At 46.9% G+C, this 255,793-nt stretch overlaps 3 protein-coding genes and 2 long non-coding RNA genes across 29 annotated transcripts in view; 1 reads left to right on the top strand and 4 right to left on the bottom strand.

Annotated features, from left to right (window-relative positions):
• Positions 1-18,352: 18,352 nt before the first annotated feature.
• Positions 18,353-39,525, bottom strand: FAM174B (family with sequence similarity 174 member B). 2 transcript variants are annotated; one of them, XM_055716789.1, is made up of 3 exons: positions 37,372-37,979; positions 29,079-29,210; positions 18,353-22,301 (listed from the first exon to the last, which is right to left on the bottom strand). In XM_055716789.1, the coding sequence occupies exons 1-3, from the start codon at positions 37,650-37,652 to the stop codon at positions 22,298-22,300; spliced, it is 417 nt and encodes a 138-aa protein (XP_055572764.1). In that variant the 5' UTR covers positions 37,653-37,979; the 3' UTR covers positions 18,353-22,297. The 2 variants fall into 2 exon arrangements, with proteins under 2 accessions (XP_055572764.1, XP_055572763.1); XM_055716788.1 differs by lacking the exon at positions 18,353-22,301 and adding an exon at positions 22,314-25,203 and having other exon boundaries at positions 37,372-39,525.
• Positions 39,526-60,243: 20,718 nt separating this feature from the next.
• On the top strand, positions 60,244-154,987 carry CHD2 (chromodomain helicase DNA binding protein 2). 22 transcript variants are annotated; one of them, XM_055716424.1, is made up of 43 exons: positions 60,244-60,716; positions 87,889-87,960; positions 88,677-88,771; positions 93,012-93,072; positions 98,531-101,714; positions 102,050-102,183; positions 116,245-116,464; positions 118,924-119,010; positions 125,435-125,496; positions 126,853-126,975; positions 127,304-127,453; positions 128,370-128,503; positions 129,152-129,377; positions 130,090-130,190; positions 130,840-130,884; positions 131,044-131,219; positions 131,887-132,011; positions 132,601-132,817; positions 133,463-133,552; positions 134,459-134,649; positions 135,658-135,846; positions 136,363-136,525; positions 136,910-137,062; positions 137,563-137,634; positions 138,807-138,956; positions 139,561-139,709; positions 140,220-140,316; positions 141,077-141,169; positions 141,651-141,824; positions 142,756-142,931; positions 144,422-144,463; positions 145,505-145,644; positions 146,412-146,550; positions 146,689-146,839; positions 148,181-148,303; positions 148,605-148,733; positions 149,469-149,609; positions 150,786-150,920; positions 152,290-152,468; positions 152,872-152,971; positions 153,500-153,716; positions 154,090-154,339; positions 154,454-154,987. In XM_055716424.1, exons 6-43 carry the CDS (start codon positions 102,122-102,124, stop codon positions 154,785-154,787), a joined length of 5,505 nt encoding a protein of 1,834 aa, XP_055572399.1. In that variant the 5' UTR covers positions 60,244-60,716; positions 87,889-87,960; positions 88,677-88,771; positions 93,012-93,072; positions 98,531-101,714; positions 102,050-102,121; the 3' UTR covers positions 154,788-154,987. The 22 variants fall into 22 exon arrangements, with proteins under 22 accessions (XP_055572399.1, XP_055572397.1, XP_055572396.1 ...); XM_055716422.1 differs by lacking the exon at positions 60,244-60,716 and adding an exon at positions 67,288-67,517; XM_055716421.1 differs by lacking the exon at positions 60,244-60,716 and adding an exon at positions 70,248-70,420.
• LOC129736502 (uncharacterized) lies at positions 119,314-123,542 on the bottom strand. Its single transcript, XR_008733206.1, has 2 exons — positions 120,804-123,542; positions 119,314-119,760 (listed from the first exon to the last, which is right to left on the bottom strand). It is a non-coding gene; the product is annotated as an uncharacterized LOC129736502 (long non-coding RNA).
• Positions 154,988-159,850: 4,863 nt separating the features above from the next.
• On the bottom strand, positions 159,851-187,420 carry RGMA (repulsive guidance molecule BMP co-receptor a). The gene is made up of 4 exons (XM_055717150.1): positions 187,106-187,420; positions 179,781-179,896; positions 166,598-167,109; positions 159,851-164,012 (listed from the first exon to the last, which is right to left on the bottom strand). The coding sequence occupies exons 1-4, from the start codon at positions 187,117-187,119 to the stop codon at positions 163,311-163,313; spliced, it is 1,344 nt and encodes a 447-aa protein (XP_055573125.1). The 5' UTR covers positions 187,120-187,420; the 3' UTR covers positions 159,851-163,310.
• Positions 187,421-248,452: 61,032 nt separating this feature from the next.
• LOC114015223 (uncharacterized) overlaps positions 248,453-255,793 on the bottom strand; it is a 17,982-nt gene continuing 10,641 nt past the window's right edge. For 2 of the 3 annotated variants that reach the window (XR_008733329.1, XR_003559023.2), the window contains 2 exons: positions 252,222-252,433; positions 248,453-251,414 (listed from right to left, as the gene is read on the bottom strand). This is a non-coding gene — a long non-coding RNA (uncharacterized LOC114015223). Of the gene's footprint in view, positions 251,415-252,221; positions 252,525-255,793 lie in introns of all 3 variants that reach the window. The other variant, XR_008733328.1, reaches the window with a different exon arrangement.

Raw genomic sequence — 255,793 nt, 5'->3', positions numbered from 1 at the left:
GTGCCTGGCCAGAACAAACCTGGCGCTGCCGGGGCAGTGCAGCCAGCAATAAAAGTCCCTCTGCTGAAATGGTGGCAAGCCATCTGATACTAATCCTGTGCCTCCGGCAAACAAAACCTCCCAGGCGTTGTGAAATATCCACAGTTATTTACTGGTTTGGTCACCTGGAGAAATTCCTCCAGCCAGGGCCGGTCAAGCACTCCATGTTCTTGCATGACCCAGGCAGCAAAGGTTAAAGGCCATTATAGCAATGTAATGGGTTTTTTAACTAGCACTCTGGAAAGCCTGACGCGCCGCTTTCTAGAAAATGTTTCAATTTAGGCTTCGGTAGGAACCACAGAGCAAGGAAAATATTATGCTTGGACCATCACTCTTGTAGTGTCTTGCCGCACAGGTTCCAGGTGACTTGCTTGTGTCTGGAAATGACTTTGGATTTGAGGTGGCTAGAAAAGAGGAGAAGAGGCATGCTCTGTTCCTGCACTGCATATTAGTGTTCCATATGGGTGCAGAGCCAAAGCATATGGACCTCCATCTGTTAGGCAGGCCTGGCCTGGCCCCGCGGATGGTTTATAATGCGCGTAGATTCATCCAGATTTGGGATTCCTCCAAAGCAAGAGGCAAGCCAATGACTCAAATATTGTGTAAAGCCATTGAAACTAATGGCACTAAACAACAGTCATTTGTCTCCTGTTTGATTTTACTTGCTGTAAAATAATGAATTAGTTACGGGGGTGGGTGCATGTTGTGTTATGGATGGAAGCTTTGAAGGAAACATGGTTAAAAGAAAACAAAACAAAAACCATCCTAGTTATTTCTGTATCAGCTTACCGCAACGCGTTAGTCCCCAGAAAGTAAGCTGTGTCCTTCGACTTCAATAGCATGGCATTTATGCTCCATCCGTGATCAGATTTAAAGAGGTTTGCAAGCATAATTCAGGAAACCTCCAGCGACAAGTTCAAGGAAGCTGGAGAAAGGACTCTTGAAGTTCTTCCATAACTAAGACAACTCTAGGAAAAACTAACTTTGCTCCTACATATTCTATATTAACCACAAGCCCCGGACTTGGATGTCTTTAAAACAAATAATGAGCCCCCAAAACTCCACATCTTAGCATGCAACGCTGTTCCTTGCGTCGAGAAGCCAGTGTGTGGTAGGACACATCCTGACCTGGCTGAAGTCAAGAGGCAGCTTCCAGTGAGCCCAGCAGCACCACGATCTCACCCACTGCTTCAGAAAGTTGCATCACTGTTTCGAAGGATGGATCTTGGCAGCTCGATTTCAGGCACCATGCTGGAAAAATTTCTGCTGAATTTTTCTGCAGAATTGTGTGGGACACATGATTAAAGCCATGGGATGACCGCCAAGGAGATGGACTATTGTATCAGCCCCTGGGAGAGTTCATAGCAGAAAAAAACCTCTCTCCACTAAAAGAATTAATTACCACGCATGTTAGCTCTGTGGTTTGGGGAAATTACTGTGGCCTGATTTCCTTCAGCGCTTTTATTCCTGGCTGGAGACCAGGGGAGTTGTTGAGGTTGCTGACTTAAGACACCGTAACAAATGCCTAGAAATGACTGGGCAGGCATTATGATTTGTAACCTGCATGTCTCACCTGCCTCGAGTACGGGCTTCACGGCGTCTTTTCTCAGGATATTATGGAATGGGCAGATTCACAAGCACACCGACCTGCTCCTGGGCTTTCCAGGACAGACCAGGAGGGCACAGATTTCTTGGCTGAAAACCGTCTCAGAAGCCAGGCAGCTCTGAGCATCCTGTGGGTTATTTTTGGAAGAAGTCATTCTGGTAATTGCATATGTTAAATGAAACGCAATTAGGGATGGAGAGAAGGTGTTGCATGTGTGTTGGAATAGGAGGCGGCTAGTAGCCGAAGGATCTGTTGAAGACATGGACCCCTGAGCATGCTGCAGGGCAAAGGGGGCAGAGAGGAGGTGCTGCAGGGGTGCGCGGTTATTTGTGAGTGTTTAATGTGAAATGGGGTATGGAAACGCTTGCATCTGTGGTGTGTCTTTTATGGTCTTCCCAAGTTTTTAATTAAAAGTGCAATAAAAGCATGGCTATAGAAAACCAGGATGTTTTTAAAATCATCTGCTATAAATTGGTGGGTTTTTTTTTTTTTGGGGGGGAAGAAAATCAAAGCACAATTGTTTGTATAAAAGCGTTCAGGACACTGTGTTCACATGGAGAAATAAATCCTTTGGGAAAGGTTTTCCTGTTAGGAAGCATGTGCTGCACAAGATAAAATGCAGGGGGGCTTCTGCGCCCCCACAGGGATCTGCCGGGTGGCTGTTTTGCCGTCAGATACATCTGGCCGCCAGAATGCAGTGCATGCCAGAGGATGGGGAGCGGGACCACGCACCAGGAGGTGGGATGTGGAGAACATTGGGATTTGGGCTGGGATGATCTTTAGATGGCTCAGAGGGGTTTCAGCTGTAATTTCCGAGATGATACAGCATGATGTATTTTGTTCTTCGTGACAGATGCATTAAGATAATTTTGCGCAGCACCTGTTGCCTCTGACAGAGGCCATGGCAGGGAAATGCTGGCACACAGTCGGGGGCAGTTAATGAGGTCCGGAGAGGTGGCTGCAGGGTGTGCAGGCATCATCTCTGGCTGGTTTGAAGGGGTTATATGAGTTTGGGGGAGTTCATGGCCTTGCAAGGGATCAGAGGTTTGCTGCTTACTGCTGTGGGTACTCAGTCTGTCTGGAGATAAGTGCAGTGGGCATCTCTGTGAGCTGGACCATCCCCGGAGGCATTTAAAAAGCACATTGATGTGACGCTTAGCAACACGGTACGGTGATGGACTTGGCAGTCCTGGGTTAACCATTGGACTCGATGATCTCAAAGGTCTTTTCCAACCTAAACAATTCTATGATGTCATGATTCTAAGATTCATGCCTGTGCGTATTCACATTTCTCAGCAGAGAAGGGAACCCTGGGCCAACCACCCCAGCGCTCCCTGGCTTTCTCCATCACTCCCATGACCTTGGTGCCTTTAGATCTTAGTTTGCACTGTGCCTGCTACTTAGCTTTCTGCAAGAAAAGAACTGCCTATGCCTCAAAATGGTCCTTGCTGCTCCTGCAGAAGCATCCTGGGTGGGTTTTCTTTCTGCCTTCCAGCAGAATTCCATGAAAGCCCACAACAGCCATGGCTCCAAGCAGGCCCCGAGGACTAAGGTTCCCTGAGCTTATAGTTTAAACGGAGATTAGCTTCTAAAATTTAACAAGGATCTCTGTGAAAACAGAGTCCCAAGGATAAAACAACAACTGAAAAAAAAGAAGCCCATTGAATACCCATCCAATTAGGGCTTCCAACTGATCCTCATTAAACATCCACTCCTGACAGTGCAGTTTAGATTAGAGTGGTGAAAAATCCCCTTGAAAAGGCAGATTGACATTTTGCAGAGGAGTGTTTTCATAGTAATACTACTGGCTTTAAACCCCCAGCTTCTACCCTAACATGGAAAAAAAACCCAGAAAACAGCTGGGATTGGCATAGGGGTGAGGAACAGCCATGCTGGCTGACAGGGAAACTCCCGGTGAGCCAACTCCTTGCTGCAGTGGATGCACGCAGCCCCCGGGCTTGGCTCTCCACACGTACGGTCCTCGAAAGGGAGCATTTAATAAGATACAGAAACTGGATTTTTTTGGCTGAGCTGAATATGAAATCGCCATGGCAACCTTTCTTCTGAGGTGATCCGAGTCAGGTAGCAACAGCAGAGATGAGTTAAAGGTCATCCCTGCAGAGGAAGATGGGCACTGGTGGAGCACTTTAACAAGTCCCAGGGGAGGTGGCATTTACAAACCACCTGAAGGGCTCAGCCAGATCCGTGAAGGGAAAGAAATCCGATAGCAGCAGTGATTTGGGATGCTCCTGACTGAGAAGCCAGCAGCATCTACCAGCTAGTCAGCAGTGCCCAGGCATCACCTCCATGAGGGCACAAGGAGCCATGAGGCGTTGGTCCAGCCCCAGGTCTCCAGGACCTGGAGAAGGGCTGGCTGGGAGGTGGGAAAACCTTCACAAGCAAATGCTCCTGCTCTGGAGCAAAAGCAATAGCTACGTGCAAGAAATGAGACCTCACACTCCTGTAGGGAGATACAGGGAGAAAATAATTTCAAAAATCATCTAAGACTAATTGCAAACTGATTTTCACTGGGACTTACACTTCCAAATGCCTGAGGTTCTTTGAGAAACATCCACTCCCGCTTCGGATGAAGGGCTCAACACGATTTATGACAATGAGCCAATGCTATTATCCTCACTCCACAGATAAGGAAAACAGAGGCACGGAGGGTTTTACCGTCATCTCCATAGCTAAAGCCAGGCACTTAAAAATACAGCTTGGTGCTCAGCGAAGGCAGGTGCCCTGTATTTCTACAAACCATTTAGCCAAGCGCTCACACATGGCAATCTGGGCATTGCAGGGTCGGGGTGGCTCAGCCCGAGTGACCCACCGCAGAACAGGCGGCAAGCTAGCGGCAGGGCCAGAGCCAAAATCCCGGGTTTCTTGGCTCCTGGACCTCCTTTTATCACACCAGCATAGCATTTTCAGGTGGCAGCCACCGGGCAAAGGCGTGCAGCAGAGACAGCCCAGCCTGTGCCAGACCTGGGTGTGCAGCAGATTTGGGGACACTCACCCCCTCCCCAGCTGGGTCATGGCAGCCCTGAGTAGGGATGAGAGAGCAGGGCAAACACCCATGAAAGGCTTCTGCCATTTGGGGATGCTTCCCTCTCCTGGGAAGGGATAAAAAGTTCTGGAGCTGATAATTCTAGAGTTTGATCTTCCTCCCAAACCACAACACTTTTTTGCAATAATACCTATGGGAATCCTTCTGTATGCCATCTATTTTTGATTTTCTTAGGTTTCTCTGGTTTTCAGGGTCTTTTTTCAGTCTTTTTCCCTGCAGCCATGAGGGCTAGAAACTTGCAGGTTTTGTTGTGTTAATAAAAGCTGAGCATCTCAAATAGTCTCAAGTTCAAGAGCTGTGACTTCAAAGACCCCATATATCACGTGATCTGCGAAAAAAGTTGTACAAGCTCACAGCACTCCTCTTCCCCACCCCTGCAAAGCTCAGCTGTTACCCAGAGCTCACATCACACTCTCAGCCATCATTTACTTTCACCTCCTCCATGGGTGCAGCTCCTGGGTGAGGACCTTCACTGCTAGATATCAGGTAGGAAAAATCTCCTCGGGGTAGGCCAAATGACTGGAAGAGAAACCTTCTGTAAGTTCAGAAGATCCTTAAGATCTTGGCCTCGCTGCTGTGGAGCGGAGACCTTGAGAGCCAGAGCTCCCCCAGCAATTTTAAGCAAACTCCAAATGGAAACTCCTACCACCTCACCTCTAAGCCCCTTTGCTTGTTGCACACATTTCAAGTCCTGCTTGCACACATTACACCGGTGGATTTGTCCAACCCAATGTGTATTTACTTGCAGCAGAAATGTCTCTTTAGCTCTCTTTTGGAGGGAAGAGATCAAGAAAAGGTGGATCTGAAATGAAGCCCAAAGAAAGGGCACTGGGGAGACCATGGTCTGCAAAACACATGGAGGCTGCAACCTTCCAGACCCCGGGAGTTCGCTGGTTCTTGCTGAGATTTCTGCTTCTCTAACCAAAGCCACGTGCTCGCCACTGGCCCCAGACCTCCCTGCTGCAAACCCATCTGAACACAGCATTATACAACTGCTTTGTGCCTGTTCCTCTTCCCAGAGAATGGGACAAAATAAACCATTCTGCTCTGCTTGTGAGAAGGGTCAGCCTGCACCTTCCTCAGCCATTAGAAGCTGGAGTTGCCATTCGACTTGTCATCAGAGCTGCTCTAATTTGAACTAATGACTGGGAAACTCATTGCTGATTACAGGGCACTGCCAGACTCCGAGCTGCCAGCGTGCAACCGCAACAAAAAAAACCAATCTCCCCCCCAGACTGGTAGGATAATATTTCATAGCGTTGCCAAAATGGACTTCAGCCATTTATTTTGACAGCTGTAGTTTTAATTATTTATGATAAGATTTTACAGTGTGCTGGTAAATGGACTGCAAGGCATTTCATAAAAAAAGAATGAAGTCTTGCAGTGGGCTTGTCTCAGGGCTGTAATAAACCAGGAGGGAGAAATGTGGGAAGGCTGTACCAAAGGCAATCTTCTACAGACTGCAAGGAAACGCTGTTTCCTTTTGGACATCTCAACAGTTATCATAAAGCTGAGTGTGTGGACAGTTCAAAACTTTGAGGCAGGACACAAATTTGCTCTTTTTTAAGAGTGCAGACTTCTTGCAGGAGGGAGGGAACCTGTGAGCAGGAAGATCAGTGTGCCACATCCCTCTGCACCTTATAATCCCATCCTACCCACCAGGCAGGAGAAGAACATTCCCTCTGCGGTGTCTCAGCATTTTCTTTTTTTCAGGAAAGACAAAAGCCACCATTTTCTCAGCAGAGAAAGCTACACAAATACACATACACACGGATTTAGAAAGACTAAAACGTTTTCAGCCTGTCCAACACTCACCCGTGATGCTGAAAAGCCCCACTGGCATCACAAATTGGATATAACAGACCCTGGTCCCCCCTACTAACTGCAACGCTTCAGTGAGGGGCTGTGGGATCCACGAGACACCTCACAGGTCAGATTAGATACACATGCCTGAAAATTGCAGGTTGGATCTTCTCGACACGACTTGGCTTTCCTTGGTCAAGAACATCTGTAAAAATCATGTTGTTCCCCCGGAAAACTTCAAGCACATGGAGTTAAAAATTTCATCAGAAGTATATTTAATGGGAATTTTTTTCCCGGTGGTACTAGGCAGGCCTCAAAATCCATGAACTTGAGGAGGTAATTTAGTATCTCTGCTGCAGTTCTTCATTTTCTAAAGGAGGAGAGGAACAGTAGCCCACCTTGTTAAAGCTCTCAGAGATAGATTGCTGGAGAACATTAAATAAAAGCTCACCGTTACCGTTATACAAGGGAGCACTCGAGGTCTTGCCATTCTCTTGTGAGGTTGAATTTGCACCATCGTTGGTGCCTGGTTAATCTGTGCCCATCGCAGAGGTTGTCCCAGAGATACTGCAACCACTGCTTTAGTATTAGTCAGAGGGGACCCATCACTTCAGAAACGGTTTTAAAGAGGAACATGAAATGAGCTGAGACTTAACACCTGCACATCAAGAGAAGATAGATGTAAAAAATAAATCAGTATCTCAGGCAGGGGGTCAGGCTAATCATCTGCGGGTTCTGTTTGCTTGGGTGTGTTTCTAGCACAGCAACCAGATTAGATTTTGCCCATGTTAAAAAGAAAGGCAAGTTAGTACATCTGAATGTTTTGAGACAGGGTTCAGGAGAGATCCTTGCTCTGGCAAGTGCCTTCTGCCACGATTTTCCTCGCAAGAGATACCCCTTTTGCAGCGAGACACAGCTGTGCCATGCCCGCGCCGGAGGACAGGAGCTACACTCCAACTCCAAGCCCACCAAACTTCAGTAGCTGGCTAAGCCATCCCTGAGCAGTGCTTGCGCATCTCTGCCGGCCGCCCCCCTCCGTGGTCATTTACAGCGATTTAAAGTCCCACCAGGTCATTTCCATGGTCATACTGAATTGATATAAATGACTGCAGAATATGCAGGGCAGAGGAGACTTAGACCGGCACTCAGCAGAGCGTTTTGTAAAGAGGATTAGCAGCTGGGGGGGGGGGGGGGGGGGGCAGGTTATTATCATTAACGATGTCAGAAGGGAGGCAAGCAGAGAGTTCAGCGTTTAGTATTTTGACAAAAGCCACAGGGTCCAGATTTGCAGTCAAATTCTACAAAATGTTCTGTGCTGAGGCTTGAAAAAACAAGGTAAAGTGTTCATTATACTAATAATTTCCCGTTAACGTCAAGGCAGGTGAACATGGTATCTAACACTTGGTCCCCCGCTAAGGTTTTGGCAATTGCAAATGCTAAAAAGACCAGTGAGACTACACAGGTTGCAGCGGTAGCAGCAGCATGCTGCTGGGGATTCAAAAAGGGCTGCTAATTGCCCAAACCTGCCAAGAAATTGTTTGTGCCCTGGCTCTTGACCTCCACGCAGCCTGAAATCCAGAGTGCTCTGTCTCCAACATCAAACACACACCTGGGAGAATGCATTTGGACCAGCCGTGGCAGCCCCAGCTCTAGTGTGATGCCTGAACATGCAGCACTGACAACTGCAACACATCTCTGCAGAAGGCTGCGATGCTCCTCTGAGCCTCATATTGCTGTAAAGGGTGTTTTCTTCTGCAGCTCCAGCTCCTGAATCTGAGCCCACGCACAGTTTTCACTTTCAAACTCCCAACTAGAAGACCTTGCAGCGTCAGGGTGTGCAGAGAAGTGTGCAAACAGGTGCCCACTGAGATGCTCAACTTAATCAGGAGACAAGCCTATACAAAACACAATAAAGTACCAACAAGTAAAGAAACAAGCTTCATTTGGAAACTTTTCAAACCCTTTCAAGCCAGTGTTTTTGCTCTTGAGTGCTTGAGAGCCTGAGGAGGCACAGGAGCACCAGTAGTGCAGAACATGGGCCTGGAGGCAGCAGGTGGAAGGGAAACTTCGAGCTGTGATGCAGAGAGGGAAGCAGGACTCATTGTTTCATGCTCCCTAGAGAGAGATCCTCGCTCATTTTTTTGCTCTGCTAAAAAGCAGTCTGCTTGACCTAGGGCAAGCCGTTTAACTTCTTCCATTGTAGTGAGCCTTGGTTGTTGCTGAAAGGATGAGACACACATCTCCCACCGGCCCCCCAGGCATCCTTGATTCCTCACCCGATAGCCACTCCAGAGTGTTCACAGCCCTTCCAATGCAACCACAATATTGGTTTACAAACTTTATTTCCAAGCCAGTCCGGTGCATCTCAGTTTTCCCTAAAATAGGACACCTCCACTCCCTATTCTGGACCTTCAAGGCTGGCTTCCCCCATCCCAGGGACAGCAGCAAGATGGTCACAGGGCTCAGTGACTGTTACTTCATTCTGCAGTTTCAAACCTGGGAAATGTAGGTCATTAATCTTCAGCATGACCTACATTCGCAGCTCCAAATAAACCCCTTTTGCCAGTGTTGATGTTTTCTAGCTTCAGGTTGAATCTGGAATACACACACGAATGCCCTGCTGTGCCTGGGTGTCCAAGGAGGGAAGTTAAGACCGTGCCTAAGCAGATGCTGCCTGGACCAGCCGTGTCCTGCACACACGGCTGCAACGATGCCCTGCCCGAGCCAACAGCAAACTGGGTCTGTGTGAAGGTACCTACTCACACACAACTGTCTGTATTTTCACCTTACAGGAGAAGGATGAACAACAATTTTTTCAGGAATGTTGTCATTCCTGTTGTCTTTCTGACCGTAATACTGACTGGATTTTGTGCACAGAGGGAAAGGAAAAGCCCTCAGATCCCTGCTGCATTCGCCAGGTTTGGGAGGGCATTATAAATGGTGCTAGACTATTACTGGTACTCTTTCCATATGTTAAACACAAAAGAAAAGACAGAATTATCTGAAGAAAGAAGAATGGGGTGATAAAAGGGGGGAAAGAGAAAAAGGAGCTTCCTTGTACACTCTGGGGACAAAGCATGAGATAAAAAAAATCATTCCTAGTGCCCACATACCCTGGGGAAGGCACATAATGGTGAACAGGAGCCACCCAGGTCACCTAGCTGTGCTTGGTGGCCTTTGAGTGACCCAGTAACATCCGAAAGGACAACAATGTTCACCCAGGGCACGTCTCCAAACCCAGGATAGCCTGGCACCAGGATTACGGCATGGCTTGAAGAGCTGGGGGAACACAAATAGCTCCAACTCTCTTCTAAACTCTTTATTTCAAGACTCAGGTGCATTGACAAATCACCATTGATGCTCCTCTTCTTCCCATCAACAGCTTTCTGAGGCTGCCCAGGGAGAGCCGTATTTGTCACTGATTTCTGCTTGTTATCGGCTGACGGGAAACAGGTCAGGCACCTCGGTTTGATTTAGGACCAGCACACTTGCTGCATGCAGCACTGATCCCAGCACCAAGGGTCTGGCTCTGACCAGCACAGCCTCCCAGTGCCTTCCCAGGAACCACACACCCCTTCTGCCCTTCCCCAGCTCTTTCATCATGTCTTGTTTATGTTTGGGTCCCATATATCATGTATAAATGTAGGTCATTGCAAAGACCGTGTCTCAGCAAGCTGTGAAATCTCAGCTTAGCCTCCTGTCTTATGTGCAGGAAGATTTTCTCACCTCCTATCGCTCCAGGCTGCTGCTACTTTGAGTTATTCCTTCTCAGTGAGTCCGTGCTCCCCAGCAAATGTCAGGAAAACTCATGGCAGCAGTGATGGCAAATACCCTCTGACAATGTAAACATTACAGGCTGCAGACATCCTTGGGAAGAAAAGGAGGTTGAGTTGTGACAGACTCCAGCATCTCATGTGAGTATCTTCCATGCAACCGCCTATCCACCATCCCCAACACCATTAAAACCTCTTTTTAGTTCGTGTCCCTTCTGTGCACTGGAGTGAAAAGAAAATCAATCTGTCTCCTATACATGAGGCATCGATATTCTTGGAAGCAGTGGGATAGCTCCACGTTTGTGTTGGTGGCAGTGGCAGCAGGATCCATCCTTCTGGCTTTTTATTGCTGGGTGGGCAAAGGCAAGAAGGCAAAACAACATCTCCATGTACTGAGAATGAAAGAAGGGCTTGTCGGCTGGGAACTGGCAACACACGAAATCCACCTCTACCGTCGTCTCGGCAGCACCGCAGCTGAACTGGTTGTGTTTCTGGCAGGAATCCTCCCTCCATCTTCCACTCATGGTTAGCGTGTGCTTCACCAGAGCCTAACGCAGGCTGAAGGACACCAAGCTGTGAAACCCCCTGGGTGCTCAGAGGTCCCACACCAATTTCCAAAGACCCCACTGACGAGAGCCGGCCTGTGGCATGTGATGAAGAGATAGATGGAACCACTGAGTGAGGTGGTGTAATGTATGGGCCACGGTAGAGATGCAGCACCAGGGTCTGAGCTGACCACAACAGCCAAGGCAGCAGGAACAGATCCTTCCCCCGGCTCTTCAAGCCATGCCGTGTCCCCTGCGTGTCCCCTTCCTACCTTCATCCCAACAAGGCTTCTGAGTCAACAGGACATGTTTTGCTCTGTGCTAAGTAAAGGTAGCTCCTAAAAAGGTCTCGTGCATTTTTGGGACGGTCAAAGATGTGGGGTGCAAAAGCTCAGCACTGCAGCGCCGCAACCGCTGACCGACACCCCACCTGCGAAAAATGCAACGCTTGTATTCTGCATGCAGGTTGCCTCTGTTCATACTATTTATATTAGGCCTTAATATGCTTCACTGAAGTGTTTTCAGGTTCTGCAGAAAAACAAAATGCCAGAGGAAGCCTAAAATGCTGGGTTCCTACTGTCCTTCCTCAGCTTTCAGCTTTTTAGACAGCACATCAGAAAAGGAAGATAATGAAGCTGCTACTATTACTAATGCCTTCCACATTATTCGAGTTGCAGGGAACAATTAAACGGCATAAATGACATGCTGCTACACTTGGGTACGCTGCCAAAGTGCTGCTTGATTCACCTTCACTCCTCTACTTCTGTTCTTCCCCACCTGCTCCCCATCAGAAGGCAAGGCACAGCCGGTTTGCTCCACTTCTTCTGAAATTCAAATCAAAGAAAACTCCAAACGCTCCGAGTTCCTTTCAGAAAAGTAAAATAAAATGAGTGCAGAAACCGTCACCTTCCGGAGGCTTTTGCCCCGTAACAGCAGCAACCCCTTGATGCCTCCAGCGCAGGGCAAATTGCACAGCAGCTCTCCCTGATGGGAGGAGACCCACCTTACACCCGGCTGCCTGTTCTGCTGCTGAAAAGCCCAGCAGGTCTCCTCAGTTCTCTGTCCAAGCTTTTATGAGCCAGACTCATTAATCACCTCTCCCTCACCAAGAGAGACCTCACTACAGACTCCCTGCTTGCCAGCTCTGGATTGAAAAGAGATGGATGCGGTTCCCAGGCTTTTGACCCGAGGTTTCTTGGAGCTTTAGGTTTTGCAGCCCTCTGTGCAGGACGGTTATGTCCTGTCCAACTTGTGAGGCCCTGGGTAAGAGATGGAGCTCTGTGAGGTCTTTCCTGTGGCTCAGGCTGCGCCGGCTGGCACGAGCTGCAAGCTACGCCTCACCGAAAGCCAACCGGCCATGCAGCACGTAGCGATGCCAAGCCCAGCCACACAGCTAAACGGCTGAATAACGCTGCCCTGGCACCGGGGTACACAGTGTCATTCATTTTATGGCTGGAAGCAGCCAGGCAAAAGCATCTTCTAGGGCTAGGAAATGCACACACCAGCACTGAAGCTGCTGGAGGGTTTTGCCTTGTATCGTGAAGTTCTGGACATGCAGCTTCCAAAACACGCGTGCCACCAGTGCCCCTGGGAGAAGCGCAGCCACAGTGCAAGCACTGGGATAGCACTTAAAGTGCTGCGATTTGGGGAACCTGCATAACTCAGAAACCTTCAGCCCACAACTATGTCTTTACACAAGCTGCCAACTCTGTTTTGGATCTGTAGGCTTGTGCCTTCTTCACTGGGCTTCCTTCTCCACCTGGGTTTGACAGATGAGGGCTGGGGTGGGAGGAGTATCTTCAGCAAGAAAAGCACCTGGTAGGCATTAGGTCACTTGATAAGATGCAGGGGGTGTCAAGACCAGAGAACTGTAAGTGACACAAGTGGAGTAACTACTGCAACTGCTACAAGGTGGCGGGGAGATGCTTCATTAGCCAGGAGCTTGTGGACAATAGAGGAGATTAGCACTTGATCAGGATGGATCTCTAGGGGCTTCCCAGGCACAGGTAAGGCAGAGAAAGAAGCTTGGGGTTTTTCTGAGTACCTAGAAGATGTTTTGGATTTACCTTTAAGTGAAGCCAGCGGTGGTATCAGAAACTGTGTGTATATACTTGCTTCTGGCCCCTGTCTCTGGGTGGTTTGGTAATGCTCTGGAGTGGAAATGGGATGCCTGAAGCATCCAGCTTTGATGCTGGAAATGAGTGAGTGGTCTGTGACTTCCAGCACCGGTGGGGTGGGATGTGGGAGGTTATGGGGCACCTGTATCCAGTCTTTAGGCCTGAACCCACCAAGGAGGGCATCAGCACTGTCTTCAAAACTCCTGGAGCTTAAAATAACTGATGATGGAGTGGCCAAGTGTAGTAATGGGAACCTGGAGAGTGGGCACAGGGTGTGTTGGACCAGTGCTTTTATATGGCTGTAGGGCTGTGCTATGCCCTTGTGGGTTTACAGCAAACAGAGCAGGGAATTGATACATCTTGAGTGCTGTGTTCTGTGTCTGACATCTAATGTGGCTTTTTTGAGCCATCTTGCGTGTGTGTATTCATTCTCACAAAAGGCTCTTGCCTGTTTGCTTTCACACTAATGAGATATTCTCACTCATTTCTTTGTTGCGCCAGCTCTAATTTCCAACTCTTTGACACGAGCAACCATTTTTCTCTGAAAGGCTGAGATCACATGGCAGGATTATAAATTTACTCCTGAAATGCTCCATTAATAAATAATAAAGTGTTTATAAATATGCAAAATAGATTATTAGTCAATTCTACAAAATCTTGGCTACGGGAGCATAAAAGTGTGCCCTGCAGCTTGTATATCTATTACAAAAAAAGGAAGAAACCAAAAAGAAATTCAGATTCCCCTTTTAACTTCCAAGCAGCAAATGCTGAATAATTTACTTCTGATACTGATTATGTTAAAAGCAAATCATTTGTTTCTTTGAACAGTAGCAAACAATGGGCTGCAAATATGTGATTTTAAAAATACTACATATAGGCAGAGGGACGGAGTAAGTTGTTCATTTGAACAGCTCATTAAATGGAAGCTCTTCAGCAAAAGCCTCGCTCTGTAAGTATCCTGAGTGGTACTATTGTTTTATTTAAGCTTAGCAAGCTTCAGGAATACTAATGCTGCTTAAATAGACCTGACTCTTAACTACAGGAGCTCAAACTGGAACCTTCATCTAAGTCACACTGAAGTTTGCTTGTTACCAAGCACTACGGGCCAAAGGGTGCTCCACAGCACCCGCCACCAAGCCAAAGGGTGCTCCACAGCCATGCGAGAGGAGAAGCGCGCGCGCCTGGGCGACTCGGGGCCACGCTCACTTCAGTGCACGGACCACGGTGAATGTCTCCTCTGAGGGTTTTCACTCATGGTATAGCACAGCCTCTGCATCCCACACCTGCAAACTCTGTACCCGAGCCTATGGTGGTTTTAGGGATGGGGTTAGATCTGGAGCATCGAACAGCTGACCTGCGCTGGGGCATGAATACTCGCTGCTGCTGTACGGGCTGGGCATGTGGCTTTTGTTGGCTGGTGGGTTTGTGTCGTTGAGCCAGCCTTGGGGAACAGCGGGTCCTGCGGATCTCGGCCGTATTCTGGGTAACATCTGCTTGTCTAGCAAGACCCATCCTCGTCAGTAGGTTGTTACAGCGACGTTTTGCCTTGCTAATCTAAAACAGGTTTACTTCTCCTTTGCCATAGCTTTATCCACAAGGGCATGGCTAACGTGTAACTGCAGGTAACCCACGGCGGCTGGGGATGGGAGTAAGGTAGCTGGGAAGCTGATGGCAGAAATATCAGAGGAAGCTGGATGGCAAATGGGGCAGCGGAGGAAGAAGGGCAGGGTCCACCACATTCACTTCCGAGCTGTAACATCAACAAAAGGAACTGGTCCGACCATTAAAAAAAAAAATAATGCTATTGGATCAAGGAGAGGAAACGGGAGAAACTGCCTGAACAGACTGGTTTTTCTGTTTACCCGAGAAACATCTCTATGCTACTGGGATCTGTACTGTAGGAGTCCTTACACAAGGAGATGGAGAGAGCTGGGTAATTTCAGACACTGTCCAAAAGGCACTGCTGAGACAACCCTGCTGACAGGCAGGCAGAAATGAAGTGGGGAAATGGCAAATGTTCTTGACCTGAGCTTAAACCTTTATGAATTGAGGGCAGTAGAAGAGGGAAAAAGTCTGTAAAGAAGAGCTTCTCTTCAGCTAAGTATGTTTGTATCGGGGCAGAGGCAGTCGGGAAACCATGGCAGGGGGAACAGCTCGGGGCAGGCAAAGGATTTAGAAGTGATGCTTCAAAGAACTGATGATGACTTGAAGCACTGTATTTATTTTTGCTCAGTGGCAGCACAGTGATTATTCTGGGTGGGCATCAGAGCTGGTGAGGACCAGCCACATCAACCCAGGCCCGTTCGTGTCCCTTTACCAGACTTGTTACCTGGCAAGAAATGCACATCTGAAACTCGCAGCTGAGGATTTACTGTGAGCAGGGCCAGCAAGTCTGGAGGAGACAGTTTGGCTTCTGGGATTCTATAGACCAGAGCGAGCTGTTCACCCGCCTGTGTGTTGGCAGGAGTGCTGCCGCAGTTATTTCACTGGCTTTTAGACTTGGCAGAGGGGTCCCCAAGGATGCTCTGTGCTGCCTAATGCAGGTCAGAGAAGATGGCCAAACTGGCTCATTTGGCTTTTGGAATTGGTAAAGGTCCTGAGCAGGTATCTGTTGCTAGGCCAGAAGAACAATATGTACATAGAAAGAAATAATCTAGAAAGAGCCAGTGTAAGATGCCCAGAGCAGTCAGGAAGAGCTTTAAGTAGATGGTATGTGTTACCCCTCATATAAAAGCCTTAAAATAAATTGACCTGGCTGAAACGGTGCAGTAGGTCATTAATCTCTATCCCTCATCTTTCAAATCGATGGTCCCCCATCTGCACTCTACAAAGCTGAAACCCTGGCCAGGGAATCCTAGTTCTTGCTTCATGTGCAGATCACTGGGTTCCCTCCATCATTGGGAGGGATGGAGTGGGCAGCAAAAGGCGAAAAAGAGGCGCATATTCTCAAGCCAAGGCTGGCAATTAAGACTGTAATGCCTTCCAAAATAGACATTAAACATGCTGGTTGAAGCTGTGAAGCAGCTGTTCAAGCCCCTCAGGACCTGCCTTCCCCTGCCTTGTCCACTTGCAGCCTAAGCAGGTTCTCCCCCCGGAGCCGAGGGGAGCTGGGCTCCCTGTGCTGCCAGTCCTCAGTGTGGAGGGAAGTGAGTGAACAAGATGGTTTATGAGAAATCAGCAGGAGCAGAGTGAAAAGCCTAAAAACGAGCTCTATGCCTCATAAGCTCCCAAGAGCTGCGTTTGGCTTTTTAAGACCCTTTGCTCTCAGCTTTAAAAGCAATGGCCGCCCCTTCCATACTGCTTTCTTGAACTGAAGAGTTGTTTTCATGAGGTAGAAGTGCTGTTCAGTATTATATTCAGCTCATTTAACATGCCATGAGCAAACAGTCACTGGAGAAGTGAGCCAACTGGGAGCTTAGCTGGCTGAGCTCAGAGGAGTAGATCTGTTAGAAACCAGAGCTAGAAGAGTTCCTGGCATCTTACAAATTGGTAATTGTCAGCTGATAGGGAGACGAGCTACCTTCAATGATGTTTTTGTGCAGCCTAGTTACAAGCTACTTGGTCTTAAGCAATTAGAGCTATTCCTGTTTCATACTCTTAGTAGAGCTCATTGTCAGGCATAATTCAAATCATTTCAGTGTTAATGTCTCTTTGATAGCACTTGCCAAACCCTGACAATTGTGCAGTTATCAGTACCAAGGCATCTGAAGGTCGCTGACACACAAGACAAGCACCCCCTCCCTTTTCCAGGGTTATAAATGTGTATTAGACCGCTCGGTTGGGGTAACCTCACACTTGTGCACACACTTGCTAGGAGGAGCGGTGGCTTGTAGGAAGGTGGCAGCAACCACATACAAGAGAGAGGGGAAGTTGTGTTATACTCCGGTCCATGAGAATTCTTCTAGAAACTGGAGAAAGAACCCTTGACTAGGATCCATTTTAACCAAAACGCATCTGAAGACTTGCCTGGGAGAAACTTTATTGTACAAGAACTTAGTTGTAGCTTCTGGCTTCCCCCATGTCAAAATTCAAAAAAGGCTAAACTGAGCCTTACCCTTTCCACCCAGAGCTCCAGCTGTGATCATCTTCGTCAAGCTCTAGCTTTTCAGCTCTTGGCTAATAATGCACACCAGATTTTGGTCATTTGCTCACCTTCTACTTAAGACCTCATCAGAAAGGCAAGTACATTACCCAGAGATGGCAGCTGCTGCCTTTCTGGTACCTGGCATCTTCACTCCTGCAGCCCTGCCCTACCTAGCCACAGCTCAGTGTTAGGTTGGGCCTCACCTTGATGGTTTTTGAACTTCCTAGACCAACCAGCTTTGCTGCACAACAGCTGGCTCGTGGCTGAGGCCTCACAGAGTTTTGTTAAGTATTTTGAATTAGATCGAGCTTTGCTTTACTGGCAGAACATGATTTAAAAGCCACTGGCTGAACAGCAGCTGCCTCTTGCCTGCAGCACTGAGCTACTCTTAGGCTATTGCCGAGGAGATGAAGGCATGAAGACAAGAGCACTCACGTGGTATGTGGGAGAGGAGAGAGGCAGAGCTGTTTCATGCACAGGGTAGTGGATCAGTCTGTCCTGTAGCTGCTCCAGGCTCTCGGTGTCAGCACTCCATATAAAATACTGCAAGAGGAAAGTCTTCAAGTACTGCCAAAATGTGCACAGCAAACAAGCAAGCCTCAGGTTGCTCTGATCCTAATCTCCAGCACTTCAGCATCTCACCATGCCCTCAAAGCCACAAGGCAAAATTGCTTCAGACAGGGAACTTGGTCAACCAGACTTTCTTCCACTTTAGCCTTGCCTAACGGCTGTGGTGTCCTGGCCACTCCAGGGAGGGGACATGGCTTGGTTTGCTCAGCTGGGCCTGGAGCCTGGGAGAACAGGCCCACAGTTTGTGGGCTCCAAGGAACCAAACATGGTTGTAGCCAAAGGCAAGGAGTTATCCTCCCTGTTGCAGAGGGTTTTGCCTTTTGAATCCAGGTATGAGCCTTAGCTGCTTGCTGGTTGATGGGTATGGGCAGTTACCCCACAGGAACCATGAACGTGCTTGGCAAAAGCATCACTGTCATCTGCAAAGCCACAAATCCAAAGCTGACTGGCTCTACTAGCCATTGTGTTAGTATATAAGGTGTTCACTTGAGCAATGAAAAGATTCTGGTTGAGCACAGACTGGAGTCTGTAATCATTCACCACAGATGGGAACTTCATGTGATTAAACATATTCTTCTATGATGCTGCTAAAACCAGTTTCCCCCCTTATCAGGCTCTGGTTCGGGGTCAGAGAATGAAGGGACTTGTAACCCTCTAATGAGGGATCACGCAAGATGCTCAAATTCACCAAACTTCAATAAGCAACAGACTCTTTCCCATTCCCTCCTTAAACATAACACAACACGAGGGATTTCAAGAACATGTTTAATGATGGCAGTTTCTACTGAAACATGAGAAGTCCATTCAAACTAATCTTACCAGTTTTTTTCTTAAAAAGAAGCTTTGGTCACCATGACAAATCCTTAAACGTTTTTTAAAAAAAAAAAAAAAAGTTCAAGCAGTTGCACAAGACAAAATGTGTGGTCCTGATAACTCCTCACATAAAAACTGCAGTAGCAGAAACTAATCTGACAGAAGAAAAAACCCTTAATGAAAACCATAGCCTGCCACCTGCAGAGATTATACCATGTACAGTGAATTGGAGAGAACAATCATGAACAAAATGTTCCAATGCATTAGTGCTTCTGTATTCAAGCCTCATTAGTGCCTGTAAACTTCTACAAGTTAGTTTGGGCTTAAGACAAGCATTAGGATAGCACAAGTTAGTGTGCTAAACAAGTGTTTGCGGTCTTCTCCACAGCTTCCAGGGAGAAAAAGAAAAGGAAAAAAAAAAAAAAAAAACCAACTGCAGACCAAATACAAAGCTATTTGTGTACTTCCGATTTAATTCTGCAGGCAAACATGGCACACCAACTTCTGGCTTCTCAAATGTAATCTCCAGTGACAGGGCTGTGGCTGGAGTAAAGAAGCTGCAGTTCTGTGCAGGGTTTTTCCTCCACAGCACAGCATGCGCAAATAGGAAAGCCTCTAATTTGCTTGCTCTGTTTGACTCTGCTACTAGTCAGTAGATTTGTAAGCAGTGAGTGAGCCACAGGCAGACATCTGTAATAATGTTTCTCTTTTCATTTTCTGTAACAAATAATATGCCTTTAAAAATGCTCTTGAACAAAGCAAGTTTGACTATGCAACACAAAATAGCAGCAGATACTAAGTCACGTTACAGTCACAACCAGATTAAATCTGCAGTGTAAAATACACAGAACATTAAGGTAAAACACTCATGTAGTGGTTAATGGCTATTTCTTTTTCCAATGAACGCCTAGAACTAACTGAACCAAACAGTTCAAATTATTAAAACTATGTTTTAAACTAATTCCTACCATTAAAAAAATATTTATATATACACTATTAGATGAGTCACATCAAGTGCTCTTAAAATCTTAACTAAATATAGCTATAGAATATTTAACCAGACACTTTAAATCACATACAGCAACTTTTGTAGAGGTAAACATCGCCTCACATTTGCAACAGCAATTGAGTATCAATGAAAGCATTTGGATTATTTTCATGACCATGAGCAACTGGTGAGGTTGGCCTTTTATTTCCACCAAGCAGCTGCTGCTTCCCTATAAGCACTTTCTAGCTTATGGCACACAGGCTGGGACATCCCTGAAGAGCCAGAGCATCCCAGTGGCAGTTGAGCACCTCCACCTTCAATGTAAATACCTCGTCCCTGACACCACTGAGATTTGACCGCGTTATGGAAATAGTGGGATTTTTTAGCCACAAGCAAGGGGAGCAGATGACCTTTGCCAGCCTAGCTCAGCAAGTGACCTGCAGTTGTTAGAAATAACTCCTGGTTTCGATAACTGAGTCACCCTTGGAAAGAAGTGCCCTTTCCGCACCTTTTCCTCTCATCTCTCTCCTACGTAACTTGGTCTCACCTTTCTTTTGTGCAAAGAGGTGGTTTCATTCTCTCTCCACCACTCATCCAGAGTGCCTAATGCTCAGCTTAATGAGTTTGGCAGATTAGTGGACATGCACATGTTGCCATGGTATCTGCTCACAGGGCTGCCACCTCCATCGCCCTCTGCAAATGCAAACAGCAGCTTCTAACCTCTCTCCCTCCTCAGCATTGCCACCTCTCTGACTTCAGAAGGACTAGGTCTGCCTGAGAGGCTCAGTTCCCAGTTTTCAAAATACTTTAGTCCTGAAGAGACGCAGTATTTCCTTCAGAATCAGCCAGCCTAAGTCTAAAACCTGTTTTACTTAGGCAGCCGGGAAAGAGACCCAATCTTATCTCAACCTGCAGCATTGTTCAACCTATAGATCCCTGCCATTCCTACCGGCCAGACCACAACCTGCTCGGCCCCATCCTCACCTCACAGTTGGCGTGTTAGATATTGCTTAGTAACAGTAATACGGAATGACTCAAGCTCATTTCATGAATGAAAATAACACAGCATTTTTATACTGCCTTGGTGACTAATATTAACACAAGAGTCTGCTGTGGGATTTTCTCCAGCCAGGCTGAGTGGGCTGTTCGCAAAGCCTTTGCTGAGTCACAGCTAGGAAAAGCAAGCTGTGTATGGGAGCTTTTTTGGAAGTGCAAGGCTGCTGGGAAGGAAAAAAAAAAATTCCACTTCACCTCCTTTTACTAACTGCAGGGCCCAAGGGAACTTGTACAGAACTGGTGTAGGTCGTGGTACCATGACAAAGCAGTTCAGTGTTCTCAGCAAGCCTCAAATCCCAACAGGCCTAAACCAAAAAAAACAAACCACCAAAAAACCCAGAAAAACAAAACCCACAAAAAAAAAAAAAAAAATGGAACCCAAAACTGGGAGCTTGCTGCAAGGTCAGAGCTTTGCCAGAAACTCTGCAGTCTCCTTGAGGGGTTGTAACTGCAGGAGGCTAGTGGAGGGTCATGCAAACAGTGGGACAATCCAAAAACAATTGGAAAATGCATTCCCCAAGAAAAGCAAGGTTCCAGCCAGCTTAAAAACCAAAAATAAAAGGTGTTAAGGGGTGCAGTAAACAGTAAAGTCTGAACTGTCTCCGTGGTTGCTGCAACGGAAAACCACAAAGAAAAGAAACTAAACCAGTTAGGTTTGCCCTTTCTGACTATGGCCTGGAAAGCATGCATGCTTGTGGTCTCCTAAAGCCAATCCACCCAGATGTAGCAATCTAATTCTCATGGTGTCATCCCACAGCTCTGACCTCTGCAGCACAAAGCACAGCAGGGAGCGATGGTTAAAAACACATCCTTGAGTTAAATGGGATTTGTCAAGCAGGTGGTAGGGGAAAACTTCCAGTTTGGTACAGATTAACATCACTTAAATGAAGCTTCCATGAAAAATAAGAGGTGTTCTTTCTGCAATCTAATCATTCCACATGAAGACTTATTTTGCTTAGAAAAAAGGTAATATAGATGAATTGTAGACAAGTTACAGTCAGCACAGGACAGTACAAAACATTGTTTTTACTCCCTGTGGAAGGGCAGAAAATTACAAAAATATATCATCTTTAATCCAGGATTGTTGTAGTTTCGGGCATGCCTGATTCTTCCTGTTTCCCTGTGGTCTCATTTATTGAAGTTGGTCTGATCAGAGCTCCTTGGGACAATGAGAAATTCATCCTGAAGGCTTAGTGCAATTGTAGTTTAAAAAAAAAAAAAAAAAAGTATCAGTAGCAAGTCAAGAAAATTTTCTACATGAGTCAACCTCTCACCCTCTCCCCCCAAAAATCCTACACTAAACACACAGTGTGGTATTTTAGCATGGCTTGCATTTTTACCACCTAAAGTCACTTCTGTAAAGCCCATCAAATTCACTTGATTTTTTCAAACACATGATCTGTTTAACAATGACCAAAGTTTTAACAGTGAGTGAAGTATGTGGATTTCAAAAAGTAAGTCCTTGGGGTAGCTTGGTTCAATCTTCCTTGTCTTCTTCTGCAAAACTTATTTAGACCATAACGAGCTGCAAGTCGGTAACAGAGCTGGATCTTGTTATGCTTTAGTGACACCATAGCCCTCCTAAAGGAAGAAAGCTGAGTTTGCAAAGAGGAACTCTGGTCATTTCAACGCAGCAGTTAGGAAATCAGGGAACCAAGTGGTGACATTTTGGCCAGAAGATCCATAGCCTGCTGTACAAACAGCACCTCAAGGAGGTGAGGCTTGGTTTGGTTGTAACGCTGCAGAGATGAAAGCCTCCCCTTTCACAGTTATGGCTTCAGCAGGTCCCTCGACAGCAGAATGACATCTTGCAGGGCACCAATGCTCCTCGGAGCTGCTTTACCTGGAAAGCAGGAAGAATTAGTACAGCTGTAGATTTGCAATTAAATAGCTTACAGGCAGAGATGACAACCCATGTGCAAAGTGGGGAAAAAAAAAAAGCCAAAAAGCCACAAAGCAAAAAGCAGCATTATTCACTGTGATTGCCATCAGTTCCCTCCAGCAGCTGATTTCTGTGGTGACATTGGGCACTGATGTGATGTTAACACCATGCCAGGAGAAGCTAGAGTAAGCGAAGAAAAAAGCAGAGTTATATCAGACAAAACCCAGGTGCTGAAAAATCCTGCGCCCAGCCACTGTGCAGACCAGAGAAGGGACCGTGCGCAGGGGCTGCTGCTACTTCACTGCACGTGAAACAGCATCGTGGGACCTCACAGCTTTTTTCACACCAGCGCAGCTCCTTACTAACCAACACAGGTGGGCAATCCTCCTTGCTATGGATTCTCCTCCTGACACCCTACTGCTTTAACTGCTTCAGGATTCAAAAAACCACCTTAACAGGAACTTCTTACACTCCACAAAGGAGGTGAGAGCCCTCCCCCATAGGACTGCCCTGCCAGTGTATAATCGACTGAATGAGCAAACAATGTGATGTGTTCTGTAACTGTTACAGCCACATGAGGAAAGAACCCGGCCTTCAAACACCAAACAAAAATTACCTTTTGACCATCTCTTTCCTCCCCTGCTGTGGACCCACGGGAAATCCTTAACAGCAGCACCAAAGCTTTGGCAATTTGTTGTATTTATAGTAAGTAGCTGACTCTCTTAGTGATTTGTACCCCCTTCAGATAAGGATAAATGATACCCCTCCATTTACACACAACTTGTCACTGCAGCCTGCTGGAATAAAAAATAAAGCAAGCTGCTACAAACCCCAGCTCAATTCACCTAGCACCATGCAGAATGGCCTGCAGCTTTTGCTGGCAAAAAATCCATTAGAGCTGCTCCCCTGCGAGTCAACACCTTGCTGTAACAAGCAGACAATACCACGCTCCATTCAGAGCTGCACACAGTCAGGATCTGTAAAGGACATATTCAAAGAGAAGACACCAACAGCATAACCCTCATACTTTGCAGACTCCCAAAAGGCTTGAGCACATCCAAGGCTGAGCCCTGCAACCGTGATGAAGAGGTTTCCACACAGTTCAAGGCTACTGGCACCCGAAAAAGGGGTGAGTCCAGAATCCAGCCTTTACACATGGTGCATCTTTCCTCCAAAACATCCTGCAAGCTCTCAAAAGCCCTTTAGTCCCACGAAGGCTGAATAAATGTTCCTGTCCTCTTCCCTCTGCCTGCCATCACTCCTTACACATAAATCTTTCTGCTTTCAAGAGCACTTTGGAAGATGCATTCCTAAATTGCTTCTCCATTTTGCTGGTGCTGCTGCTGTTAGAAGGAAAAATGACAATTCACACGGAAAACAAACTGAGGAATTTCACTTAGCTGATAGAAGGGATGGAGACTTCAATCCACCCCAAGAAAAACTTACTTTTGTCAATTTTTTAGGAGCCTGACACTGGGACTGGGACAATTCCAGCTCTGGCATTGAAATTCCAAGTTCTTCCCCTACTCTGGGCTCTCATGTGGCACCTATCACCCTGGACTCAAAATGCTCTGCAGGGATGGTTCTGAAACTCACCCAGCTGTGCTCAGCAAGCATAGCGAGCGGAACGCACTGCCTCCAACAGCTGCAAGTCAGCAGGGAGAGGAGACAATGCTGATACCCCAGATTACTGAAGTGCTTTCAAAGCCTCTCATGTGCAAGGCGCCACAGAATTTATTCAGTACTTGTTTTTAATTTTCTAGTGAAGCTGACAAGAAATCCCCCAACGAGCTATGCTAGAGTTAATAAGCTTAATAAGCTAACGATTTTATTTACCTTTTCAGAAACTGGTTCTTTTTGCAGCTGTTTTAATCTCTTTTCTCTTATTACACAAAATAAGTAGAGTGCTCTGTGATGGGGGTTGGACGCTAACACCAGTTTGTCAGGGACATTTGCCGGTAACCTACTTTATTTCAGTCCTCTCTTCTTGCGTATCACACAGTGCCAACTGCCTGATGAATCCATGGCTTAGCTCCATCAAGTAGAAGATGATGAAACCTGTGCAACCTTCCCTTGCCTTCTTGAAAGAAAGTATTAAAGCTGCAAAGAACAGAGGGAAATCTTAAAATCAAGATCTACTGGTGGGATGAGAAAGAGCACGCTTGGAGGATGGGATTTAGTTTTCCACTAATTCATTTTCCAAGATGTGCAGCAAGCGTAATCCCATCATAAAAAATGAAAAAATATCTGACATCTGGAAAATGACCAATACAGTTCATATGGTCCAAAAATCAATCAGACAGGGACACTTCTCAGCCTTCGGCAGCACAGACTGAACTGGCTATCAAGAAACAAACGCCCTTTTCATGTTCAGTTTGCTTTGTGTAGCTCTATAATCATTTCAGAACAATTCCTGAAGTTCTTATCCAAATGCTTCTTTTAATACCAGAGTAAATACATACAGAAAACCATCCTCCATATTAAAAAACTGGTTTCCATGAAGCTTTTCAAGGAGGTGTTAATGTCTAAGCGATTTGGCATCTTTGCTCTGTGACAATCTTTGATTTATACTTTCAGCCTCTTGTCACACAAATTGTGCTTGCAGGATTAGAGAAGCCACTGACAGAACAGCTTCCCTGCTCCTGAAATGAGATCGCGAAGGGGGTATCTAATCTGGCACACACACGCTTCTGAGGCAGGCAGTGGGTGGCTTTTGCATCCACAGAAAGGACTGTTTGGTTAAGATTTTGAAGTGGTCTCATTGGTCTGCCTTACAGGAGAAAGGTGGTTATTTCTCATTGCTCCACTGCCCAGGGGAAGCAGGGGGTGGGGATCTACCAGGACCCCAAAATCTTAATCCCTCCTGAAAAAAAAAATTAAAAATAAAAGTCACAACCTTCATCCAATGGCCCAATTTACAGTCTGCTGTTCTTCGATGTCTTATGTAAAACTGGAAACAAATACACACAAGGACAAAGCATTAAAGGAAAGAAAATTAACTGCATGAGAACAATTGGAGAGGTATACATCGCATCTCCCCTGTTGCTGCTAGGCACCAACTGCCTTTTAATTAGAGTGTTGTTTGTAGTACGTGGGGGAAACAGCACAGAATCTCAATTACTCCCCCAAACACAGAGGCAAGTGCCAGTACAGATCTTCCAACAATCGGAGGGGACCTCAAACTAGCCCAGAGCCTACCCACATCATCCTCAGCAATGACTTACACTACAAACTCAAAACAAGACTCTATTTATGACCTGTGTATCCGAGTACGTTAATACTGGGGTAATGTACTTGGTATTACGCCAGGAGGTACCTAACGTCACGGCACTTCAGGCCAGCTCTTCAGATTTCTCCCTACTGCCATGCTGGTGGTAACCCTAGAGATCTGAAAGCACAGGATGGTCTTACAGTACATGTAACACTTGAATTGGATAATGCTTACAGTCCATCACAGCCAACACGTCCCTACTGCGCTGCTCTATGGAAAACCAGTTCCCTTTCCACTCCATTCCCCTGTTTTCTCAGAAGCCTGTATTTTAAAAATGCTTTTGGTGCCTTTCTAGTGGAAAGCACTGAGCAAACACCATTGCAAATTATCACTTCATGGAGAATGGACCATTTTCCCCATAGTTTCACAGCTTTTAAATCAAAAATGAACCGAACAAAAGATTCCAGCAAATTTCATGTGATATTCAGAAGCCAGGGAGACTTTGAAAATTCTGCGTTCAAAAGGCTACAGAAAGTTGGTTTCTGATGCAGAATGGCAGCATGTGTGTTACAATACTGAACAATGGGCAGTCTAGCCCTAGGCATATGCTTCAGTACCAGCATGTTGCAAAGAAATAAAGAATTAAGGAAATCAGAATAATGACTTGTGAACCGCGGCACTGCACCAGTGGATGGTGCTGCAGCACGGGGTTGCATGAGACTTAGCCTCTCTGAAAGCAACCCCAGAAATGGTACAGTCACCAGAGCAGCACCTGGTCAAAACCTGCTCGTGAAGACTTGGCAGCCCAGACAGGACACAAGTCTGTCGTGCTGTAAGCTGAGGAAGCACCGCTGCTGGGAGGCTGCTTGCATAAAGCTGAACAGCCCTACAACTGATACTGACTGCTGGCAAGGACGCACCTTCATTTGAAATAAAAAATAAATAGATAAACAAAAGAGTGCGGAATATTATAGCTCACAGGTAGCTGCCAGGAGATACTTGTCACTCCTCTGTCCCCATCACAATTGCTTCCAGGTTTCTGCACCTCACAACATGTTGCTTGAGCTGGCTAACAAGCCGAAATAGCAGTATCACCCCATTCTTTATGCATCAGCCCTAGCAACACCTCTGCAAGGTCACCTGATGCATCTGCACAATATTTTTTTATTTTTTTTTTTAGATAATGGAGAAGGGAAGTAGTTTTCCTGACTGAGCAATCAACAAAGGCTCTTTTAAAACTGCAGGCACTTTCTGAATATCCAAAACAAACCTACCCCTCCAGTGGTGTAGCTATCTGCATGTATTAATGACTCCCATTAACCACAGAGAGGGATACAGTTACCTCTCCCTACCCTGTGTGTTCCTGGAATCTGCGCTCAGCTGCAAAAAAGAAAGGGAACCTTAGACAGCACAAGACAACTATTCCCTGAATGCCAGTTCTGGGGAATGGCGGAGGCGGGGGGGGGCCGTGCCAGGGAAGGAACCCCAACAGAAGACCTGGTAGAAGTTAGTTCACTGACTTACTGTGGGCACATCTGAGATGGCCTTTCTGCAGCTCTAGCCCTTTCTTCCCATATGAACACAAACACCCGTGAAGAACTCCTGATTGGTTTAATGGGGATGTCAATGGTCAAACTCAGCAATTCAAATTTGCCAAGTATCTTTACTGGTGACAGAAGACAGGAACTGTTTGGGGATGTAGCCTCCAAGTCACACAAAGGAACCAGAGCACTTCATACCTTTTACAGCACATGTATCCTCAAAGCAGCCTTCCCAAAATCAGTACTGCTAAGGGGCTGTCTGTAAGATGATCTCCCCTTCTAAACTTGGGTAGCTCTGTCTGGGCTAAACAAACGTATGTCTGAAACATCAAGGACTTCAGAAAATGTGGAATTTAATAGCTGTTGCACTGTGGCCGAAAGGAGGAATTCCCACAACTGAACAGAGGACTGGCTGGCTAAGAAGCAAAAACCCCTACAGCCCCCAAACAGAGCATCACAGGAGTTGAAGAGCCATTTGTAATGGAATTGTAAGGAATCCATGAAGACCGAGTAACTTTTGTGAAAGCATCAGCACAGTGTGTGCTCCAGAGAAGCAACATCAAGTAACACTACCACAGCTCTCCTGAGTCAGATGGTTTCCAGCAAGCTCTCTCCTTTGTTTATCTAGTATTTTACTATTAGACATCTTATCCTGAAGCACTGCTGTGACTGAGAGTCTTCTGTTCTCACTCTTTGGAAAACCCCTCTGATCCTGCTACCTAAAGTTCACAGAGAAAGCACTCGGTTAAGAGGAAGAGGAGCAGGAGACAGGGACTTTTAAAATAGGCCACGGTGAGACAGAGATCTCTGCGCTCTGGGTTTAACAAAGCTGGGTCCCCAAGTAAAAATTGCATGAGTTGAAATTATTAGTGCAAACGCAGGAGTCTTCCAATTCAAGAACTAATTATTTACACATAAAGGCACAACTCCTTCGTTGTTCCACGGCTTCCAACTATTCCAACTATTGCCTGACTTTTATAGAGAACTAATGGAACTAATGCAGTTATTTTGAAAAAGAGCAGCAGAGTGTGTGGTGGTACGTGTTTTAGATGCTGGCACACATGTGCTTAAGGCAAATGTGTTGTTCCCCCTTTCCAAATTTAGGAGACGGGCAACTTTAGTAAAGTCTGTGAAACCTCCCGTTAGGAGTTGTCAAGATCTGCGGTTTTATAATTAGGAGAGCTTATTTCAGCCAAAGTGAGACAGATTTTAGAGTAGTCCTTATTTGGATGAGAATGCAACTTCAATGCTGTGGATGGCTTGATGCAAATAAAAATAAGAGATGCAGATACCCTGATGCCATAAATCAACACGCAGCATCTTTACATGCTGAGTGGTTGCTATAAATCTCAGGCCCAGAATAAGCACCAAAAGTTTTGAGTTGTCACACCACTTCTATCTCAAAAAGGCAAACACATTTAAGGAAAGATTGTTGCTAAGGGATAACTGCTAACATCATCAGCGGGGGACCACAGTCCTCTCTTTGTCACAGAACAACATGAGAGCACTCTGGTACAAACCCAGAGGTTGGTGGAGATTTGCCATCATTTCCCTCCCAGGCTCACGGCAACGGCAGCACCTGGGAAAGCAGCCCTTGATCCACAGCCCTCCGTGCAGTGTGTGCGTAGGCACTGAGAGCGCACAGGAACGACTACCAACAGCTGCCCAAGGGGGGAAGTTCAGTCTGTTAAACCTTGTTAGCTACTTGGGGCACGTGCATCCCGTTGTGCTGCTCTGCAGAGGAAAGAGGAAGGCAGACAGCCTAGGGGTAGTGACATGGTTATTACAAGAGCGGGCGAGTAGAGCGCAACATGTGCTGAGAGCAGGCAGAGGAGCTGTAAAGGAAAGTGATAATGCTTGGGCAAAGTGAAAGAGAGACTGTGACTGCCTTATCTCTGCCAAGTTGGCCCAGCAGAGAATAAAAGAGCTGTCTTCACTAACAAGAGCTCAGTGAGCAAGCCTAACCAGACGGGCTCGCAGCAGTACCTGTATTTCACATCAAACACTGTTGAGTCTTCATCCTCATCGTCTTCTTCATTCAGAGGAGCCATTTCTACCCGCTCGGCTGGAGTAGTGATTATGTCGTACTTCCTGGTTTTCTTAATCCTCTTGCCAGACCTGAAACACAGAGGTGGGAAGGGAAGGACCATTTTTGTACAGTACCCTTTGGAGAGGCTGAAGCTGTTCCCACCAACACTGAATTGCTGCCCTGTTTAATTCAGACCTCCCCAGGCACGCGGGCCACAGAGCCAGCCTCTGTTCCCTCCCGCTGCCTTTCCAAGGCCACCGTTTGTGCCCATCAGTGTAGAGCACAGTTTCTCATCAACTGCAATCCAGATCAACGTCAGTATTTCAGCCCCTGACAAACCAGAGATCTCTGGCATCCAGGAAGGCATACAAGCGCAGCAGCCCACTGCATCCTCCTGCTGCCACACTCAATAAGTGAGACACGGGCTTAAATAGCCGAGGCAGCCAATGGTTTAGTGAACACGTTTAGATGGGAAAGGCCAGGTTAAGCCCTGCTGAGACAAGGGAATATTCTGGGCAGGATTAGGAGCAAAGGGATGGTGATGTCTGGGTACAAATAGCCTGCTCTCTTCCCTTGCAATCAGGCCAAGCTCAGGACGCCCAGAGCAACAACCCTGAGCCTTGTCTGAGAAGTTTCATGCTTTATGCTGCGTAAGTGCTATGAAAAATAATCAACTATCATTCAAAGCTAACTGTACCTACCACCTCTCCTCCTATAAAGGCCAGCCTTACTTTCCTTTCTAAATGGAGATGCTCAAGCACGTGCAAGTCCCATGGTTTTGAGAGATCTATTTTCTAACACTTACTTTCAATTAACAAACATTTGGTGCATGGCTTTTCAACTAATTCTCTGCCTCTAGCTTGAATTGTGTGAGTTCTTATTTCACCTACTCCTTTCATGCATATTAGGAGGCTCACACTGCTCATGCATTAATCCAGTTTTGTGATTATACATTAAAGAAGGTGGTGATGTGTACGGTTAGCCTTCAGGGAGAAAAGTGGATGTTTTTGGTTAACAAACTGCAGAATTTTCCCCTTCACCTTTTATAAAATAAAACTGGCAACTGCCAAGCACGAGAAGGGAGCTGGTGCAGGTGCAAGCAAGCAGCCCTAACTTTTGGTAATCACAACTACCGCTCTGAGCAGACAGCACGTCATGAGTACACTTTCACCATGAAGGAGTCCTGCCCCAGCACGTCACGCAAGGTGTGCCAGATTCAACATTCCCATTTCTGCATCAAGAACAGATGCCTTTCCAAGAGCTACGCAGCAGCAAGAACTGAGGTACGAGCATTACGGAGTGACTAGGACTCAAATCCTGTGTTTGCATCTCCACTGCAACTGTCCCTTCTAAGCTTAAAGTAAAGGAAATGTAAACCAGTGAACAGCTGCGATGTGGAAGTCTGTGTCTCTGCCTAGCATTGCTTTTGGGCAGTAGTCCAAGGCCAAACGAACAGGTTCCAGCCCTTGGGATGGAGCTGTCTGCACTCCCTCCCTGTTCTGAAGGCTAAGGTTGCATCAGAAGCGAGAAGTCATCTCCTGTAGTCTAATCTTTATAGCAATCTGTGCCGCTGTGTCACGTAGAGCACAGGGTGGTTTGTTCTATTACTGCTGTTGTTGAAACAAGCAATTTTATATCCAATACAGTAGGACTCTTAACCCAAACACTTGAAAATCATTTTGAAAACACTTCTCCGTATTATTCTGCTTCTCAGCCAAGACCTAGCAGCAAACTGATGCAGGGAGGTCTCATCTTACAAGTAATGCATTGATTTTACAAGAAACATTTACACACACCGTGAAGCCTAAACATAGACCAAAACTAACCTGTGTCTACCTGTCAGAACAAACCAAGCACAGCCTTACCACTCTGCCTTACACGTACAGTCTGCAGGGGCTTTCCATGGGTTCACCCATTTAAGACCCTACCTGCGTAACAGGCCCACTTTATTGAGAGACATCGTCCCTCATTCCCTCCATTAGAAAGCATAACTTATTCTATGTAGTTCATCTTACCACACAGTTAATATTAAAAGTGTTCGAAGCAATTACTGCAGAATAGGTATTTTTAGAAATGGAAAACTAGAACCCTTTAGCCTCCAGCCATTAATTAGTCAATTTGGGCTACACTTTAAAGAGGACCTGGAGCAGAACTCTTTGCACAGTGATCTATTAGTCCTCCACAACGCTCACTTAACCATAGTGCTCATTTAGAAAAGGGAGGAAGCTCATTTTGCTGCTGGTTTTTGGCTAAGCCACTGCAATCAGTTGTTTGCCATTGGCAAGGCAAAAGAGTCTTTCCTTGCCTCTTCTTCCTCAACTAATTCTACATCCCATTACCTAGCTAATTTGTCATTAATCTGTACTTTTCAGTGGTCTGTTTTCTCACACACTCATTTGAACAACTCCCCTAAACATCGTAAATACTAGAATTACCAAAGCTAACTTTAAAGGAAAGCTTTGGGAGTGTCCCTACATGAATGCAAAACAAGCCTGTCTGTCAGGAAACCACTGCACATTAAAACTCCCAAACCTCAGTAGGATCCCTGTAATCATCAGTGATCATCAGTGACGACAACACAAAAGGAAAAGCACTTTATCCAGCGGATGGGACCAGGCAGTATCTTTTGTTTGCAGACAGCAGAGTCAGCGGAGTAGTGCAGAGCAGGAACTACAGCATACAAATGTTTCATGAACTTTGGAGACCTCCTGGGTAGGATCAGGACACATTAGCCCTCATGGGCAAAGAGAGGATCTCCTTTCCAGCCATATCCATTTTGTGCAGGTTTTTTTAAAGCAAACAAGAAGCGCGCTGGAAGCTGCGGTTAGCAACAAGCTGAAACACTCTCCAAGTGGTTTACCCAAGGCAGAAGTGGAACTAGGTATTTCAGTGCAGAAAACTGTCTTCCACTTAAAAAAATCACATTGCTTCTGCTGTCTGACTTCAGCCACTCCCTGCCCCGTAATTAGAAGGGATGCTACAGGTCTTGTATGGAATCACCATGAGAAGGGGGGGGGGTGCGGAAAAAATCAATTAACTGCAGCCAGGGCTATCAACCTTTCACTTCAGACCCAGTGCTGCTCCCACCAAAACCAGCTCCCTGGTGTTAACAGCACAACAAAGTTAACTGATGAAGTGATGTTTGCACACTGGCATTGCCCTTGGGCTTGAATGACTGCAGCACTGTGCACCACACCAGGGTCTGGTCCATCAGGAATCAGATGTACTCCCTCCACCATGCTGCACAGTGCGAGGAGGGACAACATACAGAGATGGGCTGGAGCAGAGCACGGACTGTGTGTCTCTGTATTTTGACCGGGAGCTATTTTGATCAAGCACCAGTCATATGCAGCGCTTCATCCTCCTTTCTGAGGCATCATGTGGCAAAGTAAATGCTCAAGTCAACTCACTAGTTCATTATGTTATTTACGCCTCTGATCTATTTTAGTCAACAACCCTGATATTCAAAGACAATGCTTTTCTTGACCCAGAGAGCGAGGTCTCTGCATTTCTTATCTAGCATTAACACTTCCTGCCAGAAATGCAGAGGGAGGGGACCACCCCCTGGAAAAAAAAGAAAAGCAAAAAAACCCCTACTCCTTAGCAGAGTGCTTACTGCAAGTCTGATCAAGCCAGCTACAATCTTCACCCTAGAACTGCAGCAATGTTACATTTGGAATGGATTGGGACCGGTTTATTTACTGTTTAAAAAAATTATGAAAATATAAACCTGTGAAAACTCCAGGCTTCCTACCAGCTGATGAATTAGATCAGTGATATTTCACTACTGTTGATCTGTCTGGGCATTTCTGCTCTCTGGATGGTGCTGCATGCAACGAAGTTAAACCACGAAGCTAAGTCCTCACGTATTTTCTGGATATACATTTTGTTGTGGCAAACCGAAGGTGCTGTGTTCCCTAACAATCAAGTCCTTAAGATGGAATATATGCAGCCACAGAGAGCAGAAGTGTCCCCTTGCTTAACTGCGCTGCTAACAGAAGGGATGGATCAGAGACTGCTACTGGGAATAACTTCAGGAACACCTAAATGGGATATTGTTGTGGTTCAATGAAGCAGTGATGTCTGTAAGTAATTAAAATATAGCCACTCACATCTGGTAGTCAGTACCAGTGCCAGCATGTACTTCCAAACATTACAGCACAGTCAGACCAGTATCGTCTGAGACCTGCTCGAGAAGTATCCTTGTTTTATAGGGCAGAGCTACAGAAACTTTTACGATCTACCCAAACTCAAGGTAGTGAATCCTACAAGAAGAAACAGCATTCATCCTCTGCTGCGACCATTCACATCAGAGCTGTAAAGAGTCCAAGACAGCATCAGACAGCAATCCCCTCTTCCTTCCTTCTGCCAATTTCTGCCACATTCACATCAAGACAATACTGTCCTCCCAAAGACAGGACCTCCGAGACCTAGGACAAGTGTCCCGTTTGTCATTCTCTGTGGCCCTAACTAACCTAAATGCAGCTTAAATGAAGCTTTCAACGTGGGTCACAAATACATGTTTTGAGGTTAGTTTTGTTGGTTTTCTTTTTCTTCTCCATTTAGGGTCATTTTAACAGTGAGTTTTTCTTTCCTGTTCCTGGCAGAGGTCTTGTCTTTGCTGGAGTATTCAAACTGGTTATAATACAATTAATTTAAATCAGTCAGATTCTCTGGGGTTAAACCTCAGATGGCCCAGAGCAATTGCCCAGCTCATAGAACAAAGGGTCTTGTATCCTACGATCATATGCTTGAACCTCTCTCCTCAATCTCGGTAATTTATACCAGTTCTGCATCTACTGGAAAACTAGGCTTAAAGTGGTATTTGAGGAAGAAATCAAAACTGAACAACAAGCAGCATTACAAAGCAATGAGTTACAAAATAAGCAGGTAGCTTCTCTCTAAAAATCTAGATAAATAGCAGCCTTTCCCAGCCTGTGTTCTGTTCATTCAAGGGCAGGTCAAGACATGTAGCAAACACAGCACACTGTTTTCTGCAACTAAAGCTTTGGGTTTCAGCTGGCCCATTTGAGCAGAAATAACTTATCCAGTTCCCCTAGAAGGCATATGGTCTACCAGCACAGACAGGCACATCTGAGAAATCACGTTTCTTGGGAATTGATCGCAACTGCATTGTGATGAAATGAACTGAGCTGCACCAGGAGAGAGAAACAGGGCAGAGCATGGGGGTAAAAAGGCAAAATCCATAACACAGATCAAAGAGGGAATTTAGCCCCATGAACGGTTCATAAGCTGTTGCAAGACACTGTGTTTCTTGGTAATGCAACCTACCCAACCATTTGAGAGTAATACGAAACTTAGTCTGTTGTGGAAATCTTTTTGGTTTGGGAGCATGTAGTACACAGGGGTATAGGAATGAAAGAAAGCAAGCCCAGAACTGAGCCAAAGAGAAAGAAAAGAAAAAAGAAGAAAAAAAAGCTATAGCAAACGAGGCCTTGCCACATGCAGACGAGTATCAGTCTTGGCTGACCCTCCTAGTCCCTAGTAGCCACAGAGGGAAAGGAAATTCAAACCACTGGGTGATACCACATTCTGAATCACAGGTCCATCAGATGAACCCAGAACATAACGTTCCCAAATGGAACGAAGAGAAATCTCTGAGCATTGTCTTGAGAACAGAGCTAGAAAGCTGGAGAAATATATCTACCCTGGCTCAACAAAAAGGGGAAAATAATATATACATTAAAATATATTAAAATGAGATGTATAAAAAAAATAAATCCAATGCCTGTGACAAGAATATCTGGCCACTCACTAGTTCATTTCATCTCTGCAACCCATATCTAACAGGATAATTTACTTCCAGCAACCCAAAGCAATTTCACAGTGAAAGTTTAATCAAAGATTGGATTTCAGCAAAATCTCTTTAATAGGAATCCATGACACTTCAGAAAAAAAAAATCACTATGTTTTTGACTAAGTATGAACAAAGCTCTTACTCTGATGGGAAAAAAAGCTTTACATTTGAGGGCAAATCCCTTATCTCTTCTGCAACAGAATCTCCTCCCATCTATGCTGCCAGCTACAAGTGTGACACTGGACAAACATACCTGTTGCTATTCTTGTCTTATTTGCAACTGGGGTAACTGTTTACAAACAATTGCTCTGTCAGATAAAGAAATGTACTCAGAAGCCAAAAGCTTCGTTCTCCTTGCAGGTTCTATTAAAGATATATGAGATCTCAGAGAGTGCTGTGGTTTTTTACATATCTTTAATGCTGCATTAATTCTGATCAGTTGCATAACAAGAACTTTGGCATGGGAGAATTAATCCATCATTTCCAAGGTGACACTAACCTGGACCTGCTTTTGCCGACTATGGTATAGGGAAAGGTTTTTGAAGGCTATCAGTTTGCTTTCTTTGGCTAGAAATGTTCAGCTTTACACCAGGTCTCCTTGACACAAGGTCTCACTTTATACCCAGAAGAAACTGAGGCAAAGGAAACAAACTCTTCAAGTTCAGAGAGAACTAGGAGTAGAAACTTAAGCTTTTCATTCTGCCCTTACAGACTCCTAGTTCTAGATCATATACTTACTACCAATTTTGCTGTGTTTCTCCATGACAACTTTATAAACTGCAAAGCAGTCATATTGATTAAAAAAATTCTCTTCAGTATTTTACTGGGTTCTCCCAAACCACCTCACTTTAATGAGCAAATTTGTTTACATTGTCTGTTGCCAGCTGCTGCAACACTTAAGAAGAATTTAGTTAAATGTCAATTTCTTTAGAAAATATCAGTTCATATCATTTTGGCCTTTAAGACCATACTTTATAATACCACCGCTGTGAACACTGCCCTTCCTACACAGAATTAATTCAGAAACAGGAGAAGCAGAGCATTCAGCTGCAGCCATCATGTATATACAAAGGAACTGCTTGAAGACAGAACAAGGAAGAATTTGCCAACTCCACTTGTTCAACTACTTCTGTCACCTGAGACACGGTGCTCACCTCCTGCCTGCTGCCAAGAGCCTGCTGCTCCGCTCTCCCAGCTCTTTCCTGCTGCCCCTACCTACAAGTCAGATGACTGTCAACTACTGAAAGCTTGCAATCCTCCCGGCAAAGCCGGGCACAAACAGGCAACAATTTTTCACTTGTAGACTGCGCGAGTCAGGGACAGCCTCTAGTGCACCATGGGACTCTTGCCACAACCCTGAGAAAAATAACAATTAACACCAAGAGCGGCCAAATGGAGCTTTAATATTTGCTTTTCTTCTGCTCCGGCAACAAGCCAAGAGGAAGACTGGCCTTCTAAAGGGATCGAGTTTAATTTGCTCGCGTTCCTCACAGCAGGAGACATTATATGAGTTTCAAGGGCTGCCTGGACAACTCAAGCATGTGCCTGCACCAACCCACTCCAGCAGCGTGCAGCGCAGTGAATGACCTGGCCCGCACCGGTTATGCCACGCTAAGTGGATGAGATATGAGCACCAAGAAGATGCAAACTTCTTCCCAGCTTCTTGCTGCTTGTTCGCCAGCATCCCTCCTGGCTCTGTGAGCAACTGGGGGATTCTTTCCTTCTGTGCCGGGAGCAGGAGCTTGCATCCATCGGCAATCTACCCCAACGAAACATCGGGGAGCTTGGTAACACGCCAGGGCCGTGGTCTAAATCAACATCTACTTTCGGCTAAGCTGAACACCTCAAGCCTATCTGCACAAGCTTCATTAGAAGGAAAAGAAAGATTTGGGTTTTCCACTTAGCACAAGTTACTACAGCGGCGGCACCGCGGCAGCCCACGGGCGCGCAGGATGCACGGCCCAGGCTGGACGGGGCCTCTCCAGGCCCAGCAGGGCCCGCCGGGGCCGCTGCCCCGAGCGGCTTCACGCAGCCCCGCGGACGGCACCGCGGCCCCCGTCCCCCCGTCCCAGTGACCCGCCGCCCTCACACCAGCCCCCCACGGGCGTACGGCGCCTCACGGCCGCGCCGCCGCCCCGCACCTCCGGGGAGCCGCTTCCCGCCCGGCTCCCGCCCCGTCTTCCCGCAGAAGGGGAGGAAGGCGCAGAGCTGCGAGGCCGGCGGCGCCCCCCCGGCTGTCCCACGGGGCGCTCACACAGCCGTGCCCGAAGGCAAGCCTCACACGGGCCGCTAACGGGCGCCGGGCTCCGGGCGGCCGCGCTTCGGGGCTTAGCGCCCGCCGCCCGGGGACAGGCCCCGCGGCCGGGCCCCCCGAGCCGGGCCGCCCCCCCCTCCCCGGGGGCCAGGCGGGGCCGGGCGCGGCGCGGCCGTACCTGAAGACGCGGAGCAGGAGGCAGGCGATGAGCGCGGCCGTGAGGGCGCAGGCCCCGATGACGGCGGCCTTCAGCGCCGAGAGGTCGCGCAGCAGCGCGGGCACGGGGCTGAGCCGGGCCCCGCTGTGGTTGCCGGGCGCGCCGGCCGGCTCGGCTGGCAGGCGGCTGCCGTTCCCCGCCGCCGGCGGTTCCTGGCTGCCGCGGGCGCCGGGCGCGGCCGGCAGCAGCAGCGGCAGCAGCAGGCAGGCCGAGAGCAGCAGCAGCGGCCCGGCGGAGCGCATCCTGCCCGGCTCCGGCCGCCGCCGCGCCGAGCCCCGGAAGGCAGCGCCGGCCGGCCCGGCCCGCCCCCCCGAGAGGCGCCGCCTCCCGCCGCCGGGGCCCGCGGCCGGGACTCGGGCAGGGCGGCCGGAGCCCCCGTCCCGCCGCCCCCGCCGGTAACGGCAGCGTTCCTGACGGCAGGCCCCGTCTGGCCAGCGGCGCAGCGGTCACAGGCTGCCAGCCAGCCGAGCTCCCCCGAGCCGGAGCCGCTCCGTCACATTTACTGCTGATTTTCCCTTTCCGCTGGCCACCTGGGCTTGGCTTCCAGCTTAGTGTTCGCACTGATCTTTCACACCTTAAAAATCTTCACGGATCTGACATCCGTGGCAGCCGCAGCCGCGGCTGTGCATCCCCGGCCGGGCGGGGGGCGAGGGGCGGGGGGCGGCCGGGCCGCCCCGCTGCGGGCACCGCTCGCTGCTGCTCGTCCTGTTCAGCGGGAGCCGCAGAATAATTTTCCGCTGCAAAATAATCGTGGCTGGGGAGAGGGGCATGTTGCCCCTGAAACGAAGTTGAAGCAGAAGAGGGGGGAAGCCTGCCTGTTAGGCTCTGCGCTTCAGGGCTGGCGTGCCAGGGTATAATCTATAAGAACGTGTGACTAAACTGTGAAAAAGATTACGGAGATGTATTCCTGCTGGCAATGTCCCGTTGGAAAGGGGGCAGTGAAATAATGCCTGGTTCATCCAGTTCCCTAGCCAATTGGGATGCTGTAGCAAATGCCACCCACTCAGTACTAAAAGCATCCTGTGTTTTTTGCAGCAAGTTCTTGGGGATTAGGAAATTTTGACGTGGACGATGTGCAGAAGGCCCCCTACACTGTCTGAATTGGTCATTGTTCCAGCTTTATTTCATTGCTTGCTTTTGTGCACTTTCCCAGTTTCCAACATGGGGCCCCAGTTTATTTCTGTTCAGAGAAAAAAGAAAAAAAATCCAGCTGGGCAGGAGGTCAAACTGGTGATGCAGACTCTTTCCCAAACATTGGTGTGAGCCTGCTCACATGATTTATTATTTGTAAACACTGACCCTGATGTTGGCCCTGCCTGTTCTGAGATGTTTGCCAGCTGCTGCTCCGTCTTTATCAGATCTCACTTGGCCGCACCCTGCCACTCCTCTTGCAGTGCAGCGCTGCTCCATAGGATGAAGAAAAGGTGTAAGGGGCTTCCAAAGCAAGAACCACCTCCAGCTGGTCACAGAGCTTAGGGTCCAAATCCACCTCACCCGCTAGCCTTTACTTGTCTGTGTGAAATCAAAGCTCCACAGTGCCATGCACTGGGCACATACCTAGGCAAAACCACTCATTACGCTCAAAAACTAATATTCGCAGCTGTCGTATGGGAATCCTGGGTGTGAATCCACCCGAGATTCTGCCTTAAGTGCTCAGCTGGTAGACGGGAGTGATGGGTAGATACTAGGCGATGTCCCACGCTGATCCTTATGTCCATTCCTTTGGTGTTCCTCAGGCAAGGAGAAGCGAATGGCAAAGACTGCTACTAAGCTTGCTCAAAGCAGAGTACCGCCAGCTTTGCCATGGAATGACACAGGACGGGTGGGCAGCACAAAATCCTTCTGAAAATCATGGAGAATGGACATTGCTGGACCTACACCTGCGATCATCTTTAGTCTTATCTTGGCATTGCTGCCGTGGTGCTGGACTGGCAAAGGGGCACTGTAGGCTTTGCAAGCCAAGTAATTTTGTTTCACGTCCATTTTTTTAATAGAGCTGGACTTATTCCTGAAATAAATATTCTGCAAATATTTGCAGCAGGATTTGCTGTATTGCATGAGCATATCAGTGTAATTTCCTCTGAAATGCACAGCCTGAAACATCTGTTACTTGACTAGCATAAGCTGGGCAGCGGTAGATGCTGGATCTGGCACTTTTGTTTGACTTTTCTTGCTACTTTGGGCGGGGCGGGGCGGGGGGTGGTGGTGATGGTGGTGATATTCCTGTGGCAGATATTTCAATCTACTAAGATCTAGGCTGAAAGCCAGCACAGGGAATTAACATTTATTCTCACTATAAAGTTCCTCTATTTGACAAGGTGCAATTGTACCAGTATGTATGGTGTCAAACATATTCCAAACAGTCTAGAAATTATAAAGCTCAAGATTCTTCAGGCTTGTTTCTGATCCCCCTGAGAAGCAGGCTTATGCGACTGGGATTTGTGGTGCTCAGGTGAGAAGCTGCACAGCAGGAGAAGGAAAAGGAAGGTGTTACCCTTGTGCAAAGTGTAATTGATTCAATTTGTACCCTTGCTCTGTCCCCTGCCTTTTAAGGATCTTATTTATGCTGCCTTCTGCCTGTGTCTGAACGTAATCAGGTTTAACCAGCCTCTCTGTGATGTTGGTTAAGGATTTGGATGCCTTTTATTGCATTCCTTGCAGTCGGTTAGGTTCTGATCAGCAGTGTGGGGGTAGAGGCGTGACTCTGTTTGGAAATTGAACCTGCAGAGTCGGGGCATCCCATAATTTGTACCTCTTTTTACCTCTGGCGTGAACCCTGCATGTCTTTTCCATTGGAAGATGTCAGAGAAATGCAGGTGTGACCAAAGGCAGAGCGTTTCAGGAGGCTGGTGTGGAGATTATATGTCAGTGGTGCTTGGAGCCACACGTGAAGCTCTCTGAAAGAAAAGAGGACTCTTCCTCTTGGCTTAGGTGACCCTTTCGTCAAACTCTGCATTACTTGTTTGTTGAGGAGTTGAGCATGTACCTGGAGGTGTCTGTGACCTTCTGCGAGGAGATGGAGCAGAGCTGCTGGCTGGCACTCTGCAGCATTAGTCCTGTGGCTCACCAGGTGAGCCCTAGAGAATGTCCCCTTCACATGGACAACATGGGATGGGTGGGTGGACGTGTAGCACCCAGCAATTCTGATGTTCCTTTTGGCAAAGGTTTGCCTCCTCCTGTGGCTGCCCTTAAATGTTGTACTTGGAGCCTGGAGGACCTAGACTTAGGCTATGGTGTCTCCATTCTGCAGTGCAATGGGACATTATATTCCACCACATTGTGCAGGATGCTGAGAAACTACTCAATTACAATTTAATTTGGTTTTGTTCTTTAATTAGGACAGATTGGGCTTTGTTCCCATCTGTTTAGTAGAAATCTCAAGTGACCGATTTTAGGAAAATAATATCTAAGCTCTGATCCATTTTTTTCTAAGATATACAAGGTATTTAGCTCAGTCTTTCCCTCTCCGTACATTAAAAAGGCTGAACTTGCTTGAGAACGAGGCACAAAGCCCCAGGAGGTAGTGTATCTCCTGAGGACTTCCCAGCATCTCAGCTAACTTTAGACAACATAAACTGATCCAGCTGTCCTTGCTGTCTTAACTTCTTTTGGAGCCAGAAGAGGGAAATTTTACCCCTGAAGCGAAAAGACTAAACCAGCCTCAAGAAATATGATACTGGAAAGGAATCCCGAAACTGTAACGAAGGGGGAAAAGGGCCCTCATCTCGAGGGTGGCCATGGAGTAGGATCTTCCAGGTTTTTAATCCTGAAAGAAAGAGCAGCAATTCAAAGACTCAGCTCTCAGAATAACATTATACTTGCTCTTCATATCAACATTCAAACAAGTAAATAGGCTGTGGGAGCAGAGGAAGCGTGGAAGCTTTTTTGCAGTCCCATTCCTAAAAATACTGTTAAAGTGGGAAGCAAGACATCCAAAATCTCTGTCAAATGGCAGTATCCAAAGGAAATATTTGCAGATTGTTGCTATATTAATAATCTGTAAATATTTCTTCTGAATTTTAAATTGACTTTGCAATCCTAGCTCCATGTTCTCAAGATACTGAGGACTTTTTCAGTAAAAGTATTTGAGGTGAAGGTTTGGAGAACATAATTCGTTTCATGTGGCTTCAGAGTTTTTTGTTTGGGTTTTTTTAATGGATTTTTTTTTTCCTCATAGATGCTTTACTGGTATTTCGCATGTCATTTGCCTAATTTGGGAATCGTTCCTGGTTCCTGGTCTGGAATGTAGGATTTCGCAACTGTGTTCTTCAATGACATCATGTGGTTTGTTCTGAACAGAGCAGTAATAAATAAAAGCAAGGGGAGTTTATCAGCCCTCCTATATTAAACATTTTATCTCAATAGTCATCTTTTGAGGATCAGGACTCATTTGTGGGGTCTAGATTTTACCTAGTAAGTCACATTTTCCCTGTATATAGGACAAAGTGTCCCACTTGGGTAACGAGGAAACTACATCTTGGTTCCATCTTCCCCTTAGCAGTGGTTGATGTGAAAGCCTGCACTCCCGAGAGCTTTGGTAGAAGAACAGGGCTTTGAGAAGTCGAGAGGAAATTCACAGTCAGTGAAAAATGCAGAAAATATTTGATTTCCTTTCTGATGAGAGCTTGCTTTTCTTTCCTGATACAAACATAAACCTCGAGGAGAAGGCTCTGCTGATGGCAGGGGTGGGAGGTGGTGTCACTTTTCTCCCTGCTGAGCTGTTCTTCCAGTTTACACCTGTTCAGTATCATTATAACTCTGAGCTGTCAGTAGCAATTGCACTTTCTGTAGAAGAGTCTGGTGCTGGCTAAATAAAACGAGCGAGAGTGTTTCTGTATGCAATTGCTTTGGGGAATGGCGGATTTCTGTATTTATGGATGCCTATTACAAGAGCATCCCCATTTGTTGGGGAAGGCTCTTCCTGCATTGCTTAGCAATGCATATGAAGCTCAGGCTGCCCTTTCCTTTGTGCTCTCTGATGGCCTCCAGGCAGCACCCAGATGTATTTTTAGCTCTCAGAATAGGGGAGAATTTGAAAGAAATTGTGCAGAGAAGAAATAAGCAAAGGAGTTGAAGCTGGCTCCATCACTGGGTTTAGGCAAGCTCGATTTGCAGGAATGAATATGTGTTTCTCTGTGAGAAATGAAATGTATACAAAATGAGGCAAAGCACCTTCCCAAGGGTTTTCTGCAGAAGTAATACAGCTTCTGGACAAAGACCGGAGTTCCAGTAAGGAAGGAAATAAAAGTCTAATGTGTAAGGGATCAGCGCAACATGAGCACACTTCTGACGTCTCAAAACTAAAACCCCAGGCTACTAGAAAATATATAAATTCAAGGAGTGACCAGTTCTCTATCAGAGAGTCTTTGAGTTTGGATGTCAGACAAGAAAACATGTGAAAATTGCAAGGATTAATCATTCTTCCAGTGACTATTGACAGATAACCTCAACCAGCAGTGCAGTAAAACTGCAATGCCTCATCTATCACGAGTGGTCTGAGGGCTGCTGTGAAGCCCTATTGCTAATTAAAGACCAGTGATCTAGAGCCAGCAACAGCTTCAGATATACTTGGACAAGTCTGACTCCTTTGCACATTCCTAGTTAGCACATTACATTAGCCTGTTATTCCTATAACCCTCTAAAGCATTTATGGCTTTTTACAGACACTTAAAAGCCAGTGTTATTGCTGTGGAAGGCTGGCAATTTGAGTCTATGATAAGCAGCAGATTTCTTTTAAACAAAGGTTGGAGCAATCATTAAGCCGGGGTACAGAGATTATCTCTTAAACAGGTTCCTACAGTATCACTAATATACACAATGTCGCAGTGTAGCAGTTAATCTGAAAAAAAAACAGGGAAAAGAAGGACACCAGTAAACCACAAATCTTTGTTTAGTTTGGATAACAATAATCAAAGAACACAAAAGCCGATTATGACTTTGCCTCCCACTGCTTCGCTGCCTATTCATGCGGTACGTCCTGGCTGGCCCACTGAAGTGCAACCTGAAGGAAGCTGACAAATAATTCAAGTAATGTATTTTTTTTTTTAAAAGATAATTTGCAGATTGTGTCCTTAGACTGTTTTTCTTCATCTCAGCTGCATAAAATAAATTCATTGGGATGGTAGCTGCTAATCTTGCAGCCTCAGATGGCTTTGGAGTTTATTGATGATGTTAAAGTGACTGCCAAGAAACAGGACTCCATCCAGAATTACAAGTGACCTGGATGTGAAAAAAAAAACCACCAAACCAGAATTGGATTTTAACCCCTACGTGTACCATCTCCCTGTCCAGCTGAACTGTTGTCACCCCCAGACAACGCACTTGCATTGTTATCACAGGAGAGATAAATCAGATCAGGTCAAAGGGGAAATATGTGTGCCGTAACAGTATTTCTCATCCATCAGTACCTGCTTACCTATGTCCTAAAAGCCCTGCACAGGTGTAGGAAGCAGAGAATCCACCTGAGCCCTTGTAGGATACTGCACTAACACATCATGGTCATTGCCACTATGAAAGCAACTCTAACAAACGGAGCAACATGACAAACGGAGTGCAGACATCCCTTTGGAGTGTGTAGCTGCTCTCCAGAAATGCTGAAGCTCACAGAGTTGCTGTGTGACTTACGCATTCATCCCATGGTGGAACATCTCACCCCGACGGGCGCCTTTGGAGAAGTTATGTACTCTATTCATGATGCACCGTGCCTGTGGTTGGAGTGACCCTACTTCATGATGCACCATGCCCGTGGCTGGAGTGACCCTGCTGATCCTGGGTGCTCTTTTGTAAAGCATGTACAACGCCAAAGTGCCACAGAAGAGCTAGTTACCGAAAGCAACACAGCTTGCCAAACATCTGCTTGCAGTTCACAGGAATCCTAACACCCGATGGAGCAGGGATGAGGCAAACTGCCTCCTGGCTCTGCTGAAACATTCCCCTTTAAGCAGCAGCAGACTTTAGTTCTGGTTTAACAGAGCAATGCCTGGAGCTGTCATCTCCTCACTGGCCTTTCCCCTGGAATGACAGTCATATTGAGTCGCCTGGAATAACTCTGGGTGGAGCAGCTCCCCTGGAAGCTGTGAGATTAAGCCCTTGTGGCATTTTGTTACAGGAATTAGTAGATAGATGCACAAGTGGCACCCACTCTGGGGAAGACAGGAAAACATCTGTTAACAACTGCAGCTGGGCTTCCAGGTCCCCAGTGTGAACCAGACCTAAGACTGTTTCATGGCAAGATGAATACTGGGAGGAGGACATCCCAAAAAGTGTAGTGACAGGGGAAAATCCATGAGCTCTTGCTATGGTTTGTTGCTTTCAAAAAGGGCTGAACGCTGTGGCTTGTTAGTGGCATTTTTGTTTAGTTGTTTTTGCTGTGATTTCCATAGGATTCTTCTGGTTTTACTTTAGAAACATGAAACCTTATCTTTTTTTGGCTGGAGGGTATCTAAGGATGAGTGGAGAAATAGTAAGATTAGGACCTTGCTAGATCAAAAGATAAAAGATAAGCAATCAGGAAAGGAAGGATTATTTCTTAAATTGCTAGAAACTCCCTGTTGCTTGTTATCATCTATTTAATTCAAATATTGGAAGGACACCTGGGGTAAGAATCTAGATGTTCAGAAGATTCACGTATCTCATCACTTTAAAAAAAATTCACACCTACTTCTCACTCTGTTTAAAAAGCAAAGCAGAAAGGGAAAATGTCTTGAGAGTTCTCAAATAACAAACAAGGTTTTTTAACTAAATTCTTGAGCCTCTGTTACACATGAAGAGTAGGTGTAAAATATATTTGTTTCCTTTACTGAGCACCTTTAAATCAACCATATAAATGTCACTCCCCACTACGCAAATTGTCACTTAAGCCAGCCTTTGTGAACTACAGTTTCTACCCATCTCTTGGTTTTGCTGCCTGAAACACCATTTAAGATGTTTTCAGCATCACCCCAAATACAGCTGATGATTTTTGGAAGCAAGCACTTCAGATAAGGTTGGCTGTAAAGAATTTGCCTGGCACTAAACATCTGCTGTCAGTGCTGTTATGAGCCATCATCCTTTCCTCACCTGTGGGATGCCAATAGGTTCACTGCAGTTGAGACGAAAGGTGCCTAGTCCGCAAGCCTATCCTGTTTCTCCCCATTTTCTTTGCCCAGTCCAAACGCCTGTGAAAGAACGTAGTGTTTATGAGGGTAGGGGTCTAACAGCACTGTTTGGAGCCAAACATAAGTTACAATCGTCCATAAGGAGGCTAATTCACCGTGGTCCTAGCTATGAGGATTTGCTAATCTGTCCTCTGCTCCAGCTCCTGTCCCCTGCCAAATCTGCTGTGCCTCTAAATCCTGAGCACCAAGACCCCTCTGAATCCTGAGCACCGAGTACAAGCCAGATGTACTTACTATCTTCCAGTGTACCATAAAACTCATCTCCAATCAAGCCCCTTAAAATTTCAGTCCTAAACTTTAAGCACAGCTCTGCCCAGTGAATTCTTACTGGTAGAGTGAACCTTGTTAGAGCATTAAACCTCACACAGTCCGGGGAACAGCACACCCATTCTCTAGAAGAAGGGCTGATAGAAAAATCAACTCATTTGAATTCAGCTTGGAAGAATTTCCACTTTATGTCATGCTTCCTGCCAGCAGAATGCAAAGCCTTTTTATCAGACTAAACCTTCTCCAAATCCCTGGGCAGTGGGTAATAATGTCTGCTTCTATAGTGTACTTCAAAGCGTTTCTTCAAAGCCTTCGCTACCTGCACAAGACCATAATGACCTTTATTTCACAGAGATAAAGCCATGCTCGGGAGCAGAGCAGGCCAACAGAGCAAGGTGCAACGGCACAGTATGCTCTGCATGCGGTTCTGTGCGTAGCGCTTTGGCTGAGCAATGCGAGTGGTAAATTGGAAAGTGCTTGTAGGTCACAGAAAAATGGATTCATGCAGACAGTTGCTCCACAGGCTAGTGGGCATTAGCTAATGCCAGACAGGGTGGGGTGGACCTACATGCAGAGGTCATTCCTCTGCTCCCACCTAATAAAATAAATCCTTTAGCACTGGGTGCTCTAGGGCCACCTAAAGCAACCTGGCATCGGGTTCTCTTGTCCCAGTTCCCTGGCTGCACTGCTCTGTCCTACCATTCCTCCAGAATATTCTTTCCTAGCTGCTGGTGTGGGCTCTTGAAGGCAGGGATCCCACAGCATGGCAGGGAAACCTGCACAGAAGAGTTGCTCTAGACTAAATTTGCCCAGTTCTCCTAGGGCTTGCAGATCAGCGATTCATTTGCAGTTGAGAGCGTCCCTAGGAGTCCTCTGCCTGCCCCTAGTGCCCTTTTCCTCCACCTGAGAGGTGCTGGGAGAGGGGTTAAGCGAACTGCAGACTACCAGCACGCCACAGCAGATTCTGAGTCCTAGCCCCTGTTTGGGATCTCTACAATCCCTCCTTAAATCCAGGCCCGAACAACTGAAACAAAGGAAAGACAGTAGACATTTTCACTCGTGAATTTTCATCTGCCAGCAGAGAAGCGAGTGTAGATTTCAGAGAAATAAGAGAGAGTTAGTCACGCTTCCCTGAATAATCCACTCTTGTCAACAGAGGTTGCTAACAGAGGCTCTGCCCAGGCATTTGGATGGAAATTAATGCATTGAGGAGACAAAGCCTTGTGCAGTTTGCAGGCATGACGCTAGCTCAGTGAACGGAAATGATACATCGAGTTTTATTACAGAAGATTCTTGGTAGACATTTTTATTAAATGGCTTGTCTGCTGAAAGTGCTAAAGGATTCTTCGTTGTTTTCCTTCTGGCTTGGTGTATCATATATCTCCAGGGCTTCAGACGGAGCATCTCCCCATACACTGCACTTTTTAGGCCTTTCCTCCCACAGCATGATCTTAATGAGCATCACCTTTAAAGCCTATAGGCATCAGGAGATACGAGATTTCCAGTCTGCCCAGCTCTGAGATTCATTGCACTGAGAGATTTTCACTCGTGAGTTTCTAGTCTATCCAGATTCCTTTGCATTATCTTTCTGGTTTCCCTGGTGTTTGTGATGCCTTTCAACTTGGTGTCACTTTTGTGAATGCCTGTCATCCTTTTGTTCAGTCCTTCTTTAGAGTCATCGATAAAAATGTCAAAAAAGACCAAAGACCTGATCTCTGTGATGCCCTAATAAACATAATTCTATAACACAATAACTCCCTGTTTAGTATTCCTTTTTGTTTGCAGCTGCTCAGCTGTGATTTGGTCCATGGACTATTGTATTCAGATCATCCAAAGAGCTAAATTTTATGATATGATATCAAATGCTTTACCAAATCCAAACATGCCCACAGATTTTTAAGATCAGAAAGAAGCATGAGAGCATCAAATCTACTCCTTTCAATCCTCAATTGAGCTTGCCAACAGGTATCGCTAAAGCATCTTTTCCAGAATGTTTGGAGTTGAAGACCCCATGAGATGGGAAAGCAAATACTTTGCTTCATTAATCATATGTATTGCTTTTCTTGTTTTAAAAAAATTATTGTTAAATTTAATCAGGCTTTACTTTCTAGACCAGGGCTCCTCAAACTTTTTAAAGAGGGGGCGGCGCGCAGGTGAAGTGGCAGGCAGTCATCTGCTGCTGCTTGGTTTCCCCCCCCCCCCCCCAAACCCCCAGCGGGGGGGGTCTGTAAATACCGGGGGCCAGACTGAGGACCCTGGGGGGCCGTATCTGGCCCGCGGGCTGTAGTTTGAGGACCCCTGTTCTAGACATTGGGTTTGTGTCTTTTTTCTCTAGATTAAAGGTTGTCTAGTATCCAGCTGTTTCTTGCTGTGCTTATTGATGTTTCATGCAGTAATCTTTTGGGGGTTTCTTCTTTTTTTTTACTAACACTGCTCTTGATTCTGCAAACTCTTCTTTTCATACGTACCTGCCTGTAGAAGTCAGCCAGTCTCCGTGATGAGGAGGATCTGCTTTCATGGTGCAATTTGCAGGCTTTGAACTAGAGTTTCTAATTCTCCCCATAAACAGCTATCTGTCAGCTCTGGCAAGGCTCCCTTTCCTGCACATCTTGCTATCGCTTGGCTCCCTGATGTACTTTAATTTTCATGTCTCCATACATAACTCATTTTCGATCATGTAAAAACTTAGATAAGGTTCAAGACGATCTATGAACAATGGTCCTGATTCCCTACGCACTCAAATGTGGGCAAATGCAGAGCAACCGCTTTGAAGTCAGCGATGAAAAACAGGTATAAATGTCAGGGGAGACAGACACAATCTCTTTTGATATCTCTAGAGCAGGTCATGCAGAAATAGCATCCCAAACAATATCTATGACCAGCTGTTCATCCTGTGCCTCCAGCCATTCTCCATATACCTCAGATCCCATCTCCCAGCTGACAAGAAAACCAACTAATCAAAAAAATGGAATTACCTAATTTTCTTCCCCATTATCTGAGGCTCATAATAGAAATGTGAAATAACCTGCTGTATTTCAGTAGCAAAACTGAAGATGCTAGACTCTCAGGTCTCAATTCTCACTACATCATATTTCCATTTGCAAAGGTCAGGGTCAAGCCTGGTGGGGTTTTTTGTTCAGGAAAAGCTCCCTACAGATTAAATGGGATTCTTTCGGAATTAAAGAGGGAAAGAGGAAAAAACGAAAGAAAGTGCCTCAGGGTTTATTTAATGGGAAAAAACTACTTCTCAGGTGGTATAATTGAGGGTAGTTCTGCTGGCTTACACCAGCTGAAGACGGGGAGCATCCTATGCTCCACTACCTCACCCCAACAGTTGTGGCCAGGATGATCTGGGCCTCACTCTCCTTTCATTTCAGCCAGCAAGGGCTGTGTCATGCTTTTCTCCACGGGAAGGACAGTGATGCACCTGCCATGATGTGGATTCGGGGATTCCCCAGAGCCATCGGTGGAGAAAAGGCAGGCAGCTCTCTCTTTACACTCATACCTGTGATGGATAGTAATCCCACAGGCAGGGAATCGAGAGGAGGGAGAAATATTTAAACGTTTTCTTTACTTGCTCAACCTCTGATTCCAAATATATGGGTGTCTAGGTCTGGGCTTCAGCTTGAGAGCTGTAGATCGTAGAATCATGGAGTCATGGAATGGTTTGGTTAGAAGAAAGCTTAAAGCTCACCTCGTTCCACCGCCTGCCACGGGCAGGGACACCTCCCGCTGGCCCAGGCTGCTCCCAGCCCCATCCAGCCTGGCGCTGAGCACTGCCAGGGACGGGGCACCCACAGCTGCTCTGGGCAGCCTGTGCCAGCGCCGCGCCACCCTCACAGTGATATAAATAAGTAAATAAGGACCTGTAAGCTGTCTTAAGCTTGTAAATCTCCCCGTTGTCCTGAGAAATCAACTGACGTCATGGGTCAGACTCGCCAGAACATACTTCATTACTCTCATTACTCAAGGTTGAAAGCAAACTCCAACACAGCCTGCAAAGCTCAGACTTCGCAGAGCAGACAGAGAGCAGGACAAGCCCATGGAGCTGGTGTCACCACCAAGGCAGGGAGCAGAGCTGAGGTGCTTCCTCTCCTGGGCTGTAGCATTAGAGGACCATGGCCAGCAGCTGGCTGTGATGCCCTGCAGAGCTGGTGGTGTGTTCAGTTTCCTGGCATCGGGGCTGCCAAGGAGGCAAAGTCACAGCATGTCCTCCATGGCCTTCTGCATTGTCTCATAAGGCAACAGATACGTCAAGGAGATTTCTCCCCTGCGCCATCATTTATGCTTGCCGGTGTGTTTGACTTGCATGGCAGTGAAATGCCACAAAATGAAATGAATTATTCCAAAAGTGGAGAAGGTGAAAAGCTCTTTGTTGTCAGCTTAGTGCCACAGCAGTGGGAAATGAATTTGCTCTTGGTTTCACAGTGTCAGAAAGGGCCACATTTTATTTCTAAGTATCAGACCTCTTCATCCCTGTTCGTGTGCCTAAGTGAGTGTCAGCCCCAGGCTATGAATTCAGGCCAGGGTGTGCTTGCCAGGGCCCTGAAACAGCTTTTCATAACATGCTGCTCTCGTGGCTTCCCATGCCCGGCACCACTTCACAGGCATGCAGGTGATGGAGGGCACAGGACCTGCCTGCCGTTTAGTGACAACTGCGGTAGAGACATTCTTTCTTCCCCAGCCACCTTTTTGCAGCAGAGGCTGCATCGGGACTGTGGAAGTGCAGGTTTCTCCGGGGACAATGAAGCCAGAGGTATGAAAGGGAGCAGCTTCTGGGAAGTGAGGAGGGGGCAGAGTGAGTCAGGTAGGAGCACTGATCCATGTCCTGCCCTGTGAAGCTGCTGCACAGCACATCAGGGGCTTTTTGGAGAGAGAGACGCCAAGCCCTGGCTGGCAAAGTTACATCCAGACAGTTGCAGTGATGAATGGGATGCGATTCATGTAGCGAACATGGACCCATGATGGAAATCACTTTGCTGGAGAATTGATGATGCTTGGCATAGGTCAGTTCATCTCTCCCGCTTCGCTGCCCCTCTGCCCCAGATCCTGCAGGACACAGACCGCAGCTCACCCTCCACCAGCCCCAAGCATTGCTCAGGTTTTAGGAGTGACTCAAGGCATCCGCAGGGGGTTGGCTCTACTGGAAGGATGCACAGTTGTCCGGATTCATTTGTGGGCAGCTGAGAGTTGTTCAGGAGCTGAAAAGACTTTTGCAGTCCCCACTGCAAAGCTGCTCATGTCTGTAGTGACTTTATGTCAAAACTTACAGTGACTTCATGCTGCAGGCTATGGAGTCTGGGCTAGATAACCAGATTGTGAGAGAGCCAAGGGGTCTAGAAGAGGGTGCTTCTCAGTTCAGACTGCAAATAAGACTGTAAGTTGCAACAGGGCAAATCCTTGGCCGGAAACAGCAGGAGGAATGAAAGCTGGAGACTGTGCTCCTGTGTGAGAAGGTGTTTGGGAATCCAGGGATAAGAGGGTCGTTTTAAGCTCCTATTTCATTCTGCATCAGGCCGTAGTGAAGAAACAATACGAGAACAGTGATATGACCCAGGGCCAGGACTCCAGTTCTCAATGATTAAGAGGTTAAATCGAAGCAATTTTGTAACTTTCTTTTCCCAAGTTCAGGACCATCTTGTGGAACCTTTGGGGATAACAGAAGGAAATTTTCCTCCTCATTGAAGCATCATTGTCGTGTGATGCAGGCAGGCTGGGAAGAACCGTGGAGCCGCATGTGCTTGGAAGAACAATGCCAGCCTGCCTCAGAGATTGGTGTTGCTGCAGCTTTCTCTCCTGCTATATTTCAAGAGGGTTTTAGTAACTCTTGGGTCCTCTTAAAACAGATTGTTTGATTCTTGGCAGTATATTTTGAGCGCCCAATTTGTTTCATGGCGCAGAAGCATTTGTGGACCATGATGTTTCTATGTCAACACATGCTTGAGGAGGTAATTTTTTCACCAGAAGTGGCAGGTGTTAGAATCCAGATCAGAGCTCTCTCCACATCGTTATTTTTAGTAAAGGACTTTTTTAATAAGATATGTTGATATGTTTTTTCTGTGTGGGATTAAAAGCACTTCAGGCTCATGCACAGAATTCTGCTTTATAAATCTGTGGGAGTGCAGATTTTCTCCACTCTTGTCCACTCTTGTTATATTGCCTTTGTGAAATGGGAATAATAAACCTTGTCTGCCTCCTGAAGGGGCAGAGAATTAACTCTTTGAAGTTTGTAAGACCATATAAATGCCTTGCTATTATTAAAGTTACTACTACTCGGGGCTTTTAAACAGCTGCCACATTTCACTTGAGAGAAGGTTGCCTTGAACTGGTAGGTGAAGCGAACACAGTATATCAGGGTGTTATGCTGAAAAAAAGCTTTGGGATCTGTAAGGTTGAAAGGCACTATATAAATATGAGTTATTTGTAGAAGTGGATTTTATAACTCTATCATTCTCCTCTGTTGTACATCTTAATCTAAAGGTTTTGGTATCCTTTATGAACACTTAACAAGACTTATATTAAGCTTGAAGCCTCTTCAGTGCACATATTTTACATTTACATTGAGTCAGTGCAATGGGGACAGATGCATTTTTTTGCCCAGCTTACACAGCAGGTCAGTGACGGACCTGACTGGCCTGCTTTGGTAATTAGTAATTCATAATGACCTGCTCCACAGAAAACAGTGACAGAAATGCAATAGCTTTAGGAAGATGTGGCCTCTCAATGCTGCCATGCTGTTTTGGAAGATTCACTGCCTTTTCCTTTCCTTGCAGCTTTTCTAGGAATAGCTGAAGTCTGATGGTCTCACTTGACAAATGTAGGCTCCTATGAAGTGGTTTTATATCACAGGCACAAGGGCCAGTCTCCAAGCCTGGTGTCTCTGTGTTTGATCTGCATACACCCGTTCCCGTACCTTTCATAAATACTGGGACAAGAATAATAAATGAGAGCCTATGAGCGTCCCAGTTAATGCAGTTATGGAGACCCAGTGGAGAACCTGAGGCAATGACCTGGTATTTCAGACAATTCTGTATTCGGAGTGCCAGACTTGATTGCTAGAAGATGTAGGAGTTAGGCATATAAGCATTTCTTGAAGGAAGATGCCTGAAGGTTTCACTGTCCCTAGTCCCTACATTTATATGCTTGGAACCTTTTGAATCTGCCTTGAATCTTTGTCAATGGAGCAAAACCATTTTTTCTAACTTTTGATTTAGTATTTCTGCTTGAGGAAGAAAGCATCAAATTGTGACCCATGATACCTCAGCAGTGCAGAATGATACTGATGGACAGTAGCTGTTTCAGCCTGTGTCTGGTAGCTCTCTCTGAGCTTTCAAAGCTGCAGAGCAACAACAGGGCAGTGCAGCTCTATGGCCCTTCTCAGGCAGAGGCTCTTCTCATGTTGTTCTCAAGACAGCGTGTATGGGAAGTTAGCAGTACACTAATGTGTAGGGGAGGAAAGCCAAGAAATTCATTGTTTGATTTTTCTAGTGTCAAGCTTATACCAAGTTCTGTAAGCCAACAGAGGCCACAGGGATGCGTGGACAAGCCCACAGCACTTCTCTGGGCACAGGTTTGCAGGGACGTTCTCCATCACTCGGTGACCCATCCCCTCTCTGTGGGAATCTTCCAGCTCCTAGTGCTGGAACAATGCCTGTGTACACTGCCTGTCAGGGAGTGGAAAGCAGAGTCCTTCCAGTCATCTCTGCAATCTGCTTTCAGGCCTCCTAACCTTGTCTTTAGCTTTGTAATATTTGAAAAAAGCAAGCATTAGGTTTCCCCTGTGTTTGTTGATGAAGCCCGTGTCCTTGGCTTACCAGATGGCAAATTTGTCCAGTCTTAGCTCCAGTATCTCAACAAAGTACATGCAGGCCACAAATCGGTGTGTGCAAAGGAGGCTGTTATTGCAGGGAACGGACTCTAAACCTCCTTGCTGGGAAGGTGCAAAGCAGGCAGTTACATGAGCAGAGGCTGCCTGTGCAAGGTGAGCTGCCGGTGGGGCTGCAGATCCGCTCCTGCTGCCTGTCCCTGCCTTGCCACTGCCAGTTCACACTGATGTGCCACAGAAGGTGCCACCCTGCCCACCTCTTCTTTCTGCTGAATGGGAACAGCATAGAGCGCAGGATGCTGCTGACCCACAGGGTTGTGTTTGGATCCCTCAGCTTTGGCCTGAGGGGACCTTATTCAAGGCCAAGGGAGAGTTCAGTTAATGAGTTGGTTTAATCATGGACAGCTTTTTGTTTTGCCTGTGAAGTCTCTGCTGGCTGTTAAGTTACACATCGGGCAGCTGCAGTCTCACTCTTGAATTGCATCCGTAGCCACTAGTTCTTACATGATGCCCAGGTCTGGGACACTGTTTTAGCACTGAATGGCTCTTGATCCTCCAGCTGCTTCCCAGGAACCCAAGACATTCACTTCTCTCTCCTTCTGTTGTGTCTACTAAAACTTTTCCCACTGTGCTGGCTCACAACTGCTACACACTGCATCTGCTGCCTGGAAAGGAGAAACTGCTTGAGGCAGGGAAAAGAGCCGGCTTGGCCTCCTGGAGTGATCCACCACCCTGTGCAAGCCCGGACAGCTTCAGGGCATGAATGGTCTGATGAGCCTCTTCCCTCGACTGAGAGAACTGCTGTTGCTTTCAAATTTATTATCTGTGTAGCAGAAGGCTGTACCAACACATCCTTTATCCTGCTGCAAGCAGCACTGGGCACATTTGCAAGGGGGTGCAGGGGACGTGTGCTGTCCCCTGTGGGTCAGGGCCAGGAGCTGGGTGGCCAAGTCCCGGTGTGCTTCCATGCTGTCTGGGTCCCTTCGCTGGTGCCTTTGCCAAGTGTCTGTCCATTTCAGGCACGCTGAACACAGCCCCTTAAGTGCATTTGTTGTTTTGTGTCTTCAAAATACTCAACAAGCATTAGCTAATTAATCTTTCTAGTGTGGCCTGTAAAATAGGTAAATATTATTCTTGCTCTGGAGCCAGAGAAGTGGAAACAAGAAGATACAGCAGCTCCACCAAGCTAACCCACAAAATTGTGTTAGGGCCAGCAGTGAGCACTCCTGACTGTTGATAGCAGTCATCATCTGTGCTGCCACAGCACATGTATGTGTGGCAGCCTTTCCTAGAGGAATTAACGGTACAGACCTCATTTGCCATCATGGTGTTATGCTGAGATGCAGCATGAATCCTGATTTCCAGCCCTGTAACCCACGTGGGCTTCACCAAGTATGGAGTGGCCAGAAGGGACAAAGTGGAGCGTGGTCTCGGTTCTCAGCATCACTGTGTATTAGATGCTCAGCTCTCAGTGCTCAGTTGCATTTACAGGTGCCATGTGAGTTATAAAATGAAATACTGTGAGACAGCCGCTTCTTTTACAGCCACTTCATTTACAGCTGCTGAATAAATTGGATTTTGAAGAGGCATCTGAAAATAGGATGTTTCTTTCCAGCAAACCACTAAAATCCACAGACAGGTGAACGGTGGAGGCATGAGGGTACCCTGGGTGTGAAAAATAAAGCAGTTCCCTATTGCTGTTCTCAGTTTGAGCTAAAATTTCCCTATAAAAAACACATAGCTGCCAGCACTGTGGGTGGAAATTATTTGCCTTACTTTTTTGAATAACGTAAGTCTTGGTAAGAAAAAAAGCACAGCCTAAGAGCTTGACACCATTTTGCCCAGTTTGATGATCAAAAGTGCTTTTGTTCTTTCTGCTGCTCCTGTTGTTTCACATGGAGAAGACTTCAGTAAACAGAGAGCGAGGCTGCCCAGGCAGCAGCTGCGGCGAAGAGGATTAAACTCCAGGAGTGAGGAAGAGACGATACCTGGAGGTGACACGTTTTGTATTGAACATCATTAGCTCCCACAAAGCTGACTAGCTGGTGCCTGCTCATTAGCCACAGAGTTGCCAGCCCAATCGCCCATGTAGCTCTGCAAGGGATCCCATCGCTTTATCCCAACGGTGCCGCATACAAAGCAGGAAAGCTCCAGATTTCAAACTAGCCCCTCAGTAGGGGATGTAATTAGGGAGTCTGGTCCATCAATATTTCACCACATCTCTGCTCCCTGAGAGAACAGGCGGTGGGATGTTTCCCTTAGCTCATGTGCTTCTTCAACTTATCTCCTTGACAACTCTTTAGTTTAAACAAAGATTATTTTGGAACTGGAGCTGTCAAAAAACCCAGCAGCTCCACGAAGTTTTCTTGTTAAAATATGTTGGCTCGTCAGCACCATCTTCTGTTCCGCCCTTTAAACAGCCTTAGCTGTCACCGTAAAAAGTGTGCATGTGCCTTGGCTAGCTCGGGGCAAAAGAGCAGTTTGAATAAGATTGAGTTAATATTTTCCATGCTGGGAGTCGGAGCCATAGAACCGATGTGGCACAAGGGAGGGAAGCATGAGTCCGGCTCTGCGGACCGAGGGGGAGGCAGGCAGCAGGGACCAGTAAACCCTTGCAACTGTGGGCAAATTGCTCCCAGTCCAGTGTTTTCCCGGGCGAGGTACCTTCACCTCGGTGGTTGTACTCCTGCTTATAGGATTTTTCAAGGCCCGTGACCCTCTCATTACTGCGGTGGCTTTGAGGGAGCAGGAACTCAGTGCCTGCTCTGCACAATCCATCTTGCATGCTCGCTGAGCCCTGCTTTCCTCGGATTTTTGCTGTTGGGCTTGCTAGCCTTTGAGGTGAAGACATTCCTCCTTGCCAGAAAAATTGCTTGATGGTTGCTCTTTGGTGCTACTGCATAAATACCAGGTCCCACGTGGCAAAGCCCAGAGAGATCCAGGGACAGGAGAAGAGGCACAGAGAGAGGGCAGAGAGAGGAAGGACTCAGAGGAGCCAAGGCAGGCATGGGGAATCCTCATACGATGGCAGAAAATCAGGAATTACAGGAGGAACTGCTCATTGTCCCACTTCTCCACTGCACACTGGGATTCAGGCAGAGATTTGTGGCATGAAGGTTAAATTAGGAGGGCAGCTACAGCCATCTCTCATACCTTCCTTGGGCTGGCTGCTGTCTCCTCTCAGCATCGTGCAGACACCCCCTGGGCTGGCAGCTCACCTCCTTTACCCCCAAACGCAGCCCTGTTTCTTCAGCCCACCATACAGGCAACTGCCCGTACTTATCACTATAGTGTGTGTAAGAAAGAGAAATAATACCTGTATTTACCTTTTACTTTAGAGTATTGTTGCAGGCCCTAAGTAATTAATATCTGAGCAGCTCAGATCCTTGCGTGGCAATCATCACACAAGAGAAAAGTGTTCTTATGAAAAATACAACAAAGCCCTTACATTTAAACCACGGCAGCTTTCTTGTAAGAGACACTCTGTGGCAGGATTCTGCAACATAGCAATCAGTCTCGCTTTAATATACAGGCCAGGGTAATGTAAGAAATACTTGGAGAGCAGCCACAGCTTTCACAGCAGCTGCTGCTACATTTTTGTCAGGATTAAGTTCATTTCAATTATAGAAAAGGCTTGTGATCACCTGCTAGGAGGTTTTCAGCAGTTCAGGAGGCTGAGGGTGTGTATACAGCTATATTTAAATACCAAATGCGTAGCATACTCCGGCACCATCCCATTTGCAGAGCACTCTGCAGACATCCCCTAAGTAAGTGTTTAAGCATAGATTTCTTCTTCCTTTATGGTGTGATATGAGCAGATCTTTTTAAAGATCCACGTAAATCCTCATTTAATTTGGAGACAATGTAAAAGGAAGTGAGGAGAGTGAATAAAATGGACATCATGCCACGCAGCCCTTTGTTCCTGCTGCATTGCTCAGGCTGTGCCAGAAGAGGGCTAAACATTGTACCTTTTGGGGCCGCTTCAAGCCTTCACCTCATTCCATGAAGCCATGAAATGTTCTGTCCCCGTGTAAGTGCACAGATGGCAAGGCAAACCTCAAAAAGGAGAATTTTATTTTGTACGGTGGTCAATAGGCAATGCAGGCAGCAAAAAGGCCGACAAGCCAGTGTGGAAGCTTGGAGCCCCCCCCTGCAACCTCAGAGGGAGAAGAAGAGGCCCAGGAGCTGGGACAGAAAACAAATGTCCAAAAAGTGGTCTTGTTTCACATGGCCCTTCTGCCTGCCACTGACCCCGAAGGTCTCTTCCACAATGTAACTGGGCCCGAGCAGCCAGAGCCTTCCTGGCTTGCAGTGTGAAAGGGAAGAGGCTTACAGGGATTCTTCAAGGTTTTAAGTGAGTGTTTTGCACAGTCCTTGCAGCCTGTGCCATGTCCCTCCCCGCTCCAACCCAGGCACGACTGCAAACACAGACCTCTGGGGCTCCTGAAGTTTAATCGTATCAAGACTTTGCCCTTCCGTGCACCTGCCTGTAGGAGGTTTGCAGCATCAGCAGCAGATGGTCCCACGAGAAATACCAGTATCCCCGTTTGACTGCAGAAGGCAGGCATGGAGAGGGGCACCCATACACCTCCTGGTTTGCCTCCTGCTCCCCATCGAGTGGCCATAAGCAAGGCCAGCACTGATGCTTCCCCTTCCTACCATGCCTGTCTTGTCATTATCAGACCCTGCAATCACTGTGAAGGTGGCAAAAAAGGGACAGAAAACAAAGAGACCAGAGGACTCTGACGGCTCAGGCAGAAGGGAAACCTTCCAGGGAGGCAACAGCAAGGGCTTGGCAGCTGTGGGAAGTGTCTTCTGGTGAGAAGGTCTGGCACCTCATCTTCTGAGAGCAATGCTGGCAGGCAAGGCACATCTATCATCTGACCTGGGGAATGATGTGGTTTAATTGTCCTTTTAAAAATAAATTAGGAAATGGCTAATGCCAATTTTTAAGAAGTGTCAGAACAACAGAAGCTTCCTTGCACTTCCCAATGTGCTGCCAGAAGGTTGTTCTCAAAGGAATTAATTTTGTCTAATTAAATATCTCCACAGAGCTCTCGAAGTACCAAACCAAAACATCAACACACAGCACTTTGCAGACTCATCGGAATCACACTGGAGATGGGCATCATGTGCTGAAGTGTTAACAGATGGAGTGGATGGTCACGGTGGAGGAACGGGAAGGCAAGCTTCCCTTCTTTCCACCTCTGCCCCAAAAGACGCGCTTTATCTCCCACCTAAGCTTACCCATCTGTTAAATGCATGGAGAATAACTCCCATTGCGTGGGTCTACCCAGAGGGCAGGCTAGCTATGGTCACAGAGCGGTGCGGCAGAGGCTTTGAAGGAGCTGAGAGCTTTGGGTTTTTGGGATGAGGTTCAGTTGAGCAGGGGTAGAAGCCCTGGTGGGGTCTGGAGGGTTACATCTCGCTCTGCACTACAGCCGCAGGGCTGCCACTGCTTGCAAACCCTGAGCATTCAGGCCTGCCAGAGGCTGCCTCCCAGATCTCTCCATTTTGTTGTACATTGCAGCAGAGATGGACCGGCGGGTTGAGCTGCATCCTGGAGGCAGAGGGTTAACACCGAGTCCTGCCGTGGAGCATCCTCTTCTTGGATTGCTAACTCACACGAAAAATCAAGCAATTTTGCTTTCAGCCTGGTTCAGGTCCTGAATGGTCCTGGCTCCATTTGGTGAAGTCCCTAGGAAGTGGAAACCTTGTGTGTTACAGCCAGCTCTGTTGCTGCCCCCAAGTTGTTGTTCTCAACTCCTCCTCTTTATCAGAGAACAGTGTGTTTACATCCATGGCCATGTTTTGGCAAGCTGGAGAGATTTTTGACACTTGGAAAATAGAGCTATTTAAAACACTTCATACCTCAACACTTTCCATTTTATAAAACTGGGACTATTCATTACAAATCAGGTTAAATGAAAAAAACATGGGAAACAGCAAAGTCTTCAGAAAAGCATAAACAGCCAGTTGAAGCTGCTGGTGCAGCTTGGTACGCGGCATAACACAGCCATGCAGCAGAGGCTCTGTTATTTCTCAAACCGGTCTGAAAAGCCCACTAGCTTTGCTACCTATTATGGGCATTTATCCTATTTAATAGCAGACATTTCTACACAGTGCAAACTCTGGATGAGATTCGACGTGGTGGCTGCCCGATGGTCCTGGAAAGTCCTCTCTGAGTCAGCTGCTGCAGTTCGAAATGCAAATGTGGTGCCGTAGCACAGCGCAGGATCATCTGCCTGCCCGACAGGAGCATCTCGCCCTCTTTAAAACTGTCAGATTACTGATCCCTTGCAGCAGACAATAAAATTATTCCAGGATCGGGGCTTTTTTTTTTCTTTTTTAGTGAAATGCCAGACACTCAGATGAATCATTTGCATGCTGGATGATTTCTGTTGACAGAGACAATGTGGCTATGGTAGGAAAAACAAAAAATTACATTTTGTTTTGTAAAGCCAGTGCAAGTAATAAAGGAGATGAACGTAAGTTATCAGTGCTGTGCATCTATATCCATTTAAAATTTTTCCATTGATAGAATCGCACACCGCCGCCGGCCTGATCCCCATAAATGCTGGGTGATAGCAACAGGTCTCCCCGGGGTGGGTAGGGGCTAAAGGTGATGCTGAGCAGGAGGGGCAGCTCTCTCTGCACCAGCTGCTGTTTTTTTCAGGCAGAAAAAAAGTCAGGGGAAAAGCTGCGCTCACCATTGTGTCCCTTTACATGATTCCTCCCTCATACGTTTGCAGGAATTCCACAGGCTGTTTAATTGCAGTGATTAGGGTTTATATATATGGTAACGCTCTATAAATATTATAGTAAAACAAACTGCCCTGCAAAGTGTGCTTTCCCTTATGCCAAGGCACGCCTGCTTCGATGCAATGGCTTGAGGGCTTGGTGAAGCTCGGCACAGGAAGGTACCTTGTCACACCGCTCAGAGGTCTGCAGGTGGGAACCTTCCCCTTGTCGTTCCAAGAAGTTTACAGAATGGCAACAGCTGTGCAAGGCACGGCCCCGCTTGGTACCTGAATTTCCTACCTAGAAGTTCCGACCAGGTAAAAGCGTTGCTGCCCTGGGAAGGCGCGGGGCGGGTAATTTCTGTGACCCCGCGCTGTGTGCGCACAAGTGTACGGGACGCTCGCTCCCCGAGCAGCAGCGCCGCAGCAGCCGGGGCAGCTCCCCGCCGGCAGCCCCCCGCCCCCCGCTCCCCCCCGCAGGAACGGGGCCTCCCGCTGCCCGGCGCGTCCCGCCCCCTCCGGCCCGGCCCGGCTCCCGGTGCTCCAGCTGCGCCTCGTCCCCGCCGCGCCGGGCCCTCCCGCCACCAGGGGGCAGCAGCCGGTTTCCAGCGGGGCCGGGGCGGCAGCTCGCACCGCTCCTGCGTTCGCGCCCGGCGGCTGCGGGGCGGCCCCTCCGCGGCCCGGCCCGGCCCGGCCCGGCCTCCCGCCTGCCCGCCCGGCGCTCCGCCCGCCCGCCCGGCCCTCGCTGTCGCGGGGGCGATGTCGCGACAGGAGGCGGGGCGCTGGGGCGGGCTGGGGGCGGGTGTAGCGGGCCCGGGGTGAGGGCTCCTGTGGGGCCCCTGCGCGGATGAGGGGCGCGTTGCTGTATTGTCTCACGGTTGTTGAGCTCCACTGCATCCCGGCCCTCGGAGTGTCAGGCGCCGTTTAATCCCCTGGCTGTTCACACACAGAGCAAGTACGGCAAATTAGCGGCCTTTTCATTTGCCTTCCTAATTACTTTTCTTTTTTCTTTTTTTTTTTTTTTTTTTTTTTTTTTGCCTTTGCAATAGCAACGCCTTAACTCACAAGGGAGAATCGGTTTCCAGTGGGCTGTCATGGACAGAGCAGTACAGGGCAGAGGTGCGTTTCCTTTTTGCACACTGTTGCTCTTGGCTGCATTTCAGGCCTGACCACTCCCTGTATGTGGGTGTATAGTAGATGTTCATGCACTGTTGTGGTTGGTGCCAGACAGCAAGCATTGCCAGGCAAGCAGACACCCAGTTCTCTCTTTTGCAAAGGCTTTCTCTTTGGCTCAGAGCTGGAGGGATTTAAGTCTGCTGGTATCAATTTGATTAAGAACACGGAACATTTTTCATCATTTCCTTTTTTGTTTCTTTGTTGGGATATTAGCAAGCCCTAGGAAATTACACAATCTGAATGACTGCTTAACTCATAATTGCAACAACTCATAATTGCAACAGCCTTTGGAGTCACCCTATGCCTGGCTGCTGAAGTAGTTTATTCACCAACAGAATATTTCTGCGTTTAAAGAAGAAAGCCTATGATACGTACTTCTAAAGCCATCACTTGCACTTCAATCTTGTAAGCAGAGGAGACCGTAGGGTTTGTTTTGGTTCTTAGCATAGGAGAGCTATTAACTCACCTCTCAGCTTTGGTCACAAAATCCCTGGCAGAGTAATGGCATTTCAGGACACCGGGGACCTCAGCATTTCACTGAGGACTGAGATGTGGACCCGCCTGTGCAAATCTCCCTCAGGCAGCAGCACATAAGGGTTTTGGGGCTACAGCAGTCCCAGACCCACCTAGAAGAAGGAAATGGGGCCAGGGTACCACATTATTAACCAGTTCCTGGCAAACCCCTCTCAAGAGAGGTCAGTACAACCCCTTCGGCCTCAGTTTCCAAAGGTGCATGTGCAAGACTTGCATTTACACACCCAGGTGAGATGGCAAGGAGACACCACACATCTCATCATAGGCCAGGCTCCAAAGGTGTGTTGGGCAGCAGTGTGCCAAGTGACCGCCTTTCTCTTTAACGGTAACTTTAACAGAAGCTGGAACAGCAGGGATGAAAATCAAAGCAACTTTCCCAGCAGGTCAGTGGTCTCATTAGGTACATATTTAACAGGAGTAAATTCCAGCCCTGAGCCAAACCACAGCATTAGAGGTGAAGTCATAGTCCCCGCAAAACCCAATGTCCTCTGAGTCCTGCTTTAATCTCTCACCTACCTTTGGTATTTACATTAATTTCTTCATTAAAGGGTTTTTGTTCACCTAGGGTAATATGTCATTCTTGCCAGTGGCGCTCAAATTTTAGCCAGGTACAGGTCATGGCAGAACTTTGCCAAACAATGTGCTGCACTGCACTTGATGACACAGGAAAAAACAGTTCTTCAGTGGAAGAGAAGCCCTGGTGCAGCCACGCTAACAGCAGAACGCAGAGATAACTCTGGGATGCCGATGTTTGACCCAGCCTACTGAGGGACCTCCCAATCTTCTAATTCCCTCACGATGGAGGGCATCAGCCAAAATACTGGTTACCCCTTACAGGTGTTCTTGGGGGTGCTACATCGGCATTATGCAAAGGAATATGCGTCCTCTGGTGTATTCCCCCAGATTTACACAATTGAAGCAGACAAGCGGGACATGATTCTCCATGAGCAGGAAGTAAAGCCTCACTCCCTGCAAATTCCTGTCTTGTATTACTAGACTCCACTGCAAAAAAAAATCCCCTCCGCATGTCTCCTGTCACACCCACACCAAGCAGAGAGTATATGATATGATGATACGCACACTAATTAGCAGGCTAAAATGCACATGCAGGCTGGCCGGGCAGCTGCCGCCACGCGGGCTGGCAGATGGCCGTGCTTGCAGTCTTCCTACCCCGAGCTCGAGTGTTTGGAGGTCGAGTGGGGGAAGGGGTTCTCAGGAGACACGTAGAAACTTCTCTTTGGTTCTTCTACGCATCTTTCAAGTGTGGTTGGATACAGTAACGGAGCTGAAAGTGTTGTAGGAGGCACTGCCAGATCGTACAGCACAGCGTTCCCATAGGAAGGAGGGATAGCAGGACTGGGGTGGGCTGCACTAGCTGCTGTCCCACCTGATTCCACAAGATCTCTACCTTCCGCATCTCCTAAACATCCTCAACAAGTCTGGAGGTGCAGATGTCACACTAGAACAAGCTCCCATTGGCTGAAGCCTGTAGCAGTTTCCAGTCTCTGCCTTTTCTGGGATAACACAGAAGTACTTGCTGGAGTTAGGAAATGTATAAACAGTGAAACCAGAGTGGCGTAACTTCTTTGTGAAAGAGTTGGTAGGCTTCCTACTGTAGTTCCTCTTCCCAGAGTTCCTCTGTACCTACCTGCCCCTGTAGACAGTCATTTCCTCTGGCATTAAGGCAGTGCAGAGTAAGCTATAGGCTCTTCCTCTTCCCCTGCTGATCTTGCAGTGCACTCGCTGTGTGCTGCCTCGGGAGAGAGAAACCGGCCGAGCCCGGAGCTGTGGCACTACGGGGCTGTTTCAGGGTCAGCCCTGTGCACCCACCCAAGACCTTGGTGCTGCTGGCAGGAGGCGTCTTGCGCTCCTCTGTCCCAGTCCTATTCCCACTCTGTGTTCTGGCCCTCGTACTCAGGGACATGATCCAGCTGTAAAGCAGAGAAAAAAGGAAAAATATGGAGTTTGAGTCTGGATGAATTCATGGCTCTGGCTGACAGCATGGCCACTCAATAGCCACAAGAGAAGGGGCCGCTTTTGCTTTGAGCAGCAGCTGATATAGAAGCCAGTTAATAAAAACCATCTTCCATAGGCACAAGCGCTGGTGCCAAGAGCAACCCTGCTTTCCTCCAGCCCTGGCCGCTGTTTCCCAACACCACAGTGCCCTCGCCTCATGCTGCCAGGTGGGTTTAGCCAGTTCTGGGCTGGCTGGAAGCTCCTGGTTAGTTGTCAGCTAAATTAGTTCCCTGACCTAGCACCCTGGGTGGCTGCGTGTGGCCGAGGGTGGTGAGAAGGACATCCGTCTCTCCCATTCAACACTACCACGGATTTGTGCCCAATTAAAATGACTGTTAACTGTGGCCTTCGTTACTAGGATTGACAACGACAACTTTTTAATCAAGCGTTTGGCTTGCGGAAGAGGCGGAGGAGGGAGAGGATCACTTCTGCATTTACCACGGCTATGTTTAAAAAACAAAAACCCTAAAGAAAATTCCCCATGAGTAATTTGAGTGTGATACAGCTGGATTTCAAAATTCAGTATTTAAGCATGGGAGGGATAAAATGTATTTTAAATCCCTACTTTCTCTCCCCATCCAGATGAAGTTTAGCAGGGATCAGGTTAAAGTGGTGACTGTTTTCCATGCTGGCTCTTGAATGTTTCTGCCAGAACTGGATTTTTATGCCCCATTTATAACGGGGCTGGAACAGGGGAAAAGTGCTGTAATGGAAGTGCTGACACCACTTCATTGCACGGCAGCCCTGCTAACGATGCCCACGGAGCCGGAGGTGCTGACTTGGCAGCTTATACGGGGCCAAGCCTGACAGAAAGTCTCTTTGAAAATAACTTACTGCTCTAAAAATAAACACGAAAGGAGTAACCTTCTTTGCACTGAATGGGCGGCAAGATTGCTCTCTGCTTTACTGGAGTCCCATGTTCAGGCTTCCCCAGCCAGCACTGCCACGGGATGGGGTTAATTGCTTGAGGTGTGGTGGGAATTGTTGGGTGTGATTTATTAACACTCTTTATCTAATATAGGAGGTACCTGAAGGAAACTGGAAAAACTAGCTAAACTGGAGCAGCCCTGGCCTTGCTGAGGGTGGAGGTGAAGTAGGGTGCAAGACTAAAGGTGTCTTATTCATGCCACATCCTTCCGTCCCTGTGGGACTGCAGGAGGAGAGCTGCTGGCCACCAAGTGTCCTCCCAGCCTCACACCCCAGCCCTCCAGGACTGTAACAGGCTGGCGTGTCCCTGCTCTGGGCTTCCTCACCCATTTTTCATGACTGTGATGCCTTCTGCTTGTTTGGAGTGGAAATCTGTTCCGAGGGAGGAGGAACAAAGGCTGGGTGTTTTAAGCCACCGTGCTGTGGTCTTCAGGGAGTTTCTGATTATGCTCTTGGAGGAGCTGCCTTTCTCTTCTCTCCCATTGAAATGCACGTTGTGCCACAAACCACAGGGCAAACCGACAGCAGGTGTAGGCAGCAACCGCTCTGCTCAGCGCAGGGTGCACAGCTCCGGGAGGGGTGGTACTACCAAAAAGAAGTTGTTATTTAACACCATGTGAAAGCACTTCAGCTGGAGATGCCACCATTTATCTTGATTTTTCAAGAAACCAAGTCTAAAGCTGAGTTTTGGGCAGAGCTGAACTCAGTTGTTTGCGGTGGGAAGAACTATGCAAAAATCAGGAAGTTCTGAGGCCTGCTGGAGCAGAAACGCTTGTTCAAACTGCAAAATCTAAGGGGAAATGTAAAGCAGCCTGGGGCTTTTAATAAGAAATTGTTCTTTTTACATAATGACAGTTTTTCATAGCAATGCACCAATGTTTCAGGGAGAGGTGACACCTAGCCATCAGGACCCAGAGCACTGGAAATGCAAGGGATATTCAGGAGGTGGGAGGGCAATGGGGACATCACAAGAGCTGGGAAAATTAACTAAAAATGTGTATTTCAAGTGCACTGCTACAGTTTGGAAAAGCATAGCGGTTGCTTGAAAAGCAGGCTATGAACAGATGTTTTAAAATCAAAACATGCTAAGGTGAAAAGCGCCAACACAGCTGTGCTCAGCGAGGCCCCTGGCATGGTGTGGCACATCCCTCACTGCAGTGCACTGCCTCGCTTCTGAAAATGTGTTTATTTAGTGGCAGCTAGTGGCAGTGTTTACTCATTCCCCTGTGACAACTGTGTGGAAACCCAGGTTGCATTAGTAAAGCTAGAAGGCTGACAAAGCCGAGGCACCTTTGCATTCACTCCCTTGTGTGTGTTTACTGAGCTCAAACCCTTTGGCTTTCTTTGTCTCAGACCACAGCCTTGGAAATGCAGTAGAAAATTCCAGCAATTCCCTCCAGCCCAGCAAAGGCTGCCACGTGGGCAGGTCCATGCACAACCACAGGTCCTCTCCACCATCAGATGTCTTTACATAACTCCAGACTCAGTCCCAGATTAGCTTTCACCCGGTGTGCATATTTGCAGTTCTTCCAGGGAGGCTCTGTAGGAGGCCTTGTGTGCTGTTGAAGGGTTTAATTTCATTTCTCTATACAGCTTGTAAAAGGCTTCTTGGAAACCAGATCTTTGCATTTTACTTGAGTTCACTTATCTGCCAAAAGCTGTTTCAAGTTACTCTTTCCAAGCCATATTGAATGAATCCTTAGGCAAGAAGGAGGTAGCAACAACAAGTACTGTATATCTCTGTTGAGAAGTCACCGCTTCTGATTATGTTCCCTCCTTATAAGCTTTAATATCGAGGACTACACAATGAGGTCAACCTCTATTAAATGTAATGACTTTCCCTGTGGAGCTTGCAATGAAAGCAGCTTCACAACAAAGGTTTCTGTTGGGGGGGCGAGTGGGGCATCTATTACAAAGAAGTCCTCTAACTCGGTGCAGGGGCTTCCTTTCCATTTGCTGGCTCCAATAAAATGGAAAGATTTGGGTTGAGACTTTAAGCAGTGCTTATCTGAGAAAAACAGACAGAAGAAGAAGAGTTAAAACACAAAGATGGGAAAGAGCAAAAGCCATGTTGTTGCAGGAGCTGCCTAGAACATGTCTGTCAAGCTACACCTGAAATTGCGGGCAGCTCCAGGGAGGGCAGAAAGCACAGCTGCATTCTTGAGCAACACCAAGGCCATCATGAGCTACAGCTGCATGCAGTGAACAAAAAAGGCTTATAGCAAGAGGGGCAGGTTTGCCTTTCTCTTTTTGCTGCAGGATAGATGCAGTTGGTTGCCCGTAGGTGCCCTGAGGAACAGGCAACGTGGTCTGCTCCTTGAGGAGGTGAAATGAAACTTGTAATGGCTACAGGAGCTAATTTTGAGTTCTGCAAAGAGCGCTGTTTGTGCAGCAGTGCTGTGACCCTCTTGCTGGCCAGCCCTTGTGGCTCTGTGCCTGTCAGGCAGATGTTGCCCTGCCCAACCGGTAAGTTTGCAGATTGCTGATTTTCACATGGCAAAAGTGTAGTAGCTTGAATGGGCTGTTTGGTGCTACTGTAGCTATCTGTATGGCACTTTAGTATTTTAAGCTAGGTAAACGTAATGCTGTCTTAAGAAGGAAGCTTTCCTTTGCACTAGAAACCGGAGGTAAACATGGGCATGATTTTTAAAAATTGCTGTTGCCCCGTTAATAGTCTAACAACTGGCAAAGTAAGTTTGCTCTTTCTTTAAAGGCATTTTTACTTCCTGCAGCCTTGCAGGCAGAAATTTGCCAGGCAGTTGTTAAAACATCATGCCTGCCAAGTGCAAGAGGATTATTTTGGCATCAGCTCTCAGCTAATATTAACTGCGCTGCATTAAGGTCGCCATGTTTGGGGCTGTGTCGAAAGCAGGTTTAGAAAGGCAGCTGCTGGCTCATTCACCTCCTGCCTCTGGCTGCTCAGCCCCCCCCCCCCCCCCCCCCCCCGCAGCTTAGCTCTCTGTTTTACATTTTTTATCACTGCAGTCAGTTGAAATATCATGCAAATGATATCTGCCTTTATTAACGCCCCGGCGTGCTAGTGACGCACTGCAGCCTTTCTCGCAGGAAATAAAAAATTACCCTGGGGCGAGCTGGGAAGGGGGATGCAGACCAACCTTCTCCACCAACGGAGATTCTCGCCCTTTAAGAAAAAGCCTGCAGTAATTTTCCATTACCCTGCGCGCTCTTGTCTACGTGGCAAGAATTGTTTGTGGAGCTGGAGCATCACGGGTGAGGCGCAAGCCCCAATCTGGCTGCCGTTGCTTGGCTACACGCTCGGCATGCCGGCAGCACGCCAGGCTCCTGGGAAGCACCTTTGTTCCCGAGAAGGGATTTGAGTTGTGTTTTCATGCTGAAGGCAGGGGACAAATGCTGCCTTTCTCAAGCAGCCTGGCAGAACCAAGGTTTCCAAATAGTACAAGCCAGCCAAAATACTCAGTAATAATAATATGCTCGGGGTCCATCTCCTGTGATGGTTTCTCTGCCTTTGCACAAGGAAACATCTTGTTACAGCTTGTGTTGGTTTTCTGCTGTTGTGCTGATCGTAACAGGAACTTAATCAAGGCACCGTGTTGAATTGGGGAGAGCTAATGTCAGCAAAATATTCCCCTGCTTTTGTTGTTTCCATCTAATAAACTAGACTGCTAGCTGCTGTTCTGCAACTTGATAAGCAAGCAGATCTTTATTTTTTTTTATAATGTAAGCTCTGGAGTCCCAAAGGGTAAGTCTCTGCTCTAGTTGAGGATTGTCTGAAATGCCTGAAATATTTCAAATGCCACCAGCAAAATCTGCAGCTGTATGGAGGATCGGGTTTGTGTGCCTTCCCTGCTCGCTGGGGCTAGGCTTCAAATACAACAGCAGCATTACTGCAACAGGCATTTTCATGATGTCTGGAGTGTGGCTTCAGCTCTGAGATGGCTTATTTTATTTGTGTGAGGCTTGATACTTCCATTAATGACACAGATTTGTGTTCTGTTAGCAGCCTGCATTGTCAAGGGCTGTCCCTACACCAGCAACCAAACCCACACCGCTAGCTGTTGAGCGAGAAAGCCGTCCCCGTTAGGTAATGCTGCCATTTGCTTTTTGCAGCAGCTCCAGACACCCTCAGGAGCTGACCCCCAGGAGGAATGAAATGAACATGTTGTTTTGGGGGGTCTGGCTACTGCTGGAAACCTGAGAATTGAAAAACGTGGTATAGGGTGGAACACACAGAGTGTCAGACTTCATTTTGCTTCCTGGAGTATGAAGCCAGAAGGGAATTTTACGCTCATAATCTAGCATCTTTCATCACACAGATGAACAAGCCTTACCCAGCAGAGCCCTGGCACAGTTACAGAGGGGACCACCTACCCAGCCCCGCTCCCTGGGGGGGCTCCAGATGAATCGTGGCTTTGAGGCATCCCTCCCTGGGCACTGGCATAGCCCTACCTGCAGCCCTCCCTGTAGCCCTGTCACCCTGCAGTGTTTGCCTCCTAACCACAACCTCTCTGAGGTTTATAGTTTAAAGATGTTGGCTTCCTGTAGTTTCTCTTTAAAATTAGCAATGTTCTCTGCTTTCTGTGCTGCTTTTCCTTTTGGTCCTGTACCCTTACATCCAGCCTTCCTACCACCTCGTTCTCATCCCTGCTGCTGATGGCTCTGTTGCTGCCTCCCAGCAGCTCTGCTGATGCCCCTGCCATCTGGGGACCTGCACAGTGTGCCCCGTGTCCAGGAAAGCCACGCAGGAAGGATGGAGCTGGGCATGTTCAGCAGCTTGGCTACATGTTGTTTGTCACCTGGAATATGCTTGTCCTTCATCAGTGAAGTCTGCCTTGTATATTGGGAATGACTGAGCAGATGTTTGGGATGGCAAATCTCCATATCCCTAGGTCAAATTCTCCCATAGGGATGACTTGATGGTTACCAATGGCACCTTATCCACCTTACATGCTGCTTGGCTCTCTGTTCAGTTAACTTTTTGACTTGTCTTTTCTGTCCTTGGATTGTTTTCTTTGTGTTTTGTTTTTTGTTGTGGTTTTTTTTAAAAAAAAAAGTCAACTACTGCCTCAGCAATTTTATCTGAGTATCTAAGAAAAAAATGAATTTGGCTCTTGAAAAGCAATTGTTAGTAGTAGCCCTTTTTCTTTTCATTGTGTTTTCCCATGTGAAAAGCAGAACTTCTGAACTCTTAATGTTTTCAAGAAGGCAAGCTAAGGCAGAGGCTTGCAAAAAGGGTCCCTTTCCGAAACACATTTGGCCCTGTGCTGTGTCTATTACAATGTGCCACCGCCACAGCTTGCTTTGGCGTGGGATTTGCTCCTCACAGTAAAATGCAGAGGATCTGGTCTGCCAGGAAGAGGCCTCCCTTGTTTGAGCAGTTCGGAATGTGGGTGAGTCACTGCCTTATTTGAGGAATGAAGCCTTCCATCCCAGTTTCTTATGCCTTTGTTTGCTTTTAGAACTGCAGTGTTGTTGAAGGTAACTCGCACACCCGTGGCTTCTCTGTGGCTCAGTCTTAATATCTGGTTTCACATTTTGTATTTCCTTCTTGAAAGCGCATAGATGAGACTACATCTTTCTACATGTGCTCAGAAATCCATAGGATCCAGCAGACCGTATGAGATCAGAGGAGGCAGCACCGCTTCTGTCCCCAGCGAACAAGGCTCATTTTCAGTACAACCGGTGCAGCAGGGTGTAGTTCTTCTACAGCAATGTCGCTAATTAAAATAGTGGCAGTTTCCAAATACAAATTTAGAACAGTCCTTGAGAACAATGTGTTTCAGGAAGGCAAGAAAAGCAAAGAAGGAAAGAAAGTGTAGGCAAGGCACAAAAAACACAGCACAACCTTCTGACTTTTATAGCTTTCAACTATTTGACTAAGCTTAGGGACCTGTGACCGTTTTGTGAATGAATGATCTGATTTCAGAGGTTTTTTAAATACCTCAAATAATATTACTACCTTTTGAAAATAAGGTCCTTAGTTTATGTGGATGCCTAAGTATGAGTTTAGGCTCTTTCTTTAATGTTTTGCAGATTGAAAAAAGGAGATATTAAAAGACACTTCCTACATAATCGTGCCATTTTCCTTAACTGCAATTTGATAACTAAGGTGGATCTTTTTTCCTTACATAATAGATAGCTTTCATTCTTGAGGGGTTTTTTTGTCTTTGACATAAGTCTGCCAGTTATTCCCAAAAGCTCAGTATTTATATTTATTCCACAGCAAGCATGTGACTCATGTGACTGCATAATTATATCAAAAAGAATTTGGGTTCCTTTTGTAGCAAAATGTTCTAGTGCTACAGATATGATCTGAATGCATGATAAACCCAGAGTATTGAGATTACAGGAAAAACGATCTACAAAATACTATGGATTAAGGTCATGCATGAGATATTTAATTCTCCCTCCTGTGAGGTTCAATTGCAAGATACAGTCTGCTCCCACTGACTTCTTAAAATAAGAAAGCTTGAAAAATTGACCAGATTCTGTCAAATGTGCTTCGCTGCTAGAGAAGATGGAGGTGTTGAAGAAATAGGGAACTGTGAGGAAAGGAAGAAGCAGGGACCAGGAGGGTCAAAATCCCAGCTGGCTCACAGCTTGAGAAGCAAGGAGAGCCACCAAGATCACTCTTTTTACCAGAACTTGATCCTATATAGAATTAACTGTATCAGAAGGAGCAGCTCTTCCTCTTCTTTGCTGCTGTGACTGCAGCAGTGTTTTGAGAATGTGGCTGGGACCATGGATCTGTTGTGCCAGGCCAAAGAATATGTGTCCTTGCAAGTAAAAGATGCAAGGCGAGGACAGGAGAGAAGCACAGAGCAGAATGGAGGTCATGGGGGAAGCACCTTAGCCCTGTAGATGTTCAGTCGTAGAGGCTGGATATATGATCAGATGGTATGTCTCAGAGCCTTGACTTGATAGAAGGCAAAACTGGGATTGCTCTCTGTGGGCCAGCCAGTCCCTGAGGTACTGAAGACCACTGCTCACCTCTAAATCTGCCAGGAGCTGATTTGTGGGTTGGTTTTTTTTTTTTCATAGAAGTGGCCATTCTGCTTTGAATTTGTTCTGAGATCACAGTTCTTTTTTTCCAGAAGCTACTGAAAATTATCTGATGGAAATAACTTCCCGTAACTGATTCTGACATACAAATGGGGTGTATCATTATGGAGAACAAACCACCCTGGTTTTAACAGTTGAATATCGATCAGCTGCACATGCTACTTCTTGAAATAACCTGTAGACGTAACAATTTCACCCTCTTGCAGATGACATTAGTTACTTCTGTCCTTTATGATGCCTGTAACTAGGGCATCGCTGCTGCCTGCCTGCATGTCCCAAGGGAGCCTGGTGGTGTTTGTGCAAACCTGATTGGGCTGAGGAAGGGGTGGAGAAATGCAGCTCTCTGCCCAGGATATATTTAGTGAATGCAGCTGTGGGAGGCAACAGGAACAAGAGAGTCCTTGTATTGCCAGAGCTCTGACAGCTCACATGCCTAAGTAATCTGCCACTTTCTTAGCAGTGCATTTGCCGCCCCCCCCCCCTCCCCCCCATGTTTTTAATTTGAATGGTAAGAATGGTAAATTATACTCTCATGTATTCAGAATTCTTCCTGGAGCTTAAAAGTGGGACGCGTTATGGTGCCAGCCTTGCTGTAGGGCTGCAAGGGGAGCAGCACGCAACTGCCATATGCACTGGACTCTCCTCATGGCAAACAGGGAGATTTAACTCTGTTTCCGTCCATTAGGGAGGTTGGTGGTGTAGGAATATGCCTTTCACGTGCACTGCAGCGCTTGCTCGGACTGGAAGCAGACCTGCAGAGCTAGTATGGCCCCTCCCAAGCAAATAAACCCTGCTTCTTGCTAGGGCTGAGGAACTGGGCAGGAGAGCCCGCTTATGGTATGCCAGGGCACTTCATTGTGCTGTGCAAACTCTGCTGGTCTTCCTGGCATCCCTGAGAGTCCGATCCTGTATTCACTGGTATGCCATGGAATAAAAAAAGAGCACAAAAATAGGTTTGCCGACCTGCCAGGTCAAGTGGGAGCATGTTACTGGGGCTCTGCATTAGGACTAATTTGTCTGTACTCTCTGGCCATGTTCAGGCTTGATTCTGGAGAAAAAGACCAAGGCTGGGAATTCCCCATTCATCTTCTTCCCTGGCTTGTTCTGCAGCACACAAGCCGTGAGCTAGTCTGCCTCAGGCAGTAAAAGTTTATGACAAATTAAACGGCAGAATATAAAAAGAACTTTTTTGGGTGTGTCTTGTTCTAATGCAGTTAAGGTGTTAGAAAAACAAGACTGGTGCAGGGAGGTCCAAAGTACACGTTTGTGTCTGGGCACAGCCTGGGGATGATGGAGACACAACTGTGCCATCATGTTCTTGGAGCTTGCCCCACCTTACAGGGTTTGGTGTTTTTCCATTCTCAGCAGCGTTGCTGGGAGATGCTGCAGTGACACAGCGAGCTCTCCTCTGCCAGGGCAGCACTGTGGTGGGCAGCACGGCTTTGACATTCATGTGGCAGGGACTTGTACCCACCCAAAATCCATATTGGAAATGCAGCTCCTGTGGGTAGCTTTCATGGTTCCACCACAGGCTGGCACAGATGCTGAAACACATCCAGCTTTTATTAAAGTTGTGTGATTATATATGTCCTGGATATAGCTGTCCCACCTTTGCATGGCTGTGACCTAAAGGAGTTTCAGTGGTCAGTTTGTGTGTCAAAAATATTTAGTACTAAAGTAAAAAAATACATCTGTGAACAAATCTGCACTGAGCTTGATGCCACAGGTACCCATGCAGTCTTTTCTGTCCCTAACCTCACCGAGTCTGTCTGAGACTTGAGTTTTTTTCAGCAGTTAAATGGTTAACTTCAGGACTAATTGGCTCTCAGAGCTCCAGTCCTTTGCAACAGATTATTGGCATGCTGGTAAGAGCAGCTCCCTTCCTTCCCTTCCCCCATCATTATAAAAACATGTACTGTAGTGAGAAACCAAATACCACATGGCGCCCTACACGGAGCCCATCAGTGCTCCAGCTCGGTATTTAGCACAAAAAGTCCTTTTATATTTGGGAAGCGGAGGGAGAAAATTCTGGAAACGCAAGATCGCAATGATTCCGGCTGAATCAGCACATTTATTTGCACTGTACTGGGCGCTGGAGTCCAGAGCCCGGAGTACCAGCCCAGCCTGCCTGCACCCAGTCACCCCAGTGCAGCCTGGGGATGAGTCCCGGGTGTTTCCCGAAAGCTGGGGGCAGATGGAAGCAGCTGCTCTGTGCACAAGGAGAGCTATACGTTCCCCATCACTTCTGCGTTTGTCAGGTTACGGCTTTGCGGAGGGCTCTCGGGAGTCCTGGAGGGGCTGAATGTAAAGAGAGAAAAATGAAAGCTTAAAAAAAAAAAATAAAAAAAATGTTGAGTTTCTGATTTCCTGCGGGGATGTGTGCATTTTTAGGCAGCTGTCGACGGAGGCAGTCGCCATTTCGTGAACTGGCATTAATGCAGCAGGAGGAGACATGTTGTGTTCATGGGAGTTTGTATTTCAAGGTTTTTCTCCTTGGTTTTTTAATCAAGAGGCTTATTAATTTCACCTTTCCCCTCCTTTCAGTCCAAAGGCTGTAATTTTTACACTCAAGGTAAAAAAGTAATAATGGCAAGTAAGAAAAATGAGGAAAAAGGGGAAGCATTCTCCTGAGGGGATTGCAGCGTACAACGAAAATCAGGTCTCTCCAGGACACTTAAAAAATTTTAAAGGCGTAACATGGTTCCAAAAATGCCACCAAGCCTGCAGCAAGGATAACCAGGGCGATAACGTGGCTGTGCACTCAGCATCGTGGGGGCATGGCTGAGGTGTTCAGGGAAAGTGTAGTACATCAAGCATGTTTTAAATGGAGTATTTTTCCCAGTATAAAGAGATGTCTGACTGGTCTGTGCACATGTGATACTGGCCCTTTTTGAGTTGCGCAGGGTGACTTGACTTCCAGGTATTGATATACTAGTTTTCATCTAAAATCTCAGACCATCGCTAGTGCTGCTGAACCACTCGTTTGATCAAAACAGAAAATATGGGTTGTGGCAGGAGCGAGGTCAGACCGAATCCCCTTCAGTGCTAAACTCTTTGAGCAAGCAAGAGCCTTTTTAAGGGTCTTTGGTGTTGGAGTTTACTATTTCCACTCCAGGACCTTTCACTTGCAAAACACATTATAAGGCTCGTTTGTTTAACAGATCTCTGGGAGCTGGGAAAGGGAGCATTAACGCTGGTGTTTTGGAATATGAGCGATACTATTGCATTTGATTTTGGTTTCATGTCATTATTTTCTGGTTTCAGAGTCGGGAAAAGCTGCTCATTTATTTTTCATGTAGCTGTATTTTTATCCTGACTTCTTAAGGAGGCAGGGCTTATGAAATCATGCTGTTGGAGGCCTTGAGCTTTTGATCTGATCTTCAGTTTCAACAAATTCCAGTTCTAGAGTTTCTGCACTTCAGGGGAGGCTGCAGGTTACAGAGGCAAATTAGAGCTTCTGCTAAAGGAAAAACTACAGAATGGGTACAAAGGCTATTTTTTCTGCTTTCCTTGCTGAACAAGCAATCAGCATCTATGTGCCAGTTGACTGGTCAGAAATATCGCAGCCTCTGCCTGAATATGGCACCGGAGGGGGGATGCTGCAGTAGCGCAGCGCTAGTTGGGTATGCGACTGTCGACTGTCAGGAGAGCAGGACTCTGTTTCAGCTGCTCACAGTACACCCAATAACTTCTGTGATATTAAAATCCAGACTAGGATCGCAAAAAGTATTAGTCATATTTAAAACCAAGAGGAAGTGCGATTCCTCCATGTTAGCTGCAGCTGAATTGTGCAAGGTCTTTGATCTCCTTGCTCTGGGTCTGAAAGAGAATCTCCTTTTCGAGCCTGTCACCTGCAAAGATTTCTCTGAGACAGTGATTCCTTCGTTACAGAAAAGCAATGTAAAGAAAACTTCTTGCCACCTCAAGATCATTGTTTTCTTCATTGCCCTTTTTTATTTTGCTAAGGTTACATTAAATCCACAGGTCAAAGGTAACCTGGATGCAGTGTGCAGCGACGACAGCAATACATGCAGTACAGAGCTCTAGTATGAAGTTGTGCACATCTTTGATTTGATCATGTAGGAATGTCCATTATAATGATAATAAAAAGCACTAAATAATTTTCGTATGTAAAAGTAACTTTTCCAGCATATACTGATGTGCCCTTCTGAACCTCTTAATTATGCTATATTTTTGCCTAAACTTAATTCCATTTTATTAACAATACTTGAGTAGACTTCAGCTTCATTTTTGGTTCCAATTTTCATTTACTTTAGTGTGTGTGTGTGTATACGTATATAAAAAAAGAGAATCCTTTATTAATCTTTTGAACAGAACAGTTTTCATTCATGCAGTAAAAGTACTGTCCCTGAATGTTCATTATCAGCACCTTACATACTAGCCAGGAGCACAATGTCTTAATAATTGGAGTTTAATAAAAAAGTACCAGTTATTAAAGTCCCAGTGTTTCATTTTTGTTAATATCATGATTATAAATTATTTAAGCTTTTGACTTTACCTCTTACACATACAAACCCGTGTTCCCCATACATTTTTTCCTTCAAAGTGTTCTAAAGTCACCTCCATCTTACACACTAGGTCAGAGTATTCAAACATACTATTTAATACCAGTAATGAGTGGCTTATTACAAGAAAATTTTAGATAGTTTCCCAATTAAAGGTATTTTATTTTGACCTGTTTGGTCTCTTGATAGACAATATTCTGTTTTATGGAAAGGTTTAAAAGGTGTATGGAAGGAGAAATAAGAGGTGAAGTACCCAGAACGATTTAATTTATATTATTCCTTTTGCCATTATTAATAAAAATAGGTAAGATAAAATAAATGTAAGGAAAATACAAGGAACAGTGATGCATTAATACCTGCATGTGCAAAACTATGTGGGCTTGCTCTCATTCTTGAAATTTAGGCCTCTGCTTTTTGTTATCTTTCCCTTCTGCAGAGTGGGTTAGTTCATTCCAGTTGCATTTTCCAAGTACTGACATACATGTTCATTCCTAAATTCACTTCATATGCTTCCAAATCCTTAGGACAACATTTGGTTTAGACACACCAAGAAAAACCTGGAGTGATTCCACTGACCTAAATGCAATTACTCAGTGCTGAATTAAAGGCACAGGCGCATAACTTAAGACCCATGTGTTTGCCGTAACAAGAATAGATCAAAGTCTCAGCTTTTGTCATGAAATTAGACATTTCTAGACCTTACAACAAGACAGATCTGTAGAGAGAGGTAATAGCTTCTTATTAAATTCACTATTGAATCTTGAAGAAAGTAAGTGACGTTTTGGGTATGTCGCACCTTGCTTGGGTCTTCCACTGGGTGAAATTGCAATGGAAGTTGCAGTGAGAGTTTTCAGACAGTGATGAAGTGCTGTGGATGGCTCGCCCAAGGTGTCTTGCATTCCCTCTGCTCCTTTAATCGTACAAAAAGCCATTGACCTCATTTTGTGACAGGCCTGTACCAACAGTGTTTCCTTGGGTTGCTCACATTTTCTTACCAGCTCACCTTCTAATACTAATCTTGGACTAAATATAAAAAAAACCCAATACACTATGAATGCTTTCAAGCTGAGACAAGATTGTCACCATTAACAGCTTGCCCAGAGAGAAAGAGTATTTGTTTCAGCATGCAAATCCGTCGCCTGCAACAGTTAAAGCTGCCAGTTGTGGAGTTTAGATGGACGACATGCCTGACGTACACAAAACTGCTCTAGTCCCTAGGTTGATGAGCTCTCCTAGCTGGATAAAGCCCTGGCAGGAGCCAGTTTATAGTGAGTCGACTGTAGGAAGAAAATATAAAAGCTCTTGGGAAATACCAGTCTGACACAGAAGCTATTTCTGTTTCAGATGACATTCTAATCCAAGTGTGTCCCTGATAAAGTGTCACTCCATCAAAAATTGATGGGACTCCACACCTAACAAGTCTTGACAAATATGAAGAACTTTGTTTTGAGCTACAGATATAAGGGGTCTTCTCTTTTATATATATTTTTACATAATTTTTTTTTACAATAGGGTGATTCAGTGCTTCGTTAGACTGTCTATAAAATAAAAAAAAAGTATACACTTGTAAGATTTCAGAAAAAAAGGCACGCACAGCTTTTCACTGCATGTGACAATTTGCTGAATAATGCATCATTTTGTCAACTATTATACAGCAATCAATAAAATGCCCTATGGTGTTACCTGCACACAGGAGACAAGAATGAGGATTGTTATGGAAACAGGCTTGAAACTTGCTTGAAATTTAAATCCCACTTCTATACTTGCAGTTATGGAGGCCTGGGTTGTTTTTCTTTTCATTCTAGAGTAGCTGTAATTCATCTTGTTCAGTTTGAGTGAAATTCATCATGTTCACAAGGCTAGTATGAATGCCTTTATCTCCAAGGAGATTTACCAAGAAGGTATACTTGCTGTTATGTTCGTCATCTAAACTTTCCAAATGTCCACTAGAACTCAAATGGAGAGTTATTAAAAAATAAAAATTAGAGCTTATAGTTGGGGGTTATTTTTGTCCTTGATTTTGATGTGTAAAATCTCTTTTCCCTTTTCTGATCACATTCCTCAAACACTTAAGCAATCAAGCTTTACTGGCTCATGTTTGCAGCTAATAAATTTCAAGGATGGACAGATGAACGCCTTTGGAAAGCAAACTTTAAATCTGCACAAGGAAGTAATCATGCTAGAATTTTGAATTATCTGACTTTAAAAAACACCCCTAAAATTATTAATTTAATTGTCTAGATCTTCTAAAAATGTGTTCTTCCCTAGCTACATTTAAAATCCAAATATTATGAAGGTATTACTTAAAAGTTATAAAATGTACTCTTCTGAATCTACGTAACAATTGTATAATATATTGTAAAATGGGAGAACAGTATCTTTATTTTGAAACGTAAGACTGGGTATGGCTCTCTTAATCTTGCCAATGCCTTTTTTTTTTTTTTTTGAACAGACTTTTGACAAAACAATGACCATCTCCCAGCTCAGCAGAACACTCCTATGACCGTATTTACAGCCAGAATGGTAGCATAACAAACACTGTTCGCAGCTTCTACCTTTCAAAGAGATTTAAAACCTTAGCAATATGTCTTAACCCTTGTGTGTTTCCAAACAGCAGACCTTGTCAGTACAGAGAAGTTAACACGTGGAAGTCAGGTCACAGAACCTGCCTTTGCGCACTGGTAGCTGTGGGTATTAAAGTTCCTGGGAAGGTGCACATTAGTTTCTTACTTGCTTTCAAAGGTGATTTCAGTAATAAACAAGTTCTTCTTTTTCATGAAAGGAGACATGTAATACCTTATTAGCATTTCTATAAATTGTAGTGTCTAAGTAGGTACAGGCAAAATGGTCGATCAGTATTTTTTCTGCTATGTTCAAGCCTCCTATAAAAGTTTGCCAACCCAGGCAGAATAGTTTGTTACCTAAAAGCTGACTTTAAAAGAACAGATCATTTCATACAAGTACCAGAGGTTAAAGAAAGGGGATAAAGGAACAGATTTGTTGTTCCAAGCTCCAATGGCTTACTTTAGGAAGCAATTAAATATGTTATTAAACAGTCACCCAAATTCTGTAAGTTTGAAACAGCCTGCAGTTTTAAACTGGCATGAGATTTTTTTTTCAAAATAAGGGCTACTGTATCTTCCCATTTTTCTTCTATCTCTAAGACTGCTATTTCAGGCAATCACTTATTATGGTTAAATATTGACCAAATACAGCGTAAGTCCCTTGACTGAAATCATTAAAATTTCTTACAGTCAAGCTGGCAACAAGGGATAACTTGAAGCTGATATGTTATAATAACAAGGAAGTTCAAGTTTCAAACCTTCTTAAGATAAGTGGACTTGATTTTCTCAAGAAAAATACACGTATATTCCTTAGTCATGTAAATATAAAGCACAATAATTAATCCTCTCACTAGACTATAGTTACTGGTCTTTTATTTGCCTCATTGTATACAGGAACTCATGCAAAACTGAAATAGCGAGGTGGGTAGGTTGTTCAGGAGCTCTTAGATCTAAAATTTGAGCTCAGGCCGCAAGATCACATGTACAGAAACAGTACTGCGTTGTGACCGACAAGTTAAAAATTTGTTTAGGAAAGACTGTTAAATCCCAGAAAAGATATTGGTTCCATTTCTCACTTCCATTACGTCTTTGTACTTTTTATTGATAACTTATTTTTCTTTGAAAAGAGAAATAAAAAGAGTGAATTGTGGTTAAAATTGCTTCATTTTGAATATACTGAAAAAGCACTGTAGTTTGGCTTAGCAGACTGGAAGATTCTTTACCATATGTTTGTGCCATTGATAAGAATTTGTTTCTAATTATTTTTGGTAATAAATCTTTTTTTTCTTGCTGCTCACAAGGTTCATCGTTCTAAACATGAGCACCAAAAAAGTGCTAGCAAAACCACCACATTAACATAATCTTAGTTTTCAGTGTTAAATCACGGAAATAAAAAGGGCATATGTAAAAGTTCTCTCCATGTGTGTAGATGTGCTTGCAATTATTCATTATAGGTTGGAACAAAAGTCTGGATTTGAATTCCAGTTCCAGACCCAGAGCAGAATGAACAGCACAAGCTGGTTGCTGGAAGTGTATTTTATCCTTGCTGCTGCTGCTGTTATCGCTTGTCTTGTGACAGGAGCAAAAAACTTTAGCTAGGATCAATAGACCCTCGTCGTCTTCAGCAGTCACACAGGGAAGCTGGTTCTGTGCTTAAAGAACTTTGTCTTTATTTATGTTTCTGTCTGTTGATGTTACTCTGTGTCACTGCTATGAGAAGGCCACAGATGACAGCAGTGCGGGCATAGCTGTACTCTTGCAGTGTCTCTGTGCACGTTGCTCCAAAATCCCAGGTTTTCAGAAGTGTGATAGAAGGTAGTTTTTATCTGCCTGTACAATTACTGTGATTTTAATAGTGAACTGCTAAGGAAGGAAACAGAAAGGAAAAAAAAAAAAAAAAGATTGTTTTAGCAACATGTTACAGGTTACATAGAAAAAAAGAAAATAGAGCTATACTTTATTCAGGACACTGTGACAATTTCTGTGAGCACCCAGTGCGCAGGAAGTTAAATGCCTACCACAGAACAGCTTGCTGTGTTCAAAGGGCATTTGGTATCCTGTTTGCATATTCTCTATCGAAATAATCCAAACTATTATGTTTGGCTTAGGGCCTAGAAAATTGTTATTGATTTCTCCTGAAAAGCGATAGAGTTTTGGTTGAAGAAAGGTTTGGTGACATTGCACATCTCTCAGTCTTGTTTAGACTCCTGTTTTCCACTTCAAAAGGCAGATACAATACTTAACCATTTTGTCAAATATCAGTGTCAGGTCTCCGGCCTTTCTACAGTACTTGTGTCTCCAAAGAGCTGTACGCTACATTTGCACCTCATGTGTTGCAACAAGCAAGCTGCTTCACCAACTTTTTGGTACCCTCTGGTACTGAGGGCATGTTGGAGCAGGCAGGGAAAGGGACACTGCCCTGTGAAATTAAAGTGTGCTTTTGCATGCTGTCCCTAAGGGATGATAACAATCTTCGTGGGAGCTGGGGGGAAGGAAAAAAGGTTGTAGAAGAAAATAGTTTGGGTGAGTACCAGAAAGTGAGATTGTGTGCCTCCATCTGGAATTCTAGCCGCAGATGCAGTCTCAGAAAATAGTTCCCAAATTAGTAATGGAAACATTAAGTTGTCTCATTATTATCAGACATGTGGTTCATAAAACATGGCTGAAGTATCTGGCCTAATGCTACACAAAGCAGGAAGCCTGTCATCTAAAAGAGAAGAAATAAATTGTATGAAGGACTTTGCAGTTGTGTAGAAATGCTGAATTTAGAAGGAAAAATAAAATGGGGTAACTGCAGAGGCAGTAGGAATGAGAATGTTGTATTTATACAGAGAGGACCATGGGAGATAAAAAACGTGAAAAAGGAGACTAGCACCGTTCTGCTGTTCATTAGGCAGGAAGAATGCAAACAGGTAGACTGTGACTGGTACAGGAACAGCAAAGTTGTGTGATGAGTGCTGCAGCTCTGGAGAGAGTGACTGTACTTAGGTTCACATACGTACAACTCACTTGAATCCAAGAAACGGAAGAGGTGATGGATACTTGTGCAAGCTTTTTTTGGAGCTGCTTTAGGCCTTGGTAGCCAGGAAGCAAAACAGCAGCACTGAAAATATTTAATGAGGATATTGGACTTCCAGTAATTTTTTGGTTACATGTAACAGCAATACAGTAAGTGACTTTCAAAAACATTTCTGTCTGTAAATGTACAGGATTAATTTTTTTTTAAAGAGGAATAGTCTAGTATACTAGACAGTTTGGTATAGCTAGAGAAAAGTAAATACAACCTTAAACTCTTCTGGCTGGAATCATATGACTCTTAAAGAGTGCAATTATGTCTTGGATGCCTGATCTCTTTTCTCCCTTTCATGCGGTTATTACAAGTGATCACACTTAATATAATTTTTCTAGAAATGTACTTGTGTTCTGGAAAGAAGCAATAGAAAGGCTGGAAATTGTACTCTGAACTTCTAATCTTGGTCCTTGCTGTGAAGTCATACCTTGTAGTTGGCTGAAAATGCCGACATAAGTAGAAGTGCTTTTGCTGCACCCTACTTTCATCTAGTTCCTGCCTTATCCTTGGTTGCCTTTCCCCTTTCTTCACTGTTGGTAGTTTTCTAAGGAGGACAGCATCTGGGTTCTGTTCATGCAAGCACCTTTATGCACAGTTATGTGTGAGTGGTTCCACCGAGAGCAAGAGGATTAGCCTTTGCAGGAATCAGAACGGGAATGAAGTTGCAGACCAGGCTTCCTGCTCTCCGTAGGCTCTGTAGACCAGAACTTCATTTCTTCTTCTTGTGGGAAAACAAACCCAAAGGCCTTTTTGCCCTTTTTCCCAGCTGAGAAGCAGTATCTGCAGTTTTGCTCCACCGTTAATTCCTTAGCTGGAGGCTCCCATGCTGAGGTACCTTTATGCCACTATCCTTTTTTGAAGACTGTAACCATCTTATCACCACTGTCTACAAGTCAGTAGGTATGTTTGTTCCTCCCCTGCTATCCTGTACAAGGAGGTCAGCTTTTCTCTGTATTTTGAAAGGAAGTACATCTCAAACTCAACGTGGTTTTTCCTCAAGGGCGTTAGTTGACTGATTCTTTTCAGCTGACCAGCTGCTTCTGGCTTTTCCAGGACCCAGCTCAGGAGATGGCTGCTGAAGTCCAACTGCACAACTTCAAGCGCCAGGCTAGCTGCTGAGGCCTTCCATTATGATTTTAAACATTGTTGGTTTAATTGCTGCCATAACTGCCCACATGCTTTGTATAAAAAAGGAAGATCGGGACCCCTTTCTCTCTGCTTTTAGCGGAGTAAGCTGTGCGAATGAAAAAGGAGAAAGGCATGTGTATCATTCAAAGTGACTGCTGAAGTATGTAAATATTAATTACGCTGTTCAGTCGTGTTTGCTGGGTGTGCCTCTTCAGAGGAACATCCTAACCCACTGGCTGGGGACAGGCATTTATGACAAGTGACCAAAAATGTGGGGGATGCCCCTCAATCCTGCTGATATCTGAATTGGTTTCCATGGCAGTAGTCAAAATAGGAGACAATGTCCTGTTGAGGTTGGCATACAAGACAGTTTCTATGGAGTCGGCTAAAAAAAGCACCATACCTAGTTTTATTTGGGTGTCTGTGGTGCTTTTGAGAGGTACTAATGAGGACTGGGACTACAGGCAGGTAGCACGGTGGTGCTGGCTCTTCCCACCAGCGGGGTCAGGAGCAGGTTGAGGGCGCACGGGCCGTGGGCCGTACGCAGGTCAAGGGAGCCAAGGGCTTTGCGGCACCACGTTCTGCGGTGAGGTGGAGCTGGTGCCCAGGCCTGCCCGGTGGATGGGCAGCGCCAGGGCCCAGGCCAGGCTGCTGCATAGGTACTGTGAGAGAAACGAGGTGCTTATCGTGGGAATGGCAGCACAGGGTGCAACAGCAAACCGGGCCGTTGGGCGAGGGGCTCCTAACGAGCCAGGCCAGGGGGGCTGCGCCTCGCTGTAGGCGGCCACAGGTTAGCGAGGGGCGCCCTAGGCACCCCGAGGGATGACGGGACTTCTGAAGCGGGGGTTAGCAGCGAAGGCGGCGCTCGGACGAAGCGGGGTCACTGCTGCCACGAGGCGGGGTGTGCCTCTTCAGAGGAACATCCTAACCCCGGCCAGGTGGGGCTGGGGAGGGGGTGGCAGCGGGGCCCGGGGCCGCCGGCGGGGCGGGAGCTGCGGGGCGGGAGCGCCGGCCCAGCTCCCCGCCGCCCTCCTCCCCCTGAGGGGCAGCTTGTGCGCACTGGGCGCGAGCCCGCGGCGGGCGGGGCGGGCGCGCGAGGAGCCGGGCGGGAGCCAATGGGGAGCGGCCGGCCGCCGCTCGCCAATACTCGGCGGCGGGCGCTGAGGCGGGGAGCGCAGCCAATGGGAGGCCGCGGCCGCGGTGCGCGCGGGCCCGGGGTGGGGAGGTCGAAGGAGGGCGCGGCGCGGCCAATAGGAGCGGGGCGCGCGCGCTCGGGCCTGGCGGGGAGGGCGCGGCGTGGCCAATGGGGAGCGGCGCGCGGCGCGCGCGCAGCCGAGGGCGGGCCGGGAGGGGGGGCGCAGCGCGCCGCGGGTAGGGGGCAGGGGCCCGGGCCCGCCCCTTCCTCGCCGCAGTGAGTAGTAAGCGGGCGGCCATGTTGTGCGGGGGGGAGGGGAGGAAGGAGTTGAGAGGAGACGGGAGAGACTCTCACACATACGGCACAAGATGGCCGGGGAAGCAGCCGCAGCTGCAGCCGTGCTCCCGGGCGCTCTCCCCGCGGCTCGGAGCGGGGACGCCCGGCGAGCGCCCCGTGTGCCGGTCTCGGGAGCCAAGTCGGGCCCGGCACTCTGGGGGTTCCGGGGCGACGGAGGGCGGCGAGCTGGGCTGCCGTGCGGGGCTGCCGACGGGCGGAGGGCAATGGCGCCGGGCGACGAAGCGCTGCCCGCGCCTCTCCCTTGCCGGGCGGGCGCGGGGCCGTCCATCGCCGCCGGCAGGGCGAGGAGGGGAGCAGCGTCCCGTTCTCAGGGCCCCCGTTGCCAGCCAGCGGGCTGCTCTTCGCTGGGTAAGTGCCTGAGTCTCCTCGCTTCTCATTGTCCTTTGTCCTTGGGAGGAAAAACAAAATGTCCTTGGAGCCGGGAGGGGGAGGGGGCGCCTGCCTCTCCCTGCCCCCCCTCGCCGCTCCCTGAGGGGAGCCTCGGGGACCCCCGCTCGTCTCCGTGACCCCTTTTGGGTGCGGGGGGAGCCGCGGGGTTCGGGGAGGGAGCGGCGGGAGAAGGGGTGCCGCAGAGGGAGCCCGGCTCGGCGGCCGCCCCGGTGACACTCGTCGGCTCCTGGGCTGCAGAGCGCTCCCCCTCCCCCCTGCTCATGCAGCACCGAGGGGGCTCCGCACACCCCGGCCCCCGATGCAGCACGGAGGATGGGGGGAGCTGCAGACGGGTTCCCCAGTGCAGCAGTGAGGAGAGGGGGGGCTGCAGACCTGTTCCCCTCAGCGCAGCATGGAAGGGGGGCATCTGCAAACCAGCTTATAACTCCAATGCAGCAGTAAAGGGGGGGGGGGTGGTGGTGGTGGGGGGAGAGGTGAAGACTGTACTACATCATCAGTTAAATGTTTAGCCCCAAGCCCGTACCTGTTCAAAGAGCGTTTGGTGCCCGTTGCTGCTCAGATGGGGATATGTTTTCGTAGTTTGTAAGAACAAAGACGCCATGTCCTTTTCTCTTAAAAATAAAACTTGGTGGTTTTTTTGTGGGGTGTTGGCTTTTAACTCTTTCTAAACCAGTAAGAAAAAACAGGCTGCGGATGAGACAGCTTAGTACTTTACTGAAACAATAGATAGAAATTTACTTCACTTGAAAAACAGCAGTTCAGGTGCAGAACTTTAAGGAAAAGTCTTAAGAATTAGATACGATATGATTTTTGCAATTAAAACAACAATACAAAAACTTAACAAGCTTAAAAAAACAAAGCTCGGTCATGCCAAGTCTACAGTTTAAAGTTGGCAAAATACTACAGTTGTGATTTAGAAGGCACTACGGGAAGAAAAGGTAGTTACTTAAATATGAATTACACGACAAGGAAGCGAATGGGCTTGTGTGTGACATTAAAAGCTTTTAAAAATAATTAATTGGGTGTCAGTTTTGTTTTTAGTATTCAGTTTATGCATTTTTCAGGGAACTCGCAGTCATTTCTGTTCATGTAGCATTTTTATCGTTCTTTTCGATGGTTAATAATTTAGAAGTTGTACGACGCTATTGCAGGACTCTAAAAACGCAAGTTTAAATGGAATGCCTGATGTTTGTTTTGCGCTGGCTCGCATTCAGCAATTACCAATTTAAGGGTGAAGTTGTAATTCCAATTGTATTAAAAGTCACTGTAGTAGGGCAAGAGGTAAATATTAAGAACTTCAGTTTTAATTTGAGATTGTGTGTAGCCATATTAGTTGGATTTATCTGGTGCACACTTGTACAGGATCATAAAACTCCGTGCAGGTTTTAAATACTGCCATTGGAGGTAAATCAACATTTTTCGGTACTTCCTCTGCACATATAAATCTGTCATTACAACAATGAAAGCTGGCTTTTGTTGGAAATAAAAATACAAGTTTCAGCAACCATTGGACTTCTATCACCTCTGTGCAAAGTCTTCGGTATCTTTATGTTAGATTTGGATTATGGTGGTTTTATAACCTCAGCAACAGTTCTGCAGTGTAGAACAGGTTCTGACATACACACTTTGCTGAAAAGAAAGTTCTAGCTTTAGGTGGGTGTCTGCTGTATTTTTCTTTTTTTAATATATTGGGTGATAATTTTTAAATAGCTTTGACTTGTTTCTTTCAGCTACTGAAAATGAAATAGCTAAGTTTCTGAAAATTAACTGCTCTTAATTTTTATCATATTTATTCAATGATTCTGCGTTTTTATGTATATAAGATGTAGGAATTTCATTTATGTTTAGTATCTTTTAATGTAATGTTAAAATGTTTTTTTTTTAATTACCCACGTATTTACAGAATGATTCCAGACTTCTGCTAGAGTATGAAATAGTGGTGATAAATGTAACTGGTGCAAAATAGAACGTTAAGCCTTTTCACAAAAGGCAAGAAAAGTTGGCTAGAGGTAGTGCAAATATGGTGTTCCTTGTGTTAAAGAGCATAGTTTGGGATCTGATTAAAGGTTAAAGAAGCTGAATGCTTAAAAAGTGTGTTCTGAAGGGCAAAAAAGATACCTTTCTAGGGGAGATCAAGTAACTTAGGACTTAAAATTTTGAGAAGCTGATGGCAGAAGCCATTTTAAAATTACTTTGCTATCACTAGAGATTTTATTAGATTTTGCATAGCCTACTTCTGAAGACACTAATGTGGAAAAAAAAGTACAAGGACTGTGAGGTATTGTGTGATAAATTACTCTTAAGAAGAATTGACCAGACATTTGATCTTTAAGTCATTCTAAATTAAAGGGAGACAGAAGAGCAGATTGCAGGTATTCATGCAAAAATATAGATCATACATGTTCTATGTCAGTCACTCTTCCATCTCCAGTGTTTTTTTTCAGCCAAGTATGTGCAGCCACCCGTACTTTTATTTTTAGAGTTGAGTTGTAAAGATACAGTTACTGCTATCATAAGTTTTTCCTAACTTAATAATTACCTAAAGATCAATAAATTTCAAGCATCTGACTTGTTCTGCTTTTCTAAAGCAAAATGTTGAAAATTTTCATACTTTCTTTTTCTTTAGGTAGAATTCCATGAACAATATCTTATTTCCTGACTGGCTTCCAGAAGAGTCATTCATACCTTATTTTCTTAGGTAAGAGTGGTTATAACTTGTGATAGTATGTTTATTTCCTTGTTATTTTTTTGATCTTGGGATTTGCCTTTTTGTTATTGCGCAGATGGAGAGGAAAAAAAAAAAACCAAAACATTTTTTAAATTGGAGAGGACACATTTTATAAATTATCTGGACTATTTAAAAACCTTTTTTTGCACATATGGGGAGAATGCCTTAAAATAATGTGATGTTCATGCTGCAGCTTCCATATAAATTTTATTTTACTAAGGCTGTTTAGTAAGTAGATTATTTTTTTAATATATGTATGCGCATACATGTGCATTGTTGTTGCTGGAAAGTAAAGTATTTTCATATAAACCTAGAAGTTCCATTTGTCCCAGGAAAAACGTACATTGAACTTTAACAATTTTTCAGGTTTTGTATTTAATGAGTTGGTAGCATTAATACTTGGGGATATTGTAGAATTTGTGTATGACAGTAATAATCCTAGACTTCAGGTTTTCATACAGAAGATTTTTGGGCTCTGTTACTCAGTTTTGGAGACCTGAATGCCAGTGCTTGGCAAGGATAGAATATTATGGTTTTGTACTGTAGGTAAAATTTTTATTAATCGTAAGACACCTTGTATGTATTTTGAAAAAGTTTCTGTCAGTTGAGAATGTTAGAATTGTAGGTAAAATCTGTATACACCTTTGTTTTCAGTCAAACATGGTGGTTTTTTTTTTTCTTTAAAGGCTATTATTACTCTGGATATTGTTCTTACTTCCAAAGATTCAGATGGCTGGTTGGGTAAAAGACCTTGAACAAAATTCTGTACTGTACATACCAGGTATGTTATTCTGTGTTGTGTTTCCTTGTTTCTTTTGTTTTTAAATATTTTGGAGGATAATGGGGGGGTTGCAGCAAAATAAACATTGAACATTTAAGCTGCAATGTTTTACCTTCTTGAATTTTCTTTTCAAGTTTTAGTGCATTTGAAATCTGTTAGTGTGTACTGAATACAGTAATGGCTCCTTACACATCTTCTGAGATTTTTTTTTTTGTGCTCACTTATTTATAAGACTTTTTTAAGAATCTGACATTACCATGCCAACATGCTGTAAACTAAAGCTGTGCTTATGAGGACTGACTGCCATCTCTGCTAAGGACATACGGTCTAATCAAACTTCACAAATGCTTTTCTTTCCATTCAAGGTATTGGTTCATTAGCAAGTGACACTCATAAGCTTTTCTTTTCCAATAAGTTGTTTTTATACAATAAACATAGAAATTCTTTTTTCAGTGTAAATTTTACTCTAAAAGCCTAAACCTGCACCTAGCTGTTATGAAGTGTCTTGCTGTCCTTGCAGTATAAAAAAAATCGGCTTTCTAATGTTTGATTGGTTTTATTATTTTTTTTTTTCACTTTAAGGCTCTGCATTTAGAGACAGAGCAACATGTTATATTTGAGTCATGCTTTTACCACTGTGTAACTAAAAGTTGGGATCTTGTTTGCCTGTCTTAACTGGTTCCTTTTCACAGCTTACCATGCTAATGTACTTCAGTATGTATTCAGGAGCTCAGAGTGTAGGGTATCTTCATGAAGATGTGTATCAGGATTTTCAAAAATACGCCTGATAATTTGCATTTTAAAATTACATAATTTATCACGATAATTTAAGAATGCAGATCTTGTGAACCCCTGCCTGAGTGCCGCTGTTCTCTTTGGCTTGGATGAACGCTTCAGCCTGTTCATATAAGAAAAATCATGTACTGGTTTTGCATAAGCTTTTTCAAAATGTCTCTCCACGTTGTAATAAACCTTCATATGCAGTAAGTCACTACTAATATGCAAGGCAGGTTTCAAGTAATATTTATAGGTATTAGACTACTGTTCACCATGGATGTCCTGCAAAAAAACACAGCTAACGAGCAAGGCTGTTAAGTGTGTTCTAGAACTTCTTTGTGTAACTGCCTGCTGTGAAGTTTAAGAATTAGAAGTTTGTGTTAGAAATTATCTGGTACCTTGAGAGGAACAGCAGAGCATACTTGAAATCCCACGTGAATTTTCAATTCAGAGAGTCAAAGTCACCAGATACTGCATGATCTGTTACGATAAAGGCAAGACTAGCCTGATTCACATAAAAGACTTGTAGTGATGATGGGACTGATCTTGTCTTAACTCAAAACTTGTTTTCCTAATGTGTAATCCTTAAATGTCTAAAGCTGCAACTTCTAATTGGATCTGCTTTCATAAAAAAATTACAGCCACCGTGCACGGTGCTCAAGAGCAGAGTCATCTTGACTAACCTGGGCGTTTTGCAATGAGTACAAAATGGAGCACTTTGGTCTTAAAGGTCTTACTTATTTTCTATGTTGTCATGATGCTATTTGTGCTGAACAGGTATTATAATAAAAACAGTTTTAAATGTCCCTTGTTACTTTTGTGAGCTCTTTGGAGCTGCCTTTTCTTCTAAGAACAGCATGTTTTAATCTTGTAAATGGCAGCTTGATCTTTAGGTTGGGTAGACCTTTAGTAGGCTAGCGGCACACTGCTGGGGACTTAAAACTGGGAAAGTTTTAAGTTCATGACCACACTGCAGCATACTGATGAGGACTGACGAGGTCAGAAGAATGCTCTCTGGTCGAATCTTGGTAACTTTTTCAGTAGAGGAAGCTGTTCCTCTGGTGGTACAAAGTCATGTTAAGTATTCTCATAGAATTGATCTGTAACATTGGTAGCTTATATGGAAAAACATCAGTGTGCTGGTATATATTATCTTTGCTGAAATACTTCAGTTTATCCTGAGAGACTCTGTTACCAGGTTGATAGCTTTAGAGCATTTGACCTCACCTCTTGCTGTAAAAGGTGTGCTTTCCTGATTCTCTGGAGCTAGCAGTGCCAGTCTTTTGGTGAAGGAGTCATGGACCTATGATGCACGGTGTGTTTTATGTGGTGTAGGCCATACTGTGCTTACAACATCTCATTCTATAATTTAAAACCAAATATAAGCCACAACTGTAAAACTACTTAAAAAGAAGAAAAACGTGTTTATTTTTAAATAGGGCGTGGATTTTTTAATCACACAGGGGCTACAACAATTACTGAGAGTAGTCTGATGAAAATATTTTTAGTTTGACATTTATTAAATAAATTGAATGTTAAAGAGGAAATACAGGTGTTAATCTGAAAGACTAAATTTTTTCAGCTGAAACCTGTGTTTACTGGCTCTGTAGTTCATGGCTCTTGGTGTAAACCTTCAGTGTTTGTGATGTGTTCTATAGTTCGTGAGTGAGTTTTGGATACTAAAATTCAAAAACTCAGAATGTAGCGGTCTATTTTATAATGGTGGAAAACGATCACTTGTGTGATCGTATGAATGAAATGTAATATGTTAGTAAGATCTTTGTGCTATTTTTACAAAACTCAATGGTTTATTTGTTCACTTCAGAGTGGAGAAGTTTTACTGCTACTAGGTGTTACCACTCTGACAGATACTAGATTCCTTTTGCAAAATTCTGCTGAGGTCAGAAGAACGCACTCTGGTCGAGTCTTAGTAACTCTTTCAGTAGAGGAGGCTGTTCCTCTGTGTGGTACAAAGCCATATTAAGTATCCTCATTAAAGTTTCTGTGAAATTACCATAACTGGATGCTACTTCTAGAATTGAAGACAACAAGAATGAACTTGAATGCAGTGATACATGTTTAGCTGTGCTGTAAATTATTTAAAATGGCCAAGACTCGCAAGCTGAAAATTTTGCGGTCATTAATGCTATGTAGTCTTCATATATTAAATTGTAGCTTCTAAGTGTTTTTTCTTTTTTTTTTTTTTTTGAGTAAAATGGGACATATAGGACAGAAGGAGATTTAATGGGCATAAGTAAACCTCTTTACCTGGTTAATTTCTTAGGCTTTGCGTGACTGATAGATGCCTCTTGGATTATTAAAGTCCAGCAACCATGTTGTTTCATCTACAAAGTGCCTGTCCGCCATTTTGAAGTATTTCAGTTTTGTGCCTCCATTTAATAGCAGCTGTTGGATCACATTTAAATGCATGTTTTGAAGCTCTAAATTTCCTGTTCATTTGGATATTCTACATGTTTGTGCCACTTTACTACTACAACTTTTTACTGTTTCCCCTTCCTAAAGGGATCTTTTTCCATATTAAGTTTCAAGTAAATTATATCAGCAAAGAAACTACAATTCTGTTCATCACAGCTTGCTTTCTACACATCTGAGTAGCTATCAGTTTGAAGAGTATTTAGAATATTGTAGAAAATCATGCACAGTATGGTATCACTGAATAGGTTCATTAATTTTTACATATTTGAGGCTATATGCCAAGATAAGTAGATTCTGAGAGATCACGAGAGAAGCAGTTTGCTTGTACAGGTTAGGAAGATAACTTGTGTGGCTCATGATAGTGGATGACTTCACACAGTTGAGATTTACAGTAAAATAAGGGGGTTTCATGAGTTGTAGAGTTTTAGGTCTTACTTTAATTCTGTTGCCTCTGCTTAAGGTAATTTTGATTAAATGTTACTGATGTGGATTGCCAATAAGCTTTTTCATAGTTAAGTTTTCAAATTTGGGCCTTACCCATACGTGGGATAACTTTGAGATATAAAAAACTTATTCCATATCAGTGTTAAATATTTTCACAGCATCTAGCTGATAGCACCTCTCAGTAAAAATGAGTATTTTAGTTATTTTTATGTGAAGGGCAGATCAGTTCGTGTAAGCATACTTTCATTTGCCCAATTTCTCTTTTTCAAAAACTTACAAAATTATTTTTGTTGTTTTGTTTCTCAAGGGATTTGTGTACAGGACTGGGTCTGACTTTCTTGGGTGGTTTGCACAGGTTCTTTGATAATAGGTTGCCTAGTGATACTTAAAATTATTTATTAAAATGTCTCTTGTGCCGTATGCTGTGATCTGCTGGGAATGTGCTTTTTGAATTTTATTTTATTTGAGGATAGGGATTTTTGTAATATTCCTAGGCTAGTGCTCTGGTCTTGTAGATCTTTAATGTTTTAAAATTATTTTAATTTTTTTATTTCAAGTGTTTAATATACCATTTTCCCTACAGATGTGTTGAGGAATTGATTTACTCACTGTAACCAAAATAACTGCTCTTGGTTGAAGCACTGGTAAGTTGTGTTATTCCTAATAACATTTTCTACTTAGCTTTTAAAAAAACAGCAACACACGTGGCTATAATGTTTAACTTGATGAAGTTTTTGGCTGGATACATCCTGAAGTTCCTTAAAGTGTGTCTGTGAGCACATGTTTCTAGAAGGTTCAGTTAGAAGGGCCACATGATGATTCTTGCTGGGCTCTTTAGGAGAGGAAGCTATACTTGGATGGTGCTCTCAACCTGTCTCACTGGAGAACAGCTTTCATATCTAATTGTAGGTCTTTGATTTTCTGTGATTTGACTCCGTATTTCATTTAGAACATTAAGTCACAGATTTAATGCTTGTTCAGAAGGATTTGGTACACAATGTCTGTCTCTACAGAGAAGTACTACACAAAATTTGGATAACAAATGGTGTGTAAGATATAGCAGGAAGAACTTGTCTTACAAGCGTCTAGTGTTGTCCTTTTATGCTTCTGTCAGGATCTGTGAGAGTCTGAGCACATAGGAACTGTTCTATGATTTTTCTGTTTCTGTTCATTTTTGAAGCTTCAGCTTTGCAGAAAATGGTATGTAATGCTGGTAACAGCTTCCTATATTAAACTGCTAGCATATAGACTTTGTTTAGGAATCATTCCTCATGGTGTCAAAATGCAAAATTGGCAGGCTTGAGTAGAAAAATTAATTCAGTTCTGTGCTGGATGAATATGGGGATAGGATTTTCTCCATTTTCCTTATCTAAAAGGAATTTGGTCCTGATGACCTTTTGCTGTCTCTGGCATGTTCTGTAACTCTTGGGAGCTGTCTCTGGAAAGACCCCAAGTCCTTTTGTCTTCCTGTCTGCTTAAAATTCAGACTCCTTTATTTGACATTTTTAATTGGGGCATCCATTGCGTTTTGTGTACATGAATTAACTTTTTTTTATTTAGTGGGAAGCTCTGTTCCTGTAGAGCTATGCTTTGGAATAGATGCTTTTCTTTAAAAGAGACAGTTTCTTGGAGACAGTTCTTTCAGTATGACATGCTACCTGATTGAGTAATGCCAGCCTCAGACTGCAGACAGCTTGAGAAAATGTGTTCCAGGATGCAGATATTCTTGTTTCAGTGGATAGATGATAGATAGTGATTTTTAACTGTCTGGTGGCTACGTGTGTTAGCAGAGACCTTCAGCAGCCATGCTTACCATGTACAAACTGCTGTCTATGCTGCCTTGGCTGCTAGAAAAGCAGCTTCTCCCTGTTTGTACTCTAAAGTCCCGTGCTTTCTTGGGGTCTCTGTCTACTCATGTGATGTAGAAACCAATGTAGAGCTCTTTTGAAAGGAAAAAGGAGTAGTGGGGGTAAGGTGCAAACCTTGCTAGGCCCACATTATCGTGGCCTTTTTCTACTTTTAGGTACAGCTCGTTTTGAATCAATTTTATCACTAAGACTACAGCTCTGAAGCAAAACAATAGAATTCACAAACTTTGAGCAATTCAGTTCTTAATGTGTGTACATGTGCTCAGTTTTGATGATCTTTGATTACTGTTTCATCTTCTTCTGCTGTGTTCTGTGAGTTTTATTACTTTTTCTGAAGTCTTAGGCTATTTTTCACACTACAGGTGTGTGTAGAACAGCATATTTCTTGCTATGTTAGAAGTAATTATTACTCCTTCCAGCTGTTCCTCAAAACTCTCCCTATGCTGTCCACTGATGCCTTTTTTCCTCAGTAACCTGCTATAATCTGTAAACATGTGATTTGTGTTCCATTTTTGTATTAATCTGCATCTGTTTCCTACATCTTTCTGTGTACTTTTTTCTGTTTTCTCTCATTGGATTGTAAATTAGTTGTTGTCAGATCTGGTTTCTTGAGCAGGAGCCTGACTTTTCAGTTACAGACCAAGGAATGCTTCCACTTTCCTGTTTTCTAATCCTTACCCAATGTAAAGGGTGAAAGTGAAACTCTTAATTGGCTTAAAGAAACAGTTTTCTTCAAAATGTGTTTGTAAAAACATCCAGATGTATGGATCTTGAAAGATCTAGTATTACTGTCTCTGGTTTTGAAGCACTGATTTTAATTACTTTTTTTTGATAGAAGGGGCAAATATTTGAAAATGGGAGCCTTACTGCAGTTGGCATGCTTTATTATATAAAAATAACATCCACAAAAGAGTGCATAAAGTCACATCTTACTTGAAAATTAATCTCAAAACCTGGCAAACAACCTTTCTTAAGTAAGAATACCTGGTCTTACATGAGTTGTGCTTTTACTCCTGTGCTTGCTGAACATCTGATAGTGGTAAAAGCAGGCTTAGGACTGTCCAGAGTACTTAGTTACTTTTAAAGATGTCTTTTGGTGGACTTAAAGGTGGACTTTTGATGTCGGTAAAGGACAGGTCTGCTTTTCCCTCTGGTGTGAGAGTTACCAGAGACGTGTCTTGGAGAATAAAATCTTGCATTAATGAACTTCGAAGTGTAGAACTTCAGGTTTGGTTGCTCAGAACTTCCATTCTGTCCATTCAGCTCCCTCTGTTGGAGTGAATTTCCCTTTACTAACAGTATGTCATCTCGATTTTTAAGTTTAAGCTTCAGAGCGTGAGAGTTTTTCACTCTGGAAAACTTTGTAGATGTAGTGGTGTTTTAGGCACTTGCACTGATGCATGGGTGTGTTACATGTTGTTACAGGCCTTCAATCTCACACTTCAGGAACACAAGGTTTCAATAGACATGAAATAGCTGAAGCCATGTTTTTGGCCATAAGAGATGTCTTTTATTGCTGTGGTCTCTTAATAGGTAGAGCAACAAATAATTAGAAAAAAACTGAAGAGAAAAATTTTGTAAACTGAAGATGTTTCAAAACTGCTGCCTTAAACCTTTAGGCATGTGTTTGAATTCTGTCTGTTGACATGGAGTGTCAATATGTTACCAGTGATGTGAAGGAAACCTTGAAAGTATTACATGACTATGCAAGCCCCTTAATCGTTATGAGCAAAATACTGTGTTTGGAAACAAATACAGTAAATAGTAGATAATAGAAGTTTGAAAAATGGGATGATGCCTTATTGATTCTACAAAAGGAGCAAAAGGCTCATGTCATTAGCAAAAAAATAGGGTTCTTCAATGGCTACCTGAAGTATGGGATCACTGCATATGTCTTGGTGGAGGAGTATTTTTTTTGCAACATTATTGAAACCTCTTAAGAAAATGTGCCTTAATTCATAAGTAAACAACTGCTGTGAAATCTTTTAAAGCAAATGTAGATTTCACATGAAAAAGTGTACAGATTGCTATTAATATTTTGGCTGTTACTGTAGCATCTTTTTGATGTATGAATAAGTTACAACAAGGATTGTTGTAGCATGTTCTTAATTATAATATATCATCAGTTCCGTTGACTGCTAATTATTTTACAAGGTCAAGAGAAGAGTTTAACATGAATGTGGCAGGATTACTTGCAGAGTTTTGGTACAACCAAATGTAGGTGAACCTAGTAGGGAAACTTGCCCTCAAATTGCTTTTGGCAGATCTCATTAGTGTCTAAGGCAGGAGGCTAACCCAACTGAAAAGGGCCTTTCAAGGTTGACTAATATGTAACTAAATTACATTTTTGAGAGGTGGGGATAGCTGATACCAGTAATTAAATTTCCTTATGTTAAGACCGTTTAAATTATTTTTATACTTATTGTAAGAAGCTTATTTATGGGGTTTCTACTGTGCTCATGTCAGTACTTTGAGTACTTGATTGTGACAATAATTGACAACTCTGTGGTGACTTGTTTTTCATGTTTTGGTACCTCAGTCAAGGCATTAGCATTAAAAAAAATACTCAAAGTTTTAATTTGTCTTCAGATGCCTAACTGAATTTGAAATTAGGCTAATGTAACAATTGGAACTAAAAAACCCCCCAAAAACAAAACAACCCCCAAAACTGTTCATTCAGTTTACTATGGGGAAGAAAAAATATGTTTCAAAATATTTCATTCTATCTTAACTGAGGGTGAGTTGAATGCTTGAAACAAAGAACTTCTGCAAACTTGAATGCTCAATTTCTGGTTCTGAAAATGTGATGATCCTGTGGTTGAATACTATTACAACTATGTACATTGCACAGTACAAGGCAAAGTGAATTACCAGATCCTGTGTTCCACTTCTGTGTGCTGCTTCCATTGTATTTAAAACAAGGAAGTCTATAAAGTAATATGGAACAGGACATATGGGCAGTTGTGAAAGTCAGACTGAGGCTTGTTGTACTGGTTCCATTGCTGTTTGCTTTGTTGTAACTGGTTATTTTGAAATGAGAATGGGGAAACTGGAATGAGGAGGCAGAGACCACTAGATGGCTCCACGATTTTTGCTGTACTGTGGGTAATTTCTGCATCATGTGTAAGAATCTGCCCAGGATTACCAGGGGAACAATGTAGAGGTGAAGTTGGGTTTCAGACTAAAATGGGGTTAAAGCTATACACATTCAAAAGAGTAAATTGGCACTGGAGTGCAGATACTCAAAATCATGAAGACATCTAAAAAACCCTTTTTGTATGTTGGTCTCTTCTACACATAGCATTGTTTTAAAATTATGTTCTTAACACTTAATAACTTCCTGTACTTGATTTTTGCATGCTAGGAGAGTAGTAGAGGGGTTTTTTAAGTACATGAGCTTATTTTCTTGGATGACAGTGTAAAGATGGGGACACTTGGTTTGTATTTATCCATGTGGAAGTCATTTGATCACTTTGGCTCGTCACTCACCTGTGGTCTTAGTTGCTGTTACTTGAAGAGTACAGTTGGAATACAGAGCAGGGCTAGTATGGCGGCCTTGCTAAAGACAACTAGTGTAACGTTACCATTTTCATCTGACTTTTGACGTGTCCTTTCCCACCAGTAACTAAACCAGTCATTCTATTTGTTTATAATTGTGTGTTTGCTGTTGCACTGTATGTCTTCCATGAGCTGGGAAACTGGGTTAAGGTGGTGTTCAGTCACTGTCTTTATATAGGAAACCAGTTTTCATGTCTGTTACCTTGGTTTTGATGCATCTATGTCTTTGAAGAAAGGAGCATGGACAGTAGTTAAAAAATTTGGCTTATTATAATGAACATGGTTTTCCACTAAGCAGCATCAGCTTTAGTAGGTGGGTTAGTCCAATAAAGATGGTTGCCAGAGCAAATATCTCTGATTTCCCACTATTGATTTCTCTAGTGTTTTAACGCTATGCAGAAATTTCAAAAGGAATTTATGGAGCCTGAAAGGGTTCTTGAACTTCTAATACTTCCTCCCCTACTTCTTCATAGTTTTGGTTAAAATTTATAATTTTTGACTCTTGAACTGATGATTTGACATTGTCCATGGTAAAAGTAGGTGTTCTGGAATGTGTAATATAGAATGCAGCATCAGTTATATGTTTAAACTATCTTCAGGGTGCAGTACTTGAATGTCTTAGTTTAAAGATATGATCTGTATTCCAACAGCATTTTTCTTTTAATTTTCCATAAAGAATCCAATCACATGAAGAGTGTCAAAAGGAGTCTACGAATGGGACACCAAGATGGCAGTTCCACTGTTGATTGAGAGGTTGAGGAAATGGACTAATGCATGAGTGCTGTGATATGTCTGTCCAAGAAAACGATGTTAAAACATGGACTCTCGTGTTATTAAACCAGAGAAGATCTGGGTTGTGATCATCCTATCAGAATGGACTTTGCACTTGAATTAAGCAGGGGACGGTATCAGTGGCTATCCAATGATGGATCTGTTTGAGGACTGGGTGGCAAAATTTTACTTCGGGGTTGTATGTGCATAACAGGCAAATTCATTTGGTAAGAGATCTGTTGCTACCCCTTTGGAGAAAATGTAATGTTTTTTCAAGTGACTTAATAAAAGGTTTTGGTTTCTTTCACACTTTGTGTTTGTCCTTTCTGGCTGGTATTTTTTTGTTTTTTGTTTTTGTTTTTTTTTTATTGTGTTGATGCTGAAGTGGGTTATGTTTTTTGGTTGCTGTTAAAGTGAGAAATACTTTAGCTGCTAAGCACTAAAAGGCAAGGTAAAATTTTGCGCTATACTTGATTTAAAATGTGGTTTTCGTTTGCAAATTATGTTCACTTTGCCATGACTTCCAATGAATTTTTATTCACTGGTTGGTTCACTCAGGTGCTTAATGTTAGGGGTTTTTCAGTACTTGGCCTATTGTCAGGGTACTTCTGCTGAACTTTCTGAAGTTATTTTAAGATGGAATTGATACTGATTGAAGGCTGAGTAAATACGACAATAAAGGAGTGCCTGAGTATTTTGTGTAACTTTTTTAGGTATGCTTGTTTGGATGTATATGGGTACAGAAACTTTTCAACAGATTTCCTGGACAGCATACTTCCTAAATGGTGTTTTCGGTCTTAAAATTGTTCCGTACAAGTGTCCAGTCGGCTTCACTGCTATTTAATGTAGACTTAGATGCGTGATCCTGTACCATGTATTTGATAAGAAAAAATTGAGTTGTTACGGGTACTGCTACAGATGACATGTTAACCTTTACAAATGAATTTTAAAATGGTTCTAATGTTCAAAAATCAATTTCCTTTCAAGTTTCTTGGGGATCAGGTAGTTAAACTGTAGCCATCTTCCTATGTATGTTTCACCTGAAATTTTTGGCTGTCTTTGTTTTATGCTGGAGGGGCAAGATGACAAAGGTGGTACTGATCTAACTTAGGTGTTTTCTCCTAAAAACAAACAAAACCCCATTGTGTATATTTAACCATGTGGCTTGCCCAGTCTTTGTAAATATCCATTTTTACCATGATGGATTGTTCATACCCGTTTAATCCAGCCATTTTGATGATGCATGCTTGCTGAAGTTTGGTTTTGCCATGTTATATGGTGGAGTTGGGTACTGGGACCAACCTGAAGGGATCCCCGTTCAGATGAGTGGATTTCCTTAGCATTACCCTGGATTGCTTGGAATGGTCTTGCATTGTGTTCAGGTGCAAGGGGTTGTCTGTAAATAATCAGGAAAATGACATTCTTTAAAATGGGCTGTGGCAACAGAGCGTTCCTACCCAAATCCATTGATGTGGGAGGATGATAGGTTGTTGGAGGATGTGCATGGCAAGTGTGTGGAGGAATTTGAAGGGGACTATCTTGGACCTACTGGTAGAAGCCAGTGTTGTCAGGCTGTTGGGATGCTGTGCCATGGGTGTTCATAGAAACCCAAACTAGCCTGGTACCCCTTTCCCCCCGCAGTGGTCCCCCAATGTCCGATTTCACTGTCTTGTTGTGTTGCTTACGAATACGCAAGATGTCCTTGCGCTTCAAGGTGTCTGTTGCTTGTGGGAAGACAACGGGTAGTCAGAATACTAGGCTAGGGGATCCTTGGGTCTCCTCCATTTCCTCTCTGATGCATCGTCTCCACACTAGGATATTGTATTTGAGATACTGCTTGATTTCCAGTTCTACAGCTCGGCTATTGTACGGCTTTAAAATTAATTTGTTGTGTTAAAATCTCTTAATGCCCATTAATGGGTTAAGAAAGTGAAGTAGAAATAACCCTTTTAATAGTGTCAGCCTTGTTTTGCAGTAGTGCCTTCACATAACTGATGGAAATTGTGTAGCTGTTGGATTTTTGTTGTTGGGGAGAACCAGCAGGGAGGCGCTGTTGAGCTGGCGGGTGTTACCAGTGATGCAGGGCTTGCTTAGGAGCGGGTGACGCTTCTGTCCCAAGCTTTAAGCGCAAGTGTTGGGTGACGAATGGAAGAGCTATTGTCTGGGGATACTGCCACTGAACTGAAAAAAAGCTACCCCTTGGGTGGGGTGACCCCCAAGGTGGGTTGCTGCTGGCTGCATGGCTGGCAGCTCCACTTCCATTCTTTCAAAATGGCTTGTAACAGCACCACTTCCTGTCCAGGGAGGAAGTAATTTTAGCCCAGGCACTGGAATATTTAGCAAATCTTTAAAACAAAAGGCACAAATTCCATTTCTTTCTGGTTTCAAAAGGGTGCCTGAGCCACATGGGGTTAAGGTGCCCCTTCAGCTGGGGTAGTTGGAAGAAGCCAGGGCTGTGGGGGTAGCAGGCACCCTTTAGGTGGAGGCTATCTCTTTTTTTGGTAGAAATGAAGGGGTGGGTCTATGGTACATCACCTGAGTTGTGGGGTAAATGTAGAGAGTGTCAATCAAAGGCAGAGCTCAGAGCTGGGAAGGAGCTCTAGATGGCGGCTGTGCCTTAGAGAGAGCGCGCTCAGCTCCGTGCCTTCCCCAACACTTTACGCAACTTTCCCTAACTTTCGGGCAGCCTCAGGGGGCCCCCACAGCCCCTTGCCTCTCCTAGGCACTAATCGGGGGCCGAGCGGACCTTTTTCGGGCAGAAAAGCAGCTTTTGAGGGCTCCCTTTTCGTGCCTTGCTGGAAAGAAGAAGCCGTGGAGAGAGCCCAGGTCGTTGTTTTTCCAGCTTAGAAGCCATGGCGTACCTCCATTTTTGTGCGCTCTCCTAATGAGCTTTTTCCCCCGGACATTTTTGTACTAATTACCGCTTCTTTTGCTTTATCAGCAGCATATTTTTGGGATTAGAATATATATTTTTTTTCATTCTCTGAAATTCGTATTTTATCGTTATAACTCTAAATATTTTGGATCTAATGTTTTTCCACTACCCGAAACTAATATCGACTTGGTCCTGGTGGCGGTGCATGGATCAGGTAGGTGAGCAATTAATAATGATAATTTTTAGATTTCTGCTGTTTTAAATACTTAGATTTTCGACCGATTTGAGCTGTATTGGGATGACGCAATAAGATACAGAGATTATTTGCATCCAGTGTTACTTTGGGAAAGTTTGCAGGATGCTCCTCTACTGTGTTTATTCTCGGATTTTTCTTCTAAAAACGATTATTTGTTTTAAATCTCCGTTTTGCCGTGTTGATCAGTGTTGTGTATTGTTATAACAATATCATTGCAGCGTCAGGACTTTGTTCCTGATAATGAAAGCCAGTGAAACGAGCTGGGACCTTACCTTTCTTTCAACTTTTGACAGTAAATACCTGGGCACAGGACTTCAAAGCAAACAGACACCCCTGACCCCCTCTTAATATTTAAGAATAAAAAGATGATGAGAAATAAGGACAAAAGCCAAGGAGAGGAGGGTTCAGTCCACAGCAATGCATCGAGGTATGACCTATCAACTTTCTTTTTTTTTTTTTTTTGTAAAACCTGTGAATACACTGTTTACTTTGACAGCCTTGGATTACTGTCAGTGCTTAATACAAAACATTTTACTGATTTTGCTTCCTTTTTAAGGAATGACCTTGAGATTGTTAGCATGCCACACCCTAATTTTTTTTGGTAGCAATTTCTGAAAGTTGTGTTGTGACTTAAGGGCCCATGTCAGAGTCAAAAGGTACTGTACCTTTATTCAGGGGAGCCCTTTCCTCTGTATTATGTTTTTCCAGCTTTTGAATTTCAGTTTTTAGGTTTTTTGTGCTGTGAAAAATGACCTTGTCGGTTTAGCCATTGCTGCATTGCACCATTTTACATACAAGGCAAATTTTTCTTTGAAGAATCTCAGAAGTCTAAACTTTAACTGAGGGCCATACAGAAGCCTGGTGTAGTAGTAAATTATAGTAAATAGACACAAGAAAAAGTTACATGAATGAAAAAAAGCTCATTTTAAAATATAAACTGAAAAATGCCTGTTTGTCTGATACCCCTTACTTCAAATTTTATTTGAGCTTGTAGAACTTTTGATACTGTTTAGGTATTTTAGAATATTTTTATACAATTTAACCAGACTTTCTCCTGCTGGGGATAGCATTTTGTATCATAAAATATACACTGGTACTGTTAACAAGAGGCTCCAAATGCTTTGCTTGTTTGTTTAATGTATTTTTGCTCAGAGTGTTTTTATTTACTTTTGTTGAGTAATGAGATTCTTTACAGATTTTTATAAACTTAATCTTGATGTGGAAAAAATGCGAAATACTGGAAATGTTTGTTTGCTGGGAATGCAGAAGTATAATTACTGGATTGCTCATTTTGTATTTAAAGGGTCGGCTTTTTCAGAAATTGGAAATTAAACTATATGCATTTTTTTCCTAGTTTGTAAATACAGTTGAGTTTTGCATTTTGTTAATTTTAATTGAATTGTGGCCTGTTTATTTTTCTCTGGTGTTGTCTTCAGTAATTTTTAACCAACATTAATAAAAAAGAATTCTGAACTGTCTGTTGTATCACATGTGCTCTGTGTGATGTTTGCAGGTGTTTGAGTAGTATTCTTGATGTCCAGTATTTAACCTTCCTTAAACACACAAACATGAAATACCGTGGGAGTATATATCTATTATCAAATTACTGTACCCTTCTAGTATAAACGTGGATGGTATTCTGGATGTATTAAAATTGCAGTCAAATTTTAAATCCTAAAATGGATATGGGTAAGTTTGTTTAATTTGAAATTATTATTAACTAAATTAGCCTCAGGGACTGTTGGAGCATTACATATAGCACCTGTACAGAGCTTTTATAATGCAGGTTTAAAAACACATCAGTCTTTCAAACAGTGTTACCTTTACTGTAAATACGACACACAAAATATTGCTGGAAAAGCCAGGCTTTTTTTAGAAATTACTTACGAGTTCTCTTACTTAAATCTTCATGCTTTTTTTTGAAGTGCACATTATCAGCAAGAGCAATAATGGGTATAATTTGTTCAGGAAATTTAAATTAAGGTATTTTATTGGTGTTAGAAATATCATGCTAAACAGGAGGTGTAATTGGAGACATCTAGCAGTAGTTCCAGAGAAAGAAGACCTTTGGGGTTTTTGTCCTTAGCAGTATTAACATATGCATGGTGTGTCTTTATGTGTGCTTTTGGTGTTTTGGTTGAAAGATTTTGTGGTAATTGATCAATTTACATGTAGCACCTGTTGTGTGAGATCACCCTTTTCCCCCTTTACAATTTTTTTTTTTTCTCAAAATAAACTTGCTGTGGGTAACGTCCACTCACCTGAAGTGTGGCAACAACTGAGCACAGGATATTTGTAAGTGAACCCCATCGAGCTTATTTCTGAGCTGTGAGTCAGCTGAATGTCATAAAATGGGCTTTACTTCCTGAGGTTGACTTGAAGTTGTAGGGGAAATGATTTCTAGGAAGTAAAGCCACCACTTTGCTGTGCTTTAGCCCAGAAATGCATTGATGTCTGCATTTCACGTGCTGCTGGCCAGCTTTCTCCCCAGTTGTGAGACCAGCTCAGCATCTGTGGAAATACATGAAGTCCTGTTAGATAAATCCCTGTTTGGAGGCCTGGGTGATGGCGATGGGTGGAAAAGGTAGATATGGTTGGTGCCATTCACCTGGGCAGGAGAAGTGAAAATGCAGGACTAGAAAAAGGTGTTAAAGCAGAAGAAAATACAATTCCTGTGTACCACCTTAGTGTCCTAACTGGGGAGTATGTTTGCAATTGACTACCTCTCCAGTCCTAAGGAAATGCAAAGGCATGTGCTGAATAAGAATACCTGAGAGTTGTCCCAAAATAGGTGATTCCTCCTGGGGAGGGTAATGGTGTTAACTCTTTGCAGTTTGTAAGGTGAGGGGTGTAACTTGGTGCCTTTCTAGCCAAACAGCCAACACCTGTCCTTTGTATATTGACAGTAAATCTTTCCAAACTTGAAGCTGATTGATTTTTTGTGCAACTTTCTCCACCTAGGAAAAAAGTTGGTATGCTGCGTTTACTAATAACCACCACCTGTGTACCTGGGACTTGCATTAAATAATTGAACAAAATCCTGGTGTGTTTTCTAGCATTTTCTGTGCTGCATTTCTGAAAGGCAGGTGGTGTGAGAGGGTACATCCCTGGTGCAACCCTAATGTGAACTTCAGAGGTGAGAGGTAGGCTGGGGGTCCCCCTGAAGTCCAGGAGTGAGTTTTGTAGGGGATAGTAAGTAACACGCGGTGGATACGTTGTTCTTCCAGTTTCCCCTGGCCTGAATCTGTTGCAGTTGCTCTTGCACCTCTTAAGTAACACCGGTGTGGGAACGGTTTCTGCTACAGAAGCAGCAGGGCTGAAGAAACCCTTGTGTCTGTATCCAGCTTTTGGCGTCTCTAGCACTAAAACATCATTTTGGGGGAGAGGGAAAAAATAAAGGTTGTGGTGGGTTAGATCTCAGCCCGTCTTCTGTTCAGAGAGCTGGAGGGCTGAGGTCTGAAATGGTGGTTTTTTTGCTCGGCAGCCACCTTACAGAGGCAGAGTGCTCTGCGGTGTGTGCTGCAGCCTTTGCAGAGCAGAACGCCCTCGTTTGACGTGGCAGCCATTTTATGAAGATGTAGTTACATGCGAAAGAGGATTTGGAGGGGGGGGAGGAGGGAAATGAAGATGTTAAATAAAAATTGCCCTCCCTGGCCGCCGATGAAAGCGGAGGGCATCCCTTTCTTGTTTCGCTGGCGCTGGGGGAGCCCCGATTCCCTGTGAAAGGAGAGGGGAAGGCTGCACCGCCTGGCATTTTGGTGCGGGTCCAGTTCAGTCACAAAATGGCTGTTCCTTTGTGCCGCATAGCTGACAGACATACTGCATTGCACTGTGTGTACTCTAAAAACAGCAGGAAGTTGCTGGTGGGGAGTTCAAAGGCCATCTTGTGCTCGCTGGGGACGGCGATTGGCTGCGCTCGCTTGGTAACAGGCGGCTGGTGCGGAGGCAGAGCCCTGCCTGCGCGTGATGGCTGCGCACGCCGCACGGCCTCTCCCACGCCTGCCCCAGACACTGGACTGGGCTGCACTGGGCTGCGCTGGGCTGCACTGGGAGCGTGGCCGTGGAGCGCGCGGCCGCTGCTGCCTTCCCTCGCTTCGTCTCATCTGGCAGGCGCTGGCTTTTATTTTATTATTTTTTTTTAATAGTGCGGGCTATTTTGAGAACCAAGTGACTTGAAAAGGAACAGGGTTATTTTTGGTGTGGCGCTTTTTCTTTTTTTAAACTTCAAAAGGAATTGCAGAATATCATAGTATTCCTGGAACATCTGGCTTTTTTTTTTATAGCGTTACGGCTTTCAGCATTCTTAAATCACTAAAACTCACTCTTGCTTTCAGCGTGCGTTTTGCAACTCATTTTCTTTGAGCCGAGTGGAACGTTAAACACATTTATTAAAATGCTGCTAACCGGGTTTCAACTTTCCGTCCGGGCTGAGGGGGTTACTTTTTAGCTGTTGCAACCATCCTGTATGCACTGAGTCTTTCAGTTTCATTTGCACTGCTGGCTTCTCTAACAAGGATTTTTTATTTCCTCCTTTTTAAGCTTTAACCCCTTCCGAAACTGGAGGCTTTTTTGAAAAGGGAAAATGCTTGATCAGTGCAGAGCATGAAAGGAATAATGTGCAAGGAATTCAGATGAATAATGATGTAACGTGTGCAGCACAAAGGAGATTGTTCTTGGTTTGCTTTGTTACTTCTGTTTCACATTACCCTCTCGAAGGAAATGTCTCTTCTAATTACGAATACACAATTCTGAGACTTTCAACTTCTCTGTTTCCTGTTTAGTGATTGCTGCCAGGAACGGATACGATACATACAGTGCTATAAAAAGGGCTCACTAACTGCAAGAAGCTACATTTAGCTGAAATTTAGTATCTTCTGGACTTTTCTTTTTAGGCATCTTAAGCTAATTAGTCAAATTTTACATATTCTTCAAATGCATGACTTTTGCTGAATAAAAATGGGAAAATAGGAATAAAGAGCTCACCTGGGTAATCCTGTAACCCTGCAAAAATGCTTCCGTGGCACGCAGCGTGTGCTGCTGCCGGGGCATTGCTATCCTTGCGTACACGTGTGTGCACGCATGCTCCCACACCACTCCTGCCTACATTTATTTGTGCCTTAGCCAAGAGAAGTTGATGTGGCTGAGTTTGTAGATTAGAGTCTGTTCCGCTTTCTGTTGGGTTGATGTTTCACCTGCTGTACTTTGAGGGCAACAGTTGCCCTTATCTGCACCTTCCCCCATTTCCTACATGAGCTGAAGCTGAACTCTCCCATGGCTCACGGAGAAAAATCTGTTGCAGTGCCACAGGGTCATACCCCGACCGCTTGTAAGGGATGGCACTTCTGAGAACACAGGATCTCACCCCTGCATCTTGGGAGCAGTGTGTCTGCCCCCATTTGGGCTACAACAACCGCACTTCATTTGCATTAAAACAAGCATTTCCACTGTTAACTTAAGAGTTTTGAGCAGCCCCTGAGGGAGGACTGGGAAGGTGGTGGCGTTTGGTTGTAATTTCTCCAACTCGGTATAGGGAGAAACCAGGTCCCATCTTTGTTTTCATGTTGCACTCCTTGTCTCAGAAAGCTGTTCCTATCATCAGCAGGTTACTGAGTTGCTAAACCTGTCTCTGAGGAATTTTTATACTGGCAGGCCTCTATTCAGGCTTATCTCTCCTAGTTTTAAGGAGCAGATGAGGGTACCAGTTGGCAGATCCAGTGAGATTAGCCACGGGGTTAAGGACCTGGGCCTGTGAACAGGAGTGTAGGGACTGAACTGAAGCTTCTGATGCCATGGCCTTGCTTCTTTTGAACTCAAGACAGTTAAAATCTACTTTGGGTGGGTCTGCATCTCCTGATACATAACCTGGAGGTGTATATATATCCACTGTACCTTGTTCCACGTTGCAGACAACAGTTCCAGCAGGAATTGCAATGTTGTTAAATTAGGCTGCTAAGATCTGAAGATGGAGAAGTATTTCTAAATCTCCAGTTTTCCCTAGCTGAAATCCAGCTCGGGAAGCTGGTGATAATGGATGGGGGAAGATCCTGTTCTGCATTATTCCCCCTCCTCAAGGAAAATAAATAAGACCACCACCACTGGTGGGAGGGGATGGCCTGGATTACCATAATTATACACAAGCAGCCTTCTAGCAAAGGATGTACTGTTCTACTGACATGGTTTTATGTAAATTTTTCTGATGTGTTTTCATTAAAAGATGAGTGCTGAAGTGCCATTTGAAGATGCTTTTTCAACAGGTGGTGGTGGTGTGCTTGTAAAGTCTGCCTTTCTGTCCTGTAAAGCATCCTTGAAACGAAAACGAAAAAGCCTAGATGAAAAATTCACACCTAGTGACTTGCAGTAAAGTTTTTATAAGCCTGTCACGCTGTTAATGCCTTCTTTTCTTGGAGCAGGGAATGTCTTTTGGATATAATAAGCAAGACGTTGATGAGTCTTTCCAAATGTGCAGTAGCTTTTACTACATCGCCACTTGTGCAGCAGTGCTGCTGCATTACAATTCTCAATATAAAGCTTGCTTTATATTTACCTGTGGGCTGAGATCGTCTATGCTGCAGTATATATGTTTTCTTGGCCTTGACTTCTAAGGTTAAAAAAAAAAAAAGTTTGAAACTGTGATCTCGGATTCCCTGCTGGTATTGTGCTGGTTTCGTCTTTGGCAGGGCTTCTGTGGAGTGTGTTGGCCAAGCACCCGGTGCTTCACGGACAGGATGCTGAACACTTCATTGCTCATGAACCTTTACCCTGGCTGTGAACAAGTGTGTTGCAATGTCAAGAATCCACTGACTCCAGAACACTTCACTCCTTAGGAAAAAGTTGTGTTGTACCTATTTGTGTTTCTTGCAAGTTTTATTGCTAGGTATAGATGACTTAATAGAATTGCTAATAGATTAATTATAGGAGTCATTTGCATCTCTTTCATGGGGAGGAACCTCTGCTCTTAACTACAGAGTTGTGACCAGTTGAGAGCTTTGAATGCCTTGTGCTGTCGTTAAAATGGAGTCTTAACTATGGCCCCTAAATTTTTTGGCTAAAACCAGCCTTTAGCAACAGTCACTTGAAATAAAACCCTCAAGCCAGGTCAGGCTCCCCTCTTCTGAACTGCAGGTCGTCTGGAACCAGAAACGAATGTGTGCACCTTCGTGTTCTTGTTAATGATTCTGGGTCCTAAGTGTCCATATTACTGCATTTTTTTAATGTTAGGACCTAAAGGAACCTTGGAAACGTTAAGGGAGAAAAAAACAATTGCCTCTTCTGTACTAATTTAAACCAAAATTGTGTGTGTGAACCCTAGCCCTTCCCCCGCTGCATCTAACATCTCCTTTACAAAAGGTCGGATGCTGCCTGTGGCCGGAGTTCCCTTTGTGCTGCCATGGAGCTTTAGTTGGGCTGTCCCCTGCTGTGACAAAGCAGAAGCTGTGGCTGGAATGGCAGAGGGGCACAAGGAGTTAACTGCCACCACTGTCTTGGCCTTAGGGGAAGGTGTGTGCCCCTGGGCTCTTTTCACTTCGAACTTTGGTGGTGGGTGCTGCCAGGAGCCAGCCTGCGCCCTCCCACAAGTGGTGGATGTGGAGCTGAAACGCTTGGCTGCTTCTTTGGGAGGGAAAGACCGGCCCTTTTCAGCAGTCTGGGAACGGCCGTTGTCCTTTCCTTTCTGTGCAGGGAAGGAAAAGGATGCTGCCTTTGGAGGTTCTCAATGGTGCTCCTTAATCAAGCAGACAGGTTTTGACTCCTTTTGTCCCCGTGCTGTTTTTTTTTCTTTTTCTTTTTTTTCTTTTCCCACTAAACATCCCAAGCATTTTCAGCCTCTGGCTCATAGATCAGAGAGTGAGCGAGCCAGCTCTCCCAGTCATGAATGAACTGCTCGTTTTGCTTGCTTATGCAAGCATAATGTGGTGTCTTTGTAGTGGAGGGAAAAAAAAACACCCCACTTTTGGAAAATACTTGTCATTCATGATAGCTCGATGTGCTTTACAGGGAGCTGCAGCAGAGCAGCAAAGGTGGTATTTAGCTGGCAGTGTGCTCAGGATTGGCTTGCCTCTGGCATTTGGGAGTCCTGTGCTGGGGCAAGGAGTGGTGGCCAGAATGGGCTGGAAATCCCACAGCCCAATTCAGATGGTTATTTGGCTAGGATACCTGCCGAGTGCATAATCCCTGACTGTTACAGTTAGCACCATGGCCCTATTGTGCCTCTTGATGTGTAAATGTAATTAACACCCACTCTCTGCAAGCAGAGATTGTAGTCAGGTGTGGAAGGAATATGTGCTCTCTATGGTAGTTCTTCTCACTTGCCTATTTAAGAAAAAAAATTGCAGGTCACAGATGAGTTTGGGGAAACATTTTTCTGGTTTTTTGAAGGACACATTGGTTATCTGGAAAGGGCAAGCCTGTAACCTTAGGAGCGTTTGTTGTGCCCCTTGAAAGCCTGCCCAGAGTTGGCCAAATTATATTGTGAGTATTCAAAGTTGTTTGCGTTTACTATCTTCTAGTTTAAATTCCTGCTTTGAGACAGATCACCGCTAGAAATACATACCATGCGTGGGTACAAATAGTAGAGTAGCAGGAATATTTTTCTTCCCTCCCTTCCCCTGTTTCCACTTTTGCCTGCAGGAAAAATAAGTTGTGAAAAACTCTTTGACTGACCCTTCCAAATGCTTATCACTCAGAGAATCTTTGCCTTGGGAGACAGGCAAGCACCAATCGCTTTTTTAAATAACTTTCAGAATAAAGGGAATTAAAAATGCTAGGAATTAATTTATCTTCGGTACCACAATCTGAGTGTCATTGACTTGGCTCTCCTACGAACTCTGTGTACTGTATATATGGCCTTGGCTACGCTTAGAGCGCTTGCTCATGTTTTTTCCCAAGGCAAGAGATGGATCACATGAACTGTTCTTCTCAGCCCTCTGTGGTCCACATATTATCCCCTCTGTCAAATGTGATCCCCTCTTCAGGTGATCTATAGCCAGAATCAGTTTTGTTTCCTTCCCATGCTTGTTTGGCCTAGAGTTGAAATGTAATGTGGTTTGGTGCTTGTTTTACAACTACTGTACAACCCGAGTGCATGCATCAACGTTAACTGTTGGTGCTCATTTGCAATATATGTAGAAATTTCATACATGTATATATATAATAAGGAACGTTACATTTATAGATCAGATATTCAAAGGAAATGTTTAACGGCAACATGGTATCCAGCTGAGATGGTCCGTTAACGGCTTCTGTGGTTTGCCACCATCCCTTTATGCGTACAAAAGTTTGTACGTAGTTTGCTTTAAGAAGACACATCTGTTTAAATAGTTTTAAATTGGTGGCCTGCCCTGGCTTTGGTGGTGTGTTGTTTTGGAGTAAATCTTGGGCCACTACCACTGGTGGACAGGTGAGGCTGGCAGCCATTGCTGAAGAGCTGTGGGGGCTGAAAAGCCTCTTTCACTGGTAGAACTGGGTCTGACCGGTAGGTATGGTCTGGAGAAGACATCCCGCTCATTCGAGAGTTGCAGCTTGGCTGCTATTGGTCAGTGGTGACCAATGGCAGCGGGTCAGGTGGGCTGACCTTAGAGTTCCATCAGGTGATGTCACCAGCCTGTTGCCATGGCATTGGAATGTTTGGGTCGCCGGCGGGCAGTTGGCTTCCAACTGCCACGGAGAGAGGTTGAGCGCCCGCAGGTGGCCAGGCCCAGCAGTTGGCTTGCTGCTGCCCCAGCACTGGGGTCTTGCGCGCACCTTTTCTCCTCCGCAGCCCACCTGCGCTGCCAGCTGTGATACGCTTCCACAGGCTTTGGTTCCTGTAGCCTGGCTGGCGATTTTACTTGCTAAGCCGGCAGAAGCGTGTTTTGCTCTTTCTCTGGATTAGTCTTCTGACGTGTCAGCATGTTCAAACATCTCATTGAGGAGTCCATCAGCCCAACCTATGCTGGCCTATGGACAAAGTGAGTACTGGGAAGATGGGGGAGGATGGGGGGGGAGGAGAGGGGCTGTCTCGCAGCTGCCTGCCTTTGGCCTTACAGTGGCAGCAAGCCAAGATGTGGATGGACGTCTGGGTGTCAGTTATCCACAGGACACGTGAAGCTGTGTCCAACAACACGTACGGGTTAAGCTTGTGTTTGCTTATTTTTTAAAATTTATTTTATTATTATTATGTTGTGGGTAACAATAAACTTGGTTTCTGGTATTACCTAGTCTCTGATATTATCCAGCCTTGGGAGTTTGTGCCGAGGACCTTGTCAAGCCTGCATGGGTTGGTTTCAGTGGTGCTGAGGCCTTGCTGAGCTTGTGAAGCCCAATAGAACATTGCTGTTTGGATTCAAACTTGTTTGCATTTGAAATGTTACAACAGTTCTTACAGCTAGGAGGAGTTTGGCTTGTAGGAGGATCTTGGGTCATTAATCCTCCTTTATCCCCTGGGCTGAATTCAAGTCGTGTCCATCAAAAGCCAAATTTTAAAAGTCCGGGCAAAGAGGTGCCCGTTAGAGCCATTTCCTTGTCAGCTCTTGGTTGCAGCAATGCATATTGGGTAATTTTTTCAGCTCGTCTTCCACCTTCTGGAAACATCTACTGTTTGTACTTGTTGAGAACTTACAAAATGTTTTGTTGCTTTTAGCCAGGGGTCCTCAAACTTTTTAAAGAGGGGGCGGCGCGCGGGTGAAGTGGCAGGCAGTCATCTGCTGCTGCTTGGTTTCCCCCCCCAAACCCCCAGCGGGGGGTGTCTGTAAATACCGGGGGCCGGATTGAGGACCCTGGGGGGCCGTATCTGGCCCGTGGGCTGTAGTTTGAGGACCCCTGCTCTTAGAAAAGATGGTCCCCTATAAAATGAAGTTGTATGTGAAATATTAAACTCTAAGGCTGGAGGCTTCAGGCACGTTGTAATTGCCTTGTAAACTTAGATGCCTGATTGTAAAGGGTCTTATCAGTGCTGTTCAGCTACTTACTTCTTGGAAGGAACATGTCCTTCTTGGTAAGGGATGATTTGGTTTTCTTCCCCCTCAAGTCAGGAGCAGGCTCTTAATTAAAATGGAGTTATAGCCTGAAGTATTTCTTAGAAACCAGTTAGATGTATTTGGCTGAGTCTTGGCAGATCTCAATTTTTATAGGAGTTTCTCACTTTAAAGGAGTTACCAATGGTGCAGCTGTAGCTTTCTTGATGTTCACAAGTGTTTCTGTGCTGAATTTGGAGGAGTGTGGACTGGTTGAATCATGATTTTTGTGAGAATTAATTATAGGTTATCTCCGCTTACAGTTGAGTTGAAAGTGGGACTCGTTTGGTTTTTAACTTAGGGGCATTAAAGCAGGGCATATTCTAAAAACAGTTTCTGAAAAGAGGACTTAAATCTCATATATGTACAGTGTAAGGCCTGACTTGACATACAATGTTGCTAGTCCTTTATACTCTGTTGGCAGGCAGATATGCTGCCTGATCGTTGTTGTGATAGTTAGAAAGGATTATTTTATGGAATTAGCCTTTTCAGTTCTCTTATTTGATTGTATCAAGGTAGAAACAAAGACAAGCACATACCCTTTTGCCTTGATAACAGGCTGTTCGTTAAAAAAGAATTACTTGCAACAGCCTTCAAAAGGACATACGTCGTCTCATGTATATTTCTTATTAGGGCAAGCGCACACATACCTGTGTGTGCAGACGTGTGTGTCATCTGTCTGTCACTGGAGAAGTCCTCTTTTCAGACGATACAGTTCACATCTTGGAAAAAAAGAATTAAAAGTGCCCAGATAATGTGGATAAAGCACATGAATCATGGCTATAGATGTGCAGAAAGGCTGTGTCCCTGTGTCCTTGAAATAAAGCTTAGGGCCTTGAGAAGCAAAGAGCTCGGGAGTGGGAGGAGGCCAGTAATTATTGTTCTGCCTTTAAACAAATACTGCCAAAGCTGCCTGCCCTCAGTCTAGCCTGGGTGGTTAGAATTTCTTCCAGCTATTGCTAGTAAATCTGATTGAAGAAAAGTGTCTTCTTTTGTGTGTTCCCGTGGAACATGGGACACCAACGTGACTCAGACAGAGCCTGATGTTGCCAGTTTGTGCTGTGACACTAGCAGTTTGGATGAGTTCAGGTCTCATTCTTCTGTGGAGGCTGAGTCTCCATCTCCACAGGAGGCTCTGTGGGACTGGGTCCTGCCAGGCCCTGCCTGTGGAAACCGGCTGTCCCTAGAGCTGCAGGAGCATCCTTTCCCTAAGTGTTATGGCAGCGCTTCCTAATAAAATTCCCATGGTTTTCTTGGGGGAGAAAAAAAAAACACAACCAAACAACCCAAAAAAACCCACCCACCCTGGAACTCTGAAAATTCTCCAGCGGGGAAGTGTCATCACTTGCTCTGAGTAGCCTCGGTTGCAAAGCGATGTGTTTGAGTGGGCTGTTCGTAGCAGATGTCAGCAGGTCTGTGAACGTGCTTGACGAGAAGCTGCACGGAAGCTGCAGGGTGGTGGGCGAGTGGGGAGAGAGACGGTGGACGGTGCTGGCAGGGTGCAGCGGGAGAGCACAGCGATGGAGGGCTGCAGGGGAGAAGAGGGGGCTGAATGCTGCAGAAAACATCGAGGAAAGGCCAGGCGGCAGCAGGCTGTAGCGAGATGGCTGGGCCTTTGGTTATCGCAGACAGGGAGTGGGACAGGCAGGAGCGACCGGCCGGCCTGGAACAGTGGTAGTTCAGCTTGATTTTCCAACCCTGCTAGGACGAAATGCCACGATACCCCCGTCTCCTTTGAAGCCAAGCTGGGCTAATGAAACCAGCAGCCACCAGTGACAGCTCGCCCTCTGCGCCTTGCTGGAAAAAGGCTCTGTTTCTGTTACTTCAGCCTTAGAAATTTTCGCTCGCAACTGTTTCTTTTTTTCCCTGGAAAAAAAAAAAAAAAAAAAAAAAGGCTGTGCCTCTTCCATTTTAGGAGTTTGCCAAGAGGCCCAGAGCTGCAGCCACCACTGCAACTAAACCGCAAGATGGTGGAAGAGGGAGGGTTGTAAAATGGCGGCCGGGAGCCGAGCTGCGGCCCCGCGCGGGGATTGGTGGAGCCGGTTCCCGCCGCGCTCGGCTGCTGCCCTCTGCCCGCTCCCGCCGACACGGCAGCCGGGAGCCGCTGCTGCCCGAGCGCGTAGATACTTTAAGAATTCTTTTCCGAGAGCGGAAGACTTACTTCCGTGGTGTAAATTAGCCCTATTTGCATGGGGGTGTACCAGCGAATAGGAGCTGAATCAAAAATCCCGTCTCTGTAGCGTGCGTTGATCTCTATAGAGATTTATGCAATTGTACATGGGCTTTTGCTTTTTTGTCTATTATTTCTTTTTTGGACTGGGAAATCTGAGCCTTTGACGCAGCTCTTTACTTTTGTAGTTTTGTACAAAAGGAGAAAAATAAAAAAAAAAAATCTGGTTTTCCTCTGCAGAGTTTTCCTGACTCTTTCTTTCTTGACGTTACATTTGCAGTATGCCCTTAAATATTATGAAAGTGTTTCGCTGGACATCAAGAGCTGACTTGGAAAGAGATGCTCCTTGTTCTAAAAGTTTGTAGCATTGTTATTGCCGCGCTGCGTTTTGGTTTGCGAAGCGTGGGATTTGTAATAATACCTTACTAGCATGTATGGTATATGCTGTAATGAGTTTTAAATTTTCTTTAATTGGATTTTAAATGAAAAAGAGGTGTTGGAGTGATTGGACAAAGGTATTTGAGTATACTGGCCACCTAAAATAGTCCGGCCTCTCATTGTTTTGTTGAGGTGCCTGCATTTAAGTGAATATTCTGTACATAAACCTATTTTAACGTAAAGGGGGGGAAGGTGAATTCACCTATTTGATGTTCTGCTTTCCTGTTATTGGCTACTTGAGAGATGCAGCCTGCACAGCATTGGTGTAACCCTTTAAACAGGACCTGCCTCAGCCGCATAGATATGCCTGTATAAGCTCCTTACTGCTGCTTTGTTGCTGAATTTATTATTTTTAGAAGAAACATGGTATTTACTATAATAAATAGTATTATGCATACGATATTTGGTGCTGGCCTCTTTCAGAAATTGAATGTTGGATTTTTGAATGGCTGGCCATACTAGGATGTAGTGGAGCGGCATGCTGGAACAGCTGCTTATCTTTAATACAGCAGGATGGTCTCTGCATGCTCCAGCACCCAGCATAGCTTACTCTTGCTCGCTCTGAATGAGCCAGATCCTCCCAGTAGGACCTGTGCTACTGGTATTGCTAGTGCTTCTCTTCATGGTACCACCACTCTTTTTGTTCTGGTTGATGAGCAGGAGATACTGGACAGTGCTTTTTTGAGGCTGTGCTCAGGCCCATGCGTTCAGTGCCTGTCCTGAGAAGGAATTGCTTCTGGTTCGGTATGCCAGTTTGGGACCGCACAGGTCACACCTGAATGTAGGCTGTTCCAAGCCTATTGTTGTAGGACATGGCTCAGGTTTGCTCACTGCGTATTTCAAAGCTGTGACGGTACAGTTAAAATGTAATCTCTTCTTTCTCTACCATCAGTCACTCGGCATCCGAAGAAGCCTCTGGCTCTGACTCCGCAAGCCAGTCTGAAAGTGAGCAGGGCAGCGAGCAGGGCAGCGAGTCAAACAGCAGCTCGGAGTCCTCTGAAAGTCAGTCTGAATCAGAAAGTGAATCAACGGGTTCAAAATCTCAGCAGACCCCTCCTGAAACCAAAGAAAAACCAGCCTCTAAGAAGGAAAGGATAGCAGATGTTAAAAAGGTATTGCCTCTGCTGCTCTGCATAGCTGTGTTACCCCTGTACTTGCCATGAAAGAGCAGGCAGCAGGACCTTAACAAAGCTGTCTTCAACATCCCTGCCTCTTTGCACATTGACCCAACAGCCTCCAACCTCTGGTGTCCCCAGGACGCTCGTTGGTTATTTGGGCCCGGTGCCGTGCTTGTGCCCTGCTGGTGTCATCCTTGTTGTGATGGGACAGCCCTTTGGGCACCAGAGGGTGATGGGGCTGACCGATGCGAATGAGGGGCAGGTTTGCCCTCCACCTCTTGCTGCCCAGGAGGAAAAGGGTTTGCAGGTGTTTAATGCATGTGGTGTCCCGCTGGTTGCTGAGCACCTCCGCTGTACCAAAGCTGTGCCTTCAGTACCTACTTCACCTGAGGGATGGAGGCACCCGAGTAACACAGTGTGGTGTGAGGCGAGAAAGAGGAGTCCAAGAACCCATTTGGAGACAGGAACTTGGTGAACTGAATTTACTTGAAGGGAAGAAAATCAGGTTAGGTCAGGTCTGGGGTTTTTTTGTGTGTGCGTTTTTTGGTGGTAACTATCCTGTTCTTCTGAGCTGTGGTTTGCACTTAGCACAGCTTGCTCATGAGAGGGTTTTATGGAGAAAGTTGCTATGTACGTAAAGACTGAGAAGGAAGGGCAGTGCTTTCAGCCTGCACTCCCCACATACCTGCAGGGGAGAAGGGAAGGATTGTGTTACCAGCTTCTCCCTCTCACAAATCTCTAGGCTGCCAGCTCAGCTCGTGTTCAGATGGGCAAGGAAAGATGTGTTTATAAGGCAGTTGTGGTAACACGATATTCAAATTTCTGTTTCATTGTTGATAAGTGGGGACTGAAGGAAGTTTTCCTCTGTGGGGTTCCAAGAGCATGTCCCTTACAATAAACATTAAAATTATCCTGTGAAGGAGCGCATCCATACAGAAGGTGATAATTAGCATGGATGAGGCATGAAAAGGTCAGGGCACCCTCTAATAAGAAAGCCTCTCCCCTTGCTTAATTTCTCTGTTAATGGGCGTTTTCCTTAGCTAGGCTTAACCTAGGCATGTTGATACCTGTTCCCCTTGAATAAGCAATGCAATTAATTATTACATTACTGTTTATTTTGTATTTCTGTCTAGATACACCCGTGCAGGTGAGGTTAATTTGTATTAGATGCTATTCAGATTTGTCATGGGAGTCGATCCCTCATCCAAAACCTGTGCCATTTAAAAGATGAAAAGACAAGTTGTTCAGATGGTTTGGGGAGTATTTTGATGTTTTCTGTGGTGTGAATTTTTCTCTCTTCACTCGCGTGCCCAACAGATAAACACCTTCGCAATCTGTCTGTTGCAGTGTTACCCCATTCCTCCTTTAACAGTAGCAGAAAAATTGCTGGGCTGTAGCCTTCTATTCATCATGCTCTCAATCCCAAGTTACTGCTGCATCTGGCAGTGTCTTTTGATTTCTTTTTCCTGCTAGTGGCTTGCAGAGACATTTCAGGACTGGAGGGAGAGAGAAGCAGAAGGAGAATGAATAGGCTTAGAAAACTTAAGAGGATCAGGTCTGCCGTGGGAGAGAGGGATTGTTGGTGTAGGTGTTTGAGAGGCACATTGGTGGTTTCTGTCTACCCTGTAAATCATCTGTGTCCTGTGTCACCAGCACAGCTCTGCATTCATATCCCTCAGGGCATCAGTTCCTGTCTCCCCCTTGTCCTCCTGTTCATCCAGCAAGAAGAGATGCCTGCTGTTAGGCAAAGTGTATTAAACAGTTGAGGGCCTGGTTACAACAAATAGAGCACAACCATTCCCAGTAGTCGGCTCTGCACATCCACATGTCCTGCGCTGCCAAACTGCATTTGCATCAGTCCATCCTGGAGAAGAACCGGCAGCACCGCTGCCTTGCCTTGCCTTGCCAAAGGACGGGGTGCCCTGGTCCATTTGCTGTCCACGCTGGGCCACAGAATTCACTTTTGAAGGTGGTGCTGGGCTCCTCAGGCAGCTGGTGGGGTTTTCCCAATGGAAGGGAATTGTGGTGGAAGCTGTTGGCGACATTAAATTTTTCTTTTGGGTTGATACGTCCATTCATTCCACATGCAAGGTGTTGCCTCCTTACCTTCAGCACCGTTGCTTGCAGAGCACTGGCTATCTCAACACTCTGTCCTTCAGCCTAAGTGAGCTGGAGGGTAATTTGTACACTGGTGGAAAGGTGGACCGTTGTAAAGATAATGCTCAGATAAAATATGCTGCTTTAGCGTGTTGCCAAATACCCCAGAATAACCATAATCTTTTTTCAGCCAGTTTTTTAAAGGGTCTGTCTACTGGTTGCTAATTCCCTAATGGTCTTACATTGATTTTTGAAAAAAAAAAAAACCACAAACCACCATTCACCATCAAACTTTTCGAAAATGTTAGAAATAATTGGGGTGAAGCAGGCCTTCTGATGGTCTGTTTATTTTGCAGATGTGGGAAGAATATCCTGATGTTTATGGGGTTAGGAGGTCAAACCGAAGCAGACAAGAACCGTCACGATTTAATATAAAAGATGAGGTAAGGAAAAAAAAAACAAATGAGGGATTACTGCACATATAAAAACAACCAAACCCAAAGAGCAGAGGGAGGTCTCGTCTGCATTGCCTTGTAAACACCGAGTCCTGGCTTGGTGCATGGATGGAGCTCACAGTTAAGGTCCCAGTCCTGCGGTTGGATCCGCTTGGCCTGAGACCTCTGGAGTCAGCGGGACACGGTGTGGGCTGAGATCTGCATGCACTGGTCTGATTGCTGGAATGGGGTGTAATGCGAATCATGCTCTGCTGTAGAAATGTCCTGGAGATAAATGAGTCTGTAAAAAAAAACAAAAAACAAACAAACAAAAAAAACCAAACCAAAAACCAAAACAACCCCAAAACACCAAAACAAAAACAACCAAAAAACCAGAACCAGAAAACCAAAACCACAACACAACACAGATCCAACCAGGAATAAAGGAAACCTCTCAGAAACACCTTATAACAACAAAACAGTCATTGTTGTACATCCTGGAATGGATCATGCTGATAAATGCGTTTGTGTGCGTTCCGCTTTGTGAACTATCACTTTTCTTTTGTTGAATATTGGGAAGTCTTTCATGCTTCAGCTGGAGGTGACAAGTGGTCAAAGCCTGGCAGACAAACCTTCTAATTGTTGCTTTTCCTGTTTTTTTTTTCTGAAGATTTAGGAATTAGCTACCACCTTGACTTGCATCCAGCAGGCTTTCTGCATACAGCTGTTCATCTGTAGGTCTTCAGGAAGGTTGAGTAGCTGTAGCAGAGGGGAAAGAAAAAAAGAGAGAAGTTTAGACTGAAAGTAGAGCCTGGAGCTTAAAGCTAGGTGCAGGACCACGTGGTTGGGAATCTGAAGATAAAGCTTTTCAGCTGAGCAGGAGCCCAGTGGTGCTCTCTGACCATAGGGCTACTTGTGCTTTGCCACTGAAATGTGCGTTTTGATGCTCGAGGGGTCTGAGTCATGTGGCAAATGCAAGTCTCCAGCTCCTCGCTCTGTGCATTATTGAGCCTTGTGGCACCTGCAGTACCACCACCTGCCCCCCCCCCCCCCCCCCCCCCCCCCCCGACTCCTGTGCTGGATGTCCCACATAGCAGCAGGTTAGGAAGGGGCTTGGGGCACATCATTGACTTAGCTTTTGTTTTCCTTTTCAAGTTCGGCAAAGCCCAAGCTTACTGGCCGCCTCTCTGTGCGATGCCCCGGCATGCACTGTGCTGGCGATGTCACACCCACCACCGACCTCCACTGCAGACCCAAGTGCCCTGTTAGGGGCTCAGGTAAGTCCCATCTTTTTTTGTTTTACAATATTACGTGGTTTTGCAAATGTTGTTTTCTTTTTCGAGATCTTTATTTCCTACTACTTAAGGTACGATAAAGTTTTTTTTAAAAAAATAAATCTGAGATGTAAAAACTTTGCTATACCACAAAATATTGTAAAAAACAAAAAAAAAAAAGTCCTTCCAATGGGCCCAATGATCCCATCGCCACCTTTGTGGAATGGAAAGCCAAATTCAACAAAATTGGACCCACCCCTTCCCCTCTCTCTCCCCAAAGGAGCACTGGTCCCCATAGGGCAACTCCCATCTGCAGCAGAGTCCGGTGGAGGGTGTGACGTGTCAGGAGCACAGTGCTGAGGCCTCGTGAAGAGCAGGAGGAGATGGAAAGTCTTGCTTTTGGAAGACCTAAACGCCAAGAGGGAGGAAGTAGCGTAGCTCGAGCCTGCATGGTGCTGAGGCCTCCTTGCTGCTGCTGGAGCTGGCAGAAACCCAAGGCGCTTGACACCTCTTAAGTTTGCTTTTTACCTTTACAGGGTTAATCCTGTCGCCAGTGACCTGCTCTTGTTCCTTGCTGCTTGGGACTTCCAGCACAGTGTCTAGGAGCTTTTAATTGCCTTCTTCCCTAACGCTTCTCTGCAGTGTTAGCAAACAGCATCGCTTAGGCAGCGTGGCAGGCTCAGAGCGCAGAATGAGAATCACCCATCACACCTGCCCGTGTGCTGCCCCGTGACTCACCCTGATCGGGGGAGATGTTGCGTAGGTGGGGGTGGTTCAGTTCTTTGGGGCACTGTTCAATCACTGGTCTGTCCTCTTGAGACCAGCAGTTTGGGTAGGGTTATTTCTGTGTTAGAAATGATTGCCTTCTGGGAACTGCCCGTAAGGCCACCAGCACGTTGTGTCGGTCTCCGAGCTGTAGTCGGGGAGGGTGAAACCCAGCGATCGATGCGAAGGCGTGGGCTGAAAGATGAGGAAGCGAAAGCGGAGTTTTGCATGGGGGCACAGAGCGGCTCAGAGAGCTAGAGCTGTCTCCAGGAATAAGGGCACACGTGAGTTTTTTAGTAAAAACAGTACTTGCACATGCATTTTCTCTGCAGTTAATGAATTGGCTTGAAGTTTCAGCAAGGGGATGTGAGACATGCAGGGCCAGGTGCCTTTCAGAGTGTTCTGGGGCAGTCAAGAAATAAACGTGCCCAAAACAGGCACGGTCTTTTTGCTGTAAAAAGGGTGGTTTCAGGCTGGAGTTGGCAATAAATGGCGTGGTGCATCTTTTCTGTGAGAGGCCGTAAGTCATGCACCAGAGGTGTTCCCAAAATACAGTTGGTTTTATTATTGAGAAAAATATCTGCTCATTTGCATTTTGATCGGTGCTTCACCTCACATATTTGCTGAAAGTTCAAACACTGCCAGTATCACAGGGAAAGAGAAGTTTGGCAGACATAAGAAAACTTAACGGGGTGAGCTGAGATTCTCCAGCTTTTCTGGAGTGCTAGAGCTTGGCCTCTGTTAAGCCTGCAATGAGCAAATCCTCACTTTGACTTTACTCTGAAATATTTCTTGCCTCTGTTTAAGCAAGTCTTCATCTCTCCTAGTAGGCAGCATGAGCTCAAGAGGCTCAGCTGGACCATGGCCTTGAGTCTCCATTTCTCCTGTTCTGAGCTAGCAGCAAGGATGCTCACGGACAGCCTGTGGGACTAGAACATTTAGACTGCTGCTGCATTGCTCTGCTTGGTGCTACGTGTGCAGTATCATTATGTTTTGTGCAGCGTTACTCCATGGCAGAAGACAGCATATTTAGTCTAGTAAAAGTGCGCACACTTTATGCACTGGGAGAAAGAATAAATTGGATGGGAGGAGTCAGGCATGGAGAGGGAGGGCTGGTCCCTTCAGCTGGAGGTGGGAAAGCACGTTTTAAGAGTCCAATTGCTGGTCCAGTTGGAAATGGTGGTGCAGGAGTAAGATGGGCACATCTGTAGTGTTTGGTAGGGAAAGGGGGATCTAGGAAGGCAAGGCATCTTCCCCCTTGGCCACAGCAGCAGCACCCTAGAGGGGCAGCCTGAGCCCAGCCGGGTTTTGCCAGTGCTGGTAGGCAGGCTCTGAGAGCCAGCAGTGTGTGCCCCCAGCGTCTCTTGCTGGGCTGAACAAAAACCCTGGTGGGGACTGGAGACCGATTGTGTCAGCTTGAGCTTGTGTCGTTCAGGGATGTGATGTTACTAAAATTCAAGTTGTGTGTGACTTCCCAGCCAGTCTGCTTCCCGGCGATGGTGGGTGGCAGGCTGGAGCGCGGATGGGACCTCAGGTGTGTGCTCTGGACCTGGCATGCTCCCAGCTCTCTGGTTATCAGCTGTGCTTCCTTAACTGAGGAATTTGCCACCAGCCAGAGCCTGTGGGTTGATGTCGATAACGGTGTTTACAAGCACAAGCTCTGTTTGTGCTGTAGAGTCCAGGGCCGAGGTGCAGATCTCAGCCTTGGGCTGATTGGAGCAAGTCCACGTAGAGTTTTGCAGCTGGGTCCTCAAATGTGGATTTAAGCAGAATTAAGAGGTTGCTAAAACATGCATGTGCTTTTTTAAAACAAAATTTGTTATTATTTCTGTATAAGATGGTAGAAAGCAGCTTTCAGCCAGGGGCTGGAGCCTGGCACCCCGGGGTCAGGAGTTGGTGAGAAGGAGACACGGGTTGGAGGTAGGTGATGGAGTGGGGAGGAGATGCTGCGTCAGTGGGGCTGCAGGGCTGCAGGCATGGCACTTCCCAGCACTTGGGACAGCGAGGATGTGGGAGCACGAGGCAGGCAGATGACTCAGGCTGGGGATGGGGACTGGCTGTGTCAGAGGAGATAGAGCTGGGCTTGACACGCATCCAAAAAAGACAGTGATGCCTTTGAAAAATGTAACTGAAGGCGGCTGAATTGCAGTCGTGAGTTAAATGTTTCAAGGCAGGAAGAGGTAAGGAAAAGACACGTCATTAAGAGATAGCATCAGCTTTGTAGAGACAGTGATAGAGCAGGGGGAGAGTAGAGGCATGAGGAAAATGGACAAAAGAAACTTGGAAAATGGGATTTTTGGCAAAAAAGTGGAGTTAGTTTCAGAGAGCCAAAGGTTGTATTTGGTTTTCTCCAAATCTGATCATCTGTGACGCAGAGCAGAAATAAAATCCACCTCTTTCTACTTGTGGTTTGCCAAAAGACAGCGAAAAATAAACATGCGTTGACGGACAGCTCTCAAAAAACCATGCCAAAATTGGAATGGCAAAGCAGCACGCTTCAGAAAGCAGATAAGACATTAAAAGGGGGGGGGGGGGGGGGGCGGGGGGCGTAAGGAAGACTTTTAAACTTTGCTTGTTGAAACTGAAATCTGTGGAATGCTTGGCTTGTGTTGCAAAGGGTAGGTAGGTCTCTCTGCGGTGTTTGCCAGTCACGTGCTTCCTGGATGCTTGGTAAATGAGACAGGGATTTCATGCAGGGCCTTGAAACAGGTGGATGAACACGTGTTTGTAGTAAGATACGGTTCAAAAGGTGCTGTTGTGTCACGTGTAAATCTGACCCCAAACCACAGTGAAATTCAGCAAAGCTCTTGGTCTAGTGTGGCATCCAGTATTTCAGTATATTTTAATGGAAACAGTGATGCAAGTGAGAGGGAAAATTCTGTTGGTGGAAGGGAAACTGGAAAGTGGAAATAAAGGATCTAGAAAGCAATCAGGAGGGTGGGCCATGCCTCTCCAGAGCCTGGAGTTTTTCATGTTGCAGCTCACACCATTTCAAAAAATTACTGCGAACAGCTCTTGGTTGTAAGCTTTGCTAGCTGTATCCAGGAGGGTGGTAGGGGTACCAGGAGATGCAAACTGGGGTACTGGTGGTGAGCAGGCATTACCTGGAGCTAAAGCTCAGTACTGCTGCAAAAAGCAGCATGAAGCAGATTTCCAGTAAGCGTGTAGAACAAGGTGTCTTGGAGGCTGCTTCTGTCATTTTAATACTCCTTTAGAAATCTCACGTTGGTTTCTTCAGTTTTCTCCCTGCTGGTTTGCATTTTCTAGAGCAAGTGTATAAGGCAAAGTAATCTTTTGGTTGACGGGTGTCATTTGTGTGGTAATCTGTTTTTTATGGTTGACTAGTTTTCACGAAAATGGGGTTGTGTACAACCAGCCTAAAGGTTGGGGGGGTTGGGTGGTTTTTTTTTTAGCTGTCTTGGTCTGTAGGAGTTAATGACGCCCACATTTAAAATAGTACAGCAAGGAGTTAGAATATCTCTGGATATATTTAGCCAGCGAGACTTCACTGGTGGAGACTGGAGGATTAGGAGGAAGGAAAGCAGCAGGACACGGCCCTGATGCAGTCAGGTCCTCAGTCACTTTTGCTGTGGGAGGAAAAAAAAACCCAACAGGAAAGCAGGGACACTCCTGTGATGAGAATATTGTCTGTTTATGAGAATTTCCTTCCTTATAGGAAGTTTCTTTAATGAAGGAAGAGAAGATAATGCATTTGTTGTGAAAGTGCAGCCACAGAATCACAGAAACCAAACCCAAACAACCCCAAATACTGCAGGTTCCTGCTGAAATGGCAGGTATGGGCGCTCTTGAAAGTACATGCAGCCACTGCACCTTCAGTTAAAAGCCTTGTAAAACAGCTAAGCCTTAGCACTGTGGCAAGCCCTGAAAGCGCGAAGTCACACTGCTGCCTGATTTTCGAGCATCAGGCAGGAGAGAGGCTCACCTTGCAACGCAGGTTGCAACAGCGCCTGGGCGGTGCGAGGTTTGGTGGGTTCAATTCACCCTGTGGTTTTGTAATCCAGGGGGTGTTGCACTGTCCGCTGAGATGGCATCTGCCAGGTGTTGGAGGTTGATGCTGAGGGGTAGGTGGGTCGCAGCCTTGTGCATCCCCAGCTCAGGGACTCCAGGACAGCTGTTGTAGTAGATTTCTCCAGCCTTTCTGCAGAGAGTTACCTTCTTCACGCTGAGAGTGCAGCAGCAGTAACCAGACTGGTGCCGGGGGGCTGGCTGCTCTCTTGCAGCCCTGTCACACCAAAGCATCCTTCCAGCACTGCAGTGAAAGAGCAGGCAGGCTGTGTCCGAGCTCAGACCACGTGCATGCGTTTCAGTTGTATCCTTGAGGAGACAGTCCAGAGCAAAGCCTACAACCTGATTTTCTTTCTTTTCAATTAAAGGCAAGTAGCGAATCTGAAAATGACAGCCCAAAAAGAAGAGGCCAGAAGCAAATGAAAAAACCGTAAGTTTCTAGGGAAAGGGTTTTGAATGGTGATACTTGGCTTTGTTTTGTTTTTCAGAATGGTAGTATTTGATTGATTGCTAGGTGTTGTCAACACGGTGAGCTTGTAAAATAAGTTCTTTAATATTTCCAGTAATAATAGTTCGGATGACTGAAACTTCAGTATGAATATGGATCTACAGATGGGTAGAATTTCCCAACTTTTCTTTCATTTATATTTTCCCACTTGCCTGTGATGGAATCTGGACAAGTCAGGTTCGCTTTCTGTTGTCAGTCTTCCAGTTCTCCGTCAGGTTACTTACTCTCCTTCGGATGTACTTAAAATAGTTTAACCCCTTCTCCATCCACCTTTTTGATTAACAGAGAATAAGAAGTCAAATTATTGTCCTCTTTTATCTTTTATAACCCTCTATTAAAACAAAAGAACTTCCATAAAGGATATTTTGGATGTCTGATCACCATAACCGAGTTCACCTACAGTCATATTTTACTGCTCTTTTCCATCTAAGTACCTTTTTGTTTTTCCAAACACTAAAGTGAACTGAAGGGGCTACAAGTTGCCTGTTGGAGAGAACTTACACGGCCACATGATCCTGCTCCCTTTCTCCTGTTTCTTGTCTTTTAATTTTTCATTTAGTTGTACACATCAGTGCAGGAGGGAAGGTAATAAAGCACAGGTCCTCCCTGTTGTAGTATGGACCTCTCTGGGCAAGGGGAATAATCCCTGTGGACTCTCCATGTCCCCTTGGAGAGAGGAGGGGCTCCTTCAAAGGGCATTTCAGAGCTGCAGCTTTGCTCTGACCTGTCCACGGAGAACATGCTTCCTTCCACTAATGGTACAGTATGATTTGCCTTCACACTTGGAAACTTTAATTGCCTGAATTTGGATGGCAGGAGACTTCTTGCTCCATTTTCCAGGCTACAAGGAAGTCATATAACTGTGCACATTGTGGCTTGTACGCCATAAGTGAAAGTGAGCACTTCTCTTAAGATTTTTCCAGCCCATTTCAGAAACAGAAAAGAAAATTAAATAAATCAAAGCACTTTTCCACCCAGCTGTAAGAAGTACAACTCTGCCACAAGCACTGTTGTAGTATGTGTTAAGAGCCACTCTTACTCAAGATACGCTGCCCAATACCTGAACTGAAACCTAGGTGACTGAGGCTTCTTCCTAAAAGCAGACAATCACACCATAAAATCACCCGTGCATTGCACTGGCCAACCGAGAGTGCGGTTTTGACCTTTGCCTCGTAACTGTGGCCTGCTAGCATTAACCTAGACGGCTTGGGTGTCTGTTTATCCAAGTATTTGTGTTGAAATCCGATTGCCCTTCGTGACCTACATTTCTGACTCTAGAAGTAAATGGAAAAGAGATGTTTCTGGTGAAGAGGAGGATGAAGATGGAGGGGAGCAAGGCACCAGTGGAGAGAGTGAGCCTGAACCGAAGAAAGTTAAAGCAAGAAGACCTGCTCAAAGGAGGTAAGGAGCGGTTGGTTCAGTCTTGTCTGTCTTTCTGCATGTCTTTTCTGCCTGTGCTTGGCAGGGAGGTAATCTGTAGTTGTCACTAAATAATGTGGTTTTATTTCCTGCGATATTGCCCTTCTTTACAACCTAGTAAACCTAGGACCTAGTTACTGTCTTTACCTATTTCATGCTCCAGTGAGTGATGCATTGGGTTTTGTGGTAGTTAACAGCGACTGTGTCTCTAGGAGTCCAATATTTGAGATTCATGCTTTCTTAAAGATTTACTAAAATGGATCTTCATGTAAAACACGCTGTATTATGGCTTTATTAATTCTGATTTTAGAACAGTGGCCAAAACCAATGTTAAAAAGCCTCACAAACCCCTGCGTGGGAAGAAGAGAAAGAGGCCAGACTCATCTGAAGATGACGATGATGACGAAGATGATGAGACTCCCAAGAGACAAACTCGCCGAAGAGCAGCCAAAAATGTCAGGTATCAACAAGTGTGGGGCTGCTTGGTGATGCGGGTTGGCTGGCTGGGGAAGGGGGGGCACCAGTGGGCCCTGACTGCCCGTGTGACCCTGCAGAGACCCTGCCCTCCCCTGCAGGTAGCTCTTGGCAGAGATGTGATTCTTTTGATGGGTTCATGCTGCAAACACAGGACTTCTCTTTACCTTGTTTTGCCACCTGTAAAGGAGGAAATATTTACCAGTCCCTCTTAGAGAAATGTGAGGAGGTTTGCATAATGTTTCTAACACACTCTCAGATGAGATGAAGAACTGCAATTAATAGATCAAAATGAGTGAAAGGGAGCATCTGTGCTCGACTGGACCAAGTGTCTGGAAGTGGCTGATAGGTACTGTCTTGGGACAGAGTATCAAGACATGGTGGAGGTAAACCATTATCCGTTCCCCAGTGTGCCTTCTCACCTTTTGGCAGTCCTAATAAAGGACTTGCAAAGAGCCACTCAAATAATATTTTTTGGTAGTTAAACGCTCATCAAAGATGAGAAGTTTAGCTCCTAGGGTGGTATAGGCACCCACGTAGCCTTTTGATACTCTGCAACCTCCATTGTTAAACATAAAATAATCTTTCATTGGATAGAGGAGACTTGCTCTGTTGATGACCTTGCTTCTGCTGCAGGGGTTGTTCCATCTCATTATGGAGCATCTGGTGTTGGCCACAGTCAGAAAAACTATATGGACAAGATAGACTATTAGTCTGATAAAGTGTAGCTATCTGAGCGGGGGAAAAACCACTGAACAGCTAAGATAAGAAATGCATGTGTGAATATGCAGTCAACCACAAGATAAATGCTGGAGAGGGTTTGCCCCAGTCCATGCCATTCTCTGTGTTTCTGGACTGGAAAGTCGAGGGCTTTTGATCAGTTTGGGTTTTATCTTGTTCAGTTACAAAGAAGATGATGATTTTGAGACGGATTCTGATGACCTGATAGAGATGACTGGGGAAGGAGCTGATGAACAGCAAGACAACAGTGAAACTATTGAGAAAGTCTTAGACATCAGGCTTGGAAAAAAAGGAGGTGCGTAGTTCTGGAAAAAGCCTTTATTTCTAACGTCAATCATGTGCAATCACAGTTCCTCTTGAGCTGGTGCAATGCTGTTGCAACTTCAAAGTGGGGCCAAGGGTTTCAGCACTCTTTACCCTTTCCTCTAGGCCTCTTATTTATGTCTTCCAGCAGCTTTTGTAAAATGCACTATTGAAAAATCTAAAACGTCAAGTTTATGTGCTTGGCAGCTTTCATTTAGGGTGCATACATTTTAAAGATGCAGTCATTGTTCTGCAGTTCTTGCTTTTCCCTTCTTTGAAATACAGCATAAATCTTCTAGTAGAGTCAGTTTTCGTAGCTCCATTGACAAGGTCATAATGAAAATAAAGCCGATGTTTTGTTCTCGTAGCCTTACAGAAGTGTTTTTGTAAAACTGAATGGTTGTGAACATTTTCAGGAGACCTTTGAATTATACTTAAAGGCGTTTATAACAGAGAGACTTAAAAAGATTCTGTTATATAGAAAACTTCTGTGTGCCTGTCTTATGGGGTTGCAGAATCTGTAGGATATTCTTTGTGCTGTCACAAAAGATGTATTAGAAAAATAACTTTCTGCTCTAATGCAGTTCATGTCCAATACACGATAGCAAAGGTACTGACTGCAGCCTGATTTCTTTTGCAGCCACTGGTGCTTCCACTACAGTGTATGCAACTGAAGCCAACGGCAACCCGAGCGCTGACTTTGATCCTGAAAAGGATGAGGGAGAAGTTCAGTACCTGATCAAATGGAAAGGCTGGTCATACATCCATAGCACATGGGAGAGTGAAGAGTCCCTGCAGCAGCAGAAAGTGAAGGGCCTGAAAAAGCTGGAAAACTTCAAGAAAAAAGAGGAGGAGATCAAGCAATGGTATGCTTTACTTCAACCAGTGATTCGGCCTTGGGAAAATCTTTTTTAGGAGAGGTTTGCGGAGTCATGACTGAGAACATTTGATTTCTTCTTGAAAAGCACGTTTCATCCAAAGCAACTGTTTTCAGGGCACAACGCTCACATCTCTCTTTGCCTGCTGATGAGCATCCTCCCTCATAGAGGTGATGTCCGTGCTGTGGTCTTGAGAGAGGAAGGGACACAAAATCCACAATATTGCCACAACCCAGGCTTAAGAGTTGGGGTAGCTGACAAAAAAAAAAGTGGTGCCCGCATTTACTTGGCCCTGGAGGTGACACGAGGGCTTACAGCCTTATTGACTCTTGCTAATTGTGGGCTTATCTGTGTGCAAGTTTTGGCATCAGTTTATGTCCAACCTCCGCGGGAATTGTAAGGGGAGCTATGGTGTGTTTCCAAAGTGTTAAAGCTGGAGTAGCAGCTTCCATCTGTGACTCTGGTATTGAGGCTGATTCTTGCTGCAGTATAAGGCATCACTTAATAAGGAGACAGTATGAACATCTGTGACGTTCGCTTCTCAGTAGTGATTTATAGTTAATAGTTTAAGAAACATATAAGCAGTAGTGTGCTTCAGTAACTTGTCTGAATGACAGGACCGTATAGGAAAGTAGAATTTCTATATGTGGCCTCAGAAGCATTATAGTGTGTTTTTGTTCTGGATTGTTTTTGCATCTAGGCTGGGCAAGGTATCACCTGAAGATGTAGAATATTTCAACTGCCAACAAGAGCTAGCTTCAGAGCTCAACAAACAATATCAAATTGTGGAGAGAGTAATTGGTAAGTGGACCCAACACTTTTGTAAAGGGGTGAAGTAGGAGTGGGAACTTTAATAGCTAGTGACAGCAGAATGACTGTATGGCACACTCTTCTTCCTGGTCCTTCAGTATCTCCAGAGAAAGAAACCTGGTGTTAACTGTATTTCAGTGTATGAAATCCACGGGTTTGAACAGGAGAAATGCAGGTTTACAAATCAGTCACTCTCCTTGCCTGAAGTGTGGGATGATACGGTAGTTTCCAAGAGGATGTTGAGGTTGCTGCTGCTGAAGTTCCTCAACTTCAGCCCTTTGGATGCAAGGTGTTTGCATCCAAAGCAGCAGTACAGGTCTGGCTTGTATGAGGACCGCTTTATGTGACGTGGTTGAGGATGTGGTTAGGCTGCAAGGCTGCACAGGGGTGAGATTTTCATGATCGCTACTAAAAATAAAACTGGGACTTCCTGAGCACTTCAGTAATACCACAGTCATGTCAGTCATAGGTGCCAGCATCCAGTTTCTTTGGGATTGGCTTGGAGAGCTATTTAACCCATTTCCAATGCAATTCCTGTAAAAACGGGTGGGGTGTCTGGCAGAGGCAGCCTGCCTGCCCTGCTCCATCTGCTGGCTGCCGGCACTCCAAACCCTTCCTTCCCTTCTGTCTCCACACACAGCTGTGAAGACCAGCAAGTCTGCCACGGGACATTCGGATTTCCCAGGTAAAGGAGTGTTTTTTGGTCCCTATAAACTTTTCCTACTGGTTGAGACCTGTCTTGTGGCTGTATGGGTGGTTCGGACTGCCCCTCTGTGAACCACTCTTGTGGTGCAGCCACAGAACCACAGTTGCTGAGGTTTGGGCTTTTTTGCATATTTTGCAGCAAACAGTCGCAAAACATCCTCAAATGACCCGGAATACCTCTGTAAGTGGATGGGGCTGCCCTATGCCGAGTGCAGCTGGGAAGATGAGGCTCTGATAAGCAAGAAATTTCAGCACTGCATTGACAGCTTCAACAACCGCAACAACTCCAAAACCATTCCCACCCGGGATTGCAAGGTTTGCTTAATTCTCTCCTGTTGCTGGGTTTCTTCAGGCTGGGTGATGACACGAGCGGTGGGGATGTGTAATTTTGTAAGGACAAATGCCAGAGACCATTTTCCTATCCTCCCACCAGTGTTTGAATGGTTGTTTGCCTTTCTTGTATTGTACTTCAGGCAGAGATGTGAACCCCTTTTAGTTTGATTTACTCCTTGCACAGTGAGAATGTTCCGTCCCCCCGGAGAGTGGGAGTCTTCATTAACCCTTGCAAAGTGCTTCCTCCTCAGAAGGAGCTGCAGCAGAAATGCAGAGTTTTAATATCAGTTGGATCAAATAACAGCGTACCTGGGAAAAGATGCAGTGGAGGAGAGGGATGGAAATAATGGGAGAAAACCCAAAAGAGGACAAAAAAGAAAGCAGAGTTTATTCCATCTGGTGTGCATTATGTACAGCTTACTGCACTGCTGGGGAGGCTCACGGCCCTGGTCGTCAGAACCAGAGGACAGCAGGCAGAACGTAACACTGTGGAGCTGTTATCTGAAATGCACACAATAAGCACTGGCTAGGAAAACGTGGACGGACTTTAACCGAGAAAATCTGCTGAATTGATAGATTTCGTTGCTGAATTTTCATTACTTAATTTGTCTTTTTCATCAGCGGACTTACGGCAGCATCTTTTTTTCAGGTATTGAAGCAGAGACCAAGGTTTGTTGCCTTGAAGAAACAGCCTCCTTACATTGGTGGGGAGAACCTGGAGCTGCGAGATTACCAGCTGGAGGGCCTCAACTGGCTCGCTCACTCGTGGTGCAAGTACGTACAGATGCTATGTATGTGGTCTTCGTTTTATGTCTCCTGGTTTTTGTCCCAGTAGGACATGACCCTCTTGTTTTCACCTGAGGTCTTTACCCAGCCTCCTTCTGCAGCTTGAAGGATTTTGAATGTTAACACACCCAGCTGCATTGCAGACACCGCAAGCAGGAGCTATCTGAAGCGTGAACTTAAGAAACCTTGTGTGAAAACAAAAAGCATTTGCCCTGGCTGGGCCTGTTCACGTGCTGGACTTGACTGTGGTGTCAGCCTACTACATATCAGCCCTCATTTTCTGTTGCCTTAACTGAAAAAAGGGGTTTCTGGCTCAGCATGCTTATACACTTGTTGAAGTCTTTGAGAAACGTCCATCCAAAATTAGGCCACTCACTCTCTTCTCCCTTTGCTTTTGTTTTTGCAAGTTATTGTGCCATGTGCAGTCTGGCTGTCCCTGGGATCCACTTGAAAGTCTTCAGATAAATGTTTTTGCACTGCCCCCTTTCTGTCCTGGTGGATTGCTATTCATGCTGGTGCACAGTGAATTAGTAGTGGGGGAAACGTGCACTCAGGCAGCATTTCTGTTCTTTCTCAGGAACAACAGCGTGATCCTGGCTGATGAAATGGGACTGGGCAAGACGATTCAGACAATATCATTCCTGTCGTACCTCTTCCATCAGCACCAGCTCTATGGCCCGTTCCTGGTGGTGGTGCCCTTGTCCACTCTCACCTCGTGGCAGAGGGAGTTTGAAGTGTGGGCACCTGAGATAAATGTGGTGGTTTACATCGGAGACCTCATGAGCAGGAACATGGTGTGTAATCGGAAAGCAAAGAGTGTGGGGTTGGGTAGAAATGCTGGGTGCAAAACAACAGCTTCTGTGTAACGTGTGACGTGTTCTGCTGGAGAGGCTGGTAGAGAGTACTGGCAGTACTGCAGGGGCTGGAGCTGGTGTAGCTGAGCACACGGGTGTAATTCACTGCTGCAAGGACTTTTCTACTTTTCTAACTTATTTCCTCTCTTAGAGTGAGCACAGGAGTACTGGCTTCTCTCAGAGAGTCTGGATAATACCACTCTTGTGCTGGGCTGAAGTGTGCTGCAGTAAGAAGTACAGCAGTATAAAAGTCCTTGCTTCCTATATGCTTAATTATTCACGTGACAAAGCACACAAATGTTGTGAGTCTTGCGGTGTCGATAGTGAGATGATGCGTACATTTGGCAGACAGGGTAATGTCACAACAGCAAGTTGTTTGACCTTATTTTTTCACCTGTGCGAGGGCAGTTGAACCATGTGTGCTCTAAAGCAAGCTGCTCCTTGGGCACCCCGAGCTCATCAAATGGCACCTTGAACACGAGGGTTTTGGACTTGGGGTTGCTGGCTATAGCTACATCAAAATAATGATTGCTAACTTTTCTTTTGGTAACAAAGTTAACGTTTGTCTCCTCTCGCCTCTCACAGATACGTGAATATGAGTGGATCCACTCTCAGTCTAAAAGGTTGAAATTCAATGCACTTATTACAACGTATGAGATTCTCCTGAAGGATAAGGTGAGTAATGCTTCAGGGATGTTTTTTAGACTTTCTTTTGCTTGCAAAGGGGGAAGCCAGGCCCTAGCTAGGGGGCTTCACCTCTTTCCTCTGTAGTGCTGGAGAACATACAGCTACTGTTTGCTTTTGCTGCCAGTAATGCAAAGGGAATGTGGGACACCTGTTACAGTGTTTTCGCTCTTGTACTGCACAGTTGTGGTGTTATTTTTACTTGTAAAACACCAGGCAGGGATTTTACCTGGCTTAATTTAGGCTAGTTAAGAGGACAAAATATTACACTGAACTGCTGGCCACAGTGTAAACAATACCTGGATTTTTACACTTCGAAGAAATCTGTCTGCTTAGGAAATGCTCATCATCCCTGTCAGTGCATCACTGAGTCCTAGCAGAAAACAAAAAAGCTTAATACTAATGTAAAAAAAAAAAAAAAAAAATCAGAACTCAGATTACCTTAACTTTATAGGCTTGTTTGTCTGCTCTCCTGCTGCTGCTCCAGTGCTACAGCAGGGCCGCAGGAGCATGGAGAAAAGGGAAGAGTAGGGGGCTGGGGGAGGACTCTGCTTTCTGGGTGAAGCGAAGGTGGATTAAAATAGATATACTTGCTGAAAGACTGTTGGATACGGCAGGAGTGCTATACAGCAGGAGCGCTATACAGCATGGCTACTTTTCACCTTTCCAGGGAGGCAAAACTAGCGTGGGTGCCTTGGTCACCAGATTTTGTGAACAACAAACTCTGTGAGCCCAGCTCCTTTGGTGGGTCCAGCACTGGGGCTGGGGCAGGACATCCTGGAAAGCAAACACTGCACTGCTTCCTGGCCATGGAGAGAGGGGCATGTGCAAGGTGGTGGGGCTTGTCTGACCCTGTGTCTCCTTGGGGGCTGTTTTTTTTTTCTTCTTTCCCTCCAGGCTGTTTTGGGAAGTATTAACTGGGCCTTTCTAGGCGTGGATGAAGCCCATCGGTTGAAAAATGATGACTCTTTGCTGTATAAAACATTGATTGATTTCAAGTCCAACCACAGGCTGCTGATTACCGGTACCCCACTTCAAAATTCACTCAAAGAGCTCTGGTCCCTGCTGCATTTCATCATGCCAGAGAAGTAAGTCTCCTCCTGGTCCTTTAGAAAATACCTCCGTGTCCATTCTTGTTTGTTAACTAGGCTCAAGGGAGTGCATAATAGCGGAGATCCCTGAATTAAATCCTTGAATTAAACTCAGTGGAGTTAGAGCAACAAAAGGGGAACAGACACGGGTGGGGAAAATCAGAGATTAAATGACTAACACAAGGAATATTTCTGGCAGCAGATTGAATGAGGAAACCTAATACATGCCTTTCAAATCTCTCTGCTGTCTTAGAGCCATCTCTAAAAAGCTAAACTTGTTTTAAGCAATCATCTCAACCATCTCTGAGGTTTCACTGTGGTTCAGCCACCCTCGCCAACCATTTTACGACAGTCTCTGGAAGTATTGCTTGAGGATGGGGCTGTCTAGCTGATCGTGTGTCTGCATTGTAACAAATGTTTTCTTTAAAACAAAATGGGCTATGTGCACTGCTAAGGCTTAGACAAGCATGCCCCAAAGCTTGCTAAAATTATACTTGACTCCAAAAAGAGCTGTCCCCCAAATTCTTTGGATCACAGAAAGTGTGAAGGATAGGGATGAGGTCTCCCTAGCGGAGGAGAAGAGCAGATATCCACATTGGAGGAAGCAGCCATCCAGAAGAGCCTTCAGAGCAGTGTAAAGCGTAGTACTGTTGCCAAAACCCTGCTGAGTGAAGGGCACTGGGGAAAGTTCAGAAAATGCTGCCAGGTGAACATCAGCAGGAGGCAGCGGAGCAGAATACTGGAAAGCTTGGGATTTTGGGCCCTGGGAGTCAGCGTGGAGCTCAAGGACAAGATGTTAGGAAGGCACCTAAGGACAGAGAGCTTCTGGCTTTGCCACCAGTCTGTTTAGTTAGCCAGAGCAGAGTGAACCTTTTGTCCTCCGCCGTGTTTCCATTAAACTGGTGATCTCCTGTCTTGTGCAGTAGGAGCATATCCAATAGCTGCTGTTTGGTGCAATAAGACAAGGTATTCAGACCCTTCTCTGCTCCTTGTTTCTGTTGCTAGGTTTGAGTTCTGGGAGGATTTTGAAGAGGACCACGGGAAAGGTAGAGAGAATGGCTACCAGAGCCTTCACAAGGTCCTGGAACCATTTCTCCTACGCAGAGTGAAGAAGGATGTGGAGAAATCTTTGCCAGCCAAAGTGGAGCAGATCCTCCGGGTGGAAATGTCTGCTTTGCAGAAGCAGTATTACAAGTGAGTGATTTATTATGTTCCTGGGAGCGCCAGTAGAAGTGGGCACATCTTTCTGTGTGCCTTGGGAATGTGTTCCAGTATACTGTGTCCTTCAGAATGCAGTGTGGCAGCCATCACCTGTAGTACCAGGAGCTTCCCAGTAGGTATCTGAGGTAGGATAGTTGGTAACTTTTCTTCTAAAAGAGCATCTGCAGACCACTGGGGGTGCTTTTGTAGAGTGATACAATTCAGCTGGCTGGCTTTTCAGGACAGAGGCTATGTCTTTCCTGGGGGAGTAAAGCTCCCCACAAAGTTGTGGTGCTGTTTAATATTAAGCTGTAATAATGTCAATTGGAAAGTAAGATCAGGGTTTTTAGTGAGGTAACAGCAGTTTCCTGTAGAAGTAAAGAGAGATGGAGGGAGGGAAGTAGACTGATGCTTGAACAAGGTGTCCCCGAAGGTTTTGTCCCTCCAAGAATCCAGCATGCCCACTCTGCACTGTGAAATGACGTGGTCTTTTCATTTTCCTGCCTGCAGGTGGATTTTGACACGAAACTACAAAGCTCTTTCAAAGGGAACGAGAGGGAGCACATCTGGTTTCCTGAACATTGTGATGGAATTGAAAAAGTGCTGCAACCATTGCTACCTTATTAAACCTCCTGAGGAAAACGAGAGAGAGAATGGCCTTGAGACCCTGCAGGTGGGTCTTTGGTTACCACCTTTTTTCCTTAACTTTCCTCTGTCTTCTGGCCTCCCACCAAGAATGAGGTCTGGTGAAGCTTTAGCTTCTGTGGCATTTCCATTAGAAATAGTTCTCACAGCTAAGCCACTTGAGTCTAGAGCCCTTTGCTTCCACTGTAGGCAATGTTTTGTGGCCACCTAGAGTGGGAGTTGTATGCAATGTAAGATCTGTCTTGCATGATTCATTTTGTGCGTGGCCTCTGCTGTGTAAATCCAGATGATCTAATCAGAGATGTATGGGAGAAGCATGACCCCAAAAGAACCAGATCTCTGCATGTGTCTGTGTAACGGACATAAGGGTGAGATTGAAAAGCATCAGCTGAAATGACGGTTACTTGTTCAGTCTCTGATCAGGAGCAGTGGAAAGCTAATTCTTTTGGACAAGCTGCTGACCAGGCTGCGGGAGAGAGGCAACAGAGTGCTGATCTTCTCCCAGATGGTGAGGATGCTGGACATCTTGGCAGAGTACCTGACTATCAAACACTACCCTTTTCAGGTGAGAAACATCAGCGTGGAAAAGCGGGGTTCACTTGAAAACTTGAGAAAATGCCAAGGGCGGCGGGAGTCACAGCTTCCCAGAGATTGCTTGCTGGGATTACAAGTCGCACTGACTGAAATATACTGGAGGGAACTGGGAAGTCCTTTTGTTTCAGTGAAATTTCAGTTTCTCTGCAAAATGCTGCCTCTGACAGGCCCCTGCTTTGGGCTGTGTCCTGTGATAAACCCCGAGGATAGGATAGCCAGCGCAGAGACCCTGGCTGGGAGCCTGTAACGGGAGCTGCAGCGTCACTCTGTGTGACTGTTGCCTGAGCATACCCTGCTCCTACCCTTGCCACACGGTGGGCTAAGGCAGTGCAGTTATTTTTAATTGGTGGCTATTTTTAATGATTAAATGCTGCAGGCAGGGAAGGGGGCTGTAGGGCTCCCAGAACTTGAGCGCAGCGGTTTCTCAAGGCTCCTTTACCTTCTTTCTTTTATCATCGTTGATTTTTCCAGCGCTTGGACGGCTCGATCAAAGGGGAGATCCGAAAGCAGGCTCTGGACCACTTCAACGCTGACGGCTCTGAGGTACCACGGCTGGGGCTGTCCTGCCTCAGGAGGGTCTGGGTGGGCTGCCCGAGCGGCGGGTGTTTATGACTCAGTCGCAGGTTGTGACTGCCAAGAGGGGATTAGTTCAGTTCATTTCTTTTTACAGGACCCCAGATACTTTTAAAGACACAGATATAGCAGTTTTTGCAGCTAGCCATATTGCTTATTTTAAATCTCCTACATCCAAAGAACAGGGCTGCAGGTCACGTCTCCAGAAAGTCCTGAAGAGGCTGGGAAGAGCCAGAATTTAACAATTCTCTCCCCATGGCCTGGAGAATGAGGTGGTTGCTAAATGATTCCACCAGTCTGAAGCTGGTTTTGGATATGAAATGGCAGAGGCAAAAAGGAGATTTTAAGTGTTGGCAGGCAGTGGAGTCTGGTGTTGGATGTGAAAGTCTCCAGTGTAATAGGAGAGGGCACCTCAGACCTCTCGTCTGGGCTTGCTGACTCACGGTGACTGGTGCGAGACACTTGTTTTGTGCCACAGTCAGCCCAGCCGTGAGAAATACCTTTCCTCATTCCACAAGCCCAGACTGGAGGGGGATTCTGGGCTGACACAGGAGATAGATATAGTTAGATGCTTCATGGTTGTGGGAAAATGAGCAAATAAAAGTGAGGAGGAGACAGCTGTGTGGGTGGGAAAGGAGCAAGAATGCCCAAAGAAGCTGCCCTTTCCCCTCTCCTCTCTCCTGGGGGCATTCATGGGGGCTCGGGCATCTGAGCTCTAACCTGGCACCCCGTGCCCTACCCAAACAGTCTGTTTAGTGGCTGATCTCGGTCCCAGCAGGCCTCGGGCAACAAAAAGCATGTGTTTGCCTGCTGCCTTTGTAGGAGTCTGGTGGGCAGCATGGTCTGACCTTCAAAAGGGACTCCAGGGTGCCCTTGCTCTGAGCTGTTTGCATCCATAATGATGGATGCCAGGCCCTTCCTGGAATAGCACACCTTTCACCACTTCCAGCACTGCCTCGCCTTGTGCCAGTGGTGCTCAGCCTGCATGAGCAGGGTGTGTGGGAAGGAAATCCTTTTTCTGTTTTCTTAAGAAGTGACAGAGCCCTCCCTCCATTGCCTTGCATAGCTTTGAAGTCACCATTGCTATTTTACAGCCACAGTGGCTGGCTAACTCACAGATGCCTTGTTTTTCCCCCCTCCAGGACTTCTGTTTCTTGTTGTCAACGCGAGCTGGAGGGCTGGGAATTAATCTGGCCTCTGCTGATACTGTTGTTATCTTTGACTCGGACTGGAACCCCCAAAATGATCTTCAGGCTCAGGCTCGGGCTCACCGGATTGGACAAAAGAAGCAGGTCAGAAGAGTTACCTGAGTTGTTTTCCTGGTGGCCTCAGTGTGTGCATCTAAATGGGCCTCCCACCTCACCAGAGCTTCTGAAAACATGGTCTTTTTGCCCCCAGTCCTGACTCCAGAGCGAGCTGCCAACCCAAGGGAAGCTCGTTTAAAAGCCATGAGACAAAAAGTCAACCCAAATTTACCAGATGCCAGGTCTTTCTGTTGGCTTTGGGTTCTGGGAAGGTTCAAAACCAAGAACCGAACCAAACTTCTCAGCCTAGTGCACTCTATTCTTTCTGGCCCTCAAAAGCTTAGAAAGTAAACATCCGTTTTTACTAGGGTCTTATTAGAGAAGTGAAAAGTTTTATGATAGTTTGGTTTTAGACTGATTGTTTCAGCAGATTTTTACTCTGTCCGTAGACACGCTACAGGATCTGTGATTTTTAACTGGTTCCCCTGAGATTTAAAAAGAATGTGCTTGTTTTTCTTCTAAAACACCACATATAGAACATGAAGAGATGTCAGCAGACCAGTCTGCTGAGGAAACAGCTGAGGGATGCATTGCCGTGTCGACAGAGCGTGTTTAGGTCCAGAAATAGCTCTGGTCTTTTTTTGCCCTTCAGGTTAATATTTACCGCCTGGTCACAAAGGGTACAGTAGAGGAGGAAATCATTGAGAGGGCCAAGAAGAAAATGGTGCTGGATCACTTGGTGATCCAGCGTATGGACACCACTGGCCGGACCGTTCTGGACAACAACTCTGGACGATCAAAGTAAGTGATTGTGACAGGAGGCAGGGATGTCTGGTACAGCATGTGGCATAACCAGCTTCACCTGCTGGTATTTCCCAATATTTATTTGATCGGGTACAGGGCATAAGGCTAATAAATAATGGCCATTGTCATGGATTTGGCTTATGCAAGCATTAATCTGGACACATAGGATAAAGGTGATCAGAAATAAAAACCTAGTTTTAATACATTACTTGTTTTTCCTTCTGTCTTCCTGCCAGAGGTCATCCTGGTCTGAGGGAACCTGGTGGTGGCTGTGGAACAGCTGCCATTGACGGTGACCTCAGACTCTCCCTCCAGTAGATGGAGGTGGTTCCCTTTACAGTAGCTGCCTGTGCTAGAGCAGGAAAGATGAACAGAAAAGCTTTCCAGAGTGCTGCATAGAAAACTTGCTCCTTGCTTTAATTAGGGAAAACTTTGGTACGGTCTTGTGCTGTAGCAGTGCTGACTTAACAGCTCAAGCCACATTTTCTTTCTCACTTGTTCTTGCAGCTCCAATCCTTTCAACAAAGAGGAGCTGACAGCTATTCTGAAGTTTGGAGCTGAAGATCTCTTCAAGGAGCTTGAAGGGGAAGAGTCAGAGCCTCAGGTAGTTTGAAACTGAAATTGCACAGCTGCTTGTAGTCCTTTGCAGGTCTGCATGGGGGATCGTGTGTGTCTGCTTCCTCTTTGTGCTTGCCCTGTGCATGAGAGCAGGTTGGTGAACAGGGCACATCCGAGTCTGGAGAAGCTGAAGAAAGAGAGCTCTTGGCCTTGGGGGATCAGGGGGTGGAGGAGAGCCTTGTTGTCAGAGCTTAAATAGTAATGGCTGCTGAGAGAATCTCTTGGCTCCTAAGGATTCATTAGCTAGTTATAGCACAGCCTGTTGAAAACTTCTCTCCCTGCCTCCTCGGAGCACTTCTTCAGGATCCTTTTTTGCTTGTTCACAGAGGCGCAGGAGTCGGCACAGTGAAGTTAAATAGCTTGCTCTCCCCTGCCTCAGTGCAGCATTACTTGACAGTTTAGTATTGAGTGCTTTGACCAATTCTCTTAATGGCCTGAGTAGCAGAGTTTCCCCCAAGGGAAACAGCCCACAGTTAACATATCTCACTGTCTGGAAATTTTCCCTGCTGCTCAGCCTTGATGTTCCTTATCTCCTGTCCCATCACCCTTACTTATACTCGTTTGTGGCACTTGAGATAGCTCATCCTTGCTCCCGGTGATGACACCTTGCAGATATTTGCACTTTCATTTAGCTCGCATCAGCACAGTGTGTGTTTAGCTATTGCACTCAACAAATCTGTCCTCAAAGTCTCCTATTTCCTGCTGTGCTCGGCACCCTCCACTTCATCACTCTTTCTGACTGGTAGGAGATGGACATTGATGAGATTTTACGTCTGGCTGAAACACGAGAGAATGAGGTGTCCACCAGTGCTACTGACGAGCTTCTTTCTCAGTTTAAGGTACGGACCCGCAGCTGTGTGGATGGGTGCAGGAATGTGGCTCTGCACATCTTGCCGTGGCGGTGAAGTTAGTAACAGACAGGGCAGATCAGGCTCGGTAAGAGGTGACTTGTACAAAGCTGTATGCTGAGGGATTGTCTGGGTTTGGTAGCTGGCAAAATATGTAAGTATTAATTTCATTTCACTTAAGGTGGTTTTGAAGGCTGTGAATAAAATGCGGAATTTACCAAATTTGGAAACAAACCAAATAACTTACAGAGGCTCAGCAGTACTTATTAAACTGCACGTACTTCCTCAAAGGCTCTTAGCCCAAAGATGTGGCAAGAAACCAGGAATGTAGTGACATAGGGATCAATTATTAAGTAGTTATAGAAATGTTGGCAGAATTCCTATGTGGACGGAGTTGAAGCGTAGCAGACAGCTCTGAGGTATGCCTGCCAGGGGAGGGAATTTCTAAAAAGTGTTCCTTTGCTTATAAAAGGTGGCCAACTTTGCAACCATGGAGGAGGAAGAGACAGAGTTGGACGAGCGGTCGCAAAAGGACTGGGATGATATCATTCCAGAGGAGCAGAGGAAAAAGGTGGAGGAGGAAGAAAGGCAGAAAGAATTGGAGGAAATCTACATGCTGCCTCGAATCCGGAGCTCGACTAAAAAGGTACAGCCCATCTTGAGGACCTGAGAGGCAGAAGGCAAGAGCTGGCAAAGGCAACACTCAGGGGAAGCCTTCCTGCCACCTGAGTGCTGCTTTCCGTCCTCCGAAGTTGGTTAGGAGTAAAGCACAGAGGTAGCACACTGACCTCCTGTTGGCATAACGCATCGGGCTCCCTAGCTGGTAATGCAGTGTGAGGGCCCGCGTTGGGTTTGGTATGAATCATCTTGTCTTAGCAGAAAAAATGCAGAGAACCTGTAGTGAGCACAGGGCAAGTTTTCCAACTGTATAGTGCAGATTTTACTCCACTGTATGCCGTTTTCTGGCTGTTTCTTTTCCTTGGGTGCTCTAGCTGCCTGGAATGCTTTTGCCTAAATGTGGCTTTTGCAGGCAGAAGAGATGGTGTCTTTCCAAATTCTTCTTTTAGGTGATTGGATCTACCCCAATCCAACAGAAAGCAGACTGTGCAAGGAAACTCTTCTGGGATATGGGACTTTAAGGGGTTATGAACTGTGCTCTGGGATGAGCTGGGGGAAAACATTTAAGTTAAAGGTAGCGAGAAGGGTAATTCGTATCAGATGACTCCAGATTCATTTCTGAGATGTCCTGATTTTCAAAAGAGTCTAAGGGGCTGTGGCACAAAACCATGGTAATCAATATGTTTTAGTGTATCTTATACCTTAATAAATCAAAATGCAGTCGTGAAACTTCTGGGTAGAAGGCTGTAAAGGGAAGGATGGCCACCTTAACACCCTTAGCTAGCTGGAAACTACAAGACAGCCTCTCTGGGTTGGTTACGTGGGCTCCTGCATCTTCAGGAAGAGATGCTGAGGTGTTTTACAGTTGGAACATTAAACAGTGGCAGCTCATGGGAGGGACAGAAAAGGTTGGCAGATTAGCAGCTTTAACTGTACTGCTGTTTTTCTGGTACATACAGGCTCAGACGAATGACAGTGAATCAGATGCAGAAACTAAGAGAAGGCTTCAGAGGTCATCTGCATCAGAAAGTGAGACGGACGATACTGATGATGAGAAGAGACCAAAGCGCAGGGGGCGTCCTCGGAGTGTTAGAAAAGATACTGTGGAAGGATTTACTGATGCTGAGATCAGGAGGTCAGTGCTGAGCGTGAGACAGTTCAGAAAACAAATACAGAAATCCCATGCAGGTGGAGAAAACCCCTGATTAGTCCAGGAATTGTTCTCCTGTAAGCACGTCAGTAGTTGAGGTGTAGAGCTGGTTCATTGGGCCAGCTTCTGCACCTTTGTGTAATTCAGTTTGCTCCCAGCTGATGACCTTAACATTCAGGTCTGTGCAAAATGGACTGGATTGTCTTTAGTAGGCTACTTTAGTGAACCTGCTAACTTCCTGAAATTAGTCCTTTTTGTAAGTGCCCTTCCTGGGCTGAGTGGATTGAGCTAATTCAGTGTTACACGTGAGGTCTTAGGTGCTATGGGACACAGCTGGAAGTGCAGGACTCTGGCCTTCCTGACGTTTTTCTGGCAGTAGTCCTGCTGATTTAAGCTTTAAGTGAAAGACAAGCTCTGGCAAAATGACTCCATGAGAAGCCACTGGTCCTGTTTATCCCAGTGGTTGTGTGTCCTCTTCTGCGCTGTCAGTCCCTGAAGTGAGCTGCAGGCTGAATTCCAGAGCGTTACTTTCTTCTCGTATCTTCTGACTCTTGAGCTTTCCCAAATGTCTTTGCTTATGGCTCTGCCCAGATACCCAACCAAAGATGGAAAAGAGAGAGTTGTGACTTGACTCTCTCCATCTCTGAGTTAATGTGTTTTTTAACAGGAGGTTGGTCAGACTTTTTGGATTGTGGAAGCTGCCCCATATCCAGCCTGAAACCATAGAGAAGGAAGGAGGTGTTGCGATGTGAAATATATCAGCCATTTAGTTATTGTGATGTAGAACCTGAAAGAGCACAAGATGAAAAAAAAGAAGGGGAAAAAATTAACTAATTTTAAAAATGTGTAGTTGAAGCTGTTGGGTCTGCTCCCAGCACAAGGCACTGTTCAGTTGCAGCAACGGTGCCTGACTCTTGCCCTGAAGTTGTTAGCTATGGCAGTGATTTTCACAATAAAAACAAGACGTAAAAATATATAGCAATTTTTGTCTGCAAACCTCTGTGATGGATTGCACCACATTTGGCTCTTCTGTAATGGGTTGTTACACTTGTAGCCTGAGCGTTAAAAATACTGATGGCATTGATTTAATGCCTCTCTTCTCCTTGGAAAAATGAAGTTAATTACCAACATGGTGTGAGCCAATACTTTTAAAAATTTTTTTTACACTACAGTTATAACTCTTTCTATTTTTTTTTTTCTTTTCCCCGTCATCTGTCAAACATTCACAATAATGTTGTGTTCTTCTCCAGCCAAGGTCACAAAACTCTTTTTGGGGGCTAATGGATTAGGCTTCCCAGTGCTGAGTGATGCTTAGCCTAATCAGTATGGAATGCAAGGTTGATAACATGGCAGGCTGTAATTAATATGTTCAAGCATATTTGTGATATTGGAGACCTACTTTTTATGGCAGTTGGTTTAGTTTTTGTTTTCTCTCTCTTTTTTTTTTTTTTTTTTTTTTTTTTTTTTTTGCTTAGGTTTATCAAGGCTTACAAGAAGTTTGGACTGCCTCTTGAACGGTGAGTCCCAGCCTGGGCTTGCACCAGAGGGGAGTCACCGGGGGGATGTTGTATTCGTGAGCACAGCCATACACACATTGCTCTGGGTGTTTGATACAACCTCCATGGACAGCACAAAGCCTTGCTGTCGTGTGATCGGTAACGCTAGCACTGCTATGCAGCCCCTCATGTCTCGGTTGATGGTGCTGATGAATGTTGGCCAAAAAACAGCTAGAGCAGTAGTGGTGCTGGGCTGTACACAGCATCATCCTGCTGGCAGAGTCTGGCCCTTGGGGCATTTCCAGTCTGCCTAGAAAGGAGAGGTATCAGCTGTTTGAACAGCAAATGCTACCCAAAACGCTTGCCAAGCTTCTCTGTGTGTGTTAGTTTCAAGAATGAATTCAGAGCGTCTTTCTCTCACTGCCATATCCCTCTTGAAGGGAAGAGAGGCGCACGTCATCCTCGAGCGGGGGTCTGCAGAGCGCTGCATGAGTGCTGTGACCTGGTGTGAAGGAGGGAGGGAGACGGGCATGTCTGTTGGGTCTGGAAAGCTGTAGCCCTTGTTGAGGTCTCAGAGCTGAGGCAGGGATCCATATATGTTGTATGAGAAATGACTGTTTTTTCAGCTGGTTATACTCTTCTGTTGTGAAGCACAAGGTTTGTGTGTGGACCTTGATGTTACTAACTTCAGCCAGGCAAAAGGGACACCAGATGGCAGCTTTTGACCATCAAATGGAGTTAATGTGGAGCTGTGAGAATGTGAAAGAACACTGGACAGTCACAGAGGGCACCTGTTGTGCCCAAGATAGTTCTCACCTTGGGTTTAATACTGAAAGACCCAAAGGATTGGATGTTATACTACATCTGCACTGTACTGCAGCTGTTAGACCTAAAAAAAAAAGACTAAAACGGTGTTGTTTCTTGCATGAACTCGACTCATGCAGGTTTCATACATTCATAGATATATAGCATTGACTACTAAAAGCTATGAAACAATTGCTGAGGAAGTGACTGGGAGGAAATAAGCTGTATCAAATACAAAACTTTTTTCCCCTTTCGTAGGCTGGAGTGTATTGCCCGGGATGCTGAGCTGGTGGATAAGTCTGTGGCTGATCTGAAACGGTTAGGAGAACTCATCCACAATAGCTGTGTGTCAGCAATGCAAGAATATGAGGAGCAGCTGAAAGAAAACCCCAGTGAAGGTAAGCAAGAAGGTTGTGTGCTGCTGTTATGTTTTTGGGGGTGTTCTATGGAGCTGGTGAGAAAACCGTTCCCTTGCTGGATGGGGAGGCATGCCACACTGCGATTTAAAAGCGAAGAACAAGGACAAACTTAAACTGCCTTCTGCCGGGCAGCTGTCAGTGAGAAACCCTTGAGTTTTCTCAGACTGGAAGGTGCCATTTGGGTCTTTTGGCTTCTGCTGAACACGAGTTTTTGTGGGGAGAGGCTGAAGTAATCAGCTTATTTAATGCTGTGCCACAAGGCAAAGCAGATCATGTAATGCTGTGCCACAAGGCAAAGCAGATCATGTTTTAACTGCTGCTGAGACCAGGGAGTCGGAGCGGTGCCGTGTACTCTATGGTAAAGCTGCATCCACTGTTAGCCCTTCCCAGAGCTGGCATTGTCCCTGCTCTCTGTATGGCTGTTCTGTGCTGTGGGTCTGGAGAGACACGGTCTGGGCTGGATCTCCTGCTGGGTCCCTGCCTGTTGCAACTAAACAAAACTACTGAAGCAACAGCTCCAGCATGCTTAGATGTATTTTTAAGAAAATTGTACTGGGAGGTGTTTAGATTACAGAGCTAAGTAAGTTAGTGAAAGAAAACTTACATTTTAGGCCTGCCTTAGCAGACAGCCTTATGTTTGAACAGGAGATTGCAGGCAAGGCCTTGATCTCTGTGTGCCTAGACATTTTTAGAGGCGCTTCTTTCTGTCGGAGTTCTCTGAGTTGCTGTGTTTTATTGTTGAGCAGGGAAAGGACCTGGTAAAAGAAGAGGTCCTACTATCAAGATTTCTGGTGTCCAAGTCAATGTGAAATCCATCATCCAGCATGAAGAGGAGTTTGAAATGCTGCATAAATCCATTCCCACAGACCCAGAGGAAAGGAAGAAGTGAGTCTGGCTAAGCAGGCAATGTAGGAAGAGGTTCAGGGAATTTGGATTTTGTAGTGGAGAGAGCATAGCCTAGATATGTGGCTTTGCTTTATCCTCCACAGCATTAAAAGTAGCTTCTGTTTGAAATGCCTTCAGGTACCGCCTGACCTGCCGTGTCAAAGCTGCCCATTTTGATGTAGACTGGGGAGTGGAGGAGGATTCACGCTTGTTAGTGGGAATTTACGAGCATGGCTATGGAAACTGGGAGCTAATTAAAACAGATCCGGAACTGAAGTTATCTGATAAGGTGGGTCACTTTGCTTGTGCCTTACATTTTGGGTCCATTGCAGTGTCCATAGAGAGCATTTGATTCACTCCAGAAACAGATGTTTATGTTTGTAACCACTCCAAAAATAATAATAAATAATAATGAGGAAAACAGTGACCTCTATGGAATGTTGCAGGCTTAATGGAAAGCAGAGTTGTGTTATTTGATTGGCAGTAAATTTTCTCTGAACAGTACCATATGAACCACACTGAAATGATGCAGGAGGAAAACTGTAATGCTGACATGTGTGGTTACATGCACAGTATAGAGGGTGCATTGCATAATTGTGACTTAATATTTCCTTGAGCATCTCACAAGAAGCTGCGTCTGAATTTCTGTGTGGAAATAATTTTTCACAGATTTGACACTGCTTATGTCAAGACTGGTGTGTGTTAGCTTTGAGGGTATAGTTACATGACTGGCCACGGCAGCAAAGCCAGCTGGAAAGGCTCCATCTAGTTCCTCTGTTCTCAGTCATTCCCGTAAGAACTGTTTATGGGGTCCATGTTGAAATGATCCAGGTTAAAAATAAGCCTCCATCCGTTGTGTCAGCACAATGGAAGGAGAGCAAACTGCCGCACAGTGCTGAGGAACATCAAGAATCTCTACGCCAGCTTTGCTGCCCATGTGCTACGTTCTCATGACATCCCTGCTAGTGTTTTTAGCAAAGATCAGGCTGTGGCTGGGAGCCCTCCCACGTGAAGTGCAGAGAGGCCTTTTACAATGCGAACAATTGCTTGAGACATGCCAGCCAATTTCCAGTGAAGTATGAAGGTAACCTCGTGGGCAAGCTGAGATACTTCCTCCACAAAGTGACATCTTGCAGCCTTGTTTTCCGCTAAAAATTCTGCATCTGCATCATTGCTGTAGCAATGTCTCAGGTTACCGGAGGGGACCAGCCTGCTGTGGCAAGGCTGTCACGAACAAATCTGATGTGTCACGGAGAGGAGACTCAGTTTTGCAACTCAAGGTCCCAAATACAGTTTGCAGAGTTTTGGCATTTTTCTTTTCTTTTTGTTTTCACACACTTACAAGAAAGATTGTAGCAAATATAGAGCCGCCATGGGGTCTTTTCACTTATGCAAAAGGCCAAGGGGAGGGATGCTTGCTTGCTGGGAGCTTTGCTCTTGGCTAAACAGGGAGAATCTGTGTGGGAGCTGGAAGAAATGCTTGAATCTTCTTGTTCTGCCAGAAGGTGCAGCATCTCCAGCCCTTTGCTGGGCCTGGAAGGACTGCTGCTAGTGTATATCTCTCTTGTCAAGGTTTGATAGGTGCATGTGGATTTTTTTTTTTTTTTTTTTTTTTACTTCTTTATCAAAGATCCTGCCTGTTGAGACAGATAAGAAACCTCAGGGAAAACAGCTCCAGACCCGAGTTGATTATCTACTGAAACTGCTGAAGAAAGATCTGGACAAGAAAGAAAACATGAAAGATGGGGAAGAGGTGAGATGTGGCTGCTTGATTCTGGGGGTTTCAGGATGAGTGGTTGGCTGATAGTGCGAGACAGCCTGTGTTCTCAGGTCACCGAACATCATCTATGTGAAAGAGTATGGACTTGTCTGATTGTGTTGCGATACTAATTATCATTTCAGTAAGGGGCAGGTAATTACGACGCTTACCAAAGGGCTCGGGTTCATCAGGCTTCCTGCCACCCTGCCAAGATGTTCAGGACATAGGGTATGTCCCCGGGGTAGTAGCTGTAGCTGTTTTCTTGCCCTGACTTGTTCTGTGTTTTCGCCACCAGGGCAAGCTAAAGAAGAGGAAACCACGAGTAAAGAAAGAGAACAAGGCTCCCAAAGTCAAAGATGAGCATGGGAATGAACTCTCCTCTCCTCGGCACTCAGACAACCAGTCAGAAGAGGGTGAGGTCAAGGTGAGTCAACTTGGTGGATAATGGCTTTTCCAGGTTTTCTTGAGCTGTGTTGTGAGAAGCATGCCTAGCAAACGCTCTGTGGAGTTGGGGGACACTACGAGCTGTGTTTCCCAGGAGACTGGCAAACTTGCAAAACCATATCTACAGCTGTCAGGGTGAAAGAAGGACCTTTCCCACCCACTCTTTTAGGTTAGTGCCTGAAGTGTTTTGGGGGATCCTAGAATGGCCACACACATCCACATACTGACTTGGAGGAAAGGTCTTTTCAGGACAAAGTCTGTTGCCCTTATAAAGGGGAGAAAGAAGAATTGTTTCCCTCTTCAGTACGTCAGCCAGTGGTGAAGCTGGAGTTTACCAAGGTCATGCTGTTGCTTGGAAAACCTTCTGTCTTTGAGTGGTTTGGCTTGTAGTCTAAGGCTTTTTGTTTGTGTGCTGATCAGTATCTACCTTAGGGGCTAAGCGTTCTCCAGCGCAGCTGGCATGGGAAAGCAGTGCTTATCTACAGTTTGCCAGCTAGTTAGAGACTGGGGCTCCGTCTATTTTTTTTAATGCCCTTTTGTGAGGGCTTGGGTGGATCGCAGCTGGTTAAGCAGGGCTTGCTGTCTGGTTAAAGAGGTGTGAGGGCAATTTTGGATGGATCTCAAAAATTGCCTGTGTTTCAAGGATGTAAGCTTTATGGAAGAAAGTATATGTGAGGTGAGGGACTCCAACTTTGTGCCGCGACTGATTTTCTAGGAGGATGGCTTGGAAAAGAGCCCAGTGAAAAAGAAACAGAAGAAGAAAGAGAACAAAGAGAACAAGGAAAAACAGACTACCACTAAGAAGGAAAAGGAAAGCGATAAAGAAAAAAAGAAGACAAAAGACAAGAAAGAAAAGGTATGTGGTACTCTCAGGAGCAGTTTAAAGAGATAGAACAGAAGGGCAAGCTATGATTCATTAAATGCCCTGTGTGAAGAGACATCAGTGAAACACTGTGGGGGGAGGTATTAGCCCTTTTTCAGCCCTCCTGAATTCTTAACTGTGAAGAATTGCAATGAAAAGTAGAAAAGGCAATATATCGTAAAGCTTGGTGGAATGTGAGCAAAAAGGAAGAGATTTTGTCAGACTATCTTTAAAGTACTGCTGTCCCTGTGCCAGTGATATGGCCAAATAGCTGATGCTGAGGAAGGAAAAGGGAAGAGCCTGGAGCACTCGGATCAAAGTTGTGTTCAGCTGCCATTTATCACAGGATTGGCAGCTCCTTGTCTCTATTCCCCTTTAATTTAAACTCACCCTAAATAATCCAAGTGTCCACACCATCAAGACTGTAAGTTCTCCTTGTTGCTGTTCAGGACTCCCCAAAATGAGTGTTTCAACATCAATGGTATGTTGTGGACTAAAATGTCCCTTGAATTGTGGTACAGCTGCCCTGGGGCTGGGTTCAAATAAAGGCTTCTATAATAATGCCCTGAAGTACCTGTCCAAGCAACGGGTATGTGCTGCATTCCCAGTGTGTTTTGGCACTGAGGTCATAAGTGCAAACCAAGAAGTTTTGTTGCATATGTAGGGGACAGTTTGCTTTCCAGTGATTTTTGGTATGATGTTGACTCTAAAGGACTTTGACTTCAGATAAGTCATATAAATCAAAATTTACACTAGCAGGCCATGATTTGAGATTGCTTTCCGGAGGGTCTGAGGACTACTGACATCACATGAAGTTGCAGATCCTCATAGACATGAGGCTAGTCTGAGCTCTGTCCTTTGCAAGGGATATATATATTCTTTAGCTTAACCTCTTTTCCAAGTCTTCAGTGTTGGTTTTCTCTCCATGAGTATGAGTTTCATATTCATGTCCAAAATGTTAGCTCTGACTTCTCTACTCCCTCTGGGATGACGTAAAGCTAAATAGAGGCACTGCAGCTGAACAGTTTGAGATCTTGGGAGGAAGGCTGTAGGAGCAGTGCCCAGGATTTAACAGCTGCCAGTAACAATAGTGCAGAGGTTGTTAGTTGGGTCGCTTGGGATCCTGCAGTCTGGCTCATCACGTGATGTGTGTAATTTGTCCTTGTAAAGCTTAAAGGTGGTGACGCTAAATCTGGAAGTAAAGGGAAGAGATCGCAAGGTCCTGTCCACATTACCGCTGGGAGTGAACCGATCCCCATTGGAGAAGATGAGGATGATGATCTGGACCAAGAAACATTCAGCATAGTAAGTGTTTTCCTCGGGAGATGGGAGAGTAGTGGTAGGGAGCTCAGCAAGGCAGCTGGGGTTTGATTACATGTTGTCCAAGGACGTGGTTTAGGTGTCAGGGTGTGAACCCCCTCCTAGTGCCCCACAGTGATTTCCTCTGCCCGATCTGTGAGCGCGGCAGAACAGCCCTGTGCGAGAGTGGTCCACCAGCCTCCTCTGCGCCAACCAGCTGACTGCTGCAAGTGGCACTTCAACTGGAAGAAACTTCAAACCTCTTCCAGCTCCCAGTTCTCACCAGGCGATTGCACTATTAAAGGATTCAGATTAACTCCCTTCACAATTCTGCTGTGCATGAGCGCACGTGTTCATCCCCTCCCTCTGCCAGGGATGCCAGCCAGGGCAGAAGGTGGCAGCATGTCAACAGAACATGCAGAAGGGCTCTCTTCTTCACCTGATAAGTTTCCACCACTCGTTTGGAAGCCCTGGGTTACAGAAGACCCTGCAGCCTTATGTGGCAGCGTGTCTCTCCTGTAGAAGCCAGGGAGCCATTGCAGCTCTTCCAGGTGGGGAAATACAGGAGAATTTTGAGGGCGGCCTTGTACGGCTGTAGGAGGTACAGAGTTGTCTGAGCTGTAAGCACGTCCCTGGTTGTGTAAATGCTCTTGCAGCAAACACACCTGCAAGGCTTGTTGTAAAAGTAGCCTTTCAGTAGAAGTGGTCATGGCAGACTCTCCTTGGCCTGACTTACACAGATTTGCGTTTACGGAACTGTTCTCAAAAAGTGGTATTTCAGCATTTCCCTGTACATTTGCTGCAGGTCCTGTGTTGTTTTTGTCTGGTTTTTTTCTTTAACTTTCCCTCTGTGATGCATGAAAGATCCAGTCAGGCAGTAGAAACCTGTCTGATCCGCTGTCTGTGCGCAGCGTTGATGCGCACAGCTGATAAAGATGGTGCTTTCATCTCATGTCTTCCAGTTTTGGTAAAAGCGATAGATTAAAGCAGCCACAGATGGGGGTGGACAGGGAGGCTATTGAGTGAGCGCTCCTCAGCTGGGGCTGTTGGTTCAGCATGTCGATGCTCTGTTACGCTTCCCTGCCTGCCGTGGGATCAGTGCAAGACACTGTGTGGTTATGGTTTGCAAAGCAAATTGTTCCCCTCTGAAAGGCAGGCGCAGTGGAAGTGGAGAGTCTCTCGGCTTTTCCTGATCATTTTCTGCAGCATGTCCAACAAATTGCTATTTTCATAGCTGATTTCTCCTTGCCTAATGGTCAGATAAAGTTAGTATCTCATGCTAATGAACTTCTTTCAGCTCTGTCTGATTAACAAGGGAACAGTGTAGACCCTTGTGCCAAATGGATCACTTTCTGCTCTCTATTGCTTTTTCAAGTGCAAGGAAAGGATGAGACCAGTCAAAAAAGCACTGAAGCAACTCGATAAGCCTGATAAGGGACTGACAGTTCAAGAACAGCTGGAGCACACACGCAACTGCCTCCTAAAAATTGGAGACCGCATCTCTGAGTGCCTTAAAGCCTACACTGACCAGGATCATATCAAGCTATGGAGAAGGTGGGGGATTATTTTGTCGTCTTTGGCTGGTCTGTGATATTTAAAAATGGTAGTCAGAGGCTGCTGGGTTTATGTGAATGAGTGTGCTATTTGCCTCTCATTTGATGTGTGAAATCTTGCGTTCTCTAGCCCGCTCAGTCCATGACCAGTCTTAGGTGAGGGCTTAGTCTGCAGTTTGTGCTGGTTTCATTTAAATTGGTTTCAGAGCTAGTTTAGACAAATGAGTGCAAACCTCTTTATTTTATTTCTAAGAACCTGGCTCCAGCTCTTCTGATCATCCCATCCTGAGCTGGGTTGAGACTGTTTTCCAGAGAGGGTGGAACTGATTTGGTGTTGGTCTGAAAGCAGTTGGCAGTTAAACTGCTGATGTAGCGATTAACAGAAAATGTTCGTGTCTTTCTAGGAACCTATGGATATTTGTGTCAAAATTCACAGAATTTGATGCCAGAAAACTGCACAAACTCTACAAGATGGCTCATAAGAAAAGATCGCAGGAAGAGGAGGTGAGATCTGAAGTACCTTCCCTCCAGTTGCTGTCTTAAAAGTTGTTGCACTTGGAAGTGTCAATACTTTCTTCCTCTTTATCATGGGCTTGCTTTATTGTTGTTGTGATTTTCTTAACAGTCTGGTTGCATTTGCCTCCCCTTTCAGGTGCCATTTCTCCCTTCACCTAACAACACTGGTCATTTTGTCCTGGCTGTTCTGACCAGGAAAAAGCGTTACTTGGTGTGGCACGTTGTGTTGAGTTGACCTTTAGAGAGACGAGCCTAGGAGTGCTGCCCTGTAGAGACAGGGCGTGGAAGCGGAGCTGCATGGGGCAGAACTGTGCCTGTCCTCCACCGCATCTGTGCCGCTGCCACTCACACCATGCTTGGGCACAGTTGGTTCACCAAGTCCTCAGGGGTGGGTGGCCCACAGTGTGCAGAGTCTACGGAAGAATCCAGAGCCTGACAGACAAGGCCATTGCTCACACAGTCTGAATCTTCTGGTGGAGTAGCAGTTGAGCTGTAACCCTCTCTTCTACCTTGCAGGAACAGAAGAAGAAGGAGGACATGTCCAGCATGAAGAAGCCATTCCGCCCAGAGCCTTCAGGCTCCAGCCGCGATTCTGTGATGTCCCAGTCTCACGTGCCTCACAATCCTCATTCCCAGAAGATCCACCTGCCCCCTTCCCATGCCCAGCAGCAGATGCACGGGCACCCACGTGACAACTATGGCCATCCAAACAAGAGACATTTCAGCAATACAGGTGAGCACGGGCAAGCCAGGAGAAACCATCTCTTCTGACCTAATGGCTGCTTGAAGTTGGACTGTTTGATCCTTCTGGCACTTGCGGCTGGTCAGGTTTAAAGGTGGAGGGATGGAACATACGTTACCACTGTAATTATTGCTGGACTAGAAGACACAATGATACAGTGATGTAAAGAGTATAAGAACAGGACAGAGTAAGATTTTCTAGAATAATGATAAACAAATTCAAAGAATAACATTGGGCCCATGTAGTTTAAGGAGGGGAAGGTTAAAGGGGCACAGCAATAGTTACAATTTCTTTGAGAATTCAGCAAAGTAATGGGCTTAAACTGAAGTATGAAAGACACTTACTGGTGCTTTCCTCACTGCAGACCGAGGAGAATGGCAGAGGGATCGAAAGTTCAGCTACGGTGGCAACAGCAACCAGATGTGGGGTGGGGAGCGGCATCACCAGTATGAGCAGCACTGGTACAAGGACCACCACTATGGGGATCGGCGATCTCGTGGAGAACCCCACCGGAGCTCTGGGAACTACAGACCAAATAACCTCTCCCGCAAGAGGCCATACGAACAGTACAACAGTGACCGAGACCACAGAGGCCATCGAGATTATTACGACAGGTAAGTCCCTTTCATCTCAGAAAGGCTGGGAGGAGTCTGTAGTGATGCATCTGGCCACGGCGGCCAGGCTTTCCTCGGGGAACTGATCTCCATCCACTTGTTTTCTCTCTGCAGACACCATCACGATTCTAAGCGTCGACGATCCGATGAGTTCAGGCCTCAGAACTACCACCAGCAGGATTTCCGACGGATGTCAGATCACAGGCCACCCATGGGATACCATGGCCAGGGACCTTCGGACCACTACCGGTCCTTCCACACAGACAAATCGGGAGATTACAAACAGCCTCTCCCTCCACCTCACCCTGCAGTATCGGACCCTCGCTCACCCCCCTCTCAGAAATCCCCTCACGATTCCAAGTCACCTCTCGATCACAGGTCACCTTTGGATAGGTCATTAGAACAGAAAAACAATCCAGATTATAACTGGAACATTCGGAAGACATAAGGTGACTGAGAGGGGGGGAAGCGCACGTCTGAAATACTTGGTTTGATGCAACAGAAACTTTGAACAAGCTGCTATCATCTTGCTGGGTCAAGGAGGATTTTGGGGGATTATAAATGGAGGAAGATTTTTCACTAGTTCTTTGTTCTAATTTGGATTCCCGTTTCCTTTTCCCTCTTCTACCATTGAACATTGGAACCAACCTTGCTGCCTCATTCTTGTTTTGTTTGCGTTTCGCCAGTCCAGTGGACCCAAGGGAATTTTTCCCAGCCAGTGTTTCCCCAAACTGAGAAGCTGGATCGATGCTGCTTAGGATTGTGTAGAAGGCTGTGTGCCTGCTCTGACTTGATGTTATGTGACAGATGCTGCTTTGGGATTGGGGATAAACTGGTTGGGATGGGCTTGTGTGTAACCGGTGTAGATGATGGGAGGATGTATTCAAGCAGGGACAGGGGAGTCCTTCAACAGCCAAGTGTGGTTGAAAGAGGGCCTCTCGATGTCCCTGCGGAGTCCCTCCAAAGGAGTTGGAGCTATGCTGGTGACAATCCATTGCTTTACTGGCCGTATTACCATTTCCATGTCTTCATCCATTTCAAGAAACTGGTTCTGCTTTGATTGCTTTTGTGTCCCCTGCAGCAAGAAGAGGTGTGGGGGCTCTTCCATCTCCAGGGCTAAAACTGGCAAATCTTGACTCCGTGGGCTTTGGAATATGTGGGAAAAAAAACCCCTACTTCCTTAGCAAAGACTTAGTTCACTTCTAACCAGTAGGAAAGAAACTGGGGTGAGAACAGTATTTCCTGGTGGACAGGGCTCAGGAATTCGTAACAAAACTCCTCTACTCTTCTGACATGGGCAGCTTGGATGGTCCAGAAACTAACAGTTGCTGGTTGGGAGCTGCAAGGTCAGAAGATGCCTGTGGACATCTTGGGGATCCTGAAGCTCCTAACCTCCCTGCGCCACTGAAGTGCTCTAGTCTTTGGGCAAGTTATTTTTTTTCTGTGCTTCATGAAACAGTGATCACAAACCTTTACTGCAGGCAAAGGATAAGGAATGTTAGAGCAGAGTTAAATAGTAATCCATTGGACTGGTGACTGTTCAGTGAGTGGTCACCTTCCTGCCACCATTTCAGCAGTAACTGAATTGCTAAAGGTACCTACGCCGAAAGACCTTCTGTCTGTCTAAATTGGAAATAACGCCTGGGGCCTTAGCACCTAAGTGAGCAGGGAGGGAATGAGGATTTCAGGATTGGGTCCCTAAAAATCCTGGGAACAAATGTCTTAAGAGCCCAGCATGGCAAAGGGGAAAGAGGAGTCTGCAGCCCAGCTCAGTGAACTTCAGAGCAAACCCTTCTCCGAGTATTTGAGCCACAGCGTGTGATGCAGAACAGTGTCCAGCCTGGTGAGCGGTGTGGTGAGAGGGGTTGCACACAAATTGCTGGCCAGAAGTAGCTTGGGTGGTGGTTTTTCATGTCCTAGGTCTTTGTCCATAGAGTCGCATCCCTGGAGACCACAAAACTCCCCCAGCAGCCGGGCTGCCGGGGGCCTGGTGTCTGGGGATGCGTCATCTCCCAGAGCTCAGTATTAAAGACCAGGCTGTTCCAGACTCCTCTTTTTGGTTGGGAATAGAAGCTGGGCCTCCTATTAAGATGCCAGTATCTGACCCTAACAAGCTGTGATGTCCTTGCCCTGAAAGACTGAGGGGAGATGGGTGTTCAGGGCCGGCTTCCTGACTCCAGCCAGTGCCTTGGCAGGTGCACACAAAGCAACACTAATACCCCCATGTGCCCCCCTCCATATAGTGCATCCCCTGAATCTGCTGCTGTCACTCCTTCCTGAGCCTACTGCTGTAACGGGACACACGGGAAGTGTTTTGCTCCCCTTTTTGTTTTTATTTCGCAAGTTTTCCACCAAATGCAGGTCAGTTTTGCTTCATTAGGGGCACTGTACTGCCCTGAGAAAGTGTTACGCTTCTGTTTACCTGTGCGAGAGGAGGTGAAGGGAAGTCTTCCACAGTCCCCCTTGGAGCTGCCGGGGCGATGGGAGCTGTTGAGACAGCATGTTTCTGCAGTGTTTCTCACTAAGCTGTGATTGCAGGCGCGCTGGCTGTGGTATTCAACAAAGAGGTCCTTTCTTTTCAGCGGTATTAGCTTTTAATGTGAAAATGGAAGAAACATCGATGGGCAAAGAGAATTGCTCTTTTTGTTCACCAAGCGGTGCTATCGTGATGGAAGGTTTGTGCCATACACCTGTAGCAAAAGGCAATACTGGCCAGACCAGTGTTACGGTTGGTGCAGGAAAACTTTGAACCCCAGCAAGAGGCATTTTCTACGTCCAGATGTGGGAATTTCTGCTCATCCTGGGCTCCAGGTATGAGGTTGGTTGGGGTTTCCTTCTTGTGCAAACAGCAAAAGCTCTACCCACATCCACTGAAGAGCTGTCCCTGCTGTCACGTTAGCCTGACACTGAAGTCATGTGGTTTTGTTCCCTGGTGGTGGGTGGTCTTCTCTGAGTTTGCTTTTAATGAAGCTGGAGAATTAGATTTGAGAGAAAGTCCTCCCTGTGCGCACACACACATACATTTTATGTCCCCTCAACGTAAGCACCATAACAAGACACGGTCACTTGGGTGTGAGTGGGATCAGAGGGGACAGGTCCACAGCCATAAATTTCACTGCAGTATTTGTGTCAACATTTGGTACAGCTTTTCCTTCCAAGACAGCTGCGAGATTCCATCTAGCCTCTTTGCAGGAAAAAGTAGCAACTTGCTGGGCTTTTATTTAAAAAAAAAAAAAAAAAAAAAAAAAAAAAAGGTTTTCAGCCTAACCCCTTTGGAAATGGTGTAAAGTTGTGATTTCATAGGATAGGAATCCAGCGAACTGAACCTGCTGCTGGGACAGGTGATGTGGTGCCCAACCAAAATGGATACTTGACAGCACTCTGAAGTCCTCACGTGAACAGTTAAATGATCCACACAAAAATACTACTCTGCTTTCACCCATTTCCTCCGGACCTCTGCCTCCCCTCTGGGGAGAGAAGGACTCTTACTGTAAAAAAATTGGACTTTTAAACCTGTTGACTAAAAACAGTAATTAATATTAATTTATATTTGTGAAAAAAAAAAAATGCCACTGTCCTAGTGATTTCTGATGTAAATACGTTGTTTATATAGTATGTATTAAATTTTCCTACATTGTAAAACTGCTGTACTTTTGATTCTTGTATATTAAAAAGTGTTACTGAGATTTTCAGAACCGTGCCAGCGTGGTGTGTCTGGGGAGGTCCCGCAGCCCCTCGGTGCAGCAGCAGGTCTGGTGGAAGCGCAGGGTGAGCATGGAACCCCGGGGCTGTCTGGGGCTTGCAGGGCCCTTCCCTGCCCGCTGCGGCCGTGCTGCCGTGGCTATGGTTATCGTGCAGGAATAAGCTTGTTCTTCTCAGCTGGTTTATGTAGTTTCACAGTCTGCAGTGACAGGGACCTGGGAGCCCCTTCGGATGGGAATTTCTGCCCAATCAGAAGCGGTGCATTTCCACCAGGATTTCACTGGGATGGTTACTGATGTTGATGTGTTTTTCCAATCTCCATCTCTTCTGGCTCTCTGGAGGTGCGTAAACTTCTTTTTGACCCTTTCTGGGGAGAATTCCCCTTTTCTCTAGGAGAAGTGCTGCTCCCGCTGCATCAGTGGAGTTCTCCGCTCTGTCCCCAGCCCCTCCTGGGCAGGCCATGCCTCTCCCCAGGTGGGATGTGGTGGCATCCTGCAGGCTGCTTACCCTACACCCACGCACACCGAGGCCCGCGCGGCAGGACAGCGCAGGGATTGAAGCCGTTCCTCCCAAGTTAGAAAAGCTCATTGTAAAAAGTGCTTTTCGCACCTGTAACCACTGGGTCCGGCCCTTCCCAGCCCTCTCTGCTGCTGCTGAGCCGAGTTCCAGCCCAGAGTGAAATTTCACGGCTGTGTTACATACCCCTGAAAGATGGATCCCCTCATGGGAAGAGTGACTGGCTGTTGGCGGGGGGGCTGCGGGGGGAGGAGGGGGCTCGGCAGGAGGGAGGCGCAGGGGCCATGGGGAGCTGGTGCAGGTGTCCCTGCCCTGGGGACAGCACCCCGCCTGAGGCAGGTGAAGGTGTCTGCTTAGCTCTGTGCTGGCTCATCTCTTACCCAGGGGTGGGTGCCGCGGGAAGGCTGGAGACGCGGGGGCCCGAGGAACTGGAGCAGGGGGCGGGTAGGGCTACGGGCACCCCGATGCCAGGGCCGTGGGCGTCCCCCTGCCAGCCCCCAGCCACAGCACCGCGCTGCCAACACTTACCGAGGGCCTCGAGGTCGAAGCCGACGGGGACGTGACCCCTTGGCGTGATGCAGCTTCCCACATCTCCTGCTTGTGGTCCAGTCGGTCCCATGGGAGGGTCTCCTCCGTAAAGGCACGGTGCGTGCAGCGCGGCGGCCGCCCCCGGTGGCTGCTGCTGGCCCCCGGTGGCTGCTGCTGGCCCCCGGTGGCCGGCAGGGCCGCTGTGCAGCGCGGGGGTCCCAGCCCGGCCCCGCCACCCCTTTTTCCTCAGGCCGCACCGGAGCGGACCCTCTAGAGGGCAGCCGGTTCCCAGCAAAACGCCGTTTCTCGGTGCGCTCTGCTCCGTGGTGGTGCCGTTCCCAGGCGGCCGGGTGTGAGGGGCGGGTGGCCGCCGCGTCCCACGCACCCCGAGCGAGCGGTCGGACATGAAGCTGGGAGCAGCCGAGGCTGCGGCCCGGGGCCCGGGGCCGGGCTGGGGCCCCCCGGCTCGGGGATGATGGGCTGGGGCCCGGGAATGATGGGCTGGGGCCAGGGGCCGGGGACGACGGGCTGGGGCCTGGGGACGGGCAGGTGCCGCCAAAACGGGCCTTAAGGGCCTGTCCGGGACACCCGGCTGTGGCACCTCAGCCACCGTGCTTCAGGGAGGGCCGGGGCGGGACAGGACCCTGGAGCACCCAGGGGCCTGCAGAGGCTGGGGCTGCACCCTCACCGGCCATGGCCTGGAGAGCAGTGTGAACCTCTCCCAGATGCCACAGGGACATTGCTGCCACCGCTGCCCCGGTGTCCCTGCGCGGCCTGTGCCTTCCCCACTGCCCGCCCGGGGAAAGCTCAGTGCCGCACAAGGATGGGGCGCTGTGGTCACCCGGGGGTCACCATCCCCTTCCATTGGCACTTTCTCCCACCAGCAGATGCAGGTGTCGCTTGCTGCCTGAGGCTGATGAGCGGGGGACCACTGGTGACCTACGGGCAGGCGGACCCCCGGCCCCCGGGCAGCTTTTACGTGACTTTGCAGATTCAGCTAAAGCCAAGCTCCGTCAGCACTGCGAGCAGCGGCAGGAGGAGCGGGTTTGGCTCTTCCCAAAAGCTGCCGGTTCTTCAGGGCTCTGAGGGAGGGGAGGCTGGGTCTCCGACCGCTGGTGCTGGGCGTCTGTGCATGGATTTGCCCAAATAACATGTTTTCCGTTGGTGCTGGTGGCCCGGCCTCAGCATCTCCCCGGACCCAGCGCCTGGGGCAAGGAGTTTTTCACCTTTTTTTAAAAGAAGAAAACTAATTAAATTGCAGTTTTGGTTTTCTTCATTAGAGGGCAGTAACAGACCCAACTGGGGCCAAGAGTGATGCCCAGGAAAGGGGAGATCATCAGGAGGGGAAATCATTGGGGTGCACGTCCCTGCTGCCGGGTGAGCAGGGAAAGGGCGATGGTACCCAGTGGGACTCCATCGCCCACATCTCCTTTCCTTAGCTCCAGTAGTTTATTTGTATTTTCTCAGCCCACCCCTTTTTTGGTTTTCTCATTTGGCTACAGACAGAGCGCCAGAGTGAAATTCTTCAGAATTCAGGACAGAAATGAGCTCTTCAAAGGCTCTCTGGGTTACAGGCAGAAGACGGCTGCTTTAGAGCGAATGCAGAAATGGGGCAGCATTCACACCCTGCACGGTGAACAGCACCATCCAACACACTGGGAACAAAATGAGACCCACTCATTTATTGTCAAAAAACCTCAAACTTTACTTGCGTTTCTCTCAATAAATAATTTACAGTATATACACACGGTGACACTCCCGTGGGTCTCAACACAGGGAGGAGGTGGTGGGGGGGCCTTCTTGTACTGCCCCCCCCGCCTTTGCCTACGTTTGTTTGGGGGTTTTTTTCCAAGTATCGGGTCTTTCTTGGCCACACTTCACCTTTAACCAGAACTGGGTCAAACACAACCAAAATAAAGTGCTTCACTGTTTGCTTCCAAAATAGGGATACCCCAACCACCATACAACAGCTGGCCACCACTGGAGTGCTCACCTGGACAGTGGGACTGCGCCACACCATAATTAAACAGACTCTCCTTGGCTGGAAATTACCACCCTTAAACCACAGTGCATCGTGCCGTAGGGTGACTGCTTTATAGGAAGGGGAGGTCTTAAGGGAAGCATTGACTTGTTGGCACGCTGTGGCTTGGCCAGCTAAGACCGCTTTCAAGAAGCACTGTGTTTTCAGAGGGATGCTTTGCAGAGCTGCTGTTATCTATGGGGTAGCACAGCAAGAAATAAATGTTTCCTCTTACTTAGTGACAAATTTTGGCTTTTAAAACTTGTGGTTTGAATTTCCAGGGAAGACAAAAACTTGGTTCATCGTTGAACAAAGGAAACAAAAAGTCCAAATGGGCCTAGCTGAGCAGTTAGTGCATTGGGAAACTAAACTGTCCTGTGCCGTGATCCAGTGGTTGCTCTCCTCAGCGCTTCCAAACTGTGATATCCTTATTTCAAAATCTCCCCTAAACAGAATACCTGGGGCACCAGCAAACAAAGCAAGGAGCAAAGTAGTAAACACATATTTTCGTTTCGTTTCTTTCCTTAAACATTTAAAAACCAATTACATCTCTTCATCTGTACAGTCACACGAGATCAATGCCAGGGCTCTATATATTAAAGAGACAATATAAATTACATCCATTGACACAATTTTGCATTTCTCTGCTGCTTTACAAATGGAGCTCTAGAGCTGTTAGGACACAATGAATAGTCACGTTGAGTATTTACACCAGGCTGCCTCTTGGCACCAGTTCAGACTGCCAAATGTAGCCTGTTCCCACCTCTTTTGGTGCTAGCTTGTCTCATCATGCTCAGAGACCTCCCTTGAGAGCAGGAGGTGCCCCCAACAGTAACACGTTTTGGGGCTTGCTTCTGGGAACTTCCCCCTGAGGAAAGGAGGGGAAACCCATCAGGAGGTCTCCAAGATGCAGACCAAAGGTGGTCTTGCTGTTTGTTCAGCGAGTGATGAGGTGAACCACAGAGGATCATGGACAGGAGGAGATGGGCAGCACTACGTGGAGGGGGAAGGAGATTATTGATGGTTTCAAGGCAGGGAACAGACATTTAGAGGCATTTGGGGGGGGTGGGGGGGTGGTGCTCTGCTGCCTCCCATCTCCTGGCTGGATTTCTAACATTGCCCCATTTCTGATTCAAGCCCAGAAGGGCTTAAGGTGCAACTGGTCTGCAATGGGGTTGCAGGTTGCGTCCCCAGGATGAGGAGCGGAGCAGAGACCTAGCAGCAAACAAACAGAGCGCGACACTCCTGCTCCATCCCAGGGCCCGGCCGAGCCGCAGGCAGGCGAGTGGGTGCAGGGCTGGAGGGAGGTGCGGATCGGGTCTCCCACTGAGCAGCCTCCCCACTGCCAGCTTTAGGGGACCAGAGAGCAAATGGTGTGAGGAACTCATCCAACGCTGGGCAGAAGTTGCAGAAACCACTTGGGTACTGGCCAGGTTTCTCCCGTTGCCATCAAGAGTCCTCAGTGGGTCCAGGTAGAGACAAGGGAGCCAGGAATAAAACTACTGAGTGAATCAGCCAAATGAGCTGGCTAAAACAGGAGATGCCCTTTGAACCACAGCAAATGCAAGCTGAGGCTTGAGGACTGTGTCCTCCTTCCACCCAGAAGATGACTGGCACCAGTGGCCAGGCAAGCATGGGACCGTTCCCAATCATTTCTTCAGCCCCTTGTACCACTTTCTGCAACTTGGGGCTGTGGGCAGAGCAGGACATGCCTGAAAAGCGGAGCACGGCCCCAGTGAGCAGAAAGCCCACCCTGCTGTGCTGGCCAGGTCTGGCCTCATCTGGCTGCTCTGTGCCCTCCCCATGGGCTCTGCTCTCTGAAGACAAAGCCATGTTCATGCACGCCAAGGTCACAGTCACCACGTGCATTTTTGGGACGTGGGAGAGCGCTACAGGGAGTTGGGGGCTCCTCAGCACCCACACTACTGGGAGGAGGAGGAAGAGGAAGAGGAGGAGAGGGGGAGGCGAGGAAGGTCCAGACAAGGTACAGTTCAGCAAAAACTCCTGACTGGTCCCATCGGCAGCATGTTCCTCCCAGGCAAGAGCTGGGAAGGTGGAGGACCTGGTGCCAAAGAGAGGGGCTGAGGTTTGAGGACAACCCATGTGGCCCTGATACCCAGCCTCCCATGGTCCAGCATGATCATCTCATCCCTGGTTCCTCCTGCTCCCCTTTCCCCACTCTCCGTGGCGTGAAGGAGCAAACCTCTACAACAAGTACAACCAACCCTGACTCAAACACAGCAGTGCTACCCAGAGGGCGGGGGGTCCCCCCGAGGGAGCCGTGTTGCCCGGGGCGAGGTCCCGTGTCCTTTCATAGAGGTGCAGCTTGTCTTTGTTGGAGTGAAGCATCTTCACATCCTCAAAGGCATAGTAAGCAGCCAACATGAAGTTGACGTCCCCTGTGGTGAGGAGGTCAAAGACGCAGGACTGAAAGTAGAGGTCCTCCACGGGCAGCTTTTCCCTGCACTTGGCCGTGGCCGTTTCATACGTGAAGGCCTCAGGGGGGGCTGGCAGGCTGGGCCCCTTCCTGCGAGCACGACCCTCTGTGGTCTGAGCCGAGCGGATGGTCTGGAAGTCAATCTGTTGGTTGAGCGGACAACCGCGGAGGCACAGGTAGAGGCCCTGACTGTCCCGGTCCTCCACGGCATTGACCACCTCCTCCGGCATGCGCACAGCAAAGGTGAGGTACCGGCCCACCTGCCTCACCACGATGGTGGTGCCAATGTACTTGGCCTGGATCTCGATGTGTTGGCCAGACACTTTCTCAGTGATCTTCAGACTGTTGGCTCCGTGCTTGTCCCCACCATTCTTGGAGCCATCAGCAAAGGCAGCGGGGAGCTCGTCCATCTCTGCCTGGTAGACTTTCTGGTCCACACACTCCTGGAAGCTCTTGAAGATGATGGTGAGCTGTCGGGGAGGAAAGAAAGGAACACGGTTACCACGAGCAATGACCACCTGAGAGCATATGGCCACCACCGGGAGCATGGGAGGTGGAGGAGCTGTCTGCTCAGCCTGGCTGGGCATGTGGCTTTCAGCTCATAGGTCAGTGCTTCATCCTAAGGAGTTGCCTCAACGTTCAGGCACCCAGGCATGGCCATCCTGCTTCAGCACAGGGATGAGGACACTGTGTATGGAGGCAAGACCCAGAGGCTGGACTGAACGTACCACCTGGATGATCTGCGCTGTTATCTCGAGGCCCAACACTCCTTTGTAGCTAGAGCTGGGTGGAGTATCACTACTCACAGGCCTGTGGCAGCATGCCCATGCATGCAGCGCTGTCTTGCCTCCAGGGCCTGGCAGATGGCAGAGGGGGACAAGCCCTGACTCTCCCAAAGGTGGTGGAGCTTCTCCTGTGGCTCCCATGGCATTTACATCCCAAGGGCTGGGCCTCTTCCTTTCCCTGCTCACTTGCAGATCAACAAGAGTCTTCTCCTCTGGACCTCAGAACACGTCATGCTCCATCTCAACCATGCAGACACACAGGTGTTCGACATATTCAAGTGGGCAGGCCCTTCTAGGGGTGATAAGGGCGCAGACTGAGCCCACCACGCCTCCCCACCCTTTTCTGGGCTCAAACACAGATCCCTTGCAGGAGGAAGGACCTCATAGTGCTTGCTTTTCCCTTGCTGACCCGGCTTTGGTGGGACGGCTTGATGAGAAGGAGGAAGAGTAAATGCAACTTGCTCTTCTTCCCATGCAAACTATGCTTCCTCTTCACTTCTTGCAGACTTGCTCTTCATCTTGTGTTTCTTTCCATGAAGGAGGAGTGGTAGGGGGAGCCTCCTGCCACATGGCACCCATGGAGGGGCAGACTGAGACCTGGCCAGTGGGGCAGGACTGGAGTAGAGACAGTTCCAGCAGCCTCAGGGCAGGTACGCCCAAAGGCTGAGTGTGAAGGGAAAAACAGGCTCCCCAAGGACTGGGCTGGGCACGCTGGTGGCTCCCAGCACCTCTGCTCCCAGTGGTGCTGGTGAGGAGCCCAGAGCTGTCCAAAGCCCTGGCAATGTCCCTCTCCCCCACCCACTCCTCTGCTGAGTGCCCAGATGCTCCCAGCCCTGCAGCAGCCCTTCTCTCCCCTCCTCGGCCCTGTCATGAGGCACCACCGTGTGCTGGGTTTCAACTGCACTACCCCTTGCATGGACCTCCTGCTACCTCCTCTGGGTCCGGCCCTGCCTCTGGCTGGCGGAAGAAGGGCACACCAGAGAACATGGGGTTTTGTGCAAAAACACAAAAGAGCCCTATGGACCGAGAGGCTCCCATCCTTTCCAGCAGCACATGGTCCTCTATCAATGACCCAGTAGCGCTTTCCACAGCTCATGCTGCAGATCTCATGACTAACTCCTCACCGCAAGCCCGTGAGGCAGATAATGGTGAAAAGGCTCAATTAAGATGGTGACCCTGGGATCCAGCCTAGAAGCTGCAGTTCCCTGGGGTCCTTAAGGACCAGTTTCCTCAAGCCAGACTTCCTTTCAAGTTTCAGCAGGTTTTGATGTCTTCTGGTAGGTAAGGAGTTGCGAACATCATTAAGTATCTTTAAGGTTTATTAGGGACAGGCCAAAACCAAAATGCCAGCTCTAGTTCAAGCTAAAAAGGTCAAACAGAGCTGAGAAGCAGTCCCTGCCCTAAATTTGCTTCTCTCCTCTCCCCACATGCAGGGAGAAGCAGAAGTCCCAGCCACAGCAGGACAGGACACTTCCAAAAGCAAGAGGGTGCTTCCTGCTAAGCCTCCCCTTTTTTGGCATACCAAGTGGCCTGTTAACTTCAGAGCTTGTGCACCATGGAGCAACACTAATAGTTCATCAGCTCCAGGTTCCTCCTGAAGCTGAGGCCGTGCCACACAAGTCCTGCACATTTTCACAGCAGCATATTTTCACTTGGGTTTTCTCAGTGTTTGCCTTGTACCTTCAGGATGTTTATTTCAGGCTGTCAAAGCACATCCAGAACAGACTGTGCCCCACAAAAAGCCTCGACTGGGCTGCAAACCACAGAGACAATAACGAGCCTGGGCAGAGGGGAACACAGCGTGAGGAGCTCAGCTCTCTCCAGGGTTTTTCCTGCAATCTGGAAACTCCCTGGAGGGCAGTCCTGGGTTTGCTTGGACCTTGGGTGTCCTCCAAAAGATGCCACCATCATTCCTGGTCTGGCTGTTCACAACCACCTGGTAGTCGCCCAGGTGGATCCCTTTAATTTGCAATCCCTTGCTCTGGCCGTGATGGCCCTCTGAGCTGCAGCATCTCAGCCTGCTAACCGTGATGGGGCTGGATGTGCTCCGGGAGAAACCACAGGCCATTTACGTGAAGGTGGGGACAAAGGAAGGATGGGTGTCTGCTATTTAGGGCCAAATGCTCAAATTCAGAGGAGCCCCCACCTGGTCTTACCCTCCCCAAGGAGATGTGCGAATGGCAGAGGAGAGAGACAGTGGAAAGAAAGGCTGCTCAGAAGCACCTCTGCCCTTGCCCACCTCTGCGCACAGGGACATGCCCAAGGCTCACCTTGCTGGTGGCGGTGGCCGTGGAGCCAGGCAGCACCGGCGTGTTGGTGACCTGAACGTTCAGGTAGTTATTGTCTATGAGCGGCCAAGCCCCTTGCACCTTGCAGGTTTGGAAAGTGTCTGTGAAAGTCCTGAGGTGAGGGTCCCCGAAGAGCCCACAGTGGGTGTAGTTGGGGGTGGCCGAGTGTTTGTGAAAGCTCTTCTCGTAGTGGCAGATTTCAGGGCTATCAGAGCGCTCCTGGCTATCCCCGGGGGGCAACGTCCGGAGGCGGGGCTGGGATGTGGGGCCATCCTTGGAGCAGTTGTGTTGCCCCATGAGATCGTCTATGCCATGCACGGCGGAGTGGTAGGCCAGGTCACCCCTGCAGGTGCGGGCAGTGCGGCGGGTGCAGTGCGCGTAGGCGCGCAGCGCCGTGCAGAATTCAGGCACCTCCTCCGCGCCCAGGTGGTGGGAGCCCGATGTGGCCGCCCAGAACTCAGAGTTGCACTTGAGGATCTTGCATGGAGAAGTCACTGCGGGAGGGGGAGGAAAACAAAGGTGGTCAATGCTTGCACGCCTGCGTGTGGGACACCCAACCCTACCCCCGGCAAGAGGTTGGTGTCCTCCTCCCACAGACCAAACTCATGACATTGGCTCTACCGCGTGACAAGGCCTCGCTCGCCAGTTGTGACCCTCTCACATGACCCAACTCTCATGCATCAAAGCCAAAGAAACCAACAGGATCTGCCCCAATTTCAGCCAAGAAAGCAAAGAGCATCCCCCTTTTAGATTAATGCTCCTGGGGGAAAACCAGGGTGTGGAAGAATGGGCCATAGTCATTAGCAGCGATAAGACAGCATCATTAATGCGGGGGGAGATGCAGCTGGGTTTTTAATGCCTTTTTAGGGTTTGAAATTCACAGCTCTGTGCTGCACAAATTCCCGTGCACTGTGTCCAGACCGAGCTCTACCAGTGCAAAAATCCGTCCACCTTCCTTTTCCTCCTTCGTGGGCATGGGGAAACTGAGCCCCAGCACGGCCGCTGTGCCCCAGCCACACGTCAACGTGCAGAGGTTAGAGCAGGATCTGTACGTGACCACCCCTGCAGCAGAGCCAGCGGCCACCTCACCATCCTCATGGCTGCAGCAGCGCTGGGAGCAGCGCCTGCCAGTAACCCCGTGCCCCTGGAAAGAACCAGGAGCCAAAAAACCTCTTTCTTGACTGCTGCACACCTCTGCCCAGCCCCAGGAGCCCATTCCCCACCACAGCCCACTGAGAGAGAACAAGAGGTGGAGGAGAAAAACCGGTGCGGCAGGGTGCAGGGATGCCAGCTGAGCCCCCGCCTCCCCTTTGTGCCCGCCTGCGTTGCCCACGCGGAGGCGAAGGCGAAGGCAGCAGGGCTTTTGCCCAGCCAGAGCCCCAGTGCTTGCTGGCAAGGCGGAGTAAGGCAAAGAAAATTCAAATCCTGCTTTTTCCCTCCACAGCCTCTGCCCCCTGGGGCCTCCCTGGAGCAGCCTCGAAAGCAGCTGTATGAAAAGCACATGGGCATCGCTGCACACCGCACAGACACCGCTCTGCCCCTGCCAATTTGGAGTCTTGTTGGGCCAACCCAGGCTCACACCACTTAAAATTCACGGTGTTTTCCTTCATCTCCTCTTAATGGACCCCCTCGGAGGGCTTGGAGACAGGATGGGCTTAGGCACAAAAGGCAGCAGAAAGAAGGAAAGCCCCACCATTTCCAGATGCTTTCATGGTGCCTCTCGCAGGCATATACGTATATTACTGTCTCGGGGTTTGCTTAGAAGGAGGCTGGCAAGGCATCTGTGCCAAAACCATTTCAGATTTGTTTAAAAAGAAAGTTACAAACCCCAGTATTGTTTCAGGGAAAACAGTATGTTTTAGTTTTAAACATCGCAGTGCTGGAAACCTAAACACAGTTGGTGCTGGAAAATCAGAAAGGGAGACCGGGGCCATAAAACACTAAGCAGTCCAGCTTTAAGAAACAAGCCTGTCTCCTCTCCCTTTCCAAGAAGAGTCAAGCGCAAATAGGAAATGGTGACAGGTTCCTCACAGTTTTAAAACTCGTGTTTAATAAACTCAGATGCTAGCAACAGCACCAAGAACCCAGGAGCTGTTTTGTCTTGGCAGCATCTCATTTAAACCTGCAAGAAGCTCTGTGGAAAGCCTTTAACTCGTCATTGACCAGAGGTGACTTGGTCACAGGCTTTTGACCTGGGACATGGGCTCATGTTTCTGCTAAGCCTTCTGCACTGTATGGCTCAAATTTAGAAATATTTATTATTTCATACCGCTTTCTTTTCTACCCCAAGAGTGTGGTTTTCCACCAAAGACATTTTGCTTATCAGCGGGCTTCCCATCACAGCCAGCTGGGTTGCAAAGGAGTATTATTGCTTCTCCCAGGTGAGAAATGGGATGCAAACAATGTCTTGTTACCAGCACGCAAAAAAGCCCGGCTCCCCAGTGCTGCCCACCTTGGCTCGGAAGGTTATACATTCAAACATGGCTGTTGCAATACGCTACAGCTAACACAGTGCCTAAACCCAGAGGGAGAAGTAAGGGATGGTATTTAATGCTGGCAGCTGCACACAGTAGCACAGTCAGAGTGACAGGAGCAAGCGAGTTTGCTGGCACAGGGAGTGCAAGCAGGGGCGTCTCAGGGCAAGATGCTCGTGGTGTGGGTGTGGGTTTATCAGGGCGGAAAATAAGGAAAATGCATCTCACTCCCTGTGATGAGATACTGTGAGCGTAGCTTTGCAGATGCCCCAGGACCCTCCCAGTGGAAGGCAGGAGTCAAAAAAGCGTGCAGGAGCGTGACTAGTCCCACTATTGCCAGTTATCCCAAACAGTTGTGGCATGAGGCAATTAAAATCATTGCTTTCCTAGTAGTTATGCTAATGTACAGCTAGAGGATACCTTGAGGTTGCATGCGGCCGAACACGCTGTCACTGCAGTCAGACTTGCCAGCATAGCCCCAGGAGGAGCTGGAAGACATGTCCCTGGCCGTGCAGGACCCACACCCCCCACTTCACCTGACAGCTCGCTCAGGCACCAGGATGCAGCGTGCAAAGCATCCCACCCAGCCAGCCGTCTGCAGAGCCCAGGCTGCTGCACGCTCTGGCTGCTCCAGCCCTTCAGCTGCTGCATACAGGGGACTTTTTTTTAATAGGAACGAAGCCATAGCCTGTTGTTCTTTAAGGACATGCTTAATTCGCTTGAATCAGGAGATTCAGGCATGAGCTTGTGGCAGCCTACAGACAGAGCAGCCCTCCAACACCCAGCGCTGAACGCGTCCCCATGCCGAGCATCCCCCACTGCAACACTGCCCAGGGTCACGCGTGACTTTATAAGGTACCGAGTTTAAAAAAATCCAACAGAACTGAGGGCAGGGAAGCCCATCTCCTTCCTCCCTGGGCCTGAAGGGGGAGCGTTCTTCTTTAAGATGTTATCGCTCCGGTTTTGGCACCCATTCCCTTTTTGCTGTTTCGCTCAGGGCCCCATATAAGGCCAGATTTCCAAAGCCAGGTGCCGCAGCAGCAGAGGCAGCCTGCGAGCAGGGCTGCACGCCCTCCCGGGCTGCTCACGCCTGGGCTTTCCCATAGACATTTCTCCAACCACACCAGTGGCCACCGAGTTTGGCAACCCCCTCCCGCTGCTGGGGAGGGACCGTGGCCGATAAAGGCTGTGGAGGAGAGCAAACACAACCCTCTCCCCCTCCTGACAAGCACGCCTTGCCTCGTCCCTTCTGGCAGCAGCTTTGGCACAGCGGTGCAGGCTCATCTGTACCCAGGCCAAGAAATGATGTTTATTCAATTTCGCATAATCTATTTTCCATCGACTCACAATGGATCTGCTTTTCAACCACAGATGACTTAGCACGGAAATAAATCCCTCTCAAGCAGGAACCCAGCAAGGCTCTCCTGGGATCTGAGAGGCACCCCTGGGTCTGGGTGATGCCACCACCCTTGTCCATCGCAAAGGGGTCCTTCATCCCAGGGACGGGTGACTTCAACCCCTGGTAGCTCAGCCACCTCCCAACCTCCCTATCACCTTCTCCTTTCAAGGCCTTGGTGCCACTTAAACCAAGGACAGAATTTCCTTCAGTATCTTGAAACCAATGGTTTCAGTAAGTTTAACGCCAGAAGTAATCATTAAATCATCGGGACTAAGACAGCCCCCTGTGCGTAGCCCCCTGCCCCATGTTTGTTCAGGTATACCTCCCATGAGGACTTCTGTGGTCTGCATGGGCTGAAAAGCCACCCCTTTCCTCAGCAGGCTGTTTCAGGAGTTTATCACCTTTACAAAACACGGGTCTTGGTCCTAAGTGGATTTTATCTGACTTCATTGTAAGGACATAAAAAGAACCAGTGATTTTCTCCGAAGCAGTAAAAGGTCCGCTAGTAACCAGTATGTTTCCCACAAAGATATTTACACGTTGCAATCGAGTCACTTGTCAATCTTCTAGATAAGCTAAACGGTTTGCACTTTTAAGTTCTCACTGGAAGGTGTTTGCCCAGCTCTACCATCAGACCTCCCTCCAGCAGGCTTGTTTCCTGCAAAACCTACCACCCCGCCAGGCGACACCGATGCTGGACACACGCTCACTGCTCTCCCAAGGTCACCCCTTTCGCCGGGCCACTGCACCGCAGCAGGCACCAAGATGTGCTGCTTGGCCAAGACCTTTTCCAGAGCACCCGGTTTGCAAAGCACCAGTCCTCCATCCAGCAAGCATCCCATGGCCCACCAAACGCATGCTCAGGAGCCTGGGGTATCATGCGACCCCAGCCCCACTGCTCTGCCCTTGTCGTTGGTACATGATATTACATGCTGTTAAAATTAAGTGTTCAAACATATTATATGCACACATCTAACCTTAACAGCCTTTTAATTATCAGTGCCCCCCTCTTTTCCCTTCAGCTGGTATCAGGTTACCTGGATTTCTTCTACCCAAATCACGCTCTTTCAGAAAACCAGTACAAAATCAACAATTCATCTGTTCTCCTGTAATTTCTGTAGCAAAGAGAATTACTGGAAATTAATTTCAGTAATCAAAAGCCAATTCTTTTAAGACTCTTGGGTGTATGTTAACCAGACCTGTTAATTTTAAAGTGCTCACTGCTAAGAGATGTTGTTTAATATCCTCTTGGTTACTAACGGGCTGGAAAGTATTTCATCACCCACATGTGATGCAAATACATCATCCCGCGTCTTTCCAAATACATAGATTGAAGTGTAGATGTGCAAGCCTCACACATGCAGTAAAAGGCTTTTTTTGAGAACACAGTAAAATGTAATTGCCTTTGGCCTCAGATCTGAGCACCTAGACTTAGGCTCCTGAACACATATTTATTTAAGTAATCTAAATAAACATATTTATGCTGACACCTCAATAGGAAAGGCGCAATTCTTGGAGGTGCTAAATACCTGCAACATCTACCAGATTCAAGGTGTGGGCTGCTCAACTCCTGGGCAGACAGCAGTCACCACCAACACCAAGATGACCCCCAAAGAGTTAAAAAAAAAAAAAAAAAAATCACATTGCTCCTCAAAAGCCTGGCTGATGCGATCCCTTCCAGCAAGGCTTCAGAAGTCCAAAACAAAACCAAAGGGGATGGAAAACATCAGCCCTTTGCGTCCAGCCCCTCGCACTGTCCCTGTCCTAGCAGGGAAGTCTACACAAGCCACCTCATGTGCCAGCCATCTTGATGCCCGTTGAGACTAGATATAAAGAATAAATTTTTTACAATGAGGGTGGTGAGGCACTGGAACAGGTTGCCCAGAGAGGTGGTAGATGCCCCATCCCTGTAAACATTCAAGGTCAGGTTGGACTTTGAGCAACCTGCTCTTGCTGGAGACGCCCCTGCTCACTGCGGGGAGGTGGACTAGATGGCCTTTAGAGGTCCCTTCCAACCCAGACTATTCTATGGTTCTACGACACGCATCAGCCGGCGCCTTATCACACCAGGGAGAGCAAGAAGCCCATCGGAGCGGTCCGCAGCCCTGATGGATGGGGTGCCATGGGCAGGGGCAGCTCTCCCGCAGCCCCCCCGGGCACCGCGGGGCCAGGGGGACCCAAGGGCCACCTGACCCAAGCTGCGGGAAGGGATTTGTGCGCGATGGCAGCACGGGGCTCTTCCAGCGACCTCCTTTGAACTGTTAATCAAGCACAATCTTGCAGAATAATAGCCTGGTTATTATTGCCTTGTTTGCATAACAAAGAGGCCCAATAAAACTGATTTGGCTGTGCTCAGAGGGGGTGTGAAAGATCAGCCCTGAGAAAAAGAGCTGCAGGAATGCAGCAAACTGCTCCAAAGCCTCAACCCAGGAAGAAAGACAATGCAATTTGCCATCAAGAAAAGCCCAATAGACCAATAAATTACCCATGTGCAAAGGGATTAGATCAGGTTTCAGTTGCACTGAAGTGGGGGGAGGACCCGGAGGAGGGAACTGAAGGAGAAAAATAAACCTGACTCTTAAAGAGCTGGAGCTCATATTTTGCAAGGGCGTGTGTGGGGAGGGTGGCTCGGAGGGGCCACCTTCCCCGCGGGGGTTTGGGCTCTCTTCCACCGGCAACAGCAGCCGATGCGTTAAATCCAGGCAAAGGACGCACTGACAGCGTGACTCGGGATGTCCCTGCCACCACAGCTCCAGCCACGCAGCATCTCCTAACCCGGTCCTTGTCTTGCTGGGGAAAGGCTCTCTCCAGATCCTTTTAAGTCAAAAGAGGGACACAGAAGGAGTTTTCCCGTTTCAGCCTGTGTCAGTCACTAAAGCATCTGCAGGACCTGCCGCGGCCAACTCCCTTTTGTCCTCAGTGCCGGGTTCACGGCCCCCATCTCTCCTCTCCAGGCGTGCGGAGACACGGGGCAAGCACAGGCAGGAAAAAAGCAGAGTCAGTGTCTTCGCCAGCTACGGCACAAACCGTTGGATGCTGCCGAAGGAGCCCTTGATTGTTCCTGTCACTTAGTCAGCTCTTTTGACTCAGAGTCAGCTTACCACTGACCCGGCATGCTCAGCGGGGGCGAATGCATCTCTCCCAGCCCCCCTCCCTGCTCCTTCAGGCTCTCTCCACATCCCCACGCAGGGAGAAGGGGGAGCAGACACCATTGGAGAGGGCATCAATCATGGAGCTTGCAGCTGAGGCCACGAGTGGCTGGCGATGCTGCTCTGAGAATTACCAGCAACCCTTGGGAAGTTCAGGAGGCGTGATGGGCTGAAAGGAGGAACCAGCCTTCACAGCCGGAGCAGCCACAGTCACACACAGACTTTGCTCGTAAAACTTCATCCTGGGATTCAGGCTTCAGCGCTGCCTTTGCCGCAACTGTTGAGCTTTCACCTGCTCAGAGGAAGGATGGTTCAGAGGATGCAGGTTTTGCTCCACCACAAGCTGGCGGATGGAGGACAAGGAGAGAGGGAAGCAATCTCTGATTCTCCATCTGCAGAAGGGTGCTAAGGAAGCTGGCTGCCCACCATGGCGTGCTGTGGGCTGGGAAGCGGTGCTGGAGCTGCACACCTGACTTTCCCGGCTGGGGAGGGCCTAGCTGCTTTCACCAACAGTCCTCAAGAGCCGGCAAATCTCCTTGAGGGGAGTGGTCCATTTTACAGATGAGGATGTTGAGGACGTGAAGGGTTTCACCCAAGATGAGCCCACTGGGAAGAGAGGTGGATTCGCTCTCTTCCTGTGCATGAAGCATTACCCACCGCTCCCTCCCCCAGCCAACACCACCCATGTCCCCATCTCTCTGAAGCAGTGGTACCCAGGCAAGGCCACCTCTGCCAGCCACCCCCATCGCCGAGTACTTTGGGTTTGCAGCAGACATCACTCTCCCCACGCCTAAGCTGTTTTCCCAGGGTGCCTTTGAAGGCACGGCTGCCACCCACCAGCGCCCCAGGGCCCCCCAGGTGTGGCAGTGGGTCCCTCACCCTCCTCCCCCTCGCCCGGGCCGCGGCAGGGCTGGCAAGGAAACGCTTTCTGCTCACAGGTGTGGATTCCCTCTAGGAATAATCATCCCCACCGTGTTCTTGTGAAATTTCAACCCTTCAAACGGAGAGGTAAATGAGACACGAAACAAGTAGATGGAGAGAAGCCCGGAGCACATAAATCTGGATGAGGCAAATTTATACAATTAAATGCCTGCCAAAAAATTGCGGCATCTCAATCGGAGGCGTTGGTTTGCGCACAGGGCGTGGGGTGGCAGCTGCCCGGCTGGCAAGCAGCAGCCCCATGAGCCCACTGAAAACCCAAGTGGGCACCTGACTGATGCTGGAGCTGCACCCAGGCACACAGGGGATCTAGTGGATCCCCTCTTGTAGGCTAGCTCCACCTGGCACCAGACTCACTCACCATCACTCATGCCCCACGGAAGCCACAATATCTGTTCCTCCTTCACAGCCACAGACCTTCAGAGGTTTATTTATTTTCAAATGCATCCGATTGCTGGCCCTCCTGGGCTCAGGTTTTCGTTTTAAGAGAAAAAGTAACTTTCTAACTGGAGCCCACCCCTCCAGTCCCGCTGCTCCCCACCTTCCCATCCCCAGCACAGTGATGCTCTCACATCGCTGTGGGCCGGCAAAGCCCAGAGCCAAGATCTGTCCCTAATATGCCCTGCCACATGTCCCTGTCATCTCAGAGAGGGCCGGCTGGAGCGTGTCACACAGCGAGAAAAAAAGGTAGCTTGTCTGAAAACCAAAATGCCATAGATCATTACTAGGGCTTTGGGGACCAAAGTCAACAGCTGTCCAGGAAGGAGAGGAAACCGAGGGAGGAGAAAATACTTTGGGCTCAAGTGAAGCTTGCTCTCTGCCTGACCCATAAAAACCACGCACATGCAGGGACAGCTCTGCTTGCTGGGAATTAAATGGCCAGACTGCCTTGGATGCTCATGCAGTGGAAAGCGGGACTCGACACCCTTCTGGTGCTCCACCCTGAAGGACTTACTGTTCTCGCATCGGCAGAAGTGCCAGCCTCCAGCTGCCCCGCACACCACGGCTGAGCTGTTAGACAGAGCGGCTCAGTCTGCGCCTACGAGGGCTGCGTGTGTGTAGGAGCCAGCTTGTTCTCTGCAGTAAGAGCCCGATGACTTCATCAAGGGGATGGCATCTGGTTTTGCAGTTGGCCATAATTCAATTCTCCCCCTTGCTGCAGGAATTTCAGCTGGTGAAGCAGTGATTTACTCAGCCGGACTGCACTTGAGTGCAAAGCAATCTTGAGGCTACAATCGAACGCCCTGTTATTTTGAGAGCCCAGGGACAAGGGAATAAATATCTTCTTCTTTTCATCCCAGTAGTTGCCAAGTGCAGGGTACAAAGCTTTTTAAAGGCATTTAGGGGCTCTCCTCTTACAAGAGCGCTCCGGGTGCTCTGCACAGCCAGGCAGGGCTCTGCCTGCACAGCTCACTTCTGATCTGCAGCATCAGGACAGCATTTGCTAGGACAGCCAGAAAAAGGCCAGGGCATCCCCTCACCTGCCCCACCACAGCCGCATCTCCAAGCATCCCTCATCCTCCCCCAAACCCCTCCCCCATCGCCTCAGCATGCATCACTCCTGGCTTGCAGCAGCCTTAGTTCACCCCAGCCCCCTCCACACCACCTGGGACCCCAATGCTCTTTTGCTCGTGGGTTCCCACACTCCCCCTTATTCCTGCTTCAGAGTCTGCTCCAATGGGAAAAGCAAATCAAACCCAACCAGATGGACCAACCCCGCTTGTCTTTGACCTTCTTTGCTGTCCCACTAGCACTTATCCTTTGGTAGCTGTAGGGCTCAGCTGTGGGGTCCCCAGAGGGACTGATGGGCTGAGGAGGGGCTCGCTTGGGCCATACACCACCCTGCCAGAGCCTACGGTTATTTTATGGGATGTGCCCATCAGGAAGCCAGAAGAGAGCCAGCAAAACTTGTTGTCACTGGGGCCAGATCCAGCGCTGCAGCCTGGCTCTCTGGGGACAGCAGGTTGGTGCAGGGAGATCAGAGCCCCCAGGTTAGTAAGTTTTTATGGCTGCCCAGCCCTGTGAGTGCTTTCATGTGCACATCCAACTCAACACAGCTGTTCAGGCCACAAAGAAGGAAACCTCAGCTGCTGCCATGATAAATCCAAAGTCATTCTTAACATTCCCCCTGTTCTCAGTAACCAAGGGCTGGGAATTTCAGGATTTTCTGTGGAAAAAAGCAACATATCCACCCCATCTGCATTAAACGTAAGGCGACTCCTTCCAGCCCCACAACGAGCCTTGCTGGCAATTGCAGAGAACTCCCTGTTCCAAGTACGAGACCAGCTCCGAGTAAGCAACAAAAGAGGGAAGCCAAAATATTTCCAGGTTTACGTTTGAAATCCTCCCTTCTTCTCTGCCCTGACAACAACCCGCAGAGGCGCGCTCCTCCTCTGCCACCACCTTCCCCGGCCCCCAGCCCGACTCCCCATTTGCAGCATTGGGGGGGGGGGTGTGTTGTTTTAACAGCTTCTAAGCCCCCCTGCTCAATTTCGGCTTAATGCTGTGATCACTTCCCTCCCTGCCACCGAGACAAAAGCCATTTATCAACCGATCCAATACACCTCCAGTAGGGAGGGATCCTTATCTGGAATCAACCACATTGCCTGGATAGACCAAGGGCAGAAAATCCCAAATTTTTTTTTGGAGGCCGGAGTGTATTACAGCCAGAACAGCAAAACTAAAGACAAATGGGGAAAGCCAAAGCAAACCAGAGTACGAGGGGGAGAGCAAAGGCTGACATCTGCGGCAAGACACGCAGGGCCAGATTTTGAAAGCACAAAGGGTACAAAAGGATTTGCAAGAAAACTCAGCCCAGCCCTTAATGGGAGGCAGGGGCTGGGGTCTGCCAACCCCCCCCGGGGAAAGCAGGGTCTCAGCTGGGAGGGGAGAGCACCCATGAGCACCCGATGCTGGGACTGGGCACTGAGCAGGACTTCTGTCAGGGAAACTGTCCGCAGTGGCCTGCTCCGCCCAAACCTCCTTCTCCAGCTGCCCCACGCTCAGCGGCCACCCTGACCCACGCAGAGATGACCCACGCTGGTGACCCCAGCCCAAGGGTGCTCGAAGGTGGGGGCTGCCCAGGAGGCAGCAGGGTGAAGCCACTGGTGTGAGAGCAGCACAAGCGGGAATCCAGCCTGGGGGGTGTATGTGGGAGGGTTAAGCAAATAAATAAATAGGGCAGGACTCAGCGAGACACTGATCTGACATGCCAAGCGCCCGCTTGGGCAGCCTCCAGCAGTCCCGCTCACCCAGGGCTCTCAGGAGGAGCGCGAAGCTTCCTCAGGGCTGGGAACCTGCTGGGAACCCACAAATTCCCAGGAAGCACAGGCAAAAAGGGGCAAAGGATATGCCATGGAATAAATCCCCTCCTTTTCCTATCTTCCCACCCCAAAAAGCTTTCAACGAAAGCCCCCGGCATGCTCCCAGCCCTGCGCATGGGGAGCACCGTCTCCGCCTGCACCCCGCTCCCGCGGGCTCCGGATCGCCTCGTTCTGCCAGTTCTTTGCACCTTATTTGACTGCTGAAGGGAGAATCAAACAAAGCAGCCAGCCAGATCTCCTATCAAGTTCTTTCTTGCACCGTAAATCTCACAGCCTCAACGCTTTGCAACTCAACTGCTCCGAAAAGGGCGTTAAGCAACACATATGGGAGCAGTTCCAGAGTTTCCAGAAAAAAAAAAGAAAAAAAACCAAGGGGTTCAGCTTCCAGCCTGCTGGGAAGTCCCTCGGGAGAAGTGGGGTCCGCAGGGACACCTCAGTCTTAAGGGCAGAGCTGAAAAGGCTCGCTCTCCTGCTGTAAGGCTAAGAGGGCAAAGGGGGGGGGGGGGGGAAGGAAGGGCGTAAAGCAGTTATTTATTTATTTACTACATGTGTCTGCAAGACGGCTTCACCTACGGTTATGCAAAAGAAAGGCAGAGGCGATTTAAAAATTAATAAATGAAAAAAAAAAAAAGACAGGGAAAGGTTTACTAAACTAGCAAGATAAACGGGGAGATTTAAGCGTTAAAGCTTTTCTTTCTCACTCCTGCTTTCTCCCCTTTCCCCCCCCACCCCTTGCAAATGAAAAAAAAAAAAAAAAAAAAAAGGAGGTAAAGAAACTGGAGAGTTTTGGAAGGAACAAATCCGCCTCTGTGGACTGGGTTTCCCCTCCCCCAACAAAAACAAGCACTCAGGGCTTGAAGGAATTTGCAGGCAGAGATCTGCCAAAAACATTGTGAAAAACTATGGGGGATTCATTGGAAACAGATGGCGTTTTCAGCTGTAATTCTGAAATTCTCTCCTTTTCTGACACAATACAAACAAACCGGGGGTGGGGAGGGGGGCGCGGGGACCCGCAGTAGGTGCGAGCGGCCGGGGGTGCGCGGGGAGGGCTCGGCCGGGCAGCCGATGCTTGCGGGACCATTTGGTTGCCATCCCACCCCCGGACAGCACAACGGCTCCGGTGCTCTGGCCCGAGAGGGTGTTTTCCAACGAAATAATGGTGCTAAGCCCCCCGAAACGCCCGGCCCGAGGCCGGGAAGGGGGGCAGCGCGGCGCGGGGGGCGCTCCATGCCGCCCGCGCATCCTCCGCCGCCCGCCGCGCTGCCTGGCCCAGGTGAGCCCCGGGCCGTGCTCCCTCCTCCGCGGGGCCCTGCGACCCCCCCGGACCCCCCACCTTCCCGCAATCACAAAGCAACGACCCCCCCTTACCCCCTCCGCAACAGCTTTCTGGCTCTTCCCTTCCAGGCGGGCTCGGAGCGGGGACCCCCCACCGCACTCACGGGCAGGAATTTGGCATCTGGGGCGTTCACGTGGGGGTCCCGCGTCCTGTGCTCCCCCCGCCCCCCCCCGCCAGGCACAGAGCACACCCGGGAACGGGAGAACAACGTAACCTGCCTGCCGCTGTCAGCAACAACCCCCGGCTGCCTCCGCCCGGGATCGCTTTGCTTTCCACCATCTCCTTCCTTGTGGGATGAGGCAGCGGGGAGACAAAGAAGATGAGGTCAAGGAAAAACACCCAGCGCAAATGCTTTGGGAAAAGGGATTGGGGGGGGGGGGGGGGGGCACCACCAAAACTGAGCCCCACTTGCTTATTTTAAACATGTGGCAAACTGCTGCAGAGAGGGGGAGAAAGAGGCCCAGAGACGGGGAATGGAGGCGGCTGTCCAAAGGCTGCGAGAAATACAGGAAAAAATTCTTCAAAATAAAGAGGCTGTTCCTTACCTGAAGGGAAGATGCAGAGAAAGACAGGGAGGATTTGGAAAAGTCCCAGGGCTGTGGATCCTGCCCCTCTCCCCATACCCATCCATCCAGCTCGAGCTTTAACCACTATCCTCTCCCTGGAAGAAGAGTTTAAAAAGAAAGAAAAAAAAAAAAGAAAAAAAAAAAGAGAAGGGAGAGGGGGAATAAAAAACAAAAGGGAAAAATAAATCAATCGAAAGAAAAGAATTGGGGAGGGGGAAATCAAAAGCCCCACATGGCTCCGAGGAGCGATGCAGGGACGGGCGGCCCCAGCTCCGGGCTCCGGTGGCCTCCGCACTGAAAGATTACACGGACTTTTTCTCCTTCTCCTCCTCCTCTCCTTCCCCTCCCATTACAAAACAGCTCAAACCATCAATCATCCCGGCTGCCTTCCAATGTCTGCATCCTCTCCGTGCGCCTCCTCCCCTCCGGAGCGCGGCCGCCCGCCTCCCCGGCCATGCTCCTGCGGCGGGCGGGCGGGGCGGGGGAGCCGGCGCCGCGCTGCGCACCGGGGGCGGCGGGGAGGGGGCGCTGGGACACCCGCACGGGGGGGTACGGCCGTGCCTGCAGCCCCACAGGGATGGGGGTCGGGGTGGGGGGTGGCGGGGGGTCCCACGCCGCGGGGGTGGGCAGCGGGAAGGGCTTTGGCGATTTTGCCCTGTCTGCCCGCCGCCGTGCGCCGCAGTGCTGTTGCTGTTTGGGGGGGGGGGGCTTCCTCCCGCCCCATCGAGGTCGCAGCAGCCAGCGCGCCCTCCCTGGCTCTCTCCCCTGGGCCTAACAAGAGCACTTCGCTTTGGGTTTCTTCCAGATTAAGCCGTTTGGAGCAAAGAGGCCACCGTAGAGCAAAGGGGGGAAACTGAGGCAAGGAGATGCTGGGCAGCTCGTGCAGGGCAGGGATGCGAGAGCCATGCTGTGACCCCCGCCTGCTGGGGCACGGCCAGCCCCCCCGGCACAGGGAGCTCCTCCATGCTGTCCCAGCCCCAGCTGCGCCGTAAGTGTGAGCATTTCACAACCTTTCCAGGTCATTCACCCACACGGGCACTGGCAGTGGCACTGGCAGCAGTGAGGTAATCCCCGATGACTAAGGAACGGCAAGTCTTATAGATCCTTATCATTAGACCAATAGTCCTCAGAAAGGGGGACAAGGGTTCGGAGTCCCCAAATCCAGCTGCCAGCCTGCTGAGGACTGATGGAGAGGACTAACATGTACCTACACTCTCTCAGGACCTCAGCCTGGTCTGCAGCCTGCGTATAGGCCTGGATGTTCCGCTTTCGCTGGGAGAAAGTCTCAGCAGTTGTGTTGGTACCGTTGTTCTGGGGCTCTCACTTCATAAGCACCCCTTAGAGACCCTCTGAGCAGCCCCCGGGCAGATGGCAGCCCTGGGAGCACCCTCCCTGCTCACAGACCAAGCAGGTGGAGCAGCAGCTCAAAGCACACAGGCGTTGGGCTGCTGGGCTTAAAAATCCTGCTCTTGTCCACCTCCTGCGATGCCACAGGAGCGGTGAGCAGATTGGATCCGAAGCTCCACCATGCAGTGGGGCTGCTCCACCCAGGAGGCCAGGAGGGAGGCATCACCTTAACAGCCCACTTGGATCTCTTTAAAATTTCCCTTGAAGGATGTTTTAGCCACAGTGAATTAAGACACCTTCACTTCTGAATGAGATTGCCTACGGGTGTAATACGCTTTAATTAATACGCTTTAACTTCCCTGCTTTAGATCATTAGCTCTCCTTTGATTAAGTCCCCCCTTGCCATCCTAATGTTTCATCTCCTTTTTCTTGGGGACCTTATGCAAAGAAAAGGATGCTGTTATTTTTACCCAATCCTCCCAACTCTGTAAATGCCCTTTAACAACGTGTTTTTCCTCCTGCAGCTTGGTATAGGCCTGGGATGCTCTTTGACTTTACATCTAGCTGTCCTGGGAAATCCCCTTCTCTTCTGCCTCACAAATACCCTTAAGGATGCTTTTTGGAGTGATGGTAGCTTAAAGTCTCCAGTGACAGCTTGTGATCTCCCTGTCGCAGATTGGATCTTGATTTAGCTATAACAGGTATCCCATGGAGGGTGAGGCGAGGAAGAGGAAATGGGAGCAAATATCCAAGAAGGAACGATAACTATTAATACCTATCTAGTTCTCCTTGTGGGGTTTGAGCCCTTTAGCCTCCAAACGAAGGAGGAACATCACTGGGGCTTTATCTAGGCTGCAACAGGAATTACAATGCTGAAGCTTTTCCACCTGGGGACCCAGATGGGATCCAAAAATCCTGGGGCCTTGCCTGCTTGACTTGGAGATGTGTTTTGGTCCTGATCCTCCTACAGCTGCGCTCAGATGATGTCCACTAAAGTCAGAGGGAGCTCTGTGTGCAGAAGAACTGCCAGACAGTGCCAGACTGTGCTGGGCAGAAGATGAAAGCTGGCAGGCCAGATCCAGACCCGTAGCAAAGGCAGCATGGGAGGAATGCCTATTCGAAGCACCTCGTTGTGGGGGATATCAAACAGGGGCAAGCATGTCCAAACCCTGCCAGCTGCTGCTATCGCCCAAGAAAAAATGCCTGCTGATGGGATGTGTAGGGAGCTGGAGCCAGAAAAGGCCTGGGAAAGCTGGAACGGGCCTGGTGGGAGGAGGGAGAAGGTCCATGAGCTGGGGAGAGCCCAGGCAGGGGGAAAAGATCCAGGAGATGGGATTTCAGACCCCAAATCCCTTCCTCTTGCTCTCACCCCATCCTCTTGCAATGCAACTTTTGCTTTTATTTCAATCTGAAAAACATCACTTCTGCTGTTATCCCAGCTGATAACATATAGCATGATCTATTTATTTTTAACTCAAAAAAACATCTGAATTACGAACTTCTAAAAGCCAGCTGCCAAATAGCTGCTGGGAGGCTGGTTTTATTGTTTGACCTAAAGTGCCACTTCGGTATTGCCGTTTTGTGGCAAGCTAACACATTGCAATGATAGACTGGAATCCAGTTTGAAGCATTATTTTTAAAATAAGACCCTTGTTGGATCTTCTGCCTTTGGTGAAGGGAAAACTGCACTGCCATAAAGCAACGGTCCAATGCCCCTGGCGCCAGTTTGTAAAAATTTCTCCTTGATTTTGCTCAGTTGCATCATGCATTGCAAATGGGATTGCTGTTTTTGGCACCGATCAAAGCAGTGGATTTCGCTGGAGAAAACAACAGATGTGTCCAAACTGTAACTGCAGAGCAGGAAAAGGCCCCAAATAAGGTGTGTTTCTGAAATCCTGCTCCCCCTCCTACGTTTTTCAAATTACCTTTACCTTTCTGATTAGCTGAATCAAAGACCTGGACTTTAAATCACCTACTGAAATCGCTGTCTATGGGAAATTCAGATCCCTGCCTTGCTTAACAGGGATATCTAGGCTTGGAAACATGGAGCGACTGCATTTTCCCCAGCTTCTTTCCTTCTCAGAGCCTGGCTGGGGCTCCCCATTTGGGCAGTGCCGAGCCTGATGCTCTTTGCAAGCAGTATGTGGGAAACCGCCCACCGCTAAAATGCAAACACCTCTGAGGCACACCGGAGTTACGCTGAGCAGCGGCTCAGCTCCGGGAGCAAAGGCACCTCCGTGGTCAGCTGCGCGTTGATTCTCGTGTTTGGTGGTGTTATGGAGGGGTGAAGAGCTGATAGCATTCTCGGAGGTATTTGCAGGATGAGCAGAAAGATTCCCAGTTCCCAGGGGAAACACAGCTGGAATCACTCGTCTGAACTTTTCTCTGCCCTGCATCACACCGTGTATGGCCGTGGGCTTCAACAGGGCTGAATGAACATGTCTAATTTGAACCCTAAGGTTTACAGATGATACCTCCCCTTACAGCCTTCCTAATGGAATTATTCACTACCTGTAATTATATGGCTAAAATAGTAAACATGGGTATTTCTGAGGACTGTAACTAGTAGTTAGAGAAATGGATGTCAGGGCTCCTGGTCTGCTCCTGACTCTCCCATGAACTTTCTGCGTGGCCACTCTTCACACAACTATCTCCACACAGCTTCAGCACGTGCCTTTGCCTGCTCTGCCTCAGGACAAGGCTTTCAACGGGCTCTGCTCATGGCTGGGCTGGGGTAAGGCACGGTCACCTGCGCAGGAAGCTAATCCTGAAATGTGGTGCAATGATACGTGTTTGGGGTGAGCGGCAAAATGCAAATTGCTCCCTAAAGGAGGAAGAAAGGAAGTTTGGAGTGGAAATCCCCAAACTGTTGTCTAGGGAGGTTTGACAACTGATCCCGAAATGTTCGTGGAAGTAAACCCAAACACCTGTGCTCTGAAAAGTTCCCTTACTAAAGAAAAAGATCTCTGAGCAAGAAAAACAAACAAAAAAACCCCTCTTCATCTTTCTAAAGTAACAGCCACAGCTCTGATGTTTGCAATACTGGGAAACGCTGCAGTTCATTTTAAAGACCTTCCTTTTACTCATCATACAGGGTTTTTTATCATCATTTTACAGTTTCCCTGGCTGACAGCACCAGCAGACGCTCTCCCTGAGCTGTACGCCTTGAAGCTGCTGAAGATGCGTCTAAACCCCCTTCCCTACAAACCTTTTGCCTTGCAGTACAATTCCTGGTAGGGCAGCTGACAGGGAAAGTGTCCCCCCAAGGTTTCATTAGTGCCCCACGCTGAACTTTTGCAGTAACTGGATGGGGCAGGCGGAGGTGATGGCATGGAGCTGGGCTTTGAAGGCCAACACACTCCTGTGCAGCGAAGTGCAGAGAAGAGTTTGCTGGTTTAAGCTAATCCACCTCCCCGCAGCTGCCCCTGTGAGCACTAGATTCACCAATCTGGCTGTGTAAAAAAAGGCCAGTGGGTTGAAGGTGGAATAAAATAAAATTTTATAACTCCAATAAATAAAATAGTGGGAATATTTTGTTGACCTGCACCTTTGCATCCTCAGATTAACTGATTAACAGCAGCCCCAACTGAAGTCGCTGTGGGTAACCCTGCTGTGCGCGCCCCCTTCAAAATGCCTGTTCCAAGCTCACAGCCATAAAAATCACCCCTAAATGCTCACAGCCAGGCAGGCTGGACAAGGGGAAGGGAAGATGGACTGGTGGAAAGCTTCCAGTTTCACCCATGACAGAAAGTGAAACAAGCAGGGATATTTTCAGGCAAAGAGAGTTCATCCCATCAACCTTTTTTTTTTTTTTTTTTTTTTTTTTTTTTTGACTGGTGGCATTCATTCGTGTCTCTCCCTTGCTTGCAAAGCCCTGTGGGGTGAGGCCTGACTCCTACACAGGGGAGGATGTAACCATCCCTTGTTCGGCAGTGTTTGGAGGGCTGGCTGGAATTCACCATTTGTATATTTACTTCCCTGCAGGGAGCTGGTCTTCCTGGCCCAGTCTCATCTTTGGGGTAAATATAAAGCACTATCTCTTTAGTGTAACTTCTTCACATCTGGGCTCCCCTCTAAAAAAAAAAAATAATAAAAGAAGAAGGTGGGCTGGGAGGTTCCCAAGAGCAAGTTCAAATGGCCAAAAGTCAGCTCAGCAGAAAAGATGGATAAATCTGAACTGCCAAAAAATAAGCAGCACGGAAGAATTGCAGAGAACTGGGTGTTTTATCAGCAGAGACAGAAAACACTCCATGTAATGGGACAGCTTTTCTCTGCTGCTTTTAAAAGCTACTGGTATCTTGAGAAAGTGCAAACATAGCTCCCTAATTCTCCCCCGTCTAACCGACAGGTCAGCTAAGGACATCTCCTGGATCTCATTTAAAGGTGGGAGATAGCATCGAGTGTTTGCAAATCTACATCTTCAGCCCTTTGACAAAGGGGTGTTTAAAGTATCCTATGGAAAAAGCTTTGTGAAACCCAACTGCCTTTCCCAGGTCTTCTTTTGTGAATTCCTGACAGCAGTGGCCAGAAATACAGCCCACTGCAGGACCCCTTTCCTGCGCTCTTGGTAGTGGAACCCTAAGCAACAGTGTCCTCAGCCGATTTAAAACTTTTTGCTGAATATCTGAGAAAGAGAACATTCCTTCTTATGGGGAAAAAAAATAATTAAACAACCTTAATCCAGCACCTCTATAGGTGTTTTGGCAAATGAAAGTGGGAGTTTTTTTTTGGGGGGGGGACGGAGCAGCTCAGAGGTGGCACCAGGAGTCCTCCCAGGTGTGCCCAGCTCCGGGCTGGGCTGGGACCGGGACTGAGGCTGGAATTGGGCTGGGACTAGGCTGGACTGGGGCTGGGGCAGGGCTTGGGTCTGGGTTTGGGCTTGGATTTGGGCTGGGCTGGGCCGGGGCTGCGGCCCCACTGGGTGGTGCTGTTATCCCTGCGCCGCCTGCAAAACTATCCAATTTATAAAATAAATGCAATCCAACGCCGCCTTAAACCACATGACATAACAGCAGCTTGCGAGCTCCCATTAAAATCTCAATTTGGGGAAATTGATTCTACCTCTGAGCAATTGCGATGCAATTACTCCAACAGGCAGCAATCAAGAATCACATCAAAACACCACCAAACTTTCATCTCCTGCCTTGCAACCACCACCACAACAAAAAGCACCTGTCTTGCAAACACAGCCCGGTTTCCTTAAATATATATAATATTTAGGAAGGGCAACGTGCAGGTCCCAAGAGTGGAAACAAGCCTCAACAGGGGCTGCTAGGGCTGGTGCCTCCAGAATGTCCTGGCTGAGGACTATGTTGTGCCCCTGCCTCGGCTCCTGGCTGAGGTTATGGGCTATTTACGGACTCGGTTCAGCAGCAGCAAAGTCTCCCCCCGGCCAGACACGCTCCAGCTGCCCGTCCTCTCCCTGCGCACAGATGTGGCCGTCCCTGCCCATGTCCCACATCTGTCCAGCTGTCACCCCCTCTTTCTTTCCCTCGGAGCCTGCGAACACCCCAGCGCTTTGCAGCCACGGGAGTTAAGGGAAAGCTTTGTGTCTCCGCAAATGAAGCGCTCCGGTCTCGATAATCACGATCAGCCCCGTGATGAGCTATCCAAAGGAAAGGGGAAAATCCTGGGGAGGGTATTTTTGGTTCTCATCAGTGGTCTGCAAGGAATTATTCCATTGACTTAGCCCAGCAGGGTGCATTTTTAGTGGCAACCATCAGAAGGAAGGATAAATGAATAACCGCATGCACGCCAGGCTAGCATCAAGCCGGACGGAGGGAGCGAGCTGGGCAGAGAAAACGGGAAGAATCGTGGTTCCTGTCGGCTGGGGAGGGAGCAGGCAGCCGGGGACCGGGAGCGACAGCCTCAACAGGTCCCGCGGAGGAAGGGCCATGCAGGGAGCCGGGGGCAGCGTGCTGCCGGGGGGCCCCGCGCAGCCCCCCGCCCCCGCTTACCTTAGCGGCCGCATCAGCCTCTCCAGCCCGCCGCGGGGGTCGGTGCAGGGAGCGGCGGCTTTTTTTTTTTTTTTCCCAGGAGGGGTAAATAAAACAAAAATAAACCCGAGCCGAATAAACCCCGATAAAATAAAACAAAATAAAATAAAATAGTACAAAACGAAAAAAAGGAAAAAGAAAAGACCCCGCCCACGGGTGGAAGCGGCGGTGGCGGGGGGGAAGGGCCCGCCGCGGCGCAGGCAGCCCCCCCTGCCCGGCGCAGGGCAGCCCCGGCGCGGTGCAGCGCGGCCTCGCTCAGCGGGACGCGGGGAGCCGCATCGCCCGCCCGGAGCATGTGAGCGGCGGCGGCGGAGATAGAGCCAGATAGGGAGGTCCCCTCCCTCCTCCTCCTCCCTCCTGCCCTCCGCACACGAGCAGCGTCGTTAGCATGCGGCGGCGGAGGGAGGGCAGGCGCGGCCCCTGGCCGGGCGGAGGGGCGGCTGGGGGAGGGGGTCCCCCCGCTGCAGACCCTCCGCCACCACCCCCGCACCCCCGTGCCGGCGGTCGGGGCTGGGGGAGGCGGAGGGGGCTTGCAGGGGACAGCGCTCCCGGGGGGGGGGTGCGGAGGCTCCACCTGCAGCGGGAGGGTATGGAGGGGAAGGGGGGTTTGGGGGGGGCACCCCCTGTCCTGCGACTGGGGCATGCGTAGGTGCCGGGAGCATCTTTGCGTTGGCGGGGGATTGTGGCGAGGACTGGGGCTGGGAGCAGGAAGAGGACCCTCTGCACGGCTGTGTTCATGTGATGGGGAAGGGATGGAGACCCCAGGCTGTCCTAACAGCCCCTGGGTGTAGCCCCCCCGGCCCCAGCTGCCCCAGCACCCGGCATCGCCTGGAGCCGGGCAGTGTGGCAGCCCCCACTGCAGCATCCACCACCACAGGGTGAGCCTGGGGCCGGCACCCACCTCCCACCTCCCGTAGAGGCCTGGGGGGGCTGATTCTGGCACGCACGGGTACCAGGGTGCCTGCTTCTTTTCTGCCGCTGGGATGGGAAAGCTCTGGGTGCAAGGCTGTGCCTGCCAGAGTGTCAGACACACATTTAATTACTGCAGCTCCAGAGTCACAAACGTGCTAAAGCTGTCGCCGTAGTGCATGGATAATAGCAGCCCTTTGCAAAGCATTTCTTCCTCCCCTTCCCCCCCCCCCACCCCGAGCAAGACACAATTGCAGAGAGCACACAGCAGCTCTCCGCTGCTTGATTAAGTCAGCAGTGAAGACGAAATGTGCCTGTACAGCTCGGGCTTAAGAAGGGATTTGAGTGTGTGTTAGGTACAAATTAGAAAATGGATGTGATTTAATCACAACAAACCTAAACAGCCCTGCTAGGGAAACCCTGCCACCAAAGAGGTCTTTTTCTTAAATGTGGATACACTGGGTTTTTAGTCCTGACAAAGGCACGTGTTTGGGGATGAATTGTTAAAGCAGGAGCAGAGAAAAGACTGGGGAAAACCTGATGTATACCAGATAAGTTATCAGCTATAGAAGGAACGGCTTCCTTCCGTAATTATTATTTGCAAATCAGTTCACAGTTCTGGATACTGTGGGGTCTGGATACTGTAGCACAGACAGAGCCGCTTCTGTCAGGCCTGGGACGCTGCGCAGACAGGAAACCAGGCACAAACCCTGCCCGAGAGAAGGTAAACTGCTTGTTGGGAGAAGCCTCAGTGAAAGCAGCAGACAAAGAGGAAGGGGGGAGAAGTGATCGCAAGCCCAGGCCTTCCTGCAGGTGTGCACAGTGGGTCGGGCTCCAGGCCCAGGCTGTAAAATGCTGTACGGTGGAGCGTTACTAATCTGAGCACTTGGGGACTGTGCCACCACTGTTTGGGGGGGGATGGATTGCCACCGCAAACGCATTAGTTGTGGTTGTGCTGGGGAAGTGCTTCCCTGGGAAGACAAAGCACAAGACAGAAGAAATGCTAATGCACAGGGCGCTGGAAGTGCCTTGGTAACAGCGACAGAGCATCGCGGTGGCAGCAAGTTGGTGCTGAGCCTGGTTCCTGTCGGGAATCAGGAGCCCCGGAGCAGGCAGGCTCCCAGCAAAGCACAGCCGTGCTCGTGGGAACTCTCAGAAGTCCCTGCCGGCCACTTCCTCCAGTTCTTATCAGTGTGCTGTTAATCTTTGGCATGCCAGCAGGAGTTGGCACCTTCAGTTCCAGGTGCAAGGTGCGTGTCTTGGACCTTGCCATTTCCTCCTCCAGCAAGGTGCAGAGCGTAGGTGTAGGTGTAATGGCACTCCTCCATGGACACTCTCCTGCATGACCTTCACCTCTGGGGTGAGCGCAACACCCAGCTAACAGGGCAGTAACGTAGATACAGCAGATAGATAACTGCAGATCGTGGGAGAAGAGAAGGACTCGTCTGAGAATAGACTACTGGCCTTTTAGATAGGCTCCAAGAGCAGTGGTGCAAATTTGCTCCCTGTGTGTAAAGTACAGCTAGGTGAAAATTCAACCTAAGAGTATTCAGCTTTCCCTTTTCTTTCTTTGTCCCAGGAGTCCCCAATTTAGTGCCTGTGACCAGTTTCACCTATTTGTACTGAAGATTAATTTGACCCTTTCCCTGCACGGGGACCTGCTTGGCCACAAAACAAACACAGCAACTGTACAGTGCCGGTACACTTTGTCCTTCCAGAAACAATTAAGACGGCACAACTGAGCAGGCAGTTAAAGGAGGAGCGTGGCCATGGAAGAAGAGGGACAGTAGTGCAAGATCCCTCATCAGCAGGCAGGTAGGTGGCTGTCCTGAGGAGCCAGAGGGTTCAGGTGACCTGGGTAATGTCGATGGGTTGGGGCATGTGGCAGAGATGACTCCACAGCTCACTGAAACAGATGGAAGTCATTTTCAAGGCTTGTGGGCATCACCAGGTTGAGATGCAGGCAACGGAGAGTACAAGACACACAAGCTTTTCATTTGCCATTTTCATCTGTGCACAAGAGTTGCCTAAACCTATTATTTTGAAGGCATTTTCCATGCTGCAGCTATCTTCCTTGACCTCTAAAAGATCTGGCTGATCCTGATCTCAAGATGAAAGATTGCCACCTCATGGGCCGTGAACACCCGTCCGTGAGATTAGGCTCTGAATTATTAATACAATCAATGACTACCTCTTTTCATCCTAGAAGAGGCACAAAGAAAAGCTACAGGGGCCTTGAAAGGGAGGGAGGGAGGATTCTCGAGCAAGGGGGGAGAAGTCACCAGTGGAAACTGGTTTTCTTTGGGTGGAAACGCCTCCTGTGTCTGTTTTATTTTGGAGGCAGGAACAATGGCACCATTCAGGAGGTGATGACGCAGCTGCATTGGTCAGCCCGATGGTGACACTGAGAAAACCCCCATGGGGACCATGTGCCTGAGGAAGGACACCCTTCCCTCCAGCTCCTTTCCTGTATTCAGTGCATCACGGGCTAAACCATAATGGGGTCACCAGGAGCCTAAGCTGCAGAGCCCAGAGCTAAATCGTGTGGAACCATCGAGGAGAGGAAGGGCTGTGTTCATCCTTCCAGTGCCACAGAGCTGCTGGCACTGACACTATGTTACCCATGCAAGGAGGTGAGACCTGGCCCCCAGGCAGGTGATGGTGCCTGTGTTTTGTGGGGTGTGTTTAGCTCTGTATGGGTTTTCTTCACCATGGGGAGGACAAGGATGTCTCCAGACTGGAGCCTGGCAGTGAACCAGCGCAGGATGGACCACGGGGCTGCCCTGTGAACGTTTCATTATGGAGGTGCTGTCAACTTGTACTGTTGGGTCTCTGTTCTGATCTTTACACTTTTCCTTGGCTTGGGCCTGACCTACCTATTTGGGACATCTCAGTGAAATTGGTTCCTTTCTTTTCCTTTCCCTGTTGCATTGGGAAGAAGGTACTATGGCCCCGTCCTGATCAAGGACCAGGGAAAAGGCACAGCTCCCCAGTTCTGAGCCCCATGTAGAAAATGAAGCCAACTGGAAACCAAAAATAAAATGCTATCTTCACTCCATTTTTCAAGAGGTTAAAAAAAAAAAAAAAAAGCTATTGTGCTAACAAAGATATTCTTTCTGGGTAGATAATGCAAAGCATTGCTTCAGAGCTGGCCAAAATGTCTGAGAAACATTTTTTTCCTCATTTTCATTAAAGTTCGTATCAACGTTGCAAATGAGATAAGAAAAGAAGTGTACAGTTACAATTATCTAGTGCTTTGTGATCACAAACAGATTCTGTAATCCCTACTCAGGGGGTTTTAGAGCTGAATTTAGCTTATTTCAGAGCACAAAGTTGAGCTCAGCCAAGACTGTTCTCCTACTCCGTATGATCCTCATCTGTGCTCTGGTCACACAAGAGACCCGTGGCAAGCCAGGCTGCGCAGCCAAGCAAAATCTCACAGCTGCATCAGCCGCCCTGGCTGGGGACCAAGCCTCCTTTTTCCCTATGCAGCCATTTATTAATATTCTTCTATCTATTACTTTTAAATTGACGCCTCCTTTAAGCATCAAAACCTGATATTGGTTCAACTGCAGCCTGAGCAGTAAATGCACAGCACGGCTATTGAGGAACACCAAAAGCCCTTTCTGCTACCGGGTATTGCTAGAGAAAATATTTAAGCTTTGGTTCAACAGAGAACTTATAATTCTGCCATGCCAGGAGTTCACCGCTGCTGAAAAGCCGCGTGTGGGCACATTGCTTGTCTGCCAGGCTTCCCACTGAAAAATGTGAAGATCTGGCAAAGATACTGTGGAAAAGTCTGTTGAGCTTCACATCTCCGGGAATGAGCCCATCAGTGGCTGCAGCCGAGGAGTCCTCCTCACCGTGAGTGAGCATTTATGGACTCTGACCTGGTCAATCCTGTCCTCTCCTGAGCGGGGCCATGGCCCATGGTCAAAGGCAGGATCCTGAGCAGATGGAAATACCCCTCCTCCCTCGCCTGTGCTTCTAAACCATCTGACCTCAAGGTATTTTCAGCAGGCGTGGGAGTCCTCCGTTGGGTCCGGTGCAGCCATCCTGTGTTTAAATTTAGGCGTGCATTGAAATACCTGGCTGAGTGGGGGCCTTAGCATAACATTTTTAGTAGAGCATCTCCTGTCGCTTATGTCACTCAATGGCACGATGAAATCGACAGCAAACATGAAACAGTGCCAGGCTTCGCACAGATAAAGCTATAGAGACAGAGAGATGGACAGGGGTCAAGTGCATCTGGGGTTCTGCGGAGCAACCCCAGCTGCTCATGGCTTCTGCTGCCATCCCTTGACTTTACATCACAAGACGGACAGAGCAAAGGATATAAGCTCAGTGGAGGATGCCCCCTCAGCAAAAATAGTCCCTCACTGTGGTACAGAGCTCTGCCTCCATTTCCAGGCTGCTGATAGACTAGAGAAACATTTTTATATCGTTGTATCTCCTAGAGCAATCTGCGAAGAGTAGCTTAGGGAGGCATTTAATTTTTATGTGAATTTAGGTTGCAGTTTGCAGAAGTGCTTAGTTTTTAAAATGCTGATTAGGTTTACTGCAGAGGCTGGTACATTCGAGGCAAGTCTGGCTAGAAGGTCCGTAAAATGTTACCTGCCAAGCAGTTTGGAGAACATAAACCTCTCCCTAGATAATTCAGTCCCATTAGGTGCCTCATGCAGGACACCAGCCTGTACAGTCTTCAGTTCAGAAGGCTACACCTGAAGAGAGAGCATCAGGGGAAAATTAAACTCAATTAGAAAGTTCAATTAAGGATTTTGGTGTTGTTCTGGAAAGATGGTGTTAACTTCAGTCTCAGTCACTTCCAGAGTTGATGACTTAAATCTAGAAACAAAGAGTAATGAAGGCTGGAGCTCCAAAAAGCAAAGGAGCTGTGTGGAGGAGTTCGATGCCAGCAAAACAGCAGGAAGACCCTGAAGAAGCATTGAACGATTAATGGGTGAAGGCATCTACGACCCTTCTCCCCAAAGCAGCTTTTTTCAGGCTGGGTGCTGCCCACCCCATCAGAGAGGTTTGCCTAGCACCCCCACCCCCAGCAGCTCAGCGTGGAGCCCCACCGTACACGGCAGAGATGTCCCCCTCCCCAGGACCAGCCACCCTCGGCAGCGATGTCCCCCTCCCCAGGACCAGCCACCCTCCCCTCGCCGTTGCTGGTGGCTGGCTATCGCTCGCCGCTCCGCTCCAGCGCCTCCTCACCCGGGGAATACAAATTGGGCAGCGCTGAAGCATATGGAGGGGAAGAATGCTCAGCTGTGAATTTCAGAGATGGGTATTATACAAACCCAGCCACCAGCACATCACCTTTTCAAAGGCTTCAAATCCGCTACAAATTGCTTCTGAATGACAATGGGAATTTCTCACCCTTCACAAAGCCCCCTGTATTAGCATCTTTATTGGAATAAACTAGCTAATTTCTCCAGTTGGAGGGCTGGTCTGGAGAATCCCTGATTCCAATTAGATGGATATTCATCAGAACCCTGACGCTTGCGGGGCGGCGGGAGGGCTGCTGTCTGGTCCAGCCAGTGGCTCGCCACCTGCCCAAGTCCCGATCAGAGACAAAGAGAAGGGGAGCACATGGTCCCCAGGGCCAGCAGCAAAGCAGGACATCGCAGGGACCAAGGGGTCCTTTTAATCCTCAATTTGTTCTTTGTGGCATTTGGCAATTCCCAGGCACAGGGTGGGGAGGCTGAACCTGTACTTGCAAGAATAATGCTAAATCTGTGCCCTTCACTATCCTTCAGGTCCCTCTATGACGAATATACCTACAGCTAAGCCAGGCTACTGACTGCAGCTGGGCTGAAATTGTCTGTCTGTCTATCCATCCTTAACAACTGTACGGCAGCCTGTCATTAGGTTTAGCATTTATCTTGTAAAATGGTTAATGGGATTTCTCCAAACCAAGGGCTGATGCCTCGCAGTTGGCCGTGTTGCAAAGATGAAATTACTTTGTTGCTAACAATAGGTTCCATAAAGAAAAAGGAAAAAAAGAAGAGAAATGCCAAACTCCATAAATATAAATATCCCAAATCTAAAACTAGATGACCTTGCAGGTAAGCAGAGTGCATTTCTCACTATGGTTTGAAAATGTAAGGACTTGGGAGGGCTTTTCCTAGATGTGTGCTTCCTGGAGCAGGTTTTAGGTATTCACAGTACAGCACTGGCCTGGCTTATAGCTGGGATGGCTCAGGACTGTCCCAGGACTGTTCCCACAAATAACCCTGAGCTATAGCCCAGGTACCAGCCATGCTGTAGCAAATGCAGTGTTATCAGAGGGAGCAAGGAGAATCGGCAGTATGCCTTCTTGCCTGTAGCAGGTATCATTCATCTCTGATCTCTTTGGCCAGAAGTGGCTCAGATCAGTTGGATTCAGCAGCTCTGACTGTCAGCAGGATAATGTCTCTCCTTTGTTTTTATGTTAAACTCTTGGATTTAACCCATGGGGTATGGTTGTCCAGGAGCACTGAGTCTCCATGGTGTCATCTGGGGGGTGGGGTGGGGAGAAGGTCCTATGGATTTTATTCTCTTACAAGGTCAGACTGGGAGGAGGAATTCTGAAAATGTCTCATCTCTGTGCTGAATAAACACCGCCCGAAGGCAGAGTGGGGCTAGTTTTGACACCATCTGTCTAATCATCAGAACAGCAAAAGCCCCCCAAGGTGCTCAACATCGGAGGCAAAGCTGGCGACTTCAGAGTCGTTATGAACGCCCTGTCCCTCCCATGTGCTGCGTGCCAGGCAAAGCAGCGAGCCCATGCCAGGTTGCCATCTCCGTGCTTCCCCCACGGACAAATACTGGCTCAATCTCCCCCCGTGGTGTTGCCTGCATGCAGCTTGCTGCCCTTCCTCAGGGCACCAGTGTGACGATCTTGCTCCTTTATCTCCCCCCCCACCTCTTCTGAGGGTTAATGGAAACAGGAGATGGGCTGCCAAAATACCAGTAAACAAGGCTCAGCTGCTGGGATGGGGGGGGGGGGGGGGTAGGGTAGGGGGTCAAAGGACAAAAATGAGAACAAGTCTGTACACAGCCCCGGTGGCTGCTGCCACCACCTGCCCCAGCCCCAGCCCCAAGATGGAAACTGCTGCTTGACTCTCCCTTCCTCCCATTGAAGATGTCACCCTTCATCTAGACTGTGTCTATTTGTATTTAGTTTTATTTGTTAGAGGGTTTCTTCTCCCCTAGACAAGTGGTTCATGAAATTCCCATGGATGCAAGTTATCTTTTCTGGTTTTTTTTTCTGAGGTGGAAGCACAGGGGTTCCTGCCGAGGAGGAGATTTGACCCAACTCGTGCAGACCAGTGTGTATATGCTGCCCACCACCCAAACCACCCGCCACCTTCCTGCCCTGTACAACGTTACACAAGCAGATCGCGGAGTCTGAACCACGGTGCTGTGTGCTTTGTGATCACGAATGAACCTTGCTGTGGACTTACTTACGCTGGGCAAATTATATGTGAGAATTGCTTCACCAACCACTGATAGACAGCTACTGCTGGGGTGGGATGTGGGAGCCTTGATAAGGCTATAGGCTCTCCTACTCCTTGCCAGTGCTCCTATCCCAAGTATCAACCATCTTTCAGCAGCGCTCTGGTGATGGGATTAACGTGCATTAGGAGCTTTTGTTCTCATCTCTCCCAGGGAGGATCGAATGCAGTGAAATATCTTATTTTGCTGGATGCTTTTTGAAAAATGTGTGGTATGTGTTAATGCTGGAAAGGCAAGGTCAAAGGAACAGGACCAGAGGACACAGGGCTGGAAAAACCCTTTTAGGATGTAGAATTCGGTCCATGTTTTCGTAGTCCTGTTTGCACTGTTTTAAAAGTAGTGCAGTTGTTTACCCTCAGCACATGTGCTGCAAGGCTGTTCCTGGATCACAACCGTTTTCTGTGAAGAAATGTGGAAGAAGAATTGTGGGTCTTGTGTCACGTGTCCTTCAACAAAAGACCAAGCCCTGTGCCAGCTCCGTGTGAGCTCTGTCTCCTGCACCCACAGGCATTATCCTTCCTGGGGGGGGTTCCACTCTGCCCAAGGAACACAAGTTGTGGCTGATCTTTATGCCAGAGTTTTACATTGGCCATTTGGGCTGGAGGAACTTGGAACTGGTGCTTGAGCAGTGTTTCAGCAGAAGTCAGCACTGAATAGAGACTAACTTCAGTTTGTAGGAGACTACTATGGGATGGTTTAGGAAGGAAGTTGAGAGTATCATATTCAGCTGAAAGAAGCACTAGTGAGGGCAAGTTTAAGCACAAAAAGCTATTTAGCCAGAACAAATATGTGAAATCCATGGCTACTGGCATCAGATACAGCTGTTAACTGAGACCTTTGATGGACAAAATGTCCCATGTGACGTCCCTACCAACTGCCTCCTGTACACTTGGATTCCCCATCGATCTGTGACCCATTTCTCTTGTCGGGCTGATACCCCCAGCCTGACACACTTGAGCTCAGTCATCCCAGCCCAAAACTGTTCCTCGTGTGGAGGCAGACGGTCAGCTGCTTGGAGGTAACTTTATGCTATGGTACTTCTAGTTTGGTACGTGTAGTACCAGAGCTTTGGAAAAGTCCCCTTGTAATGGTACCTCACATATTGCTTGTCTTGTCTTTTCCATCCTGAAGTTCATCCTTCTTCCCGGATTGCAGTAGTGCTGGGGTGGATTGGTGTCCAAAAAGGGCACCTTCCTCTGAGCAGATGTGACGCTTAGCAGCAACTAGAGGTGACCACCGAGTGGATCTGCATCACGCACTTGCTGTATGACTTGAAGTGAGTCCCACAGTGAATGGTGCAAATGGGAGGGTTATAAACCCCTTCAGGAAACAGATGTACAAAGACAGGGGTTGTTTTACAAGCGATGGAGTGAAATTAGTGGTAGCAGTGGCAGAAACATTGTTTTTGTGGTGAAGAAAATATTGTGTGGATAATGCCAACACAGCTCAACCAGCTTCCTGGAAGACTCTTCTCAGCAGGTTGTCTCACTTTGGCTGTTGGCACCATCTCCCAGACTTATTCTGTCCGCTAGGGATTTTAGCTGAGCTGGTGAGTTTTCAAAAGCCAAACCTTCAAACCCAATGTTGTTGCTGAATCAGAGGTAGATTTGCCAGAAATGCCTGGACTCAAACCTGACTGTGAGCTCTCTCCAAAGTGTCCTGGACCAGAGCTGATGTCCGATCCAAGTCAGCAGCCATGGATGGAATGGATGAGGTGCCATGGTGGTGTTGGCCGATGTCTTGGCTGCCAGGCTGGGGTGGGAAGGCACAGGTTATGTTTTGAGAGATGACACTTCTTTCCCCGTGGCATGAGTACTGTTGGCTCCAGCTGCCTCATGCTGAAACTTTTAAAGGTCTGATTGCACGCTGGGTACTTGACAGGCACCCCTGGCCATGGACACTGGGCAGACCCTTCTGCAGCACTTCTTTTAACAGCGATGCACTTCATATGTCTTTTTATGCTTTTCATGCCCACAGAGCCCCAGCTACACTGTGGGATTAAAATTAACTGGGGTGGACAGTTCTTGAGGGGACATGACTTGGATCTGGGGCACCCCAGCAAACTGCACAGGGCTTTAGGAGATGAAATAAAGGAGCTGGTGTTATTGTGGGGAGTACTGCCCCCCCAGAAAACCATGAAGGCAGATGGGGCAATGAAGGGGAACTATTCACACCAGCATTTGCCAGGATGTTGTGATTAGCAGCTATGAGGCTGCTCATGGGAGATTTCCATTTACAAAGTTAATAAGGCACTGGCAGGAGGGAGCAGGGTACCAAGAGCTGGATTTTTCAACTCTTAATTATCAAGGTCACATTGCATTTACGTTGTATTTTCCTGCTGTTGTGTTTTAATTTCATTACAGTTGTGTTTGTTAGGACATAACTGGTATGAGCAAGGATGAGCATTGAGAGAATTCCCCCTGCAGAACATGCTTTTTTTTTCTGAACAGGCAATTCATGCAGTGCTTGTTCATAGCAGCATATTTCTGGAAGACAAGCAGCTTTCTTCCCTTTAATAGGACTTGGGGAAAAAAGGACCATAATTTCCAGGCAGACATTTTTTCTGAGGAGGATATTTTTGTGCCTGGCTAAGGAGAGACACTAAAAGGTCAAAGAAAATTAAAATCGCATGCTCAGAACATTTCAGGGCAGGTGTTACTCCTGTGCCAGATTTTAGTCTTTGAAGGGTGTATCCCAGGATTTATGCTCCTCCTAACGTTTCACCTGTTGAAGTAGTACTGGAGGGTGGATGATTTCATAACCCTAGCAGCCTGGTTTCTCTGGACCCAGCTCAACAACACTGCTTTAAACACATTTCAATTTTTGCAGCTAGAATGAAGCCTCAGACAAGTGCTCTGGTCTGGCTGCTCATCACTGCATTTCACTTGGCATGTAGGCTATGGATGAGGAATGCACAGAATTTCCTTTTCCACCCTGTCAGATCCTCTGTCTTGAGCCTGGCCCAGCCCCAAGAGCACAACGGATGCAGCTGGAGAAGGGCAGGTCCAATCTTGCTGCTAAGCTCCAGTGACACTTAACCTCCTCTGCTGTGTGATCAGCTAGCAGCTGGAGGTGGATGCTAATATGTGGCCAAGCATCAGCTGCTGCCTGTTGAAATGGGTCATTTGTGAAGGAAGAGGAGTTTATTTCCCAGGCTGGAGAAGGCGATAGAGCCTAGGCCACTTGAAGGAGAAGGTGGCTTTGAGTCTGAATGAAGGTGGTTTCCTGATTTTCCATCTTGATTTCTCCATTGGTGTTGGTCTGCTTGAGCAGGTAATGGGACTGTTGGCTTTCCCACTGCCTGCTAAAGATTGCTGCCAGCAGTCTTGTCCCAGTGTGAAAACTGACTTCAACTAGTCGTAGTTTCTTAATGTCAGCAGTAGGTGGGAATCAACAGGGAACTTGAGTTATCAAATAATGAGACCAGTTAATCCCTTGTGTGGCTCCAGCAAAGGCATCAGGGAGGAATGTTAGCCCTTTGGGGCAAGCTGTCTTCTCAGCGACACCTATGCTTTGTGAGACAGTGAGGCTTTCCCACAGGTCTGTTAGCTTGGCCTCGGTTGCAATGGGAGCTGTAAGCACTGGATAAAACTTCGTCTTATCCCTAAAACTTATTTTTCTTGGTCTGGAATGGAACACTAACTGGCTTCTTTCCTAAAGCAGCTGTACAGTAAAGATGGGATTGAATAAACCTCTTTCCCTTGAGCTTAGGAACAACTCAAGATGGGTAGAAAACTGCTATTGCATCACTGGTACAGAAACGGCTATAACTCACACCATGTACAAGATACCAGAGTCTGATTACTAACAGTGATGGCTGTACTGGTCAAAATTATCTTTATTGCATCAGGAAAACAAGTTTTATCCCAAGGATGCTGCTAAGAAATGGAAGAAGAGATTTTGGGTTGGTTTGTTTGTTCTTTTTCTTTTGGTGGAATCATCCCAGCAAGCAGTGTATAAATTGCTGGAAGAAAGCTGGACTTCAAAAGGCTTTAGAAAATGTTCCTTTTCCTCCCCAGACTATAGATTGCCTTTATTCAAAGAACAGTGCCTTGATAACTGCCTGTAATGAAATTTGGTGTTTAATTAGCCTTAATTTTATTTATGTATTTAATTTTGCTGGGATAGTTAAAGACTACACAGGTTGAAGGAATTTTCTTTCTTTTTGGTTTTTTTTTTTCCTCTTCTTCTTTTTCTGTGTATTTCCTTATTTTACAATTTTTAGGATTGTCAAATGTTCTGTCCTGATTTTGCTAGGAGGTGTTCCTTGGCTGTGTAGAGGCAGGTTTGCCTAATAATATTTATTAACTTAATCAAAATATTAACAAAGACTTCTTTTAAACAGAGTGCTGGCTAGGCACTGGAATGAAATAACTGTTAACAAAACCAATGAGTTTAAACTAGAAAGGAACTTTTTCCAATCATTGTGCTTTGTGCTCCTAATAGTGCCATTATTTTGCTATTCGGTAACCATATAGAGCTGAATTCTCACTTGAGCTTTTCACATAAAAAATCAAAGAAAATCATAAGTAATTTTTGCACGAAAGTTTGTCAAGCTTCTCTCTCCAGCAAAAAGGAATGCAATCTTAATTCTCCCACATATCGCTGTCTCTGGCCTTTTGGCCAATTATGTTGGGTTGGATTTAGTTTAACCCAAAGCAATCATCAGGTCATGGCAACTCTGGAAACAATTTTTTTTTTTTTTTAAACTGAACTATTTTGTTCTTGTTTCTACCCCCACCCAGCTGCAATAAAGCAAAAGGCTTCAGTTGTCTTTTCTCCAGAGAGATCAGCAGCAGCATGCAGAACAAGTGCTGTGCTAATGAAATCCTGTCTTGGTTTAATCTAAGCAGAGATTTCAGATAAACTCTGTTTTTTCAGTGACCTCCCAGCACAGAAGTGCCCTGGGGATGGCTCAGGCTATGGGACAGTCCTGAGAAGGTCGAGTCTTGGGGCTGAACCCGAGCGGGGGTACCCAGTGCTGCTGTTTCCCCAGCTCCCTATGCTTTTTTGGCTGTGATGGAGATAGAGCGGAGGGAGAAATGAAGCTCTGATCTCTGTATCACCAGGAATAGCTTCATAATGTGAACAGCCACCACAGCGATGCCTTGTCACCCTTCTCCCTGTGCTGGGGGTGCTGAGCAAGTGATGATGATGAGGAGGAAGGGGGCTGCCATCCTGCTGCTTGGCGGAGTTTCCCAGGATCCTGGGCAGCTCACGCAGGGTGTGCATGCCGTACTGCCTCACCTGCGGCAGGCAGGCAAGAGCAGTCCCACCTTACCAGTGCAGTGTGGAAAATTCCCTCCCAGAGCCTGAAGCATATTACAATGGTGCAGCATGTACAAAATGGACAGCATTTGAAGTGTTTCCTTATAGGATAATCAGAGGAAGTCATTGTATTAAATATCCATTTGTGTCATTAGCCTTTTATTTGGTGCTTTGTCCAGACATCCTGTTTGCTTCCCCTTTGAAGTAATGAATAGATTTCCTGTGTGCCAGGTCCGATCCAAAGCTCCCGTGTAAAAGCAAGGCACCAAGATGAGATCAGTCATGTACTTGGTGGGGAAGGACATCTCCAGACTCACCTTGTGTGAGGAGTTGGGGATAAATCTGGAGCGGTGTTTATTGATTGCCCTTAAAACCACATTCCTTGGGCTATCCTGCCCAGAGGTTACAGCTACCTGCTCCCCGTGGTACAGGGGAGAAGTTTCTGCCATCTGACACATCACACTATTGTGGTGGGACATCACATGTATTGTCCTGACAGGTTCAGAGATCTGGTCCAGCTCCCAGGGTACACAGGGCAATTGCTAAATCGTAATTCTGTATATTAGGAGGTATCAGGTGCAAAGAATTGGGACCTCTCCACTTTTAAACCTGGGAAGCAGCAAAACTGCTCTGCATCCTACCCCTTCTTCCTCCTTCCAGTTCTCTCTGAGGAAGCTCCCACTGTCTTCCATGCAGGAAAGGTCAGTGTCCAGCTACCTGTTTGCAGTAATTGCTTCACGCCTGCTACCTTAGTCATTCTCAGGGGTTGTACCTGGGACCTCCAGAGCTAGCAGCAAAAGCCCCTGTTTTTAAGTCTGTATCTGGGAAAAGAGATGGAGGCTTTGTATATGGGGCCTGGAGGTGGAGGCATGACATAGGACATGAATAGATTATAGCCACATCCAAGATATGCATTGAGGAATACACGCCATGAGGAATACTGTGCCATCATGTGGGATTCTGCCCCAAGAAACAGCTGGAGTTGCTGCATAGCCCCTCTGAATGGCTCTTCATCCGTGACTGAGGCGGGGAGAGCAAGAGGGAGGGTAACCAACTGTTTGTGTCTATCGAACAAGTGCCAGCTTCTTTTGCTGCCAGGCTGGGAAGGGTTAATCAAGGAAGCACAGCCCCTAAGGACTGGGACTGTTGTTCTATGCAGATTGGCTTGTTCTTGTTTCTTCTATTGATCGCAATCACTCAGAGCTGTGCCTGTAACAAACAGCCTTAAATCATTGCAATCATAATAAGCACACCTTGGTAAATAATGCATGAGATGTCCGTAAGCCTATATTCATTAGAAGGAAGGTGCATATAGAGTGTGGTAATCATCTGGGCTTGGGTGGGGGCTTGGCTGGTTGGATTGAGATGCAGTGGCTGCTAGGGATCAGCCCTGAACTGAGCTGGGTTTCAGGAAGGCTCTCCAGCCCCTCAAGATGTTGGAAATATAGACAGGCTCCTCTTCATATTCATGAATTTTGCACAAGATGTTTAAAATGCCTCCAAGGTTCACAGCGTAATACAGGCTGGACGGAAGTGGGCTTGTGGCAAGTCTCCAAATAGCATAATAGCAAAGCATCACAATTAATAGTATTTAATATATCTTAATGACAACAAAACACACAGTGGGTAACAAGTTTTACTCTGAAAGCCTCATAGCCAAGTTAATGGTCTGGATATTAGAAGCCTTTGTTTTAAAATGCAAATTAAAAATGCTTAGTTTCCCGTTTGTCTTGAGGAGCAGAGCGGTGTTAAAGCGCGGAGCTTCTTTAAGGCAACTTTGCTTGGGCTGGGGGTTGGTGTCGCCCTTGGCCAGACCTCACAGCAGAGCAGGCTCAGGTGCTGTAGCCTTCACTAGAAGGTTCCCAGGGCAAATTGCAGGGAAAATTAGTTAGGCAGTAATTTCCACCTCCTTTCATCCTAGGGAGATGATGTTGTTGTTGTTAAATGACAATGGTAAGGACAGTTTGGCCTTTGTATGTTTAGAAGAGATGGAGGAGGAGGAGGCAGAAACATTCCTGGCTATATCAGACAGCTGTGGATGGTGATGGGTCATTTCACTCCATTATGGTTTCTGGCAAGTGAGTATTAAAGGGGGTGTGAGGGCATCATTTCTCAGCAATGACATCATTTGGTTGTCTAAACAAACAGCCGTTCCTCACCAGGTGCAAAGGGCCTTGTATTTGTTTTTTTCCTCTGTGAAGGGAAAAGAAATACCTAACGTGAAAATAGCACCAGTGGATTGTATCTGCTTGACAGCTGTGGTCTCTGCCTCCTGCAAAACAGCAGCGATGCGAGCCGTGGCAGGGAAAGCTCACTTGTCCATGCTTGGTCCTGATGGGGTGCCTTCATGGCAGACGAGTGGGTTCAAAAGCCCCCCTGCCTCCCCGCCCCAACCTGACAGACCTTCTGTTCACATGGTTGGCTCTAGGTTGTATCCGACACGTGGGTCTGCTGAGTAGCACCCGCAGCGAGCTGAGTGAGTAAAGTCTGAGCTCGCACAGGGCATGAAGGTCTTGCAGGAGCAGTTGCTAAGGCCCTGGAAGGAGGGCTAAGCCTCTGATATGCTGGACCTCCTTGAGATTGACTGGATCCTCCTAAAACACAAGTGTGGGAACTGGTCTAGTGGATGGTGGCCTTGAGAACAGGGAAGAGACAAACCTGGCTGGTAACTCAGTTACACAGCCCACTTCTAGCTGTCTCCCTGCACCCCATCCTTCACTGGCACAGCCCCTGAATCTGAACTCTTACCCTCGCCATGCATCAAACCTCAGTGATCCCACTTTTCTTAAGTCAGGAAGCCCAACGTTTGGAAGTGCCAGGAGGTCTACTGTCTCTGGAAGGAGATGTCTTCTTTGAGAGTGCCAGGAAATCAGCTGGTTTGGAAGAACATCTCAGCTTTGCTTCTTTCTGAACCAAACCAGAGCATTTTAAAGATGCAAAGAATTTAAAATTGCTTCAGATCCCCAAGTAGGCCATATCTCAGATAAATTTGAAAAAAACAGCACTCCTGTTGGCAGCCACATCTTAAAAATTTCATTAATCTGTTCTACCTTCATCTCTAAAGTTGTAATTTTGTCCCGGATACTCTTCCAGAAAATCACAGCTAGTGGTTACAGTTAAATACAAGGAAGAATAGTAAAACTTCTTTTCCTCTAAAAATACATTTCTAAATGTCAAGCTCAGTCTTATCTCCAGGAACAGTCTGAAAAGCTTGAGATGATTTTTGGGTCCTGGGTTGTTTCCAAAATCAATTCTTTTTGCTTCTTTCTAGTGTAATTGAAGAAATAAATCCCCCGGTAGCTCAGCTCCACGTAAAGCAGAGCCCCCCAAAGAAAAGTGATGATCCTGGCTGTTTTATAGTTAAACTACAATTTTTTTTTTTCTGTACTTTTAGCTGCATCATCTGTCACAGAGAGAAGCAGAATGACAAGAAGAGAACGGGTCAGTAAATATTCAGCTGGGCCAGTTAGACTGGAGAAGAAAGATCAGCAAACCCGAGGGAAAGCAAATAAATGGGGGAAGGTTCCCCAGCCTGCCCTCACCCCCACACTCGGACGGTGCCTCTGCGGTGCTCGTAGGAGACGTGGGAATTTGTAGCCATGAACTACGAGTCTGGCCAAGGTTCCTTGGAAATGGGACTCAAGCAGGGGCATCCTGCGCAGGGGCAGGGGGTGCTGGGGCTGAGCGTGGTGTGTAACACGTCTCTGCTGGCCTGGCTGCCCAGGGAGGCAGCTTCGCCCTGCAGATGGTGGTTAGAGCCCATCAGACTGGCTTTCTTTGGTAACCTGAGCCAGGATTTGAGCAGAGGCCTCCAAAGGTGAAAGGCTAATAGGCTCGCCTCCCTCCCTGCCACCGAGCCCCCGCCGCTTTGTTAAGGCAATGCGCTAACTTGGGGAAATCGCTCCTGCAACCCAGAAATGATGAATGAAATGAGAAAGCCCTTCTCGGCGTGCAGGGGTAATGTGCTGGCGGCTGGGCTGTTTGCTCTGTGATATTCAGCAAACAGGCTGCAAAGAAAGCTCAGCAAGATCCTGGACAAAAGGGGAGGACAATCAACTGGAAAACTCGCTGGGTTCAATTATGGTCTGGAATTTAATCCCGGTAGGTTTGGTAGGGCTTCCCCCCACCCCACAACCATTTGCCCCCCAGGCAAAATCCGTCTCGCAAGTAGGTTTTTCTGAGGTCTCGGGATAGCATGCAGAGGTATTAGGCTCATAAAGGATTTCTTATTCACAGAAAGCCTTGTAGATACCACAGGAGCTTGTACAGATTACTTCTGGGTGAGGCCATAATGCTGGAAGTGAAAGGGGCTGGGATGTCCTTGTGGCTGGGAAATCCAGGCTGCAAAGAAGAGAGGGGTGGTTAAAGCCCATAAATAGTTCTCAACTAATGAAATTGCTGGGTGGGGAAAAGGGGAAAATAGCTCCTTTTTAAAGCAGATGAGGCAAACATGCCTCCCAACATATTTTCTGCTCATAAAACCCAGTCTGGGTTTCTAGGTAACTGGTGGAGATACCCCAGGGAGAAGTTTCTAAGGGTTTCCCACAGTTGCTAGGTTTGAATAACCAAATGGAAGTGCTGCATATCAACCTTATCTTGCACAGTGTGGCTTACCCCATCTCACCTCTCCTAAGGCTCGCTGGTGTAGGAAGCAAAGCTGAAAGCCCGGAGGTCCTTCACATTTGGAGACGTGTTGTTAGGATCCAACATTCACCAAGTGCAAGACTAAGAGGGACCATTACTATGTGATCTAGCCCGACCTCCTGGCTAGCTCTGCTTAAATTCCAGTTTTGTTCTCTGTATCTGAGTTTTGTCCTGGGCTCCTGGGGCTGCCTATCCTCTGGCAGAGCCATCCATCTCCCTTGGATGGTTGTTCACCTGCTGGATGAGGATTCAGAGTCTGATGGGCATTCATAGAGTACTGATCCTATTCTGGATCTTATAGTTATTTATTTTGTTTTATTTCTGACCATTTGCATTTTATTTCTAAGCAGCAGTTACTTTCTGGAGCTCAAATTCTCTGCTGGTCTCAGGCTCCCCTTCAGTTCTGCCTATAGTCCTGCTGTGCTTTGTAATAAGGTAATGAGTCAAATTAGTCATCAAAGGCACAGAGAGGTTCAAATGTTGGGGTGGATTTTTTTTTTTTCCTTGTGCTGGCCATGCCCTAGGATTAGGCTGTGCCTGCAAACAGTGGGGGGATAAGCAAGGAAAAGGGCTCCTTCTTCCTTCCCTTGTGAGGGGTAGAACTGGGAGTGACCAGGAGTCCTATTAAAATTATTTTTAATATTTCTTCCTCTTAAAAGATAGTTTTACCCTAATTAGTATTGCACTGGAAACAAGCATTCAGATCCCAGCTAAGCCTCGATGTGAGCAGGCTTACATGGGGCTCTTTCTACACTTTTACTGGGATTCAGACCAGTTAATCCGGTGTGTGAATGATGATCTGGTACAACGCTGCAGTCCAGACCAGTATAGGGTTCTTGCCAGTCATAAACTGAATCTTGAGTCCAGGGAAGCCTTGAATGGCAGAGCTGGGAATCCAGGTGGGTGAAATGCATTAGTGTGTTTTGATGCACAAGTACAACTTAAATCTAGGTAATAAACTTTGTGTTAGTCACTGCTGTTAGAAAGCAACTATAGAGAAAGTAAATAGCCAGTTGATCATCCCTGCAATATAAGTGGGCCTCAGGATGGAGAAGATGCAGATATGTTTCCTGCTCGCAGCCGGTGCTGTGGTGAGCTGATGCTGAAGGGACAAATGGCACAGATCATTTACTGTTGTGATTGAATTTAATATCACTCATATGCACGTGCAAACTGGTGGCCATCCATGTGAAGGTGCAGGATGGTGCCTGTAGGATGGTGCCTGTAGCCTTCCTCTCACGTGGAGGAAGGTGAGCTGCTACGTGTGGAAAGGATAAGTCCAGAGGAGGGAAACAGCACGTGCCCGCTTCCAGAGGGCCAGGCCGGCACAGGCAGGACGGCTGAATACAGCTGTGATGAAATCTGGTGATAAGTGCCTTAAAAGGGGGTGTCGTTCTGCAGATGCCGAGGTCAGGTGTGTCTGTCTTCAAAGGCTGAGAGAGCTCTCAGCATCTCAGGATTAATTAACACGGGCTGCCCATCTCTGCAAACACAAGCTGCTCTTGTGTTTGCAGAGCAGAAGGAGCTGTAAATGAAACACAACAAACAGTGACAAAGCCGACAAGTGAAGAGAAGAGATTGTCTTGATCAGTTGAAGTCTGGAAAGGATTGTCTGGCAAACTAGTTTCACACCAATCTTGTCAGGCCCGGGAGCAGCTAGTCCCTGCTGCTGGCAGAGATATTGGACAATCCTCCCCGTTGCTCTTGCCTTTGCAATGTGCCATTTGCTGGAGCTGTCTTGCTCCCAGCGTCCTAATGGTCAATTTCTGCTTCCCGACATGCCTGTCCTTGTTCCTATTCCCAGCCAGCCCACCCTACCGTGCTGGGCTGGCCTTCGCTGTTCAGGGTCCCCCCACCCCAAAAAGCCAGGGAGTTGACAGGGTAGTCTGGTGTGATGGAGCCTTTCTCTGACCCCGCTCTTGCTTTGGTACCCTGCCCTGTCTCTAGTTTCTTGACTCTTGGCATGCCTGAGCACCCCTTCAGCACAGGCTTGCCATTTAGTATAATCACAGATTTCTGTTTCCTGGTATCTGCTCCAAAACCAGTTCCAGTTGGGCTCTAACCATTTAGGCTACCTGCACAATTTTTTACTTAAGTGAGAGTTTGAAGCCCATGGGAGTTGTAATGTCTGTTCAGGTATTTAGCAAAGGTTGAGTTCTGTGGTGAGGAGAGGACTCTATGTTCTGCACATCCCTCCTGCCCCGAAGCCGTTGTTTTATCTTCATATCTATTTTATTCCCTGCACTAGACTCTGGGAGGACATATATAAATTAAAAGCAAATTATGCAACCTGATACCATCAGTCAACAGACACCTATCTCTGCCCACATATCCTGAATAAATGAAGCCACCATAGTATCTGACTACAGACTATGGAGAAGCTGAGGGGGAGGTTTGAAGGTCAAAATACTCAGACGTTGTATCCATCATGCATTTGGGCAGATTTGAATAGTGCTGCATCAAACAACTGTCCTTCCCTTCGCAGTCGTGCTTGGAAACGCTGCCAGTTTCAGGTGACAGCTATTGGATCAAAAAGCAGAAGTGGTGGCATGAAATTGCCTTCAGAGAAAGACGGATGGTGTGTGTTTCTGTTCCCTGTATCTGATGTAGTCTGAGATCTGCCTCCCATTACAGGGAATATTCTCTCCTGTAGCTGCTGCTGCAGGTGCACAGATCTTTGGTGCTGGCAGCCCAGGCAAGGAGCACTGTATGATGGGGTGCAGGACATCCACTCCTCCCTTATCGCAGGAAGGGGATGCATGACGCCACTTTTCTTTGCATTGACACCAGGCACATAACCCTCCTGCCCCACAGGACCTCGGCTCCACCCGTGCTGGAAATCAGAGTTGGCTGCATCTCCTTCCCAACCACCTTTTGACCAGTGAGAGATCTGGTGTCTCTGGATCCATCCAACACCATGCACACCGGCCAGCCACCCCCTCCTCCCAGATGCAGTTCACCATTGCCTGTGTAAATGCGGCTCCCCATTAAGTCCATGCTTGCAAAGCTTTAAAAGGCTCCGGAGGCTGAAACCCAACTGCTCAGAGCTGTGCTGCAGCCAGCTGGGTGCTGTTTATTGCCCCAGAAGCTCTCTCTAATTGCAGGAGCTAGTGAGGCAATGCCGACCGACGGGCTCGGCTGCAGGCTCGTTTCACTGGCGGCAGCTGAACGCAGCAGTTGCTCTCTGCCACTTTCTTCCACATGAGGATTTTGGATGTTGGGATGAGATGCGAGTCTGGCCACTCCGAGTCCTCAAAGCTTGTGTGAGAGCCAGTGTCCCCCTTCTCTCTGCCTGCCTCTTCCGTGGGAGTTGTGTCAGGCTAAGCCCACCCTGACACAAGGGATGCTCCAGCTGGTGTCCATAAAAGAAACCCCTTATCTTGTGCTTCTGTCCCACTCTCTACAAAGCTGAAGAGTTAAATTTTCCTCTGAAAATCCACTCTTCCTCTGGAGAAGGGTGAGACCAGGCCTGTTCTGAAGCTGAACGCTCTCTCACAGTGGAAGGCAAAGCATAAAATTAGGCACTTGGGGCAGCTAATGGAAGATGAGAGTGAGCTCAAGGGTTCAGCTTGAGGATCCCAGGGAACAGAGACCTCAAAACAAGTGTCTTTGGGGCTGGGGACAGCCTTCTGCATAGTCTGCCCTCCATCAGCACCTGCGAAGCTTCTGCGAAGCTTCTCCATTCCCAGTGCAGTTGGTTATGCACCAAGCAGCTGGCTTTGTAGCATGTCACCATTTCTGGAGACAGCATTTCTTTCCTCAAGTTTGTTTCTACGCCCGTGCAGTGGGAGCAGGAGGGTATTCCTTTTGCTTGGTTGAGAAAAGCATCCAAGCTACCATCTCCTTCATATGCCTGAAGAGTGCTGATGGATGCAAAGGTTGGCAAATGCCCAGATTTTCCTTCAATGGCCAAACTCACTGCTCTCAGTGACTTCCAGACAGCACTGCAGTAACTGCCTGTGCAACTTTGAGGCACCCTCTGCTCGGAGGACAAACAAACCTGTTGTGTTTCAGGTTGGCTGCATAACTTCTCCATTGACAAGCTCAGCCCACAAATAAGGCTTGAAAGAAATTGCCGCATTTCCCAAGAGTGCCCAGCTTTTGAAATGCCATTTTCTGGTTGGTTTTTGCTTCCAGATCAGTATCTTTAACCATATCATGAGGGCTTCTTAGGGGAAAAGGCATGTGCATAACAAATTGTCATAGGTGCATGAATAAATGTTGAAAATGAGCTGAGGGCAGAGCATATGGGAGAGGGTGTATCTCTGAGTGTGCTGAAAAGAAATTTTATCTCCAAATTGCTCATTAAAAAATCCATTTGAATGTCATGATTCTGATCCTGTTTATTCCAGCTCAGCCGAAGCAAAGCCCGTGCCCGGCAATTCAGCGGTACCAGCGAGTGGGGTTGGAGCGGGAGGAATACGAGAGCGGAGTCAAGCCTCGCATGTTGGATTCCTTATTGTTTTGGAGCACGCAGCTGTTTTAACTCGACCTCAAGAAAAGCCCTATTTGATGGAATTTCTCTGTTAATATTGTACATAACCCCCAGCTGTTGATTCTTTGGTCTACCTGGCTTTGACCATCAGCTAGTCAGTCCTGGGTCTGCTGTTCTCGAGCTCCACTAATGCCGCTTCGATGGATTTTTGAGGCAATTCATGAGGAGTCATTCAAACGCTGTTCAAAACCCTCATCTAATAAGCTAGTAGCAAAGCAACTTCCAGAGCTGTTCTCTATTCCAGCAATTCCCTTTGCCAGCTAGAAATTACACTATTTTCCAATTTCATTATTACCTCTGTTTTTTATTATAGCATCATTAGAGTGAGAAAACTGGAAAGAAAGTGGGGATTGTATAATGCAGGAAATAGTGAATTAATACCTCTGCCATATGATGGAACGGTGCAGAGCTATGACTGTGTCAGGAAAATATAGAGCAAATAAAGATTGTGCTGGCTGGATAAGGACGAGGCTTCTCCACTTGCTCTGAGGAGTATTAGCTTGCAAAAAAACTTATTTCTCAGAAATGCAAGATCTGCATTTTTTTCTTGCATGCACGTGTGTTTGCTTGTGAATAAAGCCATCACAGGGATATGGAAAAAAACTCCAAAACCTGCTTTTAGGATACGTAGATGGGCTTTTGCCAATGTGCTAAAGAAAGCTGATTTATTGCCTGAGAAATCGTGTCAGGGCATTTTAAGGAAGGGGCTATGTACGATGATAACAAAGAATTGTCTATTCCTTACCATGTGGCTCTCCAGTACTAAATCCTGAGAAGTGTTTATTAGCTCTTGAGCATTTATAACTACCGGCTTCAGTGGGCCAGGGTCTGAATAGGAAAAGTGCAGCTCATGACAGCCAGGAATGTGGAGGGGTTTGCCTTTTTTATTCTGAAAGCATAGGCAGCACTAAATAGTGAAAACCACCCTGCTTTTCTCTCTCCCCCTCTCTCTCTCTCTCTTTCCCCCTGCCACTTTTCAAATGAGATCTGTATTTTCAGGCTTCCTGATCTTACACTGACACACACAAATCAGACAAATAACCTGCTATTTACTGTGCACCCTGAAATTTCTGATGGAGCATGGAAATTCGGCTGTTATAATACACGGGAATGGCATTGCCTGCAGTCTCTGAGGATGCTTGGGTAAAAGCCTTTCTAAAATGTATCCCTTAAAAACCCATTTTGGTTGTAGTAACACCAGAATGTAATTAAATACTGGTTTGTACAATTTTTATTTTGACACCGTCTTTTAAGAAGTTAAGTGATTAGTTAGGGTAAACAACTCTGCAGCAGAAACTGTATGTATCTGTCGTGCAGTTGTCAGACCTCAACAAATGTGCTTTTAATAACAGCTTGTTATTTAGTTCACTGGGTTGCAAATAGATGCAGGTTTTAGAAACAACTTCTTATTTGTATATCTTCTGATCATTTCGAACGCCTGACAGTGCCACAATAAAGATGCCTCTTAGCGGAGTAAATGTCTTCAAAGGAGCTGCAGGCAAACTGATGATGAAGGGGAGAACACAAATATCGGTCGGAAAGCATCAATGGGCAAGGAAGGATGACTTTTAAAGTATAAAATCTGGATTATACATTTCTAGAGCCTCTTGAAGCTTTAAACTCTTTACAGCCTGTTGAGAGCAGAATGATCTCTGACTTCCTGCAAGGAGGCCAGCGCCGGGGTGGAGGGATGCAGCTGCTCCACCGGCACGGAGCAGCTGGACAAGGCTGGAAGCGATGCGATGCGAGGAAGCGCTTTGCATCACCTGAAAATGCAAGGAGGAGGTGGAAGGAAGCTGGCTGAGGTGACCTAACCTGGGACGGCAGCTGCTCTTGGGCATGTTCCTGCTGCCACTGCAGGGATCAGCGAGGCAGGCTGGGGCAACCCCCAGCAATGCTTTGAAGGTCCAAGAGTTATATAGGAAAATTATGGGATGTGAAATAAAATACTAGGCGATCGATGAAAAACATACATTTATTGAGATGTAACAGTCAATTGCATGGCTGTTAAACAGCTATAACTATGTATTAAATAATCAGTTCAGCTGGTATTTATTTAATATAATCGCAGCCTATTAAACCTGAATTAAGTACAGAGTTAAGTGTCTCTGGGACACACAGCTGAAAATAGTGCCAGGAACATTTTATGTTGCCTGAAACCCTTTGTGGAAAACTCCCACAAAGACAGGCTTTGCAAAACTGTCCTTTGCTTGACAGGGGAAACACAACACGAGATCTTAAATTTTGACCTAACCGTGGCAGAGTTATCTAGCAACTTTTACCTAAACTGAGACTTAATGTAGAAGTATAATTTCTGTAGATCAATAATACTTAACTGTCTTTTTGGAACTGTTCCTTTACAGTTTTTTATATGGTTTGTTTTGCTTTACTTACACATCTTTGCTCCCTTGATTGCCTGATACTTATGCAGTTATTCACACCAGCACAAAATGGGTCCAAAGTAAATGTAAAATGCTGCTAAATCAACACGGAATTTGCTCTGACCTGGCTGGGCTTACAAATGGGAGATGTGAATAAGGAGCAACCTCACTCTGGAAACGTGAGGTCAGAGGACCCAAGGAGACATATGGTCCTTAATTCCCAACAACTTCTCATTTTCTTTCTACGAGCTTATGGAGGTTTGTGCCCTGGTGCACAGGCATGGGAACAAATGTGTGATTTACTCTTCCTGTGTTCAGGTGCTGCTCTGAAGCGTACTGATGCCAAACACCTTGGAGCTAGTGCATGCGAATACCTGGGAAGAAACTCGTATCTGTTACTTAGTGAAATTGCTGTCGTTGATGTTCTGGGTTTGGGTCAAAGTCTTTCTTTCTTTCTCCTTTTTAGTGACAAATGAAACCAACCAAAGACTCTTGTCTTTCAGAATAAATATTCAGACTGAATGCCACATAAACTGCATATGGTGTGCATTATGGGCTTATTTTCATGAGGGCTTGCAAAAAAAAAATGACTGAAGTCGGGGCAGACCCTCACTTATTAGCCTGCAATGCCAGGGCTGTCTGTGGCATTTTGTGAGCAGATTATTCGCGTTTCTTTTACTGGACTTTGTGTCTTTCCCTGGCTTCCTGAGCCTGTATGCCATTTCACCATTCCTGGGGTGTGGAAGTGCTGCAGAGAGCTGATAGCAATTTATTCTCCCCATCGGAGATGACTCCCTGGATAGCAGCAAATACAAGTGGGGAGGAGGCGAGTGAACCTACGCGGGGTGTGATCCTGCCTCCCAAAGTCTCTCCTGTTTTGCAGCAGGGGTAAAAACAAGCTGGGATTGTGCTAACCGGACGGATCCCGGTTCCTGCGGAACCTGAATGTCTCTGTGTAATGAATGCCACCGCCACAATCCCTGTTCCCCTCCCTCTGGCTAATTAGCCTGCGTTTAACACCCAGACAAAACCCTGCTGCACCTGCACTGCCTTGGGAAGCACAATGCTGGGGCAGCCAACAAAGCGGCATGGCAGGGACCCCATCGCACTGAAAGCCCTGCCATCCCTTGCAAGCACGACTTTGAAAAAGGATGATAGAAAAGGGAGGGGGGGAGAAAAAAAAAAAAAAAAGAGGAGGAGGAGATTCATTTGCTTGGACTTTTTCACTGTTGGAGAGAATGGGTGAAAGCCCCACAAAGGCGGCTTAATAAAGAGGAGAGGGGGAACCAGGCGAGAGGGGAAGTGCAGGGCAGGCTGAAAGGAAGGAGGGCTTTCCAGGTTGTATTGTCCCCTTCGCCCTCCAGAGATCCTTAGTCAACGTCTCAAAAGCTGTCGATGACATCAAGTTGATTGGTTTTGCCACAGCCGTTAAAAGTAGCCGCTGGAGAATCAATGCAGCCATCTTCCGCACAGGACCCACTTGTTAGGAGGACAAAACGAGTCTCATTCATGGGCACTACAAAGGGGCAAGCTCTGCTTTGATGTGGTGATGGATGGCCCCTTCACCTGTTTCTTTCCTTGGGAGGAACTGTGCGGTGCATTTTCATCTGGTGCTCTGGCCAAGTTCTTGCTAGAAATAGCTGCCATTCACCAACAGGTGAAACTATTCATTTTTGAGAAAAATACCAACAAGTCTTTAATGAGAAGAGTATTAATAATTTTCTACCTTCCATCCAAGAAGGGCAGATTTATTCCTCCCTGGCCCATACACATATGGAAGGAAACCTTGTATAGAACCTGTGTTTTTTTACTGCTGGGTTGGATGACAATTTGGCTCAATTTAGGACGTGACTTTTAGAAGATGTTGCTGCTCTGCCATAAATAGCAGTTATGTCTCAGGTGTGCCAGGCGGGGGGATTCAGGCTCCCACGCTGATCGGTCTGTGGTTGATGTAGGCAGCCTCAGGAGAGAGCAAAGGGGGTGCATTGCTCACAGTCACCTGCAAGATGACCTGAATTGCTACGATGGTTTGTGTGACAGATGAGCTGTGCTACAGGAGGGAAACCAGAGATGAGATGGTTAAATGACTTTCCTGAGACTGCTAAAGGAGTAAGTGTTGAGGATGGCTGTACCTCTCAGGAGATTCTTACTTCCAGGCCAGCGTGGCCACATCCTCAGTCATCTTTTCTTGTTCTTACTTGTACAGGATGGAAAAAGTGGAGCCCACAAAGCCCAGTTGAGATCATAGGTCTGTTGTGCAAGGTGCTGTATTTCTCCTCACCTGAGTTAGCATTCCCTGATCCACAGTTCAGTGTAAAATTCCTGAGAAAGATCTTACTGGAGAGAATCTGTTCCCTGGGAATGAGCTGACTTAACGATTCACCTGTTTTTATGCTTAGGTCTGGGACACCCTGAGCACATCCACATCGCTTTCACAACATCCCCAGGAACGCCAGGGCATTGCGGACACAGGTGAGTTGTGTGTGACTGAGGAGTCGCAGGGTGATGCCCGTGTTGGTGGAATGTCTGGCATCTGGGACTGCAGGACAAACGGTCAGTTAAGAGATTGCTCATAAAAGCAGCAGTAACAGTCATTAGAGGCTTCAGGTATAATGTGGATGACCTTAAACATGAGCAGCGTACCTTCAGGCTTAAATAGGAAAGTGATCAGAAGGTCGGTCCCAACAAGAATCCCTAGGAGTCTAATACGCTGGACATAAATTAGTATTATCAGTTCAAACACCATAAAAATTGGAAGTAAATTACTTCAGACACTTAAGACAGATGGTGACCAGGCATCAGGCAGAGCCAGAAAGCCCAGCTCTCAGGGTAGTTCTGGTTCCTCCCTCTCCCGTGAGCTGGATTGCAGCAGGGAGATGCTGGAACAATTGCTTGATGCTGATGTGAATTCCCTGAACTTCCTGGAAGAGCAGATGAGAGAAGGGGAAAAGAAAGTGATTTTTGCTTGGGAACAGATGATTTTTCTGGAAGTATGCTTCAGTTTCATCCAGAACACAAGCAGCAAAGAGAAAAACCGATTCGCTAACTGAGTCTCCTGCTGCGTCCTCCTACAGTGATGTAAATATGGCTGGAAAATGTCTGTACTGTTTATTACTTTGAAGTCAACTGTGCACCGGTTATTTTCAGAAGCATGGTAGATGAAATGCTTTCTGGCTGGCTTTGAGTCGCTAAGTCATCTGACAAATTTCCCTTTCCCTGTCTCCCTGCTTTTATATACACATGGAAATGCAGACATAGATATTTTAATGTATATATTAAAACTAGACCAAACGTTGGTGTGCTGTTTGGAGGTGTGTGGCATAGAAATAAATCACTGAGAGCGAGGAAGGAACATGTGCTGCTCCCTGGCAGCTTTGGTTTGCTCAGGGCTGCACAACCGAAAACACAGCTCCTGAGCAAACAGGCGGGCAGGTGGATGCATCCTCTGGGTGAAAAGACTGTGCGCTGTTTTCCTGTGGGTTTGAAGGGGATGTAGTGTGTGTTCAGGGAGTAGCTGGACGGGGTTCAGCACAGCACTGACAGCTTCAAGCGTGGACAGGGCTGGTGGCAAGGAAAGGGCAGAGAAGGGCTGGTTTCCCCGTTCCCCAGGGCTGCATGGCTGAACAGGGGCTGCAGCCGCGGGGGTCCCTGCAGAGGGGGCTGCTATGGAAGCGGTGGAGGCGAGGACAGAGGACAACTGGGCCAGCTCCCTGCCTCAGCCAACTGTGTGGAAATGTCCCAGGGTATCAGCTCCAAACAGCCAGCCAAAGTGAATCAAAGACTTTGTAGAAAGCACAAGTTTAAAGAAGATTATCAGGCTCTTTTGTTTGCTGCGTGTCATGTTGCTATTCTTTGCTTTCTGGCCCTTATGAGTAGATAAAACAAAAAAAGCCCTTGAAAAGGTGACTTAGTTCTACCCAGGTCCATGAAAAGTGGAGGTGCTGTTCTTACAAACCTCAAGATATCAGACCTAGCCACATAGCAGAAGACACCAGGGACTGATCCCTCACCTGATGCCATCAAGAGCAAGCTAGCTCTGCTTGGGGGCACCCCACACTTTCCAGATCTCTGCCTTTCCCTCAGAAGGCTGGCACTGTCCTGTCTGTGACGTGTGGGCAAGGTTAATTGCATAGCTGAAATGCTAAGAGAATAGCTTGTGCAAAGCTCCCTGAGAACATGCCCTGCTCCTTACGCTCATTATCATTATCCGTGCCTTCCCAGACACACGATGGATGGGCAACCACATGGCCTCGAGAGGGTTTTGTGCACAGACCTGTGCACTGATGGAGAGGAGAGGAAGAGGACAGGGCCTTGGGTTGTCTTAATTGAGTGTTAATGGGTCCCAACTGGGAGACAGGCTCAGCTGGGTGCCAGCTAACCTAATTGGTAAGAAGCTTTGATTGGATCCTTGGAGGAAGCTAGTTCCTCACTGAACTTACTAAAAGGGGGCTGGAAGAAGAAATAGGTGGTGCTGAAAAGGTTTTGGATTTTTTTTTTTTTTTATCATTATGATTTGGAAATTTGCTATGAAGCAATTGGAAGGACTGAAACAAAGCCAAGAGAGCTGTGCATGGTGGGGAATAAGATTGCAGCACAGGAAACAAAAATGCTTAGAGGGACCTATCCCAGGGCAGGTGGGAGAAGGAAACTTTGTCAGGGCTTCCTGATGGTGTCTACTTGTTCAGCTACTTGTAAGGAAAATCTAGAGCTGCATCTTTCTGCTTCTGCTGTGGTGCTTCCCCAGCAAGTGAGGCTGGGAGGGTACTGCAAAGAAGCTACAGGCTGTGGGGAAGGTGTTATATCTCTGGCTTCCCCCCTCGCTTGGCCGCAGCTGCAAGATGCAGAGCTGTCTGTATGGCTTGCAGGTGCTGGTGTATGCTGGAAGGTTCGGTCCCCAGAGGCCTGCAGTAAGGTATGGCTCATCTATATGTTAGGATGAGGATGCCTCTTGGAGCTTGGGAAAGCTCTGTGCTTGCTGCTGTATGAAGTATTGGGCTCTGTGTCAGCGTTGCCTGGAGAAATAGGGTCAGGGGAGAGCAGGTTTTTTTTTCTGTATGTCTCTGAGCATGCTGGCAATATTGATGTGGATGGCAGGTTTTGCCTGACGGTTTCCTTTCTCCTGGGACCTGGTTATTACAGCTGTTGCTCACAGTTGGAATAGATGGGCCTAAAGGAAATGGGAGCTTCTGGTTGTCTTTGAGTCAGAGTTAACCCTTTGCAAATAAGAAGGAAACAGAGGCATGGAGAGGTTGTGCACTAAATGCAATCCAGCAAGTCTAAATCAGCTCCATTCTGCCAGATAAATCAAGACTGTAACCACACAAGCCCACCCGGTGGTGGAGACTTTGCTGTTTATTTTGCTTTTGTTTTGCTGAAAACACCAGAACTTTTTCCTTTGATTGCCAAACTGGTCCATGGCCCTGACTCTGTTGAGAGATGGTACCTTTGGTGTCTCAGTCAGAGCCTTTTAAATCCTTCACACAAAGGGTTTTCCTTTCCTGTAGGAGGAATGAGTGCAGCAGCCTTGTGCAGTGCCAGGCACTGGTAATAACCTCATTAGAGGATCCCCTCTTCCTCTCTCTTTTTCTCCCCAGGACCATAAAGCACTTGCAGATGTGAAGGCAGCTTCCAAGCATGGCTCACCTGCTCTTTGCAGTGCTTGGTCTTGATGCAGCCCCAGGGAGCTCTTTAGAAAGCCCTGGTAAAAGTATCAAAGGGATGGCTGGATGTTTTTGTTAGGATGATGGGTATATTGCCTCTGACTGGGTTTTCTGGCCCAGGCTTTGTTGCATTGTTAAAGCTTTATTCTTCCATAAGCAGCTAAGGTACCTGAGCAGACCAGAGGTCTCATTTGCCCAGCACCCTGCCTCTGAGGCTGTACTTTCATACTCATTAGCGCCAGCTTTGTGCATTGGACCAGCCAGTGATGCATCTGCTCTGGGTCACCTGTTGGCATGTACAGACCTTGCACTGGTTTTACGCTTGTACGCTGAGGGAGTGGGCACGTAGGAGATCGGATGCTATTTAATGCCACACAGAATGCAACGTAGACGTCTAATCTGTCAGAATTAATCTGCCAACGTTTTTGGAGCTGGAAAAACGAGTTTTTTATTAGAATGGTACTCTACAGAATTTTTTTCTTGTCTTTGAGCTAAAACTGGGCAATAATGCTGGACTTGACGCGTTTTCTGAATCACAGACTTAGTCAATATTAGATGTTTTCAGGTAGATGATCAGAAAGGGGCAAGTAAGAAGTGATTCTCCTCACACTGTTCTCTCAGATGATGTTAACCAAACAAGACTGGCCATAACTATATAAATTTTATCTGCCTCTGCCAGTGAAAAAGGAAAAGTACAACAGACATCAAGGAAACGGCACAGCCTCATCCCCAGGCGCGCACTGCTGACTTATCAGCTTTTAAATTGCTGACAAATGACAAGCTCCTGTAATGATCCAGTTCAGAGGGTACCTTCTTGGAGAAACACAGGGATGCTCCTGGCAGGGTCATTACTGGAAGTCGTTAATCACTGATTTGATATTCAAAGCTGATGGCAAAGTCAAAGCAGGTCAGCATGCTAATGGTCATCAGTGGTGGCAACGACCAATTTCCACAGAATTATTGTCAGTGCAAGCAGCAATAAGCAGCTCAGAAGAGGCAATCTTTTATTTTTAAATGGGAGCCAGTATGGGGTGGGCTGTAGGGGCAGAATGAGCTGCTGCCTGACAGGAGGCAGGTTTGCTTTTAATTGGGAGGCGAGCAGTCAGGAGCGATGCAGCTGTAACTCCAGGGGCAAGCAACATTTCCCAGCTGAGACCATCTGCTGTCATTTTTGACAGAGAAATTAAACAAGGTAATGCTTCTGGTTAGCACGAGGGAGCTGGCATGCGTCATGGGTGAGCATCGGCTGGGGGGTGAGTCTGTCCTGGTGACTGGAGAGCAGTCCTTCGACTGCCTGCTCCAGTGTGGGAGCTGGGCAGAGCTGTGTGTTGCCCAGTTTAAACATGAAAATAAATGCTGGGAGCTGCTGAAGTCCCTGCTCAGCCCCCGTCTGGGAGCACACTGCCCAGGAAGACTACAAAATGCCCTTTTGTATGCACTACAGCTGTCTTCTGGCAGCCCTAAAGACACCCCAGGAACGACTGACAGGGTCGTGGTGTGTTTTCCTCTAGTCCCACGTGGCGGTACGGAGGTACCATCTAGAGCACAGTTGGTGTGAACTGCTGGTTTGCGAACATGGACACCTTGCTGTGGGGCCCCTTGGTTCTGTCCGGTAGTTTTCTGCTCTGTTAAAGCAGATGAGTCAGTTTTCCATGAATGGGAGTTCAAAAGTATTTTGATATTTGGTTTTATTTTTCAAACACCTTGGCGAATGGCTTTCCTTCAAATGTTTTCATTCACTTTTTTTAAAAGGGAAAGGGGAGCACTGATTCTCACTGGGAATTTCATGCACCAGAAGCTGTGCTGCCTGGTTATGGCTCAAAGCAGTGAGGCATTCTCCAGCCTGCACTTATTCCTGTGCTCATGGGTGAGGAGCTGCTGTGCTGATGGCTGTGAAAAACTGGAACAAAAAGACTGTCCCTGCCCTATAAATCTTCCCGTCTAACTCCATCCTGTTATCTCAGATGTTTTTCTTTGGGAGACATTCCAGCATCATGTTGGGTGTTACTCACTACTCTGAATTATTGACTTAGGGTATGTGCATCTAGAAATCCTGAAATTATTTCTTTACGTAGATAAAGGCATATGTGGTGTGAGAATAATATCTCTGAAAATTGGGAGATCAGGACAGCAAGTGCTGCTTGATCACAGTGACCTTTGCCGAAGGCGGGTTTCCATCGGGGGATGAGGCAGGAGCTTCACCACCCTTCTGCTTCTCTGCCTCTGTACTCGAGTGGTCTTTAGCTGGTGCAAGTTTCACTGAAATGGACACACATGTACTAGGAATTGGACTTGAGACCAGCAATTAATTTCACATAATACCTTTGTTGTCCCTGACTTGGACCAGATTTGAACTGGTGACCTGGAGATGAAAGTCACCATAGTCCCTTAATAGTCCCCCGAGGCAGCAGGCAGGCAGCCTTCTTGCTGGCTGTGCTAAAAAACCACGGCCAGGCTACTTCCCTGCCTCCCTCAGATTTAACCCTCTCCCACCCCACTTCCTTCTCCCCACCTCCTGCAGTGCTCCTTTGCCTGCTGGGCATGACCAGGATAAAAGGAAGAGCAATGAGAGCCATATGCGAAGCCTTTTAACCCCTCTGCGATGGCCTGTGGTGAGTCTGGCCGGGGCTGAGTTGTCCAAGTCCTGGGGTCCTCTGGGCTGCTTGAGCCTCCGGGCATGGCTTTGAGGGGACTGCGTCCAGGGGAAATGTATTTGCTGGAAAAGAAACGGGAGTGTTCAGGAGTAGAAGACCTGTAACTGGCATCCAGTTGTAGAGCACAAGGCTTTCCCTGGTTCCTTGCGTTTTTTATCTGATGCTCGTACAGTCTTTACCCTGCTCTACTCCCGTGCATCTTCCCATGTGGTAGCGATGGCTGGTGGGATGAACTGGAGGGCAAATTCTTAGCATCCATAGTGTTGCAAGTCTGGGTGCAAAGACGGGAATTACGCTACCTTAAATTCTCTTCCTAATGTAGAGCCAGGAAAACCCCTGTGGCCTTGCATCTTTCAGACAAGATGCAAGATCCTCCATTTTCCTGTCCTCCAAACTTGGAACTCCAGAAGCCAGTGTAACACTGACATGCCCTCAGCTGGGGAGGTAAACTGAGTGTGGTTGGATTTCACTCTTTAGCCAAGAGGTTTATAGCTGAAGCTATCTTGCCTCCAGGACCTTCAGAAATAGTGCTTGAAATATATTTCTAAAAGAGGATTAGCCAAACCTGACAGTACTCCTGAATGACTCAAGCTGAACGGGGCAGGCAGGGAGTGCCTGTTTGCATGTCTCTGACTTGTCTCTGGCCTGTCTCCCTCCCTCCCCTTGGTGTCCCGGGGCTCCTTGCCTGACCCCGACTTTGCAGGGGAAAGGCAGGAGTGTGATGCCCTAGCTGATGTCCAGGCTGGGGAAGGAGCAGATGGAGACTGTTCCCATCTGATGGCCAAGCAATGCGCACCCTTGTGACATACCAGTAGCTGTCATCCTGTCCCCAGCAATGTCCAGGCCTCCCCTGGTATGAGAAGTTACCCCTCAGCACTGGTGAGTGGTTCTGCCTTCCACTTGTGGCAGAGATGCCATATTTTGGGCTGCATCCTCACCAGTGAGAGCTGGATCTGCAAAGTGCCAAGTCTTGTAGCTGTGGTTGCATGGTGGGGAGGTGGGGTTCTCTGAGGTGTCTTTTACGAAGTCTGAAATCCATGTGAGAGGAAGGAAAAGTGAACTACATCCTAGGAAAATACCTCATTTTGGTGCTACGCAGGAAGCGTCTTGCTGTGGTCTGGTGAACACCAAGAAGTGACAGGCGTGCTTTGGCAGCAGAAGGCAGCAGTGAGGTTTGTGCTGCAGAAAACTCCCACCCTGGAATGCAAAGGATTTTATGGGCACTAATAAATTAAATCTCATGTGTTGACTCTAAAAATGCAGTGGTAATGAGCCAGCCTGAATTTACAGATAAGGGGAGCGGAGCACAGAGTAACGTGCTCATTCCTTTGGGGTAGCAGCACCATCCAGCAGCATGGGTGGGATGACACCTAGAAAGCCCATCTGTCCTGTGCAATGGCCTTTCCTTCAGGCTCTTGATCCTCGCCACAACATACCCAAATACTCTCTGCAAAAATCATCCCTCTGATTTTCATCTAGCAGTACCTGGGGTACTTGTTAGTTGTCTTTGACAGGCTCCTCAGAAAACCAGGCTTATTGTCGTTAGCCTGGCATTCTCTATCCAGAGGAATGCCTCTCCACTGGAAAAAAAAAAAAAAAAAAAAAAGTTCTGGAAACTAAAAAAATGCTGAAATCTCCATATGTCCCACTCCGTCTGTTCTCCAGCGCTGTGGCTGCTCAGCAATCCCCCCTCCGAGGGCTGGCTGCCAGATTAGTGACATGAGTTCGTTAGGAGGGGGAACACGTTTCTGCAGGTCCCATGCTGGGGAGTGTGCGGGCGGGAGCTCTGCAAGGCCTTCCACGTCTCCTCACCAGCTGACATGGAAACAGAAGAGGCACCCTTTCCCCAGCTAATATTTTTTTTTTTCCCCTTCAGTCCTCTCCCTCTTTCACAGATGTCTTAAGGACCTTAAAAAGTCTTGCACGTGGGCTCTTGGCCTTGATGAAGCAGAAGTTGCCTGCAGGCAGAATAACCCCCTCTTGGACAGCTGGATGAAGACATCACTCATCAAGCATCAGCCCTCTCCAGGTAACAAATCTCTTGCTTCTGCTTTGCAGGAACGCCTGCAGTCACACACACCTGAGGCTGCCAGCCCTTGAGCCCCCCTGCCCCACACCCCAGGGCCGACCCGCTCCCCTGGGATGGGCTTTGGCCCCGTGACAGGGCTCCAGTCCCAGCCAAGCACCTCCGGGCTGGCAGGGTGGTGAGGAGATCTCGGCGCAGGGCAAAAGGGATTCGGGTCCTGTAGGATGGGAACGAGCTGCTTCCATGCTGGAAGGGATCGTTGGGATCCTTCCCAAGCCGCTCTGCAGGCTCCCTGCAAACCCCTGCTCCTGCCCACCCAGCCCAGCTGCTCCACGCAGCCCCCGTCGCTACCTGCGCCTTCTGATCTCCCCCGCTATATAATAACAGTGTTAGTAATAATGAACACTTTACACTAATTTTTTCTTCCACCCCCCGCCCCGGGGGTGACAAAGTGAAGTGGGAGAGCATGAGAGAGGATTTACGTGAATGTGAAGGACATGAGTTCAGGAGGTTGGTCCTGGTCAGTGAATTAGTGTCCCTTAGTGTCTTGCCACGGGGAGGTGATGAGATGACAACTGGGTCGTCCTGCTGTCACGCAGGAGAAAAATGAAAGGGCATTCAGCAGCAGGAGTGAGGGCTGGCAGTCCTGAGAGGGACTATGCCTTCCTCGCGTTGCGTGACAGCAGGGGATGGGACCAGCTATGAAGGCTGTGGCTGAGCTGTTCCGAAACAGGTTTGGGGGTTAGGACCATGCCTAGTGAAATCTGGCTAGCCTGCTGCACCCAGGGGTCAGGCGAGAGGGTTGTATTCCCCTTGGGTAATAACATGAAGTGCAGTAGCAAGGAGTATATTTTGTTTTAGACATGGTGTTGCAGTAGATTAGATGATTGACTTGTTAAGCTTTCTGGCTCTCCGTGGAGTTTTCACTTTGCGTGGTGTCAGAAATTTTCAACTGTATCTGTGTTGTGCTGTACAGGGGGAATGGGCTCTTTGAAGCACTGTTATGTTTTTTTTGCTAGAGAAACCTCTTCTCGGACCAACAGGAAATATTTCTGCAGCCTTCACCATGTGTCCCAAAGCAAGAATTGCCTCTAGCACGTGGGGAGGGTGCTGAAAATAGCAGCAGGCAGACCTTCCTTGAAGGCAGAAGAAAAAAAAATAAATTAAAAAAAAATAAATGGACACATGGTAGGCACCAGGAGAGAGGCAGTGATGGAGCCCTTCCAGGGAAAATAACTCTCCGTTATGGGTCATGGAGTAAACACAGATGTCTTGAATTGTAAGTAGCCGGAGGAAGCAGAGCAGAGCCATCGCGTGGTTTGCAGGAGAGGGCTTGCCTTGCGGGCAGGCCTGCCGGGAAGCTGGCCGCCGTGCGAGACAGCAAAGCCTACCTTGGAAACTGGCTCTAGGGGTGGCACGGCAGCCCTGCGTGGGGCTCGCCAAGCATCCTGGCCCTTGGCTGCCTGGGAGCAGGTCCCGGCTTGGCTTTCACCCTGTCCTGCAGTCTGAGAGCTTTCTGCCTCCAGTTTTGCCTCCCTGCTCGCTGCACAGAGAACAGTTCTGACATTTGGCTTGAGCTTTTGGTAAAGGCGGGGAGACCTGGGAATGTGGCCTGAGAGGGGAAAAGAGAGGAACTATCCTTCCTAGACAAACCTGGGTCCTGCCGCGGGGGTAACCACTGCTGCAGGAAAAATTGTTTATGTTTCAGTTACTTAGATATGAAAAATAAAAGGAAGGAAAAACCAACAATGACTTAAAAAAAAAAAAAGAAAAGTGGTGACAAATAGCTGATCTGCTTATTCACTTCTGGGTGAGCAGCCAGGGAGGAGCACCATGATGGGGTGTGTGAGTGCATGGCAGCAGCCCTCCCTCCTGGTGAGCTCCCAGCTCCAAAGGCTTGGCCAGCTGAAGGCTGTCCAGTGCTTTTCACCGGTTCTGCATTCGTATCACTGGCATCCTTTGTTGTGACTGAAAAAGAAGGGAAAATAAAACCTGAAAAATAAAGTTAGCAACGCTACAAAGGCATCACCCTTTTGTTAAGCATGTGCTTGGAGATCTCTTAGCAAGGCTTCCTTTTGAAGCTGAATTTGATGATATTTCTGGTGGAAGGGAAACAAGAGCTGCAGCTGGGAAAGTGCTGTGCAGTAAGACATGGAGCAGCTCAGCTCACTGCAGCAAAAAGGGACCTGGATTCTGACCTCACCCGGGCTGCAGGCAGTTGCAGGAGGAATAAAAAGTGAATCTGGGCTTATTGCCATGAATAATATGATGTCTTTACATCCTGACCTAATTGTATTAATTCTTCATGGCAAATATCATACGGAAGTGGCTGATTAGTACCTAGCAATGAGAGTGGTATCGGCCATCTGGTATGCTTGGCTTGGAAGTTAAAAAAAAAAAAAAGAAACAGAGATGAAACAAAACTGAAACACGTAAGTCTTTCAAATAATGAATTAGCCGGATTCATTAAATTTCAGTTCAGATCTATCTCTACAGACGCTTGCGGAGGGGCAGGGCATGCGGTGGCTGCGTGGCTGTGTCTAGGAGGGCAGTGACAATGTGCGGCGGGGTGTTCCGCAGGTGAGATGCCACGGGAAACGCTGGTGTCAGCTCTGGTCCGCCTGACTGGCGGTCAGGTGTGGCTTTGCTCTGGGCAGCCCTGCGTTACGTCTCTTTGTCCTCACCTGGGGGGTGCAGCTTGTTTATAGGCAAAATTAAAGTCAACCTCTTTTTCCTTCCATGAGTTAAAGCAGACGGGGAAACCGATTTTTGTCTTATGTCTTACCTAAGCTTGAAAAAAGCATCTGAGCCTGGTCTGGCGAGGCAGTCATATAAATCCTTTCCTTTAAACTCTGTTCACATCTGGCAGCACAGTGACAAGCAGCTCAGAGACAAAAGACCTGTCTGTGTTTTTGCTCTTGTTGATTTTTTTTTTTTCTTTTCTTCCCTGCAGTCCTGGGAAAAGGTGGTATGCATGGGAGGATGGCATTCTGCATTGGCCTGAGCAACACTGCACCTCCTCTTGGGCTTTAGCAGCAAAGGTGTCGCTGAAGGTCTCTCAAGGTTGAGGGTCCTCTTTAGAGGCATTCAGGCTTACTGAGTGGGGTTTGGCTTCAGATGATAAGATATTGGGATTTTTGCTGAAGAATTTTTATTTTTTTCTGGAATTAGCCGGTAGGTGCCCAGCTTGGTTTGGCAAACAGAGTGGGAAAGCTTGAAATGAGTATAGAGAGCTGCAGGGGGATGACAAAGTGGCTGGGTTCCTTGGGTAGGTGGGGAGAGCAGTGAGGGAACCTGGGTTTGAGTCGGTGGCTTTCCATCTGTGTAAGGGTTGGCCAGAGGTGAGCTTGAGCTTGCTCATCAGCCAAGTCTCCTTGCCGGACTAGCCACTCATAAAAGATCTGAGGTGCCAAAAGTTTGCTGTGCTCTGCAGTGCTTCCTCCTGGAAGGTTTTGGGGAAAAAGGTTTCATTTATGTTTGTTACCAGGGAATTTCCCACACCGCACCTCTGTGGGCTGGGAACAAGTGGGTAGCGGCAAGTTTGTTTGGATGGTAGGGCACTGGAATGGGTGGTGGAAAGGGGATGACACCTCTTGGCTGAGCCTGTAGAGAACGATGTCTACATGCCTGCACCCCAGAGCTCAGCTAATCCCGTGCTAAATCTCTGGAATCAAGGAGGTCTTAAAGGCAACATCAAGGATGATAAAGTGGTGGATAAATTTCTCAAGCAATTGAACCTGAAATATTCTTCAAGGGGAGTTCATAGAGCTTCACTTGAACAATATATATCACTAGAGACTAGATTTAGGTTCAAATGCACAGACTGTTACTCCTGTGGTTTTTGCTGTTGGTCAGACTGCAGAGCCCCTGTGCTAGGCTGCTGCAGCATGTGGGCAGCAGTCTGAACATTCAGCACCGCTGCTGTGATGCTGCTAAGGCGGCAATAGGCCAAAGCCAGCGTGCCGTGAGGGCTGGTTCTCACCTCTTGCAGGGGGTGATGTGTGGGATGTTGCTTCTGTGAGGCATCAAAGTGGATGGTTTGGAGCAGTCCATTTATGTTTTACATAAAAAGTCACCATAAAAGCATGATAACGAATCACTGCAAGTTGCTGCTGAGTTGCAGAAGACAAGCACTTAGGGAAACACCTTCCCTCCTTTTCCCAGACTCTGCTTCGGTCACCACCTCTCCTCCCTGCTCCCTAGTTTCATGTCCCTGTGCCTTTGCAGCAGCACCACATGCTCCCCTGAGTGGTTGCAGTTTTGGGGTGCAATGGATTGTTTTCTATGGGTTTAAGAATGACTGGGAAGAGGCAGTGTTTGGTCTGGGGTGGTTCATAGCCTCCACACACACAGAAGACACGCTGCAGCACCAAACCCTGCCATTTATGCCTGATGGAGCATCCCATGTGAGCATCATCTTCAGCCACAGACTGGAGGAGTTATCTCTGATAACAAAATTCCTCTCCTGACAAAGAAACAGGGCCTTGGAAGTTTGGAGAGAAGCAGGAATGTGAAGCTTTTGAATTGTTTTGAATGAAGAAAACTGAAACCCACTAAGGAAGAGCAGCACTGTGAGCAGGCATGAGAGCCTTGGTCCCAGGTGTGGTTAAAGGGAGGAGCTGAGTGCTTTAGTCTTTATTCCCTGTTTACTGCATGCTTAATGAACTCTGGCTTTGCTTTTAATTTCAGCCTGCCCTCCTTTCCCCCTCCCCAATAATTAATGATTGACACCATAATCTAGCCTGATTACTTGACAGCCCAGGAGTACTCTATAACCATGGCCTTTTCCACAGGCTCCTTAAGCATACTTGCTTGGTAAACAAGCTGGGGGCAGACTGCTGTGGAGTAACACATTTTCCAAGCACTTCAGAGTTGCCAAAGCTGTGGACCAAAGTATGTGTGCTCAGAGCCATGAGAAAGAGTTATTTGTCACTGGCTTTACTGACAGATGCTCTTAATTGTCTGCGCCTTTCTCTGAAGGATGAGTCATGGTCATGCTGGGAGAGCAGCAAGGGTATTTCTTCCTTGGGTTTCAGAATATCTGAGCGTGGTAGATGTGTACGGTTATTTCAAAAAGCTCTAAATTTGTGATATTCACGGAGAAGCTATATTCCCAGGACACAGCCAGCACCTTGCATCCTCTATTAATGGTTGGATTCAGTGATCTTAAAGGTGTTTTCCAACCTAAATGATTCTATGATTCTGTTTAAGCAGGTGCTGGAAGATGATGTTGCAGGATAAAGGCTTGTGTGCTGGGACTGTGCAAACATCCTCTCATCTTCCCAGTCCTGTTCCCCTTGACTAGATGGGGTCTTATACTGGATGTATTTCCATTAGGATTATAATGATGGATTTCAGACTCTACTGTAGATAATAAGCTGGTTCCAGGGAAGTATTTCATGACTGTGGCTGCTGATAGTTGCAGTGAGCTGAGGTGTGGTGTCCCCAGCATGTCTCTCGCTGGGACTGCAGATTTTCTTATTTCCCAAAGGTGCAGGGCTGCTGCTGCAAGTCTTGCTGTTGAGCACTGGAAGGTGGCTGTTGGGCTGTGAGCAGCTGAGCATTGGATTGAGATTTTCCTCTTTACTTAGAGATGCAAACAGCAATCGGTCAGGAACTACTTTTGATCGTTCACAAAATCTGTCTGGGTTTTGAAGCAGTAACCTGCAGGTCAAAGGCTTTGTGCCCTCTTCAGTCCTTGGAGAATCGAGTCTGTTGCACAGGTCCATGCACTGCAGGTACAGCCTGGCGTACAGCCACTGCTTGCTTTTGAAGCCAACTGTGCAGCTCCTGAGTGTCCCCTCATCGTCACACTTTGGCTTTTCACACCCTATTTTCATTTTGTAAGGCTAACAAAGCGGGATGGGAACCAGCAAGCCAGACCCAGGCTCCTTCATCCCTCGCCGCCTTTCCAAATCGTTGTGGCTTGGGTGAAGCTCTACCTAATGGTAGATCTGGTCAGCCCCCCCATCCCCTGCAGCCTCTACTGCAGATCATCTCATGAAATACATACCGCAGGTCCTCCCCATCGCCTGCCAACCTGTTTCTTGTGTAGCTCCTATATATGAACCTGTGATTTCATGCCTTGGGGAAGCATCTTTGTGATAACATGCCCAAAGGTGGATGGTATGTCAAAGCCAAACTTGTGTGTTATTCCATTTTTTGGGTGGATGGGATGATGTAATGAGCGGTTAGGTATCGTCTCTGCACTGCTGCTTTTGGTGACGGCACTATGGGCAAACATTTTGTTCTAGGATCACTCCATCCCCCAGAGAAGTGGTTCTCCCTTTATTTCTCCCATGGACTCCTCATTATTCATTATAATCTAAAAATAAACAGCATCTTGCTTGAAAACAAGCCTTTGCCAGCTGATTATGGGAAACCTAAAATATAGTGAACTCTGATTCATCAGGGCATAAGATTTGATCCTTTTATAACTGGTATGTGGATGACTGATTGCTTTATAAATAATAATATCATGTGATTAATGACACATAAATTATAATTAATAACAACATTCCATAGGGTGGGAAGGGTGAATTCTGGCAGACACCTTTCCCACCCCATCCCCATCTGAAAAAACATGTCTGTGGCAATAAAGCAAGTGTTAAAAGTACACCTGGCATGGCACAGCATATAATGAATGATACAGAATGAGTCACAAATAAAAAAAAAAAAACAACAAGCTTCCATTGATGAAAAAATTAGGATAAAGATAATCAGCAAGTGACATCAGCAGCAACTGACGGCACTGTGCAAATATGCATTATTATTCAAGCAATTTGCTTAGCATTGATGGTATCTGTTATGAGGTAAAAACATCCTGGTGCACTGTGGGAAGGTCCATGCAAATCCACAACAGGGCCAGTGTTGTGGCCCTAAATCTAAATCTAACTTGATTTAGAGCTTCACTGAGCGATGGGTAGTCCCTGCAACTGCTTCTTCTCTGGGGAACTGGAATGGTTTTTGCTACCTGCATTTCCCACGTTTGCTACAGCTGCAACAAAGCAGCGATAACTCCCACCTCCAGGGATCAGTAGACTGGGCAAATATATGCTTGCATTTATTTGATTTTTAAAAAAACCCTCACCTTATACCAATCTTAATATTTGTTTGTTCATTTCTTCCAGCTTTAGCAGGATCCAAATATACTGTGTTCAAAATATTCTTCTTTCCGGCAGTTTTACTGCTTCCAAATATGTTCTGTGCCCCAGCTCAGCAGTAGGTAGTTATTTAAAACAATACATTTCTGTGCAGTGCTTTCTCAGATGGTCTTGGCTTATTCAGACTTTAACTAGGCTTTTGCATGCAAATTTAATGTGTCATTGTGGCATGCTTTGGAGTAATTAATATAGAAGGGTTACTTGTAAATTAGTATAAGGGACAGATTTGTGAACCCAATCCCAGCAGTGGTTTTCTTTTAAACGCTTGAGCTGATGACAGGTTTGATGTGAGTGTGTCAAATAACATTTACTAGCCAGGAGTATTTATATTTTGGATGTGTGTGGTGGGAGATTCCCCGCCCCCCTCCCTGTTCCTAAATTTTGCAGCTGTGCTTTGATTTACATGAAGTGGACAAAGTTGCAAGTTTACAGTGTTCCAGTTCCTTCCCTCATTAGAAACCAGAATGGCAACTCCAGCAACCCCGCCAGGAAAGGGGCTGCGACATTTTACATATGGTATGAGGGCAGCAGGTCTTATCCCATGAAATCTTGGCGAAAGTATGGCAAATATAGATCTATCTGCTATAGCATGAAGCTTTTCTGTTAAATGTGTCACAGAAGGCTATAAATACTTTGGGGGTGCAAGAGCCAGCTCTTTTGCTGCCCACAAAAGCTGGCTGACTCCTTATTAACTGTAGTACCTTTCTGAAAGCACAGTGTAAAATATTTGGGAATCTTTTGTAAAAGGGGAAAAAAAAAAAAAAAAAGCAAGCTGCAGATTCTCTCTTAAAAGCTTGGAGGCAGGGAAGCCCTCCAGATTCAGGATGCAAACTGGTTTGTTACAGAACGGGATTGGCAACAAAACTCTCCTGAAACAGCTGGAGCTGATCCCCATCGGAGTCAGGATGGAGGACCAGATGGTCAGATCTCCTTTGACAATTTTTTATTTCCATGAAAACACACTTTTAGTTGGGGAAAGAAATTGCAATCAATTCTGCTGCGAACAGATTAAATGACAAACCTTTCTATTCTGAGAAGCTTGCTGTCTGTCTGACTGTCATATCACCAGGAGTGTCAAACAAGGAGCAAGCAGATCAGGAAGGGAATGTGTCAGCTCTTCTTTAGCTTTCAGGGACCGGCAGAAATACAGAGGAAAAATTGCTGGTAGTTGATGTATCGACCTGTTTTCATTATAACTTCCATGTTTGTTTCAGCTGAAAGAGAAGATATGTCTTGATTAAATGAAATGTTGTCTTGAGTGTTGAATTAATTACATAGAACACGGGTGAGGACTTGGTATTGTATTCATTTGGCTGCTCTGGAGAAAACATCAATAGGTTTGCGAATGATAACTTCATACTCTGTCATCTTCTATGCAGGGATCTCACAGCTCTTTGCAAACACTGATGTATTAAGCTTGGTGGAGGTAGGAAAGCATTAAAATTTCCCTTTCGTACAAGCGAGAGTAGCACTAAGAGCAGCACTAAGAAAACTTCCAGGCTCTTCCTCTGCAGTTCAAAGGCAATGGGAGCTTGATAGGCAAAGGTGTGTAGGGCTGGATCCTAAACCCACTAAAAGCCCTTTGATGCCCCAGTCTTACTGAGTTGCAGAAGATTAGCAGACGAGCTGGTAAGAGAAGAGCAGATTTCCATGGTTTTCAGCACTGAAAGTTTTTAAATTAAGTTGTTCCCTGCCTGGTGGTTTGTTAAGAACCAGCCAGAGCCAGGGTTTGGCAAAGATCAAGATCATTTTTACAAGCCCAAGTTGACTCAAGTGAGTTGTCACAACTGCTTTCTGGGAAAAGGCAATTAAAACTCGGGAGGTTCTGATTTGGAAATTATTTTGGCAGATACATTCTTTAATATATTTATGCATGCTAAAGCGATAGTGAAGATAAGGTGATGGGAAAGGTGAATCAAAGCAAAAGTCTCTTGGAGTGGGGTCGTGTTTTGTTTCAGAGATGTGCTCAAAGCAACTGTGAAGGTATTCCCTGGATGTGCCACCACATTTAATAGGTCATTTAGGGCTTGAGGAGAGGCTGAATCCAACTCCTGAAACTTTGTAAAAGTGCTTGAAACCTGCCTTTTGGAAAGACCCCATGGGCAGAGATACAATAGCTGAGCTACCTGCAATATTTCAGCCCTGATTTGGGTTAGACTAGGGGCAAGGCAAGATAATAGTGCTGGTTCAGTGCCTGCTCAACCCTTCACCTTCTCATAAAGATGGCTAAGGCAGATTGTTATGTATCTAAGCGCAGAGCCCTCCCCACCAGGTAGTGGATATAAATAGCAGGCATTGTTACTGGCAATGCTTGTGTGAGATTTTATAGTGCAGACGTCGTTTTATGGTTATTATTTATTTTTACGGTTCATTGGATCAAGGCTCCCAATTTACTTCATAGCTCTCCAATGTCAACAATTATCAGGCAGCTGCTAATTGGGGCTGGATCAGAATCAGCAGCTTATCGCTGCAAACCTCCATGGGTGACATTTCTGACACCCCTGAAATCAATGGCAGTGAGCCCAATGACAGCGGGGAAAGCCAGAAACTTATCCTGCTCGCCTATGCCCATCTCCAGTGACAGGTCTGTAGAACTCGGGATGAATCGCGATTTCCATACTGATAAAAGCTAATGAAGCGTGGAGAAGCATCGTTAAGTCATAAGCAGTTTTTGCATTAGTGGCTGGATGCAAGGAGGAAACAGGGTTTTTTTGCTAGTGGCTGTATAACTGTGTTGTAGAACAGTGTTCTGGAGAATTCAGCCTTTGGACACGGGTGAGAGAAAAGCAGAGGAAGATAAAAAATAAGGGAAGAAGGAAGAATGAGGAATGAGGGCATCATTAGGAGTAAAGAGTAAAAGTATTAAACTGTTTTGACAACATTCTGGAATTTCAAATTCCTACAAAAGTAGTAAAAAAAGGAAAAGGAAATACACCCTTGGCCATAATTCAGCTCCCCAAAATGCCCTAAATGACAACAAAAATGTCAGACATAATTTTTGGTCTCAAAAAAACCCCCTGTAGTTAAATTCAGTTTTTCTATGCATCTTCTACAGGGCAAAATATTTAAAGAGTCTTCCCCATCCACTCTTAACAGTGGCAGAGACCAACATGTGCTGCGTGATCCTTGCTGTCCCTGTTGCCTTCAGGTGTCGGATCCTGCAAACCTCACAACAGCTGTAGTGCAGGAGGGGCGGGCGTTTGATACCTCCAGCCTGTCTCTTCTGCAGGCTTAGATGGCAGATCACGGCAATTTCTCTGAGCTGTGCAAACAGTTGACATATGTGCACCGGGAACAATTTTAAAATGTGCATTTCTTATTTTTTTTTTTTTTAAATAAGTCACGCGTGTGGTGTTTTTCTGTCCGAGAAACCACTAAATTTATTGTGCTCTGCCTGTATGCTGTGCAGGCAGGTTGCAATCCCCCCGCTCCGAACAGATTCCCCCAGCCTGATATTTCACCTTCCCTTTGATTGCTCTGTCATTTTAAGACTTTAGATAACAGGCCATTATTCTTAGAATTGCTATTATATTTTATTAATAGGATGGGGGGAAATTTATTGTCACAAACTCTGAAAGATTTGCACTTGGAGCACTCGTAGCTCTGGAAAAGGGCAATTCGTTTAGCTGCCTCATTTGATGGATGTAGACTCTCATCTCTTTCTCTCTACTTTTCCAGGTCCTACCAGCATCTGCAACCCATGGGAGCAGGACCCCTTTAAGGTCAGTGGCATGACCAGCAGTTTGGTGTCCTGGTCTCCAAGCACCGGCCGGAGCTGCACGGCCACCAGCTGCAGTGGTGGGTTGGGGTGACGGAGGCTGGGTTAGTGCTGGTGGCTGCTGCCCAAAAGATCCGAGTTTTCCTCTCACATCTGTGCGTGTGGGTGTGTGTACACGTACGTACAGCCAGAACAAGTCTGTTCCTGTTTGGGAGATCAGTGTCAAAAGTGTATTTTGTAAGAGCTGGCCAGGCTCCTCTTTCCACATTACTAACCAAGGGCAGTTAGCTGTTTTTTTGGGGGCTTCTGCTTTTCCAAATCAGTGCACAGCTCTGTCTCTCCCTTTAGAAAAGGGAAGGGAAGGACACGCTCCAGAGTCATTTTTGCAAAGAGCCTCTCCATGAAGGTGCCTGAGCAGCTCATCCTGGTTTGGTGGGGCTGGGCACTACATGACAGTGTGGCCAGCATGTGACTGCCGTAGTAGGGGAAGGAAAAAAATGTGCTGCAGGATGGGGGCCAGCTTGGGAAAAGTTTTCTGCTCCCCTGGTGCTTACAAGAAAGGAACAAGTGTGGACGCGTTGGATCTAGCTGCGTCTCTCCCTTGGTCTCTGCACAGATCATACCTTCTCCAGCCCTCCAGAAACTTAGAGCAAGGAGGTTTTCCTTTTTCCCTGAAGCCTGAGCACCTGAGGCTGAAAATCCTGTTCTCACTTCTGCCTCCCTTTCTTGTTCTCCCATGTTGGGTGTCTCCTTAATTCATTATCCTTGGGGGCAGTGGGATCTACTAATTGCAGTGTCCTGCAAGTGTCTATAATTATGTCCAGTGAAAAGCATCTTCTGGGGATATTTTGAACATCATTACACAGTTGGGGAAGTAAGGTGTGTTGGATAAAAGTGGCTTTGTGGCTGGCCAGCCTCTGCTAGCAGGAGGAAGAGGAGGGGGGAAAGAAGGAGGAGAGCGTGACTTGCTGCAGTCGGTGCCCTAACCCATCCTGCTGCCTCTTGCATTGTAACATCTGGGGGGGGGGGGGGGGGGCGGGGCGGGGAGCAGACACAAGCAGCAAGAGGTGGCCCTCAGGGGAAATAAGACACCTGCAGTGGGAATCAGCATTTAGTTACTAGCCATTGCCTGACTGCTTGGTTTGTTGGTTGGTTGTTTTTTTTTTTTTACTTCAACACATTTTTCTCCAGCTCCCTTTTCTGTCAGACTGAGAAAAAATGGTATTTAATCTGCAGATACAGCCCACAGCTGGAATAAATGTATGCATACCTGCACCTTTGACAAGGTTTAGGTATTTGTTGGGGGGAGCAAAAGTACTTCCATATTCTTGGATAAGGGTTGTGCATTTTATGCAAAGGAGGAATATAAATTCATAGCTACTTATTACAGATGTAGCAGCTGGTCTTATTAGGCTTGCTTTTATCCTGAAAGGTCTGTGGTGGTCACCGAAGTGCTGGTTTACAGTCTGAAAGAGGATGTTGCACGCTGGCCTGTGACAGCTGGAGTGCAGGGGGGCTGCGTGAATCGCCCCCGGCCAAGCTCAGTGGTGGTGGGTGCTGGAAAACAGCTGTCCTGACACCCAGCCTGCGCCCTCAGCTTACTGGGGCACTGCTTTTGTCTTACTAATGCAAAGACTTCAATGTCATAAACCAGCGTTGACAAATTGATGCCCCACATGGAAGGATTTGAAGATGATCTTTCCTGGAAGAAATGCTCCCAGATATTCTTATTGACAGAGCTGGAAATAGAAATGGGAATTATTGACTCCCTGTTCAATCAACCAACAGATTCAGCTGTTGAAAGAAATCAATTGGGAAGTCGGTGGGTGCTTTATGATAATTTAGTGGCTCATTTACAATATTTCTAGTCATGCCTTTTCAAATCTCAAGCTTCAGAAATCCTTGCTTGGGTACAAACATTACGGTCTGGTTTTCAAAGCTGCTGAGCTGTTAAGAACATTGTGAAAATTAAAACAAGGAAGATAGGCACCCAAATATATACTCAGGAGCCAAGGTTTAAGCATCTGAGTTTGCACGCTTTGTTTCTACTATCTGCACATTTAAAAAGCAGAAAACTACCACCATGTTGCTCACTACTTACCATTAACAAAATGAACTGTCATCAAATTGCTTTGATTATCTATCGGTCATTTAGTTAATTCTGTTTGTTAATTCACTTTGTTGCAAATTAGCAGGCTGTAGAAATCTTATGTACATTAACACAATAAATCTTACTTTGGTACTGCTGTTTTCTGAGTAACCCAGCTAGCAGCAACCAGATTTGTTTATTTTCTGCATTGTGAAGTTTTAGGTCCGGTTCTTATGCAGTTTCTTCTGTTTCTCTGCTGACTTCTCTGTTTTTAGGGTTCTGTCACGTCTAGGGATGGGATTCAAAGGGTCTGGGGAGAGCTGGTTTGCATCCTGAACTCAGGAGCAAGTGTTACAGGTCCCAGTTTGCAAACAAGGAGCTGCTGACACTAATTATTTTTGTTGCTTATTTATCTCTTGATAGTTACTGCAATCCAATTAAAATCATTGCTGTTCCTTGCAGGTGGTGTGTTTCTTCATTTGGATTTCAGGAGACATAAGCAACAGCAGCTTGTGGGGAAGACCCTTCTGTGACAGAAAAAATCACTCTTGAAAACTTCCTGTGAAATTCAATTTTGTTTAAAAAAAAAATAAAATGCAGAGACTATGGAGTGATCACAAGCCTTCAGCAGTGGATATTTAAGACGGTAAATACTATGAACCTTCTAATAACTCTTATATCATGACACAATTTTAATGATATTGAATGAATGAGGTCTTGAATTGCTAACAATTTCTGAGAAAATTGTCAACAGAAAGCACATCTACGCGTGCTGGGACAAAATGTCTTTTAGAAAAAACACAGTTTTGTTTTTTAAAAAATGCCACCATCATCTTTCAAGTGGTTTCCAAGAAAATTATCTTTAAATAACTGAGGGAAATTGGCATAATGATTTAAAGTGGGACTGGAAAGTTGCATACTACATGTGGGTCCTAACAGTGAAATTAGAAGTAACGTATACACTGAGCTATGAGACAGATATTGCTTTAATGAAAGGCATAACGGTGACACTGCATGAACTTAATATTTAGTCAGTGACGTTTACACTTCGCAAGAGCCCAGGGGAGGCAATTAGGAGGGCTGTGGAAGGAGGGAATAATTTTACCTGTCAGATTTGTAAGTGGGCAGCTCTTTGTATGTGTGTGCGTATGTATGCATATTTGTATGCGTATGAAAGATCCAGAAACTAATGAAATAGGCTTGGCGGGGACTGTGAAGCCTGTGGTTAGAGGTGGGGAAGGAGCTATTTCCAAACCCACAAGATTTATTTCTGGAGCTGGTGGGTAGGTAGGGGGTGAAGTTAGCAGACTTTAGCCTTCAGGGCTTTCATCTGCTTTAAATTCAGTTGAAAAAAAATGTAACAGCAGACAGGTAAGTTACCCATGTACATCTTACAGATTACTTCATTATATTTTTATTTAAAATTTGTTCTCTGATTATCCCCCCCCCCCCCCCCCCCCCCCCTTATTTCTCAGATTGTGACTGGGGAGTGGTAGGTGGAGAAGCTCCAAATTTAGCATTTGCAGCTCTGGGGTCTCCAAATGGTATGGTTCTGCCTAGTTAACCTGGCAGACCAGAGCTTTCCTTTTGGGATGGAAAATTAAATGGTGCTAAGCTGGTGTTAAGAGCTGTACAAAAATGGTCCTTGCTCCAGGAGCCTGCAAATACAAGAACTGCGGTGCAACATGCACACGCTCCTGCACTTGCAGGAAGGTTTGGCTGAAGTCTGATCCCAACTTCATGGTCACCTTGGTTTTCATGCCGAACCCCAGATCTTTCATCTCCATTGTTTTTGGGAGGTGTGGATCTACGGTGCTTCACATTCAAGGCAGATACAGCTGATGAAGGATAACAAGACTGTAGAGCACAAAATGCCAAATCCAAAGAGTTGTTTCAGTGCCATGTTCTTAATGATTTTCCATTCTCTCTGAGATGCTTGCAGGGTGATTCCCCCGCCTCCTCCCCAAACAAACCTTCTGCCCCATCTCAGTGCTCTCTTGTCACACCTCTAAATTCCTTGCTGTGGAAGAGGGTGCTGGGGACAGCACTGTGGGCGTAACCGAGACCTCCCCATCACCATGCAGTTGCCCATGCCAACCAGCCTGAACTATCTGTGGTCCTTACCTGACCTGCAGGCTGGTGCAGCTGGGGCCAACAGGCACTGGGAGGGATTTCTAAGTAGGGGCCAAACATCTCAGGAGCTTGGCTGTGGTGCACTGAAGCAAATAGCAGTGATGGGTCCAGGTGTCATTGCTTCTCCTCATCACCCACCTAGGTTACCAGCCCTGCCTCTGCCAGAAGTTAGTCACACTGCCAGCTGAGACAGGTCATGCTGCAGCAAAACAAGCTCATCATCAAGCAGTGCTTTGAGCTAAAATGTTACTGTGACTCTGAGGCAGTTATTTTGAGGGGAATATACAATGAACTAGAGCTTAAAAACTTCGGTTAAGCCAAAGGCAGAGAAGACGCCTCTGCCTAAGGAATGCTTTTGATAGAGACACCATATCTCTTGGCTAGGAAAAAAGTTGTACCTCTGCTGCAAATTGAAAGATTCCAGTGAAGTCCAACCGCTGTAGGAGCAGCAGCTTGTTTCTTGGTCGCATTTTTGGTTTTAAAACCCATTTCTAGTCCAGCAATGAGGAGAGAACCCAAAGTTCGTTCAAATGACTTTTCTAATGGGAAAAAGTACTGTTACATTTAAACCAATTTCATGATCTTGTCTGTGTGAGCCATGACTTTTTTGGACTTAATGTTGTGTTATTAATGCTTGGTATTTATCTGTGAGAAGAAAGGTGATGGTGGGGAGGGGCTTGTGCTGTTATTTTTCCAAGGGGCTGATCATTTCGCTCTCTGATTTGGGAAGTGGGACTGTCTCTGACTGACTTTTATCACCCTTTCAGCAAGGCAGATAGTGGCGAGCACGTTACTCGCCGTTACCCCATAGATATCTGGTTTCTGAGTATGTGTTATAAAACGTGGCAGCTGAAACAGTGAAACCTCTCAGCACCGAGCACGGGGAGGTGGCTGCAGCCCATGTGGAAAAAGGTGGATGGAATCGTACTCATCACCGGCCGCAGAGGCTGCAAGAGCCTTGATGGCTCAGCCCTCTTGTCACTCTATTAGTCACTTCTCCTGGGAATTAAAAGGGTGGGGAGCTCCCTAACTTATGTTACTGTTGCCAAAACTGCAGTAAGAAGAGCAAAGTTATTATAGGTAGGAAAAAAAAAAAAAAAGGTGGAAAAAAAAAAAAAAAAGGTGCTTCTCTACCTGTTGCTCTCTTCTCCCTGGCAGCTGATTGGGAGGCACCAGGAAGGGTTTTAACCTCTTACTAGCACTTTGCACCTTTATCTTGTGCACACTGTGTAGCTTTTATTCCTGTTTTACAGATGGAAAATAAAAGCCGTGCAGTTCAGAGGTGCCAACAGCTCCTTGCTGGAAACCATCCCCCTGGCTTTGGATGAGTTAGTGGTACAGTGCAGAGGGCAGCCTGGATCGCCCTGCACGTATCCAGACCTACCCCTTAGGGTGCTCACATGAACTGGATTTTGGTGGTGAGTCTGGACAGGCAGAAAATCCTCCCACCCTTGGGAGCACTCCCTATTTTGGTGCTGGGAACATTGCTATGAGATCTTGTTCTTAAACTTTCTTCCAGTGTAAAAATGGGAGTCTTCAAAAGAGGGACTGAAGCTTTCCCTACAGTTTTGGAGAACACTCCAGGCTCCTTTCTAGCAGAGGTAAACTGCCTTCTGCTCTCATTGGGGGTGTGGGGGAAGGAAAAGACGAGTGGGAAGAAATTGCCATTTCCGCTGAGTATGGAGAGATGTTTTAGGCTTGCAATGGGACTCTGATACCTGCTGTGTCATGGTGCTGGGCTTGCTGAAGGTGTGACAAATAATACATATGCATGCAGGCTCCTGGGTCCCTTTAAATCAGGGTTCATGCTTTAACCTGCGAATAAAGGTTGCTAGAGATTGTTATTTTTTTTGCCAGTGACAGAAATGTTTGTAGCAGTCTTCTGACTTGAAACAAAACAGCAAACCCCCCCAACCATTCCAAAATCATTTAGCAAGTTCTTTCCATGCCTTCTGATGGACCCTGTGGGTTTTCAGATCTGTTTGTTTGTGGATATCTGTGATGTGTAAGAAGGGGAAAATGGACATTGTGGAGGCTGGAGAGCCAGGAGGCTGGGCTGGTAGGAGGAAGGTGCAGGTTGCACTTGCTCGTTGTGATGTGACACATGCCACGCTGACCAGCGTTACTGATAGGCACCTGTGACTTTGTTTCATCACCCTTAAATCTGTCCCAGTGCAAACGGGTCTATTATCCAGGAACCCACTAGTGTGTGTGCAGTGAGGAGCAGAGGCAGCAAGGAAATGGTATTGAGCCACAGCAGTAAAGAAGGATCAAAGATTGGCGATTTTTGACACACAAAAGGGTAAGTGATGCTGAACTCTTTCTAGACTGATTCCAGCTGAACACAAAGCATTTTAACCTCTTAATCCTCACTTCTGAGTTATAGCTTAGGCATTCAGGGCTTTGTGGCTGTTTGGAGGTTCTCTCCTGTGTGTGACCCTAGTCCCAAGCAAATAGCAAGGCACCTCTAACTGTTGCACAGCATGTGTTGAGTGTTGTGTTAGTCTTGCAGGTTTTTTTTGGGTTTTTTTGCCTCCCTTACTGAGCATGAGAGGAATCTGTGGGCATCCTTACCGAGAAAGAAACAAACCTAACATAACTGCGGATGTAGTGTCTTACTTCCCATCATATTTTGTGGAAGCCAAACCCAAGTTGCACCTCACTCTTCTGAGGAGACCCCAAGCCTTCCTGTGCTGCCTTCAAGGAAGCTGTTACTGGGCTCTCCTCTACCATCTTCCCACCTTAGCCATTCATTTACCTTCTCACCAGATGCTGAAAGGTTCCTCCATGCTTCCCAGTACGTGGACTGTCGTGACGATGAATCCATACCTATTGGTTGTAGGTATGAACGCGCTATTTTGTTGTGAGCCTTGTTTGTGTTATTTTTGGTTTGCATATTCGGGCTTGACATAAAACCCAGTGGAGAGACTCTCACTTAGCCAAGGCCATTTCTGCATTTGCTGCAGACGAGCGTGGTGCTCCAGGGAACCAGTTTTATTCCAGGCTTTGCCAGTGATTCATTTCTGGATGCTGTCTGTGTGATTCCCTCTGGGCCTCAGTTTCCTGTTCTGTAAAATGGAGATAATACCCTTTCATGGTACAGGGCTGCTTTGAAGCCTTTGCAAAATACTCTGATCTGTTTGGATGAAAGTTTCTATAAAGCAGATTTTTTAAAAAAAGCATGCAGCTGTCATTGAGGGGCTTGTATGAAGTGATCGGGACTCCAGAATTCCTCCCCAGGATGAATGTGTCTGTGTTGCACCCTCAGACAATGCTGAACACTGAAACAATATTCGTGTAACTTTTTCTAAAAGCATCCACTGTTAGTGCCCATGGCAGGATTTGCTGCTATTCATTCTTTTTGTTTATTTTATGTAAATCCTTTTTCCTTCTCATTGAAAACACAAACAAAAAAAGGAGATGACAAAAAAAATATATTTTGCTCTGTAAGCCCCATAAAATTGATTCATCTTGAAGAAGTTTTTAACAGGGCAACCCTTTATCTGCCTAATTTTAAAAGAAATTCCCTTCTGTCTCCTGACTGTCATATTATGGGGAAAAAAACCCTGAAAGCAGAAATGAAAGAGATGCAGAATTTTTGTCTTCCCACTTTTCTCACTCTGGTCCCTTTATGTGTGCTCTCCCACCTCCCCCTCTTCCATCGCCCGCCCTCCCGCTCTGCCTCAGTTCCCATTGAAATGTCAAATGCAGCAGTTGTCTGCAAGTGAAAGAGGGGCTCCCTGGTGGGAACAGGCTGCCCTTCTAACCTGAAGGCCTCGGCTGTTCTCTTCTCCCCTTTTTGGTGTTTCCCATTCCACTTTCTCAGCAGATGTTGTGTGGAGCAGCGCAGGCTGTAAAGGAATGAGTTTCTTTTCACCTGGCCATGTGAATGGGCTGGCACAGAAACGCTGGCTTATTCTCTTAGACTCTGGCAACAGCTTACACAGAAAGAGATTGTTTCTAAGAGCTGTCTTTTTTCTTTCTTTCTTTTTTTTTTTTTTTTTTTTTTTTTTTTTAGAAGAAGATAGGGGAAAAAAAGGCCGAGAGATGCTGGCTGTATTTTAAGCTTCCTCCTTGGGTGCCAAAGGAGTCCATGGAGTTTTGTTGTTGCTACTTTTGTTCCTTTTATAGTTTCAATTCAAGCCCCAGGCTTTCAGCTCCCCTTTGTCTTAGCCCTGCTTTTCCCAAGCAGTTGACATGAGAATCGTTTCAGCAAGATGGTGGAGGGTTCATCCAGGAGCGTTGCCCCGATTTAGTCTGGGACTATAGGTTCTGACTCTTTCAGCAGCTGAGTGGTGGAAGTTTGCAAGGGAGTGACATTTCACATGCTTCTGCAGGGAAAATACTTAGCTTCAGAAGAGTTCTGCCTGAAAATGTGGCAATGGGGTGCAAAAATGCTCAAACTCTATCCTAATGTTGAGTTTTGTCACTATGCTGTTTGAGATGAGAGGTACGTTAAAGGTGGAAGAAACAGGGGGTGTGTGAGTTTTCACAGAATCATGCAGAATGGTCAGTCAGAAGGGATCTCTGGAGATCTAGTCTAACCCCCTGCTAAAGCAGGTTCTCCTAGAGCAGGCTGCACAGTCACATTGAAGGTGTCCAGAGAAAAAGACTCCACGACCTCTCTGGGCAGCCTGTGCCTGTGCTCTGTCACCTGCAAGGTAAAGAAGTTCTTCCTCATATTTAGAAGGAACTTCTCATGTTTCAGTTTGTGCTTGTTGCCCCTTGTGCTGTTGCTGGGCACAGCTGAAAAGAACTTGGCCCCATCCTCTTGACACTCTAAAGGTATTTGTAGGCATCGATAAGATCCCCTCTCAGTCTTCTCCAGGTGCTCTGAGTTTTTCCTTATAAAGGAGATGCTCTAGTCCTCCATCATCTTCATAGCCCTCCACTGGACCCTCTGCGCTGGACCCTGTCTCTCTTGAGCTGGGGAGCTCAGAACTGGACTTTCTTCCTTTTTTTGGCTCCCTGAATATCTGACTTTATGCAGGTGGTTGTCCCCTGTAGTCTTCCTTTTCTTCCTCCTCAAGGCCTTGGACATCTAGGGTTGGTCAACTGAACTGCACCAGAGAGGTACCTAGGATAGATAGATATTCCCTTTCCCTGCGCGGAAGTCTTTGCTTGGCATCTCCAGAGCACTGTCACTTACCAAGCCCACTTTTGGCCATATCTGTGCTCCGACCCAACTCATCACATTAAGACTTGATCTATATTCAAGAGCAAACCACACCCCTGGGATACTGGGTCACTTGATGCCCGTTGAGACAAGTGCACATGCTGCCGATCCTGAAAAATGGAGCTGTCATTTACTGATTTAATGAGTAAATAATGAGCTATTCTGAAATACTGTAGGGATATTATGCCAGTCGTTCTCTTTGGGTATTAATACACATTTAACTCCAGTTGTTTTTTGTTGTGTGTGCGTGTGGTTTTTTAAAAATCTGAAGTTTATTTTTGCAGTGGTGCTTGGAAAGCTGTAAATGATCCACAAGGAATTAACAGACAAAAGTCCCTGGCTCTGCTCCACCCTATTGAATTATATGGCAAATCTCCCATTGACTTCAGTGGAAGTAACAACGAGGGCCTGTGAGAGTAAACAATAAATCATCTTTATAATCAGAATATCTTTCTAAGTCCTGTTCTTAATGTTTTACGTGGCTGAGGTGTTAGGTGCTTGTACGATGATGAAAGACGTAAGTACATCACAAGCATCTTCTTAGGTACAGTATAGACCTGTGAAGGTGAAGTTTCTAAATCTGAAAGCTCTGAGCAGGCTTCACCTTTCAGGCAATATTTTGGAAGCCTGCGCTCAAATTCTATTAGCAAGAATACAATACATTGTGTTAGAGAGGTTGAACTGATTTTCCATCCATCACACAGCCAGCGAGTGAATGAGAACACTTTCCCTTTCCTGTTTGTGCAGATTTTAGAGATGTGGGAGCAGAGGAGTTAGCAAATTGAGCCTCCTGCCTGGACAAGTGGACATGCCACAAATGCCATTCAAAAACTAACCAGGAGGAGATAGTTCACCTCCATCCAGATATTCTGTACATGCGGTGCTTGTGGTTAGAAGTGTGTAGAAATATTTTTCCTTGTCTCTCTTCTGGCACATTTATCAGTCTTAAAACTATTCTGTTAAATAATAGGATGGTAGAAATAACTCAGAGGTATACTAGAAGTATAATAAGATATATATAATAAGATATTTAGCTTGTTCTGTCAGTGGAGTCCAGATGATTTAATAAATGAAACAAATATCATCATCTTACGTTTTACACAAAAGAACCCAAGCCTCTATGGCACGGCCAAATATGCAGGGATAGAGTTCAGCCCTTTCCTAAGTCCTAGTCTAGCATCTTATCCCCCTGCCTTTTAAAGGCTTTATCCCTAAAACGTGTCTTGAGCTAAGGGCTCTGTATTGTAAAGTTTTCCTATTGATTCTTTCCCTGGAGTTTGTGCCTTTTGGAGGAGATGGGGCATTGCTAATTGCTTCAGCTGTTCTTGACTGTTACAGGGCACTTGAGCAGAACTGTGTAGCCTGAGTGTTTGTGCTTTGTAAAATAACCCTTCGGCCTTGCGGAATGGAAGGATTAACAAGTTTAGGCATCTCGATTTGTTTTGAATTATTTTGTAGGTGATATTCATCTAGGGTACAACATAGCTGAAGGTAAGGCAATGTTGTCACTAGATCATCTGAAGATGATGGAAATGAAGGGCTATTGTTGCTCTTTGAGCAATGACACTGACTGAAATGAAAGACATCTGGGTAGGAAATAGCAGGCTGCTTCCAGGGAGCATCCATGGTGTACCTCAGATTGCCATGAATGCTAGCCCTGCTAGGCAACCAGGAAAGGGAGCTGCAGGCAGCTGTAAGCCAGGCCAAAAAGAGAAAAAGAAAAAAAGACTAACCCTGAGAAAAAGGGATACATTCTTCCTAATTGTGCTTTGGACTGGAAGACTTTTTATTCTTTTGTTGCATTTTTCCTCTTCCTTTTTGCATCCCAGCAGCAGCCAGTGGGTCTCAGCGCTGGAGAGCACTGGGTGGCCACATCCCACCCCTCCTGCTCTGCCTGGCCTTCAGCTGGGTTTGGGGGTAGCTGTAGGAGAACATCAGCACGCCTGCGTGTTCATCTCATAGCATACAGCCACGTGAGATGGGTCAGACTGCAATGTTGACCATCACCCTTGGGAGGGGGAAACCCACCATCCTCTGAAGGACACAGAGTCCGACTCTGGATGTTGGTAGAATTACGATTTCACCTAAGGATAAACGTCCAGCTGTAATGGACAAGATTTCTGAAGTGGCTGCTGGCTAACATCATGTTTGAAGTGTTTCCAGCTTTTAACAGATATCTTTGAACAGTATGTTGAAGAAGGCAGTGGTGGACAGAAAGAGGTAAAATAACATACCCATGGTTAAACGAGAAGTCAGTGGCGGAGGGGAGAATTGAGCGTGACTCTCCCCTGCCCAGGCTATCACCCTCGCTCCTGGGACATCTTCCTCCCACCAGTTTGTGCAAGTAGACTAGACTAAAATCAGGGAGAAGACAACAAAAAGGGGGGTGGGGGTGGGGAGGTGGCTCAAGGGAGAGGGGGATGGCTTTGGACAAGGGCTGAGGGGAGCTGGAGCAGCACAGGGCAGCAGGGTGAGAGAGGCGGCAGCACCAGTGGACACTGCTCTGAGGCCGTGAGGAAGCAGGACCAGGAGCTGTCTGGGCAGGGATTGAAGCTCCCATGGTGATATCTCACCTCTCAGACAGATTTCGTGCTGCCTGTTTTGTCTTTGATGTTTCCCTGGGCTCTCTTCCTTTATTACAAGATGTGATCTGGCAACAAATCTGTTCTTAAATATTTATTAAAATACTTGATGTGGTTAATCAACATTTATCATATATGCCTCCCATCTTTAAGCAGTGTGACTGGAGCAGTAATATTCTCTAGAGATCAGGGTGTGCTGGAAGTAACCTGAGGCACCTCCTGCCTTTTAGCAGAGGCTGGGGGCTGAAAGGCAGGGAAGGCTGCTAGCATGGCCAGCTGTAGCTCAGGAAGCAGCCTCAAGAGGGAGAGGAGGCTTTCTCACAGGCTTTTATGACCAATGTTCAAAGACAAATGCCTTCAGAGTAGAAAAGGCTGGGCTTTCTGGCTGTACAAAACCCAGCCCGGCAAATCTGTTCCGTGGCTTTGCTTTCCTCGATGCTCCTCTCCTGCCTGACCCTTGCCTTCGCTCCTGCTGATGGCTGGGGACTACAAAGCTTAGCCTGGGATGAGGATTCTCACCCAAATGGACGCAGGTCTGTGCCTCTTCTCCTGGGTCAGAGATGCATCATCCCCATGTGCGACAGGCCAAATAGACCGGACAGGAGGGGAACGAACTGGTTAGTTCCCTTGAACTGAAGGATGCCCTGGCGCTGTTTGGTTAATCACTGGACAAGGCTAGCAAAATTGGACAAATGACCAATATAATAAATAACAAATGGAAAACACTCTACTTCCAGCAAAGGAGCCGGCTATTTAAAGGCAGTAAGAGGTTTGCAGCACCAGCCCTAGCAACAAGGACAAAAGTTATCCCAAACACATAAATGAAGCAGAGCTCCAAAGACGTGAGGCCAAGCCACCATGAATCCACTGTATCCTGCTATTAATAGGAAGGGGGCCTCCGTTAACTACTTAAAGGGTGACACAAAAGCATCAGAAGAAATTTGTGGTGCACGTGAAGAAGAAGCATGTTGCACCATATCTAAATGCCAGTATAATTATTTTCTGCTATGCAAATTACCAGGAGCAAATTCACTGCAGTACATTTATGTGTATTTAATTATCATCAAGAGCTAGAGTTGAGTGAGTAGATTTAATATGTTCATAATGAAATAGCCAGAATTTGTGTGTGTATTTGCAGAGAGCTCGTTATTTCACCACAGCTGGATTTGTTTATTTTAAATAAATCATTAAGGGCAGATACAGTTTCTGCATGTTTGCCCATTTGCCAATTTATCGTAAAAATTGTGGTTTCATTTATATGGGTGGTTTCTATCAAACACACATCACCCCTCTTGCTTGCAAGCTGCACGTTTCTGTATGTTTTAAGGAGGAGCTCAATGCAAAGCGAAGTTAGTTCATGTATAAACCAAGAGCAGAGGAGTAGGAGCAATTAGGATGACCTGGATGGGTTAAGGTTTTGTAATGGGCTGGGGGTCTTCGTACTTTTAAGCTGAAAACTTGAATTCTAGCTTCTCCCATTTGTAACCCAAAGCTGTTATTTTTCAATAGCTGCTTGATGGGGTGCAGAAGGCAAGTTAGTGCTTTTTGTTTCTAGTGAATATTTTGTATTTTCTCATCATAACAAGAAACAACAGAAGTGGACACAGGATATATGCAGGATTACTAATTCTGAACCCGAGATGGTTCTTCCCCTCTTAAGCTTCAGACTTTCTGGACCAGAGCTCTACTAAAGATACTGGGATACCAATTCAAGGGTCAAGTTATAAGAAAATACTAAAATTGGGAAGAAATATTTTTGCCACTTAAACTTTGTGTTTTGGTTATTATCTGTTAATGGAGTTCTTGGAAAGAAAGATCTGAAAGCCAACAGTGTAGGTGGCTGTTCAGCCAAGAAAAATCATGTTGTGTAGTCCCCAGGAGTGGTGTGTGTGACCTGATCCTGTTGAAAACTGGTGATCTGCAGCTCTGGAGGTGCTGCTCCATCTCTGTCCAAGCTCCAGCCAGAAAAGCTGATTGTTAAAGCACAGGTTTACTTGCTGGCTTGTAGCTTTGCTTACCTTGGTCTGGATGCAGCTGGTTTCTGCCTAACACCCAACTGTTTGTTGTAGTTTATTTCAAAAATAAGGAGGGAGGCTTCCAAACTGTCCGGTTCACTATGTGCCACAGTGGTGCCAGATGAAAATGTGGTTGCGATGCAATTAGAAACACAGACCATCACCAAGCCTTGCTTGGTGTTTTTTTGTTTCCTCCTGTGGATATCAACTCAAGTTACAAACCACAATAAACTACGGGTAACAAAGGGTCACAGAAGTATTGTGCTGTGTCATAAGTGGTGGGATGGGGCCAGCTTCTGGTGACATCTTCATGAGGGTGCCCACAGGACCCTTATTTGCAGTGCCCCCAGGCTGGTTTGTGTATAATTGATGGGTACCCTGAGGTTCTCCCTCCCCCTCCTCCCTGGGATGTCCTTTTCTGTGTTAGTTTATTTTTTAAATAATTAACAGACTTTGTGACTGCCTGTCTATCTGTCCCCCTGGAATTCCTCTCCAGCTGCTCTCATCCCTCCCCGTAGCCCCTCCTCCTCCCCCCCAACGTGCTTCTCCTTTCACTGTATGTTAAAAGCATGTCTTTTGTTTTAGCTTTGTGCAGTGAAACCTCCGAGCAATTTTTGAACATGATGCCCTTTGCCGCTTGCTGGTATCCTGAAATCTTCTTTTTTCCTCCCGGATGCACAAGGGAACCTTCTGCTCTTGACAAAGAAACTGATTTTGGTCTGAATAATTCAGTGCAGGGTAACTCTTGTCTGATGGGCACCTTCTCTCTGCCCAAACTGCCTTTAAAAACTGCCTGTCCCCATAGCATGGAGGGGTGGGTGCAGCTGAGGGTGGCAGGGAACACCATTGCCACCCTGTATGTCCCCTCCTGCACATCCTCCCGGTGGGTCTGACCCACGCAGGGGTTGCTCTGGCTGATGTGGATCTGAGGTTGTCCAAGCAGCCCTGCGTGCACCTTCTGCAGCTGTTGGTAGCAAGGGCAAGAGCCTGTTCCTTCTCTCTTCCCAGTGCATCCGCCTTGCTATGGTGCTAGCAATGGTATGGGCAGTAGGGGAGGTTTAGCACATCATGCCATTGGGAAAGTCAGCTATTGAAGGTGCTGGCTTCCTTTCCTCTGCCATGCTGGCCTCTCTTCCCAGAGGAAAGTCTTACTAATAGAAGAGAAGCTCCAAAGCACGGTAGAGCCACTGGAGATATTTGCTCTACATGCTGGACTTTGGATAAGTGGCCAGCAGCAAGGGTGGATGCTGTGGCCCCGGTGGAAATGGTGAGTTCTCTGTAAAAGCCTGGGATTCCAGGGAAGTGCCAGTGCCTGGGCATGTATTTAGGAGTGAGAAACGCTAGGACGATGCTTGTGGAACCCGGACCCTTTCTGATTGTCAACAGAAGACTTTGTTGGATTGTTGTTCTTCTACCTCATATGAAGACCATCCACCTATTTTAATCGTTTCATAAATAACCTTGCTTCCCACCTTTACTTGCCTAGGCTTGCTGCTCTCCAGATCCACATTTTAATTGACAATCAGCTTGTGGCGTGGCTGGAGGCTATGCCAATAATGCACATATTCATGGTATGGGAGGCAGATAGGCCCCCTCCCTCAGACACCATCATTCCAAGCAAACATCAGACAAGTGGCTGGCTTTGATGTGGGTCCTGGGTTTGCAGCCTAAAATGAGGAATCTTTGGAGCCCCGTTTGCCCTGTTCCTTGTGCCAGACATGGCAGAAATGTCATAACGGCCAAGCAGTTGTGTCCTCAGCATGGTGGAGGAAGTATTTTGCAGTTCTTCAGCAGACATGGTTGTGCTAGAGAGTAATCAAGAGCAGCCTGGGCTTTGCATAGACCGGTGCTGTGAAAATAATGTTAATCAGGGATGGGGAGTGGGGCAGGGAGGGTGGGTGGTAGGGCTGTTGTTGGGCCATCTGAGGCACTTGTCAGAGGACATTAGCCCTGCAATTAGGAGAAGCTGAAGAGAATGGAAGAGAAGACAGCAAGAGAAATGCTGCAGCGAGGAGGGCTTTGTGTCAGCATACAAAGCTTTTTTTCTCAGCAGGGCTGCAGGGATTTGCTCAGGTCTCCTCCCAGATAAATTAACACAGCACAACACCTGCTCCTTTAGTGCAGCCAGGCTAACTCCACTGCAGACCTGGCCTTTCTCTCCGTCTCTCTCTCTCTCTCTTTTTTTTTTTTTTTTTTTTTTTATGTGACATGGAAGCAGACTGTGAACTCCCTTCTGTTTTCTTCCCCCTGAACCGCCCTTTTCTCATGGAGGGTGAGATTGTTTCCCCCAGAAGAAAGACTGGAAAAAAAAAATCCAAACCAGCTGAAAGATGTAGAACAAACCCTCACCAAAAAAAACCCACCAAGCTGGCAAGAGGTGAAGGGTATGTAATTACTATTCCTTATGCAGCCCACTAAAGCTGCATGTTTTAACCATCTGAGGACAGCAGGGAATTTTCTCTTCCAAGAGAGTCAAATGTGGGGTTTGCATTTTCTTTCTTTTCAGGAGGGGTGCGGGGAAAAAGAAGTGGACTTCATTTTCCTTGGGATTAGCTAAAGCTCCTTCCACTTTTATGTTGGCAACATGAGGTTTCATCAGACCTCTGATCCTGTGCTGAATAAAAATATAGCATTACTGTCAAACTGCAAAACGGAGGGCTTGAACTTAACTGGATTAAAGTGCATTTGAGACAGCATTCTTCCCTTAATGCAGTGATGGTGTGGGGGGCTGCTGCCGCCGTGGCCAAATCAACCCACATCTGTGCCAGAGCATAAGGGGGGTCCTGTTCACTGTTGCTGACCAGAGAACCTCGGGCTGAATTTTCTTCCAGGATATTTGACTTGATGCTTAGATGTCCCATTGCTGGAATTCTGTGGATTTATTCTCCACGATGCACCATTGGCGACAGGCTCGCTAATCAGTAGGGTGCACCTCATATTCATGGAGATGCATGCACGAGCTTTAATTGCACATAAATGCACTGAGCCACATTTGCTTATAGTTTGGTGTTTGTCTTTCCCATATGAATAAACATCCCTGGCTGCTCCTCTCTGTCCTGCACTCTTGATGGCACTTCCACAGCCTGTTTGCCACCATTGGCTCTTGGTTCACTCTTTGGGCACCTTTCTTGCTGGATTTTGCAGGTTTTTTCTGACCTCCACTGATGGTCCAGTGTATTGTGGGTTTGATGGTATATTTTACAGTGGGGCAGAGGCCTGGGAGAATCCACTCGTGCCATGTTGTGTGTTGCGCCTCCCGTCTCGATGAGTGCCTGCATGCTTGGATGTATCCCCATATGTCCAGTAATGAGCGTGGGCTAATTGCCTAGGCAGATAGAAAAATAGATAGGTAATTTGTAGCTATTTAATTTTACATTAGGCAGAGGGATGTAGGGGCAGAGGCTAATGTTGTTGGCATTTCTTTTCAGGGTTGTTAACCAGATATGCTGCCTCTGGGGCATAACAATGCCTCCCTTGGTAGAGCTCTCTAATACTTTTATTACATTCTTATTAATTTAGCAATGGCCTAAAGTCTGTGAGGCACCTTCCAAGGCATGATCCCTGCCCTGAGGACCTTACAGACTAATTCCAAAGCATGATACAACTGGGGATTACTCAGTGAGGGCAAGGGCCTAATGGAGTAAGAAATGGTTTGTATTAGATAAATGGATAAGAATGAATCAGTGGAAGAGTTAATCACGTCGTTCCTTGCAGGCATGCCGGGATAAGCGGCTCCTTAGGAGGTCTGCAGTGAGGCTGGTTGGTTTAGCGAGATCTTTCCAAGAAGGGACCATGGACTAAGGTTGCTTCTCATGTCCCAGCTCCGTTTGGCACCAGCTCCACGTGGAAGGCTCCTGTGGGAAGCAACGTGTTCCAAGTACAAAGAAGCCACATGAGTAAGCTGTCTGATCAACCAAAGCGTTGGCGGTAACCTCCAACAGGGGACAGGTCTTGCTCCCCCAGCAACACAAACAGCTCTCCTCCCAGCTCTCCTCTTAGCCCTTTAGATGGGGAAGGCTGGGGAGGATTTTTTATTTGGAGTGAAATTGCAAAGCCATGCCTTTTTGCCACAGATTTCAGTTCTTGAGAAGCCACAAACTGACAGTCCCAAACAAAAGAGCTATCCAGGAGGCTGGGGAAAGGGCCGGAGGGGAGCGGGGGCTGGAAAAGAGCTGCTGCTCAGGGGTGGCCGAAGGGCCCCCCCGTGCCCCCCAGCACCTGTCCTCCTCGTTTGAAGCTTGTAAGCTGCCCAGTGCGGCCAGCCGCTGGTGGGACAGATGGGTCTGCAACAGCTGAGGGAGCTCAGGTCAGGAGGGATGAAAGCGAGACAGTGAGCCCTCCCCTCGGTGCCTCGGCAGCGCGGGCTGGTGTGAGCCAGTGAGGAACATTTGGTGTCCATGTGGCATCTGGCAGCAGAGTTTGCTTCTCTGGCATTTCCTTTGGTGAAAGGAAGAGCAAAGCTATTCACTTCCAAGCAGCTGCTCTGCTCCACTGGGAGGGAACAGCATCAACCGCCTCCCTGCCCCGGCCCTTTGGCAGGGTGCTACAGAACGGTCCCCTAAACTAACGCCCCCAGCCCCAGGTAAACATCCTTTGCCCTCATTTACTCTCTCGTATTTTTTTTTATTACTGAGAAAAGAAAAACTCACTGCATCACTTACTTTAAAACCTAGTTGCTGTGGCAACTGGACGCAGGGTTTGAAGTGGCCAGCTCCTTCTTCTTGACATCATTGTTTGACTTTCAGTTGCTGGAGCAACAGATCGCTGGGAAGAACCAGCAAGGTCGAGGTTTCTCTTTCTTTCTTCTTCCATGTTGCTTTTCTTTAGGGCCTGAGAGCACCAGCAACGGTTTGCTTTTCACTGAAGACACACACTGTTAGCATATGATGGGAAGATGTCAGGCAGTATTAGAAGAAACGGAGATTAGGTCAAAGGCTTGTTACAATGGCAGAATTCCTACAAAACTGGGGAGGGAAAAAAAGAGAGAGAGAGAGAATGAATGAGCCATTATATTTCCCAAGATCAGAGGGTTAGAGAAGACGTGGCTCTAGCACACTTGGTGTTAACATTTACCACATAGCATTTTTCTGTTGGTTGTTCTGAACCCCAAGTTTTTCCAAATCAGAGCTATAGCTGGGGTGATAAGCAGAGAATGTAAAATGCTATCAGATGTAACTACGTAAGCCAATACGATAACATAGCTCCATCATTTCCTCTTATTGAAATGTTACACTTACAGCTTCCTTCCAAAAAGTTTTTCTTTCTGTCAGTGTCATCTCTGGCCACAGAATAGCTGTTTAACCCATCCCAGACTGCTTTCCTCTGCGGTGGGGCACAAGAGGGGATATAGGACAGCTATTTACTTAAATATTGCTTTATAAAAGTTACATGTCCTCCACGCAGATTGTCCTGGGCTCTGGCTGTAGCCACAGGGGTGGTGGGACAGTGCTGCCAATCGGGTGCACCAAGGTCACCCTGTGCTGGGAGTGAAGAGGGACCGTGTCCTCATTCATAGAGTCATGGAATAATTTAGGTTGGAAAAGACCTTGGAGATGATCAAGTCCAACCGTTAACCCAGCACTGCCAAGTCCACCACTAAACTGTGTCCCTAAGCACCACATCTATGCATTTTTTAAACACCTCCAGGGATTGTGATTCCACTGCCTCCCTGGGTAACTTGCTCCAGTGCTTGACAGCCCTTTTGGTGAAAAAAAATTCCTAATAATCAATCTAAACCTCCCTTGGTGCTGCTTGAGGCCATTTCCTTTTGTCCTGTTGCTTGTGACCTGGGAGAAGAGACTGACCCCCCTCGCTGCAGCCCCTTGCAGCAGCTGTGGGGAGCGATAAGGTCCCCCCTGAGCCCCCTCCTCTCCAGGCTGACCCCCCCCAGCCCCCCCAGCCGCTCCCCATGGTTCTTGTGCCCCAGCCCCTTCCCCAGCCCCTGCCCGGCTCTGGACACGCTGCAGCCCCTCAATGTCCACCCTGCAGTGAGGGGCCCAGCGCTGACCCCAGGATTCGAGGGGTGGCCAAGGGACAAGGGTGCCTTGAAGGTGATGCACCAAGACTTCAGTAAGCTGGCCACTGTCCTTTATCAAAATGCTGATGGCCGGGAGTGCTCGACATCATTTTCCTAAACTGAGACTCTCTCCATTGGTTCTGTGTGCCGTGGTGGCTGACAGCATCTTGGTCCTGGCTGAGCTCTTTGGGTCAGCAAACACCGTGTCCCTGCACAGAGCTCTTGGTGAGATTTGGCTGGTTTCCCTCTGGGGTTAGTGTTTGCAGAGCCTGAGGTGACAACAGCTACTAGCTTTTAAGCTGATGCTGAATTTGCAGTTCTCTGGGTTTGAGTTTTGAATTTCTTCCTGGCACGAGGCTGACCAGGCGTGGCGTAAAGGCCAGAGCAAGGGGGAGGCTGGAAGTAGGATGATGCATCCACTGGAATACAGTTTTGGCATTATGCATCAAATTAGTAATAAGTAAAATGTCAAAGCAGAGGCTGGTTTTTGGCAGACTTTTTGTGCTTAAAACCTAAATGATTAACTACTGCTCTTTCAGGAGGCTAAACATGTCCTTGATTACCTGACAAAATATTCGTAGGATTTCAGTTTATATCAGTAAATCAGGAGTGGCCGTAAGTAATGCTGTTGGATGGAATAGAGTAAATGAAAAGTAAAATGCAGTTTTTAATAAAAATGCAACTGGAAGTTAAAAGTATATTTTGAAAAAAAAAAAAATTAGAGAATTAGTTTAAAACCCAAAAAAGTAGAATCTATTGGTGTAAAGCTAAAGGAAACTGCCATTAAAAGGTACTTAAAAAGCTGAGCTTTTCTTGTTCTGAGAATTCCTGCTAATGTATCTGACTGTCCAGCTCATTCCAGGTTTCCATATATATATATATATACACACATATAAAAGTGCAAACTTTTTCACAATGAACTTATGGTTTCAGTATTACACCCTCATTGCCCACAAAATACACAGAATTCAAATTAACAAATATACATGCCTCACAGCCTGCACAATGTCAGCCACAAATATGCAAGCAAGAATGCTGGTTGCTAGAGTTCGGAGTTAGCTATTAGTGAACATTTGTATGGTGTTCAGATAATTTGTTCTTGAATGCCACACATGTACCACATGGTTCAGATGTGGTTTGAGGAGCTATAAAATGGGATTTCAGACTGGTTCTGTCCCTACTCTTAAACCCATGGCTCAATTAGGGCTCAGATGCATCTCAGCTATAGGGCTGGCGTCCCGAGTCTGGGATATTGTGACTAGCTGGGTTTTGTGGAGGCTAAAAGGCATGGATGCAGCTGCTTATTAGTGAATTTGTGCACGTGCCAGTCTGCAGTGAAATGTACTTGAAATAACCTATCCTAGATGTCTCTATGAGGATGACGGCCCTGATGATTTAGCTATTTCAGTTCCAGCTTGAATTATTCATGTATTTGAAAACACTCATGAATTATTTGTGTTTTCACTAAATATATAATTTAAAAACCCAAACCCTTTCTACGAAATATAAAAATTAAATTTGTTTTTGCTGCTCTGAGATGCTGCCCCCACCCTGAAACAGCCCTTCAGCTGAAGGCTGGTGGGGAGCTGTGGTGTCAGGCTACAGTGATGTCTCAAGCACCAGCATCCCTGCCTTAACCTGGGCCAGCAGGTGATCAGCCCCTGAGTCAGCAAGAAAAAGGAAGACTCTTATAAAACTTAGATCTAACCCTAACTTATTTTCTTAGCTTCTGGATACTGGGATTTTGAGAATGGTGACTATCTTGCACACATGGGTTTAGGGTTTAGTCTGCTTTCACAAGCTGATGCATCTGGACTTAAGGTGCACACCAGTGGATCAAAAGAGCTTGATCCCTGTGATGCAAAGTCCTGATCTGGTACAAATTTACAAGGTGTTTCAAATGCATCCAGCTGTTTTGGTGACATAACTTTATCCTGGCAACCTTTATGCCAAGTCTAGTACTGTCTGTCATCTTCAGGCTGACATAATATGGGCAACTAATCTAAAACTGGAGCACATCATATCATGTGCTTAGGCTAATTCAACAAAAATGTGTTTGTGCTTGATCCAGATCAAATCTGTCCTGCCACGAAATCTGGGATACAACTGATGTGATATTAATAGACATGGAACCACAGCCTAAGCCTCTCCCCCTCCCCAAACATCTGCAGCGGAGGGGGGATGGCAGCGCTGGGAGGAGGCGTCCTGTAGGGACAG

Source organism: Falco cherrug, chromosome 7 (assembly GCF_023634085.1).
Source record: "Falco cherrug isolate bFalChe1 chromosome 7, bFalChe1.pri, whole genome shotgun sequence".
Lineage (NCBI taxonomy): Eukaryota > Metazoa > Chordata > Aves > Falconiformes > Falconidae > Falco > Falco cherrug.
The sequence above is the reverse complement of the archived record's forward strand: the minus strand, read 5'-3'. Positions and strand labels throughout refer to the sequence as shown.

Coding starts and splice junctions, on each gene's coding strand:
- FAM174B (XM_055716788.1), bottom strand. CDS start 37,652: ATGCGCTCCGCCGGGCCGCTGCTGCTGCTCTCGGCCTGCCTGCTGCTG. Junction 29,211..37,371: donor CTCCTGCTCCGCGTCTTCAG/GTACGGCCGCGC, acceptor TCTGTGTTTCAG/GTCTGGCAAGAGGATTAAGA.
- CHD2 (XM_055716424.1), top strand. CDS start 102,122: ATGATGAGAAATAAGGACAAAAGCCAAGGAGAGGAGGGTTCAGTCCAC. Junction 129,378..130,089: donor GAGGAGGAGATCAAGCAATG/GTATGCTTTACT, acceptor TTTTGCATCTAG/GCTGGGCAAGGTATCACCTG. Junction 132,818..133,462: donor ACCTCATGAGCAGGAACATG/GTGTGTAATCGG, acceptor CGCCTCTCACAG/ATACGTGAATATGAGTGGAT.
- RGMA (XM_055717150.1), bottom strand. Junction 167,110..179,780: donor TCTCTGCATCTTCCCTTCAG/GTAAGGAACAGC, acceptor CCCCTCCCGCAG/TGACTTCTCCATGCAAGATC. Junction 164,013..166,597: donor CGGCCACCGCCACCAGCAAG/GTGAGCCTTGGG, acceptor CCTCCCCGACAG/CTCACCATCATCTTCAAGAG.